General features: G+C 45.6%; 5 protein-coding genes and 1 long non-coding RNA gene across 8 annotated transcripts; 3 read left to right on the top strand and 3 right to left on the bottom strand.

Moving 5' to 3' along the window:
- Window positions 1-17,252: 17,252 nt before the first annotated feature.
- On the top strand, window positions 17,253-25,216 carry LOC136633157 (uncharacterized). Its single transcript, XR_010793238.1, has 3 exons — window positions 17,253-17,406; window positions 19,557-19,685; window positions 24,288-25,216. It is a non-coding gene; the product is annotated as an uncharacterized lncRNA (long non-coding RNA).
- Window positions 25,217-61,921: 36,705 nt separating this feature from the next.
- LOC136571819 (intelectin-2-like) lies at window positions 61,922-68,357 on the bottom strand. The gene is made up of 7 exons (XM_066572446.1): window positions 68,292-68,357; window positions 68,021-68,120; window positions 66,403-66,650; window positions 66,204-66,319; window positions 62,972-63,057; window positions 62,572-62,675; window positions 61,922-62,455 (listed from the first exon to the last, which is right to left on the bottom strand). The coding sequence occupies exons 1-7, from the start codon at window positions 68,355-68,357 to the stop codon at window positions 62,303-62,305; spliced, it is 873 nt and encodes a 290-aa protein (XP_066428543.1). The 3' UTR covers window positions 61,922-62,302.
- Window positions 68,358-83,783: 15,426 nt separating this feature from the next.
- On the top strand, window positions 83,784-144,344 carry LOC136633159 (acyl-coenzyme A thioesterase THEM4-like). Of its 2 annotated transcripts, none has more exons than XM_066608676.1 (8): window positions 83,784-83,875; window positions 124,740-124,994; window positions 131,905-132,014; window positions 132,095-132,257; window positions 132,412-132,565; window positions 133,584-133,694; window positions 140,633-140,757; window positions 144,098-144,344. In XM_066608676.1, the coding sequence occupies exons 3-8, from the start codon at window positions 131,916-131,918 to the stop codon at window positions 144,121-144,123; spliced, it is 678 nt and encodes a 225-aa protein (XP_066464773.1). In that variant the 5' UTR covers window positions 83,784-83,875; window positions 124,740-124,994; window positions 131,905-131,915; the 3' UTR covers window positions 144,124-144,344. The 2 variants fall into 2 exon arrangements, with proteins under 2 accessions (XP_066464773.1, XP_066464771.1); XM_066608674.1 differs by lacking the exon at window positions 83,784-83,875 and adding an exon at window positions 122,193-122,306.
- On the bottom strand, window positions 91,483-122,346 carry LOC136633158 (zinc finger protein 329-like). 2 transcript variants are annotated; one of them, XM_066608672.1, is made up of 5 exons: window positions 122,194-122,329; window positions 119,088-119,170; window positions 107,236-107,362; window positions 99,762-99,872; window positions 91,483-93,262 (listed from the first exon to the last, which is right to left on the bottom strand). In XM_066608672.1, exons 2-5 carry the CDS (start codon window positions 119,154-119,156, stop codon window positions 92,391-92,393), a joined length of 1,179 nt encoding a protein of 392 aa, XP_066464769.1. In that variant the 5' UTR covers window positions 119,157-119,170; window positions 122,194-122,329; the 3' UTR covers window positions 91,483-92,390. The 2 variants fall into 2 exon arrangements, with proteins under 2 accessions (XP_066464769.1, XP_066464770.1); XM_066608673.1 differs by lacking the exon at window positions 119,088-119,170 and having other exon boundaries at window positions 122,194-122,346.
- Window positions 144,345-148,550: 4,206 nt separating the features above from the next.
- LOC136571820 (olfactory receptor 5G29-like) lies at window positions 148,551-149,486 on the top strand. The gene has a single exon (XM_066572447.1). It carries the CDS (start codon window positions 148,551-148,553, stop codon window positions 149,484-149,486), a length of 936 nt encoding a protein of 311 aa, XP_066428544.1.
- Window positions 149,487-162,172: 12,686 nt separating this feature from the next.
- On the bottom strand, window positions 162,173-201,582 carry STX7 (syntaxin 7). Its single transcript, XM_066608677.1, has 10 exons — window positions 201,481-201,582; window positions 189,452-189,590; window positions 186,189-186,258; window positions 183,651-183,741; window positions 180,681-180,818; window positions 178,617-178,669; window positions 175,892-175,988; window positions 174,358-174,430; window positions 174,072-174,154; window positions 162,173-169,821 (listed from the first exon to the last, which is right to left on the bottom strand). Exons 2-10 carry the CDS (start codon window positions 189,528-189,530, stop codon window positions 169,726-169,728), a joined length of 780 nt encoding a protein of 259 aa, XP_066464774.1. The 5' UTR covers window positions 189,531-189,590; window positions 201,481-201,582; the 3' UTR covers window positions 162,173-169,725.
- Between the last annotated feature and the right edge of the window lie 60,404 nt (window positions 201,583-261,986).

A 261,986-nucleotide genomic window follows, 5' to 3' on the forward strand; every position in this document is an offset into this window, starting at 1 on the left:
TCACACCCTCACCTCCGCTGTCCTCGGCCCCGTCCAGCAATGTCTCACAGCACGGCGTCCAGCTGTCGCTAGCGCAAGCGTTGGAGTGCAAGCGCAAATACGCCGCCACACACCCACATGCTCAAGCTTTAAACGTGCACATTGCGAAATTGATCAGCCTGGAGATGCTGCCGTACAGGCTTGTGGAAACGGAGGCTTTCAAAAACATGATGGCGGCGGTCCCATGCTACTCGGTCCACAGTCGCCACTATTTTTCCCGGTGTGCCATCCCAGCCCTACACCAGCACGTCTCCCACAACATTAATCGTGCCCTCACCAACGTGGTTACAGGTAGGTCCATTTAACCACAGACATGTGGACAAGTACTGGTGGGCAGGCCCACTATATCTCCCTGACGGCACATTGGGTGAATTTGGTGGAGGCTTGGACCGAGTCAGAGCCTGGGACCGCACACGTCCTACCCACACCCAGAATTGCGGGTCCTTCCTCGGTTCTGGTATCTGCGGCAGTCTATGCCACCTCCTCTAAACCCTCTCGCTCCCCCTCACCTATGCAACCTCTACATCTCAATTAAGAAATGTGAGCAGCACGTCGCCAGCAGTCGGTGTGGCACGCGGCAGCACAGCGTTAGGCAAGCGTCAGCAGGCTGTGCTGAAACTAATCATCCTAGGTGACAAGAGGCACACAGCCCCCGAGCTGTTGCAGGGTCTGACAGAGCAGACCGACCTCTGGCTTTCGCCACTGAGCCTCCAACCAGGCATGGTCGTGTGTGACAACGGCCGTAACCTGGTGGCGGCTCGGCAGCTTGGCAGCCTCACACACGTGCCATGCCTGGCCCACGTCTTCAATCTGGTGGTTCAGAGTTTCTGAAAAACTACCCGCACTTATCTGACCTCCTCGGCAAGGTGCGCCGCGTCTGTGCACATTTCTGCAAGTCCACCACGGACGTTGCCACCCTTAGGACCCTGCAACATCGGTTTAATCTGCGAGAGCACCGACTGCTGTGCGACGTGCCCACACGGTGGAATTCTACGCTGCACATGTTGGCCAGGCTGTATGAGCAGCGTAGAACAATAGTGGAATACCAACTCCAACATGGGCGGCGTAGTGGTAGTGAGCCTTCTCAATTCTTTACTGAGGAGTGGGCCTGGATGGCAGATATCTGCCAGGTCCTTGGAAACTTTGAGGAGTCTACCCAGATGGTGAGCGGCGATGCTGCAATCATTAGCGTCACGATTCCTCTGTTACACCTGCTGAGAAGTTCGCTGCAAAGCATAAAGGCTGACGCTTTGTGGTCGGAACAGGAGACGGGGGAAGAGAGTACGTCGCTTGATAGTCAGAGCACCCTCATGTCTATATCTCAGCGCGTTTTGGAGGAGGAGGAGGAGGGGTAGGAGGAGGAGGGGGAACAGACAGCTGGGCCCACTGCAGAGGGTACCCATGCTGCTTGCCTCTCATCTGTTCAGCGTGTATGGCCTGTGGAGGAGGAGGAGGGGGATCCTGAAAGTAATCTTCCTAGTGAGCAAAGCGATGTGTTGCGTACTGGTATGTTGGCACACATGGCTAATTTCATGTTAGGCTGCCTTTCTCGTGACCCTCGCGTTAGATACATTCTGGCCACTACGGATTACTGGGTTTACACACTTCTCGACCCCCGGTATAAGGAAAACCTTTCCATTCCCGAAGAGGAAAGGGGTCCGAGAGTGATGCAATACCACAGGGCACTGGTGGACAAACTGATGGTAAACTTCCCATCTGACAGCGCTAGTGGCAGAAGGCGCAGTTCCGAGGGTCAAGTAGTAGAGGAGGTGCGGAGATCAGGCAGCATGTTCAGCGCAAGCAGGGGAACACTGTCCAAGGCCTTTGCTAGTTTTATGGCTCCCCAGCAAGACGGCGTCACCACCCCCCAGTCAAGGCTGAGTCGGAGGGAGCACTGTAAAAAGATGGTGAGGGAGTACGTAGCCGATCGTACCACCATCCTCCGTGATGCCTCTGCTCCATACAACTATTGGGTGTCAAAACTGGACACATGGCACGAACTTGAGCTGTATGCCCTGGAGGTGCTGGCTTGCCCTGCCGCTAGCGTCTTGTCAGAGAGGGTGTTTAGTGCAGCTGGGGGAATCATGACGGACAAGCATACCCACCTGTCAACTGCCAGTGCCGACATGCTTACACTCATAAAGATGAACAAAGCCTGGATTTCCCCTGACTTCTTTTCTCCACCGGCGGAGAGCAGCGGAACCTAAAGATTGTTTTCGCTGCAACTGCAGATAAAAGCACTCTTCTCTATCACCGGGAAAACGGGGCATTTAGCTTTGTCAATCTGTCTCTGACATTAGTCCTCCTCCTGCTACTTCTCCTCCAGAAACAACATGTCATCACGCTGAGCGGCCAATTTTTCTGCGGCCCAAAAGGCTCATCTACATCTACCAATGTTTTTACAATTTTTTAAAGTTTCAAAAGTATTCAGACTGTAACATGAACCAATTTTTTAAACGGGACTGCCTACTGGCTCTGTTACAAATTAAGCCACAGTGAGCTGTATCTTTAAAAAAATGTTTATGGGTTTCACCTGCCCTCTCGGTAGATACATTTTTCAGAGGTACACTTGTACTCTTGGTACACTTATTTTTGGGGCCCACGCCTACACTCTTATCCAACAAATTTTTCCGGCCTTCGTCTACGCTCATGGTATCCCAATGTTTCAGAGGTTGGCCTATACTACTACTACAGAAATTTTGCTGGGGTCTGCCTGCCTATACTTCTGCTACAAGAAAGTTACAGGGGTCTGCCTATACTGCTGCCACTTACATGTTACAGGGGACTGCCTATACTGCTGCCACTTGAATGTTACAGGGGTCTGCCTATACTTCTGCTACAGAAATGTTACTGGGATCTGTCTATACTGTTACTACAGAAATGTTACAGCGGTCTGCCTATACTGCTGCTACAAAAATGTTACTGGGGTCTGCCTATGCTTCTGCTGCATAAATGTTTCAGGGGTCTGCTTATACTGCTGCTACAGAAATGTTACAGGGGTCTGCCTATACTGCTGCTACAGTAATGTTACAGGGGACTGCCTATACTGTTACTACAGAAATGTTACTGGGGTCTGCCTTTACTTATACTACAGAAATGGTGCTGGGGTCTGCCTACACTGCTGCCACTTAAATGTTACAGGGGTCTGCCTATACTCCTGCTACTGAAATGTTACAGGGGTCTGCCTCTACTGCTGCTACACAAATGTTACAGGGGTCTGCCTATACTGTTACTACAGAAATGTTACTGGGGTCTGTCTATACTGTCACTACTGAAATGTTACAAATACTGGGCTCTGCCTATACTGCTGCTACAGAAATGTTACAGGGGTCTGGCAATACTGCTACTACATAAATGTTACTAGGGGGTCTGCGTATACTTCTGCTACTAAAATGTTACTGGGGTCTGCCTATACGTCTGCCACGTAAATGTTACAGGGGTCTGCCTATACTTCTGCTAATAAAATGTTACTTGTGTCTGTCTGTACTGTTACTACAGAAATGTTACTGGGGTCTCCCTAGACTTCTGCAACATAACTGTTACTGGGGTCAGATTATACCTTTGCTACAGGAATATTACAGGGGTCTGTGTATACTATGGGTGCACTAAGTCTTCTCATAGCGGTGTTCTACCTATCTGGCCCCCACAAACCCCAGACTGACTAGGGCAGGGATTGTGGGCCGAGGCCAACATGTATTTTCTCTCACGTTACCACAGCTATCCGGGGCACTGCAATGGGATTTCTTTCTGTACCGTCTGTGGGTTCCTGCTAGCCACCCATGCTGCAGGTGCACAAAGACTTGCCATAGCGGAGTTGTACCTGCCTGGCACTTTTTAAAAACCCAGACTGACTAGGGCATGGAGTGTGGGCCGAGGCCAACATGTATTTTCTCTCACGTTACCACAGCTATCCGGGGCACTGCAATGGTATTTCTTTCTGTACCGTCTGTGGGTTCCTGCTAGCCACCCATGCTGTGGTTGCACACAGACTTGCCTTAGCGAAGTTGCACCTGCCTGGCACTTTAAAAAAAAAAACAGACTGACTAGGGCATGGAGTGTGGGCCGAGGCCAACATGTATTTTCTCTCACGTTACCACAGCTATCCGGAGCACTGCAATGGGATTTCTTTCTGTACCGTCTGTGGGTTCCTGCTAGCCACCCATGCTGCGGGTGCACACAGACTTGCCATAGCACAGTTGTACCTGCCTGGCACTTTTAAAAAAACCCAGACTGACTAGGGCATGGAGTGTGGGCCGAGGCCCACAAGTATTTTCTCTCACGTTACCACAGCTATCCGGGGCACTGCAATGGAATTTCTTTCTGTACTGTCTGTGGGTTCCTGCTAGCCACCCATACTGCTGGTGCACACAGACTTGCCATAGCGGAGTTGTACCTGCCTGGCACTTTTTAAAAAGAACAGACTGACTAGGGCATGGAGTGTGGGCCGAGGCCAACATGTATTTTCTCTCACGTAACCTCAGCTATCCGGGGCACTGCAATGGGATTTCTTTATGTACCGTCGGTGGGTTCCTGCTAGCCACCCATGCTGTGGGTGCACACAGACTTCCTATAGCGGAGTTGTACCTGCCTGGCACTTTAAAAAAACCCAGACTGACTGGGGCATGGAGTGTGGGCCGAAGCCAACATGTATTTTCTCCCACGTAACCTCAGCTATCCGTGGCACTGCAATGGGATTTCTTTATGCACCGTCTGTGGGTTCCTGGGAGCCACCCATGCTTTGGGTGCACACAGACTTCCCATAGCGGTGTTTTACCTGTCTGTCCCCAAAACACTGACAGACTTGGGTAGAGTGCAGAGTGCAGATGGTTTACCCCTTGCGTTGTCGATGAGGTATCCAACACCCAAACAGAATGAGTAGTTTGTGGACACATGGATTCCCCATTGCTATGTCACTCGCAGCACCTTGGGCCCCACAAGGTGTTTGCTGAGACAGAGGCTGACCCAGGGCCCGCTCATATCCTTTCAGCACACCGAGTATTGCTGCATTGTGGAGATGTGTAGAAGTGCTGGGCTGGCAGCTGAGTCCTCTTTATGCCCACGTTTGCAGCTCCTGACGGAGGTGGCACAGGATTGGAATGAAGATCGAACACCAATCTATTATCAATTCTCAACAGCATTGTGGGCTATCACCCACACTTTCAAAGAGGGTCGCTGCCTGGCCCTGCCAACCCTCTGCAGTGTGTGCCTCCGGTTCCTCCTCATGGCAGACGCACTTATAAATAGACATGAGGGTGCTGTGGCTATGAAGCCAGCGTGTGGCATGAGGGCAGCTGAAGGCTGTGCAGGGACACTTTTGTGTGTGCTGCGGACACAGGGTCGTGCGGGGGGGTTGGGCAGAATGTAACCCTAGAGAAGAGGCAGCGGTGTGTCCCGCAGGCAGTGATTGTGCTTGGTTGGAGGTAGTGTGGTGCTTAGCTAAGGTGTGCCTTGCTAATGAAGGTTTGTCCAAAGTAAAAATTGTTAGGGGGGGGGCCCACTCTTGCCGCTATTGTGGCTTAATAGTGAGACCTGGGAACCTGAGATGCAGCCCTGCATGTTGCCCCTCGCCTGCCCTATCCATTTCTGTGGCGTTTCCATCACTTTCATAGGTTTTCCAGATTTTCACAAATGAAAACCTTAGCGGAGCATGGGTCATATACAAAAATGCTCGAGTCGCCCATTGACTTCAATGGGGTTCGTTACTCGAAACGAACTCTCGAGCATCGCGGAAAGCTCGACTCGAACAACGAGCACCTGAGCATTTTGGTGCTCGCTCATCTCTAGTTATGGATAAAAGTGGCACAAACAAAAACATAGCTACATAGTATGGGCCCATTTAGTTAGCCATATAAACTCTTTATAACAATTAAAAAAATCAAGACCCTAGAAGAAGTTGTTTTGTTGCAAAACTTGGTTGCATCTCAGGAAGATGTGCAATTAAATGGAGGGTCTTGTCACCTGATGCCCTAAAAGGGGTTCTACACTAGGCTTACAAAATGTCTTTCAGAGGCTACATGTGTTTAGTGACCCCTTTTTCCGCTCGTGTAAATCTTGTTGACCACTAGATGCCTCTGCGACGCAGAGAAGAGATTTTTCCTCTTTATCAGAGTTTGAAGGGGGTGGAGCACAGCTTTGGAATGCAAGTAGATGGATGGTCATATTGATAAATTGCTCGCCACCTGAGCCGTTCTGACCAGACTGTTAGGAGATGTTTGGACCAGTGGATCTGTGAGGGCACACAAGGTATCAGGACACCCTCGACAGACCACCAGTAGAGAGTATTGTCTGGTCATCTGACAAGCACGAGTAGCTCCAACTGTTTCAATTTCCACCATCCAGAGGCAGGTGGCACCATTTTAGAGTCCCCCATATCTGTCAGAACCATTTAGAGGTGCTTGGCTGAAGGATATTTGGTCTCAAGGCCCCCACCACTACCACCACCACCACCACCACCACATGTGCAGCATTTGACACCCACCTACTTTCACCTCTTTTTGCAGTAGTGTTGTGAATAATAAATCTGAACTGCTACACGGTGGAATTGGGTTGTCTTCAGGAAGAATTTATGTTTAGTTTGGGTACTGACAATGACCGCACACAGCAAGGGTCTAACAGGAATGCTTCCACAACATTGCTAGATTTATCGCCAATAGAACATGTATGGGACCATCTTGGACATCAACTTCTACAGCCTACAAGTTTGCACAATCTAGAGGCTGAGTTATAGCAAATGTTGACCATTATGCCGCAGGATAACATAAGGAACCTGTATGCCTCCATGCACACCCATATCACATATTTTACCCAAGTGTGAAAGTAACTCAGAATGATGTATTACATCATTCCTTCTCATCACAGTTCACAAAGCAACTAGACAAATGTAATCATGTACTCCAGATGTATTGACATTATTCCAAGTTTATGTACCAGATGTATCCTTTCAAGGCTTTATCTTCTCACTTACTGATAGGAAATTCTCTATGAAATGCTTATTACTGTGCACACACCATAACCTTACTATGATTCACTGTGAATGCTTATTATATTTTGATTGGGTGCTGAGGGGGCGAGGCGAGCTCCTGACAATACTTAGTTTACTATATGAGACATGCGCATATTGAGTGCGTATTTGCGCACCTGCGAGAGGCGTAACTTGAAGCTCCCGGGGCCCGGTGTAAAACTTATAACAGGGCCCCCAACTATAATGCTTTACTCATACTACTGGGTTCCCTATATGGAGAAGAGAGGCCTTATGAGCCCCTGGGCCTAGGTGCAACCGCATCCCCTGCATCCTCTATAGTTACGCCCCTGGCACCTGCCATAGACTTCTATGGGGCCCTTGGTGTGCAAATGTGAAGGAAAATAGAGCAGGACCTTTTTTTTTTGCAAAACAAGCTCATGAGAACGAACTAATTGACATCAATGGCTTCTATTCTCTGCATTGTGAGCATATATTTTACACGCATAAAAACATGCACAATTACTGTACGTATTAGTGCACATCTCAGGAAGATAGAGCATGCTGCGATTTTTTTATCTCTCGACATCGCATCAGTGAAAACATGGCCGATGAGAAGGAAATCATTGTAAATGCGGTTTTCTAAACTGCTTTTTACTGACTAACGCATTAGGCGAAAATAGCGCAATTTTCTCTAACGCATGTTTCACACGGGCATCATTTTCGCACAAAGTTGGTGTGCCAAAAAATCGCATCTATTAGAACCTATGGTTTCCTTCAGATGAAGGGGACTTGTTATTTGCATAGCGACAACTTATTTTACAGTGCTTTCACGTAATTTTTTGTTTATTACCCCCATCAAAGCTGGGTACTCATTGTACTGACCTCGGAAGGATGGAAGGCTGAGTCATCCTTGAGCCGGCTACCTGAACCATGCGAGGATTGAAGCCACAGTTGAGGCACTTAAGTCATTTAAAGTAGTTTCGCCCACCGAGGGATTTCGGCGTTGCTGTATTATTTCACCGCAGCCAGCCAAAACAGTAGATGCGAGAACCTTTGTCATACGGATCATTGGTCCCGTGAGAAAAACGTCCATGTGAATAGCTTGACTGACTATGAAGGATCCATGTGCTGTCCGTAGAATACATGGACAGCCGATGGACCGATAGCACACCCATCTAAAAGGGCCCTAGCTTAAATGTTTGTTTATGTATTAAAGGCTCACACCCACTTGCGTTTTTTTTAAAGCTGCGATATCGCTGCGTTTTTTTACGCGAATGTCCATGGGACTTACTAATCTTAAAATCGCATCGCACAAAAATCGCAAGTTTGTGCTTTTAACATTAGAAAGTCCCATTGACATCTGCATTAAAAAACGCTGCGATATCGCTTATACATCATTCATTGCTTAACTATTTCTATCCCGCAATGCAAATTATTATTAGGGCCCTTTAACACAGGACAACCTGTGTGACGTGGATGCCCAATAGGTCGTCTCAGCAATAATCACTCCTGTGCTTTTATACAGGGATAATCATCGTTAGTGAATGGAGGCAGAGGGGATCGGGGATCGTTCTGGGCCATCTGCCTCCATTCACAGTAAGAAAGCAAGCGTTCATAGATGGACTGTCTGTTTCCGCGGGCCGATCGTCATTCAGTTTTTATGCCTGCAGAAAGTGAATGACGAATGAATTTATTGTTCATCATTCAGTTGTGCATGCATTTTGACTGAATGATAATCGTGTAGAAGGGCCCTAAGAAAAACATTGAATCTTTTTTAATGCTTTCTTTCAATCTGTTATTACTCCCTCTAGGGATCGGGTAGTCTGTAGTTTGACTACTCTACCTGTAAATAACCCATTTTTATACTGCTGCCTAAAACAGCATTTCTTCGCACATAATGGTTCCCTGGTTCTTCAAAATAATAAATCATGTACCAGTTCTTTGTATTGACCATTCACATGTTAGGCAGACATAAACCTTTACAGCTTTTTCCCATGGAGCTTTGCATGGCCTTAAAGACTCCCTACACCCTTGTGGTGCACTTTCCTCTGGTGATCTCCGAAAGCAGAAACTACCCTGCCTCAACACATGTTGATGGCCTTTCATCCAGCCACCCAGAACCCTATACAGCATCAATGAGGGGCAAGAACCCCATAACCGCTGTCTGTACATGGGTATTCTGGTTTGGCTTACACCTGTAGCTAGGCTTGTTAAATATGCTCAGTCCACCTCTTAAAAGGGCCAGCAGTTGTTCAGTTCTGAATGACTTACACTGAATGGAGGCCGGCGGCGGAGAACACTCCCCAGTCACACCACCTCCATGCTGGACGCGTTCTGAGTGATGTCAGCTATACTCGCTCCTGTGTAGAGATGAATGAACCTACTCGGCCATGCCCCTTTTTCGCCCGAGCGCCGCGATTTCCGAGTACTTCCGTACTCGGGTGAAAAGATTCGGGGGGCGCCGTGGGTGAGTGGGAGGTTGCAGTAGGGAGTGGGGGGGAGAGGGAGAGAGAGAGGGCTCCCCCCTGTTCCCCGCTGCTACCCCCCGCTCCGCAACGCCTCCCCCCGCCCCCCAGCACCCCCCCGAATCTTTTCACCCGAGTACGGAAGTGTAACACTCCTGTGTAACAGCAAAAGGGCGAGCTTCACTGGGATGTGCTCTTGGACATGGTGTGTAAGGAGCTTAACCACTTCATGACATGGCCTATTTTGGGCTTAAGGACGCAACGATTTTTGGCGGATTTATATCTCCATTTTTCAAAAGCCATAACTCTTTTATTTTTCCGTTGACGCGGCCGTATAACATCTTGTTTTTTGCGAGACGAACTGTAGTTTTTATCGGTGTCACTTTTGGGTACATAGACTATATCGTAAAACTTTTTTTTTTTTTATGATAACGGGGAGAGATAACGCATCAATTCTGCCATAGATTTTTTGGGGTTTTTTTTACAGCGTTAATCATGCAGCATAAATGACACAATACATTTTTTCTGTGGGTCGGTACGGTTACAACGATACCAAAATTCTTATATTTTTTTTAGGTTTTTCCACTTTTTTGCAATAAAAACTAGAGATGAGCGAGCACCAAAATGCTCGGGTGCTCGTTACTCGGGACGAACTTTTCGCGATGCTCGAGGGTTCGTTTCGAGTAACGAACCCCATTGAAGTCAATGGGCGACCCGAGCATTTTTGTATTTCGCCGATGCTCGCTAAGGTTTCCTTGTGTGAAAATCTGGGCAATTCAAGAAAGTGATGGGAACGACACAGCAACGGATAGGGCAGGCGAGGGGCTACATGTTGGGCTGCATCTCAAGTTCACAGGTCCCACTATTAAGCCACAATAGCGGCAAGAGTGGGCCCCCCCCCTCCCAACAACTTTTACTTCTGAAAAGCCCTCATTAGCATGGCATACCTTTGCTAAGCACCACACTACCTCCAACAAAGCACAATCACTGCCTGCATGACACTCCACTGCCACTTCTCCTGGGTTACATGCTGCCCAACCGCCCCCCCCCCCTCCCCCCCAAAGCGCACACCAAAGTGTCCCTGCGCAGCCTTCAGCTGCCCTAATGCCTCACCACCCTCATGTCTATTTAGAAGTGCGTCTGCCATGAGGAGGAACCGCAGGCACGCACTGCAGAGGGTTGGCACGGCTAGGCAGCGACCCTCTTTAAAAGGGGCGGGGCGATAGCCCACAATGCTGTACAGAAGCAATGAGAAATATAATCCTGTGCCACCGCCATCAGGAGCTGCACACGTGGGCATAGCAATGGGGAACCTATGTGCCACACACTATTCATTCTGTCAAGGTGTCTCTGCATGCCCCAGTCAGACCGGGCTTTTTAATTCATAGACACAGGCAGGTACAACTCTCTATTGTGAAGTCCCTGTCGACCGACAGCATGGGTGGCTCCCTGGAACCCACCGGCGATACACAAAAATATCCCATTGCATTGCCCAACACAGCTGAGGTAGTAATGTCGTGCTTAATGCAGGTGGGCTTCGGCCCACACTGCATGCCCCAGTCAGACTGGGGTTCTTTACAAGTGGAAACAGATGCATTTATAATTCCCTGTGGACCCACAGCATGGGTGGGTGCCAGGAAGCCACCGGCGGTACATAGAAATATCCCATTGCATTGCCCAACACAGCTGAGGTAGTAATGTCGTGCTTAATGCAGGTGGGCTTCGGCCCACACTGCATGCCCCAGTCAGACTGGGGTTCTTTACAAGTGGACACATGTAGGTTAAACTCCGTGTGCACCTACAGCATGGGTGGCTCCCTGGAACCCACCGGCGATACACAAAAATATCCCATTGCATTGCCCAACACAGCTGAGGTAGTAATGTCGTGCTTAATGCAGGTGGGCTTCGGCCCACACTGCATGCCCCAGTCAGACTGGGGTTCTTTACAAGCGGACACATGCAGTTACAACTCCGTGTGGACCCACAGCATGGGTGGGTGCCAGGAAGCCACCGGCGGTACATAAATATATCCCATTGCATTGCCCATCACAGCTGAGGTAATGTCATGTTTAATGCAAGTGGGCTACGGCCCACACTGCATGCCCCAGTCAGACTGGGGCTCTTTAGAAGTGGACACATGTAGTTACTACTCCGTGTGGACCCACGGCATGGGTGGCTCCCTGGAACCCACCGGCGGTACATAAATATATCCCATTGCAGTGCCCAACACAGCTGATGTAACGTCAGCTGTAATGCAGGTGGGCAAAAAATTAATTGGATTACACTGTAGGCGAGGGCCCACAAAAATTGGTGTACCAACAGTACTAATGTACCTCAGAAAAATTGCCCATGCCCAACCAAGAGGGCAGGTGAAACCTATTAATCGCTTTGGTTAATGTGGCTTAAGTGGTAACTAGGCCTGGAGGCAGCCCAGTTTAACGAAAAATTGGTTCAAGTTAAAGTTTCAACGCTTTTAAGAGCATTGAAACGTATAAAAATTGTTTCGAAAAATTATATGAGTGAGCCTTGTGGCCCTAAGAAAAATTGCCCGTTCGGCGTGATTACGTGAGGTTTCAGGAGGAGGAGCAGGAGGAGGAGGAGGAGGAATATTATACACAGATTGATGAAGCAGAAATGTCCCCATTTTGGATGGTGAGAGAGAACGATGCTTCCATCCGCGGGTGCATAATACGTATTGCTTAGGTATCGCTGCTGTCCGCTGGTGCAGAAGAGAAGTCTGGGGAAATCCAGGCTTTGTTCATCTTGATGAGTGTAAGCCTGTCGGCACTGTCGGTTGACAGGTGGGTACGCTTATCCGTGATGATTCCCCCAGCCACACTAAACACACTCTCTGACAAGACGCTAGCCGCAGGACAAGCAAGCACCTCCAGGGCATACAGCGCGAGTTCAGGCCACGTGTCCAGCTTCGACACCCAGTAGTTGTAGGGGGCAGAGGCGTCACGGAGGACGGTCGTGCGATCGGCTACGTACTCCCTCACCATCCTTTTACAGTGCTCCCGCCGACTCAGCCGTGACTGGGGAGCGGTGACACAGTCTTGCTGGGGAGCCATAAAGCTGGCAAAGGCCTTGGAGAATGTTCCCCTGCCTGCGCTGTACATGCTGCATGATCTCTGCGCCTCCCCTGCTACCTGGCCCTCCGAACTGCGCCTTCTGCCACTAGCGCTGTCGGATGGGAAGTTTACCATCAGTTTGTCCACCAGCGCCCTGTGGTATTGCATCATTCTCGAACCCCTTTCCTCTTCGGGAATGAGAGTGCAAAGGCTCTCCTTATACCGTGGGTCGAGCAGTGTGTACACCCAGTAATCCGTAGTGGCCAGAATGCGTGTAACGTGAGGGTCACGAGAAAGGCATCCTAACATGAAGTCAGCCATGTGTGCCAGGGTACCTGTACGCAACACATGGCTGTCTTCACTAGGAAGATCACTTTCAGGATCCTCCTCCTCTTCCTCTTCCTCCTCCTCAGCCCATACACGCTGAAAGGATGACAGGCAAGCAGCATGGGTACCGTCAGCAGTGGGCCAAGCTGTCTCTTCCCCCTCCTCCTCATCCTCCTCATGCTCCTCCTCCTCCTCCTAAACGCGCTGAGATATAGACAGGAGGGTGCTCTGACTATCCAGCGACATACTGTCTTCCCCCTGCTCTGTTTCCGAGCGCAAAGCGTCTGCCTTTATGCTTTGCAGGGAACTTCTCAAGATGCATAGCAGAGGAATGGTGACGCTAATGATTGCAGCATCGCCGCTCACCACCTGGGTAGACTCCTCAAATTTTCCAAGGACCTGGCAGATGTCTGCCAACCAGGGCCACTCTTCTGTAAATAATTGAGGAGGCTGACTCACACTGCGCCGCGCAAGTTGGAGTTGGTATTCCACTATAGCTCTACGCTGCTCATAGAGTCTGGCCAACATGTGGAGCGTAGAGTTCCACTGTGTGGGCACGTCGCACAGCAGTCGGTGCACTGGCAGATTAAACCGATGTTGCAGTGTCCGCAGGGTGGCAGCGTGCGTGTGGGATTTGCGGAAATGTGCGCAGAGCTGGCGCACCTTTCCGAGCAGGTATGACAAGTGGGGGTAGCTTTTCAGAAAGCGCTGAACCACCAAATTAAACACATGGGCCAGGCATGGCACGTGCGTGAGGCTGCCGAGCTGCAGAGCCGCCACCAGCTTACGTCCGTTGTCACAGACGACCATGCCCGGTTGGAGGCTCAGCGGCGCAAGCCAGCGGTCTGTCTGCTCTGTCAGACCCTGCAGCAGTTCGTGGGCCGTGTGCCTCTTCTCTCCTAAGCTGAGTAGTTTCAGCACGGCCTGCTGACGCTTGCCCACCGCTGTGCTGCCACGCCGCGTTACACCGACTGCTGGCGACGTGCTGCTGACACATCTTGATTGCGAGACAGAGGTTGCGTTGGAGGAGGAGGAGGAGGAAGGTGCTTTAGTGGAGGAAGCATACACCGCCGCAGATACCACCACCGAGCTGTGGCCCGCAATTCTGGGGGTGGGTAGGACGTGAGCGGTCCCAGGCTCTGACTCTGTCCCAGCCTCCACTAAATTCACCCAATGTGCCGTCAGGGAGATATAGTGGCCCTGCCCGCCTGTGCTTGTCCACGTGTCTGTTGTTAAGTGGACCTTGGCAGTAACCGCGTTGGTGAGGGCGCGTACAATGTTGCGGGAGACGTGGTCGTGCAGGCCTGGGACGGCACATCGGGAAAAGTAGTGGCGACTGGGAACTGAGTAGTGCGGGGCCGCGGCCGCCATCATGCTTTTGAAAGCCTCCGTTTCCACAAGCCTATACGGCAGCATCTCTAGGCTGATCAATTTTGCAATGTGCACGTTTAACGCTTGAGCGTGCGGGTGCGTGGCGTCGTACTTGCGCTTGCGCTCAAACTGTGGCGCTAGCGACGTCTGGACGCTACGCTGAGAGAAATTGCTGGATGGGGCCGAGGACAGCGGAGGTAAGGGTGTGGGTGCAGGCCAGGAGACGGTAGTGCCTGTGTCCTCAGAGGGGGGTTGGATCTCAGTGGCAGGTTGGGGCACAGGGGGAGAGGCAGTGGTGCAAACCGGAGGCGGTGAACGGGCATCGGCCCACCTTGTGGGGTGCTTGGCCATCATATGCCTGCGCATGCTGTTGGTGGTGCCTCCCCAGCTGATCTTGGCGCGACAAAGGTTGCGCACCACTGTTCGTCGGTTGTCAGGCGTCTCTGTGAAAAACTGCCACACCGTAGAGCACCTTGACCTGTGCAGGGTGGCATGGCGCGAGGGGGCGCTTTGGGAAACAGTTGGTGGATTATTCGGTCTGGCCCTGCCTCTACCCCTGGCCACCACACTGGCTCGGCCTGTGCCCACACCCTGACTTGGGCCTCCACGTCCTCGCCCGCGTCCACGTCCTATAGGCCTACCCCTACCCCTCAGCATGCTGTATTACCAGTGATTTGATTTCCCAGGCAGGAAAGAAAGTGGCGCAAGCCTGCAGCCAAAATAGAATTTTTTCCCTTGTTTTTCAAAGGACAAGCCACACTGCGTGTATTCAATGAATACTACTAAGTTTAATAACTGTGTTGTGGCCCTGCAAATGTGTCAGAGAACTGCAGTGATGCAAAGTTATTGGCTCCAGCAGATCAGGGATTTCCCATGCAGGAAAAAAATTGGCGCAAGCCTGCAGTAAAACGTAGCTGGCTGCGTCTGATTTTTTTTAACGTTCTGCACGCAGCACACACGTACCCAGAGCCCTGAGGACTGTCAGAGGCAGGCGAAATACAATTTTTTCCCTTGTTTTTCAAAGGACAAGCCACACTGCGTCTATTCAATGAATAATGTATGTCTTCTGGCCCTGCCTACACAATTCTATCCCTGTAGTATTAATGCCGGGTGCAATGGTCTGCACAGCCGGTTTTGAGAAGAAAAAAAAAATATGCAACACTGCTAACAGCAGCCTGGACAGTACTGCACACGGATAGATGTGGCCCTAGAAAGGACCGTTGGGGTTCTTGAAGCCTACACTCACTGCTAACACTCTCCCTGCCTAACCACCACTTCTGTCCCTATTGCAGGGCGCAATGCTCTGCAGATCCAATTTTGAAAAAAAAAAAAAATACAGTGCTAGCACAGTACTGCACACTATTAGATGTGGCCCTGAGAAGGACCGTTGGGGTTCTTGAAGCCTACACTAACTCCTAACGCTCTCCCTACAGCAGCTCCAGCACGATACCACTGTCCCTCAGCTAACTCACAAGGCATGTGTGGCGAGCCGCGGGAGGGGCCGACTTTTATACTCGGGTGACATCAGATCTCCCCAGCCACTCACAGCAGGGGGGTGGTATAGGGCTTGAACGTCACAGGGGGAAGTTGTAATGCCTTCCCTGTCTTTCAATTGGCCAGAAAAGCGCGCTAACGTCTCAGAGAGGAAACTGAAAGTAACCGGAACACCGCGTGGTACTCGTTATGAGTAACGAGCATCCCGAACACCCTAATATTCGCACGAATATCAAGCTCGGACGAGTACGTTCGCTCATCTCTAATAAAAACCCTTTTTTTGATAATCTTTTTTTTTTTTTTTTTTAATCGCTGCATTCAATGTCCTGTAACTTTTTTATTTTTCTATGTACGGAGCTCTATGAGGGCTTATTTTTTGTGAGACGAGCTGTAGTTTTTATTGTTACCCTTTTGGGGAATATATGGCTTTTTTGATCACTTTTATTGCATTTTTTGTGAGGCAAAATGCTAAAAATTAGCATTTTGCCTTTGTTTTTTAGCGTTTTTTTAGGCTTTTTGCCGTACAAAATAAAAAGCGTGTTCAACTTTTTGTACACGTTGTTACGGACGCATCAATACCAAATATGTGCCATTTTAATTTTTTTTTTACCTTTTTTTATGCTTATATTAGAAAAAGCATAAAAAAGGTGTTTTTTTTCATTTTGTTTTTTTTACATTTTTATTTTCTTTTTTTTACACTATTTGAGTCCCTCTGAGGGACTTGCAGCACAGCACTTATGATCGCTGTGATAAGGCATGGCAGGGCTTATACAGCGATCATGGGCTCTGGCAACACAGGACTCCAGTATCTGGCGTCCTGTTGCCATGGCGACAGGCCGGGCTCTCTGCGATTATATCGCGAGAGCCTGGCAACTTCACAGAGGGAGCGCGCTCCCTCTGTGAACCCTTCCCATGCCGCGATCTACTTAGGTCGCGGCAGGGAAGGGGTTAACAGCGGGGGGCGCATCTCCGATGCAGCCCTGCTGCTGCAGCAGGAGGCCGGCTATCACTGACAGCCGGCTCCCGCTGCGGGATAGCGCGAGATCTGCTATGATCTCACGCTATCCCTATGACGTTAAGGGTATGTCATTTTGCGGGAAGTACCCCGTTCCAATGACGTACCCTTACGTCATGGGGCGGGAAGGGGTTAATTTTCAGCAATTGCAGATTTTTAAATGATCAATAATAAAGTTATGCTCTAGATTCTACTGGTAGGCAGTGATAGGAATATGTTTTCAGGTTGATAAATACCATCATTTCAGCACTGATTTCTGTTCAGCAGAAAGCTTGTCTGCAAAACTTCCACTTAACTACTTCTAGAAGAGCAGGATCCCAGTTCCCAAGAGTTTCACATTTGCAATTCTAATAACCGGTAATGTGTAAACAATAGATAGCTATCTGAATGATTGCATCTTATCTTCCTAGTTTCTGATTATTATGGCTACATTTGTAATAGTGTTGCATATTATTGAGGGAGTATAGGGAGTATGATGTGAAAAAAGCAGAGATAAGCTTTATTAGCGGGCAACTCCTTAACTATAAGCAAGTACTAGTGTATAAATATATGCATGGGCCAAAGAAAAGAGTCTCACTGGCAAGATGAAGTCTCTGGTGGTATACCTGCTTCTTTCCTTTGTTATAATCAATTTAACAACAGGATTTATACTTGGACGAGCAGGTAAGAACAAAGATAGATAGATAGATAGATAGATAGATAGATAGACTGTATGCAATAACCCTGATAGATAGATAGATAGATAGATAGATAGATAGATAGATAGATAGATAGATAGATAGATAGATATGAAATAGATAGATATGAGATGGATAGATAGATAGATAGATAGATAGATAGATATTAGATAGATAGATATGAGATAGATAGATATTAGATAGATAGATATGAGATAGATAGATAGATATTAGATAGATAGATATGAGATGGATAGATAGATAGATAGATAGATAGATAGATAGATAGATAGATAGATAGATAGATAGATAGATAGGAGATGGATAGATAGATAGATAGATATGAAATTGATAGATAGATATGAAATAGATAGATAGATAGATATGAAATAGATAGATAGATATGAGATGGATAGATAGATAGATAGATAGATAGATAGATAGATAGATATGAAATAGATAGATAGATAGATATGAAATAGATAGATAGATATGAGATGGATAGATAGATAGATAGATAGGAGATGGATAGATAGATAGATAGATAGATAGATAGATAGATAGATAGGAGATGGATAGATAGATAGATAGATATGAAATTGATAGATAGATATGAAATAGATAGATAGATAGATATGAAATAGATAGATAGATATGAGATGGATAGATAGATAGATAGATATGAGATGGATAGATAGATAGATAGATAGATAGATAGATAGATAGATAGATAGATAGATAGATAGATAGATAGGAGATGGATAGATAGATAGATAGATATGAAATTGATAGATAGATATGAAATAGATAGATAGATAGATATGAAATAGATAGATAGATATGAGATGGATAGATAGATAGATAGATAGATAGATATGAAATAGATAGATAGATAGATATGAAATAGATAGATAGATATGAGATGGATAGATAGATAGATAGATAGGAGATGGATAGATAGATAGATAGATAGATAGATATTAAATAGATAGATAGATATGAAATAGATAGATAGATATGAGATGGATAGATAGATAGATAGATATTAGATAGATAGATAGATATGAGATGGATAGATAGATATGAGATGGATAGATAGATAGATAGATAGATAGATAGATAGATAGATAGATAGGAGATGGATAGATAGATAGATAGAAGATAATATGATATAGATAGATAGAGTTTTCGATTTTTGTCCCAAACTGTCAGCTAAACTGATTTTTTTCTATGTTAAAGGGGTTGTCCATCAAGAAATTCTTACCCAGACCAACTGTGTTAAAACTTCCAACCCTGGCATGATTCTGACACCGGGTCACATGGTATGGCCCCTCTCTGTACCTGTCATGTCATGAAGAGAGCTGGCTGTTTGATTCATCCTAATAACTAGGCTAGTCCCCTTCTCTGTCTCTGAATCAGCTAGCTTAGTTATTAGGATGATCCGAACAACCAGCCTTCTGCAATGACATGACGGCACAGAGAGGAGCAATATCACATGAGCCAATGTTGGAATGGGGCTGGAAGTGGAGGATCCAACACCACATGTAAGGATTTGGCCTCCCTGGACAGACCCCTTAACTAAAATTTCCAAACTGTATTATAGAGCAACAGGGAAAAAAAACAAAAGCAATTGGTCTTTGTGGTCTTCTGAATTGTCTATTTTCTTTGTTTTTTCCAACCATTTCTAGACAGTGTGTAAGGCACTGTGATATAAGAAGCTTTTGCTTTTTTGCTGGATGCTTCATACATACAGATGTAACTAACACTGAATTGACATAGATCATTTTCTAATAACTGGACTGCAAGGTACTACCATGATGTAAATTAAGTAACCACACTATACCAGTCATGTTAATGATTGCTACATCGGTATTGTTGTAACTTTGTCTATATGAGATTCTGCCATTTGTCATTGTCTACATATTATTTACAGCTTTCATTTCTTAACTTGTCCTCATTGAGCCCTTAGCAAACTAAGAGGTCGAGATATTAGGCAAATACTGAAACTTTCTGCATTAAGTGATGGTGCCGTAACAACAGACTCCTCCTACTGATATTCCTGATCTTAGTAATGCTCTTTTTTTGTTTAAAAACTAAAACCAAAGTAACTGATTGTTTTTTTTTCTTTTCCTGTAGGATGCCCTTCAATTCCTGCAAATACTCGATGCTCTCCAAGGTCTCGAAATGTATGTTCAGTTAATGTAGGTTGTGGCAACAATCGGAGATGCTGCAATGATGGATGCAATTTCAGGTGTATTGAATCAGGTAAGATGTAACATGACTATAGCATACATTAATTAAATGCAGATATCTAACCTTAACCCTTTAAAGGGCTTTTGTCATTAGAAAAAAAAAATCCATACTTTCCTATTCCTTCCACGTCAGTCTTATCAGATCTTTAACTCACCTATGTTTTCCTAGCTCCTGCAGACCCCCGGGCCCCCTCACCTCCAGCCGGCCGGAGGTGAGGGAGCCCGGGGGTACATTAACGGTATTCTGCTTCCTGCAGTTCAGTGTACCCAGTCACTTGTGACGTAGCATTCACTGCCCAGCAGGGAATGCCGAATCTTCAGCAGCCTGCTTTAGGGTGCAGGCACAGGTCTCGCCGCTAGTGTTCATATAATATGTATGTATGAATACTAGTGGTGAGACTCCGCAACTGCGCACTAAAGCAGGTTGCCGAGGATTCGGGAATTCCCTACTGGACAATGAACGCTACGTCACCAGTGATGTAGCGTACACTGCCCTGCAGAAAGTGAACTGTGGCGAATGGATGCCACATTCACCAGAAGAAGAGGATCTGGCCAGCTTGTGGTGAGGTAACACGGGGGACTGGAGTAGCCAGTAGAAGATTGGTGAGGGGAAGATGCAGTAAGAAGACTGACAGAGGAGGAATAGGTAAGTATAGATTTTTTCTTTCTTATGACAAAACCCCTTTAATGATGCAACCCTTTTTTAAATTGTGGATTATTTGTCTCTACTTTCAAAAAAAATCATAGCTTTTTTATTTATCTATTGGCATAGCAGTCTGAGGGCTTGTTTTTTTGCAGGATGACTTGTATTTTTTAATGATACAATGTATTGTACCTTACAATGTACTGAAAAAGTTTTAATGATTTCTAAAAAGTGAAATTCTGCTATCTTTGGGGGTGTGGGGCAACTGGTAAACTTATGTCCTGGGGATAGCGCAAGACCATAAAAGATCTTGCGCTATCCGGCAGCGGGAGCCGGCTGTCAGTCATGTGGGAGATGCACACCCCGCTGTTAACCCCTTCCCTGCCACGATCTATGTAGTGCACTCCCTCTGTGAAGTTGCTGGACTCTTGCGATATAATCGCAGAGACCTTGGCTGGTTGCCATGGCAACAGGATGCCAGATACCGGCGTCCTGTTTCCAGAGCCTGTGATCGCTGTATAAGCGATAAGGCATTGCAGGAGAGAAGTCCTGCAATGCCTTATTACAGCGAACATCGGTGCTGTGCTGTAAGTCCCACAGAGGGACACAAATAGTGTAAAAAAAGATAATAAAAATGTACAAAAAAGAAAAATGTAAAAAAAAAGTTTAAAAAAAACGCTTTTTAGGTGCTTTTTCTCATATTAGCATAAAAAAAGGTTAAAAGAATGTAAAATCCCACATATTTAGTATCGTTGCATCCGTAACGACATGTCCAATGAGGTGTACATGTTTTTTATTCTGCACGGCAAAAAACATTTTAAAAAATGCTAAAAAACTGAGGCAAAATGCACATTTTTAGCATTTTGTCTCCCAAAAAACACAATAAAAGTGATTTTAAAAGTCACATTTACACCAAAATGGTACCAGTAAAAACTACAGCTCGTTTTGCAAAAAATGAACCCTCACAGAGCTCTGTACATAGAAAAATAAAAAAGTTATAGGGCTTTGAATGCAGCGATTTAGAAAAAATGTTTTCCAAAAAAGGAGTTTTATTGCAGAAAAGTGGAAAAACCTAAAAAAAAATAAGAATTTTGGTATCCTTGTAATCGCACCGTCTCGCGGAAAAAATGGATTGTGTCATTTATTCTGCATGATTAACGCTGTAAAAAAAATCTATGGCAGAATTGATGCGCTTCTCTTTCTGCTATCATAAAAAAAAAAATATATAAGTTTTACAATATAGTCAATGTACCCAAAAATGGCACCAATAAAAACTACAGTTCGTCACGCAAAAAACAAGCCCTTATACGGCTTTTGAAAAGTGGAGATGAAAATCCGCCAAAAATCGTTGCATCCTTAGGGGGACTACCCACTACAGTTCTTTTTCACTGCACAATTTGCTGCATTTTTTTCTCCACGGGTCTATGGGACTTGTAATGTTAAAATCGCATTGCGCAAAATTGCGATTTCGCGGTAAATTGCGATTTTGCCGCGATGTGTTTTCAACATTAGAAAGCCCCATAGACACCTGGGGGAAAAAAGGCAGCAAATTCACAAACGCTAGTGGGTAGTCACGCTTAAGCCCAAAATAGGCCATGTCCTTAAGGGGTTAAGGTCTAAACAGTGTGTGTAAAAATTACATGATAACTTTATTCTATGGGTCAGTATGGTTAGTACAATGCTAAATTTATATAGTTGTGTGAGGGTTTGTATTTTGCAGAGCGCCCTGTAGTTTCCATTGGTATACTTATGAAGTATATACCCCTTTTTGACTCTAAAGTATCAGTTGTAACCTGTGGAAAAGCCTGGCAGGAAGAAATTTATTTCCCTGTAGCACCACCACAGGGGAAAATAAGTATTACACAAAGCCCATCCAAATCAATGGGTTATCTATGTGATGCAGAACAGGATAAGTCGTCCTTAGCTATGGACACTCTTTGTAAGCACTCTAGGAAATGAAAATTCACTGCTATTAGGCCAGCTGCACACGGTCAGGCCAGATTTTTTTCTGTCCCGAGGATGGTCAGCACGGCGATCACAGTAAACCCCTGCTTTTCCCGTGTCATCACCTAGCAATGACACAGAATTCGCCACTTTTCCACAATATCAATTGACTTCATTGGAAGCCTTCTGCTTGGAATCCGCTTAGAAATAGAGCACGCTGTGATTTTTCCTTCGTGAGCTGAAAATCCCAATTGATTTCCGCTCGTGTGCAGGAAAAAGCCTTTTTCAATAGCATGTTATGGGCGGTATTTGCTGCGGAATCTGGATGTGAATGTCCGCTCCATATTCGGCAATGCAAATACGCCCGTGTGCAGCCGGCACTTGATATCTAGATGCCAGTCAATTCTTATTTAAATTCTTTATTTAAAATTTTAACTTGGGTACAGAAAAGAAAATCCCCCAGAGGGCACCCAAAAAGTGAAACCCGTTACTCCCATTACTCCTAGACGCAGCAAAAATACTAATCCCTAGGCATTGGAAAGATGTAGACACCCCTAACATCCATGAATGGATTAATGAGGTTTGCATAATACACACCTTTAAAAAAAACTAAATGCCTGCAAGAAGTAGAGCCAGAGAAATATTTCAAAATTTGGAACAAGTGGATTTCTTAAAGGAACAGATGCCAGTCAATTCTAGTTCAGACTAGTTACTATATCAAATTGACCTACATGGTTCCTGACAAATTATGGTGTACAATAGAAAAAGATTGAACCTATAACTTTGTTTCATTGGGATTGAACCAATAATCCTGTTCTATTGTGATTTTTAGCCCCTTATGATATCATATAATTTGTCAGATCCTTATATCTAAAGTCGTTCCATACTTTGGTATTTCAACTAGTAAATTGAACAACACACAGTAGCAATTGAGCTTTATGGCCCAACAGGTATAAATGTATATGTTGAATGATCTGGTTCCTCCCCATATGCTTTAGGACTAGAGATGAGCGAACCTACTCGGCCACGCCCCTTTTTCGCCCGAGCGCCACGATTTTCGAGTACTTCCGTACTCAGGTGAAAAGATTCGGGGGGCGCCGTGGGTGAGTGGGGGGTTGCAGCGGGGAGTGGGGGGGAGAGGGAGAGGGCTCCTCCCTGTTCCCCGCTGCTACCCCCCGCTCCACCACGCCTCCCCCCGCCCCCCGGCGCCCCCCCGAATCTTTTCACCCGAGTACGGAAGTACTCGAAAATCACGGTGCTCGATCGAGTAATTACTCGAAATGAGTATAATCGCTCATCTCTATTTAGGACTGATGCAATCTGTGTTCTAGGTTTCTGGGGTATATAGTTGACCAAGATCATTTGATATACTACAATTGTTGCTTTGATCCCCTCTCTTATTGTTCACTGGTTCAACTGAGGTGACCCCACTATAGGGACCCCTAATTTATTGTGTGTTGATTTATAGCCCTGGTTTTTATATAGGAGATTAATAAAAGTTATATTTTAGGGATCTGTTCCTGCAAAGGGCTTTCTCTACAAGCACTAGACACCTCTGACGCGGTGAATAGTTTGAACAACAAACGATAAGCAGACAAATTACCGTCCGTTGTTCAGATCATGCAGGCATTTTTACTATATGATCCACCTAGAATTTAAATGATAATCATTCATTTCAAAGGGCCCTTACTATTAGTAAATCTGTCCAACTAACGTATGTCTACACAGTAATGATTAAAAGACCTACCACTGCCATAGGTTGATATGGTACATATGTTGGTGGACTCCAACAATGTAGTCAGGATCTGCCAGTAATATAAGGTACATGAAGGGAATACATCTGGCCCATGATGGGAGTAGAGGGGATTGCTGTTGACAAACTGACCATTCAATTAACATTATGTCTATGGCTGGCGTATTATTTGTGATTCATCGCACTGATGCCTGGGTTATGATATAATTGTCACATAACTTTTGTTAAGTTTTGCTTTTGTTGTACATATTAATCAATTTGCTTTCTTTCTATAGGACCTTTTGGAGCGTTGTCATTTTTTTACAACCCATTCACCTACGCAGTTAATGGACCGTTTGGAAATTCTATCTGGCGTTGATATCTGCCCTTCCATTAACATGTATTACAATGCACTGAAAGCCATTAACAGTCTTTAACAGACACCAACATACATAGAACTAAGGGTGCTTTTACACAGGAAGAAATGTTAGACACAGATGCCTGACAGGCCGTCCCAGCGATGATCGCTCCTGTGTTTTTACACAGGAACGATCATCGCTGAGTCAATGGAGGCGGCCATGGATCGTTCCACCCATCCACCTCCATTTCCAGTAAGGGGCTTTTCAAATGGACCGGAATTATTCTGCAGGGTGCAGCCAAATTTCCAGCTGTGGAAGTCCACTCCAAAATCTGCAAGTCTAACTGCGGATTTTGATGCGGAATTGCACGCAGGTTAGAAGCCATTTTCAATTCCACAGGAAAATCGGAAAGTAGCCTGCAGATTTTGGTGCAGAATTTACCACAGCTTAGAGTGCACCATGCAGCATATTTCGTCCCGCGTGAAAGGTTCATAAGCAGGCAGTTTTCCATAGCTGAACAACTGGGCCGATCTGTTGTTTGGTTTTTAGGTATGCAAAAACTAAACAACGAACAAATTGATTACTTGTTGTTCAGTCGTGCATGCATTTAGACTGAACGCTAATCGCAAGATTTCTTGGCCTGTGTAAAAGGACCAGTGATAAGGTCTGCCACGACTTGCTTCCTACAGTTATTAGATGATTCCTATTACACACAGGTGTTACATTTGTTTTTGTTTATCTGAAGATAAAACTTTTTGTTTCAAGAATGAAGATACACAGTAACAAATATGTGCAGCATACAAAAATACCCATATTGTTATCATGACTTTGTGATTAATAAAATTGTATATGAATTGTAAGAAAAAGACGTTTGGTTTATTACAGTATGATGCAGATTCCACATTAAAGAGGTTGTCCGAATTAAATTTGGTTTGTAAAATCATGTTCCCCATGATGTAAAATAGCAAGGCAGCTTATACTCACTTCTTCTGGCTCCCTGCAAATCCCTCACTGGTGACTCCAGGTTTCGCAACCTGTAAATATTATGTCAGTGAGGAGACTCAGAAGGCCAGCAGGGAGCTTGTGGGGAACAGGAAGAGGTAAGTATGAGCAACCTGTTATTTTACAGCATGGGGAACATCATTTCACAAAAAAAGTTAAGTCAGACAACCTCTTAAATGTTGTTACTCACAACTAGAAGCATGTAAAAACCTGTGGTTTTATTCAATGGAGTAATAAATAACCTTAGGGCTCCAAAGCAAAGCTTACATTGGGGCGACATATTACCCTTCATAGAAAATTAATTTGAAAGATTCTGATTATGATATTCACTGTCCACATCCAACACTGCTCAGATTACATAGCTATACAGAAGGGACAGTTTTGTTTTGTTTGGGTCTCTTCTTAAAGGAAGTCTGTCACATCATTTTAGTGATACGACCAAGTAACTGCTCGTCAGCCACACTGACGTCAGCATATATGCTTAAAGTGACACACACATGTGGCGGTGCAACGTATGACGCTTCCAGCAAGCGGAGCTGGAGGCATCGTTAAGGATAAGAGAGAGCGTTTTTTTCAGATGATGGGAAGGGAATGGCTCCACAGAGGTGGACTTCCTATCAGTCAGTCTGGGGTTAATTTGCATATGGTGTGCAACATTATTGAGAAGGGATATCTCATTAATGGTAACCCATTGGAAATTGATAAAGGTATTTATGCATGCATCATAATATAGAATCATAGACTGGTAGGGCTAGAAAGGACCTCCAGGGTCATCGGGTCCAACCCCCTGCTCAGAGCAGGATCACTGAATCATCCCAGACAGATGTATGTCCAGCCTCTGTTTGAAGGCTTCCACTGAATGAGAATTCACTACCTCCTGTGGTAACTTGTTCCACTCATAAATCACCCTCACTGTCAGAAAGTTTTATCTAATATCTCTGTGTCTCCTCCTTTAAATTCCATTTCTTTTAGTCTTTCCTTGTGCTAATGTGAATAAGGCTGATTCCTCTGCTTCATTATATATCCTTCAGATATTTGTAGACAGCTATTTAGTCTCCTTGGAGCCTTTTTTTTAAGCTAAAGATTCCCAGATTTTTTAACCATTCCTGGTAGTTCTTCTCTGAACGTGCTCCAGTTTGCCTATATATTTATTTGAATTGGGGTGCCCAGAACTGGACACAATATTCCAGATAAGGTCGATTACGAAAGAGTAGAGGGAAATTATTATTTCATGTGATCTAGACTCTTTGCTTCTCCTAATACATTCTAGAATTCTGTTTGCCCTTTTTGCTGCTGCATCACACTGTTGACTCATGTTCAGACTGTGATCTTTTAGTATACCCAAGTCTTTTTCACTTGTGCTACTTAGTCCAATTCCTCCCATACTGTATGTGCCTTTGCAATTTTTCTTGCCCAGATGGAGGACTTTGCATTTCTCCCTGTTAAATACCATTCTATTAATCACCACCTACTACTCATGTTTGTCCAGATCTTTTTGAATCCTTTTTCTCTCTATTCTCTAGAGTTAGTTATCTCTCTCGTTAACAAGGATATTTAAACAAGGATATTCTGACATATCTGTTTTACATAATAGAGTTGAGTAATTGCTTTCTCAAGAATTTACAAGCCTTTATTGAGTGGGTAGATGACTCCCTGGCTTGGGTATCATGGGATGCTTTTTACAATAGACATGAAACCAACCAGGCAAACTTGAGCAGCAGGATTGTACCTCCAGCTAAGATCTGACTCCCCATTCAGACTCCCAATTTGGACCATTCAGAGTTTACAGTCATATAATTTATTTATATAACAACTCCATCTCCCAGCATCTTATGAGGGAAGCAGTAAACAGTAAAGGGTGGACTAAGAGTGGTCTATCCCATGGTGTAAATAGATCTTGTACCACTTACCAGTCTACACAGAAATGCAACCTGAGGTCCAATGGGCTCCAATGCAAAATTTGTAACAAGGCCCCTGACGTATGATGTGCCATTATTATTACTGGTACCTTCTTTTGTGAGAGGGAATTTAGGCCCCGTTAGGCACCTGGGTGTAAGTGTTATGTCAGCATCCCTGATAGTTTCACCTCTGAGAATAACCTTGATTGAGACTAATAAAATGTATTTGAAGAGCAGATATTAACTGAGTGTACAAAAGTTAGGGCCCTTTTACATGGGATGACTTGTCGGGTGGCGAACTCCAAAAAAGGCGGGAAGATATGTCCTGCCCTATCTTTTAGCGCTTGTTGTATTTATGCACGAGAACCCTGATACTGGAGACAAAACCATTGAAATCAATGATTTCTTTTAATCTCGTTCTGCGGTCGTGATTTTCACAGCCGCATAACAGGACTAAAACAAGCCCATCTGTTTAGGCCCTTAATGCCCAGTCTGCCCCTAGGACAGTAACATAAAACATCTGATTGAACATGTATAAACTATTATTAATTATTTAAAGGTTTCTTCGGACGGGCGCATGCTCAAATACACTCGCCACTAGAGAGCAGATTTGCAAATGAACCAGTCCAAAGATTTTTTTTTCAACCATTCAAACTTTGCGCTACTGCACGTGGAAAAGAAAAAAAGCAGATAGATAGGGCCATAGAAAACTATTGTATTGTATTAGTCCTCAGAGTTTAAGCGCTATTCTCTGACTTATTCTTCTAGCAAACACTGAGGAAGAGGCTTAGCATTCTTGAAATGGCTATATATGCTGGTTATACAATATAAAAATAAAAATAATAAATTTTGTTATTTGTATAGTGCCAACTTATTACTCAGCGCTTTTCAGGTAATTTTTACTTATCCCCCCCCCCCCCCCAACACCAAGCTGGGTACTCATTTTACCGACTTCGGAAGGATGGAAGTCTGAGTCGGCCTTGAGCCGGCTACCTGAACCATCTGGGGTTTGAATGGTGTTCATTAAATTTGTCTTCACAATAAACCATGGGAAGACATTTTAGGGATTGCTTGACATTACAACCATGAAGAAGATGCAGCAGTGGCAGGAACATGAAACTTACTTGTAGACTTCCCTCTAAAGGACAAATATCTTTCTGGGATGATTTAGTAAATCCTGCACTGAGCAGGTGGTTGGACCAGATGACCCTGGAGGTCCCTTCCAACTCTACCATTCTAGGATTGCATGAAGCATAGCAACTGCAAAGAAGAGTGGTGTTGATACAAACTGGAACAGCTGCAGTTCCAGTGAACTGCATCGCCATAGAACATATATATGTTGTGTGGGGATGCAGTTCATGGTTAACGGTGCTGCATCTCAATGAACCAAACTTTTCTGAAGTGGGAGTGAGAGAAAAATGGCTCAAGGCGCAACGACTCCAAAAATGGTGATGGTGAAATATAAAAACTTTATTGTATGAGTAGTAAAACCAGCAGAACAAATGCGTTTCGAGGAAAAACCTCTTCTTCAGTAATTGATGGGGTAAGCTATGCTGCGTGAGTATCTGAGATGCCATGCCAGCACGGCCAGTAGGGAAACTATAGGGAAGAGGACCAGGCTGCAGATGTCGCTCCTGGTGTCTGATATCTACACTTTTCCTCAAAATGCATTTGTTCTGCTGGTTTTACTCCTCATACAATAAAGTTCACCATCACCATTTTTGGAGTCGTTGCGCGTTGAGCCATTTTTCTCTCACTCCCACTGTGTACTTCTTGACCTGTCTTGTACAGGTTCACATCTGGCCGGTAGAACCTCCTATGTACAAGTGTACCACTATTTACAACGAACTATATACATCCACCCATGGAGTAGCTCCACCACTTCACTTTTACCCTTAAGCTTTTCTGAAGTGAAACCCCAGGTCGTATCTTTGGAGTAGGCTTTGGGGAACAGGCTGTAACTTTGGAGTAGGCTTGGAGGATCAGGTTGTAACTTTGGAGTAGGCATGGGGGTTCAGGTTGTAACTTTGGAGTAGGCTTGGAGGATCAGGTTGTAACTTTGGAGTAAGCTTTGGGGATAGGGATTTCTAAAGCACAATGCCAGATTGATATGTAGAAGCACAGTCATACCTGTCCAAGATCAAGGTTAACAGAGTTTATGGAATTACAGCAAAACAGATACGGGTTGAGGCAAGCAGTGATTAAAAAGATTAGTCAGAAAGCCGTACAAGTAAATCCAAAATAGCAACAAAAACACACGCACAATAATCACAGGAACCTTCAATGCAGTTGGGTGTATGGAATATCCTTAGCGTAGGAGCATGAGTATACATTGTAATCTCCTGAGAAAACACAAACACATTAAAGGGGTTATCCGGTGATTTAATTATTTAACTATTTCTTAGCGGAATGCACACAGCCAGACTGGCTGCTTCCGGTTGCTTTCTGACAAGAGATCACGTGGTATTGTAGCCCCCATTGTCGGTGATGTCATAGAAAATGATTAGGCAAGTCCCTCTTTCTATCATCGCTGTATTTTTCTTGGCGTGTCTGAAAAAATTCAAATGAATCAAGTTTCTGGGAAGCCAGGTGTGTCACCAGGTTGGAAAGTGCAGATGAAGAGATAGAAGTAGAATATTTTATACATCTGTAAAGAGAAAGCCGATACCATGTTATGTTGTAAGATGCTTGCTAATTTAAATCTAGAGCAAAAAAGATCCAGAGATAATATCTTCCAGATGCCACCATTACAAGTAGGAAAGTTTTATGGTGAGATCAGCTTCTCTGGCCACAGAAACTTTATACCCTTGCTAAAATGGTAGCCTGTATACATTGGAGTGGGACATACCCGTGCCGTGATTTAAAAGGCTATACAGCTTTAATTAGTTCTTGGTGTGTTGTTTTCCACGCAAAAGTTCATTGCAAGAGCAAAAGTGAGAATGAACCCATTGTTTTCAATGGCTTCTATTCTTTGCTTATTGCACGAGCAAATACTCGTGCAAATAGCCTGCGTGAAGCCTTGAGGCCTCATGTCCACGGGGAAAATCAGACCTGCCGCGGATTCTCCATGCAGAATCCCGCAGCGGGTCCCTCCTTTCCCAGGGACATGAGGCTAAAAAAAGATTAAACTCACCTGTCCGGACGCTGCGGATCTTCCCTCCGTCGCGGCAGGATCTTCTTTCTTTGGTCCAGCGGACGTGCTCGGCATGCCAGCAGCGTGCCGAGCGCATGCGCCGGGCACTCCATCTTTTAACTCCTGCTCTCCCATGCTACCGCGCCGGAGAGCAGAAATTCAGGTACGGGTGTTCCACGGATCCGGACGGCTTCCATAGGCTTCAATAGAAGCCTGCGGGAGCCATCCCCGCGGGAGACCCGCACTAAAAATGGAGCAATCCGCGCCTGAAGGGAAAATGACATCCGCAGGTATTTAACTACTTGCGGGTGTCCAATACATCCCTATGGGGCGCGGATCACGCTGCGGGAAAAACGCTGCAGATTTTTAATCACACTTTACCAGTGGACATGAGGCCTAAGGGCGGTTTCATATAGCCGTACGTGCAACTATGCTCACCGCTACGGAGCATAGTTGTGCATGGATAAGTTTTGCTTTTTTTTCTTCAGCCCTTCAAACTCCACGCCATAGCGTGCACAATTGATGGACAAGAATACTGGTAGTGAAAATAAAACCAATAAAATCAATTCAAATCAGTGGTTTTGTCTTATCCCATTCTCATAACAGGAGAAGAACACATTTGTCTGTTTAGGCCTTAAACGTGCATTTTTATTTTATAGTGTGTATTAGGTGCGTGAAAACAAATGCAGTATATCATAATTGATGTGCATTACACATGTAATATGCTTGTTATAGTCTATGGGGTTTAGAAAATGCGGTAAATACACGTTACATGCATATTTAACTGTGTACTGCATATTACGCGTAAGGAATCGGATGGTTTCATGTGGTCATAAGCGCAAAAACACACATATTATGACTTTTTGTGCAGTGTGCGTCACACTATCCTGCACTTATCTGCATATTTTACTGTACTTTATGCGCTGGCATAAATGAGTGACGTCACAAGACGACGCAGGGTTCCATCAGACACTCTAGTGGCATCTGAATGACATAAACCCGCTGTTGATGCATACTAGAGGACATGATAAAGTTCCCTGGATACATCACTATCTGGACAAAGTGGAAAAAGCATTGCACATAATGAACAATAACAGCATTATATCTGAAATAAAAGATAAAAGAATAGAGGGGAGGGATGCTGGAAAGGAGGAAAGATAATGCAAGAACATAATATTATATGAAGACACATTAATCATTCTCATTAAGAAATACTCATTTAAAAAATAGGCTAAAACTTAACGCACAAACATATTGTTACGGATAAAAGAATTTTTGAAAAACCAAAATTTTTTCCACATACCCATTAATCATAAAGAGTATATAAAATATTTTCTCCCTTATCATCCAGATGGACAATTGTGGATTTAGGAAAAAAAAAGAAATATATAGAATTAATAGTTCTAAAATATCCTAAAATGAATATTCTATTGAATTAAGTTTTTTCTAAAAAAATATATAAATAATAATATGAATTTTTATAAAATTCTATAATGATTCATGACACTATAAGATAACAGATTTTGTGAAGGAAATTCTATAAAGATGTAATGCATTCACAGTTTATATCTGGATAGTTAAAGTCCCTCGTGATAATGACTAATGGCCATTGTACAATAGATGATGACTGTGCATAACTGTCCATCTAGGTTACTGTGATAGTCTCTGTTGTGGCCCCCATAGACATGATGTGAGTAGTCTCAATCCTAGTCACAGGTGACATGTTTATGCTCCTGGGACCTGTGATTTTGTTGGTTTTACACAAGCACAATGTTGCAGGTGTGGTTCGTTTGGCTGGTGGTGGGTGTGGAGTTTTTCCAGCCAGCCAAGCCCCACTGGTCTGCTGCATATAAATTTCAGCCCTTCTTTCTAGAGGGTGCTCGTAATTTACCCTTTTTGCAATTTTCCTTATTCCCTCCCAGAACTTTGGTGTTTGGTGTCATGCATGTCCTGCTGTGGTGTTACTTGCTTATGTGCGGTTCTCAGTGGGATTCCCTGTTTGTTGATATGAGCAGTTACTTGTTGAGAGTGTATTTACCTTGTATGTTTGACTGTGTGAATGGTGCCCTGTTCAGCATATATGGTTTGTTCCATCTATGGCGAGCAAGGCCTTTAGGTTCCAGCGTGGAACCATCCCTACTGGGACAATAGCCCCGCTTCTAGTCAAGACTCCATGGGGTTAAGTTGACTTTTAAAAGTAGGGACAAACTAAACAATGAGGCCCTTGTCATGGGCTTGTGAGCTTAATGTACTTTGGCCAAATAACTAACTAATACCTTGTATTTATTAGCTGTTCCATCTTCTTGCACGTTGGTAATATTGTTAAGTATTTTGGCACTTTGGCACCTGTTGTTATTGGTTGTTTGCATGCATGTCCAGTTCATCTGTCGCAGCATTACAGTATAACTTGTTTTTGTTACCTGGTGTTTGTGTTGTTGTGTATGCACATTCTCTCTCCCTGCGTGAATTCAACCCTAGGGTCGTCCTGGGCATGGTTTGGGTGTGGTGTGTTTTGTCATGGATAGTCTAATCTGAGCACTCTCACCGCTGCAAACACTTGTCACGGCAGAGCCTCAATCGATCACTCTAGCAAGATTGCAAGAGTGGAGTCTTTAGAATACAGGCGGACTTGTACCCAGCTTTCACAGGCTTCTGCACACATGCAGAATGAAAGCTTGAATCACCCCTTGGTTTGGTCTAATGACTCCAGCACCCTACAATATCCACACACACTCTCTGCCGGCACCAGCTTTTGTTTCCCAGGTGAGTTGGAACCCATATTTATAAATTAGTAACACAATGTTTGGAGTTATGGTTGTTGTCAAAACAGACAAGGTTTGACTAATAAATTGCAGATTTATTCTTAAAAAAAAGACGAGCAGTGCTAAATATTTATATATACAAAAATATACAGAAAAAGATGTTACAGTGGAGATAAAGTTTACAGGTATACACAACAGACAGTACCTAAAATAAAACAAGGAAATAGAGAAAGATACCAGATTTGAGATGTTCGGCCCAAGTTTCTGATTATGCGGAGTCACTGGAAACATATGGGAAAGTCCTTACACCGCAGCGTGTCTCCGAAGGTCTGACACCTGGGCTCTCTGACCCCTCCATTTTTTATATTTTCCCCAGAACGTACCTCCCTCCGCTCCTTCTTAGGTCATTCAAAATGCGTACATACCTGTGAAAAACCATAATTAACTATTTCGACCATATCTCCGCAGGAGATCCTCCGATCGGGTATATATGCCTGACATATTTCCAGTCACGATATCAAATGTGATATGTAAATTATTACCAGAAACGTGGATATGCCATTTGAGGGTGTTCTGGGGCTCATACCTCAATGAGTTTAGATGCGTTTTATTCAGCTGGTCTGCCCTATTCCAAAAATATAATTCATGTCGGGCTAGGACCTTTACATGACCAATAATCCTTATTAAAAGAGTTTTCCCTAATTTGAATCTTGAAGGCAGAGCTTCTATGAGAATCTACCTTCTAGTAGGATAATTTACTTAGACTTCATTAACAAGTAAATGGTCCAAGTAAATTTGGGTTCCTCATGCTAATTCCAAACTAAGCAGAAAGGTGAAGCCAAGAGGGCCAGAATTTGCCTTTCTAAATGCAAATATTCAAAAGGTAGGGGGAACTGAGAATCCTATAAGTGCATTCTAACTAATCAAGGCCTGAATGGGATATCACAGCTGTACAAAAATGGACAACACATGCAGCCAAAATGGCGGACACCCCACCAGTCTCTATATCACACACATGGCCTGCATGGATGTAACAACAGGTTCAAATGACTGCCTGTTAACGGTGACTGGAGGTGGGTGGGACAGAACGATCCCTGGCACACCACACCTCCATTCACTGACCGCAAGGACCCTCCTATAAAATTGCAAGCCATTATAGACCCACTTATAAAATGTACCTAGAGCTATATTGACTTGTGTACTAAATATATGGAGGGTTTCAGAGCTGGACATCCAAGAAGCAACATTCACAAAGGTGGTTGTCTTTGCTGGACAAATTGTGGCTACTATACTATTACCACTTGAGGTATCTAAGGCCTCCCTCACACAGGGCGTTTGCAGAAACGCAGCGTTTTTCAACACTGCGTTTACTGCAGATTCCACCCCGTTTCAGCAGCGCTGGCATACTTTATGTCAGCGTTTTGGCTGCATTTTCAGCTCAGCTGAAAACGCAGCCAAGGATGCTGAAAAGAAGGAAAAAAAGCAATACTCACCTAGCCGCTGCAGTCCGGGTCGCGGCTGCTGATCTCTGCCGCTGATCCGGGCTTCTCCAACACTCCCAAGTCTATTGCCGTAGGCCAGGTTTGAGAACCCTGAGAAAACATGTAGTTTTGATTTTTTCCTTTACACTCGTGGATGCAAATTGTGTATTCCGTGAGCAGAAGAAAAATTTCAGCATGCTCTATTTTGATGCAGACTCCATGTGAATGGCCTCCATTGAAGTCAATGGAGGTTTTCAACCCGCAGCCCTACGCAATTAACAGTGTGTATGAGTTGTGAGTACCCACGTCATCTCTAAGTGACAGCAGAGGAAATGCAGAAAAAAAATGTGTAGCACCCCACAGGCTGGCAGGACTGTGGAGGGGTTTGAGTGACAGCAAGGGCTGAGGTGGCTCCACTACTCCCCCTGTCCCAAACCACTCCTGTGGGAAAAATAGGTTGTGATTTACTGCAGACAGATTGCTCAGGTGATAGAGGCAATAAATAGCCGGACAACAGTCGCAGAAGGCAGGCAAGAGAGGAGCGAGAGAAGCAGCAGAGCAGAAGAGCAGAACAGGCAGAGCAAGAACATGGGCAGCAAAAGGAAAGAGAGAGGCAGAAGTGGCACAGAACAAGCAGGAGCAAGGGAAAGAGAGAGACAAGAGAGAAGCAGGAAAGAAAGAGAGAGACAGGAGAAGAAAGAGAGAAAGTGGATAAACAGGAGAAAAAACTCAGCGAAACAGTAACTGAAAAGGAGAGTCAGCTGTCACAGTGAGCAGAAGAAAGATAAAAGAGATGTAAATATGAAGAGAGAGAGAGAGATAAAGAAATAAATACATGTAAATATGAAGAGGGATGCAGAAAAGAAAGCTTCTAGTACATAAATGTGTTAGACACAAGTATCTTCAATGTTTCAAATTGTTAATCATCTATTATCCACTGTATCTGTTGAAGAGAATTACTTCATCTCCCTGCGTTATTTAATAATAGCATCATGTTTACAACAAGTTAAGCAAAATATCTGACGCCGTGTGTTATTCAGCACCTCACTACTCACTACTATAAATGGTGCCCAAGGACACTGGCGTCCCAACTAGAAAAGAAAGCTAAATAATTACCGACTAAACTAAAATGAAAACCTCTTTAACAGATAAGGATATAGTTTTCTGCACTTTTATTTCATACATGGTAATATCACAGCCTGTCAGCACCAGGAAGTGTGGGAAAGGGGGTACAGAGTCTTCACATCACATCACCAGCTTATTTCTACTATATTTTTGGCTTTGTACATAATTTATAGGCAGTAATAATAGATCTGAGTTTCGCCTGTACCGGATATTTATAATATCCCCTTATGGTAGAGAACCAATTTAAGAAGTACCGGATACAAAAATATATACTATGCTGGACTTGCTTGCTGCACTACAAAGATTTATGACTAGAGATGAGCGAGCACACTCATCCGAGCTTGATGCTCGTTCGAGTATTAGGGTACTCGAGATGCTCGTTACTCGAGAAGAATACCATGCGGTACTCGAGTCAATGCCATTTCCTTCCCCGCATGTTTAGCGCCATTTTCTAGCCAATAGACATGCGGGGAAGGCATTACCACTTCTGCTGTGACGTGCCAGCCCTATCCCACCCCCCAGCAGTGAGTGGCTGGGCTGATCAGGTGACCGCCGAGTACTTAATCTGGTGCCGCCCACGGCTCGCCTGAGACGCATGCTGGCAAAGGTTAGGGAAAGTGCTGCTGCTGATATAGGGAAAGTGTTAGAGTAGGGATCCTCTCTTCAAGAACCCCAACAGTCCTTCTTAGGGCTACTCCTCATTGTGTGCATTACTGTTTTGGCTGGCTGGGAGCAGTAGTGCACCAATTTTTAATTTTTTTAAAGCATCTAGGCCCGTGCAGAGCATTTCAGCTATACCATTCTCTGTGTACAGTGTATTAGACAGAGTTTTCATCGCTAAACAGTACACCAATATTCCCTGGGCCCCTGCAGAGGATTTCAGGTATACCATTCCATGTGTGCAGTGTATTAGGCAGAGTTCTGATCGCTAAACAGTATGCAAATTTTTCCTGGGCCACTGCAGAGCATTTCAGCTGTACCGCTCTCTGTGCGCAGTGCATTAGGCAGAGTTCTCATTGCTAAACAGTACGCTAATATTTTTAGGGCCACTGCAGAGCATTTCAGCTATACCGTTCTATGTGTGCAGTGCATTAGGCAGAGTTCTCATCACTAAACAGTATGCTGATATTGCCTGGGCCACTGCACAGCATTTCAAAGATACTATTCTCTGTGTTGGGTGAAGTAGCTGCAGTTATCAGCACTATCCACTGGCTTTATAGTATTTTGCCCCAGTGCACAGCGTCTTATAATACCCTTTCCTTGGGGGGGTTGAGGTAGCCGCAGTTATCAGCACTATTAGCTTTCTGCCACTCTATACAGCCTCTCTTATCTAAAAGTCTCTGTGAGCAGTAAATGACCCTGAGGAATCAGTGCAAGACAACAGTTTAATTTTTTCTGGTCACAGCATAGATCCTCCGGTATCCACAAATCTCTGTGTGCGGTGAATTAGCCCCAGTCTTCAGCGATCTACAGTGAGGTAATTTATTTGGATCCTGCTCTATCCTTAATCTGACATGATTCGGAGTAGGGGTAAGGGTCGAGGACGCGGACACAGGTGTCGAAGTGAGGGTGTGGGCACAGGCCGAGGTCCTGGGTGGGGTGAATCACAGCCGGCTGCTGAGGGATTAGGAGAGAGCCAAGTCTCTACGCTCCCCAGCTTCATATCACAATTTGCGGGTCCGCGTGGTAGACCTTTATTACAAGCAGAGCAGTGCAAGCACATCCTGTCGTGGATGGCAGATAACGTTTCCAGCAATGTGTCGAACCCCCAGTCTTCCACACAGTCCACTACTTCCGGCCTAGGTACTGCACCTCTGAATCCTCTGTCTGCTCCTCCTTCCTCCCAGCCTCCTCACTCCATGAAAATGACAGATTCTGAGCAGGCAGTCTCCCAGGAACTGTTCTCGGGTCCCTGCCATGAGTGGGAAAAAAATGTTGTCTCTCACCTGAGGAGTTTGTCGTGACCGATGCCCAACATTTGGAAAGTTCCCGGAGTCTGGGTGATGAGGCTGGGGATTTCCGGCAACTGTCTCAAGAGCTTTTTGTGGATGAGGATGATGAGACACAATTTTCTGTCAGTGAGGTAGTAGTAAGGTGAGTAAGTCCGAGGGAGGAGTGCACAGAGGATTCGGAGAAAGAGCTGCTGGATGATGAGATGACTGACCCCACCTGGCTTGCTAAGCCTACTGAAGACAGGGCTTCAGAGGGGAAGGCAAGTACAGCAGCAGGACAGGTTGGAAGATGCTGTTGGGTGGCCAGGGGGAGAGGCAGGGCCAGAGCGAAGAATCCCCTAACTGTTTTCCACAGCCTCCGTGCAGAGGGCTAGGTGTTCATAGGTGTGGATGTTTTTTAGTGAGAGCACGGATGACCAACGAACATTGGTGTGCAACCTATGCCGCACCAAGATCAGCCGGGGAGCCACCACTACCAGCCTCACCACCACCAGCATACGCAGGCATATGATGGCCAAGCACCCCGCAAGGTGGGACGAAGGCCATTCACCGCCTCCGGGTCACATTACTGCCTCTTCCCCTGTGCCACAACATGAAACACAGATCCAATCCCCCTCCCAGGATGCAGGCACGAGCGCCTCCCAGCCTCACCTCCACCGTCCTCCACTCCATCCAGCAATGTCTCTCAGCGCAGCCTTCAGATGTTGCTAACACAAGCATTGGAGAAAAGCACAAATACGCCGCCACCCACTCCCATGCACAAGCTTTAAAAGTGCACATTGCCAAATTAATCAGCCTGGAGATGCTGCCATACAGGCTTGTGGAAACGGAGTCTTTCAAAAACATAATGGTGGCGGCGGTCCCACACTACTCGGTCCCCGCCTTGCACCAGCATGTCTCCCGCAACATAAACCGTGCCCTCACCAACGCGGCTACTGGGACACGTGGACAAGTTCTGGCGGGCAGGGCCACTATATCTCCCTGACGGCACATTGGGTGAACTTGGTGGAGGCTGGGACCGAGTCAGAGCCTGGGATTGCTCACGTGCTACCCACACCGAGGATAGCGGGTCCTATCTCGGTGATGGTTTCTGCCGTGTATTATGCCCCCTCCTCCAAAGCCCCCCCCCCCCCCCACTCCTCCTTTGCCACCTCCACCTCTCAATTAAGAAGTGTGAGCAAGTCACCAGCAGTCGATAGCGTGTGGCGCGGCAGCACAGTGGTGGGAAAACTTCAGCAAGCCATGCTGTAACTAATCAGCTTAAGTGACAAGAGGCACACAGCCCCCGACCTGTTACAGGGTCTGACAGAGCAGACCGACCTCTGGCTTTCACCGCTGAGCCTCCAACCGGGCATGGTCGTGTGTGACAACGGCCGTAACCTGGTGGCGGCTCTGCAGCTTGGCAGCCTCTCACACGTGCCATGCCTGGCCTACGTCTTCAATCTGGTGGTTCAGCGGTTTCTGAAAAACTACCCCCGCTTGTCTGACCTGCGTCTGTGCACATTTCCGGAAGTCCACCACGGATGCTGCCACCCTCAGGACACTGCAACGTTGGTTTCAGCTGCCAGAGCACCGACTGCTGTGCGATGTGCCCACTCGCTGGAATTCTACGCTGCACATGTTCGCCAGGCTGTACGAGCAGCGTAGAGCAATTGTGGAATACCAGCTGCAACATGGGCGGCGGAGTGGTAGTCAGCCTCCGCAGTTCTTTACAAAGGAGTGGGCATGGATGGCAGATATCTTCCAGGTCCTCGGAAACTTTGAGGAGTCTACCCAGTTAGTGAGCGGCGATGAACCATCATTAGCGTTACCATCCTGTTGCTTTGCCTGCTGAGAAGTTCGCTGCTAAGCATAAAGGCCGATGCTTTGCGGTTAGAACAGGAGATGGGGGATGACAGTATGTCGCTTAATAGCCAGACCACCCTCACGTCTATATCTCAGCACATTTTGGAGGAGGAGAAGGATGGGGAGGGGGAGGGGGAGGTGGGGGAAGAGGATGCTGGCCACACTGCAGAGGGTACGCATGCTGCTTGCCTCTCATCTGTTCAGCGTGTATGGGCTGAAGAGGAGGAGGATCCTGAAAATCATCTGCCTAGTGAGGACAGCGATGTGTTGCTTACTGGGACCCTGGCACACATGGCTAACTTCATGTTAGGCTGCCTTTCCCGTGACCTCGCGTTAGACGCATTCTGGCCAACTTGGATTACTGGGTGTACACCCTTCTCGACCCACGGTATAAGGAGAACCTTTCCACTCTCATTCCCAAAGAGGAAAGGGGTACGAGAGTGATGCAATACCACAGGGCCCTGGTGGAAAAAGTGATGCTAAAGTTCCCATCTCACAGCGCTAGCGGCAGATACAGTTCAGAGGGCCAACTAGCAGGGGAGCCGCGGGGATCAGGAAGCATGTCCAGCGCAGACAGGGGAACACGCTCCAAGGCCTTTGCCAGTTTTATGGCTCCCCGGCAAGACTGTGTCACCACTCCCTAGTCAAGGCTGAGTAGGAGGGAGCACTGTAAAAAGATGGTGAGGGAGTTCATAGCTGATCATACCACCGTCCTCTGTGATGCCTCTGCTCTATACAACTATTGGATGTCAAAGCTGGACACATGGCACAAACTTGCGCTGTACACCCTGGAGGTGTTGCCCTGCCACTAGCGTCTTGTCAGAGAGGGTGTTTAGTGCAGCTGGGGGGATCATCATGGATAAGCGTACCCGCCTGTCAACTGCCAGCGCCAACATGCTTACATTTATAAAGATGAACAAAGGCTGGATTTCCCCAGACTTCTCTTCTCCACCGGTGGAAAGCAGCGGATCCTAAAGATTCTTTTAGCTGCAACAGGAGAAATATATTACTCCTCCTCCTCAAACAGCATGTCATCACACTGAACCGCCAATTTTTCTGCGGGCCAAAAGGCTCTGTTAACACCAATGTTTTGGGAGGGCTGCCTCCAGGCTCTGTTACAAATTAAGCAACAATGAGCTGTATCTTTAAAAAATGTTTATAGATTTCACCTGCCCTCAGGCGTAAGCAATTTTTCAGGGGTACACTTGTACTCTTGGTACACAAATTTGTCAGGCCTTCGTCTATACTCTTAGGCAACTAATTTTTCCGGGCTTTGCCTACACTCTTGGTAAACAAATTGTTTCAGGTGTTTGCCTATACTTTTGGTACACCAATGTTTGAGGGGTTCGCCTATAGTCTTGCTACAGAAATGTTTCAGGGGTCCGCCTATACACTTGCTACTGAAAGGTTTGAGGGGTTCGCCTATACTCTTGCTACAGAAAAGTTTCAGGGGTCCGCCTATACACTTGCTACAGAAAGGTTTGAGGGCTTTCACCTATACTCTTGCTACAGAAAAGTTTCAGGGTTCCACCTATACTCTTGCTACAGAAAAGTTTGAGGGGTCCGCCTATACTCTTGCTACAGAAATGTTTCAGGGGCTCACCCTTTACTGTGGGTGCACAAAGGTTTCCCATAGCGGTGTTCAGCTGTCTGGCACAAATACACTAACGACTTGGGCAGGGTCCTGGCCGGGGTGAAACTCTGCCATGTTTGGGCACACTCATTTCTTTTTTTTTTTAAATCAATAGTTTTTTATTGTTTTCTGGTAAAGGTTACAGAAATAGAAAGAAAAAATCACTTATTAAGTATTAGCAGTTTACATGAATCCCATGTACATGAAATACAATTATGCATTTGTCAAAAATTAACTTTGATCGCAACCATTAGTATTCTAATATAAGTAAACAATACAGAATGAAACGGATTAGAACTGGTGTGTGATATGGTGTGGGTGTGTATTTGGATTGAAGGGAGGGGGGAGGAGGGAATAGGTGTGTTGGAAAGAAAGAAAGGAGTATAGGTAATGAAATGTTTGTTAGGTGTAGGATGAGAAGAACATATTCACCGAGAAAATTGTGCTTAAAGGTGGAATGTGTTGATCCAAGGCTTCCACATTATTTCAAATCTAGTGAAGTCATTATTTCTTAAGGCTAAAATTTTTTCATAAAGACAGTGTTCCGAAACTAGGTTGATGAGGTCTGGGAGTGTTGGAACAGCCTCAGATTTCCAACGTCTTGCAATGAGAGATTTTGTGGCTAAAAGTATGTGGCCCGTCAGTTTTTTGAGATGTGAAGGCATTTTGATTGTGCTAATTAGCATCAGCGCCAGCTCTGGAGAGGAGGGAAGACAGAAGGCTGTGAGTCTATATATGAGATTATAGACTTCTCTCCAGAATGGGGTCAAGAGAGGGCAGGACCAGAAAATATGGATGAGAGAGCCTTTGTTGTTGCATTTTCTCCAACATCTGTCGTTGTCGGAAAGTCCCCTTCTGTTTAAGATTAGAGGTGTGTAGTACCATCTCGTAAGGAGTTTTAAGTGAGTTTCGATTAAGTTAGCGCTCTGCGAAGATTGTCTCACCCATTTAAAGGCCCCCAGCCATATATCTATAGGTATTTCTCTTCCGAAATCCCTATTCCAGTTAATGATATGACATTTTCCTGGCGGTTTTAGGGTTCCTGAAAAGATGTCGTAAAATGTACGAGTGCTCAATTTGGTTTGGGGTTCCTCTTGGAATAAGTCAATTATTTTATGTATTTTGAGGTTATCTAGTTGGTAGCTATGTAGGAAGGAGGCAATTTGAATGTACTTATAGATGTCTGAGTTTGGAAGTTTGTAGGCACACTCATTTCTTCATGTGTAATACTGTCTTTGGGTTTCATGGGCTCACCTATGCTGTGGGTGCACAAAGGTTTCCCAGCGGCATGTTCAGCTATTTGGTACAAATACACTGAATGGCTTGGGTAGGGCACAGACGGCTTTCCTATTGCGGTGTTCAGCTGTCTGGCACAAATACACTGAATGACTTGGGCAGAAGTGTTGGCCAAGGCTGAGGTTCTGGCCGGGGTGAAACTCTGCCATGTTTGGGCTCTCTCATTTCTTCATGTGTAATACTGTCTTTAAGTTTCATGGGCTCGCCTATGCTGTGGGTGCACAAAGGTTTCCCAGTGGCATGTTTAGCTATTTGGCACAAACACACTGAATGACTTGCGTAGGGTGCAGATGGCTTTCCCATTGTGGTGTTCAGCTGTCTGGTGGAAATACACTGAATGATTTGGGCAGAAATGTGGGCCGAGGCTGAGATAAAACTCTGCCATGTTTGGGCTCTCTCATTTCTTCATGTGTAATACTGTCTTTTGGTTTCATGGGCTCACCTGTGCTGTGGGTGCACAAAGGTTTCCCAGCGTGGTGTTTAGCTATCTGGCCCAAATACACTGAATGAATTGTGTGGGGACACATGGATTTCCCATAGCTATGTAACTCACGGCACCTTGGGTTACACAAGGTGGAGGCTGGGACCGAGCATGATCCTTGGCCCGCTCATGTGCTTCCCATACAGAGTATTGCAGTTCCTACCTCGGTCACGGTTTTTCAGGCTTATTATGCCACCTCCTTCTCCTGCTTGGGGTCTGGGGAACTGCGCTGGTTGACATGTATTTGCTCTTGTGTTACCACAGTTATCTGAGACACTGGTTTGGACCAATCAAAAGAAGCTTAACTGAATTAATGAGACGTTCACAGCTGTACTAGCATCCGAGTCTGCTTTATGCCCTCGATTGGGTGAGGGTGTGGGCAGAGGCCAGGGTCCTGGGGAGGATGCAACTGCGCCAGGTTTGGCCTGTGGAACTTCTTTGTGGTTCATCCAGTCTTTGGAGCGATTAAAGCAAACATAACTGATTTTATGAGACGTTCACAGCTGTACTAGCATCCAAGTCCGCTTTAGGCCCACTATTGCTGAGGGTGTGGGCAGAGGCCGAGGTCCTGGGCGGGGTGAAGCTCTGCCATGTTTGGGCACTGTAATTTCTTTATGTTTAATACTTTCCTTGGGTTTCATGGGCTCGCCTATGCTGTGGGTGCACTAAGGTTTCCCAGCGGGGTGTTCAGCTGTCTGGCACAAATACACTGAATGACTTGGGTAGGGTGCAGACGGCTTTCCAATTGTGTTGTTCAGCTATCTGACACATACACAGAATGAATTGTGTGGGGACACATGGATTTCTCATTGCCATGTAACTCACGGCACCTTGGGTCAACCAGGTGGAGGCTGGGACCGAGCCTGACCCTGGGCCCGTTCACGTGCTTCCCACACAGAGTATTGCGGGTCCTACCTTGGTCATGGTTTCTCAGGCTTATTATGCCACCTCCTCCTTGGGGTCTAGGGATCAGCGTTGGTTGGCATGTTTTATCTCTCGTGCTACAAATTACCACAGTTATCCGAGATACTGGATTGGAGCGTTCATACGAAGCGTAACTGAGTTAATGAGACTTTCACAGGATCACTGTATACCTGTGGTGGCTACTTTTGCGACACCTCCTGCTTCAAACCAATCTTTGGTGTTAGTATGCACTGCTGCATTGTGGAGATGTGTAGAAGTGCCCTTTATGCCCACGTTTGCTGCTCCTGACAATTGTGTGACTGAGATGGCACGGGATTGGAATTATGATCGGACGTCAATTTATCATCAATTCTCATCAGAATTGTGGGCTATTGAGGCTTGCTGCCTGGCCCTGCCAACCCTCTGCAGTGTGTGTCTCCAGTTTCTCCTCATCCAGTACGCACTTATAAATAGACATGAGGGTGGTGGGTCTATCAAGCCAGTGTGTGGCATGAGGGCAGCTGAACGCTGCGCAGGGAAAATTTGTGTGCGCTGTGGACGCAGGCTCGTGCGGGGGGTTGGACAGCAATGCCAGCATGTAACCCAGGAGACAAGGCAGCAGTGTCACCCACAGGCGGTGATCGACCTTGGTTGCACCTAGTGTGGTGCTTGGCTAAAATGTGCCAGTGCATGTGCCTTGCTAATGATGGTCTGTCCCAACTAAATTGTTAGGGGGGTGACCGCCAGGCTCTTGCCCCCAGCTGTTCCCTATCCGTTTCTGTGGTGTTTCCATGACTTGCTCATGTTTTTAGGTGTTTCACACAATCTCCCCCATGCGGAACATCAGTCAGCTTAAAAAATTCTCGAGTCCCCCATTGACTTCAATGGGGTTCGGTACTCGAAACGAGCTCTCGAGCATTACGAGAATTTCGACTCGAGTAACGAGCACCCAAGCATTTTGGTACTCGGTCATCTATTATTTCCCAATTGTCCTCTCCCAGAAGCACAGAAATCTGGATTAATCTGACCAGATAATGCTTTTCCACTGCTTAGTGATCCAATTTTTGTAATCTCTTTTTCCCTGAGATCTCACCTTTCTGTTTTTTAGATAGCAGGACTAGTGACATTACATGCATACACATTTCATTCATAAACTGGTATGTGAGTAGGTGGGGCTAGTGACATTATACGCCACTCGTAATCTTAGCATAATGTTAAATTCATTTAACTATTGCTTATCTGTTTGAACATGTGGCCAGACGAACGTTATAATGTTCGTCAGCAGCACTCACCACGCTTTGAAGTTATCCAAACAATTAGTGCACGCCTTTATGAGGGACTGGATCCCTAATCCCCAGGAATCACAATGCAAATCGATTGACAACTTTGGTGAGGGGGGTGTGTCTATTTGTATAAAATGTAGTCTGTATCTGTATATTGTCAGCTTGAAAAAAAAACCAGTCTAGGGTTGAAACGTCACGTCGCTGACGCTCAGGGCCATGGGTCCAATAAAGTTTGCACGTTTGCTATAACCGCTGTACTGGGGTGCTGCCTTCTTTCATCGATTTGCAATGTGGCCAGACGAAGGCTTCATTCCAAAGCCGAAACACATTGCCTTTCTCAATAAAGTCTTTAAAATTTAACCTGCTCGCCTTGGGATCCATATGTCTGCCCTGTGCCAGAGCGTCCTGACCCTCCTCTCTTCACTTTATTCTGCATATCTATGGAGGAGATATTTCATATCTAAACGGAGGAAGCAGCAGCTGTCACGCTCATCAGTGTGTTGTACCACCTGTACAACCATATTAGGTTAGAGTCCTAAGTTGGACGTTTTATTTAACACTCTACACATGGAGCGCTTGTTTTACTATTATTGAGTATCTCTCAGCTCTGAGTTATGGAGAAGGTCTGAGCGAGGAAGCCCACACTATGATGTCCATATGACCTAATAAGACATGAATATAGGTTGTGCTCTTGCACACACTGAGTGTTAATGCATCCAGTTGACAAATGATAGTGATGCAAATGCTAGTGTCCCCACAATTAGTGTCAGAGAGGATATGCAAAATAACCAGTATGAGACAGACAGTGCCCACACTGCAAATGTCAGACTGAGTGCCCCATACCCTTTGTTAGGCAAAGAGTGCCCCATAACCAGTTTCAGACACAGTGCTCCCATAATGAACGTTAACATGTGTCAGACTACAGAGGGTGAACAAAAATATGGAAATACCATACAAAATGCATGGGGTTTTATTCATTAGCACTGCGCTGCCCTTTTGAACCCTACTTAGCTAAGAGCTTTCCCACCATATTTGTGTGTACTTCACCTCTTGCCCTGCTCTGGGTGGTTTTAGGAGCCAACTGGTGACAGCAGCTGAGTGGCTCAAACCCCTGACTAATGGAACCTTGCTGCTCAGATAGATAGATGTTCACTTCTGCGCGGCAGCATCTGTGTCATATTACCTCCACTTAAAATCGGTCTCTACATGTGTTATTGAAATATGATTTTGAATCCCATGGAACTTAAGACATGCATTTCATGCGGTGTTTCCATATTTTTTCCACCCCCTGTATATATTTCAACAATTGGTGATTCTATGAGATATTGCTTGGGCAAGTATAGGGTTAAACTTCAGAGCACCTGAGTACCATGGCATGTGGGTGAGCCTACATATTGCAAAAACTGCAGTTCCTCTTTTGTACTGATGTGCCAGCACCTGTGACTCTATCATTTCTGGACTTGGAATTCTTCATCTAAAGTTGTTTCTATGTAAACATGTTATCAAATATATGTAAAAGCAGATAACCAATGTGGTTCTCGTGATATGAAATCATCACATATACTGTGGTAATTGGGCAGATTAGACGCTTGTAATTGATATGTTGTAAAATGCTGATCGAACATAAACCTCAGTGTATGATTAAATAATTAGGGCACTGCCGGCGGGCAGGGATGTACGCGGCAGGTTGTGCACAGGGATGGCCCCTTGGCAGGCGGCCACTTTATTAGTAATTGTCATAAAGTACAGAAACCAAAACAAATGAAACATGATAATAGCTTTGTACAGTCCTAATATAAGGATGTTTATTATGTACAGGGCATCTAATAGTGCAGAACATTTGATATATCAACGTTTGCTGATAGGTGACAGGAGGAGCCCAGAGAGGTTATCAAAATTTGGGTAAAGAAAAAAAAACGGTGGAGAGGCGATCTAATAACTATGTAGAAATATATAATAGGACAATACAGAGATCTCTCCCATCATCTGTTAATACCCAGGGCTGTAACAAGGGGGCATCCTCTACGTCTAGAGCAGAGGTTTCCCTAGTCGATTTTGACTTGCTAGGGGTCCATGTCATACATAGTAACATAGTATGTTAGGCTGAATGAAGACAATATCCATCTAGTCCAGCCTGTTTCAATCCCACCCCCTTTGTCAGTATGAAAAAAACTTGGGGGTGCACGACATGTAAATGGGGGTCCACGTGAGCCGACTACATTTAGGTAGGTCTTCAACATATAGGCGTTCTATAAATGATATAGTACAGCTTCCACAGATTGTGTACATAGTACTTACAATAGACATAGAAATGACTTACCTCTTTGATGGTTCATAAAATTGTTTATGTAAAGTTCGCGCAAAATATCTTGGTCTCTGGCGATATACAAACAGAGCTGCAGTAGCTAATTTACCTATAAGGTTTTTACTGCACATCATTTTCACGTGATCCACCAGAGCCCAAGAAGTTTTGTGTGAACTATACCTATCTGCTTTGTGGTGCGCTATGTTCATGTGCAAGTCTTTACAAGTTTTCATACCGGCAGCGACACATCGTGCTCATACCTGTTGCTTATTCTGCATTATGGACTATCACAAGAAAGTGTTTGATAGCTTTTCCATCTTCATACCTCGTGGAAAGGGGTTTTAGCACAGCGCCAATCTTCTTTCCAAAAAAAAGAAACAATTGCAAATCACTGGAAGTGGAGATTTATGACTATCAGAGCATCAGGCTCATCCCTCCCATTAACAGCATTATTTGTGTAGTCATTTTATGTAAGAATTTTACTAAGTTCTGATTTGTTTTGTCCCAAATCCAAACATTTACCTGCATTTTGTGTCTTTTTAATAAAGATCTGAATAAAATTGTATATGTTTTTCTTTTTTTTTTACAATTGTCCACTTAACAAAAAACCCAATCTCAGGCTTCTTTCACACGAGAGCATATCAGCCACCCGTTTTCACAGCCGGCCGATATACGCTACGTTGGGAGTAAAAAATGCGTCAAGCTCACCAGGCCATCGCCCATTTCCCCTCCCTCCCAATCGCAGGCTCACCTCTCGTTCCTCCCCGCTCATTCTGTGCAATGGAAGGGGCCGCTAGCGGAGCTAAATGTTGGTCCACCCCGCCTCCTCCCATTGATGGCAATTGCCAAGGGGTGGGGAGAGGGCGGGCACTTCCTCCCTCCAATAGGAGCCCATGCAGCGGCCGACGTATTCCGTCACAAAAGATAGTTCCAGAACGGCCGGCCGATATGCGCTCATGTGAAAGAAGCCTAAGTGAACAGCAATGTCAGCTGGGAAAAAAAACATTTGACTTTAATAGGTCAACAAAAATTCAATATTAGACAGGCAGAGGGTCTACGGATGACAAAAAAAATGGCAAGTGGTCTACGGGGCAAATAAGTTTGGGAACCTCTGGTTTAGAGGAAAGAAAGTTTCTACACTGACATAGAAGGGGGTTCTTTACTGTAAGAACAGTGAGACTATGGAACTCTCTGCCTGAGGACATGGTGATGGCAAATTCAATAGAAGAGTATAAGACGGGTCTGGACAACTTTTCTGAGCGATACAATATTACATGTTATATCACTGATTACTTCAGAAGAGTCGGTGCCTTGGGATTAATCTGATTGCCAGATTGGAGTCGGCAAGGAATTTTTTTTCCCTAAAATTAGAAAAATTAGCTTCTACTTCATTGGGGTTTTTTTTGTCTTGCTCTACATTGTACTGGATGAGCATATATCTTTTATTAGCCGTACACACTATGTTACTATGCATACAACAGCATCAATGTCCCTGGGGAAGTCAGCTGTAACTTGGGACTGTGGCATGCAATGGGCACTGTAAAATGCCTAGAGGGGGCCCTTTAGCTGACAACTTATGACATCTGACTGATTTTGTTTTTCTTAGGGCAATTCACACTACTGTGTTTGCACATGTATTTGCAAAATCTGCACACGCTAAACACAGAGAATACAAACCCATTGATTTCAATGGGTTAATTTTCATTAGCACATTTTGCGTGTACATTTCGCGCACAGGTAAAAAAGTAGGACCTGCCCTATTTCCCTGCATTTTATGCAGCAAAAGTCTCATAGAAGTCTATGGGATGTGCGAAAACACACAAGCAGAAGGGTGTGAAACTGCGCAAAATACATTTAAATAGCCTTGAAATGTACGGAAAGGGTGTGTCTCACCTTGAAATCCATGGAAAGGGAGTGTCACCTGCATGTGTGAACTGGCCGTGCATGCACAAAAAGTACACTACTATGTGCAGACACACGCGCGACACATAGATTGTATACCATTTCAAAAACTTTGTTCATGTACAAATACGCTTTTTTGCGCATACGTTCATGTGAAGCCTCCCCCATACGAGGACTAGCTGATGTACCCAGCTTCGCCTGAGTTAATTTGGTACTGGTGTTTATCTGGTGTTCACACGGAAAATCTTATGAAGTCGTGGTTACTTTAGAGTACAAATAAATTCAGATAAGATAGCGTTAATAGTTTAATAGGAAATACATTAAAGATTTTTCAAGATTCACAATTTTATCGTAATTATCACGGTTGGACAATAAATTTCTCAAAAACGCCTGCCTGTTACCTGAAGTTAAGGGCCTAAAGGTAGCATGTGTGCCAAAAAGAACTTTCCTAAGCTTTATATATTTTTGAAAAAAAAACCCTCTCTCATAAATCGTATTTCTTGCTGATTTTCAGTGCATAGGCAGATAGAAGAGAGATTTTTTCATTACATACAGGCCAGTTAGATTCTTTCAGTGTATAGGCAGATAGAGGAGAGATTTTCCTCGGACTGTATGTAAAAATGTCACCCCACAGAATGTCCACCTCTCACACTCTGCTCATAACACACAGATCAGATAGATTCCTCTCAGTGTATAGGCAGATAGGAGAGAGATTTATCTCAGACTGTATGTAAAAATGCCACTATATAGAATGTCCACCTCACACATGCTGCGTATAACACATAGATCAGATAGATTCCTCTTAGTGTATAGGCAGATAGGAGAGAGATTTATCTCAGACTGTATGTGAAAATGGCACCCCACAGAATTTGCCACCTCTCACACTCTCCTCATTTTTACCCTGAAAGGTTAAACGCCCCTTTTCATTTAAATTTCTTACCCAGACTGTAGGTTGCAGCCCCTTGTTATACTTAAAGGCATACTCCATCCCAGCAGTCCATGTCCCCTTCCTTTTGTACTTTACAGCCTTTCAATACATACAACAGTCAGTTTTATTCCTGTCAGTATATACTCATATTTCTAAATGCGTTTTGCTTTGCTGAGAAGATAACTGTCTCATATATTGCGGGGTACAGATATGTTATTAGTTACATAACATAGGAATGGTCATGCCAAATTTCAAGTTTTTGCAGTACAGATGTGTGTTATTAGTTACATTACATTGGGGGTCACTTACTTTTATGCATAGGATTGAATAATCAAGTCGCAACCCTTTAAATTTCCAATATTTAGTACGCAAAGAATGATCATGGCAAATTTCACATTTGTGCGGTAAAAATTTGTGTAATTATTTGTTGCATCGGGAAGTGAGAGAATTAGATTACGTATGTAAAATTAGGACGCTAATTCTTTAGCACTTAGAATTGAATAATCAAGTTGGGACCCATTACATTTTCCTATTTATGAAATAATCAATGCTTGTGCTAAATGTCAAGTTTCTATGACATCAGGAAGTGAGAGAATTAGATTCCGTATGTAAAATTTTGGTGCTAATTATTTTGCGCTAAAACTGAATAATCGAGTTGGGACCCCTTTACTTTTCCTATTTGGGACATAATCTATGCTTGTGCCAAATTTCATATTTCTACGACATCGGGAAGTTGGAGAATTAGTGGCGACTCAGTGAGTGAGTGAGTAAGTCAGTGAGGGCTTTCCTCTTTTTATTTATATATATATATATATATATATATATATATATATATATATTCATTCATCAGCATCATTTATCAGAGCTATGGAGATAAATGGTTATATGCATGCTGGAAGAATACTGGAGAAGGATTTATATAGTGCCCATTAACCCCTTAAAGGAGTAACTGTAGTTCTTAGTTTGGCCATTTTGTGGTACACATGACTTTTTGATCACTTCGTATTTAATTTTTTGTAGATGAGTTTACTTAAAACAGCCATTCTTACATTGTTTTTTATTTAATTTTTTACAGCACTCAAGGTCGGGTTTAAGTAATACAATATTTTTATAGTATGGGTCGCTATGAATCCAGCAATACCATATATGAATAGTGATTCTTGTGGACGTGGAAATCTTCATTACATAAACTCTGTCAAACCCTTTAGATGCTGTGGTTGCTATTGTCCATGACATCTGAAGGGTTAAATAGCTAGGATGAGAGTTATTACCAATCCCAGCAATTGGAGTAAGCTAATATCTGTATGTTAATAATGTAGGTTTAGCTCCTGAGTCCATGCCATTGCAATGTCCAAGTAGTATAGTATATTGTGTTAAAGCCCGCCCATGATGTAATAGTATAGCGTAGGGCAGAAAAGTGTTAAGAAGTCTTAAGAAGACTCCCCCTGGTTGTGGCTGCACTCAATCAGAATTTAATGATTTAAAAGGATTGTCCCACTTCTAAGGCCAATGTCCACGGGTGGGTCTGATTTGCGGAATCCGTGCAAGGCACCCACACGGAAGATCCTCTAATCAAGTTGCCCATAGGGAAACATGGGTGTCCGCAAATGAATTAGAGCATGCAGATTGAATTTGTGGATTTTTGGAGGCAGAAATCAAATCGCACCATGCTCGCATTTCAGTGCGGATCCCGCATGGACAGCTTCCATTGAAGCCAATGTAAGCCGTCCAACCCGTGGCTTGTCAGCATTTGAATTAGCATCGGGCATTTTAACGTTGGGCCCCCAAAAAATACTGAAACTATCTTTCGGGCTGGAATATGTCGTCCGCTGCATGGGCTCCTATGGGAGGGAGTTTAGCTCTACTCCCCGCTCGCTCTTTGCAATAGGAGGGGGCGGGACAGGGGCGAAGCTAAGTGCCACCCCAACCCATACCTTGTCCACAGCCAGCAATGGGAGGAGGCAGGATGGGGCGACGCTTAGTTCCACCCTGTCCTGCCCACTCCCATTGAAAATAGCGAGTGGAGAGGAGAGCAGAGGTGAGCCTGCGATGGTGAAGGAGGGGAAAGGGGCAATAGCATGGTAGCCTTGGCGTATGTGAGCCAGAGCTCATGCCATGTGAATGGGCGCACAAACGTTAGATTTGTGCGCCCGTTCACAAGCTTTTACGCCCCAGATGGTAGCGTATATCTGCTGGCTATGAAAACGGCGGCCGATATACGCTCATGGGAAAGAAGCCTCAGGTGGAGCTATCAAGATTAAGTAGGTTAGTAGATGGAGAGAACATCACTCTTTTGAAAGATTCATTTTGAGGTAGAGAGACAACATGATGTTATAACATGTTCTAGCGAACAAACAATGACTGGTGTTTTGCAATAGTGGAGGGTGGATGTCTCGGAAGGACATGTATCATTTGTTAACAGCATAGAGATGGTACTGAAAGCCAAATCTGCTGATAGTTTGCTTAATAGAAACCATGTAGATGGAAAAGAGGTGAAGATCTAAGACTGAACCCTGAGGAACCCCAACAGAAGAGGAGCAGGAGAATAAGTAGAGCCAGCAAATAATACTCTGAACAAGTGGTCAGAGAAGTAGTAGGACAACGAAGAAATCGTCTTAACATGGTGGTTTTGTAGAAAAAACAATAGTTTGTAGTTTCCATTTTCTAATAATATACCGTATGGAAATGTTTAGGGATGGGGCGGTTTTCCTTTGAAATCTTTGCTCTGGTCCTACTAATGTAATGAAATGGCCCTGCGTCTGACAATAGAGCCTAATGGAGTGTAATAGAGTTTTCTGAATTGTATGGAGCTGTAATATGGTGCCTAAAGAGCCCAGGTGTACCTCCATAGCCCTCAGATTTCATACACATTTGATGCGCACAGTTTACACAGGAAATTTATTTAATTAGGTTATGGGTAATTAGAATACTATTAAGGACCTCTGATATCATCTATATAATCCATCATTACTTGTATACTTAGTTTGTGATTTAAGATTTAATTACTTGAGATGGGATGCAATGCTACATAATATAATCTGTGGCCCAGCAAATGTTGTGATAGGACTAATGTTGTCTCTTATCAGGGAGTTTTATCATAAACTACACCCACACATGAGGTGAATAACACATTTCTGTATGGCATCCATGAGGATATTATCAGTTGTAAGACAATTAAATTGTTATTTTACCTTTTAAGACTTTCATGGGTGTTTCGTTCCCTAGAGCAATCTGGAGGAACAATACAAGATGAATTCTGTGTCATCTAGGTGGAGCTCTTTGGCTCAGAGTCACTAATTGTCCAAGATGCTTCTACTGTAGAACCCTCATTTTAATATTCTCCTACACCTATAATCCAGATTACTGTATTCTCCATGCTTGGGAGCTGGATTATCAAATTGATATGAGCTCTTCAGTCTTTTTTTCCCATGTTAGTCATCATGGCCATATTTACTATGTAAGATATAAAATAAAAGTTGGATTGCTGGGGTCAAATTTCCAGAACGCTCACCGATCTTGTTAATAACAATTCACTGGATCCTCATTGGTAATCCAACTTCCTGTCCTATTGTTTTATGGTCCATTCCTAAAAACTGAATTCTAACTGTATTCTGTTCTCTCTAGAACATCTATTTCAGACAGATCTGTGTTTATGGACTCAGCCCCTTCTTAGGTGAGTATTTTTCATAAAAAGCTTTAACAGTTCATCTGAAAACCCAGTAAAGTTTCTTTAATTCTGCATCTGATAATCAAGAAAATCCGGTAATCCAACACAGAATTGTAACATAATGTGTTACACTGAGCAGAGAACCAATTAGGAAATTGAAAATTTTGAAGTGACATTTATATACTTTTCTATGTCCGTCCAATAATTATGAATATCTAATAATATTGCACCTCTCATGTCCCATTAATTAAAGGAATTTTACTGTAATGCTATGGAATTGATGGTTTCTGGACACTTCTGATTATATCCCTGTTCTGGTGGTGTTCCCTCTCCTGTTTATCCCAACGCCGTATAGAAGAGAGATCCACAACGTCTGGTTTATTGCCTGAGATTCCTCCCATCACCGCTCTTTAAGAGGGAGGTCTGTGATCATACTGCTTATTGTTCTACCTTTACAGAATCCTCCGTTTTCTGTCTATACATGAAAAGGTTTCTTAGGAAAGTCTTAATATGTCGTATAATTGGCCATCTTTTTTTTACTCAGCATCTCATGCCAACAAACCGAGAGGCTCAGTGGAAATACTTCTGTTATGCGTAGGATGAAGAGAACCCCAAACGTGATCTATGATGACGTGGTGGAGGAGTCACATGAGGAGACACAGCGGGATACCGCCCCCCCTGTGTCCTTAGATACCCGATATGCGTCTAGCCTGCCCTTGGAGACGCCTCGCTTCCTGGACTAGCAACCACGTGATCAATGATGACGTGGCGGAGGAGTTCCAGGAAGTGACGCAGTGTGATACCGCCCCCCTGCGTCCTTGGATACCCGATATGCGTCTGGCCGGCCTTTGGGGGATGCCCCGCCTTTTGGTGTAGTAACCAAGTACTTCCCCTCCTAGTTGGACTCCCGGTCATGTGACCGGGTCTCACTGTGATATCGGGAAGCAACATAGGATATATTTTAATATATATACAAAACAATAACGATTGTAATGGCATGCCACCTAATGAGAGGATGGGAAACCATTTATAGCACTATGGTCACTATAAGGAATATGTGCAGTGTGGTTAATCCCCTTCCTGTCCCTCCCCTTCCCCTTATCCTCTGTGTATGCTTTGCTATAAATGGAGACCATCTCCCTACTGTTCCCCATGCTTGATAAAGGCTTGACATAAGCCGAAACGCGTTGCAACGCCCATCCATCTGTCCTTTTATTCAATAAATCCTTTTAAAGAATATTCCTGCATCATTGAAACTTCTCTGCTTCCGGGGATTTAGGGGGTGCCAGGAATCCAGGCACCCCTCAACAAGTAAGATTTCTACATTCTGCTAAACTTGATGGAGCGCACAAAGTGAGTTTTTTGTCTCTCTTAATATACAAGAGGGAGGTCTGTGATCATACTGCTTATTGTTCTACCTTTACAGAATCCTCCGTTTTCTGTCTATACATGAAAAGGTTTCTTAGGAAAGTCTTAATATGTCGTATAATTGGCCATCTTTTTTTTACTCAGCATCTCATGCCAACAAACCGAGAGGCTCAGTGGAAATACTTCTGTTATGCGTAGGATGAAGAGAACCCCAAACTAACATCAATGATGGTAAGTCAGATGCATGAAGATCCGACTGAAGAGGAGGAGGCGCAAGAAGAGGCTGAAGAGAAGGAGGAGGAAAAAGTGTTAGACCAGGAAGAGGAAGACAAGAAAACATCTGATGAGAAGTCAAATATGGAGGATGAAAAAGGGAAGAGCAATAATGTCATCACTGCAATGAGAAGAGTGAAGGATCAGGGAGGGTGAAGAAATACAATCCTCCAACATTCCAGCCTCTGTAATATGGTGAAGAGCGTAAGAGGCAGAAAGAACATCTTCTGGACCGTTCTCCACAGTGCAGTGCCCAGAGGAGACATCTGGTGAAGACACTCATGCTGGTAGACCACCAACAGCAACAAGTAGAATAATAATTATTATAATTTCTAGCTTTATGAAAAGGTTTTTAACCTCTTAAGGATGTGGTCCTTCTTTTTTTCCTTTTTCGGTTTCTCCTCTCCCCTTTTAAAAAATCATAACTCTTTTATTTAAAGGGGTTGTCTCGCGAAAGCAAGTGGGGTTAAGCACTTCTGTATGGCCATATTAATGCACTTTGTAATATACATCGTGCATTAAATATGAGCCATACAGAAGTTATTCACTTACCTTCCCTGTGCTGGCGTCCCCGTCTCCATGGCTCCGTCTAACTTAAGCGTCTAATCGCCCGATTAGACATGCTTGCGCAGAAGGGTCTTCTGCCTTCGGGTCTGTTCGGCAGCAGCGGCGTTTTGGCTCTGCCCCCTTCTACGTGTCATCGCGTAGCTCCGCCCCGTCATGTGTGCCGATTCCAGCCTCCTGATTGGCTGCAATCGGCACGCGTGATGGGGCGGAGCTACGCGATGACGCGTAGAAGGGGCGGAGCCATAACGCCGCTCGTGCCAGACCGAGCCGAAGGCAGAAGACCCTTCTGCGCAAGCGTGTCTAATCGGGCGATTAGACGCTTAAGTTAGACGGAGCCATGGAGACGGGGACGCCAGCACAGGGAAGGTAAGTGAATAACTTCTGTATGGCTCATATTTAATGCACGATGTATATTACAAAGTGCATTAATATGGCCATACAGAAGTGTATACCCCCACTTGCTTTTGCGAGACAACCCCTTTAACCATCGACATAGATGTCTGAGGGCTTGTTTCTTGTGGGACGAGTTGTATTTTTCAATGGTATTATTTAATGTACCATATAATGTACTGAAAAACTTTTTTAAAATTCTAATTGGAGAAAAATGGAAAAAAAAAACAAATTCCACCATCTTTGGTGCATCTTGGTGTGACCTGATAACTGAAATCTATGGGTCAGTACAATTACTATGGTGCAAAATGTATATAGTTTTTTTTTGCTGCACAACTTAAATTTTTTTTTTAAGATATTTAATTTTTTTAATTATTTTCTGCCGCTATCTTTTGACAGCCATACCTTTTTTATTTTTTTGTCAACATAGTTGTGTCAGGGCTCATTTTCTGCGGAACATCCCGTAGTTTCTATTGGTATCACTTTGGAGTACATATCAGTTTTTGATCGCTTTTTATTACATTTTTTCTTGGAGACAGGATAACCAAAAAAAGCGCAATTCTGGCGTTCTTTTTTCACTGAGTAGTGAAAAAACATCAACTGATCAGATGAATCCAGGTTTCTGTTGCAGCATGGTGATGGGAGAGTCAGAATTTGGTGCAAGCAGCATGAATGGATGACCCCTTTCTGTAAGATATTCAGAGTATATCTGTACCTCAATTTAATTGTGCAGCAACCAAAAGAAGCTTCCTGTCCATGTGGGCCAATGTTCCTGTAGAACGATTTCAGCACCTAGTGGAATCTACCCCACAATGAATTGCTTCAATTCTGAAGGCCAAAGAACATTCAGCATGCTACTAGATGGGAGTCTCTAATAAAGGGGTCATTCAGTTTAGAGACACATGTACGCTAGGGAACAGCGAGTTGTATAGTTGGACTCTTTAGTTAGACTACCGGTGTTTAGCACCGATGACCAGGTATCATTGGAAGTCGTTTAGATCACTGGATTTTCCCATCTAATGTGGATTCACACTACAGCTGATGCACAGAAAACTTAGCAAATTTAATGCTGCACTCCGGGGTCACAGAGATAATTTCCATACAGGAAAGCTCCAATTATAAAAGAACTGGTGTCTCTAATAAAGTGACCATTTACTTTAAAGGATTTTGGTAATAAATACTAGATAAACACTACAGTCCATCTACCCTCCTTTGTGAACATTTAGCTTATTGAAGCCTTAGAAACCTATTGTTTGTTTGTAATTGAAATGAGAATTTTTTATTATGTGCATTCTGTCATAAGCAGCTCATATACTTGATGAATTTATTTTCACTGGTGTGGCATTTTTAATAAGCTGTGCCCTATTGTTGTATTCACTTCTCTGCACTGGCAGTACGCCCAAGACCCAGCCCAAATCCTACTTGTCATATTGTGCCCTCTAGTGCTTCAAAGGGGTTCAAAACTGGATCAAAAGTAAAAACTGACAATGAACATGCTGCCCAAAATGTCTAATAGTGGCTTATTACTTGGGGGAACAGTGGATCAGGCATTGTGAAACCCCAACATGCTAGATCCTTCTTTCTTCCAATTTCTGCAAGTAGGGAATGGTCCCCAAATACATTACATCATTGGCTGATTCCATCAAAAGACCAAGTTAAGGGGGCTGAAATTAGATTGGGTCTTATATGGGCCGCCCATTGATTTAATGGTTATTTGGGAACCCTAAAAGTCTGTATAGAGAGCAATTTCAAAGAGTAACTCTTCTTCTGGAGGACCAAACATGTCAGTAATTACATGGATGGTGTCAGGAAGACGGATATTTGATCCAACTTGCCACACACCAGTTTGGCTGTGGGCTGAGGTGGCAGTACCTGGGGAACCCTAAATTTCACCCTTGACTCTTCCAAGTAGGATTCGGTCTTTGCTGCGGGATCACCAAGCCATTACTAAAACAGATAGTCCTGGTGATGTGGTTGCTGATGCTCAGCAGAGTTGAGATGCGGTACCTGATGGTGTGAACTGGAGTGTAGTAGATGGACAGGCGATGGTCAGGGCTGGCAACACAGGTGTAGAAACGAGGTCCAGGCAATGGTCGGTGCAGGCAACGAGCAATAGCGTAGTCCAAGCAGAGACATGGTCAGGGAGCACAGAAGTCAGAATAGTTGAGGGCCAGGTAAGAATCAAAACAGGAATGCACATAAACAGGGGCTTTGCCACAATGGCTACAAGAGACCAATTCCTCTGGCATCTTCCATAGGGGAGGATGGCAAATATAGCAGGAAGTTGACGATCGTTGGTGGGGAGTCAGGTACAGGACCGCACGTCCTATAGGCGGAGTGCAAGAAGGAAGCAGAGGAAGAGTGACGTGGAGCACAGCATGCAGGCTGCAGAGGACAGTGGTGCCCAACCATAGCGTCAGTGACAGTAACTTGGACCCCTAGCAGATTTCCCTTATAAACATCACCACTCAAGAGCTCATCAGGAAAGGAGAAGGTAGATGATGCTGTAGGGAGTAAGGCCCTGTTCACATAAAGATATGTGGAACTGGACATGAAACCTGCTTTATTAGCCTCTTATTGACTTCAGTGGGACATGGAATCTGCATCAAGAATTGACATATCAATTCTTTTTTTTCCCGCAATGCAGACTTCAAATCCGTGCATGGAAAACTCCATGCGGTATGAACTATGGCGCAGGTTTTTCTGTGAGTGGATTTGAAATTCCCAGAAAAGAATTGGCATGTGAATTCTTGACACAAATTCTATGCAGAATTCGCTTCAGGAACTCTGTGTCCAAATTAGCCCCATTGAATAGGGATAATTCATGTGCGCATCCATGGCATCTTTAAACTCAAATCGGCAGCAAATATCTGGGGCTCAGCCGCAGATTTCTGCCACAGAGGTGAATCAGTGTTGGATCTTTCTAATGTGGATTTTACTTTGTGTGAACATGCCCCGAGGGTGAATGGTCTTGTGGTGTGGCTGGAAGAACTACAGACTGCCTGTCAGGTCAGCCTGCTGCTAGTTTGGACCCATTTACACCTGTGCCTGAAGTTTCATCTATTTCTAGAGTTTGGTTCTGTCCACAGAGCCAAACAATAAAAATACCAGAGCCGCCAGATCAAGCACGTGCTGATGTGGATGGCTATAATGGTGTCCATCTGGCTTCCGGCTTTGTGACCGACATTTTCCCGGGTGAAAAAGTGCAGCATGCTGCACTATATTGTCCCGGATTGTATGCCTGATCTGTTCCAGAGACTCAGAATGGAACCTCTAAAGCAGATGTAAACACAGCCTTACTTGAGTGTAACTCACTTGAGCGTTGTTTGATCGATAAAGACCTTTTAGTTTAGGATTATTTATTTTATCTAATATGGTGGTCTTACAGGGCATACAGGGGCATCAAAGGTATTTGGCATATTGTGCCATTTAACTTAAAGGGGTTGTCCCGAGAAAGCAAGTGGGGTTCAGCACTTTTGTATGGCCATATTAATGCACTTTGTAATATACATCGTGCATTAAATATGAGCCATACAGACGTTATTCACTTACCTGCTCCGTTGCTGGCGTCCCTAATCTCCCGATTAGATGCGCTTGCGCAGAAGGGTCTTCTCCCTTCTCTTGGGTCTCGGCACGAGCCGCGTTCTGGCTCCGCCCCCTTCTACGCGTCATCGTGTAGCTCCGCCCCGTCACGTGTGCCGATTCTAGCCAATCAGGAGGCTGGAATCGGCAATGGACCGCACAGAGCCCACAGTGCACCATGGGAGAAGACCCGCGGTGCATCGTGGGTGAAGATCCCGGCGGCCATCTTGGTAAGGTAAGTAAGAAGTCGCCGCAGAGCGGGGATTCGGGTAAGTACTAAACTTTTTTTTTTTTAACCCATCCCTTGTGCTTGTCTCGCGCCGAACGGGGGGCCTATTGAAGAAAAAAAAAAGCCATTTCGGCGCGGGACAACCCCTTTAAGCTTTGATTCCATGGAGTTTGAATGGAGCTGTAATAAACATGCTCAACCACTGCAGCATTAAAACATCCCCTCCTTGGGTGCGTGGTTGGGGGAAACCACTGCCCCCTTTTCTATCAATAGGAGGAGAATCTCAATATTTGAACTCGAAGCAGTCTAACATTTATCCCCAATCCATTGGAAATGTTTGTACTGGGAATACCACTATAAGTAAAAGTATTGATAAATCGAACTGAAAGTCTTGTAAATTCATACAGTGAGGATGGAAATAATACAAAAATTAGCCAGAATACTGAATGTTCATGAATCATGAACTTTTCCGTGTTAGTACTGAATATGTTATACTGTATCAATTTACAAGTCGATCTCAGTATATAAATGGATAATATCCAGATCCATGCGTGACCATATACTGTACTCTTCTGTGCTACTTACTGTAGTTTTGTATCGTCTGCAAATATTGATATTTTACCAAACAGTCCTTAATAAAAAAATATTAAAGAGAATAGTGTCCAATTCTGACATCTGTAGTAACCCTCTGGTACCCCACTGGTAACCCCTACACTCTGTGGCACCGCACGGGTAACCTCTGCTTCCCATGGTACCTCAACAGTAAAACCTACTATTGTGATACCCCACTGGTAAGTCCTGCACCCTGTGGTACCCCATTGGTAACCCCTGCACCTTGTGGTGCCCCACTGGTAACCCCAATACCATGGGGTACCCCACTGGAAACCCATGCACTACGTGGTACCCCACTGTTAGCCCCTGCATCTTGTGGTACCTCAACGGTAAGCCCTGCATCCCTATGGTACCCCACTGGTAATGCCTACACCCTGTGGTACCCCACTGGAAACCTCTGCACCCCGTGATACCTCAACAGTAACCCCTACATCCTGTGGTACCACACCGGTAACCCCTGCACCTTTGTGGTACCTCACTGGTAACCACTGCACCTTATGGTTCCCCTCTGGTAACTCCTGCGGAACACCACTGGTAACCCCTTTAAAAGACTGGTAACCCCTACACCCTGTATTACCACACTAAAAAGACCCCTGCACCCTATGATACCCTTATAGTAACCCCTGCAGCCTGTGGCACCCCACTGGTAACCCCTGTGATCAAGGAAAACCATTCAGTGAAAGGGGATTCTGAGAGTGTAAACAATTCATCAACTAAAGGGGTCAGAGGAGGATGTCAAGAGCTGTTCTAATGAACAATCAAGAAAATTGCAGCCTAATACAATGCTGGTACTTCAACTAGCGTATCCAAATGCACAACTCATCCTTCCTTAGTACGGATGAGCTGTAACAGCAGCATTTCTGTTTAAGAGAAAGGAGAGACTCCAATGGGTAAAAGATATATCTAAGCAATTTAATAGAATTGATTACTTTTGAAAAAAGACACATGAAGGATTACTGGTTAAGGACAAATGTTCTTTAATATTGTCTTATTCTCTGTGTCTGTATGATACTCTGGAATGGTACTTCTGTCCACATTGGCTGCCGTTGGTGCCAGAAAGGGTGGTTTCAGATCTGCGTTAGGGGTTCCGGTTACCTACTCCTCTCAGGAAGCAGGAAATGCGAATCCCCTGGCCGAACAACTCTGTTTTATAACAGAACCAAATAGCGCCAAACGTATCCCATTGACTATAATAATGTCCGTTCGCTTTTCGCTCAGCTGCCTGCCTTTTTGCTGGAAGAAAAAGCCCTGTGACGGGACCTCTGACCGGTGGTTCTAACACAGATGTGAAACTACCCTAAAAGTTTGCTGCAGCTGAGTTTGTTTGATATTGTGCTAACAATGAAATATGAGGACAGCCGCTTCGGTGATCTCTTTGCTTGTACTGGATCCTTCATGTGTCCCGTATCCATCATAGTGCCATGCAGCAAAGTGTCCACACTGGCGTGGATCTTGTTCTGGGAAGTATCCACCACCTCCGATGCAGAACTGAAAATATACAACCATTATGTGCAGTCATGAGAGGAAGGGAGGAAACAATAACTTAAAGCAAAGACAATGTCATTCCAGTAAAACCCACAGCAGGGAATTTGGCTTGTACTTACATGTTCAGTATTACACCCAATAGCTTTCATCCTAGGACACAGAGCCAGCGCCGCCTTCTCATAGTTGAACACACGGAACTGAATATAACCCGGAATATATTCAGCTATGGAAAGTACAAGAATATAGACGTAAATAGGAATGCCAGCAAACACATTACATCAACACATAATAATATGCCATTGTATTCCCCCACCCCTCATAACACATCTGACATGTTTGTAGAAGAACTTGTCAACTATCTTGTAAAGATCACTGAGACAGCAGTTCTGGCAGACCTTGCCCAGGATGACAGGGATGTGCTAAAATCAGCAAATGCAATTATTATTAGGCATATTCCTGGAACACTACAAATACAAGGCTAAAGCCAGTCTTAAACATCAGGTAGGTCTCTCCCCTTACCCCACCTGCCCACCACCCATTCATATGCACACTTGGCTTCACCAAGTGCGCACATGTTCTGAATAGGGGGAGCTGTTGCCAGTCTTCTTTGGCAAAAGGATTGGGCATATTGATAGTATTACACCCGCTAGCTTTCAACTGAAACACATGTGATGCCCCTGGTCTTTTGCTCAGTACCCTGATTATCCAAGGTTGTCAGTTTCTAGTTAAAGGGGTTGTCCCGCGCCGAAACGTTTTTTTTTTTTTTCAATAGCCCCCCCGTTCGGCGCGAGACAAACCCGATGCAGGGGTTAAAAAAGAAAACCGGAGAGTGCTTACCTGAATCCCCGCGCTCCGGTGACTTCTTACTTACCTGGTGAAGATGGCCGCCGGGATCTTCACCCTCGGTGGACCGCAGGGCTTCTGTGCGGTCCATTGCCGATTCCAGCCTCCTGATTGGCTGGAATCGGCACGTGACGGGGCGGAGCTACAAGGAGCCGCTCTCCGGCACGAGCGGCCCCATTCAGAAAAGAAGAAGACCGGACTGCGCAAGCGCGTCTAATCCGGCGATTAGACGCTGAAAATTAGACGGCACCATGGAGACGAGGACGCTAGCAACGGAACAGGTAAGTGAATAACTTCTGTATGGCCCATAATTAATGCTCAATGTACATTACAAAGTGCATTAATATGGCCATACAGAAGTGTATACCCCCACTTGCTTTCGCGGGACAACCCCTTTAACTAACAGGAAAGCTCTTGTGGCAGTTAGGGGTATTTCCCTGAATCTCGCTTGCGGGAGGTAGGTACAGGCTAGGATTATGAAAAGGGGGCATGTTAAATGTCATAGATTGAATTGTGGCTTCCTTCGGGACATTGTGCATTCAGGATGGGGGCATTGGAGTGCAAAAGTGAGAAAGCAAAGCTGCCTGGACAAAAGGCTCTGAAAAGGCATGTCATAGCCAGAAAAAAAAGTTCATGCCAGACAACTTGGACAGCTGAGCAACCACAGTACAATCAGAAGACATGAAGAGACTTAATTGTTAAAAGGATTGTCTCATACGCTCAGTCTATCACCCTTGCCCTGCACCCAGAACACCCAGAAAATAGCTGATTTAGTTGGGGAAAGCTAACTGTTGTTAAGCCTTACATTAAAATGTTGGAAGATGTCAGTAGGCAGCAGTAAAGCTTCTTTTCTATATCTTGATATATTTATAGCATGATCTTTTAGCACCAGATTCTCCGACCCCTGTGTGTAGCGGCGCTGACAACGGGCGTCTGCTCAACTGATTAGCCGGGGTCCCAAGTGGCGGACTTCAACTGATCAACTATTGATGACCTATCCTGAGAACAGGTCATCAATAGTATTTCTGCATTAGAAACCCCTTTTACGGGATTTCCCCATTAAAGACATTTAGAATAGGTGATAAATATCTGATCACTGTGAGATTGCACACCCAAATGTAACGTGAATAAAGTGGCAGTCCAAATGCTCGAACACCGCTGTATTCACTTCTATGAGACAGGCAGAGATTGATGCTCCCCCTGTATACCATAGAAGTGAATGGACTTGTCCCTTTATTGATCTTGGTTCTAGTGCTGTATTTCTGTACTGAGTCTGCTTCCAATCTATATATATATATATAATTGAATGTATGCGTGTGTGTCTGTCTGCGTGTCTGTCTGTCTGTGTGTTTGTCCTTTATGCATTACTACACCATTCATCCGATCGCCATGAAACTTTGGTAAGTTGTTGAGTACACTCCTGGGAAGATTATAGGCATAGTACAACTATCCTATGATAAATAGCGCGCGTGCGAGCGTCATCGACAGTTACGACTCCCCCACGTAGATCGTTCGATTTCCATCATTGCCACTAATTCTCTCACTTCGCGATGTCATAGAAACGTGAAATTTGGCACGAGCATTGATTATGTCATAAATAGGAAAAGCTAATGGGTCCCAACTCGATTATTCAATTCTATGCGCCAAAGAATTAGCGTCCAAATTTTACGTACGGAATCTAATTCTCTCACTTCCTGATATATATAAATGAATGTCTGTCTGTCTGTCCTTTATGCATTACTACACCATTCATCCAATTGCCATGAGACTTTGGGAAGTTGCTGAGTACACTCCAGGGAAGATTATAGGAATAGTACAACTATCCTACGATAGCTGGGGTGCGTGCGAGCGTCGTCGACAGTTATGCCCCCCCAGACAAAGATTGTTTGATTTCCATCTCAAGCACAAAAGCAAAAGGCATTACGACCAACGGGATGAGTGTTCAACTACAAAATGATGCATCCGCCGAACGTTTCGCAAGACAATTGCTGGATATTGGAAATGCTGAGGTAAAATGAAAGCTGTGCTGTGATTGGTTGCTATTTTTTATACTGCTGAGGTAACATGAAAGCTGTGCTGTGATTGGTGGCTACTTCTTATACTACTGAGGTTGCATGAAAGCTGTGCTGCGATTGTTGTTATATATTATACCACTGAGGTAACATGAAAGCTGCGCTGTGATTGGTTGCTATATATAATACCGCAGAGGTAACATGAAAGCTGCTTGTGATTGGTTGCTATTTTTTATATTGCTGAGGCAGAATAAAAGTTGCGCTGTGATTGGTTGTTATTTCTCTTACTGCTGAGGTAACATGAAAGCTGCGCTGTGATTGGTTGTTATATTTTATACTGCTAAGGTAACATGAAAGCTGCGCTGTGATTGGTTGTTATATATTATACCACTGAGGTAACATGAAAGCTGCACTGTGATTGGTTGTTATCTAGATATATAAAAACGAATGAATGTATGTCTGTCTGTCTTCGCAGCAACGCGCAACGGGTAAGCTAGTACTATGTATAATCTATGTACTAAGTTTGGTTCCAGTACTGTGTATATGTACTGAGGCTGGTTCTGGTGCTGTCTATATATACTGAGTAACCTAGTAGCATAGTCTGTAGGGCTAAAAAAACATATGTCCAACCAGTTCAGCCTATTATCCCTCAACGCTGATCGAGAGGAAGGCAAAAAACCCTCCTTAAATAATTACTATTATATATAGATTAGACATGCGTGCTTGGTGGGGCCAAGTGTGGCCCAACAAGTGTTTAATAATTTGTTATCTAATGTGCATGGGTAGCCTTACATCTTTCATCGTCACCCAAAATAACAAAAAAAAACAACAAAAAAACTCCACCCCAAAATACCTTGTACAAATTGTAGAGGTTGCTGCCATGTGACTATAGGAACCCATTATTTGTTCGATACCTTAGAAGAGTTGAGATGTTCCAAAGCGATAGCGGTGTTTTATTAGGTACTTGCCATATACCAACATCTTTTACTCTGATATCATAATATCTGGGGTTCTAGAAGAAGAGCCAGTTTACAAATAACGTGGTGTCACAGAAGTTGAAGCATACCTTACAGTGTCTAACATAAATACATATACCTTGTAGTCATCACTGGTGGCTCCTTCCGCTGTTCCAAATATTGCAAAGTTTGCCCAGTTACCCTCGCCTTCTGGGAAATTAGGGTTGTTACTTTGTTGACTAGACCAACGATCTCCATTTGGGCTTTTTCCATACATATTATTCTCGTGGACACTAGCCACCAATGTCCAGCCTCCACCATCAGTAGTCATATCACAATAAGTCTCATAGGTCAATCCATATAGTGTTGTCAGAGTGTAAATCCCATCTAGTAATAAAAGGCTAAGTGTTACTTATCTATAAAGAATTATGTGTCTGATCGTGTTGATTTCAATGAGAGCCGTTCCCGCAGTTACAAGCATCGGCCACTACACAGAGGTCGGCGTGGAGACTTTCACTGCTTCCGCTCCCACCTCTGTGTATTTGTGGAGCTGACAGCATGCGGCCACTCAGCTGATCCCAAGCAACGGACCCCAGGCAATCAACTATTGAGGACCTATCTTGAGGAAAGGTCATCAATAGTATTCTCCCTGGAAAACTGCTTTAAATGATGGTAACTGTAGAAACGTTTCTAAACTGGATATGAACAACAGCAGCATAAGATAAATATTCACAACCAATGCCAAAAGGGTTTAGGAATTTACCCTTTATGCTATCAGCTGGCATATATCAGGGCATAGATAGTAAAGGACTAATAATCTCCTGGTGCTACCGTGTTTCCCCGAAAATAAGACAGTGTCTTATATTAATTTTTGCTCAAAAAGGTTTCACTTTTTTACATGTATAGCTGCCTGGACACTATTTAAATTGACTTTTTAAATTAACTGTTAGCAGGGCTGAATTTTGGAGTAGGGCTTATATTTCAAGCATCCTCAAAAAGCCTGAAAAATTATTTTGCATCCTCAAAAATTCTGGAAAATCGTGCTATGTCTTATTTTCAGGGTATGTCTTATTTTCCGGGAAACAGGGTAGTTGCTGGTGCGTACCAACAAAGCATTCTGTCTTGGCAAAATGTGCTCATGTGTGCATATCCTACTGTATTTTTTATACACACATGCCCTGCATATTTGCATGCACAAAAAAAACATGCAAGCATGCTCCCATTGATTTCAATGGGCAATTAAGTCTAATATGTGATATCTTCTTTATACATGAAAATAGGAAATGCTGAGTGTTTTTTGCGCACATACACTCATGTAAGCGAACCCATTGAAATCACAATCCTTGTGTGAAGGAATTACGCGTGAGAAACATGCTCCTGAGAACGAACCCATTAAATCAGGTCAAGTTTTGCGGGCATGAGTTTCACGCATGCAAAAACTTTTGACTGTTTAAGCCCTAATTCAGCCTAAACCTTTTTTCCAAAATTTGTCAAATCGGCCAAACTGAACTTTCCAAAAGTTTGCTCATCTGTAGTCTCTGGATCCGGACCCTGCGGCATTCCTCAGATTACAGGAATTGTCTTTAGAACCTCTTCTGGAGTTCTGAATACAGTATTGCCTATCGATATTGATCTAGTAATCCACCATCTCTTCACTTCTGACTTAACTAGATTATTTGAATTTCTCTAATTGGCCTTTGTTGAAGATAGTAAAAATGATGATTGCCATTGCCAGCAATCACCCAGAATACACCTACCTTTAGCATTTGTATCATGTAGCTTAATATCAATGCGCTGAACCACAGATGTTGCTGGCCGGACCCTTATCCCAACAAACGCTGCTGATTTGTCGATTTCCTACAGGTATATTACAGTTTCCTAAGTGGATATAATGAGGACAACATTATTCATTAAGCAGCTGCTGCGTTGTAACTAAGTAGTGTATCAGCAATGCAAGGCACAGAGAAATGAATCACGAGCAGAGCCAGGAAGACCAATCCGGCCTGCATCTTGGTGCATCTTCCATACGGAAGTGGATGCAAAGAAGAGATCAGGGGTGGATGGATAGAAGAGAAGAAGTACAAAGAATTCCATTATGCTTCGTTAGAGGTTTAGGATCTGCTCAATGGTTTCTACTACCAAAACTAACAGGAAGTACAACCCATGATCACTATGGGACAGCAGTTGTTACTACCCTGAATAGCAAGGGAGATAATGTCGATCCAAGCCGTTGACTTCTTAGATACCAATGTCATTACTGACTACAGCATGCAAGCGGTTAACAGTGAGAGGGAGATTGCCATTGGCCCTGTGATTATCGTTCAGTGTAAATGCTACCACCGACTGAACAACGAATGGCAATTCGTTCAGTTTACGCAGGGATAAAAATTGAGACAATCATCCTGTGTAAAAGGGCCCTAACAGGAAGAGGAAATGTACATCAAGCATCCTTCCCGGCTGGCCTCATGGTCACCATGGACAGACTTTATGACCTCGAACCCCGCTTAGGCATAGTTTGTGAGGTTGGTGGATGTATGGACTGCACTGGGTCCGCTAGACACAAGCTTGGCGGGGCTCTGCTGCACCCAACATGGCCTGCCAAAAGATATAGCAATTTAACCCCCGCCCCCTCCCCCCTTTATAATATGCTGTTTAGACATTTGACAAAAAAATATATACACGAACCAGAACTGCACACCCAGCCCTGGAAAGATCTCTTTAGGCCCCTGCCCACGAGCACTGCGGCATCCCGCGCCGAATCTCAGCCGCGGGAGCCGCCGCCTGGGAGCAGGAGCCGGCAGACGGTTGTGTGTGTGTGTGTGTGTGTGTATATATATGTATATATATACACACACACACAAAAATGGCAGAATTGATCTGGGGTTTTTTTCACCCCAAAAAATACTAAAAGTTGTACAATGTATTACATACACCCCAAAATGGTACCAATACAAACTACAGCTCACTACACAGTGAACAACTCCTAATATATGGAGAAATGAAAAAAGTCATGACTTTTTGAAAAGCGGGGTCATTTTAGAGAAAATGCATTTAGGAAATGAATGCATTAAAATCATCTCACCCAGATTGCTGCCCCTCCAATACAAAGTCTCAGTCTGTTTATAATTCCGAGGTGCAGAGACTAAATATGAGGATGGAGACTCTATAAACTCTTTGATGTCCAACGCCAAGGGTGGAGTGTAAGAATAATTTACCAATAGCTGATAAGGTTCACATCGTACAGTACACATTGATAAGGTGCGTTTCATGTAACACACTCCTTATCAGAGGACCCACTGATAGTCCTACTCCATAACCACCACAGCTATAGATAGTCAACAACAATCCCACAGCTTGTTATCTACTTAGGTTGAAGCTTCTGAGCCCCAATGCAAAATCTGTAATATGCCCCCATCCTACCATGTAACAATAAGCTGTGATGAGCTCCCCCTGGTGGCCGGAAGCTGCAATACATCCCTGCTTACAAGTGGTACAGGAACTTCTGTCTGCAGACAGGTACGTTACTTTACAGCCCTTATTTTTTTATGGCTTTGTGTGTGAGTCAGGCAACCTGTGTGTGATTCTTAAGGCTGGGTTCTCACAGAGCGTATTTCCAGCGGAAATCTCGCAGTTTGGCCACAGCGATAAACAGCGAGATTTCCGCCGGGAAAGCGCTGCATCAAAACCCACGGCACTCAGCCGCTTGTTTTGAAGCGACCTGGCTGCACGCTTTTCCGTTTCTGTGGCCGGTGAATCCGCACCACAACACCGGCTTCTGCCAGCTTTGCCGTGACAGATTTGCTGTCCCATGTGGGCGAGATTTCTGAGAAATTTCATCCACAAAGCTTGCCAATTGAGGGATTAGCGGCCACAGACGGATTTGCCGCGGCGAAATAAGACACCCCCTGAAAATAAGACGTAGCGCATATTTGGGAGCAAAAATTAATATAAGACGCGTCTTGTTTTCGGGGAAACAGGGTAGTTCTCTGCACTACCCAGGAAACACCACAGGGAGGTAACCATGCGACGTTTCCTTTATATAAAATGACATCAGGAAGTGAGAGAATTAGATTACGTACGTAAAATTTGGACGCTAATTCTTTTGCACTTAGAATTGAATAATCGAGTTGGGACCCATTAACTTTTCCTATTTATGACACAATCAATGCTCGTGCCAAATTTCACGTTTCTATGACACCGGAAAGTGAGAAAATTACATTCCGTACATAAAATTTGGACGCTAATTCTTTTGCGCATAGAATTGAATAATCGAGTTGGGACCCATTAGCTTTTCCTATTTATGATATATTCAATGCCCGTGCCAAATTTTAAGTTTCTATGACATTGGGAAGTGAGAGATTTAGATTATGTATGTTAAATTTCGATGCTAATTCTTTTGCACTAGAATTGAATAATCGAGTTGGGACCCATTAGTTTTTCCTATTTATAACATAATCAATGCCGTGCCAAATTTCACGTTTCTATGACATTGGGAAGTGAGAAAATTACATTCCGTACGTAAAATTTGGACGCTAATTCTTTTGCACATAGAATTGAACAATCAAGTTGGGACCCATTAGCTTTTCCTATTTATGACATAATCAATGCTCGTGCCAAATTTCACGTTTCTATGACACCGGAAAGTGAGAAAATACATTCCGTACGTACAATTTGGACGCTAATTATTTGGCGCTTAGAATTGAATAATCGAGTTGGGACCCATTAGCTTTTCCTATTTATGACAATCAATGCTCCTGCCAAATTTTGAGTTTCTATGACACCGGGAAGTGAGAGAATTAGATTCCGTACGTAAAATTTGGACGCTAATTCTTTTGCGCATAGATTGAATAATCAAGTTGGGACCCATTAGCTTTTCCTATTTATGACATATTCAATTCTCATGCCAAATTTTAAGTTTCTATGACATTGGGAAGTGAGAGATTTAGATTATGTACGTAAAATTTTGATGCTAATTCTTTTGCGCTAGAATTGAATAATCGAGTTGGGACCCAATTACATTTTCTATTTTGGAGATAATCTATGTTTGTGCCAAATTTCATGCTTTTACGACATCGGGAAGTTGGAGAACTTTTGGCGAGTCAGTCAGTGAGTCAGTGAGGGCTTTCGTCTTTATATATATAGATAACGTGATGCAGCATATCCACGATGGACTGTGACCTCAAAGGGGTTTTCCAGGTAAACACTATTGATGACAGGATAGGTCATCAATACTTAATCAGTGGGGGTCCACAGCTCAGGATCAGCTGTTTGCCACACCCACTGTCAGCCTGGATAGAGTCAAAAGCAGACAGCTCTGTCAATAATCTAGTGGCCTGGGTTGGTATTGCATCGAATTCAACGGGGACAGTGCCTGCATTACCAATATTGAGAGGCGACAAACAGCTGATCAGCGGGGATCTCAAGTGGCGGACCACCACTGATAACCTATCCTGAGAATAGGTCAACAACAGTTAAACTAGTTATCCCAAAATCTCAAGTTATTCCCTATCCACTCCATTTTCCCCATCCTCTTTATTGCAGACTTGCTGCACTCCCCACAATAAGGAGGATATTGCATGGCGCCATGGACACGCATGTGCATTGACACTCCATTCACCTTCAGTCGGACAGCTAAAAATAGCCAAAGTACATGCACTCAGCAATTTTTGTCAGCTCCATTGAAATGTAGAGTGGTGGCTTCGCTTGCTGAGCCATCGGTCCATTCAATGTGATATCACTGTGGGTGGGAGAAGCATCCATGCAGTGACGAGAAGAGGGAGGAACAGGACATGTTCTCATGATCGGTGGGCGTCTCAGCGATAGGATCCCCACCAATCATACAGTTATGCCCTTTCCAGAGGATGGGGGATTACTTTAGATTTTGGGATAACCTGTTTAAATCCCGAAAAAACCATTTGGCCCTTATATGCAGTAAGTATGTGCAAACATTCCAGGTCCGGCCTCAGGAGTATGCGACCTATGAAGTTGCAGGGGGGAAGAGATTATACTTGAGGGAGGAAAGAAATGAGACCTTGTGGGTGGAAGGGGATATAGGATTATTTGTTTTTCTAGTATCTTGGCCATGCAGAGAGGTGGGAGCAAATTATCCTTCTTGAGACATCATCTAACTTGACATCTAATTTCTGTTCACGCTCTCATTGGCAGCCAATTACAAACAACTTTCTATGATAGATTGTGGAGATGGAAGACTTGGGACAACAAATTTGTTTTAACCGAAAGAAGGCCATCATGGTTTCAGCTCAGTTGTTGCCTGCAACACCTCCAAAGGAAAGGTTTTGGGATGGTTGCCCCACTTTCTTTTCACCCCTTTTTACACTAAATTACATAACATTCATCTATCCAAATCACTGAACCCTTAAAGGGATTGTTGAAGACTTTTCAAAATGTGCAAGAGATCAGATAAGAGTATAAAAAAAACATTACTCAGCTTTCGCACCGGTGCCGGAAGCTCCTGCAGTGGTCATATACCAATCATGTTCATGCACACATGATTGCTGAGGTCATTGATTGGCTGCAACAGGCACATGCACAGTGAACAGCATGTGACAACTTCCAGGACCGGAGCAGTGGGACATTTTAAAGGTAGTGTTTTTTGGTATTTGTTCTCTGCCACATTTTAAGAAAAATTTCAAACCTCTTCATCCTTCAAAGGGGATGTGTCAAGATAAAAAGTTATCTCCTATCCACAGGATAAGCGATAACTTTTTGATCAATGGGGATGTGTGCAGGGAACCATACCAATCCCAAAAATTGGGGTCTTAAAGGTCCCTACATGTATGGAGTGGCAGTTGCTGAATGGGAGCGCCGGAGATTGCTGAGTGATGGAACTCGGCTATGTCCAGCTTGCCATTAAGATGAATGGAGTGGCAGTTGCATGTGTGCTCGTTGCTCAATTCACTCAGGGTCCTTCAGGGTCCTTCAGAATCGGTGAGGGTCCCTGTACTTGGACCACCACTGATCAGAACATTATCCCCTATGCTGTGGATAGGATATAATTTTCTAACTTGGCACAAACCCTTTAATAGAAAATACTACAGCCATAATGATGTGGCAATCTGGGATGCCAACAATTGTATTTTCATGGCCTAAATTTCATGTAGCATTGAGCTAGAATGATATAAAAAGTTGTTGTTGGCGTATTCAACAATGCCTTTTTTTGTCAAATAACAAATTCATGAAAATTTTACATACACAGCATTTTTGCGTTTCACATATTTATAGCATTTTTTTTCCAAAACACAGCATGATATGGATATGACTTTTTTCTGTCATTTTCCCCATAGACTTTTCTACAGGACTTGAAAACTGCCAAAAAATTGTTACAAATGTAACAAAATAAAAATTGCCAGCAAATACACTTAAATGCTTGAAATCCATATTCTTTCTCACATTTAAAAATACTGAAACGGATGATCATCTAATGTGTTTGAAGACTTGCCCAATGCCCAATCCCTTTGTTCTCATGGGAGATAAGCCACCGCTAGGAGTGTCTGGCAGCGGCTTGCATTTGTATGGGGGAGTCGGGTGGAGTAGCTGTGTGCCCAGCTTAAGGGGGGCAACCCACTAAACACATTTATTATCTATCCACAGGATCGATGGGGGTCCGACAGCTGGGATCACAGGAATGGCACAATCCTAGTCCCCATAGTGAATGCAGCTTAGTGTATCTCCTCAATCCCTTCACTTGAATTTCCACTGAACTGCACTCGGGCCACGTAATGAAAGAGCATTAGGTCACTGGGAAGAGGTTGCAATGCTCAACCGAGTGCAGCGGCCTCTTCAAACAGCTGACCGGCGGGGGTCACGAGCAGTAGGCCCTTACTGACCTGTGTGGAGTATAAGTTGTCAATAATTTAGTCCCAGAAAGGCCTTTCCATCATGCAGTGACATAGTAACGTATACGCAAGTACTGGTTATACGTGTGGTATTTGCTGTGTATAATATCTCAATCACTTACCAATATCCTTGTACTTTATGGTTGTGAGAAGCATTTTGACAGTAAAATTACATGACAACAATGACAAAGAATTATGACAGGCAATATGTATGCAACATAATCCATGTACTGTGTGCAGATACTCGTGTATCTTGTCTACACCACAAGTATGGGTGGAGACGTAGTGAAGGCTGTATCTGCCCAGTGTACGCCCACAAGATAGTGATTGGCTGGCTGGAGCAAGGTCCTAGCAGCATGGGGATTTACTTATGCCTGGGATGGAGGGTTAGGGGTAGTTTCAGTGTTAGACTTACATTATTAGCTGTAAATGTTTCCATGCGAGAGCTAATAATGTAAGCCTCACACTGAAACAAACCCTAACCCGCCATCCCAGGCATAACTATATCCCCACGCTGCTAGCCTGCCATCACTCACCTCTTGCTGCCTCCTGTCACTGGCCCTGCCGCCTTCAGTTACTGGCCCTGCCGAGAACGCAGCCGGCTCCTCTCACCCATCCCCTGCCACTGCCCCTGGCGTTGCTGTAGCGCTTATCCGCTGCCGGCTCCTCAGTCACTGCCTCTGCCGGCGCTGTAGCAGTTAACCGCTACAGGCTCCTGTCAGTCACCCTGGGCCGGCGAACTTCCTCGGCCCGTAGAGCAGTGGTGAGTCCCAGGATCTGACAGAGAGCCAGCCATGCAGTCAATCAAGGACTGGGGGCGTCACCAGGCTGTCAAACAGCCTTACCCTTGTCGACACACACCACTTCCGGTGTCGACAAGGTGCAATAGTACCCTGTGTGCAGTAATGTGTCTATTAGTCACTGCTGAACCTTCAGGACCCCATATACGCAACCAGATTTCCCATTCACTCTGCTCAGACCCCTCTCGCCGCAACGCTAGTAACACAGGAATGTACTAGAGATGAGCGAACACCAAAATGTTCGGGTGCTCGTTATTCGGAACGAACTTCCCGCGATGCTCGAGGGTTCGTTTCGAACAACGAACCCCATTGAAGTCAATGGGCGACCAGAGCATTTTTGTATTTCGCCGATGCTCGCTAAGGTTTTCATGTGTGAAAATCTGGGCAATTCAAGAAAGTGATGGGAATGACACAGAAACGGATAGGGCAGGCGAGGGGCTACATGTTGGGCTGCATCTCAAGTTCACAGGTCCCACTATTAAGCCACAATACCGGCAAGAGTGCCCCCCCCCCCTCCCAACAACTTTTACTTCTGAAAAGCCCTCATTAGCATGGCATACCTTTGCTAAGCACCACACTAGCTACAACAAAGCACAATCACTGCCTGCATGACACTCCGCTGCCACTTCTCCTGGGTTACATGCTGACCAACCGCCCCCCCTCCCCCCCACAGCGCACACCAAAGTGTCCCTGCGCAGCCTTCAGCTGCCCTCATGCCACGCCACACTCATGTCTATTTAGAAGTGCGTCTGCCATGAGGAGGAACCGCAGGCACACACTGCAGAGGGTTGGCACGGCTAGGCAGCGACCCTCTTTAAAAGTGGCGGGGCGATAGCCCACAATGCTGTACAGAAGCAATGAGAAATAGAATCCTGTGCCACCGCCATCAGGAGCTGCACACGTGGGCATAGCAATGGGGAACCTATGTGCCACACACTATTCATTCTGTCAAGGTGTCTGCATGCCCCAGTTAGACCGGGCTTTTTAATTCATAGACACAGGCAGGTACAACTCCCTATTGTGAAGTCCCTGTGGACCGACAGCATGGGTGGGTGCCAGGAAGCCACCGGCGGTACATAGAAATATCCCATTGCATTGCCCAACACAGCTGAGGTAGTAATGTCGTGCGTAATACAGGTGGGCTTCGGCCCACACTGCATGCCCCAGTCTGACCGGGGTTCTTTACAAGTGGACACATGTAGGTTACACTCCCTGTGGACCCACTGCCTGGGTGGGTGCCAGGAAGCCACCGGCGGTACATAGAAATATCCCATTGCATTGCCCAACACAGCTGAGGTAGTAATGTCGTGCGTAATACAGGTGGGCTTCGGCCCACACTGCATGCCCCAGTCAGACTGGGGTTCTTTAGAAGTGTACAGATGTATTAAAAACTCCGTGTGCACCTACAGCATGGGTGGCTCCCTGGAACCCACCGGCGGTACACAAAAATATCCCATTGCATTGCCCAACACAGCTGAGGTAGTAATGTCGTGCATAATGCAGGTGGGCTTCGGCCCACACTGCATGCCCCAGTCAGACTGGGGTTCTTTAGAAGTGGACACATGTAGGTTAAACTCCCTGTGGACCCACTGCCTGGGTGGGTGCCAGGAAGCCACCGGCGGTACATAGAAATATCCCATTGCATTGCCCAACACAGCTGAGGTAGTAATGTCGTGCGTAATACAGGTGGGCTTCGGCCCACACTGCATGCCCCAGTCAGACTGGGGTTCTTTAGAAGTGTACAGATGTATTAAAAACTCCGTGTGCACCTACAGCATGGGTGGCTCCCTGGAACCCACCGGCGGTACACAAAAATATCCCATTGTATTGCCCAACACAGCTGAGGTAGTAATGTCGTGCATAATGCAGGTGGGCTTCGGCCCACACTGCATGCCCCAGTCAGACTGGGGTTCTTTAGAAGTGGACACATGTAGGTAAAACTCCCTGTGGACCCACTGCCTGGGTGGGTGGCAGGAAGCCACCGGCGGTACATAGAAATATCCCATTGCATTGCCCAACACAGCTGAGGTAGTAATGTCGTGTGTAATACAGGTGGGCTTCGGCCCACACTGCATGCCCCAGTCAGACTGGGGTTCTTTAGAAGTGGACACATGTATTAAAAACTACGTGTGCACCTACAGCATGGGTGGCTCCCTGGAACCCACCGGCGGTACACAAAAATATCCCATTGCATTGCCCAACACAGCTGAGGTAACGTCAGCTGGAATGCAGGTGGGCTAAAAATTAATTTGATTACACTGTAGGCGAGGGCCCACAAAAATTGCTGTATCAACAGTACTAATGTACATCCCAAAAATTGGCCATGGCCAGCCAAGAGGGCAGGTGAAACCCATTAATCGCTTTGGTTAATGTGGCTTAAGTGGTAACTAGGCCTGGAGGCAGCCCAGTGTAACGAAAAATTGGTTCAAGTTAAAGTTCCAACGCTTTTAAGCGCATTGAAACTTATAAAAATTGTTCAGAAAAATTATTTGAGTGAGCCTTGTGGCCCTAAGAAAAATTGCCCGTTCAGCGTGATTACGTGAGGTTTCAGGAGGAGGAGCAGGAGGAGGAGGAGGAATATTAGACACAGATTGATGAAGCAGAAATGTCCCCGTTTTGGATGGTGAGAGAGAACGTAGCTTCCATCCGCGGGTGCAGCCTACGCATTGCTTACGTATCGCTGCTGTCCGCTGGTGGAGAACAGAAGTCTGGCGAAATCCAGCCTTTGTTCATCTTGATGAGTGTTAGCCTGTCGGCACTGTCGGTTGACAAGCGGCTACGCTTATCTGTGATGATTCCCCCAGCCGCACTAAACACCCTCTCCGACAAGACGCTAGCCGCAGGACAAGCAAGCACCTCCAGGGCATACAGCGCTAGTTCAGGCCACGTGTCCAGCTTCGACACCCAGTAGTTGTAGGGGGCAGAGGCGTCACCAAGGATGGTCGTGCGATCCGCTACGTACTCCCTCACCATCCTTTTACAGTGCTCCCGCCGACTCAGCCGTGACTGGGGAACGGTGACACAGTCTTGGTGGGGAGCCATAAAGCTGGCCAGGCCCTTAAAGACTGTTGCACTGCCTGGGATGTACATGCTGCTCGATCTACGCACATCCCCTGCTACCTTGCCCTCGGTACTGCGCCTTCTGCCACTAGCGCTGTCGGCTGGGAATTTTACCATCAGCTTGTCCGCAAGGGTCCTGTGGTATAGCAACACTCTCGAACCCCTTTCCTCTTCGGGAATCAGAGTGGGCAGGTTCTCCTTATACCGTGGATCGAGCAGTGTGTACACCCAGTAATCCGTCGTGGCCAGAATGCGTGCAACGCGAGGGTCACGAGAAAGGCATCCTAACATGAAGTCAGCCATGTGTGCCAGGGTACCTGTACGCAACACATGGCTGTCTTCACTAGGAAGATCACTTTCAGGATCCTCCTCCTCCTCCTCCTCCTCCTCCTCCTCCTCCTCAGGCCATACACGCTGAAAGGATGACAGGCAATCAGCCGGTGTACCGTCAGCAGCGGCCCAAGCTGTCTCTTCCCCCTCCTCCTCATCCTCCTCATGCTCCTCCTCCTCCTCCTGTACGCGCTGAGAAATAGACAGGAGGGTGCCCTGACTATCCAGCGGCATACTGTCTTCCCCCGCCCCCGTTTCCGAGCGCAAAGCAGCTGCCTTTATGGTTTGCAGGGAATTTCTCAAGATGCATAGCAGAGGAATGGTGACGCTAATGATTGTAGCATCGCCGCTCACCACCTGGGTAGACTCCTCAAAATTACCAAGGACATGGCAGATGTCTGCCAACCAGGCCCACTCTTCTGAAAGGAATTGAGGAGGCTGACTCCCACTGCGCCGCCCATGTTGGTATTCGACTATAGCTCTACGTTGTTCATAGAGCCTGGCCAACATGTGGAGCGTAGAGTTCCACCGTGTGGGCACGTCGCACAGCAGTCGGTGCACTGGCAGCTTAAAGTGATGTTGCAGGGTGCGCAGGGTGGCAGCGTCCGTGTGGGACTTGCGGAAATGTGCGCAGAGCCGGCGCGCCTTTACGAGCAGGTCTGACAAGCGTGGGTAGCTTTTCAGAAAGCGCTGAACCACCAAATTAAAGACGTGGGCCAGGCATGGCACGTGCGTGAGGCTGCCGAGCTGCAGAGCCGCCACCAGGTTACGGCCGTTGTCACACACGACCATGCCCGGTTGGAGGCTCAGCGGCGCAAGCCAGCGGTCGGTCTGCTGTGTCAGACCCTGCAGCAGTTCGTGGGCCGTGTGCCTCTTATCGCCTAAGCTGAGTAGTTTCAGCACGGCCTGCTGACGCTTGCCCACCGCTGTGCTGCCACACCGCGCGACACCGACTGCTGGCGACATGCTGCTGCTAACACATCTTGATTGCGAGACAGAGGAGGAGGAGGAGGAGGGTGCTTTAGTGGAGGAAGCATACACCTCCGCAGATACCACCACCGAGCTGGGGCCCGCAATTCTGGGGGTGGGTAGGACATGAGCGGTCCCAGGCTCTGACTCTGTCCCAGCCTCCACTAAATTCACCCAATGTGCCGTCAGGGAGATGTAGTGGCCCTGCCCGCCTGTGCTTGTCCACGTGTCCGTAGTTAAGTGGACCGTGGCAGTAACCGCGTTGGTGAGGGCGCGTACAATGTTGCGGGAGACGTGGTCGTGCAGGGCTGGGACGGCACATCGGGAAAAGTAGTGGCGACTGGGAACTGAGTAGCGCGGGGCCGCCGCCTCCATGATACTTTTGAAGGACTCCGTTTCCACAACCCTATACGGCAGCATCTCCAGGCTGATGAATTTTGCTATGCGGACGGTTAACGTTTGAGCGTGCGGGTGCGTGGCGGCGTACTTGCGCTTGCGCTCCAACAGTTGCGCAAGCGACGGCTGGACGGTGCGCTGAACTACACTGCTGGATGGGGCCGAGGACAGCGGAGGTGAGGGTGTGGGTGCAGGCCAGGAGACGGTAGTGCCTGTGTCCTGAGAGGGGGGTTGCATCTCAGTGGCAGGTTGGGGCACAGGGGGAGAGGCAAGGGTGCAAACCGGAGGCGCTGAACGGCCTTCGTCCCACCTTGCGGGGTGCTTGGCCATCATATGTCTGCGCATGGTGGTGGTGGTGAGGCTGTTGGTGTTGGCTCCCCGGCTGAGCTTTGTGCGACAAAGGTTGCACACCACTGTTCGTCGGTCGTCAGGCGTCTCTGTGAAAAACTGCCAGACCTTAGAGCACCTCGGCCTCTGCAGGGTGGCATGGCGCGAGGGGGCGCTTTGGGAAACACTTGGTGGATTATTCGGTCTGGCCCTGCCTCTACCCCTGGCCACCGCACTGCCTCTTGCAACCTGCCCTGCTGATGCCCTTGACTCCCCCTCTGAAGACCTGTCCTCCTGAGTAAGCGTTGCACACCAGGTGGGGTCAGTCACCTCATCGTCCTGCTGCTCTTCCTCCGAATCCTCTGTGCGCTGCTCCCTCGGACTTACTGCCCTTACTACTACCTCACTGCAAGACAACTGTGTCTGATCGTCATCGTCCTCCTCACCCACAGAAAGTTGTTGAGACAGTTGGCGGAAGTCCCCAGCCTCTTCCCCCGGACCCCGGGAACTTTCGAATGGTTGGGCATCAGTGACGATAAACTCCTCTGGTGGGAGAGGAACCGCTGCTGCCCAATCTAAGCAGGGGCCCGAGAACAGTTCCTGGGAGTGTTCCCGCTCCTGAGCAGGTGTCATTGTAGTGGAGTGAGGAGGCTGGGAGGAAGGAGGAGCAGCAGACAGAGGATTCGGATTTGCAGCAGTGGACGGCGCAGAACTGCGGGTAGACGATAGGTTGCTCGAAGCACTTTCTGCCATCCAGGACAGGACCTGCTCACACTGCTCATTTTCTAATAACCGTCTCCCGCGTGGACCCATTAATTGGGCGATGAATGTGGGGACACCAGAAACGTGCCTCTCTCCTAATCGCGCAGCAGTCGGCTGCGACACACCTGGATCAGGAGCTCGGCCTGTGCCCACACCCTGACTTGGCCCTCCGCGTCCTCGGCCGCGTCTACGTCCTCTAGGCCTACCCCTACCCCTCAGCATGTTGTATTACCAGTGATTTGATTTCACAGGCAGCTAATAAATTGGCGCAAGACTGCAGGACAAATATAATTTTTTCCCTTTTTTGAAAACGAAAGGCCCCACTGCCTCTAGTGAATGAATAATCTAAGTTTAATAACTGTGCTGTTTTCCTGCTAATGTGTCACAGAACGTGAGGGTAGCAGAGTTATTAACTGTGGCAGAGCAGGTATTTTTTTTCCCAATTAAGGAAAGCAAATGGCGAAGCCAGGAGTAAAACGTAGCTGGGTGCGTCTGATTTTTACAGGTTGCACACGCAGCCGACACGTGTCCACCGCCCTTAGGACGGACAGAGGCAGGACAAATAGAATTATTTTCCGTTTTTTTGCACCAAAAGGCAGCACTGCGTATATTCTATGAACATGAGAAGTTTAATAACTGTGCTGTTTTCCTGCTAATGTGTCACAGAACGTGAGGGTAGCAGAGTTATTAACTGTGGCAGAGCAGGTATTTTTTTCCCAATTAAGGAAAGCAAATGGCGAAGCCAGGAGTAAAACGTAGCTGGGTGCGTCTGATTTTTACAGGTTGCACACGCAGCCGACACGTGTCCACCGCCCTTAGGACGGACAGAGGCAGGACAAATAGAATTATTTTCCGTTTTTTTGCACCAAAAGGCAGCACTGCGTATATTCTATGAACATGAGAAGTTTAATAACTGTGCTGTTTTCCTGCTAATGTGTCACAGAACGTGAGGGTAGCAGAGTTATTAACTGTGGCAGAGCAGGTATTTTTTTTCCCAATTAAGGAAAGCAAATGGCGAAGCCAGGAGTAAAACGTAGCTGGGTGCGTCTGATTTTTACAGGTTGCACACGCAGCCGACACGTGTCCACCGCCCTTAGGACGGACAGAGGCAGGACAAATAGAATTATTTTCCGTTTTTTTGCACCAAAAGGCAGCACTGCGTATATTCTATGAACATGAGAAGTTTAATAACTGTGCTGTTTTCCTGCTAATGTGTCACAGAACGTGAGGGTAGCAGAGTTATTAACTGTGGCAGAGCAGGTATTTTTTTTCCCAATTAAGGAAAGCAAATGGCGAAGCCAGGAGTAAAACGTAGCTGGGTGCGTCTGATTTTTACAGGTTGCACACGCAGCCGACACGTGTCCACCGCCCTTAGGACGGACAGAGGCAGGACAAATAGAATTATTTTCCGTTTTTTTGCACCAAAAGGCAGCACTGCGTATATTCTATGAATAATAACTGTGTTGTGGCCCTGCCTATACAATTCTTTCCCTGCAGTATCAATGGAGGGTGCAATGCTCTGCAGAGGCGATTTTGAGAAGCAAAAAAAAATGCAGCACAGCTAACAGCAGCCTGGACAGTACTGCACATGGTTAAATATGGCCCTAGAAAGGACCGTTGAGGTTCTTGACGGCTACACTCACTCCTAACACTCTCCCTGCCTATGCGGCTCTTCTGTCCCTAATGCCGGGTGCAACGCTCTGCAGAGCCGATTTTGAGGAAAAAAAAATTTGCCACTGCTAACAGCAGCCAACACACAGCTATCAGTGGCCCTAATAAGGACCTTTGGGGGGTCTTGAAGCCTACACTAACTACCAATTCTTTCCCTACAGCAGCTCCGGTACAAACAGCACTGTCCCTCATCTAACTCACACGGCATCTGAGGCGAACCGCGGGAGGGGCCGACTTTTATGTTCGGGTGACACCTGATCTTCCCAGCCACTCACAGCAGGGGGGTGGTATAGGGCTTGAACGTCACAGGGGGAAGTTGTAATGCCTTCCCTGTCTTTCAATTGGCCAGAAAAGCGCGCTAACGTCTCAGGGAAGGAAGTGAAAGTAACCAGAACACCGCATGGTGTTCGTTACGAATAACGAACATCCCGAACACCCTAATATTCGCACGAATATCAAGCTCGGAAGAACACGTTCGCTCATCTCTAGAATGTACAGAAATAGCAGAGCTGAATGTGACATCTTGGTGGCTTTGTGCATTATGACAGCTCTCTGAGGTATGATCATTTACTGGATGAACCTGTAGTCCTATGTAAATGCACACCTTCTTAAAAGAATATTAGAGACTGTCACCATGTTTTTGCACTACAACCAATAAGGAGGCAGGGTGTTTGTCTCAGCCAACTGCAGACTCCCTGTAGACACTGTACATAATTGTTAGGTTGTGCTGCTTGAACCTGTAGTTCTATGAGGTTCCAGGAGCACACCTTCACAGCTGAGGATAACTGAGTTGGCTGGGTGTGAAGTTTCTCCAGCCATCCAATCCCCACTGGTCTGCTGCACGTAAATAGCAGCCCCTCTGGCTAGAGGATGCTGTTTTACCAATTCCCTTGTGTTTGCATCTATGCATGTTTCTGAGTATGGTGTGTGTGAACAATGGTGTGTTCTATGGGTCTATGCTGGTGGCCAGACATGTGGTATGAAGAGTCCTGTTCTGTGCTGCATGGAATCTCTGATGTGTTGGTGTGAACTGGCCCCTGTCCTGCTTTGGATCTTTTACCATCTAGGGCTAGTTAGGGCCTCAGGTTCCAACGTGGGGCCATCCCTATTGGGACGATCGCTCCCCTTGCAGGTAGGACTCCTGAGGTAAGTTGTCTTGTCAGAGTAGGGACCTGCAAGATGAGGACCCTTGTCATCAGGCTCATGGGCTTAAGTATCTTGGCCAAAATGCAAACTAATACCTCGTACCATATCCATTCCATCTGTTTATGCATACAGGTATGCCAGGTGTGTGTTTTGGTCATTTGCCAGTCTGGTTCATGTCTGTTTTCTGTTCTAGGCCTGATACACCCATCTGTTAGCTGTTGGATGCCCGGTCCTTTGTCCTACCCGTCCATTCGTGGACGGACACACGAACCTTTCCTGTTCCCTTCATCCATTGGTAGGTGGACTTTAGGGCCTTTTTTGTCTGTCTCTTTCTGCTTCTAGCCACCTGTATAGCAAGCTGACTCATCCTGGCTGCCCCAGTACTAAGTGATCTCCGGTTTCCGTGGGCAGTCCAGGACGGATGTAACAATAATGTAGTCACAGATCACAACTCCGTCCGAATGCAGATGAGCTAAAAAGCCAAGAAGTAAGATCTGATGAAGATGAATAGCAGGTAATCATCTCCTGTAGGTACTGACTTACATATAATTTCTGAGTTCCCGATTACAGTCACTGTAAATTGATAATTATGAAGACTGGATCTCATCCCATCATTCAGCACTGATTAGATGGCACCACATAATAAGCTGTGTCAGTTGGATGCATCGTTCCAACTACATTTAGTTTCTTATTACATATCAGCTAAAATTGAACAGAATGTTGAAAACATTTCATTTGATAATTAGTGCAAACATTTCAGAATTCAGTTAAGCTTTAGAAACTTTCATCAGCCAACCTGAGCTATTTACCCATAGTGCATGAGATATGTTACTTCCGAATTATCATTGTTGGCAATGGGTGAATATTGGACCTGGAACATAATACAGTCAAATTGCAGGTTTCCCCTATGTATTTGCTACTGTATTTCCTTATGCTTTTTTACGGTATAGGGCTTATCCCAAGATTTCAACTTCTCTCTTAATGTCCTCATAAACTACATTTATCACATATCCACAAGGAATTAAGTGTACAATTGGTGCTGGGTATCCCGTGTCCCCCATATGAATGCCTCTACATTCATCGCTATGGGACTGCAAAAGGGGAGTCGAATACAGCACTCAGCTGTCTCCAGCAGTCCCAGAGATGAATGGCGTATCAATGCACTTGCTTGGCGACTACACCATTCATACAGAGGGGAGCAGTGAACCTATTCTCTTGATATTAAAACGTTCCACCAGTCAGACAATTATCACCTCTCGTGTGGATAGGGAATTTTAAAATCTAACTCCTTTAAAGGGGTTGTCCAGCTATAAACTGGTTATGGCGACTAGTAGATTGGCAGGAGTCTGTCTCCTGGAACCCCTGCGGATCCGTTATTTGCCAGGCCGTCATGCTTTTGCACTGAGCTGACTTCTGCAGAAAGCAGACAGCTCTGTTCCTTCTATAGTGGCCAGGCTTGGTACTGCAGGTAAAATTCCCATTCATTTCAATGGGAACTTGGTCTGCATAACCAAGCCTGGCCATCACAGTAAGAACAGAGCTGTCTGCTTTCTGCAAAAATTGGCTTAGTGCACAAAAACAGTGGCCCAGAAAGAGCTGAAGAGCCCCTGTCAATCTACGATTGATGACCTATCCTAAGGATAAGCTATCAGTAATGTACAACTGGACAACCCCTTTAAGGCTATGGCTAGATAGTAATTTTACCATGTGTTTTTTCCAGAGGCATCATAAGATTATGCAATGTTGAAGAGGAACAGGAGAGGAACAATTCACTACTGCTTTCTTTGGCAATGGCATCACACTATGAATGCTCCCAAGTAAATGAAGCCTTAAAAGGCTTTTGCAGGCATGTACTTTTGATGAACTATCCGCCACTAGTGATACCAATAAACAGCTCATCCTCTAACCCCTGTCAGTACAGGAGGACAGATGTCATTATCAGTAGTCAGGGCCAAAATAGTAATAGACGGCTTCACTTACATTGAAATCAATAAAAGTACTTCCGGCACTGTTAACCAAGGTGGATGTCCAGCCTGGTGCACTGACGGCGGGTTGTAGGATCAGCTGATCATCGAGGATTCTGATCAACTACCAACGATCTATCTTGAGGATAGGTCCTTAATAGTAAATGCCTGGCAGAGCCCATAGAATATAGTGTTACGGTATACTACCCTTGATACGCCAGCCCGGGTGCCCTAGATCTCACCCACAACCCCTGTTCCTGCCTACTTGCCTCCACTCCTGGCTAACCCCAGGCAGGCAACTGGGTGGCGGGACAAAAGGTTTCAATAAGGATTTATGAAAAACCCTAGGAACCCTCCATGTAGCTGGCATAAGCAAGCGGATTTACTACACGCGTGATGACAAAGGGACCCACGTAATTCTTCTTTAACACCACGAAATGGGCCATCTTTGAGAAACGGTCTACAACAACTAGGATAGTGGTGAACTTCTGAGACTCAGGTAGATTGGTGATAAAATCTACTGATAAATGTGACCACGGACGAAAAGGCACCAGTAACTGTCTTAGAGGCCCCTCCGGACGCCGACTTTTACTGCGTGCACAGACAGAGCATCCCTTAACAAAGTCGCGGATCTCCTGAGACATGCCTGGCCACTAGTAGCGTCTAGTACAAAGATCCAGAGTCCCCTGAACCCCCGGATGGCCCGCGAGAACAGATGAGTGAGACTCTTCAATGACTTTGAGACGCAAGGTCTCTGGTACAAACCATCTGCCCTCCGACACCCCCGAGGGAGCGTCCTGCTGACAATTTTGTAGATGAGGAACGATCAGATTCCACAGCTGCCACGAGCACCCCGGGCGCCAAGATATTCTCGGGAGCCACTGTCTCACTTTCTAGCGAACTGAAACTCCGGGAGAGGGCGTCTGCCTTCACGTTCTTTTCTCCTGGAATATATGTAACGACGAGGTTAAAGCTGGCGAAATACAACGCCCACCGGGCCTGACGTGCTGTGATTCTTTTAGCATTGGCGAGATATACCAAGTACTACATCAACAGACATCCTTTCTGTTACCAATAACGACAGATTCTCAGAATGGAGAACACCCACAGTGAACTGTAACATGGGAGTCCTCCATTGTACAACACCTGCAGACAGAGGGGTAGAATCAATACTAGTGAAGCATATGGGAATCTTTAACGCCGAGAATTCAGTCATCAGAGGTCTGACAAAACTTTAACTAATCAAATTGGCGGCAGCACCCGAATCAATAAAAGCTTGACCGGACCGAGTGAAATTCCGGAAGCCAATCTGACAAGGCACCAACAACTTAGTGAGTACCTGTGATCCTAGGCGATCCTCCCAAAGATCGCCTAGGATCTGAAGTTTTCCGTCGTTTCAGACTGATGTTGTAGACGCTTCTGAGGACAGGTCGCTACACGATGTCCGGCTTTCCCACAATAGAGGCAGAGGCGATGAGTCATCCGGAACAGTCGCCGTTCCTCAGGACTTAGTTGATTCACTTCCATAGGCTCAGCACCAGAAGTTGGAATGGGAGAAGTGGGAGCGGGTCTGCCGAATTCCCTAGCCTTATGGGCCTGACGTTTCTCTTTTCAAGATCTCAGCCTCCTGTCAGCTTTGACCGCCAATTCCATTGCATCATTGAGTGTCATGAGAGCGGGATGAGAAATGAGTAGATCCTTGACCGCGTCAGAAAGACCCAACAAAAACACATCTTTAAGGGCGCTATCATTCCAAGAGGTGTCACCTGCATACAGTCTAAATTTAGAGCAATAGTCCTCTACCCACTGCTGCCCCTGATGTAGAGACATGAGATGGGATACCGCCAACCCCGCACGGTCCGGCTCATCAAAAATACCTCCAAGTTCCCGAAAAAATAAATCAACTGACTGCAGGCAAGCCGAACTCTCGAGTAAGGAGTAGGCCCATGTCTGGGGGGGACCCGAAGTAAGGACATAATCAATCCAACTTTCTGGGATTCTGAGACGGAGGAGCGGGGCCGCATCCGAAAATACAATTTACATGCCTGCTGAAAAACAAAAAACTTGCTCCTCTCCCCTGAAAATACCTCAGGAAGCAGACACTTGGGCTCAGGAATAGAAGGGGCGGTAGAAACATGCACTAACTCCCGCTGCTCCTGGGCCACCATATGACTGGACAGGTCTTGGATCAAGACCACTAAATCCTGCAACTGACTTTCAAGGGTAATCATGGCCTCTATTGGAGAGCAATTTTAATGGTCAGTTATTATGTTACGGTATACTACCCTTGATACACCAGCCTGGGTGCCCTAGATCTCACCCACAACCCCTGTCCCTGCCTAATTGCCTCCACTCCTGGCTAACCCAAGGCGGGCAGCTGGGCGGCAGTCCCTACTCTCACTAGGGAACGAAAAAGGGACGCTGGCGTACCTGGATGGAAAGGGTAGAATACCGACAGAAAAGGCAGATGTAAATAACCAACACGAACAATACTCAACAGAACTGAGGCAGATGGAAAAACCTGGTGGATAATAGTAAAGTATAGCAGACAACATGACAGAAGCAGGAGACCAACAGAGGCAGACTAGCTAGCACACTGAGGGAAACCAATAACTGGCAGTGATTGCCAGTCTCTGCCCGACCTTTAAACAAAAGCCTCCGCCCAGGGGCGGAGAGAGGGAGACAGCCAACTCCCAATAGAACATAATAAAAGGGAGCTAGTACACGGCAGCTGCATTCACCGGGGCGCACGCACCAGCACCACGCTGGCCAGGCACCCGTGCCCCGGCAGCCGGACCACAAGCCGAGTGGCCGTGCCCTGACCGTGGGACCCTGCACACCGCCGCCCCAGGAGGACCAGCAACCGCCGCATGGTAACAATAGTGTATAATATGCACATTTAAAGTTGTTTTTCAGAACCGCTAAAGAAATGATAGGCCAATATACTGTAGATCATGGGAGCCCAACTCTCAGTGCCCTTTGAAGAGTGCCTCATCCCCTTTATTGTTTACCTAGCACTATTAGTAGTGGCCGTACCTGGTACTGAAGGTAACTACAACTTTATCTCATTCAAGTGAATGTGACTAAACTTAAACACCAGTCTGTGTCTGGTAAATAATAAAGCAACAGTGCATGGCCCTACTTCAACCCCTTCCCACCCTTGCACGTTTTCACTTTTTCCTCCCCACTTTCAAAAAAATACAGTTTCGGAATTTTTGGGAGGTTTGGTTTTACAGCATTTATGGTGCAGTAAAAATAATATTCTCTTTAATCTGTGGATCGGTACGATTATGGTAAAAGCAAATTCATATAGATTTTTTTCAGATTTGTACTAAATTAAAAAAATGTAATCCCTTTTTTTTAATAAAAAAATTGCGGTCAGCATCTTTTGACGCCATAACTTTTTCATTTTTTGTGTCCGGTGTGAGGGATTGTTTTTGTGGGGCAGGATGTAGTTTCTAGTGTTACCATGTTGGAGTTCATGACTTGTAAAAAGATTTTTTGCTAGCAGACGGGGTGACCAAAAAAAAAGCACAATTCTGGCATTATGGATTTTCTTGACGGCATTCACTGTGTGTGATAAATATAATGATATTGAATCATTGAAGCTTCAGTTAACATAAGTTATTACTTTTTATGTGAAGACTGGGAAAAGGTTTTTTTTCTTTTTACTTTTAAGAAGTTTTTCATTTACTTATAAGTAAAAAACTTTATTAATCTTCTTTTACTTTTCTTTTAGTCCCCAAAGAAACTTGAAATGGCGATTGTTTGATCGCTTTTACATTATAGTGCAATACTTCAGCATTGACAAGGCCTCAGGCTGCCATGGTAATAGAACAGCAACACCCAATCTGAGCACAGGGGAAAGGGTAGTATTTAGAAGACAGAGAGATCCCTCTTCCTTTGTCAGAACACTGAAATGTTTCTGTTAGAGGTATCTAAAGGATTAACGACCAGGATCGAAGTTATCTCCAATCCTGCCTATTATGGCCAGCTAATACCTACCATGTACACTATCCTACCAAAAGTAACTGGTCACCTGAGCAAGAATCAAAAGTAGTATTTACATATGGTAATACTTAGTGGGGCTCCTTTGGCCCTAATGACATCGGATACTGTCTGTGGCTTACTTTCTACTAACATCTGATACATTTCCATTGGTATTTCTCTCCATTCATCCTGCAACATCTGGCGAGTTCTCTCAAAGATGCATCGGCCTATCTACAATGGTGCAAGGAATGTTGTCATCGGACAGTTGCATGATAGAAGAAAGTTCTATCGAGTAACGAATCATGCTACTCCATCTTCAAATCAGATGGATGTACCTGGCTGTGGAAGACGCCAGGGGAACACCGCCTGCCTGAATGTGGTATGACAAAAATGGAGGAGGTTCTCTTATGGTCTGGCAATGTTTTATATGGAATATTCTCAGTTCGTTGGTTGAAGTGACAAGAACCATGAACACGGAGGTGTACCCTGACATTCTAGACAATAATGTGCTGCTGACAATGTGATAATACGTTGGCAACGGTCAGCCTTAATTCCAACAAGACAATGTGCCTTCTCACAAATCCAATGTTGTTTTTCGTGGTTTGAGGATACGGATGTTTCACGATTGGACTGATTTGCACAGGGTCCCGACCTGAACACTACTGAATATCTTTGGGATGAACTACAACGTCAGGTCAAGAAATATGAAAAGTATCCATCTTCTTTAAAAGAACTCGTCATAAGTTTGCAGGATGAATGGAGAGAAATACCAGCTGAAGTGTATCAGTAGAAAGTATGCCACAGACAGTATCTGATGTCACTAGGGCCAAAGAAGCCCCACCAAGTATTAACATATGGAAATAAAGACTACTTTTGATTCTCACTCAGGTGTCCAATTACTTTTCTTAGGATTGCAACGTACACTTGTGCCATACTTGCTGAGAGTTGGACCCCCGCCAATCTAATATTCATGGCCTTTCCTAAGAATGAGTAAGTAATTCTGAAGCCCAATAACCCTTTTAATATTTATGGGCGAGAGGGATACAGATGACATCAAATTGCATAAATATTAAAATGGTTGTTTGCCCAAGCACAGCTACTTTTTTGGATTAGGTCACCCAACAGTAAGTTACTCATTACAGGGAGATGCCCACACATCCACATTTCCCCTGTAGTGGTACGGTGATGCCAGTCCTCTTGTAGTCCTGGGTAGATATCCTTCTTGTAATAGCTAATACAGTTTGGACATGGGATGTCCTAAACAGACAGTCAGTAGTATAAAAAATAACATTCTTAAAGCTACTAATCAGTAAGCAATGTATCAGAACCACCGTCATTTCACCATAACCCCTTTGTGACGGCCATATATGTTTTTACGTCCTGCATCTGTGTATAAAGTGAGATCACGGGGCGGTTTCTTACAGCCAACACCCGGCAACAACAGCTGCGATAAGCCATGCGGCTCATCGGGGCTATAACCCTTTAAATTCTTTGAATTCTAACAGTGGCATTTAAATCCCCCAAACATCGTTCCGTACGGCCCCGCGATGAGAGTGCCGCAGTGAGCTGTGCGAGTGTCATGGCAGCCATGGGGTGGCTTGATAGACTGCCTTTCAGATTAAAGTATGATGTAATGCTATGGAATTACATCATACTGCAAGAGCAATGAAAGCATCGCTAGTTGTGGTAAGTAAAGTAAAAATAAGATCAATAAAGTTTTGCTAATTGTTTGGGGGAAAAAAAGTAATAAAAGTTTAACCCCCCATTTGCAATATTTTTTAAATAAAAGAATCTAAATAAAAAATACATATTTGGTATCGCTGTGTCCGTAAAAGTCCGATCTATCAAAGTAACACAATACTTACCCCGCACAATGAACGTCGTCAGAAAAAAATAACAGAAAATGCTCTTTTTTGGTCACCCTGTTATTAAAAAAAAATGCAATAAAAAGAACAAAAAGTCGTATTTATTTCAAAATGGTACCATCACAAACTACAGGATGCCCCACAAAAAAAATGAGCCCTCGCACAACTACGCAAATATAAAAAAGCTATTGCGCACAGAAGATGGAGGCAGAAAACAATTTTAAAAAATTAAATATCTTTGAAAAAAAGATACAAATAGCACAGCAAAAAAAAAAAAACTATAAGTTTGCTATCGTAGTAATCGTACCAGCTATAGAAAAAAGTTATCATGTGGAACAGGTTACCATGGGAGGTGATGAGTTCTCTTTCAATGGAAGTGTTCAAACAAAGGCTGGACAGACATCTGTCAGGGATGATATAGTGAGCAGGGGTTGGACCCGATGACCCTGGAGGTCCCTCCCAGCTCTACCAGTCTATGATTCGATATAATTTTTGTTGCAGTCTGTGCACTGTAGAAACTAGATGCACCGAAAGATGGCTGAATTTTTTCCCCCCAATTCTCTCTATTTAGAATTTTTTTAAAGTTTTTGAGTACATTATATGGTACATTAAATAGTACCATTGAAAAATACAACTCGGCCTGCAAAAAACAAGCCCTAATACAGCTATGTAGATGGATAAAGGAGTTACCATTTTTTAAAAGGGTAGGTGGGGGTGGAGAAAAAAACGAAAATAGAAATTGAAATAAAAAGCTCCGTCACTAAGGGGTTAATCACCGTGTCAATGGTTATAGATTGTATCTCAAAGCAGAAATGGACGCTGACTATGCGCATCAAGTGCATGACTGTCTCCTTTAGATACTGTTTTGTGTACAAGAATACAATGACAAATATACGTATACAACAACTCAAAAAGGTTGTACATCAATAATACAGTCAAGTGCTAAAACAATTGGCATGAGTCCTCCAGACACCGAGACGTCCGCAGAAGGTCACACAGATGGGTTTGCTGGACCTCTCATGTGAATGGTCTGATGCCTGACCAAATGTGAACTTCGAGAGAAGGACTTTCCACATTCAGCGCAAGTGAAAGGCCTTTCGCCCGTGTGGACTTTCTGGTGTCGCACCAAATGTGAGCTGTGGCCAAAGCATTTGCCACATTCTGTGCAGAGATACGGCTTCTCACCGGTGTGGACCCTCTGGTGGATGATGAGGTTCGAGCTACTGATAAACCTCTTCCCACAGTCATTACAGACATACGGCCTCTCTCCTGTGTGGACTCTTTGGTGCATGACCAAGTAAGACCCACTGATGAAGCTTTTCAAGCACACTTGGCAGGTATGAGGTCTTTCTCCTGTATGGGTCCGTCTGTGAACAATCAGACTGGCGTTTTGGGTAAAGCTCTTGCCACACTCTTTACATATGTAAGCTTTGGGTTCTGGTGGAATCCTTTTTGCCATGGCTTTGTCTAAGGTGTATGTGACATGCTTCCGATGCCGGAGACGGCTGCTGGAGTCTTCTCCGGTCTGGACTCCGTGAAGTCTAGTAGTAGACATGCTCCTATCATGTGTGATTGAGTTTCTTTCCTCAGTATGAGCTGCTTTGTGCACAAAGAAAACGGTCCGTTCCTCGAAGCAGTCCCCACATTCACTACAGGTGTAGACATTGGACGTCGCGTCACTCTGGGTCTCTACATTGTTCAAGCTGTCATTAAGCTCTACGTTGGATGCTAGATCTTCCATATTTGCTGGGCTTTCTCTTGCACTAGGCACTGACTCCTCAGCTAGGCCAGTTGTACGTCTGTCCTGTTTCCTACGAGCTCTTGATGGAGGATGGCACCCATCATCTTTAATTAAAGGATCCCCTGGCACAAACAAAAAGACAAGGCAATATTTTAATACTGGTTTTCCATAATATTTTTATCAACTGTCATCTTCTACTGGGTTCTGGTGATGCATCTGCATGGAGAAATGAAGTCGGAGGGCAAATAAGAGTTTCAACTACTCTGTCCATGGGCATGACCATCTCGTATCTAAAGACTCATCCCACATTCCCCGTGCTGCATATGCTTTAGTTTATAGTAACTATGGACATGGGGGAGTTATCATGGTAAAAGTGGTGTAAAAAACTTGCCTATTTTTTTTACATTTCTGCCACTTACACCAGTTTTAAAAACGTGGGCCTGGCTCATGGGGAGGGGGTGTGGTGAAAAACTAGCATCAATTATACTAAAAATCTACCCCAGCTCATCAGGTGGCAAAGATTTCTTTTGTGTGCACATGGATGGCCTAAGATGCGCAATGCACTTTCCCTCAATCTCCAATCCATCCAAAATGCAAGAATCTGGCTCATTATTTTGTCTAGCCACTGCACTCACGCCTCTACCCTGTGCCAGTAACTACACTGATGCCTCTATCCTGGGCCAGTCACTACACAATGCCTCTACCCTGTGCCAGTCACTACACTGATGCCCCTATCTTGTGACAGTCACTACATGCCTCTACCCTGTGCCAGTAACCACACTGATGCCTCTATCCTGTGCCAGTCACTACACTGATGCCCCTATCTTGTGACAGTCACTACATGCCTCTACCCTGTGCCAGTAACCACACTGATGCCTCTATCCTGAGCCAGTCACTACACTGATGCCTCTACCCTGTGCCAGTCACTACTCTGATGCCCCTATCTTGTGACAGTCACTACATGCCTCTACCCTGTGCTAGTAACTACACTGATGCCTATATCCTGGGCCAGTCACTACATGATGCGTCTTCCCTGTGCCAGTAACTACATGATGCCTCTATCCTGTGCCAGTAACTACATGATGCCTCTATCCTGTGCCAGTCACTACAATGATGACTCTACTATGTGCCAGTCACTACATGATGCCTCTACCCTGTGCCAGTCACTACAGTGATGCATCCATCCTGTGCCAGTTAGTACAGTGATGCCTTTACCCTGTACCAGTCACTACACTGATGCATCCCTCTTGTACCAGTCACTACATGATGTCTTTACCTAGTACTAGTCACTACCCCGATACCTCTACCCTGTGCCAGTAACTACATGATGCCTCTACCCTGTGCCAGTAACTACACTGATGCCTCTACCCTGTGCCAGTCACTACATGATGCCTCTACCCTGTGCCAGTAACTACATGATGCCTTTTCCCTGTGCCAGTAACTACATGATGCCTCTATCCTTTGCCAGTCACTACACGATGCCTCTACCCTGTGCCAGTAACTACATGATGCCTCTACCCTGTGCCAGTAACTACACTGATGCCTCTACCCTGTGCCAGTCACTACATGATGCCTCTACCCTGTGCCAGTAACTACATGATGCCTTTTCCCTGTGCCAGTAACTACATGATGCCTCTATCCTTTGCCAGTCACTACACGATGCCTCTACCCTGTGCCAGTCACTACATGATGCCTCTTCTCTGTGCCAGTAACTACATGATGCCTTTTCCCTGTGCCAGTAACTACATGATGCCTCTATCCTTTGCCAGTCACTACATGATGCCTCTACCCTGTGCCAGTCACTACAGTGATGCATCCATTCTGTGGCAGTTGGTACAGTGATGCCTTTACCCTGTACCAGTCACTACACTGATGCATCCCTCTTGTACCAGTCACTACATGATGTCTTTACCTAGTACCAGTCACTACCCCGATACCTCTACCCTGTGCCAGTAACTACACTGATGCCTCTACCCTGTGCCAGTCACTACATGATGCTTCTACCCTGTGCCAGTAACTACATGATGCCTCTACCCTGTGCCAGTAACTACACTGATGCCTCTACCCTGTGCCAGTCACTACATGATGCCTCTACCCTGTGCCAGTAACTACATGATGCCTTTTCCCTGTGCCAGTAACTACATGATGCCTCTATCCTTTGCCAGTCACTACACGATGCCTCTACCCTGTGCCAGTCACTACATGATGCCTCTTCTCTGTGCCAGTAACTACATGATGCCTTTTCCCTGTGCCAGTAACTACATGATGCCTCTATCCTTTGCCAGTCACTACATGATGCCTCTACCCTGTGCCAGTCACTACAGTGATGCATCCATTCTGTGGCAGTTGGTACAGTGATGCCTTTACCCTGTACCAGTCACTACACTGATGCATCCCTCTTGTACTAGTCACTACATGATGTCTTTACCTAGTAGCAGTCACTACCGCGATACCTCTACCCTGTGCTAGTAACTACATGATGCCTCTATCCTGTGCCAGTCACTACACTGCTGCATCGACACTGATGCATCCACCTTGTGCCAGTTAGTACAGTGATGCCTGTACCTTGTACCAGTCACTACACTAATATTTTACCCTGTACCAGTCACTACACTGATCTATCCACCTTGTACCAGTCACTATACTGATGCCTCTAACCCTGTGCCAGTCACTACACTGATGCATCCACCTTGTGCCAGTCACTACACTGAAGCCTTTTACCCTGTGCCAGTTACTACACAATGCCTCTACCCTGGGTCAGTCACTACACTGATGTCTTTACACTGTACCAGTCATGACACTGATGCATCCGTCTTGTGCCAGTCAGTACACTGATACCTCTATCCTGTGCTAGTCACTATACTGATCTATCCACCTTGTGCCAGTAATTACACTGATACCTCTACACTGTGCCAGTCACTACACTTATGCCTCTGCCCTGTGCCAGTCACTACACTGATGCATCCACTTTGTGCTAGTAACTACACTGATGCCTTTACCCTGTGCCAGTCACTACAGTGACGCATTCATCTTGTGCCAGTAAGTACACTGATACATTTACCCTCTACCAGTCACTACACTGATTCCTCTACCCTATGCCAGTCAGTACACTGATGCCTTTACCCTGTACCAGCCATTACACTGATGTGTTAACCCTGTGCCAGTAACTACATGATTCCTTTATCCTGTGCCAGTCACTACACTGATGCCTCTTCACTATCCCAGTCACTACACTGATGCCTCTACCATGTCTTAGTAACTACATGATGCAGCCACCTTATGCCAGTCACCACACTGATGTCTTTACCCAGTACAAGTCACTACACTGATGCCTCTACCCTGTGCAATTCACTACACTGATGCCTCTACCCTGTGCAAGTCACTGTACTGATGCCTCCACTTGTAGCTTTTGTGTCCCCCTATTTCCTCATAGACTGTAAGCTCTTGTGTTACCCCTATTTCCTCAGTCATTGTTCCAAATGTTTATTAGTGTAATATTTTAGTATATACGAAAAAAAGGTTTGGTACTGTGTTAGCCAGTAGAGCAAAGTGTGATTGTTCTCAGCAAGAGAAACCAAGTAATCTTGTAGATATGATATATTGCAATGACTAACAAAAATACATGATGTTACAGCGAGTTTACGGATCTTCTATGGATGCTTCATCAGGCTGTTTAAACCGATTTGGATGGGGCACATATATATACATATACAAATGCAGAGATGACACCCCTCTTGATCTACATGATCTTGACACCCCTCTTGAATACAAATGTTCACACTCACAGAAATTTGAGACTGATTTGCACTTAAAACACTACCATACAAGCTTAGCAGAGAAACAAATACTTAAAGGGGTTGTCCCGAGGCAGCAAGTGGGTTTATACACTTCTGTATGGCCATAATAATGCACTTTGTAATGTACATTGTGCATTAATTATGAGCCATACAGAAGTTATAAAAAGTTTTATACTTACCTGCTCCGTTGCTGGCGTCCTCGTCTCCATGGTGCCGACTAATTTTCGCCCTCCGATGGCCAAATTAGCCGCGCTTGCGCAGTCCGGGTCTTCTGTAGTCTTCTATGGAGCCGCTCGTGCCAGAGAGCGGCTCCGTGTAGCTCCGCCCCGTCACGTGCCGATTCCAGCCAATCAGGAGGCTGGAATCGGCAGTGGACCGCACAGAAGAGCTGCGGTCCACGAAGACAGAGGATCCCGGCGGCCATCTTCAGTGGTAAGTATTGAAGTCACCGGAGCGCGGGGATTAAGGTAAGCGCTCCGGTAAGCTTCCTTTACTTCCCTGCATCGGGGTTGTCTCGCGCCGAACGGGGGGGGGGTTGAAAAAAAAAAAAACCCGTTTCGGCGCGGGACATCTCCTTTAATCAGTCCACTGAGCTAAGCAATGTGACATTTTTATGATGTCTGTTATCTCTCCTTTAACCCTGCACATAAAGAAGATGGAACAATAGTTCTGCAGTGCTACCTATTGGATGGCAGCATTCTTTATGAAGTTTAAAAAAACAAACAAAAAAAAAAAACAATGATTGGGAAGAGGACATTTCTCCTGACATTTCTCCTTCAGACCTTTCATATTCTCAGTTTATGCAAGAATCCCGCTCTGAGGTTCCTTCAAGAATTGCTGAGTATAAATATATGGCCATTTTTAAAACTCTCAAGAATGGAATGAACCTCGGAGCAGGATTCTTGAAAAAAATGGGAAATATGAAAGGTCTGAAAGAGGTCAAGAGGAATGTCCTCTTTCCAATCATTGCTTTCTTTAAAAAAAATGTATAAAAATTCAGAAATTGATTTGAAAGAATGCTGCCATACAATATGTGACGCTGAGAAGGATTATTCCATCTTATTTATGTTTAGGGTTAAAGGAGAGATAACAGACATCATAAAAATGCCACATACTTTAGCTCAGTGGACTGATTAAAGGCCCATTTAGACGGGATGAATGTCAGGCAAACGATGCCTGCCACTCGTCCCCACACATACTCGCTCTCGTGCTGCGGCAAGGGAGCTAGTGTTGCTGGCTCACAGCAAGGCTGGAGGAGATTTCTGTCCTTGCGCTCCTCCGCCCCTCTCCATTGACTTAACATAGCGGACGTTCAATACTGAACAGCTGCTATTTACACAGAACGATCAGCTCATTGTCCATCGTTTATGCAGCATTAACGATGGACGATGAGATGAACACTCATTGTTTAGTGTAAATATTAGCCATTCAGTATTGAAAGGCCATTATGTTAAGTCAATGGAGAGGGGCGGAGGAGAACGAGGAGTGAAATCTCCTGTGATGGCTGATTTTGTCTAGGTTCCCTCTAACTTGTAAAGTGTTGCGGAATAAGTTGGTACAATATAAATAAAGATTTGCATTAGAATGAGTCTGACTGTTCATATATGAGGTGCATCTTGCTCGTGTGGGGATCATATTAAAATCAGTTTTGTAACACTGGTCTTACTAAACTTCCCCCTAAAAGTCTATTTATGGCCTGCTTTTCCAACTATTCTGAATATGCTGCAGTTTTAGGGACAACAGCGATCAGCCAATAACTACAATTACTAGAGGGATAGTAGCGATCAGCCAATGACTACAGGGACAGTGGCGATCAGCCAATGACTGCAGGGACAGTAGCGATCAGCCAATCACTGCAGGGACAGTAGCGATCAGCCAATGACTGCAGGGACAGTAGCGATCAGCCAATGACTGCAGGGACAGTAGCGATCAGCCAATGACTGCAGGGACAGTAGCGATCAGCCAATGACTACAAATACTAGAGGGATAGTAGCGATCAGCCAATGACTGCAGGGACAGTAGCGATCAGCCAATGACTACAGGGACCGTAGTGATCAACCAATGACTGCAGGGACAGTAGCGATCAGCCAATGACTGCAGGGACAGTAGCGATCAGCCAATGACTGCAGGGACCGTAGTGATCAACCAATGACTACATTTACTACAGGGACAGTAGCGTTCAGCCAATGACTACAGGGAGTAGAGATCAGCTGATGACTAGAATTACTCTTCACTGTCTCCCTATATCTGGCCTCAGTAGGAACGGGAAGAAATTGTGGTTGAGTGAATAAACTAAGGCCACGTTCAGACAACTGTGTGCAAGTTGCGTCTGAGATTTTTGGTCACAACTTGCACTGGACAGCACATGGGCACCCTGTCTATGTGCTGTCCGATATGTGGGACAGTGGACATTACATGTACTACTCTCGTCCGTGAAAGGGACCAGAATAGGACATGCTTACAAATGTTTTACTTGGACCATTGGTCCGTGAAAAAAAAAAAATAGTCTGAATAGTCCCACTGATTTAACGGGTCCGAGTTCTGTCCGCATTTACTTAGTTACAAACTCAAACATAACTGGGATTAAAGCTTGCAGTGTGAATTAGGCCTAAATAAGCAAAATGAAAAGTTTTACTACTTTTCTCATCATGTTCAAGGTCTCTGCTTGAACTGAAACATTAAGAAGCAGCCTGGACCTTGTCACTCTCTGATATACTGTACAAAAGCCATTCAAAGCCAATAGGCTTTTTGATTTTTTTTCGTTTACAGACAGCAAGCAGAGATATTGACAATAGTGAGGAATAGTTGCTGCATATTTCTATACCTGAGAGCTGGGCATTTCTTTTTCTCCTATGTGCATACAAGTTACTGCTCACACACAACTCTTCTCCACGATGGATTTTGGGCACAGTCTCTGGTTTCACATACAGGTAACCTAAAAAGAGAGGGAGTATATGGGGTGTACTTAGAAACAGCAGGCCTCATAAACTGACCGCAAGTCACGCGTCGCACGACGTTGTAGGGAGCAATATGAAAGGAGGTACCAGTATCTGGAAGTCATTTGTTACCAGGGTTACTTATAATCAGCGATGGGTTACAAGTACAGATGAGCGAACGTACTCGGTAAGGCCGATTTCGCAATCGAGCACCGCGATTTTCGAGTACTTCACTACTCGGGTGAAAAGTACTCGGGTGCGCTGTGGGGCGGGGGGTTGCAGAGGGGAGTGGGGGGTAGCAGCGGGGAACAGGGGGGAGCCCTCTCTCTCCCCCTCTCCCCCCCAGTCCCCGCTGCAACCCCCCGCTCACCCACAGCGCACCCGAGTACTTTTCACCCGAGTAGTGAAGTACTCGAAAATCGCGGTGCTCGATTGCGAAATCGCCCTTACCGAGTACGTTCGCTCATCTCTAGTTACAAGTTTTAGCAGATGCACGCGGAATACTTTATTACCAACTGACAATAGACAACAATTTAGAAAAAACCCCCGTGCTCCAGTGATCGGATAGGCGAAATGAGAAGGCAGAAGGAACTTACTTAGCAGGGGTGTCAGTGCAAATGACACCCCTGAAAATCCAGGTCAGCTCGTAGAAATAAGGCTTGTCCAGGTTATGACGTTTATAAAGGTTCTTTATTCACAGGGTGCAACGCGTTTCGGCTGAAACATCAGCCTTTATCAAGCATACAGGGTGGTAAAACATGGTTACATTTATAGTGAACATGACTGAATGAGTGGAGGCAGCGTCTGCTAGTTACCGCCCCTTTTGGGTCACGTGTGTGGTCACGTGGCTCGGGGGGGTGGAGGATGATATAGGATGGTGAAAAAAAGGTGAAAAAAAGGAAATGACTGATGGCTAAATAGATCCCCTGGAGAAATGACAGAGGAACGCTGTATGAGAAGGGCTCTAGGAGGAGCAGGGGAGTCACTGCAAGAGAACGTTGGGTATCACATGACTGCTGGGGGGGGCGGGTGTTGGGCTGGAGAGTGACACAGCAGGGGCACATGACTAGTCATGTGCTCCGCAGGTCCTGTAGACACATATCAAGTAAACTGTGTCCGGACGTGGTAACGGCAGGGCTTCAGTGTGTGACTACGTCAGAGCTGGAGGAATGCAGGAGCTGTCAGCTGGTAGGCTTAGACAGCGCATTATGCAGTCTGTATGCACAGAGGATCTGACTTGTCTGGGAAAGGTGGATTAGGTGAGTAACATATGATGATGAGTTTAGACTATGCTTGGTTAAAAAATGTATGTGTTAGGCAGGAAAGCACTAATAGATAGGAGGTGTATTGTAGTGACAAACATGTTCTAGGATGACGGAGGGAGGGGGGGAGGGGCAGAGGGTGAGCCATGCTGCAAAAAATGTAATAAATAACAAAAAATGCTTAATAGAAATAAAGAAATATATATAAAATAGCATATTAAGGACTAATAAAAATATAAATGCTTATAAGTATAGATATTAAAAATGTATGTAAATACATATAGATAATTTAAGAGTTGTTATACATAAAACAAATAAGATATAAAAACTACAATGCATCAAGCAATGAATCCATAGAAATTTGCATAAAAAATAGTAGTATTGTTGCATAAAAGACTAAAGATGATACTAAAGCATGCAATTACTATAAATAATATACATCCTAGTGGTAGCATGAACATAGTGGGTACATGTAGCTGGAGTGTTACACCAAACTTATATAGATAATTAGATGGTTGGTTGTTATTAGATTTGTTCTCAAATTTTTCTTCTCCTCAGATTCTTTTACTCTTAGATTTTTTCAAGGACCTCATTTAGGCCATGAGGATGTAACGTGTTAAAATGATATATATAAAACATCTCTTTGGCTTTTAGTCTAGAGAACTCACCCTTGGGGATTTGCTCAATAGGGGTGACTTTCAATAAAGAAGAATCAGAATTGTGGTGTAAAAAGAAATGTTTCGATAAACTATGTTTGAGAAAATTTTTATTAATATTGTGTCGATGGTGGTTGATGCGTGTGCGTAATGAGTTGATTGTCCGGCCAATGTATTTGTTCGGGCATGGGCACTCAATCAGATAAATCAGGTGCTCAGAGGCACAATTTAGATACTGTTTTATTTCAAAGGGGTTGTTCGGTTGCCCCACATCCACGTGTTTTCTCCTGTGGCAGATGTTCATACAGCATTTGCATCCTGAGGCTCCACACTTATAGGTCCCTTTTATGGTGGAAAAAAGTGTGGGATTGGTGTTTGCATTTCTATTTCTATTCTTGTTTCTTGGACATGATGGAGCTAGAATATTACCCAGTGTTTTATTCCGTTTGAAAATTAGGTTAGGGTTAGTGGCTAGGGTATCCATGATAAAAGGGTCGCTCTTTAAAATTTTCCAGTGTTTTTTAAGGATCTCTCTAAGGTCTTTTTGTTTAGAGTTATACCTTGTTATAAAACAAAGGTCGGGGGGATTGGTCGAATGTGTAGGTGTCCCCTTTTTGGTCGAGAGGGATCGTTCTTCCAATTTGGCTCTATTAAGGGAATGATCTAGGAGAGTTCTGGGGTATTTTTTCTCCTCAAATCTTTTATATAAAATTTTGGATTGTTCATCAAATGTCTCCATGGTTGAGCAATTTCTACGTATCCTCTTAAACTGGCTAAATGGTACATTTGTCTTCCACTGTTTTGCGTGGCAACTCCTAAAGTCCAGAAAGCTATTTGCGTCCACTTGTTTAAAATGGGTCTTTGTATGTAGGTTTCCTTCTTTGATATATATATCAAGATCCAAAAAAGTGATTTCCGTCGGGCTGAAGGTCCCAGTAAATTCTAGGCCACAGGTGTTCGTGTTTAATGTGTGTAGAAATTGTTTGGCTTCTTCGATGTTGCCATTCCAGATGATAAAGATATCATCAATGAAGCGTTTGTAAAGGACCATTCGAGGGTCTTTGATCTGCTGCTCAAAGGCCCCCATGAAGAGGTTTGCATAACAGGGCGCACATTTTGTACCCATGGCGGTCCCCTTTACTTGCAGAAAGAAATGATTATTGTATTTAAAATAGTTGTTATGAAGGATAAATTCTAAACTGTCTAATATGAATTGTTTTTGTTTGGGTAGTAATAGAGTGTCATTTTTTAGGAATGATGCGATGGCTTGGACACCTAGAGAATGTGGGATACTGGAATACAGGGAGCAGACATCTAAAGTTATCAGGGTATAAGTGGTCTTCCATGTAAAGTTTTCTAGTAGTTGTAGTAAGTGAGAGGTGTCCTTTAGATATGCTGGTAGTTGAACCACAAATCTCTGCAATTGTCGATCAACATACTCTGAGAGGTTGCTGGTAAGGGAGCCTATACCCGCAATAATCGGTCTTCCTGGTGGTTTTTCTAGGCTCTTATGGATCTTCGGTAAGATATAAAAATAGGCCACATCTGGGTGAGAAGGAGATAGAAAATGTTTTTCGTCCTTAGTTATGCATTGATTGGCATAAGCCTCTTCAATCAAAAAATGCAGGTTTTTACAGAGGGTGGGGGTAGGGTCTTCTGTTAGTGTTTTGTATTGTTCTTTATCGTTCAGGATTCTGTTGGATTCTTCTTGGTAGTATTCTATATTCATTAATACAATTCCCCCCCCCTTATCTGCTTGTTTGATTACTAAATTATCGTTCTTGGTTAGTTTTTTAATGAGATTCCACTGTTTTCTGTTGAGGTTCCCCTCTTTCTTCGTTTCGTTGTGGTCTTTTTCAGTATTTTTCGTAAGGCGTCTGAAGTCTTCTAGAACTTTATTATAAAATGTGATAATGTATGGGCCTTTGGCATCTACCGGGTAAAAGTTACTGGGTAATTTTAAATTGGTAGTGAGTGGTTTGTCAACAGTATTACTTGGATCTATAATAGTAATAGTATCTGTATGGATCAATTTATCTAATCCCTCATTTGATGAGGGGGTGGGGTGAATTTTATTGCTGTTAATGGCAAAATACCTTTTTAGTGTGAGTTTTCTTATAAAGCGGTTTAAATCTAGAAAAAGTTCAAATGAATCTGGGTTACTTGAGGGGCTGAAAGAGAGGCCTCTTGATAAGATTTCTGCCTCTCCAATTTTTAGAGGATAATCAGAGATGTTAAAAATTCCCATCTTCATGGCTTGGCTAGGGGAGATAGGATTTTCCGGGTTGTTAGAGGTTTTCTTATGTTTTTTTCTCCCAGCCCGTTTCCCCCTTTTGGTGCGTCTTTTTCTATTCGGTTTGGAGAGGAGTAAAAGTGTGTGATCTTGGATGATCCCACTGCATGATTCCCCAACGGTCGGGGCAATGTTTTGCCTTTTTGTTGTACAGATTGCGTCGTGCTTCTGGTGATTCGTATGTTGGTTTGTACCTCGGTTGGAGTTGGCCGAGGTATCTTTTCCCCTAAAAAAGGCTCCATCATGGAGATATTTGGATTAACAGCAATTTCTTCTGTGTTATTCACAGCTTGATGAGTTATAGGATTAATGGTGTTAGTTTCGTTATGATGGGTGAAAGTTTCAAAAGGACCTATTGGTTCCGTATTCCTATCCCCAAGAGATGGAGCACTTGGGGATATGTTGTTGTTCAAAAATTTAATTAGATCAGATGGGCTTCCTGGAGTATTGTCAAAAGCTGGTGCAATGCAATTAAGAGTTGGTGTCAATGGTGGTTGTACAATGATTGGTATAGGCATATCTAGGGAGCCCTGAGTGGTCTCCTGTGTGGAGAGAATGGGGGCTCTATGATGGTTATTGGCTAGCGCGGGTGTTGTTGTAGATACAGGGGAAAGAGGATTAAAGGTATGTGGGTGGCAAAGCTCGGTGGAAGAGCTGGTATTATTTGTGGAGCCATTTAAAGAACCTGTTGTAATCCTAGGGTTCCTATTTGTAGGAGGATTCCATGTACCATGTGATCTTGAGTTTGATCGATTATTATTGGTCGAGTGTTTTGGCCAAGCTTGAAACCTCGGTTGGGCTCTACAAGTATATTGATCTCTTGGCGTCCAAGAGGAGTTGATTCCATCAGGAAAATTCCGTTCATAGATCCCAAAAGGAGTGACAATGTGATTATCGAATTGGGGGTGGGGGACATGAGGGTATTGATTGACCCGGTAGGGGGATAGGCAATCACGTCTAATATTCATATGGTTATATTCTAAAGGGTGGACCGGTCTATTGTTTCTCAGATATGGATTGGTAAAATCATCTTTAAGGGGACGATCATGTCTTCTGTTCATGGAATCCTGCTTGGTGGAGTAATTCCATATCGTATTATGTGTTGTATTGTTAGTGTGAGTATTTTTACGTGGGTTGGATTTGTATTCCCACGGGAAATATTTTTCACTTTTTTTATCATTCCAATCCCTCTGAAGTTTTTTTATTTTCCTAGTTATAATTTCTTTCTCTATTTTGTCTATAAAGTTGGAGATGAAGGAGACATTGTTTGTTCCACATTTCAGGCCCAAATAGAGGGCTTTGGATAATAAGTCATTGCTAAACTGTTTTTGTTTGTCTATCAGCTTATTTAACATAAGATTGGAGAAGGTCCCTAACATAATTTTCCATTCCCCCAGAAATGGGGAGTCATTATGGAACGCAGGTTTGATGGCTACTCGAAGGCCTCTAGGAGCCATGTCATTTTTCTTCTACTTATTACCAACTGAGGATTAGTCACCTGACCACCAAAATGACATTATTCTGGAGTCTTTATGAATCCAAACACAAGCAATATACACTGAATGGCCCCTTTATTAGAGCCCCCGGCCCTTTCATGATTGGCGCTTCCCTATACGGAAATAAGACACCTGATCCCGGAGTGCAGCATGCAATTAGGGGCTCCGTCACATGACCAAATCTGTGAGCGCTAAACACAATAGAATCCATTGATTGGTTCATTCTCATTAGAGTGTTTTGCACACGCAATTTGTGCGCACAGAAAAAAGTAGGACCTGTTCTATTTTCCTGTGTTTTGCACAGCAAATGTCCCATAAAAGTCTATGAGACGTGTAAAATGACACAAGGGGAAGGGTGTGATGTGACAGTGCGCAAAACACAGGGAAAAGAACACATCTGGAGCTCAACAGGCTGTCGTTTTTAAGTGGAGTGAAATAGAAAAAAAAAGGAATTCACCATCTTTAGGTGGTCTTGTTTCTATGGCCGCCATAACCATTTCATCTCTCCGTTGATGGTGTTGTAAGAGGGCTCGTTTATTGCAGGATGCCCTGTGGTTTCTATCGGTACCATTTTGGAGTACATGCAACTTTTTGATCACTTTTTATTAATTTTCCTGGAGATGGGAGTAACCAAAAATAGGTAATTCCGGCGTTACATGTGTTTTTTTTGTGATGTGTATCGTACGGGATAAATAATAATCCATCATTTTAATAGCTTGGACTTTTATGGCCGTAGTGCTACAAAATATGTTTTGGGTTTTTTAATTTAGATTTTTTTCCGTTACAATTACGGTAAAAGGGATTTCTAAACTTTTAATATCCTTTATTTTTTACAATAATAAACAGTTTTCACTTATTTTAACTTTTTTTAGCCCCCCATTGGGACTTGAATTTGCAATTGTTTGACCGCTTATACCATATACTGCAATACTTCAATATTGAAGTATATGGTATTTCTGGCAGCATTCTATTAAGGCAAGCCACAGCCTCATCTTATTAGGCAGCAAGATATGGCAGCGCTGGGGGTTTTCAGAAGACCCTGGGCTGCCATGAAAACTAAATACAATTCAGGGTTGGGGGAGGGGGGTCTGGACCCCCAAACGCTGATCAGGGCATTTAAATAGCACTGTCAGAATTGAAAGGGGCACTTAAAGCGTTTACAGCAGCAATCAGTGTGAATGCGATTCGCACTGTTGTGCATGGGTACCAGCTGTCAAAGACAGCCAACATCAATATGGACCGGGCTCAGATTCCAGGCCCACTCTATATAAACCACACCACCGGTGACAAATGCCTCATTTGTTAAAGTCACTTGGTTTTTAGGTTAGGAGCTCGCTGCATATTGTCTTGGAGTTCAGTGTATAACAGTATGCAGTAAGCTCCTGTGCTCCTTCTAGTGGTGGCTGCAGGTAACAGCATGCTATCTTTTAACATTTTAATGCAGAGGGTTAGGAGCTCTATATCAGAAAAACAAACCACTATAAGAAAATTATATACTGAACCCATCTACTGTATATACCAGCTCTTGAACAGTAATCCTATTCATATCTTGAAGTCCAGCTGTGGAGACTTCTGGTTTTAAGATCTAAGCCTGTAGGAATGCTGAAGAGACGCGAGATATGATGACACAGTATGACATCATCAGTGTCTCTCACCCACTAAGTTCGGACGCTGGTGAGTCTTGGTCTCTGCACTCTTATAACGTTCCCTCTGACGATCTTCTAAGGAGTCCATTTCTTCTACGGAGAAGCAGACGGTGGTTTCCTCGGGTTTTGCGCTTTCCTATAAGGTGAATATATATTTCATTTAAGCCAAACCACAACACAGATGTGTCGGTAGAGATGGACGCCAGACGTGTCACCGTAAGTCTATGATCATGTGGAATTTCAGCACAAAAAATTTACAGTATTCCCTGATTAGTGCCGCAGAAGCCCACGCATTTCATGCAGAGATAAGAGCCCATTGGTTTATACTGGGCCATTCACACCTGCATTTTTCACGTCACGCGTTTGACACACGTATAAAAAAGCAGTATGTCCTATTTTGGTGCATATTAAGCGTGTAATACGCCCATTATAGGCTATAGGTACCTACAATATGCAGTAAATACACAAGGAACATATTGCGCATTATGTGTATAAGGAAATACATGCATAATACGCAGGCAAATTGAGCCCCTGTGAGTGAGCCTTAAATACTCCTTGGGGTTTCAGGGCATATTCAGATGCGCATATTTTACATCAGTATTTCGTGAGCCTAAACCAGGAGTGGACAGAGAGTATAATGGAAAGATTTGCACGTCTTCCGTATTTTGGACCCACTTGTGGTTTTGGCTCACAAAATACTGATAGAAAATGCGTTTGTCTAAAGAAGCGCTTAGTCATATAATACGCTGCGTATTTACGCAAAAGACAATCGCATATTCTCTGTGCATTTTGGACCTTCTGTGTGTTTTTGCTCACGTGAATACGCAGCACCCTTTCCTTAAGAAAAAGATTTCAGATGTTGCACAAATACGCAGTGAGTACGCCGGTTCATTGACTTCAATGGCCTATCATGGTCGGTAATACACATTAAATAGGACATGCCACGTATTTTTTAATGCGACCCAGAGATGCATGAAAAATACAGTCATATGAATACCCCAACATAAATCAATGGGGATAAGCAGGTAAAAAATACACACATAGTATGCTGCATAACGAGCCCTAAGGCTATGCTTACTCCGTGGAACTCGCTACGGAATGGTAGCCACTTCAAATCACTTCTACTCATGGAAACATTCGTTTCGGCATCAGAATTCTGCACGCTAATTTTGCCCATTGACAGGGCAAATTCCACACGCATGTCGTCACCAAAAGTGTCAGCAAAAGGACGCGGGTTTTGATGTATTGTTTTTGAGGTCGAATTCACATGGAAAATTTTGCCATGTAACCATATACTAAGGGCGGGCACACACGAACGGGTCGGAATCCGCATGCAGATGTCCGCAGCAGAAGACCTGCGATCCTTCGCAGAACATTATTGGGAATGATTGCGGACGTGTACGGTGTTCCGAGTGGAAGAATGATCTCTCTCTCCCCTTCAGCCAGCATTCCGGCTTTTCTATCTATTCTCCTAGCTAGTTGCGAGCATTTCCTCCGCTCATACGCAATGTTGATTGCATATGGGCTGCGGATCGCTTGCATCTGTAGACATCTATTAAGGCCGTCCGTATTCATAGATACGCTCACGAGACGGTGATGTGATTATACTCGGAATAAAGCACGCATTTTACTGTACATTTTTGCGCTGCTTGGCTATTCGCATGAGACACCCGTGCCGGTTTTGAACTGGCTCAGCAGCCTAATTAGTCCCTGGTGTTACAATCAACACCGTGAAATTGCGCCGTTACGCACGCAATTTTGTGTGGACAGGTTCCTATAGCCTCCTATTGTGCCTCAGGAGCACAAATGCGTACAAAAGATAGAGTAGGTTGTGTAATTTTTCACCCATTGGAAATGGGGCATAAAAGCGCTAAATGTGAGGGAACGCACTGAATCCAATGGCTTCTATTGTCTACAGTTTGCAGGAGCCCTAAGGGAACCTCCCCAAAGTGTGTGAAGGCCGTTTTACACTCAACGATTATTGCTCTTTTGAGCGATAATCGTTGTGTGTAAATGTGCACTTACCTTGTACTTTTCGTCCATCGCAGAGTTCAGGTCCGCATGAAATACATTTTTTGCTGATTAGACGGACCGCACACTGAGTGCTTCCCGGACAGCGCTGATAACATTCCTTAACAGCTGTTAAAAGCCACTGTCCTGCTAGAGAACAATAGTGATGTATTTAGAGAACAGACCACCCGCTGTTCTCTAAATACATGCAATGAGGTACTGATTACCTCATGCAATGAGGGCTGATTAGCCCATTAGTACCTATGCAAAATGATTGCTCAAAACTGTTGGTTCACACGTGCGCCATACTCCCCTTCCGTGGAATTGAAGGACTATTTAAAGCCTAATAAGGGCCTTCTGTCTTCTTTCCCAGTGTTGTCCGCAGTGTCACACCCTTCTGCTTGACTTTTGTAACCTGCCTTAGACTTCTATAGCAGCTTTCTGTGTAAAACGAAGAACTAGATGGTAAGTTCTATATTTTGTCACGCACAGGAATTGCTCATTAGAACAAACCCAAAGAAATCAAAGAATTCGCTTTGTCACGTTTTGTGGGCACGGGTTTAACGCTCACAAACACATTCATCTGTTTAAGCTCTTACAATACAAGCCATGTGGATAAGATTAACCCTTAGTGACGGCCCTATGGTGTTTTTACATCCTTCAGCAGCAGGACATGTATGAAGGGAGATTGCGCGCTATCTTCCTCCATACATCGCAGGTGCCAGCTGTTTTTTTTACACCTGACACCCACAAGCAACAGCACCAACAAGCCGCGCGGCCGCTCGGGGCTGTTAACCCTTTAAATGCCCCAAGGTTCGGGGGGGTCCCATACGGGCCCCCTGCGATGAGATTGCAGGTAGCCATGCATGTGTCATGGCAGTCAAGGGCCTTCTGAAAGGGCACAGGGATGTCTTGGCAGTATGTCTATCAAGCCATCCCTGTGAGGTGGCTTGATAGGCTGCCTGTCAGATCGCATTACATCATACTGCAAGAGCCATCAAAGCATCGCAAGTTGTGGTCCCCTAGGATGACTAAAAGAATATGTAAAAATAAGAACAATAAAGTTTTACTAATTACCGGTATTTTAAAAAAAGTCATAAAAGTTCAAAAACACCCCTTTTGCCATATTTACAATAAAAAAATCTAGATAATAAAACAAAAACACATATTTGGTATCGCTGCGTCCATAAAAGTCTGATCTATCAAAGTATTATTTACCCCGCACGGTGAACATCCGTCAGAAAAAAAAAAAGAACAACAGAAATTCCCTTTTTTAGTCACCCTGTCATCAAGAAAACATGTAATAAAAAGCGGTCTAAAAGTCATTTGTATTCCAAAATGGTATTAATGCAAACTACAGGACGTACCGCACAAAATGAGTCCTTGTGCAACTTTGCTGACGGAAAAATTAAAAAGTGATTGTGCGCAGAAGTTAGTGGCAGAAAATAATTTTTAAAGAATTACATATCTTAAAAAAAAAAAAAAATACAAGTAGTACATAAAAAAAAAATATATAAGTTCAGTATAGTAGTAATCACACTGACCCATAGAATAAAGTTATCAGGTCATTTTGTGTGCCGTAGAAACAAGACGCACCGGAAGAAGGCGGAAAACAGTTTTTTTCCATTTCTGTACACTATATAAGTTTTTCAGGACATTATATGGTACATTAAATAGTGCCATTGAAAAATACAACTTGTCCTGCAAAAGACAAGACCTCATACAGCGACGTCGATGGATAAATAAAGGAGTTAGGATTTATTAAAAGGGGGGAGAAAAAAAATCAAAAATAGTAAAAAACCAAAAAGAGCTGCGTCACTAAGGGGTTAAGAAACATCTCGTTCACGTGGCGTGGAAAATTGCAGAACTGACAATCCGTGTGGATTTTAGATGTGCAACATATCAATTCAGGGCTTAAACAGACGTTTTTGTGCATGTGAAGCTCACGCTCATAAAATGTGATGAAGCGACCCCGTTGATTTCATGTGCAGGAATTGCGCATGAGAAAAGATACGGCCTGCCCTATCTTTTTGTGTTTTGCGCAGAAAGCTGCCATAGAAGTCTATGGCAGGTTAAACAAGTCAGGGCATTCTATTCACGGAAAGGGAGGATCATATGCGTGTGTGAACCGGCATTGCGAACACAAAATTACACTACTATGTGCTAACACGCGCGTCTCAGGGCTCTTTCACACGGGGAGCTACGCGCAAAAAAAATCATAGAACCAATGATTTCATATGGGAACATTCAGATGAAGGAATCTGAACGCTCCCATCGGAAACCATTGGGCCTAGTATCCGCTTGTTTTTTACGTGCGTGATTTTTGCGCGTGTAGCTCCCTGTGTGAAAGAGCCTGAGCAATGCCAAGTCCAAACCTTGCTCATGAACAAATGTGCTCCATCGCAGCAAGTGTATTTGCATATACGTTCGCCTAATGAAGCCTTAAGGCCCATTGAGACTGCTGTAGACACAATTACACTTGGCGGCACAGAGTGCAGTTGCACCTAGAGGGAAATTTCTTCCCCTTCGTGGGCAATTTAAACTCTGTACCTGAGCGCAGAAGCTTGAAAATTACCATGGGAAGATAAGTGCCGCCCGATGATCCGCGCAGGTAGTTTACCTATGGGCAGCGCCAATCTTTTCCCGGCCGTACAAATCACAGGCAGGAACAGAGGTGGTGAAAATGTAACCACTGGAATCCCATAGAGATCAGTGACTTGGTTTTGTGATCATCATGTCCGTTTAAGGGGCCAAAACCACGCTCATCTGGGTCTGTCCTTTAGGGCTCTTTCATACAAGTGTAGACATTTTTGCGTTCTCTTGGCCGCATCGTAAAATTGAATGAACGGTCGTTTTTTTGCAATCACGGCCAGCATTTTTTTACCCATTCACACGTGTTTTTATTGAAAAAACACGTCCCACCATGGAAAACCCTCACTCTGCAAAAAACCTTGGGATGCCTGGCCCCTCCTTTTTTTTTTTTTTACCAGCTCCCATAGGAGTCTATGGGAGCCACCACCGTATTTCGGCTAAAAAATAGTTCTACAACTATCCACGGTAAAATTCCGTTCGTGGGCATTGACCCTTACAAAATGCTGTATTGTGGAATAAAATGGAAAGTAAATGAAAGTTAAAAAAAAAACCTGCACATAATTGATATCACTCCAAACACGTTATTTATCCGGGACGATGAAATGTGCAAGAAAAATGATAAAACAGTAGTAGAATTGTTGCTTGTGCGATGATCTCCCTTCCAAAAAATGTACATAAAAAAATTGTACCAATGACATCAATTCATCCCACCAAAAATCCCCCTCACAGCTTCGTGGATGGAAGAACTAAGATTTTACAGCTGCCACAATATGATAAATCATCCTTAGAACGTCCGGGCTCACATGGGCAGACCGGATTCCGCATGCGGGAGGCCCACATTAGGTCACGGCTGAGAGCCCGGCCGGCGTACCAACTATTGCGATTGACCGTGGTGGCTGCCCAGCGGTCAGATGTACAGTTGTTTTTGGGGGGTTTATTCGTATTTTTCCTCGCTGCTTAACGATGACGCGGGTACCAACAGCCCATCCGAACTGTTAACTGCATATGGGCCGTGGGTCAGACGACCTCCATTGACATCGATGACGGCCATCCGCACAGCTTCCGTGCAAAATAGGGGATGCTGCAATTTGTTTTCTGCTTGCAGAATACGCCATTTGTATTCGTGAGTGTGAACGAAAAAGCAAAAATGCATGCACTTCAATGCCAGCACTTTACCGCAGATCTCCTGTGCAGACCGCGATCACGAAGTCCGCAATCTAAATCCGCTCGTGTGAGACCGGCCTAGGTGTTTTATTGTACAAAAGTAGGACCTTATAGAAGAAGCGAATGAAATATGTTATCGCCATAATCATAACAACCCGGAGAATAAAGACATTGCTGGGATTTGTCATACAGGGGATATTTGATGCTGATTTTCTGGCAGTTTTTCCAACCTCAGTTTATCAATTTCCCAAATTTCTTTCCCCAAATTGATCATTTGGCGCATGATGAGGAGAAATGTGTCACCTTGTACCCAGCCACAGGAGTGAGATTGTGTCAAAACTACAACTTTTTAAAAATGTTGTGTGTCATAAATCTATTCAAAAACCTTATTCCTGCCCCCTTTCTGGATACTTTCGAAAAGTGGAAAGAAAGGTGAAAAATCTGGACGTATGGCCAAAAATCAATAGTAAATTTGTTTAAATAGATTTGAGCCAAAAAGGCAACAATTTACGCAAAAATACTTGTATAGCACCAGTGATAAATACTTAGTAACATAGCTTGTTGGGCCGAATGAAAACAATGTCCATGTAGTTCAGCCTATTTCAACACCCTTGTTGGTCCAGAGGAAGGCGGAAAAAAAAAAACAGCCAATTTAGCTCATTTGGAGAAAAACTAATAATGACAGCCAGACTAATCCCTGGATCAACATTTGGGATCAGTAACCCCGCTGGTCACCTATTGTCTATATCCTGCAATATCATTGTGCTCTAGAAAGGTGTCTAGCCCCCTCTATGGATTTTGCCATCACCACATCCTCAGGCAGAGAGTTCCACAGTCTCACTGCTCTTACAGTAAAGAACCCCCTTCTATGTTGGTGATGAAACCTGCTTTCTTCTAGACGTAGCTGATGCCCTCTTCTTGTCGTTGCAGTCCTTGGTACAAACCGATCATGAGAGAGATCCTTGTATTGTCCTCTAATGTATTTATACATAGTTATTTGATCGCCCCTTAACCGTCTTTTTTGCAGGGTAAATAACCCCAATTTTGATAGCCTCTCTGGGTATTCCAGTCCCTTCATTCCATGTATTAGTTTAGTTGCCCTTCTTTGAATCCCCTCCAATACCGTAACATCTTTCCTGAGCACCGGTGACCAGAACTGTACACAGTATTCCATGTGAGGTCTGACAAGTGCCTTATATAGTGGTAGGATAATGTTCTCGTCCCTCGCCCCTATACCTCTTTTAAGGCACCCCAAGACTCTATTAGCTTTTGCAGCAGCTGACTAGCATTGGTTACTCCAGTTTAATCTACAATCCACTAGTACCCCCAGGTCTTTTTCCATATCACTTTTCCCTAGCAGTAGCCCATTTAGTGTATATTGGTGACATCCGTTCCTCCTGCCCATGTGCAGAACCTTACATTTATCAATGCTGAACTTTATCTGCCATTTTTCTGCCCAAGCCCCCAGCTTATCTAGGTCCGTTTGTAGCCGCACATTGTCCTCCGTTGCATTGATTATATTGTATAATTTTGTATCATCTACAAATATTGATATTTTACTGTGTAGTCCCTCTCAGGTCATTGATAAATAGATTGAACAGAATGGGGCCTAATACTGAACCCTGTGGTACCCCGCTAGCGACTGTGGTCCAATCAGAGTACGAACCATTTATTACCACCCTCTGCTTCCTATATCTGAGCCAATCCTTTACCAAGATACACACGTTTTCACCCAGTCCGAGCTGTCTCATTTTGTATATTAGCCTATTATGCGGCACGGTGTCAAATGCTTTGGAGAAATCCAGATATACAAGATCAATAGACTCTCCCAGGTCCAGCCTAGAGCTTACTTCATTGTAGAAGCTGATCAAATTGGTCTGACATGATCGACCCCTCATGAACCCATGCTGATGAGGAGTTATGCTGTTGTTTTCCATGAGGTTTTCTAGGATGGCGTCTCTCAGAAACCCCTCGAATATTTTTTCCAATTATTTAAGTGAGACTTACTGGCCTGTAGTTACCAGGCTCACTTTTGTACCCCTGTTTGTACATTGGAACCACATTGGCAATGTGCCAATCCAGTGGTACAAGCCCGGTCTCATTAGTACCCATAAATATAAGGAATAGCGATCTAACTATCGTTATTTAGTCCCCGTAGAATCCTTTGGTGCATTCCATCTGGGCCTGTGATTTATCTATTTTAATCCTCTTTAACTGGCTCTGTTCTTCCTCCTGTGTTAGGCATGCAATAGTTATGGTGGGGTTCGATTTATTCCCCTGCATTTTGTGTGACATTTCTTTTTTATTCGTGAATACACTTGAAAAGAAACTATTTAATAGATTTGACTTCCCCTCATCATATTCTATTTCTCCTGCATTATTTGTTAAATGGACATTTTTCTCAGTGCAAATCCTTTTACTTTTTATATAATTGAAGAATAGTTATGGGTTATTTTTGCTATCTTTGGCGATCAGTCTTTCTGCCTCCTTCATTGCAATTTTGATCTTTCCTTAACATAATTTGCTTTTTTCCCTGTATGATTTTAACACAGGATTTTGTTATTTTTTTTTCTCCCTGCATTTCTACCCACAGAGATTCCACATGTTCCTCTCCTGCCCAATATCCTCTCGTAGCCTCGGCATTAAGTAGGTTTTGTCATACAGACACACCCCTCCCCCTTTCTGGTTCCCACAGTCTCCTCTAAAGAGATTGTAACCCTATAAATTCACTGCCCAATCACACTCATCATCAAGCCATGATTCCGTTATTCCAACTATATTGTAATTTTCATCAGTCATTCTCACTTCAAGCTCACACACTTTACCGATCAGACTTCTTGAATTTGTTGCCATACAATTTATATGGTTGTTGTTCTTTATATTCATTGTGCTACTAATGGCACTATTAGCTGTTCTATCAGTTCTAGCTGTACTAACCCCACCACCGGCTCGACCCCCACTCCCTTTACTTGGTCCCAGGTCACTGTCTACCCCCGTTTCTCTCCCCACCCTTCCCCCACAGACCCTAGTTTAAACACTCCTCCAGCTTTCTAGCCATCTTCTCCCCTAGCACAGCTGCACCCTCCCCATTGAGATGCAGCCCATCCCTACGATAGAGCCTGTAGCTGACAGTAAAGTCAGCCCAGTTCTCCAGGAACCCAAAACCCTCCTTCTTACACCAACTCTGGAGCCACTTGTTTACCTCCCAAAGATCCTGCTGCCTTTTTAGTGTAGCTTGTGGTGCAGGTAGTATTTTCAAGAAAACTACACTGGAGGTCCTCGCCCTAAGCTTGGCTCCTATGTCCCTGAAATCATTTTTGAGAGCCCTCCATTGACCTCTAATTTGTTTATTGGTGCCTATGTGCACCATGACCGCTGGATCCTCTCCAGCCCCTCCCAGTAATCTGTCAACCCAATCCGCGATGTGCCGAACTTGAGCGCCAGGAAGACAACAGATTGTTTGCCCATCCCGGTCCTTGTGGCAGATTGCCCAATCTGTGACCCTTATAGTGTTGAGTCCCTCACCACTAGGACCTGTCTATCCTGCCCTGCACTCGCCGTCCCCTTCTCACTGGAGCAGTCATCCCCCTGGCATTCAGAGGGCATGTCGTGCTGCAGCGGTGCTGGCTCTGTAATGACATCCCCCTCATCTGCCAACTTTGCAAACTTGTTGGGGTGTGCCAGTTCAGAATTAGCCTCCCTGGTTCTCTTCCCTTTACTCCTTCTAACTGTCACCGAGCTAGCTGCCTGCTCCCCCTGCTCTTTCGTACCACCATCCGCCCCCGCCTCTACCCCAGCGAGTGTCGGCTCAGTGAGCAGCGAACTCCTTTCCATGTTGTCAATGGCTCTTAGTGTTGCCAGTCGCTCATTTAGATCCAGAATTTGGGCTTCTAAATGTACGACGTGCACGCATCTTGCGCAACAGTATGCACCCTCGATCGGCTGATCAAGGACCGCATACATTGCACAAGTAGCACACTGGATGACATTGCCAGACATGGAGCTCATCCTAATGGGGATCTACAATTTACTTGTGGAAGTAGTGAAGATTGACTAGATCACACTCCAAATCTGCCTCCGCCCATTCGCAACCGCTCATGCGCCTCCGCCCGTTCGCAACCGCTCATGCGCCTCCGCCCTTTCGCAACCGCTCATGCGCCTCCGCCCATTCGCAACCGCTCATGCGCCTCCGCCCATTCGCAACCGCTCATGCGCCTCCGCCCATTCGCAACCGCTCATGCGCCTCCGCCCGTTCGCAACCACCCACAGTTTTGGTTTTTTCTAAACGCTCACACACTTACTGCTTGCTCTCACTCAGTCACCCAATTTTGCTTCACCTACACCTTACACATAGGCATTTACTGGCAGACACTTACTGACGGGCACCTACGCACAGGCACTTACTGACGGGCACCTACGCACAGGCACTTACTGACGGGCACCTACGCACAAGCCCCTACTGACGGGCACCTACGCACAGGCACCTACTGACGGGCACGTACGCACAGACACCTACTGACGGGCACCTACGCACAGACACCTACTGACGGGCACCTACGCACAGACACCTACTGACGGACACCTACGCACAGACACCTACTGACGGACACCTACGCACAGACACCTACTGACGGACACCTACGCACAGACACCTACTGACGGGCACCTAGGCACAGACACCTACTGACGGGCACCTACGCACAGACACCTACTGACGGGCACATACACACAGACACTTACTGACGGGCACATACACACAGATACTTACTGACGGGCACATACACACAGACACTTACTGACGGGCACTTACACGCAGACACTTACTGACGGGCACTTACACGCAGACACTTACGGACGGGCACTTACACGCAGACACTTACGGACGGGCACATACACACAGACACTTACTGACGGGCACTTACTGACGGGCACATACACGCAGACACTTACTGACGGGCACTTACACGCAGACACTTACTGACGGGCACTTACACGCAGACACTTACTGACGGGCACTTACACGCAGACACTTACTGATGGGCACTTACACGCAGACACTTACTGACGGGCACTTACACGCAGACACTTACTGACGGGCACATACACGCAGAAACTTACTGACGGGCACATACACGCAGACACTTACTGACGGGCACTTACACGCAGACACTTACTGACGGGCACTTACACGCAGACACTTACTGACGGGCACTTACACACAGACACTTACTGACGGGCACATACACGCAGACACTTACTGACGGGCACATACACGCAGACACTTACTGACGGGCACTTACTGAAATGTGCCTCATTACATTATTTACGCTGCACGGTGCATGACGCACTATAAATAACTATAATAAAGTTGATCAATCACGTATATCTACCCCAAAATGGGTACGTTGATAGAAAAATTAAAAAGTTATGGCTTTTAAAATGCGACTGTGAAAAAAATTGCTCGGTCCTTAAGCTTTAAAATAGGCTGCTCATTACGCGGTTAAAGAAGACCTGTTACCTCTCCTCTTGTGCGTGCAGTACGCAGGTCTTCTGCACAATGATGGCAGAGATCAGTGTGCTGACATCTCACCTGCTGTAATTTTTATTGCAGATGTCCTGCTGGACATTGTTGCCAGTTTCATGGCCCGGACGCAGCTCCCTCCATATTACGCTTTGCAGAAATTTTATACATGACAGGTAGAGAGCCTTAGGGCTAGTTCACCAAAGCGCATTTGAGCAGCATGTTACGTGCCCAAATTATGGAGTAAATAGATCCCATTGATCTCAGCTGGTTCGTTCACACGCGTGTATGTTTTTATGCAGTGTACGAGCACATGAAAAAAACGCGGCATGACCTATCATGGTGCAGATTAGCACACTGAAAGAGCCCAAACTAGGAGCAGAACTTACAGAGAGAAAGTATAATGGGAAGATTTGCATTTCTTCCGTATTATGGAACCGCTGCTGGTTTCGATAAATACCCCCCTGTGAAGGAGGCCTTAGTTGATCTGGACACTGATTTTGGTGCAACAAACCCGTAAGGTGTGAACGCACCCTTGTCTGCATTCATCAATCATCCTATAAGAGACGTTTACCTCCATGGCGGCAGGGGGTGTCTGTTCGGCATTGGAGGCAGCAGCGGCACTCTCTTTACATTCCTCCATTAGAAGATGAGGACCTATAAGAATAATGTAGATGCATATATTAACCCTTTCCAATCCACTGTCTGACGTCTTCCTACATTCTGATTGAAGCTTGTACAGCTCCAATGTCAGAAGTTGTCCAACAGGGTATTGTTACCGTCTATTGCCAGCCACTCCGCTTTAGCCAGCAGATGGCACCGTTGTATAACAGCAAAAAAAAGAAAGCCTTTTAGGGAAACCCTGAAACCAAAATTGGATTGGAAAGGGTTAAACCTGGAACATTCCGCAGCTTTCATTTTACCTCAGCAGTATATGAAATGAAAGCTGCGCTGTGATGGGTTGCTATGGACAACAGAGACAGATGTTTTTTTTAGACAGCCTTCATAAGAGTTTGGGGCTGGGCTACTTTTTCATGGCCGCCCTGTCATTTTCCTGCAACCATTTGATAATCCATAATAATATGTAGCACATCGGACGGATTAATAGAATTTTCAGTGTTATGATTCTTCTCTTTTCTCTGTACATTCTTCTCCCACATACTTCGGAAGGGTTAGTGGAGGCAGGAATGTGAAGACGCGGCGAGGACGTCTCCTAACGGAGGGTGGGATGCTCATCGAATCCGGCACCATCCTACAACACCAGTCCAGGATAATAGCTTCCAGATTATCAAGTATTCTGGATTATTGGATGTCAGGGAAACGGGTGTAATTGATGAACATTCATATCCTCATTGATAAGACTCAGCTACAGGGCGGCCATGGAGAAGTAGCCCAGCACCGCACTCTTATGAAAGCCGTCTAGGGCGCGTTCACACGTAGCGCAAATGCTACGGAACTCTTAGTTCAGACAGCGGAATTCCATCTAAAAAAAAAGGTGCCACGATCCGCGGCTTTCTGCTGCAGGTTTTGGTGCAGATCCGCATACGGATTTTGCCCTGTCAATGGGCAAAATCTTCACGCTGAATTCCAACGCCGAAATCAGAGTTTACGCGTCAAAAGATGCCACATTACTTCTTGATATTGAAATTCTTGGAAATGCGATCCTCCACATCAGAACCCATTGACAGGGCAAAATCCAAGTGTGGATCCACGCCAAAAACCGCAGCAGGAAGCCACAAATTTGGGGGTTTGTTCACACGGCAGAATTCCCTGTGGAAAAAATTCCATGTGAATTACGCCTCTAAAATCTGCGTCAAAATCCGTGTCTTTCTGACGCAGTTTTTTGCGTGAAATTTACCTTGTCAATGGGCAAAATTCATGTGCGGAATTCAGACTGCCCTAATAGAGTGCCAGTCAGCGTGCCCCTATGAAGGAGGGAGCCTGCCACCATACCAGAGCCGGCCTACAACAGTTTCCTCATAACAAAGCCAGTAACACTGCTGTCATTAGAATGCCAGCCACAGTACCCCCATATCAACACTGGGTACTCTAGTGTCCCACCATATAACAGAAGCCATCCTGCAACAATGCATCAGTGCAAGAACCTGTGTGCAATAGTGCCTCCATAACAGAGTCAATAACACTGCCTCTAATAGACTGTCAGCCAGGGTGCCCCTATGAAGGAGTGAGCCTGTCTCACTACCAGAGCCACCCTGCAACAGTGTTCCTATAACACTGCCACCATCCGAATGCCAGCAACATCACCATTAGTATGTCAGCCACAGTGCCCCCCAATATCAACAGAGTCCCCATAACACTGCCTACTACAGCGTAAAACCCACTGTGCCCATATAACTATGGTCATCTGCAACAGTGCCTCTATAAAAGACCCAGTGTACAATAATGCCTCCATAACACAGTCAGTACCATTGCCTCTAATAAAGCGCCAGCCTGGGTGCCCCTATGACAGAGCCATCCTGCTCAATGCCCACATACAAGAGCCATTCTGCTGCAGTGCCCCATAACAAAGCTAATAACATTGCCACCATTAGAATGTCAACCGCAGTGTACCCCATATCAATAGTGTCCTATAACAAAAACAATCTGCAGCAGTGACCCCATAACATTGCCTTCTTTAATGTGTAACCCACTGTGTCCATGTAACAGTGGGCATCTGAAACATGAATCAGTGCATTATACAGCCTCCATAACATTGCCTTTAATAGAGTGCCATCTAGGGTGCCCCTACAACATAGGCAGCCTGATGCAATGCCCCATAGCAAAGCCAATAATATTACTTCCATTGAAATGTCAGCCACAGTGCCCCCATAACTGAGCCATCTGTACAAGTCCTCCTCCATTACAGTGACTCCATAACACTGCCTTCTATAGTGTGCCACCCACTGTGCCCATGTAAAAGAGGCCATTTGCCACAGAGTCCCCGTACAAGAACCAGCATGCAACACATGACACAGCCAATAAGCTTGCCTCTAATAGCGTGCCAACCAAGGTGCCCCCATAACAGAGCCATCCTGCTAATGTGTCCCATCTCAAAGCTAAAAACACTGCCTCCACTAGTGCCCCCATATCAGAGCAAGCCGGGTGTCATCTATGCCCAAATAGAACAGGCAGATGCCAACAATGGAGGAATGAGGCAGCTGCCTGACTGGCACCTGATCTGGGGGGCTCAGAACTTCTCCCCATCTTCTAATGCTCTGGCATTTTCATGTAACTGTGCTTCTCACCTTGAGACACCATACTACAGATTGCAGCACTCTAATCCGGCACCCTTTGGTACAGCACAGAGGTCACTGATATATATATATATATATATCACACATACATATACATTCTACACAGCACTGACATTACAGGTGTCCCTGATCCGCAGGTAAAGGGGAGGGGATCGTCACTGGATTTCCCCTTTAAGGAAAAGTTTTGGCAAATGCAAAACTTCATCCATTAGTGGGACAGTCTGGGGATTTGTTTGGTTACTTTCATTGTATGGTAACATAAATATCAGGAATGCTGGCAATACAGATGATATTGTCACTGCACTGCTCTCCTATCACATGCCTGGGCACAGGATGGTGATGTCTGTGCCCAGCAATCACCCCACCTGCAGCTTCATGCCCACACCACCTGTAAGCCCCCACCTGCACATGACGCCCCGTGCCTACCTGTGTGATCCCCGTGCACAGCCCGCAGCACATCCACCAACCCAGATGTCTGCAGGGAGGAGGGACGCCACCAAATCTCTGCACTGACTGGCCGAGCCCGGAGTCAGGACATGGTGAGCGCCGCGGCCGACACTGGGCCTTGTAGTCTGCATCTCATAGATCACACTGAAACAGACAAGAGAGAGAACTACGAGTCCCAGAGTGCTTTGCGGCCATACACATGACCGGCCTTAGCCCTGTAGTACAGAACATGACAAGAAGACGAGAATGGAGAGGAGGAAAGAAAAAGAGAACTTCTACATGTCGCCGGGGGCAGGAGATGATTGATGGATGGATGGATGGATAGATAGATAGATAGATAGATAGATAGATAGATAGATAGATAGATAGATAGATAGGTGATTGATAGATATGTATGTTTTTTGCCGATGGGCAGCACTGGCCCGTGTGAATGGCTGAAAGTACGGTAATGAATTTATTATACTGCGTGTACAGGCGAATGAAAAAATGCATCTGGTGTGAATAAGGCTTTAAAACCAACAAGTGAACGCCGCCTACACCTATGTGAACAAACCCTACGGCCTCATGTCCACTCAAAAAATACAATCCGTGCAGAATCTGCCGCGGATTTCCGTGGCGGATTTGCTTTATATGGCATTTTTTTGCATGCAGATATCCGCACATATTGCAAATGGAGCATGCCGCGTTTTTTCTCCCGCGCATGAAAAACGCAATTCTTTTAAAATGCCATCCGCGGGTGCAAAAATCAATTTAATGGACCCGCGGATGGCAATGATTCCCGCTGCGGAATCCGCAATTCCATTTACCCAGTGGGCATGAGGCCTGAGGCCTCATGTCCTCTAGAAAAATACAATCCTCGCAGAATCTGCCATGGATTTCCGCGGCGGATTCCGCGCGGATTTGCTTTAGGCAGCCTGCAGACGAGCGGGTCGGATCCGGCAGCGAGAATTCTCGCCGCGGGACCCGACTTGAGAGCCTGCAGGGACGAGCGTGTACTCACCCGCGCCTGGCGGCCCCGGCTCTTTCATGTGCCAGCTGCCGCGCAGCCGGCGCATGCGCAGACCAGAGCCGGCGGCCGGGTGTGTGCGTGCCCCGCACAAAAATAGGACATGCCGCGGTTTGTTTGCCACACGAGATTTCGCGCGGCCAAACCGCGGCCGTCTGCATAGGAGTGCGTATTGTAATGCACTCCTATGCAAACTTTCAGTGGCGGAAATCCCGCCGCGGGATTTCCGCCCGTGTGCAGGCGGCCTTAAATGGTATTTTTTTGCATGCAGATATCCGCACACATTGCTATCAATGTGATAGCAATGTTGCCGATCCGCGCGGAATCCGCGGCAGAATGGAGCATGCGGTGTTTTTCTCCCGCACGTGAAAAACACAGTTCTTTTAAAATGCCATCCGCGGGTGCAAAAATCAGTTTAATGGACCCGTGGATGGCAATGATTCCCTATGGGAAATCCGCTGCGGAATCTGCAATGCCATTTAGCTAGTGGACATGAGGCCTACGGGACACCGGCAACAGGTAGGAAATTCGGACCGATATCGCACTCTTAGGCCGGCTGTACACGGCCGTGACGGGCTCCGCCGCGGAATATTCCACGGCGAAGCCCTTCACTGCGCCCCCCGGAGACCCCATACATACCAGCGGATCCGGCGTCCTGGGTCCCGCATGACGCTTCGGCGTGACGCGCGCGCAGCGCCATGTGACACGCCGGCCGCGTCACAAGACACGCCCACAGCGTTACATGACACGGCAGCGGTGGGCGGAGAGGCGATTTCACGCTATCTTCCGCTGTGTTACAGCGGAGGATAGCGTGAGCGGACGGGCTTCCATTGACTGCAATGGAAGCCGTCTACGCGTACACCTGCGGCAAATAGAGCATGCCGCGGGTGAGGACGGGAGATTTCATGGTGCGGAATTCCGCGATGGGATTCCGCACCGTGAGCATTGAGCTATTAGGTTCAATAGAACCTAATAGCTGCGGGCAACGCGGTGGGAAGGAGGAAATCAATGAGTTCTATTCTCTGTATATTGCAAAAGTGTGTGCAAATGCATCCATCTGAATGACACAAGTCCGTGTGCGATTGCGCATGATTGAGCGCAAAGTATATGCTCTGTGAACGAGGTGCTTTGGCACAGGTATCAGCGCCTTTTACTGCAGGACAGCTTCATATAGGCGTGGGCCCCCCACCCGACCTGATTTAAAAGACTATTTAACCTAATAAAGCCCAGACATGTTCTTTTCCCTGCAGTTTTGCCCTGTCTTTCACGCATCCCATTGCATATTGCATGCGCATTTGCTCACTCCCCATAGACTACTATGGGATGCTTTGGTGCACAAATACGTACAAAATAGACCATGTTCTAAAAAAGGGAAATGAGAGCTAACCTATTGATATCAATGGGCTCTATTCTCTGCGTACTGCGCCAGCAAATTCTGTGCGCGCTAATACATGCATGTGAAGCCGCACACATGGAAATGCCAATAATAATATTACTGATGCTGGATTTCATTATGTAGGACTATGTCACAAAACTTTCCCAGCCGCTTTGACCACAGACTCCAGCGTGGCCACCAGCTGAACTGCCGTGGTCCTGGTCCCATCTGTGACAAAGAGGACATGACGGTGACATTTACATGATCCTAATCTTGGTAAAGCTTCAGCTGGCAATCATCGTTCCTGTCTGTCATCGTGAGATTTATCACACTACTAGCTAAGCTGGATCAGACCGAGAGACCTCTTCTTCTACTGCAAAGGCCAATATCCAGCCACAGGTGAGTGCTAGGCTTTATTCTAGGGGGTTTATATGGTATTTTTGTTATTTCTCTACACCTCTTCTACATATTAGTATATGTATTTTATAGCCACATGCACAGACCTTGTACAGCGGCAGAGGATCCTGACAGATGCTTGTGGAGAACCGTATGCTACCCTCTAAGCCAGGGGTCCCCAACCACCGGTCCGCGGACCGGGGCCGGGCCGTTGGGTGGTTAGCGCCGGTCCGCGGCACCGCCGGGAACTTTTGCTGTAAACACAAGGCCCGCGGCCCGAATCCGGCCCGCTGCCTTGTGCTATGTGGCTCGCGGCGTGCCGACGCCGCTGACCACTGAAGCGATTACCAGCAGAGGTGCCGCAGCTCCCCGCTGGTAATCGCGCTGTTCCCGGCTCACACACTGACGTCTGTGCAGCCAGATTCCGCTCCCCAAGTCCCCTGCTCATTAGTTCCGCAGGAGAGGACTCGGGGAGAAAGCGTTCCGGGCTGCACACTGACGTCAGGGCAAGCAGAGAGAGAGAGAGAGAGCGACAGCGGGGAGGAGGTAAGTATATGGGTTGGGGGGGCTGCCTATTACTGGGGGGGCTGCGTATTATGGGGGGGGGGGCTGCCTATTACGGGGGGCTGCCTATTACTGGGGGGGTGGGGGGTGGAGGCTACTTATTACAGGGGAAGGGGCTGCCTATTACTGGGGGGGGGGGCTGCCTATTACTGGGGGGGGGCTGGTTATTACTGGGGGTGGGGGCTAGTTATTACTGGGGGGGGGCTGATTATTACTGGGGGGTGGGGGCTAGTTATTACAGGGGAAGGGGCTGCCTATTACTGGGGGGCTGGTTATTACTGGGGGGTGGGGGCTACTTATTACAGGGGAAGGGGCTGCCTATTACTGGGGGGGCTGGTTATTACGGGGGGGGGCTGCCTATTACTGGGGGGAGGGGGCTGGTTACTACTGGGGGGGGCTGCTTATTACTGGGGGGGACCTGCTTATTACTAGGGGGGCTGCTTATTACTGGGGGGGGAGGACCTGCTTATTACTAGGGGGGCTGCTTATTACTGGGGGGGGTACTTATTACAGGGGAAGGGGCTGCTTATTACTGGGGGGGCTGGTTATCACTGGGGGGGTGGGGGCTACTTATTACAGGGGAAGGGGCTGCCTATTACTGGGGGGGGGGGCTGCCTATTACGGGGGGTCTGCTTATTACGGGGGAGGGGGGTTGGTTATTACTGGGGGGGTGGGGGCTACGTACTACTGGGGGGGCTGCTTATTACTGGGGGGGGGACCTGCTTATTACTAGGGGGGCTGCTTATTACTGGGGGGGGCTACTTATTACAGGGGAAGGGGCTGCCTATTACGGGGGGGGGCTGCCTATTACTTGGGGGAGGGGGACTGCCTATTACTGGGGGTGGGGTGCTGCCTATTACTGGGGGGGGGCTGCTTATTACTGGGGGGGACCTGCTTATTATGGGGGGGCTGCTTATTACTGGGGTGGGGGCTACTTATTACAGGGGGAGGGGCTGCTAATTACTGAGGGATGGGGGCTGTCTATTACTGGGGGGGAGATAGATTATATGCTGCCCTATGTGGGTGCTGGGGGGGGGGTAGATTATATACTGCCCTATGTGTGTACTGCCAGGACATTCTAGATGTCATAATTAAATAAGAATGCACTAAACTCCAACCCCCTTCGTAACCCCGCCCCCTATAACCAAAGCCCCGCCCATGTCCCACCCAACCCTGCCGGGCCTTGTAAAAATGGTCTTGCTTGAAGCCGGTCCCTGGTGCCAAAAAGGTTGGGGACCACTGCTCTAAGCAATGCTCCATAATATGATGGGACATGGCACAATGGTTTTTCCATAAAACATCTCCCAGGCACATGGAGGTACGGGACGGGCACAAAGCAGTCTTGTAGATCTGTAATGAGGATTGAATGGCCACTTAATTAGAGACCTTTTCACAATTGACATTTTTCTGTATAGACCCATTAAAGTAGGTGATGGTGTTATATATGGCGGCAGTGGCAGGCGGAGGCAGCAGACTTTTTTTTTAATAGCAACCTGCTAACATTTTTACTCCATGGAGGAGGACACTGTACTTGAATGTTGCATAACGCTCAGCATAACTTCCCTTAAAGCGACAGTTACCGATCACTAATTATAATTCCCAAGTGACATTTATACCACCTGGATTTGCACACTTACCACTCTGGTACATTATCTCCATCTTGTAGCAGCAAGGTACATGACTCCTGGGCCCTTGTCCACCATGCCCAACACCAGTTATATCATCTTGATACAGACCACTTACGCTCCATACGTGTTGCGTCCTTTCTTTACCGGATGCCTGACGTTGATGACGTCAATTAACGCCAGGGTCACTTGTGCAAAAAAATTCAACGCTATGCCCGTTATCAGACTCGGCAGCGCAATACAATACACTAACCCCCACTTCATAGTTTGACCGTAGGAGCTGCGTTCATGGCATACAGAAGGCACGGATGTCATAGATGCCATTACTTGTGGCTCAGTCTCCATGTATCTAAACATTGGTGCTACCAAATATTCTGCTGTTCTCATTTAGGCCGGTCTCACACAAACGGATTTGAAAGACGGATTCCTTGATCTCCACCTGTGGGTAAGATTCGCAGTAAAACAGGGGCATTGAAAGACATGTATTTTTGAATTTTTTCTTTACATTCATGGGTACGAATTGAGTATTCAGCGAGCGGAAGAAAAATCACAACATGCTCTATTTTATCGCAGATTTTGTGCGGATGGCCTCCATTGATGTCAATGGATGCGTGCGTCCCGCAGCCCATTCGCAATTCACATTGTATATGAGTGGCAAAATCACTTGCAAGCTGCTGAGAGAGATCTTCAGCAACCGTACTGAATTACTTTCCTTGATGGAGATCTTCCGCTGTGGATATGCGCATGCAGAATCCGACCCGCTCGTGTGTGCCCGGCCTTAACTGCTGTCTTGCTGCGCCATTACACATCACATGATGTCACACATTTAATATCCACATCTTCACATCACATTTACATTAGAAACACATCTATTAACATTGTGAGGTGGCACACTACACTTTGGTGCCATTACTTTACTCCACACGCTAACATCTTAGCATCCCTTTGGAAAGATACTCTCCCAGACCACATCCCATCCTCCACTCCCTGCTTAGGGATTTATGCCTAATGTCCCAGAAGAAATTTTGTACACTCACTACCACCAGCGTCCTCTTCGCGGAGCATCAGTAATACTTTAGTCTTTGAAGTTCAAAGTTTAGATACAGTTGCCGCCAGTATGTCTTAGACTGGTTCCTGGTCTCTCTCCTGCAGTAGGGTCACCATTTTCCTAGCTTGACGGACCGGTCCAATTCAGGAAGCTCTGGTTAACTTGTCCATGAAGTTCTCCGTACCCTGCTCTACTCACTTCTATAATTTTTTGTCAGTCTGTAAAGATCCGTCTAACTTACCACCAGTTTGATGTTTTTAAACCCAAAACATGTCACCTCCGGTTGTACAAACTGGTTGTACCAGATGTGACATCCACATTAGGGCTCTTATCCACTTGCGTTTTTTAACGCGGTTGTCAATGGGACTTTCTAATGTTAAAAACGCATCTCAGGTGTGTGTTTTGTGATTTTTGTGCGATGCGTTTTTAACATTGGAAAGTCCCATTGACAATCGCATTTAAAAAACGCAAGTGGATAAGAGCCCTTACAACTGAAAATAGAGTGATTGTAAGGCCTCCTATCCACTAGCGAGTTCTCATTGCGAGATCCACCGCGATAAATCGCCCGTGGACCTCGGATGACACACTAAGCACAGTCTGACGTCCATGAGCGGAGAATCATAGTGATTCTCTGCTCATGGGATTAAAATCACAACATGTTGTGATTTGCCGTGATTCTCCGTGGTGAGCCTATCTATTAGTGATGGGCTGTATCCGCCCATGTTACGCCTCCAAGGTAATGATTGGCTGCCTGGAGCAAGGTCCTAGCAGCATGTGTAGTGTGTTTTGACTTGGATGAAGGGTTAGCATTAGGGTTAGTTTCAGTGTTAGTGTACATTATTAGCTGTAAATGCTTTCATGTAAGAGCGGGCCCGCAGTAACATTAAAGCATTTACAGCTATTAATGTAAGCCTAACACTAAAACTAACCTTAATCCTAACCCTTTATCCTAGCCAAAACAAAGTCCATACACCGCCCGTGTCAGCTCATGTCCCCCTGCAGCTCATGTCCCCGAATGCCCCCCCCCACCAGCTGTGAACGGGGCTGCTGCCCTCCATCCAACCATGGCGAGAGCGGCCCCTGCTTCAGTGGCACAGAAGGAGGACAGAGGAGCGGGACGGCCAGACCACAGGGTTCTTCAACAGCACTGGAGGAGGGGTGGATGGCACTGTGGACGCTGAAAGTGACTGCGCAAGAGCCTTGAGCCTACAAGGGAGACCGTGGGGGGTGAGTGTCAGGACCCGGCAGGGCAAAACTGACAGGAACCCTGAGGACTGTAGGAGAAGGCGGGGTGACTGACAGCAGGCGGAAGGAGCATTAGGCCAGAGGATGTAGCCGTGAGGGAAGAGGAGGACCGGAGGACAAACATTGCCATTGCAGGTCAGCCCATCACTGTCCCCTGGAGCAAGCTCCGAGCAGTGTGCTTGGAGGGAGGGTTAGTTCAGTGTTAGGCTTATATTATTACCCTGTTTCCCCGAAAATAAGACGCGTCTTATATTAATTTTTGCTCCCAAATATGCGCTACGTCTTATTTTCAGGGGGTTTCTTATTTCGCACCGGCAAATCTGTCTGTGGCTGCTAATCCCTCAATTGGCCAGCTTTGTGGACAAAATTTCCCAGAAATCTCGTCCACATGGGACAGCAAATCTGTCACGGCAAAGCTGGGAGAAACCGGTGTTGTGGTGCGGATTCACCGGTCACAGAAACGGAAAAGCGTGCAGCCAGGTCGCTTCAAAACAAGCGGCTGAGTGCCGTGGGTTTTGAAACAGCGCTTTCCCGGCGGAAATCTCGCTGTTTATCGCTGTGGCCAAACTGCGAGATTTCCACTGGAAATACGCTCTGTGAGAACCCAACCTTAAGAATCACACACAGGTTGCCTGACTCACACACTGGGCCATAAAAAATAAGGGCTGTAAAGTAACGTACCTGTCTGCAGACAGAAGTTCCTGTACCACTTGTAAGCAGGGATGGTATTGCAGCTTCCGGCCACCAGGGGGAGCTCATCACAGCAGACATGTACAGCAGGAACAGAACGTACAGTATGGACTTTTCCAGCCAGCAAGGGGAGCTCACAACAGCACACTCGTACAGCACAGCAGGGACAGGATAACAGCAGACTGTCTGCAGATCTACCTATACATCTGGAGGTAGGAGACGAGGATGGCAGCAGGGGACAGGCCTCTTGACTTGCCTGCACACTTTACTGTGCCTTACTATCGGGGGGTGCCTTATATTTGGGACTTCTGCAAATTTCAGCGGGTGTCTTATTTTCAGGGGGTCCCTTATTTTCGGGGAAACGCGGTAGCTGTAATTGTTTCCACTGCTAATAATCTAAGCCTAACACTTCAACTAACCCTCCGTCCAAGGCAAAACTTACTCCCCACGCTGCCTAATCCTTGCTATAACCAGCCAATCACTTGCTTGGGGGCATAACATGGGCGGATACAGCCCATCATTAGGTCTCCACCCATACTTTTGATGGAGACCAGATACAATTGTACCGCCTTCTGGGACCTGTGGTTCTACAGGCTTCCTTGTGCGCACCTTTACAGGTAAGGGTTAATTGAGCTGGCTGGGTTTGGTGTTCTCCAGCAGCCAATCCCCCTGGTCTGCAGCTTATAAATACCAGCAAACTCTTAGGAGAGATTGCTGGTCATTTTAGTGCCTAATGTATTGCTGTTTATCCCACTCAGAGCTGGTGTTTGCATGCTTGTCCGTAGTGTCCCTCTCTTCTCCCCTGAAGACCGTCTGGGAACCTGCTGTCCCTCCCCTCCTTGTGGATTTTGGGGTGTGTGCATTGTGTAGTGTGTGGTACAGTGAGCACACAGGTGCAGACGATCTGCATGTTTCTCCCTATCCCTGGGCAGGTTCGGCCCCCAGACATATGATGTCCTATGTGTAAGTCAGATGGGTGATGCCTGACACTGTTCCCTATGTCAGCACGGTGGCTGACTCTCCCTATTCCCCTAGAGTGAGGACACTTGGACTGGCTATGGTTTACCATTGGTATGCATGTGAGCTCTGGGTGGGATCTGTGTTATATGCGCAACAATGTATGTTGATGTGAACAGCGACGTATATTATGTCTGTGCTGGTGGCCAGATATGTGCTTTATGTGCAGTCCTGTTCTGTGTACAGTGTCATGTCATGTGTGTTTAGTGCATCTCTCCAGCTCCGTGATCAGGGATAGCCAGGTTACTGGAAGAAGACAATGGACCGCCTTTATCGAGGCAATGACTCCGCTTTTGGGCAGTGGTGCCCCTCTTTCCCTGATCAGTTAGGGACAGTTGTCCATTTTTCCTCCTGGGGAGATGCAATTGGTACGTGCAAGTACTCTATGTGTGTGTTTGCAGTTTTAAATTGACACGTTTGCGTCCGTTCTGAGGAATGGCGCTTTTGTGCGCCAAGCAGACGTAACAGTGATCTAAGGAACTTCCCTCAAGGCTAGGTCATGATTGTTAGATTAACCAGGGCTATGATTTCACTGGCAACCTTTAGGGGTTTTCTTGTATATTTGTGGCAAGTTCAAGAAGCTCTTTGATCCGCATGGGCCATTATTCCTGCAGAATTAATTCAACACCAAGTGGAATCTATGTCATGATTAATTGCTGCTCTTCTAATTGTTGTAGGCAATTATAACGCTCTAGACTTTATTTTTTGTTCTGTTTACTAACAGGGGTAATAACTATGATAAGAAGATGTGGCAGATTACTCCACAAGACCAAGGTTCTATGTAATCTCCCCATTCAATTGCAAGGCACCACCATCTCTTCTTGTTACTTCTCAGTGAGTATTGCCGTGATGCAAAAGCTCCCTGGAATCAAAATATATCTTGGGATACTACATTAGATTCTTACTTTCTTAAGGTCAGGAGCCACTGTCCTACTGAGGAACTGCGGGATTTTGGGCTACCTAACGCCACATGGAACAAAAACCTGAAGGATCTTTACAACAAATTCTTGGAACTCAGCAAAAATGGCAGCTGGAAACGAATCCCTTCCCACAACACCATCGCTCATCACTTACAAGGTGAGGATCTTTGGAAATGGCCATAATAGATGAAGCCTGCAAGTAATGTTAATACAAAGGGTTGGACCACTTGGAAGGGTCTATAGACCAACGGTTTTGACTTAATGGACCATTCAGGATACTCTTCTAGATCAGTTTTGCCCTTTGTTTGCAGGTGACCCTCTTGAAACAGGGATAGGCAAACGAATGTTCCTCAGAAATTTAGACAGTGATGGTCTTGGATTTGAGTACTGCATGTTTTATAACAAAGATGAGAGGAGAATGGTCTGTCTTTTCCAGCCTGGCCCCTACCTTGAGGGTCCTCCAGGGTAAGTTATTGCATATGTACAAATGTTAAAGGGGTTGTACCAGGATCACAAGTTATTCCTTATCCTGTGGATAGGAGATAACTTATTGATTAGTGGGGGTCTTACCAATGAAACACCCACTAGTCTCGAAACGAGGGTCCCATTTCCTCCTCTGCCTATCACTGTGGGCCCGCCGTACTGTCAGAATGAAGGGAGCACTGACCGAGCATGCAGTCGGCTCTCCATTTATTTCAGTGGGGATGATGGAAATATCTGAGAACTTGCTGCTCAACCATCTCTGCAGTCCCATTTAAAGCGAATGAAGCGCTATTGTGCTTGCATGATCGTCACTTCTTTCAGTCTCCTCCTCACTGCGTGGGGTGCAGTGAGGAGGAGGGGGGGCATGGGGGGGGGCTCAGTGGTGAGACCCCCACCAATCAGCAGATTATTCGCTATCCACAGAATAGGTGATAACATTTGATCCTGTTACAACCCCTTTAAGGAAATACTGTCATCTGGACAAAATAATTTTATGGGGTTGTACAGGAGTAGAAAAAAAATGTCTGCCTTCTTCAAGAAACAGCAGCACAGCTGTGCAACTCCACTTCCTGAATGCGACAGTCATGTCACCAGGCACGATGAGGAGTTGCGAACTCCCATTATGGAAAAGGGTATAGTCCCATGAGTGTGATCCAAATCTATCAGATATATTTAGGGTATATTCTATGACTATACCCTCAATGTATAAATTGGGAATAGCCCAATAGTATTTATGAGCATTTTCTAGGCTGCCCCCTACAATTTTAGTAGCACCAATGGTAAACTTCTATGTTGTCTTGAGTGTTAGCTTGTGAATATAGTAGGATGCACTTGTACTTAACATGTAGGGTTGTATAATGGGAGATGAAGGGAGGAGTTGGGTTATGGGACACTTTAGAGCTACATTATTGAAACTGTCAGTAACGGCGGAGCCCATTCTGGGTTTTGCTATAGGGCTTAATGATTTCAGTGTATACCCAGCTGTAATATTCCCGTACAGGTATGCCCATGGCGGTTGCATTGCCACAATCATCGACAGCACAGCTGGAGCAGGAGCCGTATACACATGTGGTAGCGTCATGACCGCTAATCTCAACATCACCTACTTCAAGTAAGTAATAGACATGGATGGATGGAAAGAAATGGCAGCAGGATAAAGATTTAGGCCTCCTAGCAGAACATTAACTTTAGGTCTGATGCACATGGCAGAAATGGTCATATACTGCCGTAACCCCTGTATGCTTCTATATGGCATTGGACGTGAAATAGATACAGTAAAGACACCATGCAACCCCATGGGTGTCCCGTTAGTACCCTGCACACAAAAGCTATACTATGTCATATACTAGTTCATGGTCAACGTCATATGAATAGTATAGTATATACAGGTGGTATATAATCAGGTGGAGAGCTGCTTTAGGCCGGTTTCACAACCAGGAAAATTGTGAGACTTTTTGTGAGTTGCAAGATGAACAAATCTCACACAAATATGAAGCCCATGTCCTATCATTGGGTATTCCTACGGAACGCCTCACATTGCCCATTATTTTCAATGGGGCTAACACAGCATTGCGCAGCGCATTGAATGTGAAAATTGCATAGATTTTTATATGCAATTATATATTTTTAATCTGTAATGTATTTTTTTGTGATTGTTCCCAGTAGGAGAAACCTAGTAATCTTGTAGATATGATACCTTTTAATAGCTAACAAAAATACATGATGTTAATGCAAGCTTTTGGACTTACTCGAGTCCTTCATCAAAGCATAATGAAATAGATCCGAAGAGGCATGTATATTTATACACACATACTTATGGCAAGGCACAGACATGGATGTGAAGAAATTACGCTTAAAAGAATAGTCACTGATAAGGGAGTGAAGGTTTTATGGTCCCTGAATTAGTGTTGGGGGAGTGAGGGGGGTTTCATCAGGCCAGCAGTGTTATCTGTGCTATACATTTCTCATACTTCACAGTCACTCATAAATCCTGGTGAAAATTTTAATCTATTAAAAGTGTCAAAAGTAGTTATGAATTTATATTCCCAAATTCTTCTATGGCTTTGTGACTTGAAATTGCCTTTCATTATCATAACTTTCATATCTCCTATGTTGTGTCCGTGACGAGGAAAGTGCTGTGCTACAGGGAATTCTGTCTTTCGTTGTTTAATCGTGTGGCGATGAGATCTCATCCTCGCTTTAGTTTTTGCCTGTTTCTTCAACTTAAAGGCCCCTAACAGGACATTTACTGCACATGATCAGGTACACAACATTGGATGTGGAACATGTGAATGTCCCTGAGATCATATAGTCCTGCTGTATGTTGGGGATTTGTATCCTGTCCGCAGTCAGTACCTGTGAGCAGGTCTTACAGCTCCTTACAGGGATAAGTTCCTTTTTGTGTGTCAGAGGGTAATGCACTCCTGATTATAAAGTTCCTCAAGTTGGGACGTTGCCTGTAACACAGAAGGGGAGGGTCCGGGAATATGATTTTCAAACGGTCATCCTTGTGTAGGGTATTTTTTTCTCTCCCACTGGAAACAATGGACAAGATTTCTGCAGACTTGCAGATAAAAAAGATCATGCAGCAAATTTTCTATCTCACAGCATCGTTGCGAGAGAAGAATTGCACATGTAAATAGACTTATTAAAAGCAATGGGGTCTATTTCAGTGTGAGTTTTTCACCTTTTACAATGCAGAAAACCTGCGTGAGCAAATCGCCCCTGTGTGTGCATCATTAGGGCTTCTTTAGATAGCCCTATTTGCACGTGTTTGTGCGTGCATAAAATATACGCGCGCACTGTGCAGAGAATAGAAGCCACTGGGGGCAGTGGTTTCGTTCTCATGAGGGTGTTCTGTGCACACATTCCGTACGCGTGCAAAAAAAATAAGTCTTGCTCTATTTTCTGCATTTTTCCGCACCAAGGGGCTGTAAAGAAGTTTTTTGGAGGTGCGCAAATACGCACACAATATGCACGCAAATGCATAATCAGCCTTTTAAGCCATGGAAGGGATGTGTCAAACATGTCTGTAAATGACCCTTCGTTTGTAAAAAGTACAGTACTATGCGCACACACACACACAAATCAACCTCATAGAATGGTAGAGTTGGAAGGGACCTTCAGGGTCATCTGGTCCAACCCCCTGCTTAGTGCAGGATATACTAAATCATCCCAGACAGATATTTGTCCAGCCTCTGTTTGAACACTTCCATTGAAGGAGAACTCACCACCTCCCATGGTAACCTGTTCCACTCATTGATCACCCTCACCATCAGAAAGTTTTTCCTAACATCTAATCTGTGTCTCCTCCCTTTCAGTTTCATCCCATTGCTTCTAGTCTTTCCTTGTGCAAATGAGAATAGGGCTGATCCCTCAGCACTGTAACAGCCCTTCAGATATTTGTAGACAGCTATTAAGTCTCCTCTCAGCCTTCTTTTTTGCAAGCTAAACATTCCCAGATCCTTTAAGCGTTCTTCATAGGACATGTTTTGCAGTCCGCTTACCATCATGGTAACTCTTCTCTGAACTTGCTCCAGTTTGTCTATGTCTTTTTTTAAAGTGGGGTGTCCAGAACTGGACACAGTATTCCTGATGAGGTCTGACTAAGGAAGAGTAGAGAGGGATAATTACCTCACGAGATCCAGACTCTATGCTTCTCTTAATACATCCCAGAATTGTGTTTGCCTTTTTGGCTGCTGCATCACATTGTTGACTCATGTTCAGTCTGTGATCTATTAGTATACCCAAGTCTTTTTCACATGTGCTGTTGCTTAGCCCAATTCCTCCCCTTCTGTATGTGCTTTTTTCATTTTTCTTGCCCAGATGTAGGACTTTGCATTTCTCATTGCGAAATACCATTCTGTTAGTCGCTGCCCACTGTGCAAGCTTTTCTAGATCTTTTTGAATACTCTCTCTCTCTCTTCCCTATTGTTAGCTATCCCTCCTAGCTTTGTGTCATCAGCAAATTTGATCAGTTTCCCATCAATTCCCTTCTCTAGATCATTTATAAAAATGTTCAACAACACTGGGCCCAGGACAGAGCCTTGTGGTACCCCACTTGATACATTCTTCCACTTGTATGTGCAGCCATTTATGACCACTCTTTGAGTATGATCACTCAGCCAGTTCTGAATCCACCTAACAGTTGCCTTGCCAATCCCATATTTGGTCATTTTTTCAATAAGTATGGTATGAGATACGTTGTCAAATGCTTTAGTAAGGTCAAGAAAAAATATATCTACTGCATTTTCCTGATCAACCCAGTCAGTGATACTATCATAGAAGGAACTTAGATTCATCTGGCATGACTTGTTTGTTACAAACCCATGCTGGCTCTGGTTAATTACTCAATTTTCATCCAAGTACTTGCATACATGCTGTTTAATAATCTGTTCAAAGATCTTTCCCGGTATAGAAGTCAGGCTCACAGGCCTGTAGTTTCCTGGATTCACCTTCTTCCCTTTTGTGAAGATAAGGATAACATTTGCCCTTTTCCAATCTTCTGGGACTTTTCGTGTTCTCCAGGAATTTTCAAAGATGATGGCGAGTGGTTCAGCAATTACCTCCACTGATTCCTTTAGTATCCTAGGATGTAATTCATCTGGACCTAGAGACTTGAATTCATTTAAGTCCCTCACCATCTCTCTGCTTATAGATAGCCTGCATTATTTTATTACCCCAATAGCACAGGTAAGATCAGTTGATGTTCCATCTACTTTCTGAGAGAAAACAGATACAAAATAGGAATTTAAAAGCTCGGCCTTCTCAGCATCATTATTAACCAATTCACCATTTTCATCTTGTAAGCATCGAATAGCATCTTTAACTTTTCTTTTGCTTTTGACATACCCCCCAAAATCCTTTTTTATTGCTTTTGGCCTCTGTTGCAAGCCTCCATTTATTATTAGCTTTAGCTTTTCTGACACTTGCCCTACAGTTTATGCAGACCCCATTATATTTTTCTTTAGATATTTCTCCCTCTTTCCATTTGATAAACATATTTTTCTTTGTTTTTAACATGTGAGCAAATTCTGCGTTCATCCATCCTGGTTTCTTTAACCCATTCCCGCTGCAGGGCGTAAGTTTACGTCCTGGGAGCGGGGTACTTCCCGCAACAGGGCGTAAACTTACGTCCTGGAGATAGCGCGGGATCACATATGATCCAGCGCTATCCCGCAGCGGGAGCCGGCTGTCAGTCACAGCCGGCGTCTCGCTGCAGCAGCGGGGGGACATCGGAGATGCGCCCGCCACTTTTAACCCCTTCCCTGCCGCGATCTAAGTAGATCGCGGCAGGGAAAGAGTTCACAGCGGGAGCGCAACTCCCTCTGTGTCTCCGGCCGGAACTCGCGATGTCATCGCGAGAGCCCGGCCTGTCACCATGGCAACAGGACGCCAGACACTGGCGTCCTGTATTGCCTATGCCTGAGATCGCTGTATGAGCGATAAGGCATGGGAGAGCAGTAGCTCTGCCATGCCTTATGACAGCGATCATCAGGGCAGTGATTAAAGTCCCTCAGAGGGACTCAAACAGTGTAAAAAAAAGAAAGATTTTAAAAATGAATTTAAAAAAATGTAAAAAAAAAAGAGTAAAAAAACCATTTTTTATGCTTTTTCTCAGATTAGCATAAAAAAAAGGTAAAAAAAAAATAAAATTCCACATATTTGGTATTGTCACGTCCGTAACAATGTGTACAATAAGTTGCACATGCTTTTGACTGTGCACTAAAAAAAAAGCTAAAAAACTGAGGCAAAATGCTCATTTTTAGCATTTTGCCTCACTAAAAACGCAATAAAAGTGATCAAAAAAGTCGTATGTACGCCAAAATGGTACCAATAAAATCTACAGCTCGTCTCGCAAAAAATAAGCCCTCATAGAGCTCTGTACATCAAAAAATAAAAAAGTTACGTGACTTTGAATGCAGCAATTTAGAATAGAAAAAAGATTTCCAAAAAAAAGGGTTTTTATTGCAGAAAAGTGGGAAAACCTAAAAAAAATGTTAGAATTTTGGTATCGTTGTAACCGTACCGGGCTGCAGAAAAAATGGAAAGTCTCATTTATGCTGCATGATTAACGGTGTAAAAAAAAAAAAAAAAAATCTATGGCAGAATTGATGCGTTTTCTCTCTCTGCTATCATTAAAAAAAAAAAAAAAAATGTACAATATAGTCTATGTACCCAAAATTGGCATCGATAAAAACTACAGTTCGCCACGCAAAAAACAAGCCCTTATATGGCCGCGTCCACGGAAAAATAAAAAAGTTATGGCTTTTGAAAAATGGAGATGGAAAAATACCAAAAAAATCGCTTGGTCCTCAACGCCAAAATAGGCCATGTCATGAAGGGGTTAAATGCTTCCCATTCTTCCTTCTTTTAGGGATTGTTAACGATTGTGCTTTGAGAATCTCATTTCGCAAGATTTCCCAACCTTCTTGGGCATTTCTGTCCTTAAGAACATCCAGCCATTGAATTCATCCTACACTCTTTCTGAGTTCATTGAAATCTGCCTTTCTGAAATCCAACCTTGAGGTTTGAGTTTTCTCAGGTATTCCTCCCCTTTTTATCAAAAATTCAAGGATAAAGCTCTCCTAATGAGTGAAGCAAGGCACCCACCAAAAATGTGCTTACCTGTTTTTGTAAGGTGCAACCCGTCTCTAGCAAGCAGTCCATCGTACAGTTAATTCAATCCATGGTCTAGGAATCCAAATCTTTGCTCATGGCACCATCGACGTAGCCAGTTGTTCACCACTAGAATCCTGTTCCCTCTTCTTATTCTATGGCCATCCACTGGGAGGATGGATGAGAAGACTACCTGTGCTCCTAGTTCCTTCACCTTTTTTTCAAGCTCTTTAAAGTCTCTACAGATAGTTGCAAGGTCCTGTTTTGCAGTGTCATTTGTCCCTACATGTATTAGTAGGAATGGGTGGTGTGCTGTAGGACTGAAGAGTCTTGACAGCCTATCAGACACATATGATGCAAATATGTTGCGCTTAAGCAAGCGTATTTCTGCATAAACTCACGTGAAGCTACTCTTAAGAGTGTGTTTATATGTACTTGAAAATGGTGCGGACTGTCCGTCATGGTTTTAATGCGGAATTTGGGGCAGATTGTCTAGTGTGTGTAAAAGTTACCCATAGGCCACTTTCAGATGAGCTTATTTTAGCTCTGTACGTACTTCATGTTTTGCAGACTAATGTATTTATATATTTACATGGCTGTAATTTTCATCGCTATTTATTTACAACGTAGCATGATCAATTTTTTTTTGTTTTTACCTCGGCATTGCTATTCTTTTTTACAGGGTAAATATGTAGCACTATTTGTCCAGTAGAAAATAAAATACATGGAGGCAAATACTAATGAAATACATATATGGTTGTAATGTCATCTGTAACATGTCCAAAATACGGATTCGTATTACGGACGCATTATGATTAGAGATGAGCGAACGTACTCGGTAAAGCACTACTCGTCCGAGTAATGTGCTTTATCCGAGTACCTCCCCGCTCGTCCTCAAAGATTCGGGGCGCTCCGCTGCTGACAGGTGAGTCGTAGCGGGGAGCGGGGCAGAGCGGGCGGGAGAGAAGGAGAGAGAGATCTCCCCTCCGTTCCTCCCCGCTCTCCCCTGCAGCTCCCCGCTCCACGGCGCTCCCCGAATCTTTCAGGACGAGCGGGGAGGTACTCGGATAAAGCACATTACTCGGACGAGTAGTGCTTTACCGAGTACGTTCGCTCATCTCTAATTATGATACGCTCGTCTGAGAGTGGCCTAATTCTGATGATCACTAGGAGGGTCTCAGCAATTGGTTCCCCACCCATTAAAGAAATGATGGCATACTCTAGTGATTGCAAAGCTTTATCACTGCTAATGCGAAGCTGAGAGGAGTGGTCTAGCGAAAGGGGTTTGGTTGACATTGGTGGCTGGAAGCCAGAATCACTGTCCCACCTTAGGATCCCGTTTTCCATAATTCCTCACAATCGCTGTACTGCGCTTTGCACACTTTTACAAATAAGAAGTCAGCTTCATTCTGGTAATGTTTTACTTGGCAGGCCAGTACCTCTGGGGTGCACCTTGTTTGTGGACAGTCACGTGGATAAAATTGAAGGACGGAAGGTGTATTCAAGCTGTCATATCCAGAGTTATGATGGTGTAATACTTCATGCAGAAGCCTCAGGTGACTATCCAGAAAATAGATTTACCGTCCATAACATTGCATACACGATTCCGTCCCTTACAATGGTGAATTTTATAACTAAATTTGTATTCATTGGTTGTTATGACTACCTCGCCAGTTTAAGGAAGGAAGGTGGCTTAGAAGACTTATAAAATACTTCAGATTTACTAAATACATGCCCAATTTTGGCACATAATATTTGTGTAGCTGTAAATCGGCCATTAGGTGTATGTTACGTCCAAGCTGGTGCAGATCACACATAATATGTTGTTCTAAAAGGACGACTATACAAACAATATAATAATGCTGAGAACACAAAAAGTGGAAGAACAGAAAATCTGACCTTTACGAATGCTATGAATCCCTACCTAAAATGGAGCACTTGCCCTAAGCCCTCGACCCTGACTCTCACTAGTTAGAAACAGGGATAATGCTTGCTACAATAAATAACAACAAAGGTGGTATAGAAGTTAAACAAACATGTAATGAACCAGATACCAATGCAGGAATAGCGATAAGTCAGGACATAGATGTTACAACTCCTTAAATATACGTTACACCAAAGAGTTATCTGACAGAAGGACAGGAGTCTTCGACTTGACCAGAAACACTTTCAGACTGGAAGTATAACTAGTCCTCCATGAAGATCTGGAATAAATGGGTACAGGAAATCACTGATAGGCTAGCTCCCAGCTGACCAATCCATCCACGCACCAGCAAGCGCTCATGTCGGAGTTCAACACTGGAATGACACTTAAAGGGGTGGTCTCGCGAAACCAAGTGGGGTTATACACTTCCGTATGGCCATATTAATGCACTTTGTAATGTACATTGTGCATTAAATATGAGCCATACAGAAGTTATTCCACTTACCTGCTCCGTTGCTAGCGTCCTCGTCTCCATGGTTCCGTCTAAATTCGCTGGCAGCTTGCTTTTTTAGACGCGCTTGCGCAGTCCGGTCTTCTCTATTCAGCACGAGCCGCTTCAGTGTGCTCCCCGCTACAGCTCTTCTGCGCATGCGCAGACGAGCTGTCACTGCTCGGGAGCGCGCTGCAGCGGCCATTCTGCACCTTCCTCTGTTAGAGGAAGGTGCAGAAACTGGAGCTGCCCAGGGGAGAAGCCCAGCCCAGCCCAGCAGCCCCGAGAAGCGTCCCAGGTAAGTGATGGGTCGGGGGGGAACTAGCGCTGCGCCGGGGGAACTAGCGCTGCGCCGGGGGGGGGGCTGTCGCTGCGCCGGGGGGGCTGCCGCTGTGATGGGGGAACTAGCGCTAGGCCGGGGGGGCTGTCGCTGCGATGGGGGGGCTGCCGCTGCGCCGGGCTGCGCCGGGGGGGGCTGTCGCTGCGCCGGGGAGGGCTGCCGCTGTGATGGGGGAACTAGCGCTAGGCCGGGGGGGGCTGTCGCTGCGATGGGGGGGCTGTCGCTAGGCCGGGGGGGGCTGCCGCTGTGATGGGGGAACTAGCGCTAGGCCGGGGGGGCTGTCGCTAGGCCGGGGGGGGCTGCCGCTAGGCCGGGGGGGGCTGTCGCTAGGCCGGGGGGGGCTGCCGCTAGGCCGGGGGGGGCTGCCGCTAGGCCGGGGGAACTAGCGCTGGGCTCCGGAACCTAGCGCTGGGCTCCGGGGCCTTCACCTGGGCTGAGGGTCTAGCGCTGGGGAGCCGGGGGCTAGCGCCGGTTACCTGCTGCCTGGCGGTGGGCGTCTGGTCGGCGGCTGCGGGGCGTCTGGTCGGCGGCTGCGATGCGTCCGGTTGCCATGGAGACACAGCTGGCGGCGTCTCGGGGGCGCGCACGTCGGGCTGCAGCGAGCGACGGGGAAAGAGCCGGAGGCCATCTTGAGAAAACTTTTATAAGTTGCTGAAACGCTGGAACGGTAAGTACAAACCAGCTAGAAATGTCATTTACAGGGGGGCTTAGTAATGTGTACTTAAAGGGGTTGTCCCGAGGCAGCAAGTGGGTCTATACACTTCTGTATGGCCATAATAATGCACTTTGTAATGTACATTGTGCATTAATTATGAGCCATACAGAAGTTATAAAAAGTTTTTTACTTACCTGCTCCGTTGCTAGCGTCCTCGTTCCCATGGAGCCGACTAATTTTTGGCCTCCGATGGCCAAATTAGCCGCGCTTGCGCAGTCCGGGTCTTCAGCAGTCTTCTATGGAGCCGCTCGTGCCAGAGAGCGGCTCCGTGTAGCTCCGCCCCGTCACGTGCCGATTCCAGCCAATCAGGAGGCTGGAATCGGCAGTGGACCGCACAGAAGAGCTGCGGTCCACGAAGACGGAGGATCCCGGCGGCCATCTTCAGCGGTAAGTATTGAAGTCACCGGACCGCCGGGATTCAGGTAAGCGCTGTGCGGGTGGTTTTTTTAACCCCTGCATCGGGGTTGTCTCGCGCCGAACGGGGGGGGGGTTTAAAAAAAAAAAAACCCGTTTCGGCGCGGGACATCTCCTTTAATGGGGGGGACTGGGCAAAAAAAAAATTTAACTGCTTCCTCGAGACATCTCCTTTAAGTATGCGTCGGTGTGTGGATCACATGGGTCAGGACTAGAGATGAACGAACTTACTCGTTTAGGGCATTTTTGCACTTGAGTAACCGACTACTCGGGCGAAAAGATTCGGGGGGCGCCGGGGGGTTGCAGAGGGAAGTGGGGGGGGGGGGGAGAGCTCCCTCCTGTTCCCCACTGCTACCCCCGCTCCACCACGCAGCCCCCCGAATCTTTTTGTCCGAGTAGTCAGTTACTCGGAAAAAGCGGTGCTCGAGTGCAAAAACGCCCTAAACGAGTAAGTTCGCTCATCTCTAGTCAGGACTAACGCCGAGACATCACCCCGGTCATGATCCAACATGGCCTGTAAGCCAAGACAGTGATGTAAGGAAAGTGATGTATTATAGTTATACAGTTTTACAGCTGATCATGTGATGTGTTGGCTAGGACTTGGGCTGTGAAATTGGTAATCCATACTTCTTCTATTTATATTACTCTCCATATCCAGCTCCGACCCCTTCATAAATGGCTCATGTATAAAAGTTAGTATTTATGAATTCACAGTAGTAAAATGGTAACATTAGGCTTATATTATATATCTATGTTATATATGATATTTAATATGTTTATCTTGAAGCCAGAGTCAATACCATTCTACCAGTTCTGACACCACCCAAAACTGACTCTGATTGACTCCTCAGCTCTGGATCTAACATCACTTACAATCAATGGGGGGAAAATAAATGCCATTTGCAGGGCCTATGGTTCAGTCTGTTGGTTCTGATAGCCCAAGTGTAACAAAATGTAATATTTGAGTTACCATTATGTTCTACAGACCAAAGTGACTTTATTTTTCTTAACAGCTCTCTTTATAAAGGCGAACCATTAGGAGAGAAGAACCAAGAGCAGGTCATTCATCACTACAGTCCATTAAAGGGAGAGCCTGGTCGGACATAGGCAAGATGCACAAGGTGGTCTACAGCAGCTATATCTACCTTTGACTTCATGGCAGCGGAGAATTACTAATAAACATAGAAGGTCTCACTATAAGACTGGTCATGCGTCTGCTTAATGCTTTCAGGAGATGAGGGGTGTAGACGGCTGTAGGTCCCACACATCCATCAGTGTTATTGTACAATATGTTCCCTATTGTTAGCATAGTTACAATATCATATTTGGAAATGGAAACGGATACCCACAGCAATCAATTGTAATGTATGGGACAATTAGGTGCTCAATTCCAGTATAGCACCACCACAGGAGAAATAAGGCATCACACAGTTACCATTACAATTAAATGGATATCTTTGTTATACATGGAAATGGCAAATAAACCACAAGGGTGACTAGCAGGATTTAAATAGAATATATATATATATATATATATATATATATATATATATATATATATATATATATGAATGAAAGGAGCAAAAAAAAGGTTCATTCATACTTGTTGCAAAATAGTAAAGTATTTTCAAAGTTACTCAACTTTTATTCAAATTTAAGGCTATGATTTTTTTTGTAGAAATCTGTAGCTCCTATGAAACTACTAGCTGATATAATAATAATAATAATCTTTATTTGTATAGCGCCAACATATTCCGCAGCGCTTACATAGACAGGGGGAATACAGAAAGACAAAATACAAACATTACAGAACCACAGTTACATATAGTAATCAGTTGTGGAAACAATAGGTATAAAGGTCCTGCTCCAACGAGCTTACATTCTACGAATGGTGGGGTGATACAGAAGGTAAAGGGACTGGAGATGTGCACGGTCTGGTGAAGTGTGAGCAATGTTATAGACAATGATCAGACATTTAGCCGTGTGACGGCAGAAACGGTGTGACTGCAGGAGCGGTTTATGATGGCTAGCAGGGATTGCAGTCACTAGGACAGAGAGCATGTTATCAGGCGGAGTACAGAGGGGTTTGTTTAGGGAATGCGGTATGCCTCCCTGAAGAGGTGCGTTTTTAGAGCACGCCTGAAGTTCTGCGAGTCCTGGATTGCTCGGGTAGCCTTTGGTAGTGCGTTCCAGAGGACAGGTGCTGCTCTGGCGATACCTGCCATCTCTCGAGTTAATCTGGTACAGGTGTTTACGTGTTGTTTGCACAGAAAGTTTTCATGAAGTCATTGCTACTTCAAAGGAATCGATAAATAAAATATGTATACACATAGGAGCGTTAGATTCTCCTCAGACTGCATGTACTGATGTCCCTCTACAGAATGTGCTACCCCTCCCATTCTCCTCACTTTTTACCCTTAAAGTTAATACCCCTTTTTATTCAAATATAACCCCAGACTGTAGGTTGCAGCCCCCTTTTTTTAGCATTAAAGGCATGCTCCATCCCTGCAGTCCATGGCCGCGTCTGCACACAGAGGTCAGTTAGATTCTCCTCAGTATATGCACACAGAGGTCAATTAGATTCTCCTCAGTATATGCACACAGAGGTCAATTAGATTCTCCTCAGTATATGCACACAGAGGTCAATTAGATTCTCCTCAGTATATGCACACAGAGGTCAGTTAGATTCTCCTCAGTATATGCACACAGAGGTCAGTTAGATTCTCCTCAGTATATGCACACAGAGGTCAGTTAGATTCTCCTCAGTATATGCACACAGAGGTCAGTTAGATTCTCCTCAGTATATGCACACAGAGGTCAGTTAGATTCTCCTCAGTATATGCACACAGAGGTCAGTTAGATTCTCCTCAGTATATGCACACAGAGGTCAGTTAGATTCTCCTCAGCATATGCACACAGAGGTCAGTTAGATTCTCCTCAGCATATGCACACAGAGGTCAATTAGATTCTCCTCAGTATATGCACACAGAGGTCAATTAGATTCTCCTCAGTATATGCACACAGAGGTCAATTAGATTCTCCTCAGTATATGCACACAGAGGTCAGTTAGATTCTCCTCAGCATATGCACACAGAGGTTAGATTCTCCTCAGCATATGCACACAGAGGTCAGTTAGACTGTTGTGCCAAATTTCACACTTGTACAACACCAGGAAGTTATGGCCGATAAAACGATTGGAGCTTTCCTGTATGGATCTTGGACCCCGGAGTGCAGTATAAAATCAAGTGATAAGTTTTTCATGGATTACTTTCAGTGTGAATGCACATTAGATGGGAAAATCCAGCATGCTGAGTGACTTCCAACGAGGCCTAGTCATCGGTGCTAGACTAGTCAGGGCCAGGAATCTACTGCTAACCTTGTGGGTTTTCATGTGCAACAGTGTTAAGGGTATACTGAGAATGGAGAGACTGAGAAAGGGGATCCTGGGGATCTAAACAACTTGTCAACAAAAGGAGTCAGAGCAGAAAGCGGAGAATGATTCTGATGAAACAAGTGGCACACAGTAAAAGAAGTTGTAACAAAATACAAGGCTAGTGCTGCAACTAATATGTCCGAATGCACAACTTGTCATTCCTTTGCAAATTCTCCATCTCATTTGGACATAAGGACTCTAATACCATAAACATAGACTTGAGGGAAGAAACTATTAAAGGGGTTGTCTCACAAAAGCAAGTGGTGTTCAGCACTTCTGTATGGCCATATTAATGCACTTTGTAATATACATTGTGCATTAAATATGAGCCATACAGAAGTTATTCACTTACCTGCTCCGTTGCTAGCGTCCCTGTCGCCATGGATCCGTCTAATTTCGCTTTCTTCTGGCGTTTTTAGACGCGCTTGCGCTGTGCGGTCTTCTGCCTGGTGAATGGGGCCGCTCGTGCCGGAGAGCTGGTCATCGTAGCTCCGCACCGTCACGTGTGCCGATTCCAGCCAATCAGGAGGCTGGAATCGGCAATGGACCGCACAGAGCCCACGGTGCACTATGGGAAAGGACCCGCGGTGCATCGTGGGTGAAGATCCCGGCGGCCATCTTGGTGAAGGAAGAAGTAGGAAGAAGGAAGACGTCGCAGAGCGGGGATTCGGGTAAGTAATATGTTTGTTTTTTTTTAACACATCCATTGGGGTTGTCCTGCGCCGAACGGGGGGCCTATGGAAAAAAAAAACCTGTTTCGGCGCGAGACAACCCCTTTAAATCTTGTGCTAGTATCAGCAGATTTAGATTTAGAAAATCAATATTGCTAAAATAGCTTTTCAGCTTCTCATGCTCATAAATGTTCTACCGAGCCTGTTTTTAGCTAGCAAGCAGAGACAGTGCTCAGATGAGCACTTTTACTGCTTCATTCTAGCAATTGGTGGAAATCTCAGCACTCAGACTCTTACTGATCAAAAAACATTTGAAATGTCCCTACGCTATGTCAAGAGTTTTTTGAAACTGCAGTTACACTTTCACCATCACTCCTGTAACTGATGGTGGCTCCTACATTCCTTACATGGCTACTGATCACCAGTGTTATAGAGTCATTTCACAATCTATTGCCCGAGCAGGTTATTGCTTCTCATTGAAAATCTATTGTATGAAGACTTTTTTTCAGACAATACTCCATGGGAAAAGTATGTAGATTGGCTCTCCTCCAAAAAATATCAGTTTATTGATATTGAAGAAGGCAACAGGATGACCAGCGTCCAACTTATTGCCTCCCTGCTGTTATTTCTTACTCACATCACGGCCCATCTGTCATAGGAAAATGAAATCCTCAAATTGTTATATCATCTAATTACAGTAACTATTTATGTTTTTCCTTTGCCCGAATAATGACACTAGAGACCCCAATGGTAATTCCCAGTGTAACCACAAATCCCTCATGTCTTGTGGATAGGACTATTTATAATGCTCTAGATGCACAGAACAAGCCATATGTGTATTCAGTCCAGACTCGTCTTGTTAATTAATGATGTTAAGCTACGAATGTGTCGATAAGTTTTTACTTTTCATACATTTGCAGAGTATAAGAGCTGTTGATGACGTTCTATGTATACGTAATCCAAATCTTATAACCTTTACACTAGTACGGTGAGTACCACTCTCATCCTAATACCACATACAAGACTTAACAGAGACTTTGAATTGGTTACGTACTGTAGACTGTATGGTTTGCTTGTTTGACTTGGGCTTGCTCCTGGCCCCTAGATGTAAAATGGGCCGTAGCTGGTAGGTAACTTTTCAGTTGAGGGTATACTGATGACTGTGATAATGCATTATTGACAGTAAGTTACCAGAAAGATTTGAGGTTTCCTACTGCCTGCATATCATACTCATACTTCTGCTTGAAAGTCATGTTTTTTAATATACCTTTTTCAATATAATTTTGTTATAGCTTATTATGCCACCATGTCTATCAAACTAATATTTTGCTATTGGCCTTTCTTTTTGGTACAGCCACATCCATGAGTGCAGACAACCAAACAGCCGTTGTAGATGTCCTCCTATTGGGATTTAGAAACCTTCATGCTTTCAAGTTTCTCCTATTTACGTTTTTCCTTCTAGTTTATGTTTTATCATTGGGTGGTAATTTACTGATCATCCTCTTGGTACTAGTTAGTAATTTTCTCCAGTCACCTATGTACTTTTTCCTCAGTCACTTGTCCTTCTGTGACACAGTTTTTACTACCAACGTCTTGCCAAACATGCTGCAGGTCATAATAAAGGAAGGATCTACATTGTCCCTGGTAGGCTGCATTATCCAGTATCATGTTTTTGGCTTCTCAGCAACTACAGAGTCATTTCTTCTCACAGTGATGGCCTATGATCGATACTTGGCCATATGCAATCCATTACGGTACACTGCAATCATGAGTTTAAGTCTTCAGGTTCTTCTTGTGACTTCTTCATGGTTACTAAGCTTGGTGTTGACCCTGAGTTCTCTTCTCCTTATACATAGGCTCCAGTTTTGTGGACTCAATGTGATCGACCATTTCTTCTGTGACGTTGCTCCTCTTTTGGAACTCTCTTGTTCAGATACATCTCTTGTAAAAATTGAAATCTATGTGTGTTCTGTCCCCATAGTACTGTTTCCATTTCTATTCATCATGGGAAGTTACACTTCCATCTTTTTGAGTATTGTTCGGATTTCATCTACCTGTGGGAGGCAGAAGGCTTTCTCCACCTGTAGCTCACATTTAACCATTGTGTCCTTATATTACGGGACACTATTTGTTGTGTATGTTGTACCCACCAGCATTTTATCACTGAACCTTAATAAGATCTTGTCGCTTTTATATACAGTGGTCACACCTTTGTTTAATCCCATTGTATACAGTCTTAGGAACCAAGAGATTAAAACTGCACTACAGGTCCAAATCATTGGAAGGCATACATTTTAAGCATTTATTGCATCAAGGGGCCAGGTACAACAACTACCTCTGCACCCCTACAGCTGAACTCCTATAACTATGCCCCATAATGTCTATTTGCTTAAAAAAATATTAACTGTTCAATACATTTTAATGGATAGACTCCAGCAGTAAGAGAGAAGATTCATCACTATGGGGCATGGGCTATGGTTAAAAGTAGAGGTGCTATATCGGTCAAAAAGCATATATGTTGTGTAATGCACAGTGAATACTGAACTTTTGAAAAGTAAAGTTTGGCTGGTTTGTTGAAATTTCCAAAGAGTTCAGTTCGGTCCAAATTAGTTTGAACCGTATTGGAAGTTCACCAAAACCCCTAAAACTGGTGTATAACACTAAGCCCTGTATAGCACTCTGAGAGGAAACCAGAAAGGAGGAGGGGTATGTCTGTATGTTAAATTAAATGCAGGAGATGAACACATGGAATCTCTGTGGGTAGAAATACAGGGAGAAAACAATAACAAAATCCTGGTAGGGGTTTTCTATAGGCTACCAAAAGCAACAGAAGAAACTGAAATCTTATTATTAAGGCAAATAGTAAAAGGTGTCAAACCACAATGAAGTAATTATAGGGGACTTTAATTACCCGGATATAATATGGGAAGATGAAAATTGCAAATCTCACAAGGATGATAAGTTCTTCAGAACAATTAAAGATAGCTACTGGAGATGAGCGAACGTACTCGGTTCGGGTGTTTTTGGACCCGAGCACTGCTTTTTCTGAGTAACTGACTACTCGGATGAAAAGATTCGGGGGGCGCCGGGGGTTGCAGAGGGCAGTAGGGGGGGGGGGGGGGGGGGAAAGAGAGCTACCTTACCCAACTTGTATAGGAGCCAGCTATAGGGAGGGCCATTCTGGACTTAGTATCAACTAACAAACGGGCCAGAATCACAGGGGTGTAGGTTAAGGGATACTTGGGAAATAGTGACCACAAAATAATTAATTTCCAGCTGTCATTTAATAGTAAGCCTCATCAGGGAGCGACAAATAAACTAAACTTTAGTAAAGCAAAATTTCATCAGCTCCGAACTACTTATCGGTAACATTAATTGGGACCACATCCTCAAAAATATCAGTACAGATAGCAAATAGGAAAAGTTTAAAAACATCCTAACTACCTTGTGTGAGCAGGTCATACCCTTTAAAAACAAAAGAACTACAAGTAGAAGGAAACCAAAAGTGTTTAAACTACCAAAACAAGAAGGCAGCGAAGAAGCGCTAAAATCATACAGGGGAAAAAACCAAAATATGTAAAGAAAAAATCTAAATTGCTAAGAAGGCGGCAGAGAGACTGATTGCCAAAGAAAGCAAAAATAATCCTAAACTATTCTTCGATTATATAAAAAGTAAAACGATTTGCACTGAAAGCACTGGCCCTCTAACAAATAATGCAGGAGAAACCATAGAAGACTATAGGAGGAAGGCAAATCTATGAAATGGTTTTTTTTTTCTAGTGTATTCATGAATGAAAATGAAATGTCACACGAGATGCAGGGGAATAAAGCGAACCCCCCACTAAATATTGCATGCCTAACACAGGAGGAAGTGCAGAGGATCAAAAATCAATAAAATTGCCGGGCCCGGATGAAATACACCCAAGGGCTCTAAGGGAACTAAATGACGTGATAGACCGCTATTTCTTATATTTATGGACACTATCGAGACCGGGATTGTACCACTGGATTGGCGCATTGTCAATGTGGTTCCAATATACAAAAATGGGTCTATAAGAGAGCCTGGTAATAACAGGCCGGTAAGTCTCACTTCAATAATTGGAAAAATATTTGAGGGGTTTGAGAGATGCCATCCTAGAATACCTCATGGACACCAATGGCATAACTTCTCACCAGCATGGGTTCATGAGGGGTCGATGATATCAGACCAATTTGATTAGCTTCTACAATTAAGTAAGTTCTAGGCTGGACCGGGGAGAGTCTATTGATCTCGTATATCTGGATTTCTCTAAAGCATTTGACACCGTGCCGCATAATAGGTTGATATATAAAATGAGGTAGCTTGGATTGGGTGAAAACGTGTGTACATGGGTAAGGCCTCCTTCCCACGAACGGATTTCCGCCGCGAATTACGCTCTGCGTTGCCCGCAGCTATTAGGTTATTGAACCTAATATCTCAGTGCTCACGGTGCGGAATTCCGCACCGTGAATTGACCCGTCCTCACCCGCAGCATGCTCTATTTGCCGCAGGTGTACGCGCAGACGACTTCAATGGAAGCTGTCCGTTCACGCTATCTTCCGCTGTAGCACAGCGGAAGATAGCGTGAAAAAGCTTCCCCGCCCACCGCCGCCACGTCATATGACGCGGCCGGCCGTGTCATGTGACGCGGTGGGCGTGTCACATGACGTGACAGAGGTGGGCGGGGAAGCGTCAAGCGGGAGCGAGGACGCCAGATCCGCAGATAAGTATGGGGTCTCCTAGGGTGCGCCGTGACTGGCTCCGCCGCGTAATTTCGCGGCGGAGCCCATCATGGCCGCGTGCAGCCGGCCTAAAGAACTGGCTCAGAGATAGAAAGCAGAGGGTGGGAATAAATGGCTTATACTCTGATTGGGCCACCGTTGCTAGTGGGGGGGGGGGGGGTCACAGGGTTCAGTATTAGGCCCCATTCTGTTCAATATATTTATCAATGGCCTGATAGAGAGACTGTGCAGTAAAATATCAATATTTGCAGATGATACAAAATTATACAAGATAATTAATACAATGGAAGACAATGTCCGGCTACAAATGGACCGAGATAAGCTGGAGGCTTGGGTGGAAAAATGGCAAATGAAGTTCAATATTGATAAATGTAAGGTTATACACATGGGCAGGAGGAACGGATGTCACCAATACACACTAAATGGGGCACTGCTAGGGAAAAGTGATATGAAAAAAGACCTGGGGGTATTAGTGAACTGTAGACTTAACTAGAGCAATCAATGTCAGTCAGCTGCTGGAAAGCAAATAAAGTCTTGGGGTGCATTAAAAGAGGCAATGGGGCGAGGGAGGAGAACATTATTCTTCGACTATATAAGGCACTTGTCAGGCCTCACATGGAATACTGTGCACAGTTCTGGACTCCGGTGCTCAGGAAAGATGTTGCAGTGCTTGGGCGAGTACAAAGAAGGGCAACTAAGGAGTAGAATACCCAGAGAGGCTATCAAAAGTGGTATTATTTACCCTGAAAAAGACGGCTATGGGGTGATCAAATTACTATGTATAAATACATGAGGGGACAATACAAGGATCTCTCTCATGATCTGTTTATACCCAGGACCACGACGGTAACAAGAGAGCATCCTCTATGTCTATTAAGAAAGCACGTTTCATCACCAACATAGAAGCGGGTTCTTTACTGTAAGAGCAGTAAGACTGGAACTCTCAACCTGAGGACGTGGAGTTTAAGAGGAGACTAGACATCTTTTTAAAGTGCTATGATATTATAGGATATAGACATTGGGTGACCATCGGGGTTTTTGATCTCAAATGTTGATCCAGGGATTACTTTGGCTGCCATTATTGAGTCAGGAAGGAATTTTTTTTCCTCCAAAAGAGCCAATTGGCTTGCTGGGTTTTTTTTTTTTTGCCTTCCTCTGGACCAACAAGGGGGAGGTTAAAACAGGCTGAACTGGATGGACATTGTCTTCATTCAGCCTAACATACTATGTTACTATGTTTATGGCTCTAAGACAGAATAATACACCAGTCTTCAGGACTAGTGCTGAGAGAATCATACCACTAGAACCCTAATGCAGGTAGAACTTTGTTAAAAGCTTGTTTCAGGTTTGTGCTGACCTAAACTTTTTGCAAAGTTTGACCCGAAACGGAGTTTGATTTACTCCACAGTAGTAATGTATATTCATCCTGGAGGCTCATATATAGAAGTCTCTGCCCATTCATAGGAATATATTGGTGATATGGAAAATAAACAAGTTTACTGAGCTCACCAACCATCAAGTGTCCAACCCTTTCAAGTTCTAAAAGTTGTTTTATGTTTGATAATATTAATTATATAAAGGCCCCATTAAATATGAATCCAGGAGATTAATTTTCTATCACTTTAATGGAAATTCTATTCAGCCTTTTCTTATTTATCTGATTCTGGGAAAGCTAGGTGCCAATCAATATGGCTACTGTAAATGCCGGGCCCTGGTACTATGATTAGGTTGCAGCTGCCTCCCGCAGTGGGTTTGTTAATCTCCCTGTACAGAGGTATCTCTACCTGTCCCATAGAAATGAATGGAGTGGTGGTTAATAGAGATGAGCGAGTATACTCGCTAAGGCACATTACTTGAGCGAGTAGTGCCTTAGCCGAGTATCTCCCCGCTCGTCTCTAAAGATTCGGGGGCCGGCGCCGGTGACAAGTGAGTTGCGGCGGGGAGCGGGGGGTAGAGAGGGAGAGAGAGATCTACCCTCCGTTCCTCCCCGCTCTCCCCCGCCCCCCGCATCTTTAGAGACGAGCGGAGAGATACTCGGCTAAGGCACTACTCGCTCGAGTAATGTGCCTTAGCGAGTATACTCGCTCATCTCTAGTGGTTAAGCATGATAACTGGCTTTACAGAGGGCGGGGGGGGGGTCTATGATTTCGGGTCAGTAGATCCACAGTTGCGTGATCATTCGTTCGTATTGCAGGAAAATTAATGAACCCATAATATGCACAGGGCGATTTTTTTTTTTTTTTTATTTCTGAGTCTGCCCTAAAATGTTTTGTTTCATTTTTCTGGGATATATGGGAATTTCTTATTATTTAAAATTGGAGCGAATATCAATTTCTTTTATAGGCCTTTTTAAAAGGAGAAATTGTCAAAAACAGAAAAAAATAGTTTTCTTAATTTTTTCACATTGTGTATTAAAGAGATTGTTTAATACAATTGGAAAAAATATAGCCCCGCTATCATAGAATATAACTAAAAGGTGTGTACTCACATCTCTGGGCTTCCTACATCTCCAGCGCCGCAGCTTTGGGTCTCCTCCGTGACGTAATGTTTACACGCTAAGCGATGAGGTATGTGATCGGCTGCAGCAACATGTGACATCTGTAAACAAAGAGCGGGTACAGAGGACAGAGCTGTGGAGCGGGAGATGCGGAGAGTCAGGAGACAAGAGGATAAGGGCCCTTTTACACAGGCAGAGATAATCTGAATAATATTAGACATAGAAAAAGGCTGAGAAGGACCAAGCGGTAGACAGACAATCGGACAGTTTGCAGCTTATTTATATAGAGCGCGTGGAACACGTAAAAGCTTGCATGTCCATGATGGCTGCCCTTTCAGCCATCCTGTTACAACTGTTCATGTTGGGGGTCTCTCCAAAACTTTACAACTTCATTAATCTTATAGTGTCTCATTAGTCCTGTTGGTCAGCGAAGGATATTCAGTGCTGACAACTTTTTTTTTACTTCCACAAGAGGGCAGATAAACAAGTGCCTCCTGTAAATCATCCAATTCTGTATACAGCAGCCCACATCTCAGCTACTTACCAACAATAGGAGGGAATGGTGAGATCTTAGCATTCGCTTGTGTCAAACGATAATATTTGAGATTCTTAACAAAATAAAGAAAAAAAATCACGTAAGACTGCAATTATAATGTTAGTATTTTCTAATTGAGGTTAAAGGGGTTGTCCCGCGAAACAAAGTTGGGGTATACACTTCTGTATGGCCACATTAATGCACTTTGTAATATACATCGTGCATTAAATATAAGCCGTACAGAAGTTATTCACTTACCTGTTCCGTTGCTAGCGTCCCCGTCTCCATGGTGCCGTCTAATTTTCAGCGTCTAATCGCCCGATTAGACGCGCTTGCGCAGTCCGGTCTTCTCCGTGTTGAAGAGCTGCTCCTCGTAGCTCCGCCCCGTCACGTGTGCCGATTCCAGCCAATCAGGAGGCTGGAATCGGCAATGGACCGCACAGAAGACCTGCAGTCCACCGAGGGTGAAGATCCCGGCGGCCATCTTCGCAAGGTAAGTAAGAAGTCACCGGAGCGTGGGGATTCGGGTAAGTACTATCCGTTTTTTTTTTTTTCAACACATGCATCGGGTTTGTCTCGCGCCGAACGGGGGGGCTATTGAAAAAAAACAAAAAAAAACGTTTCGGTGCGGGACAACCCCTTTAATAATGGTTTTAAATATCTCTAAATAAAGGTTTACATTTTTAAGAGATTGTCCTTTTGCAGGGATATGTACTGTGTTCACATAACAGCAGTAACGTAAGGCGGTGATATTCCTCTACTCGGTCATGATGTGTGCCTGCCGCTGGTGACACTGAACGGCACTGATGTCACACGGGAAGTTTTTGCTTACCTTTCAGAAATCGGTTCAAGTGAAAAATTGCTCATGTGAATGAACCCATTGAAATGTAGGGTATCATTTTCCACATGACATCTGTCCATTTCGTATACAACTGCAAACCGCACTCACATAAGAATATCGATTGCCCGAAAAGGGCCTGAAAGAGAAGACATGTCAAAAAAGATGCTGCACCGAGTCTCAAAAACATTTAAAGAAGCTAATTGTATAATTGAAATCTTAAAAAAAAAAAATTGCCAACACTTTATCACCTTGAAATATACAGCAGAAGCTCCAACTGTTTAATTGTCTGTCATCCAGAGACAGGTGGCTCCATTGTTACAGGTCCCCGTGTCTGTCGAAAGCATTTGCCGGTGCTTGGCTGCAGGACATTTGGTCTCGTGGCACCCATCATGTGTTTGGCTTTTGACACCCATCATCGCCTCTGTTCACAGTGATGTTGTGAATGATGAAACTGCCTTTGCTGTGGAGCGGCACACTGCCCCCACTGCTAGTGTGATGGTATGGGAGGCATCGCATACAACAGTTGGCCACCTCTAGTAGTGGTACAAGGGACAATGACAGCTCGGCGATATGTTCAGGTCATCCTGCAGAAATTGTGTTCTTCTCATGGCGGTTTCCAGGAGGTATTTTCCAGCAGGATAATGCTCAGCCGCACACACAATGGTGTCACAAGAATATCTCTACGACATGGTCACGCTTTTGCGGCCCGCCGGGTAGTCAGATTTATTGCCAATAGAACATTGGGAACTCCAACTTCGACAGCCTACGAGTTTGGTTGACATCTTGTATCCAAGCTAGAGGCGGCCCAAAAAGGTACTAGAGCCTCCATGCCCACCTGTATCACATTTTGTATCCAAGCTAGGGGTGGTACAACAGAGTACCACAGCCTTCATGCCCTGTATCACATCTTGTATCCAAGCTAGAAATGGTACAGCAGGGTACTAGAACCTCCATGCTTTCCCGTATCACATATTTTCTCCAAGCTAGAGGCCGTACAACTGAGTACTAGAGTACCCATGTATCACATTTTGTATCCAAGCTAGAGGCCGTACAACAGAGTACTAGAGCCTCCATTCCCCCCGTATCACATCTTGTATCCAAGCTAGAGGTAGTATAAAAGGGTACTAGAGACTCCATGCCTGCCATATCACATCTTGTATCCAAGCTAGAGGCGGTACAACAGGGTACTAGAGCCTCCATGCCCATATCACATCTTGTATCCAAGCTAGAGGTGGTACAGCAGAGTACTAGAGCTTCCATGCCCACATTAAATACATTTTGTATCCAAGCTAGAGGTGGTACAACAGAGTACTAGAGCCTCTATGCCCGCCTGTATCACATCTTGTATCCAAGCTAGAAATGGTACAGCAGGGTACTAGAACCTCCATGCTTTCCCGTATCACATATTTTCTCCAAGCTAGAGGCCGTACAACTGAGTACTAGAGTACCCATGTATCACATTTTGTATCCAAGCTAGAGGTCGTACAACAGAGTACTAGAGCCTTCATGCCCCCCGTATCACATCTTGTATCCAAGCTAGAGGTAGTATAAAAGGGTACTAGAGACTCCATGCCTGCCATATCACATCTTGTATCCAAGCTAGAGGCGGTACAACAGGGTACTAGAGCCTCCATGCCCATATCACATCTTGTATCCAAGCTAGAGGTGGTACAGCAGAGTACTAGAGCTTCCATGCCCACATTAAATACATTTTGTATCCAAGCTAGAGGTGGTACAACAGAGTACTAGAGCCTCTATGCCCGCCTGTATCACATCTTGTATCCAAGCTAGAAATGGTACAGCAGGGTACTAGAGCCTCCATGCTTTCCCGTATCACATATTTCTCCAAGCTAGAAGCCGTACAACTGAGTACTAGGAGTACCCATGTATCACATTTTGTATCCAAGCTAGAGGCCATACAACAGAGTACTAGAGCCTCCATGCCCCCGTATCACATCTTGTATCCAACCTAGAGGTGGTACAAAAGGGTACTAGAGACTCCATGCCTGCCATATCACATCTTGTATCCAAGCTAGAGGCAGTACAACAGGGTACTAGAGCCTCCATGCCCGTATCACATCTTGTATCCAAGCTAGAGGTGGTACAGCAGGGTACTAGAGCTTCCATGCCCACATTAAATACATTTTGTATCCAAGCTAGATGCCATACAACAGAGTACTAGAGCCTCTATGCCCCCCGTATCACATCTTGTATCCAAGCTAGAGGCGGTACAACAGGGTACTAAAGCCTCCATGCCCGTATAACATCTTGTAAAAAAGCTAGAGGGGGTACAGCAAGGTTCTACAGCCTCCATGCCCACCAATTTCACATCTTGAATCCAAGCTAGAGGCGGTACAACAGGGTACTAGAGCCTCCATGCCCACCTTTATCACATCTTTTATCCAAACTAGAGGCGGTACAACAGGATACCAGAGCAGCTCTTCGCAATAAATGATCCTTTTGCTCGGATATTGTAATCACTTATATCAACTTTGCAATCACACAGATAAAGTTTCATTTGATTCCGGCAGCTTCTTCTAGGGGAGGGATTGGTTTTTTTTTTTTTTTTTTACAATGAGTATATAACTTATGGATCCTAGTTGCTGAGGTACCTGGGTTCGTTAGAAAAGGGGGACATTAGAAGTAGTTGATTTTTCAAACACTGCTGGCCAGTAAAGATACTTTTAGGGGTGAAATGATGGTAACAGGTTCCCTTTAACATTGTATACACTTGTTAACTTTTTTCATTTACATTTATCATATACACTAAACATACATTAAATACCTGAGGTAACCAGGCCTTTATCCGCTTCAAATATAATCACCTATTATGTATAATGAAAACAAAAGATCTGGTACCGTGTTAGCCAGTAGAGCAAAATGTGATTGTTCTCAGCAAGAGAAACGACGTAATCTTGTAGATATGATACCTTTTAATGGCTAACAAAAATACATGATGTTATTGTGAGCTTCCGAACCAACGCAGGGTTCTTCTTCAGGCTTAAATGGAATACATTTGAAGAGGCATGGATATTTATACACACTTATGACACACATACTTATGATAAGGCACAAACATGGATGTGATTGATTTGCACTTCAAGGAATACTGCAACAGAAACAAACATTTTTAACTAGACACTAATAAGGGAGTGACAGCTTATGGTCCCTGAATTACTGTTGGGGGCATCAGGTAAGAAGTGTTATCTGTGCTATATTATTCTCATACCTTCCCGTCACGTGTAAATCCTCGGGAATGATTTAGCCCTCTATTGAACATGTCAAAAGTTGTGATAAATTTATATTCCCAAATTCTTCTATGACTTTGTGAATTGAAACCACCCTTCAATATCATAACTCTCATATCTCCTATGTCATAAGTAGAGAAGTGCTCGGCCACAGGTAATTCGGTCTTTTTCTGTTTAATTGTATGGCGGTGAGATCTCATCCTGGCTTTCAGTTCTTGCCCTGTTTCTCAAACATAAAGGCCCCCAACAGAGAGATCATTGAGATCATTTCCAACCTAGTATATTTGTGTGAGGTACTTTACATGTTCGCATTCAACCTGGTAATTTTGAGCAGAGCACTGAGGATATGGATAAATATCCCATCTGATATTTTTGAACGGAGCACTGAGGATATGGGTACATATACAATCTGGTATTTTCTGAGTGAGACGCTTGGACTATGGGTTCATAGCCCAGTGTTGCTATGGGTTATGCTAGTCAGTGGACATCGATTCTCTGTGCCACACAATTTAAGGAAAAATCCATAGGCGCCACCTAAGGTAATCCAGTCTTCACCCTTTAACCCCACCATTTGAGATTTAACATAGTATGTAAAGCCGAATGAAGACAATGTCCATCTAGTCCAGCCTGTTTATCCTCCTATGTTGTTGATCCAGAAGAAGGCAAAAAAACTCAAAGAGGCAGGAGCCAATTATCCCTTTTGGGGGGAAAATTCCTTCCTGACTCCCTAATGGCAATCAGACTAATCCCTGGATCAACCCCTAATAGTTCCTATCTGCCTGTATACCCGGATTAACAATTAACCTAAGATTTATATCCTGTAATATCCTTCCGCTCTAGAAAGACATCAAATCTCCTTTTAAACTCCTCTATGGATTTTGCCATCATCACCTCCTCAGGCAGAGAGTTCCACAGTCTCACTGCTCTTACAGTAAGGAACCCCTTTCTGTGTTGGTGATCAAACCTGCTTTCTTCTAGGCGTAGAGGATGCCCTCTCGTTACCGTCGCAGTCCTTGGTATAAACAGATCATGGGAGAAATCTTTGTATTGTCCCCTCATGTATTTATACATAGTTATTTGATCACCCCTTAGTCGTCTTTTTTCCAGGGTAAATAATCCCAATTTGGATAGTCTCTCTGGGTATTCCGGTCCAGTCATTGCATGTATTATTTTAGTTGCCCTTCTTTGAACCCCCTCCAGCACTGTAACATCTTTCCTGAGCACCGGTGACCAGAATTGTACACAGTATTCCATGTAAGGTCTGACAAGTGCCTTATATAGTGGGAGGATAATGTTCTCGTCCTTCGCCCCTATACCTATTAATGCACCCCAAGACTTTATTAGCTTTTGCAGCAGCTGACTGGCATTGGTTACTCCAGTTTAGTCTACAATCCACTAGTACCATCAGGTCTTTTTCCATATCACTTTTCCCTAGCAGTATCCCATGTGGAATTTTCTGTGGGGTCCCCAAGCCGTTACTATAGATGTGGTCCCAGTAATGTGGCAGCTGCCGCTATTACAGACCCAGGCGCGGTACCTGAGGGTGTGAACAGGAGCATGTAGTCAGACAACACAGGTCGGTGCAGCCAGTAAACTTCAGAGCGTAGAACAAGTTGAGGGTCGGGATACAGAATAGGTTTAGCAAGGTATACTAGGCCAGACGTTGAGGCAGGCAGCAGCAGATAAAAGGTGGAAATGAGACTGTGAGCCCAAATTGACACAGCAGTGGTTGTGAATCCATTCTCTCTCCAACAATAGGGATAAATATCGATTTTACCATTGGTTACTGGTAAGACATATCCACACAGATATGAATTAACATTTTATTAGTTGTAGCTCCATAGAGATCACATCAATTCACCTTCATAATAAGTGTATATTATACATAGCAAGTGTACTAAAAGCAAAAGTCAATGTTAATATAAACAGTCTCAATGTGTTATATACTGCACAGAATCTTACATGTACATTAATCAGGTTACATGTGTCAGTATCATGTTACCATATACACCAGACATAAAACAATTGGTATGGTCTCCAACATTAGATGCAGAGACTGGGCAATTTTAAGGATGACCATGTACTGAATAACATGGTGGTATTAACCATTAGGAACTGCGCATGTTTCTCCATTGTCCCATGACCCATCTATTTCATGCCTGATTTCATACCCTGCAGGGATCTGTCACCGCCTCCTCTTTCCCATCCCCAAACATAAAGGAAAGCAATTGAATGAGAGGTAGAATAGAAATATACAAGTGCTGTACCAGGAGAAAAGTTTCCTTAGGACAAGACCTTTTGTTAGCTAGGGCCCCACAACCAAATGTTTGATTTCTCTCTAGCACCACTACAGGGGAAATGAAGCATTACACAGCATCTACTGAATCAATGGGCTGTTGGGAAAAATACTTGTTGCAGACACTCCACACTCTTTTATAGATGAAGGTCCTGAACAAGGAATAGCCTAGGTTATATATTGTACTACACCTATTTTATATTATCCAGCAGACATGTAAATGACTGAAATATGTTTCCATCACCGGGTAGAGGAGTATTTGCACTATGGTGTGTTAAACAGAGTGTAGCATATTAGTGGCTGAGCTGCAATTTCAGGCACAACCTACAGAAAAGAGGGGCGTTGTTTCTTGGAAATAAAACAAACAAACAAAAAAAAAAAAACCTTTTTTCTAATCTCCAAGTGACCTTCCAAGAAAATCTATGTGCGCCTCTTCTTTCAGGAAGGAAGATATGAAAATCTGTATATGAAATAACACAATGCAGATACACGCCCAAAGGTATTTCCTATACAGATTCCATGGCAAGCGCTGCTTGGGACTTAAACTTGCTGCCATGATAAAGGGACTGCTTGTATTGTGTAAGGGTGCCTATGGATTTCTTGAACAGCAGGGATCAGGTACACTATATATAATTTGGGGGGTTGGCATGTTCTCCACAGTAAAAGAGAGTTGAAAGAGGGTTACTTTACCTATTGTTTTGTGTTCTATACAGCTTATGCTTGGAGTTCTGCCTAACAGCACACCTTGTGGTTAAGTGTGGTATTGCATGTAGAAATTACCAGTATTTACTATGCACGCAGAGAAGTGCAAATAACACAGATTTAATAGAAATATTGACCCCTAAAAAGTTAAACTTTGCTACATCTGTAGGAGACACAACTTAAAAGGTTTTGTCTAGAATACAAAAAAAGGTCAGTTTTGCCCTAGAAAAAAATAGTGCCACTCTTATGGCCCTTATTCACTTATCGTGTGCTTTAACAACAGATACTTTATCATTATTACAGTGATTGGATATTATAACGATGATGCAATATCCTCTCAGGCTGTTTATGTCATCACACAATAGACTTTAAACTACACATCACATTTACATTACAGATTTAATCTTTTTCATTACAGAATTGTGACTTCATTACAAACCTTCACAGCATCTTCTAGTCTAAAAAACAGATTTCAGACAGAAAAACAAAAAGTCTCATAGGCACATAGGATACAAAGGTGTGCTAACCTCATCTATGCAGAACTTCATTACAGTGTTCTAGTTCACATTTGTTTTAGGCTATTAAAACAACCCCAAGCAAAATAATAAGCCGCAGGCTACAATCAATGGACTTGATATATTCGACATTTACAAATGGAATGAATTGAGCAGAGATAGTCAAGCACAGCGCTCGGGTATTTCCATCGAAATGAATAGATAGCCGAGCACAGTGAACGGCTATCTGCCTTCGCCACCGAGAGGAATGAAGCCACTGCTGCGTATGTGCGTCCATCGACTCCATTCTCCACTACACTACAGAAATGGGACAATGTATCTTAAAAACTTTGAAATAAGCGGGACACAGGTCCTCCATTCTCAGGATCAGTGGGGGTCCCAGTGGTCGGACCCTGACAGATCTATCAGTTTTCACACATCAAGAAAAAAAGTCCCGTTGCTGGAATACCCCTTTAAGGAATGATGATTGGTTGCTATGTGCAATGAACAGTTTTTACAGGGATTCAATAAATGAAGCCCATTGGATAATCCATGGTAAAACAAGATGCTTTGTGATTCAGTGTAGTGAATTAATTAGGCATGTGGTGGATTTGGAACGTCTTTGAAAATACAGAAACCCATCAGGTAGGACAAGCCAAAAGCAAAGAAAGTAAAATTAGGGTGGGTGAGTGAGACAAGCAAAGACTTAAGAATGAGAGTGAAAGAGCCAACACATCAAGGTCGGCAGAGACTTCAGAAAAGCATGAGGTCCGAATTCAAAAAGAGAGGGAAAGAGCAAGTGAATCAAGGGACACCCGGGCAACACTGGTAAATCCATATAAAAATTGAATATTGCGTAATTTATACAAGGTTTTTCTCTTTGTCTATTTATGTGCATATACTATACATGGCTACAAACATGGACAACCCTAATTAATGAGTTTGGCTCCCATTACTAAATGGTGCAGAACATCAAGCACAAAGCCATGCGATTCTCATAGACTAACATTAGAAATAGATTGAGTGCTACTTAAAAGGGTTCTGCCAAGATGCACAACCTCTCCCAAAATGCGCAGCCCAGGGCGAATAGCTGATCAGCCAGATACCACTCTTGGCACTATATGGCACATTTCACCCCAATTTCTAACATGCTAAAACTGCCTTAGTCAACTGCATGTGCTTTTACTGCGTGAAAACTGAAACTTAATGGATTGAGTTTCTAAGGCAGAGCAACCAAGTATGAGGCCAAGGTCACCATGCACAATACCAATGGTCAGCTAGAATAGTATAAACTACCCTGCCGTTTGATTCTGGAGCAGTTTTGTGCTCAACTGTGTAGTCGCAATTACAAAGTTTGGTGAATAGGAATAATCGTCTGGAGTTGCTTGGAGTTTTGTGGTTTGGATTGGAGTACATACTTCCAAGGTGTGATTGGTTTTCACCATATGACCAATAATAAGGCTATGTGATAATAATCATTGTCCCTGTAAAACCAAAATGATGGAATACGCTCAAGTGAAATCCATCAATTGTCAGGAACACTTGTTCAGACAGGTTTAAAAATTATATTAAGTGTTACTTAATTGTTACGTGGTTGCCAATCGGAAGGGTCATAAGCTATACGTTATACTATGTGTGCAGAATTGCTTTTAAGAATTTTGCTTATTGGGGGCTATTAACACCTTGACCCCGGAGTGCAACATACAATCACAAACATTTTTTACATGGATCAGTTTCAGTGAAAATTCACATTACATGGGAGAATCCAGAGATCTGAGTGACTTCCAAGGAGGCCTGTGAGTTGACACCACGATGAATTGCTGCGATTCTGAAGGTCAAAGAAGGGGTATTAGTGCACCTTGACGCCACCAGGAAGCTAAAGGTTTGACAGGAGAAATGCCCCTCTCACACCCCTAGCTCCCTATTGGGTGACTTGTCAAAGGTCCTACCAGCATGCTGTGTCTACATTGTTGGCAGCCGTGTCACATGCAAGGATTGAACGTTATGTAAGGGTATTAGGTCAAACATCCATAAGCGTCCACGGCAGTCCACTGTGAATAGCCACAAAGCAGCAAGTCATGTAGCTGTGTGGTGTATCAGTAGCCGCCGGCCAGGACACAGGATACAGTCTCAGCTGAGTTTTCATTCCACAGCGGCAAGGACCGCCGAGCACCCTGCAGCACTCTAAACCGTGCAGAGGAGCCGGGACGCCACTGTTGGCGCTGCCTGTCAGCGTGAAAAATGAAGAGCTGCAGCACCGAACGTCAGGTCAGAAAAGTGCAGGACCGCCCTGCACTGCGCCGAGGACCATAGAGCAGGAGCGGGGAGGACAGCAGCGGGAAGTTTGCAACAGCAGCTGGCAGCAGTGGGCTGGGGAGCCTACAGCACAAGCAGTGAGCAGAGCGCTGGCCACTCAAGCACGGGACATGACAGCCAAGGGCCCAGGACCCGACTGCAGTAGTGAGGAGCACAGTGGCACGAACGACAGTACAGCAGCTGGGAGCAGAGGGAGCCTACAGCACAAGCGGGGAGCATAGCGCCGGCAAGTAAAGCGAGGGACATGACAGCACAGGGTCCGGGACGTAACACAAGTAGCGGGGAGCACCGCGCCGGAAAGAACAGCAGCTGGGAGCACAGTTAAGGGCCTGGGAACCGGGACAGCAGTGTGCTAGTGGGCTGCCAGGACCTGCTGCCAACCCATATTTTTAAGCCAATTATGTGCAGGGGGCATCTCCGGCCACTCATTCTTGTCTTTATCAGGACTTCCTGGTGGCGTCAAGAAACACTAATACCCATGGAAGGTTCATTGAGCAACTAGATGGGGATCTCTAAAAGTGGCCATTCAGTGTATGGCCAGCCTTACTAATAGTTCAAGGCAAGGTGGACAGAAGCCCCCTATGAATATGCATTTGAGGAGAACCTATCATTTGCGTTTTTAGGGAGTGCTTTGTCTGACCAAAAAGCTGTCGGTTCCCTCTGGGTAAGGGCCATCAGGCACTGCTGTAATGGGCAGTTCACTCCTGATCTGAGAAGTACTGTTGGCACTCGTTAAACAAAATATGTTTTCTAGGATGGCTAAGAGAGAAATAAACAAAAACAATTTCAATCAATTTTGCCACAAATTATTGCCTGGCATGCAAAAACGATAGGAGTTGTAGTTTTGACACAGTTTAATACAGGACAAGACAAAATAATTCAATGTAGTATTGGCAATAAGATATGGCCAAACTTACAGAGACACTCCAGGCATAACGAAACATTTAGTTTTGCACATAGAGCTGTTCACACCCCCTATGGTTTAACTCCCATGTTCTGGAGATCTAATGGCAAGTGCTTACGATGGTCAACAGTCACAACCATAGTTTAGTTCACAGGAGACTTATGGGGTGGCAAAACTAAACCCTGGAGTATCTCTTTTATTACTTACTGCTTCTTTAATTGACACAATAATGTTGAAACAAAAATATCACAGGGCATGAACAAGAATACAACAAAGTATAAAACTCTAAAGCAATCACTATAGAAAATCAACACCTTATGGTCTGGAGTTCTGGCAACCTTTGTCTAAAACAAGTTCTGGTGCTGGATTAACAGTAAAGTAACACGTGGTCCACCATTTTTAGGGAATGAACTGAAAAGGCCAAAAACCGTGACATCAATGGTAGGAAACACTGGAATCATCTTTATAAGCAGGAAGTGATCAATCTAAATCTTAATAACATCCAATAGTCCATAAACCATCATCTGGCATCACACAGAGCAGGATGGATTGCCAACATTTTACTGCAGATTGACCAGTTTAAATTGACATAAAATTAGATATAATCTGTATTAAATAATTATACCTTCAGTAGAATTAAAAGTGACAGAAAAGAGAATGTATGCAAATTAGCCTTCCTTCAAAAAAAGAAAATTTCTCATACAGCCAAGCCAGAGCCATCTATCTGTAGACAGCAGGGCTTCAGGGGTCTTGCCTTTCACCAGTACAGAGCAGGGAAGTGGTTGGTTGGTTGAGATACTTTAGAGCATTGGGTCCATACAACCTGGATCTCTTCAATAAAAACCAAGACCTCACCGAGCTGAATGTAAAATATGTCAATGAGCCCCCTGCTTTGTACTGATGATGGGCAAAAACGTGACACGGTGCTATCCACAGATGGGTGTCTCTGGTTTCTGGTTTGGCTGGGTTCTTTCTTCCACGGGAAAGCTAATTTGCATATTTTTTCCCATGGAGCACTGCATGAAAACTAAGTCTCCAAACCACCTGGATCTCTTCAATGAGAACAATTACCACCACCCCAAACCTAAGAGCAAGAAAGTATCAGTGAAAATCTCCTATCTGTCTTCTGTTTTTTTATTCTCCTTTTCTTTGGAAGGAACATAAATGGCTCACAAATGGCCAATCAAATATAGGTACAAGAAATGAATCACCGTGGCATAATTAGGCAGCTTTTCCATTCCATTCCAAGACTAATCATACTGGGAGGGAGCAGTCAGAGAATCTTCCCCTCACAACTCAAAAAACTGAATTTTTATGACTTTATATTTAAAGCTGTTTACTTGGCTTCATTCTTGTATTTGGCACAGCATCATTGAAAAAAAAAATAGAGTTGTTCTACCTTTATATAAACCATTTTATATTATTTAATACATGGGATATTTCTTTTAAAATTGAACAAAATTTTGGCTTAATTTAAGACTAGAGATGAGCGAGCATCGCTTTTCTTGAGTAACTGCTTACTGGTCCGAGCAGGCTCGGGGGAGGGGGGGCGGCGGGGGGTAGAGTCTCTCTCTCCCCCCCGCCGTCCCCCCGAATCTGCTCGGACCAGTAAGCAGTTACTCGAGAAGAGCGATGCTCGCTCGAGTAACTGCTTTATCCGAGCGTGCTCGCTCATCTCTATTTAAGACCCAACGAAGAGAAAAAATATTTAAAGGGTTTGTTCACCTTCATCTACACATGGTCAGGGATTAGCTGGACCTTCCTAGTACAGCAAATATCTGTACAGCAATACTTGCTTGGATAGGAAATAAGTCAATGCAGAAGTAAAGCATCTCTGCATGGTGTGGTACTTGCCATAGAGGCAGGGTCTGCAATTGCAATAGGGCCATAGTGGTAATGTGCCCAGCACTGAGCTGCTACTGATGTTTGTTGTGACAATGGCTTACTGCATTAACAACTAAAGGAAGCTTAGTGTAGACAGATTTATATAGCTACCACTGAATTCATTTTAGTTGCATGAATACATATGCAATTAGATCCCCTTCTTGTGGGAAGAGTTTTAAGTGGGGAATGGGGCCCTTAAGGCCTCATGTCCACGGGGAAAATAAGATCCGCTGCAGATTCTCCATGTAGAATCTGCAGCGGGTCCCTCCTGCCCCGCGGACATGAGCGCCGAAAATAAGAATTTAAAAGCATTTACCTATCCGGCGCGGGCGGGGAAGGTCAGCTGTTCCTCACGGCCGGATCCTCTTTTTCGGCCGGCGGATGAATACCTCACGCCGGCGGCACGTCGCCGGCACGTCGTCAACGTGCCGCGCGCATGCGCCGGGCACATCCGCCGAGCCGAAGCAAGGAAGATGCGGCCGTGAGGAAGAGAAGACCTTCCCGGTCCGCTACGGATGGTAAATACTTTAAATTCCTATTTTAGGTCTCCCGCGGATCCGGACGGCTTCCATAGGCTTCAATAGAAGCCCGCGGGAGCCGTCCCCGCGGGAGACCCGCACGAAAATGGAGCATGGTCCAGATTTTTCCATGCTCCATTTTTTTTAAAATCCCTTTTATTGACGATCCGCGGGTATTTATCTACCCGCGGGTGGTCAATGCATCCCTATGGGATGCGGATCCGCATGCGGGAAATCCGCTGCGGATCTTAAAGGGGTTGTCCCGCGCCGAAACGGGTTTTTTTTTTTTTCAACCCCCCCCCCGTTCGGCGCGAGACAACCCCGATGCAGGGAGGTAAAGAAAGCTCACCGGAGCGCTTACCTGAATCCCCGCGCTCCGGTGACTTCTCTACTCACCGCTGAAGATGGCCTCTTCCTCCGTGGACCGCAGCTCTTCTGTGCGGTCCACTGCCGATTCCAGCCTCCTGATTGGCTGGAATCGGCACGTGACGGGGCGGAGCTACACGGAGCTAAACGGAGCCCCATAGAAGACTGCAGAAGACCCGGACTGCGCAAGCGCGGCTAATTTGGCCATCGGAGGGCGAAAATTAGTCGGCACCATGGAGACGAGGACGCCAGCAACGGAACAGGTAAGTATAAAACTTTTTATAACTTCTGCATGGCTCATAATTAATGCACAATGTACATTACAAAGTGCATTATTATGGCCATGCAGAAGTGTACAGACCCACTTGCTGCCTCGGGACAACCCCTTTAAATCATATTTTGCCCGTGGACATGAGCCCTTAATTTCAGTCTAAAACTCTGCTCTGCATTTCTATATTCTCTATTCAGGCAGTTGCTGGATCTACCAAGAAGAACTCACATAATTAAACCTTAAAAGAGATTCTCCCAATATTTTAGCTCATCGATGGGGATCCCGGTCACACACTGATCATGTGAACAGAGATCCAATGTTCCCCCATATGAATAGAACAGCCACTCCATCCATTTATATGCAGCTGGCAAAAAGAGAAGCGTTTACAGCGCTTGGCAGTCTCTAGTAGTCCCATAGAGATGCTTGGAGCGGTAACTTACATGCTCAACTGCTGCTCCATTCATATGGCAGGACATGGGACTACTCGTCTCATGATTGACAGGGAACCCAGCAATCAAATGCAGGATAGACAGTAAGTAAAAATATGGGGATAACCTGGTTAAGTCATGTGGGTGCAAATGAACAAAAGTGAGCAGCCCTTTAAGTAATGTGGCACATAAAATATGCTCCGCCCAATCAAATTATCTGATTTGTCTCCTTCAACATTGATAGTGCAAGTGCTTAGTACAATGTGTATGGAGTCTAAACTGTATACTGTGCATGGGCAAATATAGCTGTCCTTCAGGTCAGTTTTATAATCCACTATGCACGGTCATATAGCTACTATATATACACATTGCATTCTTCATCTTGAATGTGTGAGTCATTTCTCCAGTGATTAGTATTTAACAGTTTGGAATATAAAGACAAAAAGTACTTGAAGCATCTTTTTTCCAGGCATCTCTTAATTTCTGGTGGTTAACCAGATAATCAGTGCAAGAATTACAATTAGTATTACGACCACAACAATGATAATACACATCCTCTTCCGGGACTTGCGCTGGAAAAAGAAGGGAAAAATAGATATGAGAAACTGGAAAACTAAGGTGCTGTACATGGATATTACATTATCACCTTACTGCTAGAGGTACAGTGGATATAAAAGTCTACACACCCCTGGTAAAAAGCAAGGTTTTGGTTATGTTAAAAAATCATTTCAGCTTTATTTCCCCCTCAGTGTGACCCGTTATCGGTACAATGTCATTAGAAAACCAACTGAAACCTTTAAGGGTGGGAAATAAAAATAACAAAACTAAAGTAATGTTGTTGCACAAGTGTTCACACCCTCTTATATTTGAGGATGTGGTTGTGTTCAGAATTAGCCAATCACATTTAAGCTCATAACAACTAGTAGTCAGCACTCCGCTGCCATTATTTACAGGGGTTCTGGGTTTCCCATATAAAGTTCGGTTCTTCTAGGAGGATTTTCCTGACATTTTCTTGATTGGTCCGTAAAGATCTTACAGTCCATCAAAGGGATCTGATTGTTGGAAGGTATCAGTCAGGAGAAGGAGACCAAAACATTCCCAAGGGACTACATATACCATGGGACACTGTGAAGATGGTCAGCACGAATGGATTACACTTGGCACAACAGTGACATCACCAGGAATTGGACGGCCCTCAAAAATTGGTCTGGGAGGCTCAAAGAGGCCTACAACAACATTAAAGGAACTGCAGGAGTTTCTGGCGAGTACTGGTTGTGTAGTGCATGTCACAACCATCTCTCCTTATGTCTGGGCTGGGGGGGGCAAGAAGGAAGCCTTTTCTATAAAAACATCAAAGCCCGGCTATGTTTTAGCAAAACCTACATCACATCTGCCAACAGTATGTGGGAGAACAGGTTACGTCTGATGAGACCAAGGTTGGACGTTTTGGCTATAATTCCAAAAAGTCTGTTTGACACAAAGCCAAGGCTGCCCATCACCAGAAGACCCCCAACCTGCAGTGAAGATGGTGGAGGCAGCATTATGTAGGGAGATGTTTTTCTGCTGCTGGGGCTTTAGTAAAGGTGGAGGGAATTATGAACAGTTCCAAATATCAGTCCATTTTGGCACAAACCCTTTAGCTGAAGAAGAAGAGGATTTTCACCTTTCATCAGGACAACGACCCAAAGCATACCTGCAAAACACCAAAAGTGATTTGCAGGTATGCTTTGGGTCTTAGCCATAAGAAGATCACAGTTTTGGAATGGCCCAGCCAGAGCCCAGACCTGTATCCCATAGAAGATATATGGTGACTAGAAGAGGGCGCTACACACGAGATGCAATCTGAAAGATTTAGAGCGCTTTTGCAAGTAAGAGTGAGTAAAGATTGCCAAGTCAAGATGTGCCATGGTGATAGACACCGACCCAAAGACACTGAATGCGGTCAAAGTGAAAAGGGTGCATAAATAATGTATAAGCGCTAATACCCATGGACGGATTTCTGCCAAGTTTCACGCGGCGGACATCCGCGGTGTTATCCCACAGCTATTAGGTTCTATTGAACCTAATAGCTTTCTGCCTTTCAATGTTCACACACTGGAATTCTACCGCGGAATTCCGCAGTGTTACAGAAATCGCAGCATGTTGTAATTGCCGGTGAAAGACGCGCGCCCGGCTTCCATTGTAGTCGATTGAAGCCGTCCACGCGATACTTCCGCTGTGAGCACAGCGGAAGTATCTCGTGATTACGTATCACTGCCCACTGTGTCATGCGATGCACTGCGCATGCGTGCCAGCTCACAGGATGGGGCTTGCGCATCGGATACGGAGAGGTGAGTATGGGGTCTTTGGGGGGCTCTGTGTCGGACATTACTGTGATAGTCTGCTGGCGGAGTCCGACACGGATGTGGACATGAGGCCTTAGTCTTAGAGCGTGTATTATTTATGCAACCACATTATTTTAAGCTTTTTTTCCACCCTAAAAGATTTTAGTTTGTTTTCAAATGGAAATGGACAGATTACGGATCACACTGAAGGGGAAATAAATCTGAAATGATGCATCTTTGTTGTTTTTTTTTTTTTTAACATAACAAAAACATGGCATTTAAATAGGGCTGTGTAGACTGTTATACCCACTGTGTAGCCTCTATTTAATACCACCTCTCCTTAGGGAGAATAAATAGCTTATGGAGACTTTGGGCAAAGCTCCATGGGAAAATATGCAAATAACTCTCCACCTCTTATTAACCGCCTAATATTAACATTCAAATTGAAAAAACTATTTTTTATTGTAGATTTTGAATTTATGTCTTGTAAGGTGCCACCCTCACAGCATGCTCCTACTAAAGGAGGAGCTGAGAAGTAGTAGTTTACTCTCAGGCCGGATTCACAGGGGGGGTCGGTCAAAATCCTGTGAGACTTGTGCGTTGCAAGATGCACAAATCTTGCACAAATATGAACCCTATTCTTTTGAATGGGGTCATACACATAAGGGATGTTTTTCTACATGGCACCACACTGCGATGCTATGCAGGAAACAAATCACTGCATGCCCTATCTTTCTGCGCATTGCAGCGCCCATTGTTTCCAATAAGAGAAACTCTGCGATCCTCTGCCACGGGTGTGACAGCCACGCCGGAGTATCCCTGCATCCCTGAGGTGGTGTGAGGCCGTTTTGCCATGAAAATGCCTTGCATCCCTGGGGAATTCACATGGATGGCGTGCGCGATATGGGGGCGGGATTAACAGACCCATATCTCACTCGCCTGTGTGAAGTTAGCCTGACTGATGGATTTTGCTAATCTGTCAATCCTCCAATCATCAGTGTCTTGGAAAACAATGACAAAAAGTCTTCATTTCCAAAGACACATTGATTAAAGAAATAAAGGGAGTGCAATGGTGTACGTAGCCTTTAAGTGTATTTTTAACCCCTTATGAATATAACTAATTTTAGCTGTAAAAGCTGGTAAAACATTTCCCCTTTTATGTTCCAGCGGACATAGCGTATTTATTTTTTGCCAATGTAGCTGTAGACCTTGAATTTTGCAGAACAAATTCTAGTTTTTATGGGAACTCATTTCAGATGCATATAATGTATCAAATAACTTTTAGTAATTTTTTTGCTGGGAAAAAAATCATTTCACCATTATTTTTTTGAATTTATTTTTAGGACATTACCCAAATGGTATTAATTATATAGCAACGCTATTCTACGGTTCATTACAATTACAGCAGCACCAAATGTATAGAGGTTTTATTATGTTTTACTACTTTTGCACAATATATACACTGTTTTTTACAAAAACAATTTTTGTGTGTCACCACATTAGAGCATTTTTTATTTGTCTTTCATCACAGCTGTATGAGCGCTTGTTTGTGGCGGAGAAGACTTGTAGTTTTTATTGGCACCACTTGGAGGTGTAAACGACTTTTTGATTACTTTTAATTTCTGTTTTAGGGAAGAGAGAGGATCAGAAAATGTCTCTTTTGGCCCCTTTTTGTTTTTTTAATGGAATTTCAAGTTCTGTATAAATAATTTAATATTTTATAGTACAGCTGTATATTCAGTATTCCCGACCCCACTTCAAACAACTGCAGCTCTGATTCTATCAGTGTTGCTTTTGGTGTTATTTTAAAGCCAAGATATTTGGCATGTTGGTAGTTCTGATGGGACTATGGCTGAAAGTGTTTGAAGTAGAACGAGATCTGTTTATCCAAAACTGTATTTCTCTTTCCTGTAGAATGAGCTGTGTTCGTGGTTAACTGTAAGGGGTGGGTTAAAGCATAAGACCAGTTTCAGACACTGCATAATAGTGGCAGTATTTTTCCATATCAACATTCTGTAACTATGTACAGTGCAATGTTAGTGCATGTGGTTTTAACAAATACACAGCATGCTCTATTTGTGGCAGAAAATTAATTGCAGATTTATTTCATTTCAATGTAATAAGTGAAATTCTGCAGCTACCCGTTTCCCTGAAAATAAGCCCTAGCATGATTTTTCAGGATTTTTGAGGATGCAGAATGCCATTCTTGAACTATTAGCCCTACTCCAAAATTAAGCCCTTGTTACAGTTAAAAAAAAGTAAATTTAAATAGTGTCCAGACAGCTACAAGTAAAAAAGTGAAATCTTTCGGAGCAAAAATTAATATAAAGCACTGTCTTATTTTAGGGAAAACGGTAAATCCACAAGAAAATCATGTGCGGATTACATTGAGTAAGTAAGGGTAAGTCCTAGTGACAGGGTAGGAACAAGTCCATAGAATCAATACTGAGGGTAAGGTGGCTGACCGGATTAGATGGGAAACATTTCGAGCTTCTTACCTGGTAATCTGCTGCTCGGGCCAGCTGCTGGTTGGCACTCTGAACATGCACCTCAGCGTTTTCTACATTGGCCTCTATGCTGTCTGTGTGGTAACAACAACATAACAATTCCGTTATTTCATGGACATAATATGGAGAAATAACTGTAGGTCCCTAATAAAAAAAAGATATATAAATGGAACCCAAGACTAGTTGTGAAGCATGAAGTGCTGTGGACCCTCTCAACCATCCTTATAGAAATCAGTCGGACGGACTCAGTGTGTTTACATATATCTTAACTACTTACCAATCATTTCTCCTTGCTCATGGACCATCATACCCAGGTCTTTAAATATTTCATTTATCCCTCTGATATCCTCCTGTAAAACACATAGCGGTATATTAGAGAATACAAGCTAATTAATAGGCAAGAAAAACTTTGATTTACCAAACTGGACCGGCTCTCCACCTGGTGCAAAACTACATGTCCTAGCTGCATTAAACAAATTTAATTGACTTTTATCACCTATTGACAGGATAGGTGCTAAACGTCTGACTGGTGGCGGTATCACCGCTGAGACCTCCACAGTCCAGAGAATGGAGGTCCATGTCTCCCTCTACTCCTTACTGCACCCTCAAAAGTGAAGAGGAGAATGAATGAAGTGACGGCTGAGCATGACCAGTGGCACTCTGTCCAATCCAATGAGACTGTCGGAGTCTTTGTACTCCGCTATCTCCAGCAGTCTCAGTGAAATAGGCCCCAGTAAGGCTGGATTTACACGGGTGAATGTAATGTAGGTCAGTGAAAAACTAATAGTTTCCCCAATGATTTTACAGGAAAAATGAAAGGTGAGCTCTGATTGGTTGCTATTGGCAACAAAAACAGACTGTTAGACAGCTTTTCTAAATGAGGTTCTAAATGAGGACCAGTGTATTTAACCCTTTCTTGCTACATACCTACATTTTTATCTGGGTAAGTGGGTCATTCTTGTAAAGCACCAACAGACATTAAGGCACTGAGATACTGAAGTACTGCAGTGTATTATTATATGAGATGATCACATGTTCAAGCCCCCTACTGGAAGTTAAGGGTTGTTCACATTATGATTTTACCGTCTGTCAAGCATATGTTTAATACAAAAATATGCTTTAGAACACATGGTTTGACCTTCCCATTGACTATAATTGGTGAAATGTAGTTCAGAAGTGCATACTTTTGACCTCTCTTACATATGAGTACTTTATTTTGTGAGTGTGAAATTATGCTTGTCTTCAGCACACGTTATATATACACACACAGCTTAGCTGCATATATGCAGATTTTGACGCAGATTCAGAGCAGGCATCTGCACATCTGCATTAAAATCAGCACCTTTTTGTGAGGATTGTGATGCAGATATTTCTGCTGCGGAAAATCGGCAGCAAATCTGCTACATGTGAACACACCCATACAGTACAGATTCATACAGCTCTTCAGTGCACGCATTACTTGCACAGAGCTCTGACAGTAGGACAGGAGTCTTCGACTTAACCAGAAACACTTACAAAGTAGAAGTATAACTGGCATCCTCAGTGAGGAGGAGCCGCAATAAATGAGTACAGACAAGCGCTGATTGGTCAGCTGGGACACACACCTTCCAGCCGACCAATCCATCCATACACCAGCAAAGGAGTGCTCATGTCAGCGTCCAACTCCAAAATGACACTGAGCATGCAGTGATATGTGAAACATGTGGGCTAGGGCTGATGCCACAACATCACTCCGATCCAACACGGCCAGCGAGCCAATAACACCCATCTGCAGACAGGCTTGGTGCCTCAGTATAGAGTCTGAAACAAACCTCAAGCTGGTGGATGGCTGTCTCCCGTTCTTCTATGAGCCGCATGTCATCTTCTGTGATGAGGTCCTCTTGCATCGTCGCCTGTGACTGGCTCTCACTGAAATACAGACGTCAGTCATTATATATGTGTAGAGCATTTCCATTCTCTTAAATAAGTGTTGTACATGTAAAGAGTATTATTAACTGTACAACTAACAAGTCAATCCCCTATACAAGAGGTGCATTTCCAGCTGACAAGCAGACTATTTTACTGGGGAAGTTGCTATTGGCTAAACGCTACACGGGAAATAGAGTATTTCATGTGTCCGCTGTTTGTAGCGACTCTGCTTTGGCTTAGACAGGTGGGTACCTAGCAGGTGACATCCCTCCATAACATCTATATGCTTTTCATTATTTATGGCCTTTTAATGGCATCTATAATATATCAATCAATCATTTTTACAACGTTCTCCTTAAAGTTGGCCAAACATGTAATGCTAATAGTCATCATTATTATGTGTGTGCTGCTAAAGTAATGGATCCAAAGAAATGTGCCCCATCGTTGCTTAATACTGAATACCATGATACAATATCTATTAGACAACTGTCCTGACAGCAGAAAGTATGGGAACACATGTGAGGCCGAGGTCTGGTCTGCCACATATAGATCAGCTTTAGATGGCTGGAATATGAAAGACTTTGAATATTCAAAGACAAGAAGGACTTTTTTTCCTCTTGGGGCGCATTCACACTGGCGTATTTACCGTCCGTATTTTTTATGGACTTGATACGGACAGCATACAAACACCATTGATCACATTGATTGGCAGTGATGTGATGAGATGAGATTTTTTTTTTCGGGAAACATTGTTTGCGTAAAAATAAATAAATGAATAAATAATAACCCAGCCTGTCCTATTTTCATCCGCATTTACAGACCAAAATCACCCATTTAAGTCTATGCGATCATGTAAAAAAATGCAGCAAATACACACAGTTGCCTATATTTTCACTATATTTTCTACATGTTGTCAGGAGACAGTGGAAAAAAAAGTTATATCAATTGGGCCTTCTTGCATTTTTGTTTTTGCACATGGGAAAAACGCGGTGAATATGGATTTAATACAGACATAAAACAGCGTGACACATCACAAATACATGCAACATGCACATACACACAGTTTTGATTAACTGAAATTGCATGCGCCTGTGTGAATCAACCCTTACGTGATGACAATTAGTTATACACCCTATACCTGCTTTACTCCAGATTACCCCGTGTTGCACTTGATGGACCTTTTTTACCATTAGACCGTGCTCACACTGTCATTGCTAACCTTGCAGTTTAAAGGGAAGAGTGGCGTTGTGTGCATTGCTGTTTTTCCTATCAACACATTAGGAAACCAGGATGGACATCGAAATTGCCCAACTGGCAAGCTTTTACTATGAATTACGACAGTAGCGCGATTCATCTCTGGCGTTTGTGGAAGTGGGGTCCGATTTCACTTTTTTGACTTTATGAGGCTTACCAATAGTCCACGAAGTGCAAAGGTGTGCAGAGGAGTGAGCACACACATCCAACTTTTGTAGGTAACACAAAAAGGGGATTTTGTGCATCTTTTGCCATATTTTAAAGTTTTATCCATAAGAGAGCAGTCTGTAAATCCCTCATAGGTAATTAGCCACCATGCTCCATAAGATTGTCAATTATAATGACCCAATCCAGGGTATCACATCCATTTAACAGAGATTTTACAGTGTGCAGCAAAGGAGGGCTCCGACACCGTTCCATAAAAATTACTTGCAACCTGCAACAGTGCCCTAGTAATAGAGATGGGGTGCAACGGTGCCCAATAACATAGGAAACCTGCAACAGTGTGCCTATAATAGAGAAAGTTTGCAAATGTGTACCCCAAGTATAGGCAGCCTGCAGCAATGCCCTCATAACAGTGGCTTTAGAAGCAGGAGTTTGCAGTCAGGAAATCCACAGGGCACAATAGAGAATAACTAAATGGGAATTTTAATAGGTTGAGCCAAGACAGCATTCCCTGTTCCGATGCCCTATTAGGGTATATGATCATCATAAAGTTCCCTACTTGGTTTGTTTTACGTGGAACGATTACCGTTCAAAAAATCGTTTGGACAAGCGAAAATGAACGAATTGGTCAGTATAAACACAGCCAGTGATCGAACAATGAACGATAATTCGTTTGCTTATCGTTCATGTCATGCAAACGTGGAAATCATCGTTGACTGATTCGCTAATTGTTCGGTTTAAATAGTAATCATTAAGTCATTCTCATTCAGTTACATAGTGAATGACCAAACGATTTAGTGGCTCAATGAGCAAACGATGTAGCTCCCTGTATACACAGGCTGCGCAAGTGAACGAGCCAACTCTGACATCATTCGCTCCATAAATCGTTAGGTGTAAGCGCAGCTTTAGAACGGATAGGCGCTCAGTAAGAGCATCTCCTGTCCCAGCGCACCTTCCACCGTCCTCTTACTTATAGAGAAACTGTTCATGTGAATGGCCAACCTGTGATGCTGCGGGGGAAATATCAGACTGGCGGCGGCTCCTCCTGACGAAATCAGCTGCGTGCTGGGGGTACTGAGAACGGGAACTGCATTCTCAGAAGAGGTTGTTCATGTTGGTACAACCCCTTTAAGCTCTGCTACATCCATAGTGCAACATAATTAGATCACTAATATAAAAACATTATGATCCAAAATGCTGAATCCTTACTTTTCCCAGTTGACCAAGGAGCCGTCCTTAAAGCCATCATCTTGTGCGCCACCCTAGAAGATAACAAAATTTAGGAAGAAATAACAGACTGTACCACGGAGGAATCTGTATAAGATATTGGTAAAAGGTAAATCAGGAACAACAGGAAGGGATATTCAATTACAAGTGGACTAGTGTGTAAGTTAATGACGGTTACATCAGGAGTGACCATCTGTATACTGATCTGCTAGCTCAACATCTCCATTTCTAATCATCCCTCTGGAGCCTTAATGAACTTGTGGCTTTATTATCGCCTTTTTATTTGTATTTTTATTGACATTGTTAATAAAACAGTGAACATAATACACAGCATATGTCCGATTATTAATAGTTTACAATAAATCATAATGCCATTGGCAAAACAGAGCTTGCTAACAGCTCTGGTAACTTGAATATATTGTGATCTTGTTTTTAAGAAGCTTAAAAGGAGTTATGTGGGGACATAGTTTTGTTCAAAAACGTCTTCAGCCTGCAGTAATAAAATAAGAGAATTCATACTCACCCTCCCATGCTCCCCACTGCTATCATCTCAAGGGATTCTCTGTTCCTATCTGAACTTGACTTCCAGGAGGGGAGTGATGACAACCTAACACCGGGTCATCTGAGCACCACAGCTACTCACCGGCAGAAGGGAGCTGGCGATGGCTCCATCAGTCACGGGGCCTTTCAGTCAAGGATATCATCACTGACTACGGAAAGTGATGAGCAGCGGGGATGGGAGAGCTGGCGTAATGCTAGCAGCGGGGAGCATGGAAGGGTGAGTATGAATTATCTTATTTTATTACTGCAGGCTGAAGAAGTTTTTGACAAATGATGTCCCCAAAGGATGCCAAATCTATCGGATGGAATACATCTCTATCATTACACAGAGGGGCTGACATCCAATCATCTAAATGGGCCATTCTAATGCCTTCCCATGGAGTAAACCAAGCTTCAGATCTTCAGGTGTTATAATGCAAATCCAAGATTATATTATTGCTTCTATTAATTGTGTTTTAGCTCTTGGTTGCTTCTGATTAACAAGTTTCTTTAATCGGCTCCATAGATTTTCGATCAGGGCTGTGTCCAGACCGTTCTAGCAGTGGAATATGATTATCCTCAAATCAGTTTTTGCACATGGTAACAACGTGACTTGGAGCTGAAGCCCACAGAAATATAAAGGCTTCATTATCTAGGCAAAGATCACATGCAGAAGGCTTCAATTTGGTCTCATGTACTCCATTTATGTACTTTTCAGGCATTTACAGTCCGAAATACATATCACACAAAATCTGCCCACACTTTTTGCTTTCATACATCCCCAGATCATAACACTAACGGGGGGTTCATGGTAACTGTAAGGCAGTCAGGATGCAGATCCTCCTCAATTCTTCTCATTAAGCACTTTATGCCAATACTACAGATGAGATTCAGTTACAGCTGAAAGGAGGGGGAGGGCTTGAAATATAAGCCCTTCCCCTGAAAATAAACCCCAGCTACAGTACATGTTAAAAAAAAAACAACAATACTCACCTAGCAGCCTGCATTCGGGTCCCTCGCTCTGGGCTGCAGCGCTGCTGCAGGCTTCCGTGTCCTCCGGCACGCCGACAGAGCAGTTCTTCCTGGTAGCGGGGCTTGAATACCCCTCTTCCAGCAAGCTAATGCTCTGCTAGGTAAGTATTATAAGACACCCCCTGAAAATAAGACACACTGCCTCTTTTGAGGCAAAAATTTATATAAGACATTGACTTATTTTCATGGAAACACAATAGCATATTGCATGAATGAGGGTGTCCATAGGAGGGAGTTGAGATGCACTAAGGTAACCCGTACTTTCTCTAAGTCCATCCATCTGGTGAATGCTGGCAGCTTGGACCAAGCTGGGATCCTTCCTAGATGAGCAGCCCGATAATATTTGTGTATATCAGTCTCTAATAAAGCGGCCAGTCAGTGTAACTCCTTATTACATAACCTTACAGTTGACAGACATATATCAGCATCCTTCCCTTCTCACCAAGGACTGAAATATCAAAGTTTCCAACCTACCGATACTCTGGAGCCGGCGCGGACCCTGGCCACAAAGTCCTTCTCTTTTTCTGCGGCTAATCTTTGAATCTTCTGAAAGTTTGTGAGAGCGGAGGAGAACTCGTTCAGGAGTCTGTCCTTCTGTAGTTTTCTCTGACGCTGCAAAAGGAAGAGAATAGGATAGATGACAAATAGTTACACCGAGCATTGTTCAAAAAAGACGAGGTTCAACCAGAGACAGCATGTGGATGAAGAGAAAGGGAAGGGAATAATCTTACAACTATGTTTCCTAATGGCATAGCCACTAAGCTAAACCATATAAAGACAACATACATAAAAGAATGGGTTACCAGCAACCATCAAATGTGACTCGCCATCTCCCCCTTCTCTCCCTCATCCTGAAAAGGAGAGTCAGCAATGGTACACCCGCCTGATGTGAGATGACCGCAAAAGTGACCAGACAGAACTGAGCAGCGTGTAATAGTGACCCATTACCAATGTATAGCGGACATCATCTTAAAGGGTAATCCTATGGAATTACATTTTACAAGAGTTGTCTTCTTTGGACAATGCTATTTTTAATTAAAAGCACCCCTTAACAATAAGCTGATGACAGTGTGTGCCAATTCTAGGGATCCCAGCAATCAGCAATGTGGTTTTTTTAAGGAGAATCCAGCGACAAGCGTTCAGTTCTCTTGTAGCGTCACTACAGGAGATATGTGGTATTACACAGTGTCCGCTGTTATCAATGTCCATACTGAATCCTCCATGGGAGAGCTCCTCTTTAGAGCGCTCGCCACTCTAGCTAATAGGTGAGGGTCTTGACAGGACCCTCTTCTATTAACAACATCCCTTCCATAGCGCTCATTGTAGTAAAATATTAAACTGTGCATACTTACCCCTCCTCCGCCACCGGGATCCAGTGCTGCAGCCCTGCCGTGATCCTGTTTGTTTTTACAGCTGATGTAACAGGAAGTCAGGTGTCCTCTGCAACCAATCAGAGTCTGCATCGTCACTGCTCGTTCTCCTGGCATCAGTGCTCATCCTGGGTGCCATGATGCCAAGAGAGCCAAACAGTGACACTGCAGCCTCTGATTGGCTGCAGCAGTCACCTGACTTCCAGGGACGTGAAGTGTAGCAATAAACACTGGGATCACAGTGAGGCAGCAATGCTGGATCCCGGCGGCAGTGGAGGGTTAAGTATTGATGAGTTTGTTATTTTACTACAGTAAGCACTACTGAAGAGGTATTGACCAGTAACCAGCCAATCCCTTTAACAAGATTGAACATGAGTATTCCAAAGGACCATTTACACTTGGGAAAGCCCTCACTAGACTACAATGATGTTCCACATTTAAAGGGGTTGTACAAGAGTATAAAAAAGCTTGATGGCTTTTTTTCGGTAACAGCATACTTGTTCATGGTTTGTATCCGGTATTACAGGTCAGCTGCACTAAAGTAAATGGGGCCGAGCTGCAATAGGGTTTGTTGAAGAAAGCAGAGAGGTTTTTTAACTTTGGCTGTTCTATAGCTGAGCACTGTCAGTAACAGCATACTTATGTAGACATTCGCATATAAAGTCCAGGAAACATCAAATATGTTCTTCAAAATCTGGAACCCTAGGCTTAACTCCAACACAGCCGCTCCCTGGAAATACTCTTTCTTATTTTTCCTACTCCCTAGTGGATGGGATGTGAATGTTGGAAACTAGAATCAGGAACGCTGAGCAAAACAGATCAGCTGCGTTATGCCGAGTGCTCCAAGGGCGTAGGCCACGACACTGGGGCTTGGGACCTGCATTAGGCATAACACAGTATATGCTTTTTCTAATTAATTTTGAGGGAGAAGTAACATCAAAACTTTAAAACAATTCAAAGACCTTAAAGTGTACCTGTGACTATAAACAGCTCTCCATAAATCAATAGTACAAGGGAAGATTAGAAACTTTGTAATAGATCATATTCTCTTTGTCGGCTTGTTAGGCTTCCCCCTCCTCTCCTAAACTGTTTGCTCACTCTAAATTCACAGACGAAATCAGTAAAAATGGGACAAAAAGGAGAGAGAAGCCTGATTTTTGTGCAGTGTCCGCATGGACGGCTTCCATTGAAGTTAATGGGCACAGTGTCGGATTCCGCCTGCGTTCGTGTGCAGGTGGCCTAAAGGCCCATTTAGACACAACGATTATCGCTCAAAAGACATCTTTTGAGCAATAATCATTGAGTGTATTTACACGGCAAGATCACTCAAAATTCGCTAAAACGGCAGTTTGAGTGACAGTTTTGAGCGTTCACTTTGCATAAGTGTGTAAATGAAGGCTCACGCTGTATACAGAAGACAAGCGGGACCGCTATCTTCTGCATACAGCTGTTGTTTTCTCGGAGCGCTCAGCTGGTATACAGCTGAACACTCTGAGCGGGGTATACAGAAGACAGTTAAAGAGCTGTCGTCTGCATACTTTTGCTGTGTTCTCCGAGCGGGATGCCAGCTGAAACAATAGTATCAGCGGTATCCCGCTGAGAGATCAGCGCACGGTCCTGATAAGGCTCATCGTTCTCTTTCAGCTTGCTGAAAGACAATAACGAGCAAATCGTTAACGAAAACTGCACGATGGCCGTGCGTTTAGACCCAACGATTCTTGCTCAAAAGACGGCTTTGGGTGAATTTTGAGCGAGAATTGTGGGGTCTAAATGGGCCTTTACACCTCCGTCTGTACGGGTGTGACCTATGGTCCTGCCAATCCCATTAGTACTGTCACACAATTGTTTGATGGCGTTATCAATGCTTCATTTTACTGATCAGTATATGGCTTCTACTTCTTATCTCTGTGTACAACTGGTTCCATTGTGCATCTGATTACTCTATTTCCACTGACACTTATGTTCAATTAAACACATTAAATAAAATATGGAATAAATAATAATAGTCTACTTATTTATTGGCTGGTGACAGGATTTTCATGGAAACATCATTCAGACTGCAAGTTATCGCTACCTGATCGCTGTCAAAAGGGAGAGATGAAAAGTCCTTAAGACATTTGTCGGTGTCTTTGGCCAGCTTGTTCACATATTGTATCTTCTGCTGTCTGGAAGAAAAGAAAGGAAGAAAACTTGCTTGTAACATCCAACACATTTTGCCAATGAACAGCACAAACCATAAGGAGTAATAATAATGATTTATATCATTGTGACGCAGTAATATTAAACGGATTGTACCAAAACGACTTAATCACCCATCCACCAGATAGGTGAAAAAGTCTGATCGGTGGAGGTTTCACTGCTGAGACCCCCAGACACCCTGAGAACGGATCCCCTCTCCTCCTCACTGTGATATCACTGCATCCCCTGTACTAAGGGGTAGACTGAGTGGAGCAGCAGGCATGCCCGTGTGGTGCTGCTCCATTAATTTTCAATGGGATTGCCAGAGATAGTCAGGCGCTGCACTTCGCTACAGTATTTCCATGAGCACCATTAAAATAAATGGAGTTGTGTCACATATGCGCATCAGCTGCTCTGTTCAATCTGACATCACTGCGGGTGAATGCAATGACCTCGCAGTCACAAGGAAAGGGGATCACAGGACCCAGTTCTCAGGATCTCAGCAATGAGAGCCCTACCAGTCTAATTTTTGTCACCTAGCTTTGTTTGGGACTTCCTGACAGTAATCAAATTGAGGAACACTACAGCCAGTCTCTCTTCAACGCTTAACAGGGAATACAGTGAATGCAAATGCACAGCAAACATTGGTCACTTTAGGTTTGATGCCCCTATAAAAGCAGATCAAATTTTGTATCAATGGGGGGGGGGGAGCGGCATAAGACCTGCTAACAGGTGGAAATGATCGTCATCTTATATACTGTGAATAGTCACTAGATTGCAGGAACATATTAAGGATTTTTTTACATTCTTTTTCCTACAGGCAGGCACAGGTGTAAAATAATAAACAAAGTTAGACTCACCTGTTCTGCGCCCCCAAACATCCAATGCCTGGCAGCAGTGGTCCCCTCTGGCCTCCTTATACTTCCAGGTAGCGTAATTACATTCCATCTAGGCCAATCACTGGCCTAAACATTGGTATCGTAGAAGCCAGCGATTTTCCAAGTAGCGTCATCACAAGCCTTGACGGATTGTGATAATGCTACCCGGGAGCATGCAGGGATCAGAAAGAAGCGGGGCGGTCAGGGATGGATTGGTGAGGGCTTGAGTTGAGCGAACGTACTCTGCCGAGCTTGATGCTCGTTCGAGTATTAGCGTACTCGATTGTGCTCGTTACTCGAACGAGCATCACGCCGTGTTCGACACTGCCCCAGTTTTTTGGCTCCTCCCCGCTTTGACGTGCCTGTTTTGGCCCCTCCCTGCTGCAGCGCGTCAATGGCAAATTTTTTGGCAGGCAGGCAAGAGGAGGAGAGGGAGAGAGGGAGAAGGGGGGGGGAGAGAAAGGGGGGGGGAGGAGGGGGGAGGGAGGAGGGAGGAAGGGGGGAGGGAGGAAGGGGGGGAGAGGGGAGGGAGGAAGGGGGGGAGAGGGGGAGGGAGAGAGAACCAAGAAAAAAAAAAAAAGCTCAGGACCCGGCGTCCCACATACAAAAATGCTCGAGTCTCCCATTGTAGTCAATGGCGTTCGTTACTCGAGTAGAGCTGTCGAATTTTACGAAAAGCTTGACTCGAATTACGCCGACCCAAGCATTTGGCTGCTCGCTCATCTCTAGTGAGGGCACAGAACACGTGGTTGCTATTTGAGACCTGTGCTAGCTGTCTGTTATGAGGAAGTATTTGTTACTCAGGATAGGAAAGTACCCAAGTTTAAAGGTTTATATGGCTATTGCGAAGTTAAAAGCCACTCAAGAACAGGGAATAAGAAACGAATGACAAGAGTGATAGACAGGCATGCACACCACTGCTCTATCTATTTTAATAGGGCTGCTGGATAGCACTTGTAGTAACAATCTTAGGCAGTCGTATTGAAATGAATGCAGCGGCGATGTGCATGCTCGACCGCCACCCTCCTCATTCAGGGACCTTTGTGACCACTTTATAGGGGCCGCTGCTCAGTGATAGAACCGTAAACCGGCGGGACTGCAGCCTGTAAACAAACAACGGGAGCGAGGACCGAGTGGTGGCGTGGGAGATGCAGGGAGAGGAGAAAGGGGAGGATAAGCCTATTTGTTGTGTTATGGCAGGAGGTGCTGGTTATTATCTCGGATCTACAGTGGAGTTTGCTCACGATAAACACAGATTGTCTTCCTAACACTGTAGTAACCAATGCATCACCTTTGTAGAAGTACATCGGTCCTCCAGGTGCTGCAGCATATTCTCTGCCCTCCTCTATAACAACATACAGTGAGACTGGGCCCAATAAGCAAATGCAGCACAATACAACACTGCAGCATTGACTTTGCCAGAGCTAAAGGGGGCGCTGTGTCCGAGAAATCCCAGATCCATTCCACTATAAAGTGCATGCATGACCTAACAGCTCTACGTGAAGGGTTGTGTGCTGCCCAATATTAAAAAGAGAACCCCAGCCCACAGTACTCACAGTTGGTTCTGGAGCTCGGCGGTGTCTTGTACGGTTCCCAGCTGATTCACTATCCTCTGTATCTCTGCGGCTGCACAAGATGGAATAAACTAGGTTAACGATCGGACATTTCACTTGAATTTATTCTAACAAATATGCAGTACAAAAACAAAATGAAAAATCAGAGCAGGAGAAACTGTTCACTATCGGGGTCTATGAGAGTTCTTCCTATCCAGACACTAAAACCGCCAAATGGCTCCTTGAGTCGGGACGGCCCTTCTTTGTGCTGATTATGGGGAGTCCCAAAAGTCAAACTGCAATGATTACATTTCAAGGCCATTATATCTTTTACCTGGTCCTCCAAGCTGCTGTGTACACTAGAGGGCGGTAATGAGGTTTTCCCCAGGACTACAATACTGAGGGTCTATCCTTAATTCTTCCCGCCCCATGACGTAAGGGTACATCACGGGAGCGGGGTACTTCCCGCAAAATGACGTACCCTTACGTCATGGGGATAGCGCGAGATCATAGCAGATCTAACGCTATCCCACAGCGGGAACCAGCTGTCAGTGATAGCCGGTTTCCCGCTGCAGCAGTGGGGCTGCATCTGAGATGCACCCCCTGCTGTTAACCCCCTCCCTGCCACGATCTAAGTAGATCGCGGCATGGGAAGGGTTCACAGAGGGAGTCCTGTATTGCCTATGCCTATGATCGCTGTATAAGCGATAAGGTATGGCAGGGCAGTAGCCCTGCCATGCCTTATCACAGCGATCATAAGTGCTGTGCTGCAAGTCCCTCAGAGGGACTCAAATAGTGTAAAAAAAAGAAAAATGTAAGAAAAAAAACTTTTATTGTGCTTTTTCTAATATTAGCATAAAAAAAAAGGTTAAAAAAAATTAAAATAGCACATATATTTGGTATTGACGCGTCCGTAACAACGTGTACAAAAAGTTGAACATGCTTTTTCTTTTGTACGGCAAAAACGTTTAAAAAAACGCTAAAAAACAGAGGCAAAGCCTCCCAAAAAATGCAATAAAAGTGATCAAAAAAGCCTGATATTTCCCAAAATGGTACCAATAAAAACTACAGCTCGTCTCGCAAAAAATAAGCCCTCATAGAGCTCCATACATAGAAAAATAAAAAAGTTACAGGACTTTGAATGCAGCGATATAGAAGAAAAAAAAAAGATTTCGGAAAAAAAGGGGTTTTATTGCAAAAAAGTGGAAATACTCAAAAAAATATACGAATTTTGGTATCGCTGTAACCATACTGACCCGCAGAAAAAATGTATTGTGTCATTTATGCTGCATTATTAACGCTGCAAAAAAAAAAAAATCTCTGCCAGAATTGATGCGTTTTTTCTCCGTTATCATAAAAAAAATAATAAAAGTTTTACAATATAGTCTATGTACCCAAAAACTACAGTTCGCCGCTCAAAAAACAAGCCCTCATACGGCCGTGTCGACGGAAAAATAAAAAAGTTATGGCTTTTGAAAAATGGAGATGAAAATTCGCCAAAAATCGTTGCGTCCTTAAGCCCAAAATAGGCCATGTCATGAAGGGGTTAAAGGACGTGTCAGCATGACTTATGTATGTATCAAACACAATAGTAACAATATTAGTCGGCGTTTGTTCAAACTTCTAGCCTTCCCCCCAAATTGGCCTTCTTCTGCTACATGTAAGACAGCTGAAAGTCGTTCGTTGGGTGGTCCCCTTACCTCCCTGATTCTCCCCTCGTTTGTCCTAAATCCTGCCCACTACAATCATTAGGCTGGGTGATGGGCTTTAGGACAACAAGAGGGGAGAATCTTTACTAGTCCAGGGGAGCGGACCGCCCAACGAACAACTTTCAGCTTTTTAAATGTAGCGCACAGGGCCGGAGTGTGAGAATCTGAATATTATCGTTCAGTGTAAGGCTGGCTTTACACAGGCGGATTCCAATTGTGTAATCTGCGTCGAGGATCTGTGGCAAAGCACGGCCATTGTGAAGCATGTAAATTTGCTTTTTCGCTCACAATCGCAGATACGAATTGTGCGTTCTATTTTGCTGCGCACTACCTCTACTGAAGTCAATGGAGGCCATCCAACCCCCAAACCATAAGCAATTAACATTGCCATGGGCCACAGGTACCCGGGTCATCGCTAAGTGATGGCGCGGAAAAGATAAATATTGGAAAAAAAAACTGTACCGCACATGACCATCGGTGAGCTGCCATGGTCATTCTCAATACAAGAAACCACAGGTATGTAGGGTCGCCAGACGGCAGCGGGCCTCCTCACATGTGGAATCTGGTCCGCCCATGTACAGCCAGTCTAAATGCAGCCAGCGACTGAGCAATGATTTGTCATTTCTCATTTAGTGGACAGATTCTCATTTGTTCAGCAGGCATAAAAGTGAAATGACGGTCTGTTTGTGTAAACAGGCTGTCATTCACCTATGGACGACTGCCTGTTTACTGTGATCTAGTCGGGCAGCCAGAAGTGATCACCGGCCCACTCCGTCTGAGTGATCAGTGCTCCTGCGTGAAAGCATATGAGGGATTATCACTGGGACGACTGACAGTCCTTCTGTCTAAAAGAACCCTAGGACTTATAGTAGTGGCTGTGCCTGGTACTGCACCTGAGTCCCATTCAAGTGAATAGGCTTGAAAGCAATAACAGGCACAGGCACTAATAAAGTATGGCCTGGCGTTGTGCCTGGTTAATCATGAAGGTGGCATTTACAATGTCTTAAGTCAGCCAATCTGGTGGCATGCTGAAGTCGACCCCCATGATCTGATAATGATGACCTACCCTAATATCAAACTGATGCCCCGTCTCTAACATCACTTCCTCCTAATACGGTTATATTCAGAACTTCCTGTTCTAAGTGTTTCTTCTTGTACATTTGAGCCAAAACGCAAAAAGAATGACCTGATAGGGATTATATGCGGGGGTGGGGAGGGGAGCACAGGAAGTCTGGAAGCTGGAACTTCAGCCAATAGCTGCAGAGTAGGAAGTGATGTCATTATATAGGCAACAGCCCAGTAACATGCAGGAATGAGTAAGTGTTAGGCACCTATCTATTAGGCACCTATCTATCATATACAGATAATCTTAGGTTTTCTGACCCTTGTAGGAATTTGCCACATAAGATAATGCTTGTAAAGTGAGAGCTGGACCGTTTCCGCTTGTCACGAGCCGCATCACGCTTTGTATCCGAATATACCTTTATTTCTAGAAATCCTTTACATTATATTCATGCAACATAAATGTAGAAAATGACTGAGAAGTGAATGACGTACAGCCTTGTGTTATCTTCAGGATGTTGGTGGAGATGGTCTGCGCCAGCTGCGCCGGGTCACGGGTGGTAGTATAGGCCATGGCTGTGCTTGGTTGGCAATTCTGTTCTCATTCAATGTGTTCAGGCCAATGCTCTGAGACCTTGAAGAAAAAGAGCACAAAAAATATAAAGCACCGAAGTTCCCGAGTCTCCTCAATGGCCGACGGCCAACAAGTTCACAATGCCGAGCAAACAGCGTGAGATAAAGTGTCAGCCAACTACTTCATATCTGGTAATGTGCTGCTGGGAGGAAGGGACGGGGACGAAAATACTGCCATGTATTATATACAGTCATCTGATATAAGCCTGGTCGTACCTACTGGCTGATATATGTGTCTGGGGGGTAATGAGGATGGACAACTCGATCACAACTCCACAGGACTCTAGCAGCAGCGTTCTTCCCTTCCAACACGCATTCATGCTAGGCCAAACCGCGTGTTATAGGGGTGTCAGGCAAGATGGCGGTCACACAAATGCACGTTCAGCTGACAGCAGGCTAATGTGTAAAGACCCAGAAGAAGCTTCTAATCCACTCATGATTACAGCCCCTACAATCATGCAGCATACAGGTCAGGTATTATATGCTGGTCATTAATAAATCCGGTGGCTACGGGTATGGGCCCAAATACAGTCGCTGCGCAAGTGGGTTGCAGCCGAGATGCAGCAACAACCCCAGCGGTGATGCACGTCCCTGCGGCAGACTGATGCATTAAGTCTTCCCTGGGTGTATGTTGTTCACAGCAACAACCCCATGGCTATTACCAACTTGTAACTAGTGAGGGCTTAATGCACCAGTCAGCCATAGGCACCTACATCACCGCTGGGGTTGTCAGCCACATCCCAGCCATGAGGCGACCGCAGCCCCCATACCCTAATGGTCCAGAGATTACTCTATAGGGGTCATATAAGAGAGGCCTGCTGATGACATACTGATTTACGCGTTCCATGTAGGAGTAAGGGCCCATTCCCACTGGTGTTTATCTATATATATATAAAGCTGAAAGCCCTCACTGACTGACTGACTCACTGACTGACTCACTGACTGACTCACTGACTGACTCGCCAAAAGTTCTCCAACTTCCCAATGTCGTAGAAACATGAATTTTGGCGCAAGCATAGATTATCTCCAAAATAGGAAAAGTAATTGGGTCCAAACTCGATTATTCAATTCTAGCGCAAAAGAATTGGCGTCAAAATTTAACGTACATAATCTAAATCTCTCACTTCCCGGTGTCATAGAAACTTAAAACTTGGCACGGGCATTGATTATGTCATAAATAGGAAAAGCTAATTGGTCCCAACTCGATTATTCAATTCTATGCGCAAAAGAATTAGCGTCCAACTTTTACATACGGAATCTAATTTTTTCACTTCCCGGTGTCATAGAAACTCGAAATTTGGCACGGGCATTGATTATGTCATAAATAAGAAAAGCTAATGAGTCCCAACTCGATTATTCAATTCTATGCGCAAAAGAATTAGCGTCAATTTTTACGTACGGAATTTATTTTTCTCACTTTCCAGTGTCATAGAAACGTGAAATTTGGCACGAGCATTGATTATGTCATAAATAGGAAAAGCTTATGGGTCCCAACTCCATTATGCAATTCTATGCGCAAAAGAATTAGCGTCAAAATTTTACATACGGAATGTATTTTTCTCACTTTCCGGTGTCATAGAAACGTGAAATTTGGCACGAGCATTGATTATGTCATAAATAGGAAAAGCTAATAGGTCCCAACTCGAATATTCAATTCTAGCGCAAAAGAATTAGCGTCCAAATTTTACGTGTGGAATGTAATTTTCTCACTTTCCGGTGTCATAGAAACATGAAATTTGGAACAGGCATTGATTATGTCATAAATAGGAAAAGTTAATGGGTCCCAACTCGATTGTTCAATTTTAAGAGCAAAAGAATTAGCGTCCACATTTTACGTACGTAATCTAATTCTCTCACTTCCTGATGTCATTTTATATGAAGGAAACGTCGCATGGTTACCTTCCCGTGGTGTTTCCTGGGTAACACAGAGAACTATGCAAAATGGTGAACATATGTTTTTCCGGTATCTCTAAAGTAACCACGACTTCATAAGATTTCCGTGTGACGGACAGCACACGGACCCATAATACGAAATTAAGGTATTCAGACAGGTGCTTTTTTCACATGGAACAGAACTGGACATATAATGTCCTCAACCTTTGGGTATGGGGCAGTGTCTGATGCGAGGGTCACAAGTAACGCTGTACCCTTCAGTCCAATTTAAAAAAGGGATTCCAGCCAGTGAAATACTTTACCCATTCTCTCCAGGTCCAGCGGTGTTGGCAGCTCCACTGCCGGCCTGGTTCTGACACCAGGTCACCTGGTATGGCGTCTTCCTCTCCCCTCTTGTTGTCGGTGACGTCATCGCAGGGGACTGGTTACTGAGATGAGCAAACAGCCCCTGCAGTTACATCACTGATAAGAAGAGGGGGGAGGAAGACTCCATACCAGGTGACCTGGTGCCAGAACCAGGCCGGAGGTGCTGCACCCGGACTCCATCCCAGGAGTATAGTCCTCTCTGGATACCCCTACTGGGGTACATTCACAGATGGTGGATCCACCCCAAAATCCACAGCACACCATGTGGCGTGGATAGCAATGCCGATCTACAGCAGATTTCACCCTTTCAATTGAAGGTATGAAGTCTACCGCGGATCCCCGTCACCATACGCATCCAAATCGGCACCAATGGTGTGTATGTTTACACGGATTTTGGTTTGGATTTTCCACTGGGGAAAATCCCCACAAATTGCGCTATGTGTGAACGCACCCTTAAAGGGGAAATCAATGCTAAAATGACCTCCTGGCACGCCAAAGAGATAAGCAGCCAATACAAGTGCTGTCTGTGAGCTGAGGCCTCCATCGATTTCCAAGACTAATGTATACAGAGTCCCAACCCCAAAGATTGGCATTATTAGAAGCCCCTGAGGCACCCTACATATAGGGCCAATCAGATCAGATCCCAAGTAACCGAAATATGGGATGGGGTTCAGGCGCTGCACTGACATTTATGGTGGTAAGACCCCTGTAATGGTTCCCCCGTATAGAGGAGGCCTTGCCACGGGAACGCAGTATACATAAGGGACTATACACAATTACATGACATATATAGTCTGTGACCCGGGGTCCTGCTGACGCATCCGCTCTACGGTCAGTGAAGCAAGACAAGTCTATTGATGTCACGGAAAAGAGGAACCAAAACTGAATGTGTGTTCAGTAATGAGGCAGAACCCTGTAGTCTACCCAGCACATCAATGAACAGGGTATATACATAATATATACCGTGCTGCTACTGCCACCTTCAGAGACCCTGCAATCAGAGACGCTGCCCCCTACTGCCTGGTTTTACAATAACAATAGAAGTGCCTCCTGACTTATGGATCCCTGGCTGTGTGCCCCACATTATCCCATAACGCAAGCCCAAAAACCCAGCATAGGGGAGACTGGCTTGTTAACCCCCCACCTACCCACCCAATCCCCACGAATTGTACAGAGTGGGCAACAGACTGGCACCACAGTCTTATGAAAGCTCTCTAAAAGAAAATCTGTCTCTGTTGCCCCTAGCAACCAATCAGCGCACAGCTTTCATTGTACCTCAGCAGTATAAGAAATGAAAGCTGTGCTGTGATTGGTTGCTAGGGGCAACAGAGACAGATTTTCTTTTAGACCGCTTTCATAAGAGTGTGGGGCCGGCCTACTTTTACTTGGCTGCCCTGTAGAAGGCGGCATGCCCAGCCATTACATATATCATAGGCTGATACTTCCAGAAACAAGGAGAGGAGTTCTATCAGATGCAGCAGAGCTGAGCACGTTATCAAACCCCTCTGGGTATCATGATAATGTAGAACGCACTCCCATAGATATATACATCAATGTTGCGATGAGTTGTGCCAAATGACCAACTCGGCTCTACTACACCTGTGACCACTGGCTGTCCATCATGAGGGAGTATTGTTCCATCCCCATGCAAAAGTAATCCTGACAGCTTTCAGAAGGAGCGAAACTCTAAAATCTGTAAAGACAATCTGCTCCCTCCAACCTCCACTTACCAGGGGTCTGCCACTGCTGAGAGTGACGGCTGACAGCCTGCTCCCACGCCCCTGCTACGGGGAAGCTGCCTTTATGCAAATGAAGGAGGAGATCCTAACTGTACACAGATATTGGGCACGTACATTCCTGCCAGACAACCGCGCCGCGTTACAGTATCAATGGGCACTGCCAGCTCGTCGGCCGATCATTGATTTTCAGTATGTGTAAATATGCTGACGGCGAACCTTCCCGTGTGTACGAGGAGTTGTACGGACAGCCCGGACGGTTGTACTAGAAGACTAAGTGAGCGCCAATCAATATGCCTGCCACGCCGCGCCCGTTAGACTGGGATGAGAAGTTGGCAGGAGTAATAAGGCCTTATGGCCGGATGCACACGGGCATGTGTGCACAGCATATTACGCATGAAAAATTGGAGCGCGCAGAACACACTGATTTCGCTGGTTTCGTTCACGGTGCGTATATCGCATGCGCATTTGGGTCGCGCAAAAAAACAATCCAGAGCATGCAATATTGTCCTGCCCATATTGGGACTCCCATGAATGGAGTAAGGCTGCGTGCCATGCTGCGCACAAGTGGGCACGAAAACTACAGTAAAACACGCACTGGTTCATGCAAATAGGCACCATTCCGCAAATGTGCAGTGTGGACACAGAGGTAAACACGCCTGTGTGAATCCAACCAAGGGGCTCATTCACACAACACATATTACAGCGGCGATGCACGGCCGTGCCACACAGTGACTGGAGTCACTGAGAGTAAAAGGACTTTCATTGATCCATGTACATTAGTGTGTAAACCCTGCGTGCAGGTATGTGCGAGAAAAAGATGGCAGCATGCTCTATTTCCCCGTGTACCATGCAGCGTGAGCCCAATGCTTCTGTATGGGCGGCATATACTGTGCTGTCCACATGCAATATATTGGGCGGCGTATACTATGCTGTCCACATGCAATATATTGGGCGGCGTATACTATGCTGTCCACATGCAATATATTGGGCGGCGTATACTATGCTGTCCACATGCAATATATTGGGCGGCGTATACTATGCTGTCCACATGCAATATATTGGGCGGCGTATACTATGCTGTCCACATGCAATATATTGGGCGGCGTATACTATGCTGTCCACATGCAATATATTGGGCGGCGTATACTATGCTGTCCACATGCAATATATTGGGCGGCGTATACTATGCTGTCCACATGCAATATATTGGGCGGCGTATACTATGCTGTCCACATGCAATATATTGGGCGGCGTATACTATGCTGTCCACATGCAATATATTGGGCGGCGTATACTATGCTGTCCACATGCAATATATTGGGCGGCGTATACTATGCTGTCCACATGCAATATATTGGGCGGCGTATACAATGCTGTCCACATGCAATATATTGGGCGGCGTATACAATGCTGTCCACATGCAATATATTGGGCGGCGTATACAATGCTGTCCACATGCAATATATTGGGCGGCGTATACAATGCTGTCCACATGCAATATATTGGGCGGCGTATACAATGCTGTCCACATGCAATATATTGGGCGGCGTATACAATGCTGTCCACATGCAATATATTGGGCGGCGTATACAATGCTGTCCACATGCAATATATTGGGCGGCGTATACAATGCTGTCCACATGTAATATATTGGGCGGCGTATACAATGCTGTCCACATGCAATATATTGGGCGGCGTATACAATGCTGTCCACATGCAATATATTGGGCGGCGTATACAATGCTGTCCACATGCAATATATTGGGCGGCGTATACTATGCTGTCCACATGCAATATATTGGGCGGCGTATACTATGCTGTCCACATGCAATATATTGGGCAGTGTTTCATACACAACCCGGCTATGGAACAGAGATATGCGGGCATGCGCAGTACACTTGCTTCCATATGCGGTGTCTGCAGGCATCACACAGACCGGTAAAACACTGCAGACCGGATACGGTCGTGTGAACGAGCCCTAAGGCTACACCGCGATTTAGGTCATTGCAAGAGCAAGTTTCAGCAAAGTCATGCAACCAAAACAATCAGTGAGGGGCTAGCTGCGATCTGTTGTGGACCGTCACCCACTACACAGTTTTACCGACTCGGTCGAGCAGATGATGTGGCTCTCCTCGCGCCCAAATCCACGAACATCAGCAGCTCTGGAACAAGATGGTTCATGGAATAAGTGAGAGGAGGCACAGATTCTGCCCATTGGATACCCACACCCACAAATGCCTCAATCACGGACCACCACCAACAGTGGTTGCAAGAGGCCGGCCGGTTTGTCTATTTAGAGCCCTTCACACGGGCGCAGTATTTCCGCATTCCGCAGCTTTCCGCTCATTACCTGCATCTACACATGCCGATTGTGGTGCAGAATGTGGAACTATTCTGCCGGTGTGAGAGGCCTTCAGACAATACAATCACCTCTGACGGGGATGCCGGCCGTGAGGTCTGCTGCGTACCTCATTGTGGTCCATTTACGGCCTGACATGGCCCATGCACGTCTATGGGAGCGGGTACAGGTACAGGTGCAGGTACAGGTACAGGAGCATTCACGCAGGAAGGAAGCAGAAATCTCTGCATCCTTCTGGATACAAAATACACAGCAATCACGCACATAACTATGCAGCGCATTACATGGGCATCGTGCCATCACCACCCCTACATCTGGACCTACTGGCACAGGTATGATCATCACCAGACCCCGAACATCATCATGTCACTTCATCTGACCCGCAGGCACCAGCACCGCCCCCTACAGCTGACCACCCCCGACCATGGGTGTAGCCACTGCCAGGAGAAACTGGCAGCACCCACTAAATGTCTCACCCAGCATTTCCAGGATGATGGTTGGCAGATGAGACCCTGGATGGTGGTTGTGTCACTGTATGGTTGGGCAAATGTGCCTATCAGGACTCCGCCCAAGTTGTGGCCCCCCTATGGGCACCATACTGGTCATCACCCAGCTTTCCAGCAACAGAAACGTAAGTGACCTGCCAGCTAGCTTGTGTGCCAGCCAGTACCCCTGAGGTACTACAGGTTGCAGCAGACATTACAAAGGGATACTGCATTTTGGTCACACATGACACAGGCAGCCTGTAGTTAACAATGTGCAATGTGTGGGTACTCCGGTGCCCCTCCTGTCAGTCACATGACATACATGTAGTGTGGGGGTACTCCGGTGCCCCTCCTGTCAGTCACATGACATACATGTAGTGTGGGGGTACTCCGGTGCCCCTCCTGTCAGTCACATGACATACATGTAGTGTGTGGGTACTCCGGTGCCCCTCCTGTCAGTCACATGACATACATGTAGTGTGTGGGTACTCCGGTGCCCCTCCTGTCAGTCACATGACATACATGTAGTGTGTGGGTACTCCGGTGCCCCTCCTGTCAGTCACATGACATACATGTAGTGTGTGGGTACTCCGGTGCCCCTCCTGTCAGTCACATGACATACATGTAGTGTGTGGGTACTCCGGTGCCCCTCCTGTCAGTCACATGACATACATGTAGTGTGTGGGTACTCCGGTGCCCCTCCTGTCAGTCACATGACATACATGTAGTGTGGGGGTACTCCGGTGCCCCTCCTGTCAGTCACATGACATACATGTAGTGTGGGGGTACTCCGGTGCCCCTCCTGTCAGTCACATGACATACATGTAGTGTGTGAGTACTCCGGTGCCCCTCCTGTCAGTCACATGACATACATGTAGTGTGTGGGTACTCCGGTACCCCTCCTGTCAGTCACATGACATATATGTAGCGTGTGGGTACTCATGCGATCCTCCTGTCAGTCACATAACATACATGTAGAGCATGGGTACTTCGGCGCGCCTGTTGTCAGTCACATGCCATACATGTAGTGTGTGGGTACTCTGGTACCCCTCCTGTCAGTCACATGATATACATGTAGTGTGTAGGTACTCCGGCGCCCCTTCTGTCAGTCACTTGACATACATGTAGTGTGTGGGTACTCCGGTGTCCCTCCTGTCAGTCACATGACATACATGTAGTGTGTGGGTACTCCGGTGTCCCTCCTGTCAGTCACATGACATACATGTAGAGCATGGGTACTCCGGGGTACCTAGTCGTGTCAGTCATATGTAGTGTCTGGATACTCCGACGGCCCTCCTGTCAGTTACATGATAGGCATGTTGTGTGTGGGTACTCCTCCTGTTAGTCACAAAACACGCATGTGTGTGTGGGTACTCCAGTGCCTCTCCTGTCAGTTCCATGACATATAGGTGCTGGCCCTGTAATAAGGGATAACACTCCAGTGCTCCTCCTGTCAGTCACATGACATATAGGTGCTGGCCCTGTAATAAGGGATAACACTCCAGTGCTCCTCCTGTCAGTCACATGGCATATAGGTGCTGGCCCTGTAATAAAGGATAACACTCCACTGCCCCTCCTGTCAGTCACATGACATATAGGTGCTGGCCCTGTAATAAGGGATAACACTCCAGTGCTCCTCCTGTCAGTCACATGACATATAGGTGCTGGCCCTGTAATAATGGATAACACTCCAGTGCCCTTCCTGTCAGTCACATGACATATAGGTGCTGGCCCTGTAATAAAGGATAACACTCCAGTGATCCTCCTGTCAGTCACATGACATATAGGTGCTGGCCCTGTAATAAAGGATAACACTCCAGTGCTCCTCCTGTCAGTCACATGACATAGGTGCTGGCCCTGCAATAAAGGATAACACTCCAATGCTCCTCCTGTCAGTCACATGACATATAGGTGCTGGCCCTGTAATTAGGGATAACACTCCAGTGCTCCTCCTGTCAGTCACATGACATATAGGTGCTGGCCCTGTAATAAGGGATAACACTCCAGTGCCCCTCCTGTCAGTCACATGACATATAGGTGCTGGCCCTGTAATAAGGGATAACACTCCAGTGCTCCTCCTGTCAGTCACATGACATATAGGTGCTGGCCCTGTAATAAAGGATAACACTCCAGTGCTCCTCCTGTTAGTCACATGACATATAGGTGCTGGCCCTGTAATAAAGGATAACACTCCAGTGCTCCTCCTGTCAGTCACATGACATATAGGTGCTGGCCCTGTAATAAGGGATAACACTCCAGTGCTCCTCCTGTCAGTCACATGGCATATAGGTGCTGGCCCTGTAATAAAGGATAACACTCCAGTGCTCCTCCTGTCAGTCACATGACATATAGGTGCTGGCCCTGTAATAAGGGATAACACTCCAGTGCTCCTCCTGTCAGTCACATGGCATATAGGTGCTGGCCCTGTAATAAAGGATAACACTCCAGTGCCCCTCCTGTCAGTCACATGACATATAGGTGCTGGCCCTGTAATAAGGGATAACACTCCAGTGCTCCTCCTGTCAGTCACATGACATATAGGTGCTGGCCCTGTAATAAGGGATTGCACTCCAGTGCCCCTCCTGTCAGTCACATGACATATAGGTGCTGGCCCTGTAATAAGGCAATAACACTCTAGTGGCCCACCTGTCAGTCACATGACATATAGGTGCTGGCCCTGTAATAAAGGATAACACTCCAGTGCTCCTCCTGTCAGTCACATGACATATAGGTGCTAGCCTGTAATAAAGGATAACGCTCCAGAGCCCCTCCTGTCAGTCACATGGCATATAGTTGCTGGCCCTGTAATAAAGGATAACACTCCAGTGCTCCTCCTGTCAGTCACATGACATATAGGTGCTAGCCTGTAATAAAGGATAACGCTCCAGAGCCCCTCCTGTCAGTCACATGGCATATAGTTGCTGGCCCTGTAATAAAGGATAACACTCCAGTGCTCCTCCTGTCAGTCACATGACATATAGGTGCTGGCCCTGTAATAAGGGATAACACTCCAGTGCTCCTCCTGTCAGTCACATGGCATATAGGTGCTGGCCCTGTAATAAGGGATAACACTCCAGTGCTCCTCCTGTCAGTCACATGACATATAGGTGCTGGCCCTGTAATAAAGGATAACACTCCAGTGCTCCTCCTGTTAGTCACATGACATATAGGTGCTGGCCCTGTAATAAGGGATAACACTCCAGTGCCCCTCCTGTCAGTCACATGACATATAGGTGCTGGCCCTGGAATAAAGGATAACACTCCAGTGCTCCTCCTGTCAGTCACATGACATATAGGTGCTAGCCTGTAATAAAGGATAACGCTCCAGAGCCCCTCCTGTCAGTCACATGGCATATAGTTGCTGGCCCTGTAATAAAGGATAACACTCCAGTGCTCCTCCTGTCAGTCACATGACATATAGGTGCTGGCCCTGTAATAAGGGATAACACTCCAGTGCTCCTCCTGTCAGTCACATGGCATATAGGTGCTGGCCCTGTAATAAAGGATAACACTCCAGTGCCCCTCCTGTCAGTCACATGACATATAGGTGCTGGCCCTGTAATAAGGGATAACACTCCAGTGCTCCTCCTGTCAGTCACATGACATATAGGTGCTGGCCCTGTAATAAAGGATAACACTCCAGTGCTCCTCCTGTTAGTCACATGACATATAGGTGCTGGCCCTGTAATAAGGGATAACACTCCAGTGCCCCTCCTGTCAGTCACATGACATATAGGTGCTGGCCCTGGAATAAAGGATAACACTCCAGTGCTCCTCCTGTCAGTCACATGACATATAGGTGCTGGCCCTGTAATAAGGGATAACACTCCAGTGCTCCTCCTGTCAGTCACATGGCATATAGGTGCTGGCCCTGTAATAAAGGATAACACTCCAGTGCTCCTCCTGTCAGTCACATGACATATATGTGCTGGCCCTGTAATAAGGGATAACACTCCAGTGCTCCTCCTGTCAGTCACATGGCATATAGGTGCTGGCCCTGTAATAAAGGATAATACTCCAGTGCCCCTCCTGTCAGTCACATGACATATAGGTGCTGGCCCTGTAATAAGGGATAACACTCCAGTGCTCCTCCTGTCAGTCACATGACATATAGGTGCTGGCCCTGTAATAAAGGATAACACTCCAGTGCTCCTCCTATCAGTCACGTGATAGATAGATGCTGGCCCTGTAATAGGGGATTGCACTCCAGTGCCCCTCCTGTCAGTCACATGACATATAGGTGCTGGCCCTGTAATAAGGCAATAACACTCTAGTGGCCCTCCTGTCAGTCACATGACATATAGGTGCTGGCCCTGTAATAAGGGATAACACTCCAGTGCTCCTCCTGTCAGTCACATGACATATAGGTGCTGGCCCTGTAATAAGGGATAACACTCCAGTGCCCCTCCTGTCAGTCACATGACATATAGGTGCTGGCCCTGTAATAAGGTATAGTACTCCACTGCTGCTCCTGTCAGCCACATGACATATAGGTGCTGGCCCTGTAATAAAGGATAACACTCCAGTGCCCCTCCTGTCAGTCACATGACATATAGGTGCTGGCCCTGTAATAAGGGATAACACTCCAGTGCCCCTCCTGTCAGTCACATGACATATAGGTGCTGGCCCTGTAATAAGGGATTGCACTCCAGTGCCCCTCCTGTCAGTCACATGACATGTAGGTGCTGGCCCTGTACTAAGGGATTGCACTCCAGTGCTCCTCCTGTCAGTCACATGACATATAGGTGATGGCCCTGTAATAAAGGATAACCCCTCCTGTCAGTCACATGACCAGGGCTCAGCCTGTTTTCCTGACTTCTAGGGAGGTTCCTGTCACAAGCGCTGGGATTCTCACAGCAGTCACATGACCCCGTAGCGCCCCCTGTGTGGCAGTCCTCCGCGCCGCGTCCTGTGTACATGGCAGCCGGGTGTAGTGGTGGCACAGTGTGCCCGAGACTGCTGGGGCCCCGTGTATACAGTGCGGGGGCAGCATAGGCTACAGGGGAGGTGCCCATCCCTGCGCCCAGCCTGTGTGCCGCCTCCTCTCACCTGTCTCCGGCGGCCCCGTCTGCTCCCTCCCCGGTGGTGGCGGCGCATGCTCAAGCCTGCCGGAGAGGAGGAGCCGCGGTGCAGGCTGGGTGCTGCTGAGGAGGAGGCCGCCGCCTGCTGCTGGGAGGCTTCTGGCTACCCTTCCTCCCACCTCTGCTTGCTGTCATGTGTGGCCCCCGTACTAGAAGGCAGCTCTGCTTATGAGGAGCCCGAGAGAGCAGTACTGCTGCCCCCCCTGGTGGCTGTCATAGGTGTGGCCCCCGTACTAGCAGGCAGCTCTGCTGGTCAGGAGCCCAAGAGAGTCGTACTTCTCCCCCAGTTCTGCCAGGAGCTGATGGAACGAGGAAGCAAGGAAATGAAATAGACTTTATAGGGACCGTGTCCAGATTTCTATCAGCGGGGACTGCGCTATAAATACGCGCCATAGCCACCCCCCTTGTCCGTACGTGGCTGGCCAGTTATTTGAGATCTCTTGTCTCCGTAACACATCCATGGCGTCTATCGCGTGCAGATTTGCACAGATTTTGGCGCAACTCACCACGGACTCCCTCGTTTGAAAGGGTGAAATCTGTAGAGACAATTCATACGGTAGTATAAGCGCTTCTGTCCGCGGGCGGACTCCGCAAACCAATCCAGTCAATAGCATGCAATGCAATAATGCGATTTCCTGCCCACGAGCGGAAATCGATTGCGATTTTCCGCTCGCGGAGAAGAAATTGCTAAATGCTGTGATTTTGTCTGGGCTACGCACAGGCGGCTTCCATTGAAGTCAATCATCATTGCAGAATTGCCGACACGGCATCCTCTGTACTGCGCATGCGTGCCAGAGCGCAGGCTGGTACATCCGCAGTACAGAGAAGAAGCCGTTGGATAGGTACACGGGGTCCAGCTGGGCACTGGGACGACCCCACTGTGGGATTCCACATGCGGAGCCCGTCCCGCCCACGGACGATTGGCCTAAATTGACACGCTGCGGGTTTGAACGCGCCCTCAGGGCTGTCTTACACGAGCGCGGCGGTATTGCGTATCTCTCACATGTGGAACACGCAATACTAATCTTTCATAAGCGGTCGGTTACACAAATTGCTCAAAATACGTGTGCAAGTAAAATGGCGGCATATTCTATCTTGACACATATTACGCGCCCATACATGCCAAGATAGTGCATGGCAATAGCAGCGTGCCACGCGGGGATATCCTGCGTGCTGCCAGATGCACTCATGGAGCCCGGCCTAAGGGTGGTTTCACGCAGATGAGAAAATCGCATGATTTTCACGTGATGCGAGAGTCAGTATAAAGTAGATTATGAAGCCAATGGTTCACAATGGTTTCCTTCCCATCGGCCATGTTTTCAGTGATGCGATGTGGAGAGAATTAAAATCACGGCTGCTCTGGCTTTCTGCGATGTGCGTTTTTTTGTTTTTTTTCCCCAAATCTCCCAAGTTTCCCTATGGAGACATCTTTTTAACACAATGCAACCAACTTGCGTTGCGTTTTTAACAGTCCTATTTAGAAAGTCCTATTTCTCGTGGCAAAATCGCGATCGCCTGTGTGACACTAGCCTAAAGCTGTTCTCACACACCGCGTGGCTTTGTGACACGATTAGCACAGCGTCACCATGGGGTCTCACACACCGGCGCTCCAACTCAATGGCTCTAATTTTCAAACACTGTCTGCTCTATTGCAGCACTTTTTAACGCACCTCATCAACATCACAAAATATATAAACACTAGGTGATATACCCTGCTGTGTGTGTGTGTATATATAAAGACGAAAGCCCTCACTGACTGACTCGCCACTAATTAGGCCAATCGCCACTAAGCTAGGGAAAGCTAATGGGCTCCAACGTGATTATTCAATTCTAGCACAAAATAATTAGCGTCCAAATTTTACATATGGAATCTAATGCTCTCACTTCCTGATGTCGTAGAAGCTTAAGGTGTGGCATGAGCATTGATTATGTCATATATTGGAAAAGGTAATGAGTCCCAACTCGATTATTCTATTCTAAGCGCAAAAGAATTAGCGTCCAAATTTTACGGACGGAATGTAATTTTCTCACTTTCCGGTGTCATAGAAATTTAAAATTTAGCACGGGCATTGATTATGTCATAAATAGGAAAAGCTAATGGGTCCCAACTAGAGATGAGCGAGCACCAAAATGCTCGGGTGCTCGTTACTCGGGACGAAATAATCGCGATGCTCGAGGGTTCGTTTTGAGTAACGAACCCCATTGAAGTCAATGGGCGACCCGAGCATTTTTGTATATCGCCGATGCTCACTAAGGTTTTCATTTGTGAAAATCTGGGCAATTCAAGAAAGTGATGGGAATGACACAGAAACGGATAGGGCAGGCGAGGGGCTACATGTTGGGCTGCATCTCAAATTCCCAGGTCCCACTATTAAGCCACAATAGCGACAAGAGTGCCCCCCCCCCCCCAACAACTTTTACTTCTGAAAAGCCCTCATTAGCAATGCATACCTTAGCTAAGCACCACACTACCTCCAACAAAGCACAATCACTGCCTACATGACACTCCGCTGCCACTTCTCCTGGGTTACATGCTGCCCAACCCCTCCCCCCCCCCCTGCACGACCCAGTGTCCACAGCGCACACCAAAGTGTCCCTGCGCAGCCTTCAGCTGCAGTCATGCCACACGCTGGCCTCATAGCCACACCATCCTCATGTCTATTTATAAGTGCGTCTGCCATGAGGAGGAACCGCAGGCACACACTGCAGAGGGTTGGCACGGCTAGGCAGCGACCCTCTTTAAAAGGGGCGGGGCGATAGCCCACAATGCTGTACAGAAGCAATGAGAAATATAATCCTGTGCCACCGCCATCAGGAGCTGCACACGTGGGCATAGCAAAGGGGAACCTATGTGCCACACACTATTCATTCTGTCAAGGTGTCTGCATGCTCCAGTCAGACCGCGTTTTTTATAAATAGTCACAGGCAGGTACAACTCCGCAATGGGAATTCCGTGTGCACCCACAGCATGGGTGGCTCCCTGGAACCCACCGGCTGTACATAAATATATCCCATTGCAGTGCCTATCACAGCTGAGGTAACGTCCGATTAAATGCAGGTGGGCTTCGGCCCACACTGCATGCTCCAGTCACACTGGGGTTCTTTAGAAGTGGACACATGCAGTTACAACTCCCTGTGGACCCACAGCATTAGTGGGTGCCAGGAAGCCACTGGTGGTACATAAATATATCCCATTGCATTGCCCATCACAGCTGAGGTTATGTCGTGCTTAATGCAGGTGGGCTTCGGCCCACACTGCATGCCCCAGTCAGACTGGGGTTCTTTAGAAGTGGACACATGCAGTTACAACTCCCTGTGGACCCACAGCATGGGTGGCTCCCTGGAACCCACCGGCGGTACATAAATATATCCCATTGCAGTGCCCAGCACAGCTGATTTAACATCAGCTTTAATGCAGGTGGGCAAAAAATTAATTGGATTACACTGTAGGCGAGGGCCCCAAAAAATTGGTGTACCAACAGTACTAATGTACGTCAGAAAAATTGCCCATGCCCAACCAAGAGGGCAGGTGAAACCCATTAATCGCTTTGGTTAATGTGGCTTAATTGGTAACTAGGCCTGGAGGCAGCCCAGTTAAAATAAAAATTGGTTCAGGTGAAAGTTTCAACGCTTTAATGAGCATTGAAACGTATAAAAATTGTTTATAAAAATTATATGACTGAGACTTGTGGGCCTAAGAAAAATTGCCTGTTCGGCGTGATTACGTCAGGTTTCAGGAGGAGGAGCAGGATGAGTAGGATGAATATTATACACAGATTGATGAAGCTAAAAGGTCCACGTTTTTGATGGTGATAGAGAACAATGCTTCAATCCGCGGGTGCAGCCTACGTATTGTTTAGGTATCGCTGCTGTCCGCTGGTGGAGAAGAGAAGTCTGGTGAAATCCAGGCTTTGTTCATCTTGATGAGTGTAAGCCTGTCGGCACTGTCGGTTGACAGGCGGGTACGCTTATCCGTGATGATTCCCCCAGCCGCACTAAACACCCCCTCTGACAAGACGCTAGCCGCAGGACAAGCAAGCACCTCCAGGGCATACAGTGCGAGTTCAGGCCACGTGTCCAGCTTCGACACCCAGTAGTTGTAGGGGGTAGAGGCGTCACGAGGACGGTCGTGCGATCGGCTACGTACTCCCTCACCATCCTTTTACAGTGCTCCCGCCGACTCAGCCTTGACTGGGGTGCGGTGACACAGTCTTGCTGGGGAGCCAGAAAGCTGTCAAAGGCCTTAGAGAGTGTTCCCCTGCCTGTGCTGTACATACTGCTCGATCTCCGCACCTCCCCTGCTACCTGACCCTCGGAACTGCGCCTTCGGCCACTAGCGCTGTCGGATGGGAATTTTACCATCAGTTTGTCCGCCAGGGTCCTGTGATATAGCATCACCCTCGAACCCCTTTCCTCTTCGGGTATGAGAGTGGAAAGGTTCTCCTTGTACCGTGGGTCGAGCAGTGTGTACACCCAGTAATCCGTGGTGGCCAGAATGCGTGTAACGCGAGGGTCACGAGAAAGGCATCCTAACATGAAGTCAGCCATGTGTGCCAGGGTACCTGTACGCAACACATGGCTGTCCTCACTAGGAAGATCACTTTCAGGATCCTCCTCCTCCTCCTCCCCCTCAGGCCATACACGCTGAAAGGATGACAGGCAAGCAGCATGGGTACCCTCAGCAGTGGGCCAAGCTGTCTCTTCCCCCTCCTCCTCATCCTCCTCATGCTCCTCCTCCTCAACGCGCTGAGATATAGACAGGAGGATGCTCTGACTATCCAGTGACATACTGTCTTCCCACGGCTCTGTTTCCGAGCGCAAAGCGTCTGCCTTTATGCTTTGCAGGGAACTTCTCAAGAGGCATAGCAGAGGAATGGTGACGCTAATGATTGCAGCATCGCCGCTCACCATCTGGGTAGACTCCTCAAAGTTTCCAAGGACCTGGCAGATGTCTGCCAACCAGGCCCACTCTTCTGTAAAGAATTGAGGAGGCTGACTCCCACTGCGCCGCCCATGTTGGAGTTGGTATTCCACTACAGCTCTACGCTGCTCATAGAGCCTGGCCAACATGTGGAGCGTAGAGTTCCACCATGTGGGCACGTCGCACAGCAGTCGGTGCACTGGCAGATGAAACCGATGTTGCAGGGTGCGCAGGGTGGCAGCGTCCGTGTGGGACTTGCGGAAATGTGCGCAGAGCCGGCGCACCTTTCCGAGCAGGTCTGACAAGCGTGGGTAGCTTTTCAGAAAGCGCTGAACCACCAAATTAAAGACGTGGGCCAGGCATGGCACGTGCGTGAGGCTGCCGAGCTGCAGAGCCGCCACCAGGTTACGGCCGTTGTCACACACGACCATGCCCGGTTGGAGGTACAGCGGCGCAAGCCAGCGGTCGGTCTGCTCTGTCAGACCCTGCAGCAGTTCGTGGGCCGTGTGCCTCTTCTCTCCTAAGCTGAGTAGTTTCAGCACGGCCTGCTGACGCTTGCCCACCGCTATGCTGCCACGCCGCGCGACATCGACTGCTGGCGACGTGCTGCTGCTGACACATCTTGATTGCGAGACAGAGGTTGCGTTTGAGGAGGAGGAGGAGGAGGAGGGTGGTTTAGTGGAGGAAGCATACACCGCCGCAGATACCACCACTGAGCTGGGGCCCGCAATTCTGGGGGTGGGTAGGACGTGAGCGGTCCCAGGCTCTGACTCTGTCCCAGCCTCCACTAAATTCACCCAATGTGCCATCAGGGAGATATAGTGGCCCTGCCCACCTGTGCTTGTCCACGGGTCCGTTGTTAAGTGGACCTTGGCAGTAACCGTATTGGTGAGGGTGCGTACAATGGTGCGGGAGACTTGGTCGTGCAGAGCTGGGACGGCACATCGGGAAAAGTAGTGGCGACTGGGAACTGAGTAGCGCGGGGCCGCCGCCGCCATCATACCTTTGAAAGCCTCCGTTTCCACAACCCTATACGACAGCATCTCCAGGCTGATAAATTTGGCTATGTGCACATTTAACGCTTGAGTGTACAGGTGCGTGGCGGCGTACTTGCGCTTGCGCTCCAACACTTGCGCTTGCGACGGCTGGACGGTGCGCTGAGAGACATTGGTGGATGGGGCCGAGGACAGCGGAGGTGAGGGTGTGGGTGCAGGCCAGGAGACGGTAGTGCCTGTGTCCTGAGAGGGGGGTTGGATCTCAGTGGCAGGTTGGGGCACAGGGGGAGAGGCAGCGGTGCAAACCGGAGGCGGTGAACGGCCTTCGTCCCACCTTGTGGGGTGCTTGGCCATCATATGTCTCCGCATGCTGGTGGTGGCGAGGCTGGTGGTGGTGGCTCCCCGGCTGATCTTGGCGCGACAAACATTGCACACCACTGTTCGTCGGTCGTCTGCACTCTCAGTGAAAAACTGCCAGACCTTTGAGCACCTCGGCCTCTGCAGGGTGGCATGGCGCGAGGTGGCGCTTTGGGAAACAGTTGGTGGATTATTCGGTCTGGCCCTGCCTCTACCCCTGGACATCGCACTGCCTTTTCCAACCTGCCCTGCTGCTGCACTTGCTTCCCCCTCTGAAGACCTGTCCTCAGTAGGCGTAGCAAACCAGGTGGGATCAGTCACCTCATCGTCCTGCTGCTCTTCCTCCGAATCCTCTGTGCGTTCCTCCCTCGGACTTACTGCCCTTACTACTACCTCACTGATAGACAACTGTGTCTCATCGTCATCATCCTCCTCACCCACTGAAAGGTCTTGAGACAGTTGCCGGAAGTCCCCAGCCTCATCCCCCGGACCCCGGGAACTTTCAAAAGGTTGGGCATCGGTCACGACAAACTCCTCCAGTGGGAGAGGATTCGGAACCCTTGCTGCCCATTCTGGGTAGGGGCCCGAGAACAGTTCCTGGGAGTCTGCCTGCTCCTCAGAATGTGTCATTGTAATGGAGTGAGGAGGCTGGGAGGAAGGAGGAGCAGCAGCCAGAGGATTCAGAGTTGCAGCAGTGGACGGCGCAGAACTCTGGGTGTTCGATAGATTGCTGGATGCAGTTTCTGCCATCCATGACAGGACCTGCTCACACTGCTCATTTTCTAATAAAGGTCTACCGCGTGGACCCATTAATTGTGAGATGAATGTGGGGACGCCAGAAACGTGCCTCTCTCCTAATCCCACAGCAGTCAGCTGTGATACACCTGGATCAGGAGCTCGGCCTGTGCCCACACCCTGACTTGGGCCTCCGCATCCTCGCCCGCGTCCACGTCCTCTAGGCCTACCCCTCAGCAGAAACAGAACGCTGTAATTAAATGTGCCGCTTATTGGCCTATGGTTGGAGGCTGACTTCGCTTACGGAACGCACAGCAGAGCCAGGAAATAATTTTGCGCAAGCCTGCTGTAACACTTAGCTGGCTGCGTATGAATTAGGACAACTACCCCCAGCACAGACCCAGTACACTGAGGACGGTCACAGGCAGCCCAAATAGATTTTTTTTTCCCAAATGTTTTTGGAAAGGCCCACTTCCTATATTCAATAAATATGTCTTCTGTCCCTGCCTCACCACCACTACTGGCCCTGGACTATGTATAATTACTGCAGGGCGCAATGCTCTGCATGGCCGATATACAAAAAAAAAAAGTGCAACACTGCAAAAAGCAGCCTCCACACTACTGCACATGGTTAGATGTGGCCCTAAGAAGGACCGTTGGGGTTCTTGAAGCCTAAAATACTCCTAACACTCTCCCTATAGCAACTCCAGCAAGACAGCACTTTCCCTGATCTCTGTCAGAACGCATCTGTGGCGAGCCGCGGGAGGGGCCGATTTATATACACGGGTGACACCTGATCTCGCCAGCCACTCACTGCAGGGGGGTGGTATAGGGCTTGAACGTCGCAGGGGGAAGTTGTAATGCCTCCCTGTCTTTCTATTGGCCAGAAAAGCGTGCTAACGTCTCAGAGATGAAAGTGAAAGTAACTCGAACATCGCGTGGTACTCGTTTCGAATAACGAGCATCTCGAATACGCTAATACTTGAACGAGTATCAAGCTCGGACGAGTACGTTCGCTCATCTCTAGTCATAATCTGCACCCGGTCTATTTTGAAACAGCCCTATCCTTTTTATAACGGTGGAAGTAAAAATCATACGTCGTGATAGGCCCCGACCCCTGACATTTTGGCACTTTGTGATAAATAAGTGGGTTTTGGGTTGGAGCTTGGGAAATCGGTCTTGAAAAAGATTCGCCATCACTGCACTGGGTCATATACCCTGTGTTGTGTGCGTATGTGTATATATATATATAATTATTTTTTTTGTCAGTGATATACCCTGTGTTGTGTATATATAAACACTTGCTGATATACCCTGCGTTGTGTGTGTATGTGCATACTAGCTGATATACCCGGCTTCGCCCAAGTTAATTTGGTACTAGTGTTTATCTGGTGTTCAAACGGAAAATCTTATGAAGTCGTAGTTACTTTAGAGATACCGAGGAAAAAAATATGTTCCATTGTGCATGGTTCTTTGCGTTACCCAGGAAACACCATGGGAGGTAACCATGCAACGTTTCCTTTATATAAAATGACATCGGAAAGTGAGAGAATTAGATTCCGTACATAAAATTTGGACGCTAATTCTTTTGCGCTTAGAATTGAATAATCGAGTTGGGACCCATTAGCGTTTCCTATTCATGACATAATCAATGCTCATGCCAAATTTCAAGTTTCTATGACATCAGGAAGTGAGAGAAATAGATTCCGTACATAAAATTTCAACGCTAATTCTTTTGCGCTAGAATTGAATAATCGAGTTGGGACCCTTTTTCTTTTCCTATTGATGACATAATCAATCTCATGCCAAATTTCAAGTTTCTATGACATCGGGAAGTGAGAGAATTAGATTCCGTACGTAAAATTTTGACGCTAATTCTTTTGTGCTTAGAATTAAATAATCGAGTTGGGACCCATTAGCTTTTCTTATTTATGACATAATCAGTGCCCGTGCCAAATTTCAAGTTTCTATGACACCGGGAAGTGAGAGAATTAAATTACGTATGTAAAATTTGGACACTAATTCTTTTGTGCTTAGAATTAAATAATCGAGTTAGGACCCATTAGCTTTTCCTATATATGACAATCAATGCCCGTGCCAAATTTCAAGTTTTTATGACACCGGGAAGTGTGAGAATTAGATTCCGTACATAAAATTTGGACACTAATTCTTTTGCGCTAGAATTAAATAATCGAGTTGGGACCCATTAGCTTTTTCTATTCATGATATAATCAATGTCCGTGCCAATTTTCAAGTTTCTATGACATCGGGAAGTGAGAGAATTAGATTACGTACGTAAAATTTGGACGCTAATTCTTTTGCTCTAGAATTGAATAATCGAGTTGGGACCCATATGCTTTTCCTATTTATGACATAATCAATGCCTGTGCCAAATTTCAAGTTTCTACGACATCAGGAAGTGAGAGAATTAGATTACGTATGTATAATTTGGACGCTAATTCCTTTGCGCTAGAATTAAATAATCGAGTTGGGACCCATTAGCTTTTCCTATTAATGACATCAATGCCCATGCCAAATTTCAAGTTTTTATGACATCGGGAAGTGTGAGAAATATATTACATACGTAAAATTTGGACGCTAATTCTTTTGTGCTTAGAATTGAATAATCGAGTTGGGACCCCTTTACTTTTCCTATTTTGGACATATTCTATGATTGGGCCAAATTTCATGTTTCTACGACATCTGAAAGTTGGAGAATTAGTGGCAAGTCAGTCAGTGAGTCAGGCCTCCTGCAAACGGGTGGAAATTCCACGGCGGTATTTCCCGCAGAATTTCTGCCCGTACACACCTGCATAGGATTGCATTACAACACGCTATCCTATGCAGCTGGGTAGCCGGCACATGCTCTATTTCTGTGCGGGGCTTGCAGAGCTCCGCACAGAAATGTCACTCCCCAGCCACCGGTTCCGGTCTGCGCATGCACCGGCTACACAGCAGCCGGCACATGAAAGATTCGGGGCCGCGGGAGCAGGTGATCGATGCGCTGCTCTCTGCAGGGGCTCGGGTTGGTCCCGCTGCCAGAATTCTCCAACCCAGCCGTCTGCAGGCGGCCTCAGTGAGGGCTTTTGTCATTATATATATAGACTAGCTGATATACCCGGCTTCGCCCGAGTTAATTTGGTCCTGGTGTTTATCTGGTGTTCACACGGAAAATCTTATGAAGTCGTAGTTACTTTAGAGATACCGAGGAAAAAAATATGTTCACCATTTTGCATGGCTCTTTGCGTTACCCAGGAAACACCACGTGGAGGTAACCATGCAACGTTTCTTTTATATAAAATGACATCAGAAAGTGAGAGAATTAGATTACGTACATGAAACTTGGACGCTAATTCTTTTGCGCTTAGAATTGAATAATCGAGTTGGGACCCATTAGCTTTTCCTATTTATGACATAATCAATGATCGTGCCAAATTTCAAGTTTCTATGACATTGGGAAGTGAGAGAATTACATTCCGTACGTAAAATTTGGACGCTAAATTGTTTGCACTTAGAACTGAATAATCGAGTTAGGACTAGAGATGAGCGAACACCAAAATGTTCGGGTGTTCGTTATTCGTAACGAACTTCCCGTGATGCTCGAGGGTTCGTTTCGAACAACGAACCCCATTGAAGTCAATGGGCGACCAGAACATTTTTGTATTTTGCCGATGCTCGCTAAGGTTTTCATGTGTGAAAATCTGGGCAATTCAGGAAAGTGATGGGAATGACACAGTGACGGATAGGGCAGGCGAGGGGCTACATGTTGGGCTGCATCCTAAGTTCACAGGTCCCACTATTAAGCCACAATAGCGGCAAGAGTGGGCCCCCCCCCCCCTCCCAACAACTTTTACTTCTGAAAAGCGCTCATTAGCATGGCATACCTTTGCTAAGCACCACACTACCTCCAACAAAGCACAATCACTGCCTGCATGACACTCCACTGCCACTTCTCCTGAGTTACATGCTGCCCAACCGCACCCCCTCCCCCCCACAGCGCACACCAAAGTGTCCCTGCGCAGCCTTCAGCTGCCCTCATGCCACACCACGCTCATGTCTATTTAGAATTGCGTCTGCCATGACGAGGGACCGCAGGCATACACTGCAGAGGTTGGCACGGCTAGGCAGCGACCCTCTTTAAAAGTGGCGGAGCGATAGCCCACAATGCTGTACAGAAGCAATGAGAAATAGAATCCTGTGCCACCGCCATCTGGAGCTGCACACGTGGGCATAGCAATGGGGAACCTATGTGCCACACACTATTCATTCTGTCAAGGTGTCTGCATGCCCCAGTCAGACCGGGCTTTTTAATTCATAGACACAGGCAGGTACAACTCCCTATTGTGAAGTCCCTGTCGACCCACAGCATGGGTGGCTCCCTGGAACCCACCGGCGGTACACAAAAATATCCCATTGCATTGCCCAACACAGCTGAGGTAGTAATGTCGTGCGTAATACAGGTGGGCTTCGGCCCACACTGCATGCCCCAGTCAGACTGGGATTCTTTACAAGTGGACACATGTAGGTTTAACTCCCTGTGGACCCACTGCCTGGGTGGGTGCCAGGAAGCCACCGGCGGTACATAGAAATATCCCATTGCATTGCCCAACACAGCTGAGGTAGTAATGTCGTGCGTAATACAGGTGTGCTTCGGCCCACACTGCATGCCCCAGTCAGACTGGGATTCTTTACAAGTGGACACATGTAGGTTTAACTCCCTGTGGACCCACTGCCTGGGTGGGTGCCAGGAAGCCACCGGCGGTACATAGAAATATCCCATTGCATTGCCCAACACAGCTGAGGTAGTAATGTCGTGCGTAATACAGGTGGGCTTCGGCCCACACTGCATGCCCCGGTCAGACGGGTTCTTTAGAAGTGTACAGATGTATTAAAAACTCAGTGTGCACCTACAGCATGGGTGGCTCCCTGGAACCCACCGGCGGTACACAAAAATATCCCATTGCATTGCCCAACACAGCTGAGGTAACGTCAGCTGTAATGCAGGTGGGCTAAAAATTAATTTGATTACACTGTAGGCGAGGGCCCACACAAATTGCTGTATCAACAGTACTAATGTACATCCCAAAAATTGGCCATGGCCAGCCAAGAGGGCAGGTGAAACCCATTAATCGCTTTGGTTAATGTGGCTTAAGTGGTAACTAGGCCTGGAGGCAGCCCAGTGTAACGAAAAATTGGTTCAAGTTAAAGTTCCAATGCTTTTAAGCGCATTGAAACTTATAAAAATTGTTCTGAAAAATTATTTGAGTGAGCCTTGTGGCCCTAAGAAAAATTGCCCGTTCAGCGTGATTACGTGAGGTTTCAGGAGGTGGAGCAGGAGGAGGAGGAGGAGGAATATTAGACACAGATTGATGAAGCAGAAATGTCCCCGTTTTGGATGGTGAGAGAGAACGTAGCTTCCATCCGCGGGTGCAGCCTACGTATTGCTTACGTATCGCTGCTGTCCGCTGGTGGAGAACAGAAGTCTGGGGAAATCCAGCCTTTGTTCATCTTGATGAGTGTTAGCCTGTCGGCACTGTCGGTTGACAAGCGGCTACGCTTATCTGTGATGATTCCCCCAGCCGCACTAAACACCCTCTCCGACAACACGCTAGCCGCAGGACAAGCAAGCACCTCAAGGGCATACAGGGCTAGTTCAGGCCACGTGTCCAGCTTCGACACCCAGTAGTTGTAGGGGGCAGAGGCGTCACCAAGGATGGTCGTGCGATCCGCTACGTACTCCCTCACCATCCTTTTGCAGTGCTCCCGCCGACTCAGCCGTGACTGGGGAGCGGTGACACAGTCTTGGTGGGGAGCCATAAAGCTGGCCAGGCCCTTAAAGACTGTTGCACTGCCTGGGATGTACATGCTGCTCGATCTACGCACATCCCCTGCAACATGGCCCTCGGAACTGCGCCTTCTGCCACTAGCGCTGTCGGCTGGGAATTTTACCATCAGCTTGTCCGCAAGGGTCCTGTGGTATAGCAACACTCTCGAACCCCTTTCCTCTTCGGGAATCAGAGTGGGCAGGTTCTCCTTATACCGTGGATCGAGCAGTGTGTACACCCAGTAATCCGTCGTGGCCAGAATGCGTGCAACGCGAGGGTCACGAGAAAGGCATCCTAACATGAAGTCAGCCATGTGTGCCAGGGTACCTGTACGCAACACATGGCTGTCTTCACTAGGAAGATCACTTTCAGGATCCTCCTCCTCCTCCTCCTCCTCCTCAGGCCATACACGCTGAAAGGATGACAGGCAATCAGCCGGTGTACCGTCAGCAGCGGGCCAAGCTGTCTCTTCCCCCTCCTCCTCATCCTCCTCATGCTCCTCCTCCTCCTCCTGTACGCGCTGAGAAATAGACAGGAGGGTGCCCTGACTATCCAGCGGCATACTGTCTTCCCCCGCCCCCGTTTCCGAGCGCAAAGCAGCTGCCTTTATGGTTTGCAGGGAATTTCTCAAGATGCATAGCAGAGGAATGGTGACGCTAATGATTGTAGCATCGCCGCTCACCACCTGGGTAGACTCCTCAAAATTACCAAGGACATGGCAGATGTCTGCCAACCAGGCCCACTCTTCTGAAAGGAATTGAGGAGGCTGACTCCCACTGCGCCGCCCATGTTGGAGTTGGTATTCGACTATAGCTCTCCGTTGTTCATAGAGCCTGGCCAACATGTGGAGCGTAGAGTTCCACCGTGTGGGCACGTCGCACAGCAGTCGGTGCACTGGCAGCTTAAAGTGATGTTGCAGGGTGCGCAGGGTGGCAGCGTCCGTGTGGGACTTGCGGAAATGTGCGCAGAGCCGGCGCGCCTTTACGAGCAGGTCTGACAAGCGTGGGTAGCTTTTCAGAAACCGCTGAACCACCAAATTAAAGACGTGGGCCAGGCATGGCACGTGCGTGAGGCTGCCAAGCTGCAGAGCCGCCACCAGGTTACGGCCGTTGTCACACACGACCATGCCCGGTTGGAGGCTCAGCGGCGCAAGCCAGCGGTCGGTCTGCTGTGTCAGACCCTGCAGCAGTTCGTGGGCCGTGTGCCTCTTATCGCCTAAGCTGAGTAGTTTCAGCACGGCCTGCTGACGCTTGCCCACCGCTGTGCTGCCACACCGCGCGACACCGACTGCTGGCGACATGCTGCTGCTAACACATCTTGATTGTGAGACAGAGGAGGAGGAGGAGGAGGAGGGTGCTTTAGTGGAGGAAGCATACACCTCCGCAGATACCAGCACCGAGCTGGGGCCCGCAATTCTGGGGGTGGGTAGGACGTGAGCGGTCCCAGGCTCTGACTCTGTCCCAGCCTCCACTAAATTCACCCAATGTGCCGTCAGGGAGATGTAGTGGCCCTGCCCGCCTGTGCTTGTCCACGTGTCCGTAGTTAAGTGGACCGTGGCAGTAACCGCGTTGGTGAGGGCGCGCACAATGTTGCGGGAGACGTGGTCGTGCAGGGCTGGGACGGCACATCGGGAAAAGTAGTGGCGACTGGGAACTGAGTAGCGCGGGGCCGCCGCCTCCATGATACTTTTGAAGGACTCCGTTTCCACAACCCTATACGGCAGCATCTCAAGGCTGATGAATTTTGCGATGCGGACGGTTAACGTTTGAGCGTGCGGGTGCGTGGCGGCGTACTTGCGCTTGCGCTCGAACACTTGCGCAAGCGACGGCTGAACGGTGCGCTGAACTACACTGCTGGATGGGGCCGAGGACAGCGGAGATGAGGGTGTGGGTGCAGGCCATGAGGCGGTAGTGCCTGTGTCCTGAGAGGGGGGTTGCATCTCAGTGGCAGGTTGGGGCACAGGGGGAGAGGCAGGGGTGCAAACCGGAGACGGTGAACGGCCTTTGTCCCACCTTGCGGGGTGCTTGGCCATCATATGTCTGCGCATGGTGGTGGTGGTGAGGCTGTTGGTGTTGGCTCCCCGGCTGAGCTTTGCGCGACAAAGGTTGCACACCACTGTTCGTCGGTCGTCAGGCGTCTCTGTGAAAAACTGCCAGACCTTAGAGCACCTCGGCCTACGCAGGGTGGCATGGCGCGAGGGGGCGCTTTGGGAAACACTTGGTGGATTATTCGGTCTGGCCCTGCCTCTACCCCTGGCCACCGCACTGCCTCTTGCAACCTGCCCTGCTGATGCCCTTGACTCCCCCTCTGAAGACCTGTCCTCCTGAGTAAGCGTTGCACACCAGGTGGGGTCAGTCACCTCATCGTCCTGCTGCTCTTCCTCCGAATCCTCTGTGCGCTGCTCCCTGGGACTTACTGCCCTTACTACTACCTCACTGCAAGACAACTGTGTCTGATCGTCATCGTCCTCCTCACCCACAGAAAGTTGTTGAGACAGTTGGCGGAAGTCCCCAGCCTCTTCCCCCGGACCCCGGGAACTTTCGAATGGTTGGGCATCAGTGACGATAAACTCCTCTGGTGGGAGAGGAACCGCTGCTGCCCAATCTAAGCAGGGGCCCGAGAACAGTTCCTGGGAGTGTTCCCGCTCCTGAGCAGGTGTCATTGTAGTGGACTGAGGAGGCTGGGAGGAAGGAGGAGCAGCAGACAGAGGATTCGGATTGGCAGCAGTGGACGGCGCAGAACTGCGGGTAGACGATAGGTTGCTCGAAGCACTTTCTGCCATCCAGGACAGGACCTGCTCACACTGCTCATTTTCTAATAACCGTCTCCCGCGTGGACCCATTAATTGGGCGATGAATGTGGGGACGCCAGAAACGTGCCTCTCTCCTAATCGCGCAGCAGACAGCTGCGACACACCTGGATCAGGAGCTTGGCCTGTGCCCACACCCTCACTTGGCCCTCCGCGTCCTCGGCCACGTCCACGTCCACGTCCTCTAGGCTTACCCCTACCCCTCAGCATGCTGTATTACCAGTGATTAGATTTCCCAGGCAGGAAATAAATTGGCGCAAGACTGCAGGCCAAATATAATTTTTGCCCTTTTTGGAAAACGAAAGGCCCCACTGCCTCTAGTGAATGAATTATCTAAGTTTAATAACTGTGCTGTGTCCCTGCTTATGTGTCACAGAACGTGAGGGTAGCAGAGTTATTATAACTCTTGGAGAGCAGGTATTTTTTTTCCCAATTAAGGAAAGCAAATGGCGAACCCAGCAGTAAAGCGTAGCTGGGTGCGTATGATTTAGCAATGTTTTTCACGCAGCTCACACGTCTACACAGGCGTAAGGACGGACACAGGCTGGACAAATAGATTTGTTTTCAGTTTTTTCCCACCAACAGGCAGCACTGCGTATATTCAATGAACCTGCGAAGTTTAATAACTGCGCTGTGTCCCTGCTTATGTGTCACAGAACGTGAGGGTAGCAGAGTTATTATAACTCTTGGAGAGCAGGTATTTTTTTTTCCCAATTAAGGAAAGCAAATGGCGAACCCAGCAGTAAAGCGTAGCTGGCTGCGTATGATTTAGCAATGTTTTTCACGCAGCTCACACGTCTACACAGGCGTAAGGACGGACACAGGCTGGACAAATAGATTTGTTTTCAGTTTTTTCCCACCAACAGGCAGCACTGCGTATATTCAATGAACCTGCGAAGTTTAATAACTGCGCTGTGTCCCTGCTTATGTGTCACAGAACGTGAGGGTAGCAGAGTTATTATAACTCTTGGAGAGCAGGTATTTTTTTTCCCAATTAAGGAAAGCAAATGGCGAACCCAGCAGTAAAGCGTAGCTGGGTGCGTATGATTTAGCAATGTTTTTCACGCAGCTCACACGTCTACACAGGCGTAAGGACGGACACAGGCTGGACAAATAGATTTGTTTTCAGTTTTTTCCCACCAACAGGCAGCACTGCGTATATTCAATGAACCTGCGAAGTTTAATAACTGCGCTGTGTCCCTGCTTATGTGTCACAGAACGTGAGGGTAGCAGAGTTATTATAACTCTTGGAGAGCAGGTATTTTTTTTCCCAATTAAGGAAAGCAAATGGCGAACCCAGCAGTAAAGCGTAGCTGGGTGCGTATGATTTAGCAATGTTTTTCACGCAGCTCACACGTCTACACAGGCGTAAGGACGGACACAGGCTGGACAAATAGATTTGTTTTCAGTTTTTTCCCACCAACAGGCAGCACTGCGTATATTCAATGAACCTGCGAAGTTTAATAACTGCGCTGTGTCCCTGCTTATGTGTCACAGAACGTGAGGGTAGCAGAGTTATTATAACTCTTGGAGAGCAGGTATTTTTTTTTCCCAATTAAGGAAAGCAAATGGCGAACCCAGCAGTAAAGCGTAGCTGGCTGCGTATGATTTAGCAATGTTTTTCACGCAGCTCACACGTCTACACAGGCGTAAGGACGGACACAGGCTGGACAAATAGATTTGTTTTCAGTTTTTTCCCACCAACAGGCAGCACTGCGTATATTCAATGAACCTGCGAAGTTTAATAACTGCGCTGTGTCCCTGCTTATGTGTCACAGAACGTGAGGGTAGCAGAGTTATTATAACTCTTGGAGAGCAGGTATTTTTTTTTCCCAATTAAGGAAAGCAAATGGCGAACCCAGCAGTAAAGCGTAGCTGGCTGCGTATGATTTAGCAATGTTTTTCACGCAGCTCACACGTCTACACAGGCGTAAGGACGGACACAGGCTGGACAAATAGATTTGTTTTCAGTTTTTTCCCACCAACAGGCAGCACTGCGTATATTCTATGAATAATAACTGTGTTGTGGCCCTGCCTATACAATTCTTTCCCTGCAGTATCAATGGAGGGTGCAATGCTCTGCAGAGGCGATTTTGAGAAGCCCAAAAAAAATGCAGCACAGCCAACAGCAGCCTGGACAGTACTGCACACGGATAAATATGGCCCTAGAAAGGACCGTTGAGGTTCTTGAAGGCTACACTCACTCCTAACACTCTCCCTGCCTATGCAGCACTTCTGTCCCTAATGCCAGGTGCAACGGTCTGCAGAGGCGATTTTGAGAAAAAAAAAAAAATCCCACTGCTAACAGCAGCCAACACACAGCTATCAGTGGCCCTAATAAGGACCTTTGGGGGGTCTTGAAGCCTACACTAACTACCAATTCTTTCCCTACAGCAGCTCCGGTATAAACAGCACTGTCCCTCATCTAACTCACACCGCATCTGAGGCGAGCCGCGGGAGGGGCCGACTTTTATATTAGGCGAACACCTGATCTCGCCAGCCACTCACAGCAGGGGGGTGGTATAGGGCTTAAACGTTGCAGGGGGAAGTTGTAATGCCTTCCCTGTCTTTCAATTGGCCAGAAAAGCGCGCTAACGTCTCAGGGAAGGAAGTGAAAGTAACCAGAACACCGCATGGTGTTCGTCACGAATAACGAACATCCCGAACACCCTAATATTCGCACGAATATCAAGCTCGGACGAACGCGTTCGCTCATCTCTAGTTAGGACCCATTAGCTTTACCTATTTATGACATAATAATCAATGCTCTTACCAAATTTCAAGTGAGAGAATTAGATTACGTGCGTAAAATTTGGACGCTAATCCTTTTCTGCTTAGAATTGAATAATTGAATTGGGACCCCTTTACTTTTCCTATTTTGGAGATAATCTATGCTTGTGCCAAATTTCAAGTTTCTACGACATCTGGAAGTCGGAGAATTAGTGGCGAGTCAGTCAGTGAGTCAGTCAGTCGGTGAGTCAGTGAGGGCTTTTGTCTTTATATATATATAGATATATATATACACACACACTAGGTGATATACCCTGCGTTGTGTATATATATATATATATATATATATATATTAGGTGATATACTGTGTCGCACGGCGATTTGATGACTAGCAGCCCTGGAATATGCAAAGTGGCCACAAAAATGAGCCCCGCACTGTTATGAAAGCTTGCCAAAAGAAAATCTGCGTTTCCCATAGCAACCAATGACAGCACAACTTTCATTTTACCTCAGCAGTATAAGAAATGAAAGCTGTGCTGTGATTGGTTGCTATTAGCAGCAAAAATTACAGGGGAAGTCGGGAAGTTTTCCATTTTTAATTCCACCAGTACTCGTCGTCCGGTGCTGAAGAACGCTCACGCAAAATGTCACTCGAATCGGATCAGAACTGTGGATTTGTATCTGACACAAACAGACAGAATTTGCGTCTTATATATAAGACTACTGGATCGGGTGCGGGAGGCGACTTCACAGGTCATGTGACATACCGCTGGAACGGAGAGTGAGCCCATTGTCAGACAGTATGTGGGGATGGGGGGCTATTGGCAATAGCCGCAGGTACGAGGTGGAATGAAGAAATACAGGACTCGGATGTGGCTGGTCAGGTTACTGGGTGGTTCCCATGGGGAGTTATAGTGACTACATGGCAGAATATCCGTCAGGACAGGTGCACACGAAAAATCCACAATGCATTACACCACCTAACATGTGGATGAGATTTGAACCTTAGGCCTCCTTCCCACGAACGGATTTCCGCCACGTAATTCGCTGCGAAAATCTGCTGCGTTGCCCGCAGCTATTAGGTTCTATTGAACCCAATAGCTCAGGGCACACGGTGCGGAATTCCGCACCGTGAAATCTTCCGTCCTCACCCGCGGCATGCTCTATTTGCGCGGGTGTACGCGCTTACGGCTTCCGTTGCAGTCAATGGAAGCTGTCCGTTCACGCTATCTGCCGCTGTAACACAGCGGAAGATAGCGTGAAAACGCTTTCCCGCCTACCGCCGCCGCGTTATATGACGCGGCCGGCGCGTCACATGACACGGCCGGCCGCGTCTTGTGACGCGGTGGGCGTGTCATGTGACGCGGTGGGCGGGGAAGCGTCATGTGGGAGCGAAGACACCGGATCCGCTGGTAAGTATGGGGTCTCTGGGGGGCGCCGTGACGGGCTTCGCCGCGGAATATTCCGCGGCGGAGCCCGTCATGCTCGTGTGCAGCCGGCCTTAGGGTGTGTTCACACGTAGCGGATTTGGCATTTGCTGCAGATTGTGACGTGGCTCCGCAGCAGACTTCATCCCTGTAGTTAAAGGAGAGGTCTCGAGGCAGGAGTGGATTTTTTTTTTTGCCCAGTCCCCCTAATTAAGCAAACATTACTAAGCCCCCCTCTAAATGACTTTTCTAGCTGGTTTGTACTTACCGTTCCAGCGTTTCAGCAACTTATAAAAATTTTCCCAAGATGGCCGCCAGCTCTTTTCCCTTCGCTTGCTGTAGCCCGACGTGCGCGCTCCCGAGACGCTACCAGCTGTGTCTCCCTGACAACCAGACGCCACACAGCCGCCGACCGGACCCCTGGAGTGAACACGGCCGACCAGTCACCCACCGCCAGGCAGCAGGTAACCGGTGCAGCTCCCCCCCCCCAGCACAGCGGCAGCCCCCCCATCGCAGCGACAGCCCCCCCCCATCGCAGCGGCAGCCCCCCCCATCGCAGCGGCAGCCCCTCCATCGCAGCGACAGGCCCCCCATCGCAGCGGCAGCCCCCCCATCGCAGCGACAGCCCCCCCATCGCAGCGGCAGCCCCCCCATCGCAGCGACAGCCCCCCCCATCGCAGCGGCAGCCCCCCCATCGCAGCGGCAGCCCCCCCATCGCAGCGACAGCCCCCCCCCATCGCAGCGGCAGCCCCCCCATCGCAGCGACAGCCCCCCCCCATCGCAGCGGCAGCCCCCCCCCATCACAGCGGCAGCCCCCCCATCGCAGCGGCAGCCCCCCCCTCCCATCGCACCGGCAGCCCCCCCATCGCAGCGACAGCCCCCCCCATCACAGCGGCAGCCCGCCCCCGGCGCAGCGGCAGCCCCCCCCGGCCCATCACTTACCAGGACGGCGGGACAGCTGGACGGCGGGACAGCTGTGCGGCTTCTCCGGACAGCTGGGCGGCTCTGCACCTTCGTCTAACAGAGGATGGTACAGAATGGCCGCTCCAGCGCGCTCCCGAGAAGTTACAGCTCGTCTGCGCATGCGCAGAAGAGCTGTAGCAGCGAGCACGCTGAAGTGGCTCGTGCTCAGACCAGAAGAAAGGACTGCGCAAGCGCGTCTAAAAAAGCAAGCCGCCGGCGATTTTAGACGGATCCATGGAGACGAGGACGCTAGCAACGGAGCAGGTAAGTGAATAACTTCTGTATGGCTCATATTTAATGCACGATGTATATTACAAAGTGCATTAATATGGCCATACAGAAGTGTATACCCCCACTTGCTGCCGCGAGACATCCCCTTTAACGGTGTGAAGTCTGAGGATTGTTGTCAAAATCCAATGTGGATTTTAGTGCAGCTTTTTCCACTGTAGAAAATCCACACAAGATCTGCTACATGTGAACGCACCGTCGTACGAGAGTGATTGCGCCCGTATTACGGATGAGTGACTGTGGCTCTACTGACCCCAACTCACAATATCATAGTGGGTATGTTCACATGTAGCAGATTTTGTGTTGCAGATTTTGATGCGGATCTACACCAAAATTTGTGTCATAATCCACAACCGGTTTCACCCTTTACATTGAAGGGGTAGAGTCTGCTGGAGATCCTGCATCAAAATTCAAACTAGTGCTGCAGATTTTGATGTGGATTGTCCATTGTAGAAAATCTGCACCAGCTCTGCTACATGTGAACGCACCGTTAGGGGTATGCTCACACGGCAGAATTGCCATGAAAAATTCTGAATCGAATTCCATCTCTAAAAACTGTGTCAAAATCCATAATGTTCACTGCCTAGCAGGAAATGCTGAATCCTCGGCAGCCTGTTTTAGCACGCAGGTGCAAACTACTACCACGACTGCGTATGGGAAGTGTCTCACCGCGACTGTTCACTGGCCTTCAGAAAGCAGAATGTCGCGAAAGGACGTTACTTCACAGGAAGATTTGTCCGGCTTGCGGTAACGTGACACTGGGGACTGAAGGAGCCAGGCCAAGATGCGGTAAGAGGGCTGCCTGGGGAGGAATAGGTAAGTGTAGAATTTTTTTTTTTTTTTCTAATGACAAAACCCCTTTTAAGTCTGGAGACTGTGCAGAACATTCCGTTCTTTGAAGCCTATCAGCTTCTAGTCTTTTTTTTTTCTTCTTTTAACTCGTTTTATTGAACAATAGATACATCATACAATATATAAATGGATAACTTTACATACATCGTAGGCTCTTCAAAATCAAAGGAGAAATACACAGATACATTGGGCACAGCATATATATACCGGTAGATACGGTATATTAGTTCATTTGTCCTTGGTGTCAGTAGAAATCAGTAATTAGCACCCGCTTTAGGAAGCAGACCTAGACATAGCTCCTCTTAGTAAGCTTTGGAACTCTTGTGTGAAGGTTGTATCTGTTGAACCACACTATCTCCCCCACACCTTATTAAACTTCTCCAGACACTTTCTATTTTTCTAAACTATCCTCTCGTACGGCAAAGTAGAATTAACAATATTCTGCCACTTTGAGAGCGTCGGAGGGCGCCTGTCCATCCAGCGCAGAGCTATCACCTTGCGGGCGAAAAATAATGGGAATTGTGTCGCAAGAGCATATCTGAGTTGCAAATACCTAAAAAAAAAAAGGCTGTTGGAACCTGGTACAGCTGCTGCAACTGTTCAAAGGAGGCAAATATCCCGTCAATGTATAAATGTTCCAGTGTAGTGATTCCCAGGTTCACCCAGAACTGTCTATTTGGCAGGTTCACTAGATGTGGAAGCGCTCTATTATCCCACAGGGGGGTTTCCAAAGGGGTACCCTCCTGTTTAGTCAGTAACTTGCATGCCTGCCATACACGAACTGCAAGTTTATGAATAGGCAGCATCTGCCTAGTCAGCAGTCCTGGCTTTTCCAAAAGGATCCAAAATGAGATCTCGGAAAGGAAGAACATCAAATGATGTTCGGAAATTGGGAGGGGGGAGCCTGACAGCCAGTGGCGAATGTATCTAACCTGCCCTGCTAAGTAATAGAGCTTAATGTCTGGAAGTGCCATTCCCGCCATCTCCTTGGGTCGTTGTAGGGTGTCCATACAGAGCTTAGCTCTAGATTTTCCACCGACAAAAGATACTATTAGCGAGTTGGTCTTGTTGAAAAATTTCTGCGGTATGATTATATCTGCGTGTTCTAGGCAATCTAAATATTTAGGGAGTATTATCATTTTAATAAGGTTTATTCTGCCAGCTACCGATAACAATAAGGAGCTCAAAGTCTTAAATTTAAGTTGCAGGGACGTCAGTAGGGGAGCAATGTTCATGTCAAAGCTCAGAGAGTGGTCTCTAGTTATATAGATCCCAAGACATTTAAATTGAGAGGTGACCTGTAAATTGCAGAATACCTCTCCCATACACCATCCCTCTAGTCTCAGGGGCATAAAAGCAGACTTCTGCCAGTTAATGCGTAGACCTGAAAAACTTCCAAAGTCATCTATTAGGGAGATAGCTAGCGGTAGAGTGTATTTGGCACCTGACATGTATAGTATTATATCGTCTGCATATAACCCTATCCTATCTTCTCTAGGCCCAATCTGAACACCCTTGTATAATGCATGTTGTCGAATCCTCAGGGCCAAAGGCTCTATGGCAATAGCAAATAGCAGAGGGGAGAGCGGGCAGCCCTGTCGAGTCCCCTTATGCAGTGAAAAGGAGGTGGAGGTCAGGCCATTCACCACAACCCTAGCTACCGGGGATCTATACAGAATAGAGATCCACTTAACAAATGAGTCTCTGGAGAACCTCTACTAAATATGGCCACTCGACAGAGTTGAATGCCTTAGCAGCATCTAATGAAGCCAAGGCCCAATCTGTCCCCCACCCCCAGCCTGGCTGACTACCTGTGTCCTTCTAATATCTGAGGTAGACATTCTGGGGATAAAGCCAGCTTGATCGGGGTGTACGATATCTTTTATGGCTTGATTCAGACAAGAGACCAATACTTTAGTGAGAATTTTATAATCGGTGTTTAACCCCTTAGTGACCAAGCCTGTTTGCGCCTTAATGACCAGGCCAAATTTTGCAAATCTGACATGTGTCACTTTAACATGGAAAAACACCAGAAAGGTTTTGCATATCCAAGCGATTCTGACATTGTTTTTTCGCCACGTTGTACTTCATTTTGGCGGAAAAAATAGACCGATAGAATTTGTGTTTATTTATTAAAAGCACCAAAATTGGGAAAATCTTGAAAAAATCGTCATTTTTTCACATTTCCAACTGCAATATCTCAAAAATGTGCAAACATAATATAGAAATTTGTGCTAAGATTTATATTTCCATCCGTTTACCTTATTTTGGGCGCACATTGGAAAAACTTTCGGTTTTTTTTTAACCATTTAGGAGACGTACAAATTTAACATTACTTTTCAGCATTTTGAGGAACACTTTGTTTTCCTACACCAAGCCAAGATTGGAAAGGCTCATAGGAGTCAAAATGATAGATACCCCCACAAGTGTCCCAATTTTAAAAACTACACCCCTTAACGTATTCACTGAGGGGTGTCATGAGTATTTTAACCCCACAGTTTTTTTTCAGGAGTCAATGCAATTTAGAAGAGAAAACTAAAATTTCATATTTTTGCAAATATGTCATTTTAAAGACAGGACTTTTTTCTATAGCACACATGAAAATGAGGATTTGCACCCCAAAATGGATACCCCTGTTTGTCCCGTGCTCAGAAACATACCCATTGTGGCCCTAATATTACGTCTGTATGAACAATGGGGCCCAAAATTAAAGGAGCAACCGGTGACTTTTGGAACAGAAATTTTGCTTGAATGAGATTTAGGCCCTATTGCACACTTGTAGAGCCATTGAGTGACCAAAACGATGGAGAACCCCCACAAGTGACCCCATTTTGAAAACTAGACCCCTTAACGAATTTATCTAGTGGTACAATGTCTTTCTTGACTTCTCGGTTTTTGAATAAATCTAAGCCAAGCAGAAGAAAAAAATTACGATTTTCATTTTTTTGGTAATTCTGTCATTTTAAAAGCGATTTTTTTTTTTTGTACAGCACATATATGAATGAAGACTTGCACCCCAAAATGGATACCCCTGTTTGACCTGTTTTCAGAAATATACAGATTGTGGCCCTAATCTTATGTCTGTATGCACAATGGGGCCCAAAATGAAAGGAGCAACCGGTGACTTTTGGAACAGAAATTTTGCTTGGAGGAGATTTAGGCCCTATTGTACGCTTGTAGAGCCATTGAGTGACCAAAACGATGGAGAACGCCCACAAGTGACCCCATTTTGAAAACTAGACCCCTTAACGAATTTATCTAGGGGTACGATGTTCTTTTTTGGCTTCACGGTTTTTGAATGAATCTAAGCCAAGCAGAAGAAAAAAATTACGATTTTCATTTTTTTGGTAATTCTGTCATTTTAAAAGCGATATTTTTTTTTGTACAGCACATATATGAATAAAGACCTGCACCCCAAAATGGATACCCCTATTTGTCCTGTTTTCAGAAATATACCCATTGTGGCCCTAATCTTATGTCTGAATGCACAATGGGGCCCAAAATGAAAAGAGCAACCGTTGACTTTTGGAACAGAAATTTTGCTTGAAGGAGACTTGGGCCCTATTGTACACTTGTAGAGCCCTTGAGTGACAAACGATGGAGAACCCCCACAAGTGACCCCATTTTGAAAACTAGACCCCTTAACGAATTTATCTAGGGGTACAATGTCTTTCTTGACTTCACGTTTTTTGAATGAATCTAAGCCAAGCAGAAGGAAAAAATTACGAATTTCATTTTTTTGGTAATTCTGTCATTTTAAAAGCGTTTTCTTTCTACAGCACATATAAGAATAAAGACTTGCACCCCAAAATGGATACCCCTGTTTGTCCTGTTTTCACAAATATACCCATTATGGCCCTAATCTTATGTCTGAATGCACAATGGGGCCCAAAATGAAAAGAGCAACCGGTGACCTTTGGAACAGAAATTTTGCTTGAATGAGATTTAGGCCCTATTGCACACTTGTAGAGCCCTTGAGTGACCAAAACGATGGAGAACGCCCACAAGTGACACCATTTTGAAAAGTAGACCCCTTAACAAATTTATCTAGGGGTACGATGTCTTTTTTGACTTCACAGGTTTTTGAATGAATCTAAGCCAAGCAGAAGAAAATAATTACGATTTTCATTTTTTTGGTAATTCTGTCATTTTAAAAGCGATATTTTTTTGTACAGCACATATATGAATAAAGACCTGCACCCCAAAATGGATACCCCTGTTTGTCCTTTGCTCAGAAACATACCCATTGTAGCCCCAATCTTCTTAGAGGGCGCATGGCTAGGCCTATAGTGTATGGAGCACCCGTTTGATTTTAGGGTGCAACTGAATAATTTACAGGCCCCATTGCACACTAGTAGAGATAATAAACTGCCAAAATAATAAAATGCCCCAAACAAGTGACCCAATTTTGACATCAAGACCCTTTAGCTAATTTATCTAGGGGTGTACTGGGCATTCTGACGCCACATTTTTATTTTTTAAAATAATTATAATGTGAGTGAAATATAAATGTGATTTCATTTTCTTCACCAAATGTGACACTTTTAGGAAAGTTTTCTTTTTGTTTCAAGCAGGAAAAACTGGGCAAACGGACTAATAAAAATAAAACTGATTCCCTAAAAAGACCCCCCACCCACACCCCCTTTTGGCATTTTTTATATGTGAAATAAAATTAATAATGTAAAACTGTATGGTAAATTTCAAAGCAGGGGTAATTAAAAAGGCCAGGGTGAGATGGGCACGTGGGGCAATAAAAACGCGTATCTCTCCTCCTCCCTTGCTTAGTGCATGCGTGACACTTTTTTGGGGGGTATTTTTTGCTCGCAGTCTCGGGGATGGGATTCATAAAATGACGCTCCATTAGCCTCCACACCTCCTCCGATTGCAATGTGTCTTGTGGTGCGGTGGTCCCAAATAAAAGATTTTCTACGAGCTCCTCCTGAAATTGGAGGAAGCTCAGTGTGCCCCCAGACGATTTAAAAATTACGTGAGCGTTATATGTAGCGATCTGTATCAGGTAGAGCGCTACCTTCTTGTACCAAGCTCGCGCTTTACGCTTCACAAGGTAGGGCTGTAGCGCCTGGTCTGACAGATCGACGCCCCCCATGAATTTATTATAATCTGTGACGCAGACCGGTTTAATTTTCTCCGCTGCAGCCCCCCTCTCCCTAACTGTAACGGAGGTGTCTGCGTGCATGGTGGACAGCATAAAAACGTCCTTTCTGTAACGCCATTTAACTGCCAGCAAAGGGTCATAGGCCAGTGCGAAAGACGCGCCTTTGTCTATACGCCTGGAAACAAGGGGTTGTGGGAATCCTACCCTATTTTTACGGATAGTTCCGCAGGCCCCTGTACCTGCGGCGTGTAACGCACTATAAAGGGGGACACTTGTATAATAATTGTCGGTATAAATATGATATCCCTTATTTAAAAAAGGGCCCACGAGCTCCCACACAATTTTCCCGTTAACGCCAATGTCTTCAGGGCAGTTGGGGGCGTTTAATTGGCGATCCCTGCCCTCATAAATAAAAAAGTCGCAAGTATAACCTGTGGCGCTCTCACAGATTTTGTACAGCTTTACGCCATATCTTGCGCGCTTTGAGGGAATAAACTGGCGGAAAGATAAACGCCCTTTGAAGCTCATCAGCGATTCATCCACCACCAGATTTTTTTGGGGGGTATAAATGTTTTTAAAGGCGTCCCTTAGTAGTGATATAAGGGGCCTTAATTTGCCCAGTCAATCGTACGCTGGGTCACTTCTCGGGGGGATTTGCGTATTATTCGCAAAATGAAGAAAACGCAGAATGCTTTCGTATCTGCGTCGGGGCATTATAGACGCAAATACTGGCGTCGCTTGAATGGCGCTCATGGACGAATAGGACCGTATGGATGACTTTTTTACGAGTCCCATTAGTAAAATAAGTCCCAAAAATTTTTTTAGCTCAGGGACATCTACGGCGGTCCACACCAACGTGGGTTGCGCGGTCACGTATTGTCCAGCGTATATATTTGTCTGCTGGACAATTAACTGCAGCACATCGTCAGTAATAAATAAATGAAAAAAATTAAATGGGGTGAAATTTGCGACATCCAGATTAATGCCTGGAGCCGCTAAAAATTCTGGGATGCGGGGCGCAAACAAACTTGCGGCACTCCACACAGTGGCGGGCGCCGCATAACTTGGCCCTGCTGACCCAACGACTTCCTCTACCTCCATAGCGCTGGAGGCAGAGTCGTCACTTTTAAAAAAAATCTCCTCCTCCTCCGACTCGCTGGTAGCATCGCTACCGGAGCTTGATGCAGCGAGCAGCACGTACGCTTGCTCAGCAGTGTAGCGCCTACGCTCCATTTTATTTTAAAAAATTTTAAATGGGGGTAAAAAAAAAAATAGCCCCCAAAAAAGTGGACAGAGATAAAATAGGGTAATTGGGGTATAAGGGAAGGTGACGGCGGGTAATAACGTTTGTTTTTTTTTCTTTTTTTTAACTCGCTATATGGCACACGATTTTTCTCAGCTATCTCCTGTCACAAATCGCTCTGAGTGACAGGGAAGAGATACGCAGGACTAATCGTGTGCCATATTTATTAAACAAATGGCATGGGTGGCTGTGATAGGTTTATCACAGCCACCCATGTCAGCAGGGATCAATTACTATGCCTAAGGCAACTATGCCTTAGGCTCTACTGCGCATGCGCCGCCACTTTGTTTGGCGCATGCGCAGTAGAGGGTAATGCCCTGTGTTTTGGGGGGGCTTTTGGGGACCTTGGGGGAGCATTTTCATCTCCCCCCATGGATCGGATCCATGAGGGGAGATGAAACTACAACTTTTTAAAACTGTTTTTAACTTTTTTTTGATCGCACTCCGTGGTCCCCGGTGACATCTCCTGTCTCCTGGCTACTGAAGGTAGCCGGGAGACAGGGGATTTTCAAATTTTGTGGCGCTTCTGCGCATGCGCCGCCATTTTCCCTTTGGCGCGCATGCGCAGAAGCCTGTGGCGGCTCCAGATCACCGGGGACATTGTGGAGGATGGAGGTGAGTATTTTCAGCTGCCCTCATGGATCCGATCCATGAGGGCAGCTGAAACATTTACTTTTTAAAAACTTTTTTACACTTTTTCGCGATCGCCAGATCGCGGTACCTGGGACCGCTCACCGCGGTCCCCGCTGACATCTCCTGCCTCCCGGCTACCTACAGGAGCGAGGAGATTTAAAATTTCCCGCGCCGCCGGGCCTTCTGCGCATACGGCTGACGTAATGCCGCCTGGCGCGCATGCACAGAAGGACGGCTACGGGGCCCGGAGCATTGGGACAGCGGGGAGCAGTGCGGTGGACCTCCTGTGAATAGTTTCAGCTGCCGTGATGGATCCGATCCATCAGGGCAGCTGAATATGTCACTTTTTTTTGCAGTTTTGTTTACTTTTTTGCGATCGACGCTATCCATTGGATATCTGCGGACACCGACAGCATGGAGCTGTCACGTCCACAGCCCGAGGGGCTTTATTCTCTGCAGGACACATGTTTTTATGTCCTCAGAGAATAAAGCCCACTTCGGGAGGACGTAAAAACACTATGGGGTGGTCGTTAAGGGGTTAAGAGAGAATTAGGTCTATGGTCCTCTGGATCTTTATCAAGCTTTAAAGTAAAGACTATGTTAGCCTTTTAACATTGATTCTGGAAGATGGTCCCTCTCAAACATACATCTATATAAAGAAAGCAAGTGTGATGCAACTTCTTCTTTGTAATGTAGGTAGACCTCCACTGGCAGACTATCTGGTCCCGGGGTCTTGCCCTTCGCCATGTCTTCATTGCCTCCTCAATCTTTTCCATTGTAATTGGGGGGGTCTAACAGGGACTTATGGGTGTCTTGTAGCTTTGGAAATATTATGTCAGTTAAATAAGTATCTATTTCTACAGGGGAATAATTAGTCTGGGACTGATATAGATTGCTATAGAATTGTTGGAATCTATCCAAGATATCCTTCAGGTCTGAGAATGTCGCTCCTCCAGCTGACTTAATTCTCAGTATTGATGGAGGGGCGGTCTCCTGCCGGGCCATAAGGGCAAGTAACTTACTGGATTGATTGCCCAGTTCAAAGAAAGACTGTCGGGTGAAAAACAGATTTCTTTGGGCCTTCTCCTTCAAGTATAGTAAATAATCCCTACCAATCTGCAACCATCTATTTCTTTTAGCGTCGGAGGGATCAGCAATGAATTCCCTTTCCAGTGACTGACATTGCTCCGCTAAGTTCTCCCTTTCGTGCTGCAGCCTTTCTAATGAAAGGGATTGAGGATCTGAAGCAGCCTCTGAGGTAGGGCTTAAATGCCTCCCACACCAGTATTACGTAAGGGCAGGCCTCATGTGCCTCATAATATATTTGAATCTAATCCGGTATACGGCCATTTGGGCCAAGCAGTGAGAGCCAGAACGGATGTATCTTCAATCTCCTAGTGACAACTAACCAGGATTTCTCAGAACTATTCGAATAGGAGAATGATCCGATATTCCTCTAGGAAGGAATTCTATGGAGCCAATTTTAGGGAATAAGGAAGGGGATCCAAATATATAGTCAATACAACTAAATGCATGGTTATGGGCAGCATGGCAAGAAAACTCTTGCTGTCGGGGATGAAGTACATGCCACAAATCCAGCCATCCTGTCACTGAGATTATTGAAGTCAGACGAGCCGTACTCACATCTCCCTCCCTCCGAGCACTGCCCCCAAATCTATCTAGGGATGGGTCCATTATCATGTTCATATCTCCCATGCAAACAATTGTTGCTTCTGGTGAGAATGAGGCAAATGATGGTGGATTATAATAACATAGAAGGACATAAGGGTCATTATTAATTTTTGCTCGCATGAAAATAAATCTGCCCTCCGAGTACCTTTTCAGCTGTTCTACCTCCCATCTAAGAGACCTTCCTATCAACAGGGACACCCCTCTGGAGTATGACGTGTGGTAGGAGTGGGCAGACCATTGAACCCATGGCTTTAGCAGAACTCTTACAGTGTAGGGTGTGAGGTGGGTCTCCTGCAGGCATAACACATGTGGTCTCCAGGAGCACACCAGGGAAAATATCATAGACTGCTTCCTGGCCGACCCCATGCCCCTGACATTCCAGGACACAAAAACTACCTCCGCCATAAGTAAAGACCGGTTAGGCGAATCAGGATAAAATTTCCTACATCAGTCTGACAATCAGGCACTTCTCCCCAACACCTAATGACACTTTTACCATATACCGTGCAGTAATAGCTCCGTACATCCTTAAAATAAATACAAAGCACTCGATGCATACAGTTTGATAACATTAAGATAGTTTACTACCAACTGAAAATCAAATAACTAGTTATAGAACCAACAGTCAATATTCTTACTATAAAATTATTTGTGGCAATCCAATATTAGGGGTAAACTACATAGCATAGCTTTAACTTCGGCTATACCTGAGGTAAAATATAATTAGTATATCAAAAATAAAAACCAGCATTAACCTGTAAAATATTGGCATGGGGGCCCCCCTAGAAAAATAACTCTGCTTAGATAACAAATTTTTGGCGGCAGCAGTGTGGCGCTCCAGGTGGCTCCACTCTGACTCACCACACACCAGAGGAGTCCCACCGGTTTCAGAGACTTCAGGGGCCTCCAGGATTACTTCAGGATGCTGAAGGCATGCTGGTTGGAGCAGAGCTCCTCTCACATGCGGCTGGTCAGTTCGGCTGCTTAGCCACGCCCCTCAGCTTCTAGTCTTTTAAAGTAGTCCTGACACAACCTAGGAATATGTTCTGGATCATTGTCTTGCTGTAATATGAACACCTGACCAACTAGGTGTACACCAGAGGATATTGCAATGACTTTCAAAATACTGTGGTAGCCCTTTTTGTCCACCGTGCCGGTCACAAAGTGCAAGTTGCTAACTCTGGATCCAGCAAAAGAGCCGCAGACCATCACGGTTCCTTTTCCATGTTTCATACTCGGTATCACATACTCTGGAATCATCCTTTTACCTACTCTACGACCTACAAAAACCCTGTGTAATGTACCAAAGATGTCACATTTTGATCATCGGTCCATATGACCTTCTCCACTCTTCAGTTGGCCACTGGAGGTGCCGCTTGGCCTAGGCAAGTCTTTCTGTTGCAATCCTAGCAGTGGCTTTCTTACTGATAATCTACCTGTCAAACCTGCCGATAGAAGTCTTCTCTTTATACTTGAAATGGACACTTGTTCATTTTTTTCTACATTAAGCCATGCTGGAAGATTTTGGGCTGTGAGGTGCCGATCACACAAACTGTTGACTCTCAAAAGCTTGTCACCTGCCTTTTGTGATGGTATAAGAAACTGTACTGACTGCCACCTTGGCTTTCTTGACAATTTCCCTGTAGGACAGCCCTATTTTGATAGCAATCTGCTCTGTCCTGAAGAGCAAAACTGTCCAAATCCTGCCCTAGAGGGTGTTGTAGTGCAGTCTGTTCCAACACTGATTATATAGAATTGGAAGATTTGAAAGTAATCTGCAAAAGTTGGGACACCTTTAGGAATAGTTTGCATCCAATTTCCAGCCATAATTTGCTTTCTGTGCTGCAGAGCAGCTGTCCTTGATGCGTTTCCTGAAAAAAAGCCTTTGGTCAAAATCAGAAGTTCAGACGGTTGTTGTGTTTTAGGGTAAAATTTCTGAATATTTTTAGATTTTAACTAACTTTTGAACCTTTGAACCATTTCATGTTATTTGCTGGACTTGAACTGTGTTTATGTAAAAAAATAACTAGAAAAAGTTATATATTTTTTAATGGCAGCACTGTTTTTGCAAGTAAACTGTGGATGCCAACGGTTGCACTTGCACAGTGTAGAGATCGCGATTCACTTACGCTACATGCATAGAAATAATGGTGGCGCTTGCCGCATCTGTTTTACATTTCTTATGAAGTTTAACTGCATTCACAGAGCCATGGCCGTGTTGCACCTCTGAAAATCAGTAGCAAAACACATTGGAGTCCTCTGCCTCATAAGCTATTATGTGTGCTGTCCATAAAAGGTCAGGAACGCTATCTTTTCTCCTTAGGGAGAGCACCTAGAAGGTGAGGGAGTCCATAAAATACACGGACAACACGCAGACCACAAATATGCCCTCTGAATGGGCCCTAACAATGATACACTATAGTCACATTTTTCTTATTTTTGGTGACAGGTAATTTTTTCTGAATTATTTTTATCTGTAGACAGACATTATGGAGCATATTATTTCTTTAATTTAGGAGTGAACCCTTGCAGTAAACCTGTGTAAATGTACAGCTTACCATACCTGTAACTTCCAACCATCCTGTTCTTCATACAATTGTTCAATAAAACGAACATCAATGGTTCTTAAATGGGTCTTAAAGGGGTTGTCCCACGAAACATAGTTGGGGTATACACTTCTGTATGGCCATATTAATGCACTTTGTAATGTACATCGTGCATTAATTATGAGCCATACAGAAGTTATTCACTTACCTGTTCCATTGCTGGCGGGACGTCTCCATGGTGCCGTCTAATTTTCAGCGTCTAATCGCCCGATTAGACGCGCTTGCGCAGTCCGGTCTTCTCCGTGTTGAATGGGGCTGCTCGTGCCGGAGAGCTGCTCCTCGTAGCTCCGCCCCTTCACGTGTGCCGATTCCAGCCAATCAGGAAGCTGGAATCGGCAATGGACCGCACAGAAGACCTGCGGTCCACCGAGGGTGAAGATCCCGGCGGCCATCTTCGCACGGTAAGTAAGAAGTCACCGGAGCGCAGGGATTCGGGTAAGTACTATCCGTTTTTTTTTTTCAACACATGCATCGGGTTTGTCTCGCGCTGAATGGGGGGGCTATTGAAAAAAAAAAAAAACAGTTTCGGCGCGGGACAACCCCTTTAATATTATACTGCAAATGGTTATTAAACTGTCAGGCAGTCTGCAGATTTGCAGTGTGTCCCACCTAATACAGTCAAACCTCTAGTTTCATTGGTAATCTGTCCAAAAGCAATCGGCAAAACTTGAAACCAATGAAACTCGAGGTAATTATTTCCATAGGAATCAATGTAAATCCAATTAATTTGTTCTTGACATTCCAAAAAACACACCAAACCACATTTTTGTACAGCGTTTAGCGCTGCTTTTACAGCGCAGCGCTAAACGCTGTACAACGCTCCCATTAATGGCTATTCATACAAGCATTTTCGGCCATGCGTCACCCATTGAAATGAATGGGCAGCTGTTTCAGCACTGCCGAAAACGTGGTACAACTTGGTACCACGTTTTTGGCAGCGCTAAATGCCCTAGCTACACCACCTGGGGGGAAAAAATCAATACTCACCTTGCAGGTGCCGTTGGTGGGTATTAGCCGCCATAATTTTCCTTCTTCTAGGGCTTCTGCTTCTGCTGTACAGTCTCCATCATCATTGCACCATCAGCAGCGGCGGTATCAGCAGGGTCGGTATCGCCAGCGACGGCTGCAGGATGCCTGTGTAATACCCGGCGGCCCACAGGAGCGGAGATAGTAGGAGGCCATCAGGGGGGAGAAAACACTGCAGGCTAGAAATGGCCAGCATTGCCACTGACACCAGGGGAGCCGGAAACAAGGCCGGCATGGAGGCTGACAGCGGGTCTGGCATCGGCGGAACACGGGAGTGGATATCGCAGAGCACCAGTGACAGCTGTCAGTGGAGGACAGGAGTGAACATCGGAGAGTGTCAGAGAGACTGTCAGAGGGAGAGAGCAAGTGTCACCTGTCAGTAGGGACAGCTGTAAGTGGATGGGAGCCGAGATCCCACATAGGCAGGGACAGCTGTAAGGTTGATGCTGTGGACCTCCGGCAGAGCATCTTGATAGTGACAGGGATTGAAATCCCCTGTCTCCAGCAAGTGATTGCTCTGATTGGCTGAGTGACAGCCAATCAGCCAACTACAGCCAGCGCTGGATGCTCCAATTACAGCCATTCATCCAAAAATGGCTGTAATTGGACAGTGAGATCACGTGCGCCGGTGAAACTGGAGGCAAGTGACGTAAGAAGAGCCAAGTTTCCGGGCTGAAGAATCTGCAAAATCAGCAAAAGAAGAACGTGCCAAAAGTAGAGATGACTGTATACTGCTGGAGTATAATACATCATGTAAAGACAGATCAGTACAAGATAAAATAAGTAATGTAATGTATACACATAGCAACTCTACCAGCAGAGTGCAGATCTGCAGTATAATGTAGGATGTATAACCCCAATTCCAAAAAAGTTGGGACACTATAAATGTAAAGAAAAAAAGTATGCAATTATTTGGAAATCGTATATAAGCATATTTCATTCACTACATAACATAGAACACATATCAGAAGGTGAAAGTGAGTTATTTTTCCATTTCATTAAAAAAAAATTAACGCATTTAGAAATTAATGGCAGCAACAGCTCTTGCAAAAATTGGAACAGAAGTTAAAAAAAGGCTGCAAAAGTGGTACTAATGTAAAACAGCTGGTGAGTCAATTTTCTGCTAAGTCACATGACTGTATAAAAAGAGCAGGTTAGAGAGGCAGAGTCTCTCAGAAGCAAAAATGAGCAGAGGGTCACCAATCTGTAAAAAATGCATATAAAAATTGTGGAACAATTTCAGATAAATGTTCAACATGAAATTACAAAAACTTATCATCAAGAGATTCAGAGAATCTGGAGAAGTCTTCAGATTTTCAGATCAGCAGGGAGAGGGTCTCTCCTCACTAGCTGTATTGTGCAAAACCTCGTCTGCTTTAAGATATATGTAGTGGAGAATAACCACATCCAAATAAGAAACTATAACGTACAAAAACAAGACTAAGAAGTAACAATGAGGGGGGGGGAGGGGGAGGGGGGGGAGTAAGGAAGGTGTTTGGGTAGGGATGGATCAGGGAGGGGGGGGGGGGGGGGGTTGGCAGCCACCCGTTCAAATTCCTTGGTTGTCTTTACAACTTACTATGGTTGTTGTTATTATTGTTCATCTTTATCTTATGCGGCTCCGTCCCTCAGCCATCTGGGGAGCAAGGAGGAACCCTTGAAATCTATCCACGGCGCCCATATGGAAATGGTGTTGGCGGACTCAATACCCATCTCTAGATCAGAACTCCTCAGCTCCTCCATATATTTAATATAGTCTACCGCCTCGACCTATGAAACTCTCGGGATCGCCCCCCTCCTTCTCCAATTCTGAGAAACGATGTGCCGCATGGCCATTATGAAATGGCTTAAAAGACCTTTTTTGGCTCGAGAGGTAGATCCTGGGATCATGGAGAGGAGGGCAACCTCGGGAGTCAGGGCCAGGGGGGACCTGGATAATGCTTCATATAGTTGGCCCCACAGGCAACCAGTGGACAGCTCCACCAAATATGAAGCATAGAACCCACCTCAGAATAGCATCTCCAGCACTCGTTCGTTATCGTAGGAAAGATTCTGTGGAGTTTGTCTGGGGTTCTGTACCATTGCGAGACTATTTTGAAGTTTAGTTCCTGTGCTTTGATAGAAATCGACAGCTTGTGGGTTAGAATATATGACTTGTTCCAGAGCTCTCCGGAGAAGCAAACACTGAGCGCTTCCTCCCATTTCGTCTCCCATGGCGGGCGGGCCCCTCTCAGCCCCTCTTCAGTCAACAATCCGTACAGCAGAGATATCACGTGGGTTGGTGGGGTTGGGGCGACACATAGCTCCTCGAAAGAAGTAAGATCAGCTCCCAGTGATAGGGGCGACCTAAGCGACCCCAAGTAGTCTCTCACCAAGAAGTACTGCATCCACGCTCCCAATCTGGATCCGTAACCCATCTCCCGCAATGGGCACATGTCTGCATGATTTCTCCCAGGGTCCCAGACATCCCGAGCTCATGGGAGGGGCCTATTTGATAAGAAAGATAGTTCTGTATTCGCTATTGTAGCGGGAATTTGAGGGTTGCCTGTTAGTGGGGTAAAGGGACCCGGGACCATCACCACCTGTCTGCCTCATGTTAAGCGGTTCCACACGCTGAGTAGGCTCAGGGTGAGGGGCGAGGCCCCATTTCCTCGCCAGTCTGTCGCCCCCGGGACCCAGAAAGAATCCTTTAGGTTAAACTGGTTCTGTTCGACCTCCAGGTTCACCCAGGCTTTTTTATTTGGGTGGTGGAATACATCTAGTATACAGTTTCCGATTGTTGCCTTGTGGTATAGCTCTAGATCTGGTAGTCCTGCCCCTCCTGCTCCCTTAGGTCTGGTGAGAGTCTTATAGCTAATTCTAGGTGGAAGACCCTTCCATACGAATCTTGTCAGGGCTTTCTGTAACAGTGTGAAAAAGCATCTGGGGAGGTCGCATGGTATTGTCTGGAAGACATATAGGATTCTAGGGAGGATGTTCATCTTGAGAACTTTAATTCTTCCGAACCATGAAAGATATAGCCTGGACCATCCCTCCATTTCTGCCTCAAATATAGACAACAGGGGTTTAAAGTTCAGTTCGTATGTGTCTGCAGGATTGCATGGGATGTGTATGACTAGATATTTTATGTGGTCTCCTCTCCAGACAAAGGGAAAGGACTCTTGCAGTCGGGTGGCTTAGTTTGTTGGTATGGATATGTTGAGGATTTCTGATTTTGGGGGATTTATTTTAAAATTGCTCAGGGTCCCATATCTGGTCAGTTCAGTTATGATCCCGGGCAGGGATATCCAGGGGTTGGTAATATATAGCAACAGGTCATCTGCGAAGATGGATAATTTATGATCCCTATCGCATCCCCTCACTTCCCATATGTCAGGGTTGTTTCTCAGGGCTACTGCCAGCGGTTCCATCATTATGATGTATAAAGTTGGAGAGAGAGGGCAGCCTTGTCTGGTGCCGTTCCGGATTTGGAAAGCCTCAGAAATGAGGCCGTTAACCCTGATTCATGCGGAGGGTGAGCTATAGAGGACCATTATCCAGGAGAGAGCTTTAGGGCCCAGACCCATTCCCCTCAGCACCTGCTCTAGAAAGGTCCAACTCACCCTGTCGAAGGCCTTTTCGGCATCGACTGCCAGGAGACATAGGGGGATTTGCAAACCTCGAGCCTTGTTGATCAATGATAGAGTTTTGATTGTATTGTCTCTTGGTTCCCTTCCCGTCACGAACCCAGCTTGATCCGTGTGGAAGAGCGAAGGAACGATGGGGGATAATCTGCTAAGATTTTAGAGAAGATTTTTAAGTCGCTGTTGATGAGGGAAATGGGCCTTTAGCTGCTACATGATAATGGGTCCCTCCCTGGTTTTAATATCACTACCACGTGTGCCTGCAGCACCTGGGGAGGAAAGGGGCAACCTCTGGAGACCGCATTGAATGCTGCTAACATTAGTTCAGACAGAGGTCCTCCAAGCATCTTATAGAACCTCGGGGGAAAGCTCTGTGGGGGTAAAGTCCATCTCGAGAGCCTCTGCGTCGGCCTCAGGGATAGTCGCGGGTATGTGTTGTTGCAGATATTGTGTGATGCGTTCTTTTTTAGTGGCCTCACCCTCCCCCCCAAAGCCAGGGATATTGTATAGTTTGGAGTAATATTTCCTAAAGGTTTCTAGTATCTCGCTCGGGGTGTGGACTACAGTACCAGATGGATCAGAGATGGATAAAATATTTGTCTGGGGAGCTCAGGAGTGTAGGGCTCTCGCTAGCCACCTCCCGCTTTTATTGCCGTATTCATAACATCCGGCCCGGAATCTATCTCTTATATTTAAGGTGTTTTGGTCCAGTAGGGCTAGTTTCTCGTGTCTGATATTGATTATTTCTATTAATAGAGCATCGGATCTCTGCGCCTTGTTACCCGTCTCACATGTTTCTAGCGACTGGAGTAATTGTTTGAGTTTATGCAACCTTTCTTTCTTGAGCCTCGAGCCATGGGACATGAATACCCCTCTCAGGGTGCATTTTAGTGCTTCCCACTTGGTTGGTGCAGGGGTGGTGTCAGACTTGTGGGCTTTGAGGAATACAGAAATTGTCCTATTTATATCGGCCATGCAAGTTGAGTCTTTGAGTAGGTTGTCATTTAATTTCCAGTTATAACCCCTGTAAGCCTGAGTTCTGGCCTTGAGCTCCCCATCACCGGTGCGTGATCTGACCATAGAAAATTTCCTAGGGAGCATTTGGGTGAGCCATCGAGTAGTTTGTGTGAGACGAATATGTAGTCTATTCTACTGTACGAATTGTGGACCTGCGAGTGATAGCTGTAGTCCCTGATGGCCGGGTGAAGGGTTCTCCATAAGTCAACAAGATGGAGACTCACCAGCATTCTCTTGAATCTACGAATGGCCGAGAGGGGTACCGATGAACGCCCGGAAGAGGCGTCGAGGCATGGATCCAATGCTAAGTTGAAGTCCCCACCGGCTATGATGGTCGTATTGTCCGCGAACTGTGCCAGTCTCCGGAGAGCTCTGGATCCGAAGGAAACCTGTTCCAGATTAGGGAAATAGAAGTTAGCCAGAGTGTATACATCATTTGATATCTTCAATTTTAGGAATATGTATCTCCCCTCGTCATCCTTTTCTATTTCTAGGATTTGCAGTTTTAGGGATCTGTGAAAGGCTATGGATACTCCACATGCTTTGCAGTTGGGGTAAGGAGCGTGATACCAATAGGGATAGTATCGATTGTGACAGCTTGGGGTGCTGTTTGAGGTGAAATGAGTCTCCTGAAAAAAAGATATCATAATTTTTTTTTTATGGAGACCATATAAGATTTGGTTTTGTTTTCAAGGGCTATTGAGGCCTCTGGTGTTGAAAGAGCTTACCGTCAATGATGCCATTGGATCCTCTCTGGGAGATATTGGCCGACTGCACGGGGTGACTGCCTTATGACTCTTTAAGGATGGGTTAAAGAAAGGGAAGAGAAGGAGGGAAAAGAAAGTTGGGGCAGAGTGGGAGGGGAATGGAGAAAATAACATTTAGAACTGTAAGCATGATGAAGCAGGCCTTGGGCCAGGGAAAGCCACACTCCAGGTTAGGTTAGATACGTAGCCCGTATGGCCACGAAAATAAATTGCAAATGTTAGTGCAACAGCATGAGTTGCTGACCCGATTTGGGGGGACCTGAACCGAAACACCGGGCTTCAGCCTCCCCCAAAGCCCGACTTCTGATGTTGGACCCTTGTAAGGGTATATAATATGTATCATTTTGGATTACAGGGCGCATGTAGCAATGGTTTGGTTGGCGTTGGCTTTGGGTTATTTTCTTTTTTGTGAATATATTGTGGTTTTATTCTGTAATTTTGTTTTATTTATTTATGTAACTATTCTTTTTACTATCTATGTCCCCTATGTTGTCATATAAAACCTCTGGGGGACATTCACATGTTTTGGGGTTTTTTTTATTTGACATTTTTCCACTGCAGCTGGGCATCCATAGGATCCACTGTAGCTGGGGCATCCATGGAAGCCCCAGTTACAGGGAAAAACCTCCCCTGTAGTGACATTAGTCGCTGGCTAAGCTGGTCAGGGTCTGCTATGACCCTGTAGCTCTGCTATAGCAGAAACCCACAGTCATGTGACCCCCAGGCACCTATAGTGAAAGTTACACTTTCACTTTCACTTTTTAGTACACAGCACTCATTGAGCGCTGTGTACTTGGGGAAGGAGAAGGCAGAAAGGGTTAAAAACGCCTCCTGCCTTCTCCTCTAGGTTATTCTCTGGGTTAACAGTTGACAACCTCTCCTGCTTCTGATTGATTACAGAAGCAGGAGGCATTAATCCCCGATGCAATTTTACATACGGCTGGGCATAAAGCCCGGGACCAAGCGCCATATGTTTACAGTGCCTGGTTCTAAATGGGTTAAGCGCTACTCTCATGTCATTCCTTTTGTCTACATGAGAAGATCATTTGTGCTATGAGGATGAATAATCATCAATTAATACACTTGTTTATTCCCTTGGAGCTGTCACTGGTCTGCTTTACATCTTCCCATGTACATGGAAATATGTTCAACCAACCAGCAAGCATTAATGAGATGATCAGCCGATGAACAATCCTTTGCTAGGTCTTTGGCACATTTACACAGTTCAGTGTTCAGGCAAAAAGCATTTGGGCGGACATTCATGACCCGTAAGTGGGCCGCGTGAAAGACCCCTTAGAAGGCAGGAGATAATACTGCAGTAGGAAAACTCTTGCTGATCATATTATGGTATTATTTGATACATCTTTCATTAATGTAGTTGCTGTTTATTGATCCTATTCTAAGCCTCAAATTTTGTTTTAGCACTTTAATATTTGACATTTTTATCCATTATGTAGACACAATACAAAGTGCAGACATATATTATGGATTTCCATTTATTATATTTCTCGAGAATATGTAATTTTCATCTTTTCATGCAAGTTAATTTCTTTAACACTTTTCTGAACTCTTGGTTCCGCATACTGTATAAAATTGGATTAATGAATGGTGTTAGGAGTGTATATAACACCGACCTCGACTTATTTTCATGAAGGGAGTCATCTCTTGCAGTAAAAATATATATAGTGACCAAAGCCCCATAGTGGGTGCTGACCGTGGCCAGATGGGAGCTACAAGTGGAGAAAGCTTTCTTTCTTCCAGCAGCCGTAGAGATCTTGAGGATGGTTGTAAAAATGCATACATAAGACACAATAACAAACAAAAATGGCAGGAATATGAGTAAAACAGAAATCATGAAGTCTTGCCATCGTATTATTTCTGTGTTTGAAGAAGATAGTTTGAGAAAAGGAGCAAAATCGCAAAAGAAGTGGTCAATGACACTCGAACCGCAGAAGTCTAACTGGAATATCAAAAGAAATTCACTTGGAATGAGAAAGAATCCGGCTGCCCAAGACCAGAAGGCCAGATGAAAACAAAGCTTTGGGTTCATGACGGAAGAATAATGAAGAGGTTTACAGATGGCCATATATCGATCCAAGGACATAACTGAGAGAATAACAGACTGTGTGTATATACATATGCAGTGAATATAGTATTGTACAAAGCAAGCAGTTGTGGTTATTTTTCCACCTTCCATAAGAATAATATATAACATATTGGGTACAATGTTACTTGTGAATAAAATGTCCACAAGTGCTAATTGCCTTAGAAAGTAAAACATAGGAACCTGCAGACGGTGATTGGTTGACACAAGTATAACAACGAGGAGATTCCCCACCAATATGACAATGTAAACTAAAAATACAAAAACAAAAAGTAATGCTTTGAGTTTATAAAAACTCTGGAATCCAAGAAGGAGAAATTGGGTCACCGTGGTCTCATTCTGTTCACACATCTCTGTTAAGGAAGTCTCTCTAGACCTGTAAGGCAATCAGAAATTATTATTGGAAGCCTCATGTTTGACTTTATACAAGTCATACTATACAGTAATGTTACATTTTTGCAGAGTGTAACTATGATACCCTTCAGAAATGACACAAACACGTCAAACCATAACGCGATAATGAATGAACATATTCTTATACAAATGGGAATACTATACCTGACCCATGTTGGCTTGGAGATCCCTGCCTAAAAACAGGTTGATTTCCCAATAGGGATGGTCCCACGCCCCAAACCTAAGGAACCTAGTCTGTCCCTAGATGGAGAATAGGGAAGGATGTACAGCAGATGGGAATGCTAACAGGGCTAGGAAAAGGTACATGGCGGGAGTCTAAAGCCACACCAGACACAACAAATAGGACATGAATTAAGTATTCACACACCAACTGCCGAAGGGGATTCAGGCATTTGCACACCAACAAACAGAGGGGATTTAGGCGTCTGCACACTGATGGACAGAGGGGATTCAAGCGTGCATCAACCAACGGAAGAAACAAGCATGACATATACCTTAGACATCTAAAGACGATAAGACTGAGGAAACAGACAGAGGTAGACTCAGACATCCGACCACGATAGGACAGATAGAATTAACAAGACAGACCAAACATAGACAACACCAGGCAAACAACCTAAGAAAAGGTGTGCACAAAGCAGAATAACTGGCAACCATGCCAGGGTGGGGTCCTGAATAAATACACACAAATCATTGCTGATTGGCTGGCTGGGAAAAACACCTCCCTGACAGCCAATCAGTCCACACAGCACAGGAGATATTGCAGCAAGGAAGAAAAGTGGGGGACATAAAACACTAAGAGATTGCTGATGGATAATTTCTAAAGGAATGACAGGAGAACTAGAGAGATTTCCAACAGAAAACACCTAAAGGACCTTGGAAAGAGGCATTCTAACGTGTGATCATGTGGACCAGGCTGATGTAAAAAATGCCATCCTAGTTCCACTCCCAGCTAATACGGCACAACAATTCAAAGTTATTTCAATCCATCATAAAATGTAGAGTTAACATTAACAAACCTTACATCCAAATCACATACTAACTGCTTACTGTGACTTCCAAGCTAAAGGCTGTTTCCCTGTATCTGCTCTTACTTTCCCATAATGCAACCAAAATGCTAAGCCATGTCCTCCTTATGTGCTGGACAATCTTCCTCTGTAACCAACCAATAAACCAACTATTATTCATCTTATTTATCCTCAACAACTCAGTCATCCTTTATTTTGCTTCACTGAATGATATCTGCTTAAAGGGGTTCTCCAGGGACATAGTGGGACATAGTATTCTCCAAAACCTTGCTCAGCCTGCAGTAGTAAAATAATAGAATACATGCTCACCCATCAGCATTCCTACACCTCTGCCATTTCGCTGGCTCTCCAGTTCCTGCTGAACTTCACTTCGGGACACAAAGTGAGCGAGGAGAGGTGAGTATATCACTATTTGTTATTTCAGGGCATGCAGAAGGAGTTTTACAGGTAAAATATAACTCCGACAACTCCTTTAAAAAGGAGAATGGTTCAAAAGTTTTTTTGCAGTTTAAATAATAGCCAAGACACATTTGGCTGTAGAACATCTAACCATCTCACAGTAAATCTGTGTAGAAGAACGGGCTGAAATGACAACGTACATACATCAGTCTTAAATTTATAGTAGTCTCCTACAGAGGGTCAACCAGCATGGATTTGCTGTGCCTCTAACCGATTTGACTTATGACTAAATCTGGCAGCTATACTTGGTGATCCTCAGATTTCACCCTTTAACGGCACCAGTTGAAACCTGGTCTTCGCTGTAGGAAACACCACCAGCCCGCTTTCCAAGAAGCAGTCTTGTGTACAGACAACTGACGCAATTTGGTTGGAAAAACCATATTGTGATACCAGAGGGTGTAGACAGAGCTGTAGGCGATGAACAGAGCCAAGGTCAGATCTAATGGCCCTAACAACATCCCAGGATTTAGACTTATGTAAACTAATCTTCTGTTTTATAATGACCACATATAGATGTCTTCATAGCATCCCACAATACAAATACTGAAGTGGAACCAATATTAATATGAAACATTCTGATGAAACCTCTTCTGTTCTAGCACTGTCATCAAGCAAATTTCACTAGAAAGTGCTATCAAAACCAAATCCTCTACTATTTTTAAGTGAAAACAAGCAAAGTGAAGAGTGATCAGACATGGTTTGCGGTACTTCATTCTACAAGCATAAGAAAGCATAGATGGAATACCTATCTGGAGATCTATCCTTGAAAGTATATTATGTGGACTAGAATAGCAAAAATGTTGTCGAACTTCAGCATTAATCAACCTCCACCGATTACGTAAACCTAGTTCTTTTAGTAAGTTTGAGGAAGCAGTTGGGGAAGGAGAAGCTACTATTGGGCCTTTATTATATCTATGCAAACAGGGGTACAGCCAATTATTAAAATCACCCAGAATTAACATAGGGACAGTGGGAGATCTAGCCATAAATTTCATCACCTTCTTAGTCCATTTGCTGACGTACAGAGGGGGGATATATATTGCCACTAATAAATATTATTATGGCCTATAGTACATTTAAAGGGAACCCACAGGCATCCCCACAGCACCATAAAGTAAATTATGGTGCTGTTAGGGGAAGTAACAGGGAGATGGGTGATGTACTTTTTTATACCCTCTCCCGCGATCCAGCGGTGTCCTCGTTTAACGTCCCGCCGGCGCACAAAGGTCTAACTGTTTTCAGAGTCCCATGCGCATATACTTCCATAGACTCTGAAAAGAACCAGGTTTTCATGTACTGCCACAAGTTCATAGGGGGACTCTGCAGGGTCAGCAAAGCAGATCAGTATGCAAACTACATCACCAGGTTCCCTGTTACTTCCCTAACAGCACCATAACCTAGTTTATGATGCTGTGGGGATTTGATAGGTTCCCTTTAAGACAAACAAATCTCCCCTTGGGATCTATAAGGTAGGACTCACATCTGAAAGGAATAGTTTTATGAATTAACACAATTACTCCACATGAATAGCCCGAGTAAACAGAGTAAAAAAAGAGTGTACACCAGATAAAAAAGTGTACAGAATCTCTTGTTAAATAAGTTTCTAATAGACAAACAATAGCTAGCTGAAATTGTATTGGATTAATGAAAAAACAGCATATCTCTTAGATTTATCCTCAATAACCCACACAGTCCACAACATTATATTAACCTCCCGAACAATGGTGAATGGCATTCATTATTATGTCTCTCACCATACGCATATTTTGAGATGCTAGTTGCATTGCAGAATAGAGAATGTGGAGAAAGTGAAAACAAAAAGCCATAAAAAAAACCTTCACCACCCCTCATCTAACCCCATACACATATAACCCATACCCCCAGGACTCAAATCACCTAGACCCGTGATGGCGAACCTATGACACGCGTGTCAGCACTGACACGCGTAGCAATAGTCGCTGACACGCGGCCGCTACCCCGTTAATGAATACCGGCAGGGGCCATGACTCCCCTGCCGGTATTCATTAACCAGCACTACTAACAGCACTGATCCCGGCGCACACTGTGATGTCAGTGTGCAGCCAGGATCCTCCTCCCCCCGTCCCCCGACGTCTCTTACCTGTTGGTTCTGCGGGAGCATCCGGGGAAGAGGCGTCCTGCAACACACTTACGTCACAGTGTGCGTGGGAAATCATCGCTGCTGGAGAGCGCCGGGCACAGGAGGAGCGGAGCATCCACGACGTAAGTACGTGGGTCTCGTGGGGGCAGTCACCGCTGGGGCCGCTGTAAGGGGGGCAGGTAATGCTGGAGGGGCCCGCTATAAGGGGGGGGGCAGATACTGCTGGGGGGGGGCGCTGTAAGGGGGGCGCTGTATGGGGGAGCAGGTAATGCTGGGGGAGCTCGCTGTAAGGGGGGCAGATACTGCTGGGGTGGGGCGCTGTAAGGGGGGCAGATATTGCTGGGGGGGACACTGTAAGGGGGGGAAGGTAATGCTGGGGGGGCTCGCTGTAAGGGAGGGCAGATACTGCTGGGGGGGCGCTGTAAGGGGGGGCAGATACTGCTGGGGGGGCGCTGTAAGGGGGGCAGATGCTGTAAGGGGGGCAGATACTGCTGGGGGGGCACTGTAAGGGGGGCAGATACTGCTGTGGGGGGCAGGTAATGCTGGGGGGCCGCTGTAGGGAGACGATACTGCTGGGGGGGCCGCTCTGGGTGGTGCTGTTGCTGCTGTGGGGCCGCCCTGGGTGGTGCTGTTGCTGCTGGGGGGCCGCCCTGGGTGGTGCTGTTGCTGCTGGGGGGCCGCCCTGGGTGGTGCTGTCGCTGCTGGGGGGCCGCTCTGGGTGGTGCTGTCGCTGCTGGGGAGGCCGCTCTGGGTGGTGCTATCGCTGCTGTTGGGGCCGCTCTGGGTGGTGCTGTCGCTGCTGTTGGGGCCGCTCTGGGTGGTGCTGTCGCTGTTGTTTGGGCCGCTCTGGGTGGTGCTGTCGCTGCTGTTGGGGCCGCTCTGGGTGGTGCTGTCGCTGCTGTTGGGGCCGCTCTGGGTGGTGCTGTCGCTGCTGTTGAGGCCGCTCTGGGTGGTGCTGTCGCTGCTGGGGGGCCGCTCTGGGTGGTGCTGTCGCTGATGTTGGGGCCGCTCTGGGTGGTGCTGTCGCTGATGTTGGGGCCGCTCTGGGTGGTGCTGTCGCTGATGTTGGGGCCACTGTGGGTTCTGCTGTCGCTGCTGTTGGGGCCGCTCTGGGTGGTGCTGTCGCTGATGTTGGGGCCGCTCTGGGTGGTGCTGTCGCTGATGTTGGGGCCGCTCTGGGTGGTGCTGTCGCTGATGTTGGGGCCGCTCTGGGTGGTGCTGTCGCTGATGTTGGGGCCGCTCTGTGTGGTGCTGTCGCTGCTGTTGGGGCCGCTCTGGGTGGTGCTGTCGCTGCTGTTGGGGCCGCTCTGGGTGGTGCTGTCGCTGCGGCTGGGGTCACTCTGGGTGGTGCTGTTGCTGCTGGTGGGGCCACTCTCGGTGGTGCTGTCTCTGCTGTTGGGGCCGCTCTGGGTGGTGCTTTCGTTGATGTTGGGGCCGCTCTGGGTGGTGCTGTCGTTGCTGTTGGGGCCGCTCTGGGTGGTGCTGTCGCTGCTGTTGGGGCCGCTCTGGGTGGTGCTGTCGCTGATGTTGGGGCCGCTCTGGGTGGTGCTGTCGCTGATGTTGGGGCCGCTCTGGGTGGTGCTGTCGCTGCTGTTGGGGCCGCTCTGGGTGGTGCTGTCGCTGATGTTGGGGCCGCTCTGGGTGGTGCTGTCGCTGATGTTGGGGCCGCTCTGGGTGGTGCTGTCGCTGATGTTGGAGCCGCTCTGGGTGGTGCTGTCGCTGATGTTGGGGCTGCTCTGGGTGGTGCTGTCGCTGATGTTGGGGCCGCTCTGGGTGGTGCTGTCGCTGCTGTTGGGGCCTCTCTGGGTGGTGCTGTCGCTGCTGTTGGGGCCACTCTGGGTGGTGCTGTCGCTGCGGCTGGGGCTGCTGTGGGTGGCGCTGTCTCTGCTGTTGGGGCCGCTCTGGGTGGTGCTGTCGCTGCTGTTGGGGCAGCTCTGTGTGGTGCTGTCGCTGCTGTTGGGGCCGCTCTGGGTGGTGCTGTCGCTGCTGTTGGGGGCGCTCTGGGTGGTGCTGTCGCTGCTGTTGGGGCCGCTCTGGGTGGTGCTGTTGCTGCTGTTGGGGCTGCTCTGAGTGGTGCTGTCGCTGCTGTTGGGGCCCCTCTGGGTGGTGCTGTCGCTGCTGGCGGGGCCGCTCTGGGTGGTGCTGTCGCTGCTGGGGGGGGGGGCGCTCTGGGTGGTGCTGTCGCTGCTGGGGGGCCGCTCTGGGTGGTGCTGTCGCTGCTGGGGGGTGCTGTCGCCGCTGGGGGCTCATCATTACTGAGATAAGTGAGGGGGAGGTAGCGAGAGGTGAGGGCCTGTGCTATGTGTGTTTTGGGTTTATTAAATACAGTTATGCATTACAATTATACATTTTTGTTATTTAAACTATAAATATCGTGAATTTATGGATTTTTTTCTCGAAATGACACACCGCCCGAGTTATGCTCTGTTTTTTGGCGAATTTTGACACACGGTGCCCATCACTGACCTAGACGTTATAATAGTGGTAAAAAAATCCAATATTACTGTAAGATCGCTATAAACTGAGGAGCACCAACAGGGAATCTCCTACCCATCCACCAATCTAATCTAATTCCAAGTGGTTGTATCGTTGCAGGATCCAAAGACACTGAGCCAGATTCTTTAATACATATCATTACATATGAGTTCAGCAGAATCATTTCTAAAGAACTGAAATGTGGACCAAAGGCAACATACTCTCTTATACAATCTACACAAAGTCATCCTTCGCTATCTAAAAACAAACTGATTGGTTACATTTCACCACAGTATTACACAGGCACAGTAACTTTTTAACCCTACAATTGCTGTCTCATCTTCTGCCCTGGAATAGGTATACAACACCCACCATTTTACTTGCATTAAAGGGGTTTTCCAGGGAAATACTATTGATGACCTATCATCAGGATAAGTCATCAATAGTTGATCGGCCGGGGTCCGTTGCCGAAGCCTCTGCACCAACCTCTGTGTAGTGGCCGTCGCTACACAGCAAAGAAAATGACAAAATATCTTTTCCAATAACAAATCTTAGCCATCCTTCAAAAAGTTAATTCGGATAAAACCCTGCCACCTTTTCTGGAGCCCCCACCAGTAGCAAATTATTTCTCCTTATTCTATTTTCTAGATTATCTTTTTTCTATTGTAAGGTATGGATAAACTGCTCCCATTTACGTTTTGTATTATGCTTAGGGACAGTTTTCTCTTCCATTTCATTAATACAGGTCTCTGCTTTTGACAATCTTTCAATAACTTGCTGCAAGTCATGCCTTATAAAGATGATATCCTCTTTCAGGCTACCAACCTGTGCAAAGAGGGAAGCCAAAACGGTTTTGTTTATAGCCAAAGCTAAAAAAAAAAGTCTCACAGAAAAGGTTCATTTTGTATATCATTTTCTGAATTTACACTGCCAGCTTCTGCCAAAGTAGCCTGCATGATAGCATACACAGAAGCAGATAGAGCATATAAAACCGGGCCATGCTTACCCTTCTCAGTTAAGGAGTGAGATAGCGTATTCAAAGTCCTATCAGAAGAGGCAAATACAGCTGTAGTTTCATAATTTCTGACCTGTATTACAGGAGGGGTGAGCAAGTAAACTTTGCTAACCTGTTCACTGCATCTCAATATTTCTCGGTTAAGCTATAAAAATGTTACAGGAATTCTGCACAATCACCCTGCTCAATATTCAATATTGCCCTTGATGTACATGTGGCCTCATGATGCAGAAACATTTGCAAATGCCTGTGCCTGAGTGCCATCTTGGAGCACACATGCTCCGCCAACTTCTCTTCTCCTTGTTGCAACTCAAGTTGGATGGCAGGCAGATCTCACAGTAATCCAAGCTTGACTGTTACTGCTCCTTTACTTCCCGACTCCTCCACTCTCCCACAGCAAGAACCACAGCACAGCACAACCTCCACACAATCAGTAGCCCAAAGGCCAGTAGAACATCCGGCGACAGAAACACCACTTCAGAAAAGGATCAAGCCAAAGTGCTAGGTAGGAGCTTGATCCGCTGCTCACATCACGCACTAAACCACGCCTCCCCAGTCAGATTAGTTTCCCAAACCCTATGATTTACAGTGCTGTGGAATATGTATGCACTATTTAAATAAGTAAATACAATTTATTGAAGACCATCACATTTTTAAAAATTTATTTGACCATCACTTTCTGCGTGCCAGGTTCTTCTTGAAAATTGTCACAAGGAGTAGGATCCTACCTGGGCGTGATCTGTGCAACCATTTTACAGTCCAACACTTTTGTGTAATTGCTATGCAATGATTAATCATGAAGAGCCTTGTCATATCCTGTGAACCTATCAGATAATCGCTGACTGCTTCGGTGATAGCACAATGGACAACACATCACTGAAGTGGTCTACAATTGGCTGATGAGGTCAGATGACTCTATGCTGGATAACACTTCATTTCACAGTGGAAGGGGGACTCTGATATAGTTTAGATTCAGGAGACGATGCAACAGAGGGAGTAACCAAAGTGTACAGTATTTATGGAAACATGCTAAAAATAGAAATAATTAATGATAAGGTAACATTATGATTTAGCAATGTGACTTTTACCTTTAAATAACTAGGCCCTAACTACTGTTAGCTAAAACATAGGACTAATAATACCTTGCGAGCAATTCGTAATAACTGTAATACCTGTTAACAATATCAATAACATTGACTATTTCCTGTACTGTTTCAGAACATGTCAGTGAGATAACACAGCTTTTCCTTTAACCCCTTAATGACACGGCCTTTTTTGGGCTTAAGAACGCAGGGATTTTTGGTGGATTTTCTTCTGCATTTATCAAAAGTCATAATTTTTTCTATTTTTCCGTCGACGCGGCTGTATAAGGGCTTGTTTTTTGTGTGGCAAACTGTAGCTTTTATCGGCTTAATTTTTGGCTACATTGACTATATTGTAAAACTTTTTTTTTTTAATGATAGCAGGGAGAGAAAACGCATCAATTCTGACATAGATTGTTTTTTTTACAGAGTTAATCATGCAGCATAAATAAGACAATCCATTTTTTCTGCGGGCCGGTACGATTACAGCGATACCAAAATTCTTACATTTTTTTTTAGGTTTTTCCACTTTTCTGCAATAAAGACACTTTTTTTGGAAATTTTTTTTTTCTAAATCGCTCTATGAGGGCATATTTTTTGCGAGACGAGCTGTAGTTTTTATTGGTACCATTTTGGGGTACATACGGCTTTTTTGATCACTTTTAGTGCGTTTTTAGTGCGGCAAAATGCGCTCCCTCTGTGAACTCTTTCCCTACTGCTGCAGCAGGACTGCTGACTAACTAGAGTTTAAGCCTTATAATTGGTGTGCACACCTACCATAGCATTTTTTTCTGAGGCCAGCCTCTCTCACGCTTTGTTACATGGGAGTCATGGCTGCTACTGACCAGGGCTTGTCCTTGATCAGGTGTTAGACTCTACCATGATACTCGGTCCGTTGTCTGACTTAACTTCTCTAGCAGGTTAAGGTAATGGAGCAGCTGATGTTTCCCTCTTGGCTCCAGACACTAACAGCAGGTCTCCGAGCCTTCCTCACAGTCCTCCAGGCAAGTCAGCTGCCTCCTGTCCTGTAGCTCTCTTCCTCAGCTTGGCCAGTGGCAGCTCTTCTCGCTCTGCAACAGCACTTGCACACCTTCCCCTCTGTCCAGCACTTGTCTTGCCTCTCTACACAACTCACTATGCAGCTTAAATAGTCTCTTTTCATATCAGGGCATGCTCCTCTTAGAAGGTCCCTGTGAGCATGCTCAGTTCTGCTATGCTAAATTGTGGCTCAAATTTTGGCACAGGCAGTCATTCAGTGGTAATTTTTGGCGCATTTTCAGTCCATCTCCATAGCAACATTTTAACCCTTAGAAGAACCTCTTATAAATATATTATAAAGTTTAATTGAAATTCTGAGGGAACGTATTCTGTGGCTTTGGAAAACCTTAATCCGCGTTTATGGTCCTTACATAACCAATGTATTTGGAAGGCATGGATAGAGTCTCCCTGGGCATTTGATATGTATCGAATTATGTTTAATACCTTTATTAAACTTTCTGAACGTCTGCTTTACTAATCATGGAGATACATGACAGGATATAATTGCGGTATTATTCCATTACATGGTATTATGTTCCATCTTGTCCCAAAGAGAGATATATTTAGTCAGTTAGAGTCCCATTATTTTATTGGGTTTGTTCAATTCATGCCACTGACCATAGTTTTATCACTACATAAGCAGTTTAATTCAATAAGCAGTGTAACATCATATCACACATGGATATACACTTGTCCATTGGGGAACACTTGTTTTTACCAGCTGTCCTTTTGGAATTTTTATTCTCTTCCCTGGACTAAACCTCCACAGGCGTTCAATTAAACCACAAAGAAAAATATGTTCACTGTAAAGGAGATGACTGTGATTATGCCTGGTCCTATATATTGTAAAATGACATTTCACATACAGATATAGCAAACATTAACTTGACACATAACACGTTATAATGACAACTATAATGTTGTAAACCGAGTTATCAGAATGTCCCAGTGAAGTTATCAAATGCTACATCTGTACTATAGGAAACGATAAAAATACATTCTGCTCATAGCCTAGATGTACATTACAAATATGAATGACTTCAGACTCACATATATCAATTGTCTGTAAATAGTGCAACATAAAAAAGGTACTTACTATATTTTGGGTCCGAATACCAAACGTTTTTGATTTGGCCCTTTAATATGTATAGTTGCACAATTGGAGCTAAGGTGTGGACATGAATTGGGGGTTTTTTCCTCTTGCTTTTAACTGCAAGTTATATAATGTTCATTGTTGAATTTTTTGCAGTAAACATGCAGCATCCTTTTATAAGACCCCAGAAATTTAGATTCATGCCCGTTAAGCCACTTGTATAAATATCCCTTGGGTGTAATTAGATGTTAGAAAACAAAATAATAGCATCCTTTTCCTAATTAACCACACATTAACACACTGATGGATCTGTGGGACTTATGTCAACTTGGGACAAGCAACAGAACACATAGACACATTACATAGCCAGAAGTATGTGAACACACCTAATTAGTAGGTTTGGTAAATCAGCTATACCTAAGTGCAAAGAATGATCCATGAAGTCCCAATAGGCCAGTGTAAGACTACATTCACATACTGTTAGGCACCCATCCAGCCTTCCTGCCTGCGGGTTTCATCTGAAGTGCCAAAAACAGCATTGAGACAGAATCCTGGATGGCTCTCTAAGCTGTCATAACTAAAATGACGGCTGTCCGTTTTAGTAATAACAGTCTATGGAGTAGTCCAGGGTTCCATTTGAATGCTCTTCTTGGCATTTCAGACAGAGCTTCCAGATGGGTGATTGGTTGGGTGCCTGAATGGTATGTTAATGTAGCCTTATAATAGCAATAAGAGTTATAATGAATAGCTGATTAATTCTTAAAGGAGTTTTCCAAGGAAAATACTATTGATGACCTATCCTCTATGAGAGCTGCATCCACAGTTATAAGCTCCAGCCACTGTACAGGAATTGGAACAGCAGCTTTCGCTCTGACCCCTGTGTATTGCGGTGCTGTCAGTGGGCAGCTAATTAACTAATTGGTCAGGGTCTTGAGTGTGGACACCAGCCGATCAACTACTGATGACTTATTCTGAGGATAGGTCATCAATAGTATTTTCCCTGGAAAACCCCTTTAACCCTTTCCAATCCAATGTCGGGCCTGCCCCGACATCATCATTTTCCTCCACAGCTCCAATGTCGGGGCAGGCCCGACACTGCAGTGCAGGAGTGCATCTGCACCCGATCGGCAGACACATCGGGTGCAGATACACTTGTGCACTGGTCCCCATCGAGGACCCCTAGGAGAAGGCAGAAAGGGTTTTTAACCCTTTCTGCCTTCTCCTTTAAACATTACATAGCGCTCAATTAGCGCTATGTAATGCATAGAGATTCTGGCCGGCCGGCGATCATGTGACCGCCGGTGTTACCTGACCCCCGGCGGTCACATGAACTCCGAGCCGGGAGCCTGCACTGTGGGACCTGCTTACCTGACCGGCGTCTTGCGCGTTCTCCTTCTGTCTCCCCGCCCGGCGATCATGTGACCGCCATGTGCCACCTGACCCCAGCGGTCACATGATCGCCGAGCCGAGAGGCAGAAGGAGAATGCGGAAGACGCCTGACAGGTAAGCAGGTCCCTCCACGGTGCAGTGAGCACCTGCACCCTCCTGAACTCTGTCAGTTCAGGAGGGTGCAGGGAAAATGTATTTTTTCTCACCCATTTTCCCCAGCTCCAATTTATTTGGAGCTGGGGAGAATGGGTGAGAAAAAATAAATGGATTGGAAAGGGTTAAAGTCATACAGATGTGTCCTCCCTTAATTTGGTTCTTAGTTTGATATACACCTAGATGTGTGGACCAAGATGTATACAACCGACAAATCCCTCCGATTAATGGCATTAGTCAGCCATCTGTAACCCATCTTAATCTTACGTTAAAAAAAGTATACGCTTAACATATACATTTTTTACTGGGTGGTTTGACAGTATATTGTTTTTACATTCTAAAAAAATTGAAGTCCTTAGCAAATTTCAAGCCAAGGCACCATAGTAACATAGTATGTAAGGCCAAAAAATGACATATGTCCATCCAGTTCAGCCTATTACCCCAAATATTGATCCAGAGGAAGCAAAAAAAACCCAATGAAGTAGAAGCTAATTTTTCCCATGTAAGGGAAAAAACTCCTTCCTGACTCCAATCTGTCATGTGGAAGACCTTGGATCACCGAGCCTCTTGTAGTGTTTAATGATTATAACATATAATATTGTTTCACTCAAGAAAGATGTCCAGGGCCCTCTTGTACTCTTTTATCTAATTTGCCATCATTGGGTCACCCCTGAGCCGCCTTTTTTCTAAACTAAATAATCCCAATTTTGACAACTTCTCTGGGTATCCACCCATTCAATTTATTACTTTAGTTGCCCACCTTTGTACCCGCTCAAGCTCTGATACATCCTTCTTTTGTATTGGTTCCCAAAACTGTCCCCAATATTCCATGTGTGGTCTGACCGGTGACTTGTAAAGAGGAAGAACAATGTTCTCGTCATGCCCCCCTAGACCTCTTTTGATGCACCCCATGATCCTATTTGCCTTGGCAGCAGCTGCCTGACACTGGTTGTTCAGTTAAACTTAACATATCAGTGTTACCCAGTGGTTTCCCATTTAGTGTGTAATGGTGACATGTATTTCCTCTGCCCATGTGCAAAACTTTACATTTATCAGTGTTAAACCTCATTTGGCTCTTTTCTGCCCCCAATTTAAAGGGTGCATGCCACGGGCAGAAATTCCGCGGCGAGATTTCCAGCAGAATTTCCACCAATGCACGCTGCCATAGGATTGCATTGGTTTATGCAATCCTATGCATGTCTTATTTCTGTGCGAGCCTCACAAAGGCCCACACAGAAACATCATGGCTGACGCGCCAGCTGCCCATAGCGGAGCAGTGACAAGTCACCGGGAGAAGGTGAGCCGAAGGTCACAGGTTGCTTCCCGCCATGGGTCCTCTCTTGTGTTAATTTTTTTACATAGTTTTGTGTCATCTGCAAATATTGATATTTTACTAGGCATTGTAAGAGTGAATACATCTGTAGGACACTAACTTTCCAACTAACCCATAAGGTGTGTTGGAGTGTAAAATTTCAGAGATCTTGCAAAAAGATTGGAAGAATTCAGGATGTTTTCTGGGAAAAACATGCAAAAAGTCCCTGTTCATGGGGAGAGATACTCTCTCTCTAATGCTACCTATGGGTGAACTATTTGGTCAGTGTTCTTGCTGGGGTGGTGTAAAGTGTACCACTATTGCACTCTAAGGGCTCCCACCCACTGGCGATATTTTCTCCACTGCGATGCGATTCTAAAGTTAAAGTCTCACATCGCAGTGCGAGAAAAAAATCGGCATGGCGCCAGGGATATTGGCATCACGCCGACATATCGCCAGTCTTTTCAATGGGGCCAGCGGCAGCAGCGCTAGCCCCATTGAAAAGACATGGAGAATGCCGAGGACTTCTGCCACAGCTGTAACAGCTGTCACAGCTGTGGCAGGAGTTTTCTTCATCCCCGCGGGGACCGCGGGGATGAAGGAATCCTCTGTCACAGCTGTCACAGCTGTGGCAGAAGTCCTCGGCATTCTATTTCATTGCTTTCAATGGGATCGGCACAGCTGCCGATCTCATTGAAAGCACTGCTTTGGCAAGCCCCGTGGAATGATTATCGGGGAAGGGCTTGAAATATAAGCCCTTCCCCGATAATCATCAATAAGTGTGAAAAATTTTTTTCAAAAATTATACTCACCTCTCCTGCTCTCAGCCACGACCTCCTGCTGGCTCCCAGGCACTGCCACTGAGCTCTTTCAGCAGTCGGGGATTTAAAAATCCCCGCCTCCTGAAAGGGCTGTGCAGATTGGCTGAGGGCTCAGCCAATAGCAGCTACTGCTTAGCTATATCTTAGCTATTCATGAATGAATAGCTAAGAGCTATGTGTGATTGGCTGAGTGCTCAGCCAATAGCTAAGCAGTACGGGGATTGCCAAAGCAGTGCTTTCAATGGGATCGGCAGCTGTGCCGATCCCATTGAAAACAATGGAATAGAATGCCGCGGACTTCTGCCACAGCTGTGACAGCTGTGGCAGAGGATTCCTTCATCCCCGCAGTCCCCACGGGGATGAAGGAAACTCCTGCCACAGCTGTCACAGCTCTAGCAGAAGACTGCGGCATTCTCCCTATGCTTTTAATGGGGCTAGCGCTGAATTGCAGCCGGCTGCTGCGGGATTAGGAAAGAGGAAAGTTTCTGGGGTCTCCAGCTTCATATCACAATTTTTGGGTCCACGTCGTAGACCTTTATTAAAAAACGAGCAGTGTGAGCAGGTCCTGTCGTGGATGGCAGAAAGTGCATCCAGCAATGTATCGCCCACCCAGTCTTCTACGCTGTCCACTGCTGCAACTCTGAATCCTCTCGCTGCTGCTCCTCCTTCCTCCCAGCCTCCTCACTCCATGGAAATGACACATTCTGATGAGCAGGCAGACTCCCAGGAACTGTTCTCGGGCCCCTGGCCTTATTGGGAAAAAATGGTTCCTCTCCCATCTGAGGAGTTTGTCGTGACTGATGCCCAATCTTTGGAAAGTTCCCGGGGTCCGGGTGATGAGGCTGGGGACTTCCAGCAACTGTCTCAAGAGCTTTCAGTGGGTGAGGAGGACGATGGCGATGAGACACATTTGTCTATCAGTGAGGCAGTAGTAAGGGCAGTAAGTCCGAAGGAGGAGCGCACAGAGGATTCGGAGGAAGAGCCGCTGGACGATGAAGTGACTGACCCCACCTGGTTTGATAAGCCAACTGAGGACAGGTCTTCAGAGGGGAAGGCAATTGCAGCCGCAGGACAAGTTGGAAGAGTCAGTAGAGTGGCCAGGGGTAGAGGCAGGGCCAGAGCGAATAATCTCCCAGCTGTTTCCCAAAGCACCCCCTCGCGCCAAGCCACCGTGCAGAGGCCAAGGTGCTCAAAGGTGCGGCAGTTTTTCACTGAAAGCGCGGACGAACAGTGGTGTGCAACCTTTGTCGCGCCAAGATCAGCCGGGGAGCCACCACGACCAGCCTCACCACCACCAGCATGCGCCTGGAGATGCTCCCGTACAGGCTTTCAAAAACTTGATGGCGGCGGAAGAAAACGTTCTTGGCAAATGCTTTCGCAGTGGTCTGTCTCGCGGCGGTCCAAGAATTTCACCTAAAATGCCACAATAGGAATGCCCCCCCCCCCCCGCCCCTCTTAATCCTGGCCACTTTCTGAAAACCAAGTAAATAAAACCGGGGTACTAGTCCATTATCCCCAGCTGAAGTTTTCAGCCGACTGGTAGAGCAATGGTGGCTTCCAACTTGTTGGTACTGCTAATTACAAAGATAAGCGTACAGCTGAGGTAGGAATAGAGCCGACTATAGAACACAGCATCCCTGCAGGGCTAGGGACAGAGTAGCAGCAGGCACTGATCCTTGGTGGAAGCAGGCCAGCTGAGAACCACATACTCCCGAAATGATTTTGGACTGACTGATGAGGCCTTTACATGTGATCATCTTTGGTAATTCCTAAGAAAGATGCGTGGTATAGCCAGAAACTTGGATTGCAATTTGCTAACACTTTGAAATGGTCAACAGAAAACATATGAATGAAGCCTTTCCATATTTCAGCTTGAGATGAGGAGGAGTTCAGACTTTCAGTACCTTGAATATCCTTTTCATTACAATCAAATGCCCCTCTTGTCTCAGAAAATACTAGCTTTTCCACATAGCTGTTCTCTATCTGTCTGTACTGTAACTACTACTGAAATGTTACTAATACTGGGCTCTGCCTATACTGCTGTAACGGAAATGTTACAGGGGTCTGTCGATACTGTTACTACTGAAATGTAACTGATACTGTGCTCTGCCTATACTGCAGCTACTGAAATGTAACTGGGGTCTGTCTATACTGTTAATACAGAAGTGTTACTAGGGTCTCCTTAGACTTCTGCAACATAACTCTTAGTGGGGTCAGCTTATACCTTTGCTACAGGAGTATTACAGGGGTCTGTGCATACTATGGGTGCACTAAGTTTTCCCATCGCAGTATTCAACGTACCTGGCCCCCCCCCCAAAAAAAACCCAGACTGATTAGGGCATGCAGTGTGGGCCGAAGCCTACCTGCATTTTATCTCATGTTACCTTAGCTATGCAGGGCACTGCAATGTTATGAATAATTCACAGAAAAAGCCAAAAATCCAATACCCCTTACTCTTCAAAGCTGACATGGTCGCCATAGGCAGTATCGCCACAAGGCAGGCACAATCGCCATCGGCAAAATCGCAGTAGGACAGGCGCAACCGCCATAAGCACTACAAATATGCCGTCAGCCAGACAATGCTGTGGAGGACAAACTTGTCCATGGCAGGCAAATATGCTGTCACTCACTCAACCCACCCCGTCGGTGGGTTCCAGGGAGCCACCCATACTGTGTGTGCACACAGACTTCCCATAGCGGAGTTCTACCTACCTGTGACTATGAAAATAACCCAGACTGACTGGGGCATGCAGTGTGGGCCGAAGCCAACCTGCATTTCATCTCACGTTACCTCCGCTTTAAGGGAGGCACTGCAATGGGATTTTTTAATGTACCGTCGGTGGGTTCCAGGGACCCACCCATGCTGTGGGTACACACAGACTTCCCGTATGGGAGTTCTACCTACCTGTGACAATTTAAATTACCCAGACTGACTGGGGCATGCAGTGTTGGCCGAAGCCAACCTACATTTCATCTCACGTTACCTTAGCTTTAAGGGAGGCACTGCAATGTGATTTATTAATTTATTAATTAGCTTCCTGGGACCCACCCCTCCTGTGGGTGCACACAGACTTCCCATAGCGGAGTTCTACCTACCTGTGACAATGTAAATTACCCAGACTGACTGGGGCATGCAGTGTGGACCGAAGCCAACCTGCATTTTATCTCACGTTACCTCAGCTGTCCGGGGCACTGCAATGGGAATAATTTATGTACCGTCGGTGGGTTCCAGGGAGCCACCCATGCTGTGGGTGCACACAGATTTCCCATAGCGGAGTTCTACCTACCTGTGACAATGTAAATTACCCAAACTGACTGGGGCATGCAGTGTGGGCTGAAGCCAACCTGCATTTTATCTCACATTACCTCAGCTGTCCGGGGCACTGCAATGGGATTAATTTATGTACCGTCGGTGGGTTCCAGGGAGCCACCCATGCTGTGGGTGCACACAGACTTCCCATAGCGGAGTTCTACCTACCTGTGACAATGTAAATTACCCAAACTGACTGGGGCATGCAGTATTGGCCGAAGCCAACCTGCATTTCATCTCACGTTACCTCAGCTTTAAGGAAGGCACTGCAATGGGATTTTTTTATGTATCGTCGGTGGCTTCCTGGGACCCACCCCTGCTGTAGGTGCACACAGACTTCCCATAGCGGAGTTCTACCTACCTGTGACTATAAAAATCACCCAGACTGACTGGGGCATGCAGTGTGGGCCGAAACCAACCTGCATTTCATCTCACGTTACCTCAGCTTTAAGTGAGGCACTGCAATGGGATTTTTTTATGTACCGTCGGTGGGTTCCAGGGAGCCACCCATGCTGTGGGTGCACACAGACTTCCCATAGGGGAGTTCCACCTACCTGTGACAATCTAAATAACCCAGACTGACTGGGGCATGCAGTGTGGGCTGAAGCCAACCTGCAATTTATCTCACGTTACCTCAGCTATCCGGGGCACTGCAATGGGATTAATTTATGTACCGTTGGTGGGTTCCATGGAGCCACCCATGCTGTGGGTGCACACAGACTTCCCATAGCGGAGTTCTACCTACCTATGACAATGAAAATAACCCAGACTGACTGGGGCATGCAGTGTTGGCCGCAGCCAACCTGCATTTTATCTCATGTTACCTCAGCTGTCCGGGGCACTGCAATGGGATTAATTTATGTACCGTCGGTGGGTTCTAGGGAGCCACCCATGCTGTGGGTCCACACAGACTTCCCATAGCAGAGTTCTACCTACCTGTGACAATGTAAATTACCCAGTCTGACTGGGGCATGCAG

Source organism: Eleutherodactylus coqui, chromosome 6 (assembly GCF_035609145.1).
Source record: "Eleutherodactylus coqui strain aEleCoq1 chromosome 6, aEleCoq1.hap1, whole genome shotgun sequence".
In the NCBI taxonomy this organism is placed as follows: Eukaryota; Metazoa; Chordata; class Amphibia; order Anura; family Eleutherodactylidae; genus Eleutherodactylus; species Eleutherodactylus coqui.

Excerpts from the sequence above, each read along its gene's own strand:
- LOC136571819 (XM_066572446.1), bottom strand. The coding sequence starts at position 68,357 with ATGGAATTCTTTGTACTTCTTCTCTTCTATCCATCCACCCCTGATCTC. Across the intron at positions 66,651-68,020 it reads ACATGATACAAATGCTAAAG|ATGGGATTTACACTCTGACA; the intron begins GTAGGTGTATTC and ends TTTTATTACTAG. Across the intron at positions 63,058-66,203 it reads AGGTATCGAACAAATAATGG|AAGACTGGCAACAGCTCCCC; the intron begins GTTCCTATAGTC and ends CTTTTGCCAAAG.
- LOC136633158 (XM_066608672.1), bottom strand. The coding sequence starts at position 119,156 with ATGGAGGAATGTAAAGAGAGTGCCGCTGCTGCCTCCAATGCCGAACAG. Across the intron at positions 107,363-119,087 it reads CACCCCCTGCCGCCATGGAG|GAAAGCGCAAAACCCGAGGA; the intron begins GTAAACGTCTCT and ends TTCACCTTATAG. Across the intron at positions 93,263-99,761 it reads AAGAAATGCCCAGCTCTCAG|GGGATCCTTTAATTAAAGAT; the intron begins GTATAGAAATAT and ends TGTTTGTGCCAG.
- LOC136633159 (XM_066608676.1), top strand. The coding sequence starts at position 131,916 with ATGATAAGAAGATGTGGCAGATTACTCCACAAGACCAAGGTTCTATGT. Across the intron at positions 132,015-132,094 it reads TCTCTTCTTGTTACTTCTCA|GTCAGGAGCCACTGTCCTAC; the intron begins GTGAGTATTGCC and ends TACTTTCTTAAG. Across the intron at positions 132,566-133,583 it reads TACCTTGAGGGTCCTCCAGG|GTATGCCCATGGCGGTTGCA; the intron begins GTAAGTTATTGC and ends ATTCCCGTACAG.
- LOC136571820 (XM_066572447.1), top strand. The coding sequence starts at position 148,551 with ATGAGTGCAGACAACCAAACAGCCGTTGTAGATGTCCTCCTATTGGGA.
- STX7 (XM_066608677.1), bottom strand. The coding sequence starts at position 189,530 with ATGGCCTATACTACCACCCGTGACCCGGCGCAGCTGGCGCAGACCATC. Across the intron at positions 183,742-186,188 it reads GCCGAGCTCCAGAACCAACT|ACAGCAGAAGATACAATATG; the intron begins GTGAGTACTGTG and ends CTTTTCTTCCAG. Across the intron at positions 178,670-180,680 it reads GCGCCGGCTCCAGAGTATCG|GGTGGCGCACAAGATGATGG; the intron begins GTAGGTTGGAAA and ends GTTATCTTCTAG.